The 253,566-nt window shown below is 44.5% G+C and overlaps 6 protein-coding genes across 8 annotated transcripts; 3 read left to right on the forward strand and 3 right to left on the reverse strand.

Annotated features, from left to right (window-relative positions):
- Positions 1 to 15,435: 15,435 nt before the first annotated feature.
- On the forward strand, positions 15,436 to 50,841 carry LOC143182998 (uncharacterized). The gene is made up of 9 exons (XM_076384357.1): positions 15,436 to 15,575; positions 19,268 to 19,514; positions 43,506 to 43,568; positions 46,779 to 46,846; positions 47,727 to 47,841; positions 48,571 to 48,739; positions 48,822 to 48,964; positions 49,310 to 49,440; positions 50,493 to 50,841. Exons 2-9 carry the CDS (start codon positions 19,278 to 19,280, stop codon positions 50,839 to 50,841), a joined length of 1,275 nt encoding a protein of 424 aa, XP_076240472.1. The 5' UTR covers positions 15,436 to 15,575; positions 19,268 to 19,277.
- Positions 33,974 to 40,441, reverse strand: LOC143183103 (pancreatic lipase-related protein 2-like). The gene is made up of 6 exons (XM_076384528.1): positions 40,387 to 40,441; positions 36,589 to 36,688; positions 36,008 to 36,156; positions 34,792 to 35,027; positions 34,478 to 34,721; positions 33,974 to 34,247 (listed from the first exon to the last, which is right to left on the reverse strand). The coding sequence occupies exons 1-6, from the start codon at positions 40,439 to 40,441 to the stop codon at positions 34,012 to 34,014; spliced, it is 1,020 nt and encodes a 339-aa protein (XP_076240643.1). The 3' UTR covers positions 33,974 to 34,011.
- Positions 45,571 to 46,425, forward strand: LOC143183532 (uncharacterized). Its single transcript, XM_076385084.1, has 3 exons — positions 45,571 to 45,693; positions 45,886 to 46,210; positions 46,297 to 46,425. Exons 1-3 carry the CDS (start codon positions 45,646 to 45,648, stop codon positions 46,320 to 46,322), a joined length of 399 nt encoding a protein of 132 aa, XP_076241199.1. The 5' UTR covers positions 45,571 to 45,645; the 3' UTR covers positions 46,323 to 46,425.
- Positions 50,842 to 56,423: 5,582 nt separating the features above from the next.
- LOC143182817 (alkaline phosphatase) lies at positions 56,424 to 59,271 on the forward strand. Its single transcript, XM_076384068.1, has 8 exons — positions 56,424 to 56,560; positions 56,944 to 57,146; positions 57,217 to 57,409; positions 57,478 to 57,641; positions 57,721 to 58,068; positions 58,133 to 58,331; positions 58,394 to 58,612; positions 58,689 to 59,271. Exons 1-8 carry the CDS (start codon positions 56,485 to 56,487, stop codon positions 58,916 to 58,918), a joined length of 1,632 nt encoding a protein of 543 aa, XP_076240183.1. The 5' UTR covers positions 56,424 to 56,484; the 3' UTR covers positions 58,919 to 59,271.
- Positions 59,272 to 59,763: 492 nt separating this feature from the next.
- On the reverse strand, positions 59,764 to 61,062 carry LOC143182818 (uncharacterized). The gene is made up of 3 exons (XM_076384069.1): positions 60,913 to 61,062; positions 60,560 to 60,790; positions 59,764 to 60,433 (listed from the first exon to the last, which is right to left on the reverse strand). Exons 2-3 carry the CDS (start codon positions 60,642 to 60,644, stop codon positions 59,895 to 59,897), a joined length of 624 nt encoding a protein of 207 aa, XP_076240184.1. The 5' UTR covers positions 60,645 to 60,790; positions 60,913 to 61,062; the 3' UTR covers positions 59,764 to 59,894.
- Positions 61,063 to 76,822: 15,760 nt separating this feature from the next.
- LOC143183016 (zinc finger protein castor homolog 1) lies at positions 76,823 to 173,740 on the reverse strand. Of its 3 annotated transcripts, XM_076384388.1 has the most exons (11): positions 173,610 to 173,740; positions 136,066 to 136,133; positions 135,066 to 135,508; positions 134,688 to 134,976; positions 111,008 to 111,426; positions 104,849 to 104,912; positions 81,476 to 82,054; positions 79,633 to 81,264; positions 79,091 to 79,189; positions 78,045 to 78,960; positions 76,823 to 77,468 (listed from the first exon to the last, which is right to left on the reverse strand). In XM_076384388.1, exons 2-11 carry the CDS (start codon positions 136,094 to 136,096, stop codon positions 76,964 to 76,966), a joined length of 4,977 nt encoding a protein of 1,658 aa, XP_076240503.1. In that variant the 5' UTR covers positions 136,097 to 136,133; positions 173,610 to 173,740; the 3' UTR covers positions 76,823 to 76,963. The 3 variants fall into 3 exon arrangements, with proteins under 3 accessions (XP_076240503.1, XP_076240505.1, XP_076240504.1); XM_076384390.1 differs by lacking the exon at positions 79,091 to 79,189; XM_076384389.1 differs by lacking the exon at positions 173,610 to 173,740 and having other exon boundaries at positions 135,066 to 135,565; positions 136,066 to 136,116.
- Positions 173,741 to 253,566: the final 79,826 nt, after the last annotated feature.

Below are 253,566 nucleotides of genomic sequence, written 5' to 3' on the forward strand. Positions count from 1 at the left end.
ACGCTCGATCGTATCACCTGTTGACGCTGGGTCGCTAGCATTCGCTGGCCTACTACCGCGGACTCCCGACCGACGACAATGGCCGGCCGCCGCGATTAGCCGCTGCAATAATTGCACCCAGATAACGTTATCGACCGGCGTTTGCCTTCGACGAGCAGCTAATGAGCCAAGCTCGAGTGCCGTCGAGCAGAGATCTCCTCAACCGTGCGATTCCCTCGCGAGTTTCACTTGTCGAGGCCCGAGGTTTTTGCCAGGGAGCTGTTTGGTAGCCCCAAACGGAGAGTAATGGTTAATGCGCTGGACAGGGGACGTTGATGGGAGCGGATAGAAAGCGTGATGGCTTCCTGGGAGTAATTTAGTAGAAAAACAGTGGAAGATGAGGCGAAGGTTTCTTCTCGTATTGGACAGTCCTCAACTGTTAACAACACTGGATTTCACTAAGTTTACGGCTCTTCAAACGTCACTTACAGATCCCGATGAACCGTACGTATATAATTCAGAGATGTTTGTATTCGAAAAATCTTCAACACTGTCGATCACTGAACGAACATCCAACGTCCACCTTTTACTCAACTGTCACGATCTCCGCGCACAAGACGAGCCCGAAGAAAGTCCGAACCTCGCGAGCGAAATTGGTCGGACGAGCCCCCCCAACCCCCCCTGGAGCGTCGTCAACGATCGTCGCGAGCCAGGAGGCTGTTTAATTAACGCGTGGCAAGTAGAACGGGAACGTCTGCTCGTGGTCGATACGGGGGAACGATCGTCGGTGATCCAGCATGGCGCGCGCACCGCCAACGACTAAACAGACACGCCGCGAGTGCATCGTGCGCCTCGCTCTTCCTCCCCTCCACTCTGCTACGGTTTCCCTTTCCCTGGCTGCCCAGCAACCCTTGTGGCTTCGTGTTTACGGCAGCCCTCAGTGACCGGGGGCAGCGCGGCAAATTTCAACCTGGCGCGCCTGTTCACGCACTGTGGCGAGCATGTAAATTAGGGACAAGTGTCTGTTATGCATTGAAATTGTTTTTTAAACGCAAACGTGGTATCTGTTTTTTTTTGTGATGCTATTGGGAGTGTGTTAATTTAAGGTGTCTATGTTTCAATTGAAGTTTTGTGAATAATTCATTCTTGTAATATTGAAGTGTTTTATTTATTGGATGAGTCGTTGATTAAGTGTTTCACTAAAGGTTTCTCTAAATAGTCTTCAGTAATGTGAAAGTGAACAATTTAGAATTGAGTAGTGTATTTTTTTATAGCGTATACATAGGTATAAATTAAATTCAGTTTTAAATGACGGTAATGGAGCAACCACGTGCATTGTATCATTTGTTCGTATGTTTCGTCAGCCGATGGTATATAAACGCAATTTTCGTGTGAAAGGGTTCATTAAAAAATACTAGAATTACTCAGATGACTTATATCCCATTTCTTATCATTGGTAGTCTATAGGTACTAGATTAAATATCGGAAAATCATCAGCTTGTAACGTGACTCATTTAGATTAGCAAAAAAAGAGACGCAGTTACGAAGTGAATTAGCGGGACATGGTCAAAGGAGATAATCGTCCTCGAACACAAGTAGGTTGTTGACATACTAATCTACACTATATAATAGAATTTTATCCCACTTCAGAATATGTCGATGTTCAAAATAAGATAGTCTTCAAGTATAATATACTGAAATACTTACATATTCGAAAGTAAATCGTATTCACGTTCACGAATGGGTCTGTGTATTGACTTTAGCTACTTTTTGAAACTAATCCTTCCCAGTAACAGCGAAACAATGACAATGTCGCCCCGCGCTGTCACATCGTTGACTCGTAATTCACCCCTTTGGACGCCCCTTGGCTGATCTGATATTTATACGCATCCCTTCCTCGTTGTTTCCGTTCCATTAAACGCGAATCGTTTTCTACTTTTTGAGTAACCGTCGTACCTGCGACTCCATCATTTTCCACCTTGTATAAATCAATTTTCCCCTCGGAAGCTCGTTAAAATCGCATCTTTTCCCGCAGATTGAACCATGCCTCGGGCAGTTATCACCGCGTAAACGAATATCGAGAGCTCGATCGACGTGACGTCAAAAAGTCTCAAGACCACCGTCCGCGAGCACTATGAAAAATGAAAAATACGGTGACACACTTTCACTCTCGTATTCGCGTACAACCTGTAACGCGGTGCTATTCAATGTTCCCCCTAATTGCATGCAAAACAACTGCTAAACCGCTGGTTATCGCCGATAACGGAAAAGACTGACTCAGACTTCCACCCCCACCTTTCTCCTGGAGTTCTAAAAAATTATTGAGGCAGGTAGTTAATTCACGACTCGAGTTCGTTGAACTGTCGATTGAGGCACGATAAAGACGTAGGAACGAGAAACATATAGCTATCCTGCGGGATCTTTCACATGGGTATATGTAGGTATAGCGTGTTTCGTTTGCCTAGGTTACTTGAAATATGTTTGTCCTTCTTGATGGTATCATTTGAAGACAGTACTATTTGTACAGAGGTGGTGGAAGTGATACTAAATGATATTTGATTTCTATGTTTGCATTACATTTTTGTCAAATAATTGATTCAGAAAACTAATTTGTTGACTGAAAGATACAAACAGTATGCTTTTAGTTGCCAATACAGTGTATTTCACGGGATACCTGAGCTGTTTTTTTATTTCAAATCTCCTCAGAAATATTTACTTCTAACGTTCAGTATGTTCAAATTTATCCTGAAATTCTTCAACAAAAAAAGAATAAAATCTTATCATATCGAAATAAATATAAATCAAATAAAATGTTAGAATTTTTATCTTTGATCTCTCTAAATTTATTTTCAAAGAGTTGAACTAGTAGATTCAGATTCAGCTTGAAAGAGCTGAAACAGTTTCATTTTAGGATATTTCTCCTGGTATCAAAAGCAACGGAGACATTTCAGCTATTCTATCTAGGCGAACGCCCTATAGCTTCTTCACCGACGGGTATCGTTTTTATTATCTCGAGGGGATCCAAACACCATAAACTCCGGGAAACTGTCTCCTCCTAGACTGCGTGTGCAATTGTGGCGACGACATATTAGTAGCTTCGCATTGTGACGAGGAAGAAAAGATCAGAGGGGTGACGAAGAGACAGTTTTTGGCCAAGGGTTGCCACAATACGGGCAGGTGAAAAAATAGTATGAATCGGTCCCCAATCCAGGCCTCGTGGGATCGAAATCAGAAATTATATGCAGACTTACATTTTACTACTATTTGCCATCGACGTTAATCCATGGACAATGAAACACTTCCATGAAAAACGGTCATCTGCATAAATTCCATAGTCAGATTATGCCGAGTCACCTCCAAAGTCAAAGAATAGAGACTGCGTTAAAAAAAGGAAGCTCCAGCTCAAATAAAGCGAATGAAAATTCCCAATCGAAAATTCTATTTTCTCCAGCTGTTGCACCGTGATCGTGTCCCCGACGAGAGTTCCCAAACTCTCATTTAACGAACAAGTAATGTCGATCCGTCGTTGTTCGAGGCTCGATCGAGCACGTCAGGGATAATTGGACGATGCATCGATCCATATCGAGGTTGCATTGCGTCGACAATGGTGCAACGCGACATACACCTCTCCAATGTCCGCTGTGATTCGATATCAGTATTCCCAGCGCGTTCGCAAACAAAAGCGTCGGGTATCGAGGTCCAACCAGACGCCACGGTTCGAGGATCGACGGGAATAAAGACATTTGAAAAAAAAAGAGAGAATATTTTTATCTCTCGCGCCGTGCAGCGCGGCGGGAAAAGTGCGGTTGCCGTGGTGGAACGGTTGCGCGAGGTGAGACGTGAAAGGGAAAGAAAAAAGGGAAAAAGAGTCCATGCCAAAAATATCCAACGAGAGGCTGGCATAGACAACCGCTGCTCCGATTCCTGCCGCGGTTTTTCTGTCTGAAATAAAATTTTCTAAGTCTCCTGCTGCACGGTGGCGGTCAGAGATAACCACGAGTCGCCTTTCTGTTGGTTGAGAGGAATGAAGTAGAACTGATGGATCTGACAGGAATTTCAGTTACATTTCATTGGGTGGTGAATTGTGAACCTGATCTTCTATGGATTTGTAGATACGGATTTTTTTAACTGAGAGAATGAAAGGTTGTTACTCCATTTTTGGAGAATTTTTATTGTGAACATTTTTTGTTTATCTTTATAGGTACCCCTTCATTTTTGAGATAAAAATATTGTATTGGATTATTAGATTAATTCAAATTTTGCAGATGCGTCTTTAATAAGATATTATGAACTGTAATTATTTTTATATAAATTAAGTAGGAAATATTAGGACTTATTTTACTAGGAATAATTTTCCAGCAATTGCAAAGTGCATACATTTAGCTTAGGAAGCCCAAGTTTTATGATGATAATTCCTTTTTCTTGCAGAGTGCTTCTGCAGATCAGAATGCTCTGTAGTTGAAGGGTTAAAGTTTATCTCTTTTTATCGCAGTAGTCAGAAATAAAACTTTCTGAAAAAACAGATTTCAGCTTGAGATTAGATTAGTTTAAGCATAGTATTCTCGAAAAGTAGATTATACAGAAAAAATAATTGCCCTGTTCGTCTATGTCGCTATTGTAATGCCAATATTCTTTCTGAATGCAGTTGCATAGTCACAAGTCCCAAGTTAGAGGAAGCTTCGATAATGGTCGTGCGGGTTCGACGACGAGAGAAACTTTTCGTTTTCACGGAAAAGGTCAGGGAGAGGCACGAGTGTCCCGTGATCCTTATCCACGACACACGTTGAACGTGCGGGTTGATAAGGCCCGATTGAAACGTGCGGTTTTCAGCGTCGGGTAAAGTGTCGGGCAACTTTTACTTTCACCTTTGAGGAAACGTGTACCGTTCGTCACGGCAGGATAACTTTATGGATCAATTATAATGCGTCAATTAATAATTTCGAAACCCAACAGTTCCGTTAATATTGTATCCGTAAGGTGCAATTTCTGGATATTGCGCTGACAAAGTTGTGAATGATCTGAGGTTGCTCAAGTGGTCATTGCTTAAGTTAAGTAATCATGGGGAGTGTTTTATCGGGATTGTGTACAATTGTACATGTCTAAATTTCCGCCAACAGTTTCGTTTTTATCTTCAGAATTGATAGCCGAAATCTTATTCTTGTCATCGAAGGTAACAAATATTATATTATTGATCCCCTGATCGTAATAACTGTTTGTTTCATTTTTAATTTATGTTCTTTGGTCTAAAATTCTGGATGATAAAAGTTTTCCTAATAAGAGGACTATTTGTACATGCAATAGGCATGTAATTTTCAAATCTGGTACATCCATCTAGTAGCATCCATTTGATGCAATCTGTCAACTTTGGCAACAGCTGCATTGTTCTAGGTGCAATCCACGAAAGCATAGTTGAACTGATAAAATTTGTTATTTCTCCTTTCTAATTTTACTTTCTACAAACATAACAATTGTGAATGACTAATATGTGTACTAGTGAGTGGTCTATTCACACGATCCGCATGCCTGACATACTGGTTTCACAAGAACGATATTATTTCCGTTTCCAACCCTTTATGCGATTGGCAAACTTCCTTTTTGCTTATTTCACATTTTCATTTACATAATTAGATTTAATCCTTAATAAATTTGTCATTCTTTCGCACACTCTCACAATATTATGTTTTTATAGTCATCTGTTTCGAGTGATGTTATTTCAAAACCAATGCATACAACCATTGCTTAAGATAGATTTGACAATTTTCTAACTTACGTTCTCCGAGCGTTGCCATCTCAAATGACCAAATTCTTCCCTAATGGGCAGACTATTTCAACGAGCCTCAGACCCAACAAATTACTCAGCCCACATATAGTGTAAGAAAAGTATGGAAAGTTGAAAATAGACTTTGTGAATGGTTATGCAACACACTAATGCAAGTATAATGTTATAAAGGAGCATAAAATGCTGCGAATAACAACAAATGTCTTATGGCACATACTGACACATATTGCACCATGTTGATAAAAAAAGGGAAATTACTGACCTCACAAATAAGGAACTCTTGGATAACCATAAGCATAAAATGTGCAAATCTTTGGATAATACTATCAGATTCTAACACTAGTAATTATCCCTAGTAAAATATCTATTACTTATATTAGAGATTATATTTGTGTTTTGTTATTGATGATCGAGAATATTATCTAAAAAATGTCAAAAAGAACAAGTCGAATTGCAGCCAGAAATGCAGAAGAGCTCTAGAATCTCAAAGGAAACCTGTAAGTACCTATCGACTTTCCGATCTCACTCTTCCAAATTTTGTCCTCCCTTTTTCTTCAAAATGTACCACACTTCCAGACCACCCCATACAACCCGCGAATTTCCCTCGACTCAGTCTGGAATTCATAAACGTTCTATCAGCATGCAACGTCCCGACGAGCAGTCCAAATTTAGACAGCTTACGCGCCGTCTGCGACGCACAGGTTAAAGTCGCTCTCGCGACTTTTCCGCGATTTTCGCCGAGCGTCGGTGCGTCAGCTAACCGGTTGGCTAACGCGGAAACTGGAACGGCCGCATGAATTGCAAATCGTCGATGCTCGCGACAGGTCGCGCAGCGGACAAGGCCCTTATCTCGCGAACGATCCTCGCCATCGAAGGCATACCCTGCAGATCCTCGAACTGGTCGAATGGGAATCGACGAGTTTCCAGGAACCTCGCCGCGTTATCTAAGAGAGTTTGTAACGTCCTGACGAGCGACAGGACCCCTGGAAAACGTTTCCACGATAAACCCACGTAGGAAAGGCTCGCGTCTTCCTGTCGGCAAGTATTTTTACTGGCGTTGAGTCATCGTTGCGTTGCAAAACCACCACGTAAGCGAACGTTTCGTACGCGCGAAACGTTAATTGGATCGATTGATCGCGTTGCCTCTCTGTTCTGGGTCACTGCGATTTCGATGTCGACGGAAAAGTAGACTGTAAGTGGAGCCACGCTCGCTGTAATCGCGGGAAGCGTTTCTTCAACAATGAGATTACATGCTCGTTACTATTGCTGCTTTCACTGGTGGCTCGTAACTCTGTGATAGAGGATCACCGAGTTGCGGAAGAGGGACCGGAATGCAGACTGGTACTTTTGTAGTTTAACAATCGGGGAAATTTTTAGGCCCTCTTGGTCTGTCTTGTGCAATCTTTCTGAGAGACGGAGGGTGAAATTGAGTGATTTGGAAGAGTTTAGTGAGGTGATTGGGAAATGCTGTGCACTGATTCTCTGCTGGAATCAATGTGGAAATCCTGTTATAACTTCTTTGGGCAGTTATCTTAGAATGTGGCTTTTTTTGTGGAAATTACTATTGCGGTAAAAATTAGAAAAATTATTACCTGCATCTTGAATAATTTTACATGATAATCAGAAATTAATGTTACTTAAAATTTGAAACAATTTTTATTTATATCGCTTTCCATATGAAGGAATTACACTTCATTTGAGATTAATTTAATCATGTGGTATTAAAATATCGTTAAACAATCGTGTTCAAAATAAATGTTAATGATAAACTAATACGACAGTTTCTTGTCATGTTGTTTTGAGATTCATGCTAATGTGCGACAAATAAAATTATTGATATAAATGCAGTGATGCTGTTGAACTCTGACACAAGCGAATCGTGACTAACATTAGTCGTAAGTCAGTTGTCCCCAGATCTTCATTTAATTTATGCAGAAAAGATTTAATACAGAAATATGGGTGGTGGTTTTCTGTCAGGCGATAAACCCACGCGTCATATCGTGGGTAATTTCAGTAACTGAGATAAAAAATCGAGTAATGAATCATGTTCGTGACTAATTGGCTTACAATCAACATAGGAATTTTTTAAAAAGAGCATGATTACAATTTGTGTGATTTCTAAATAATTTTTGATTGATTTGCAATATTAAAATCTAAAAAAGTTGAAGTTATCACTTATTCAGAGTTACATCGATCTACATCCCAAAATACGTGGTAAATTCAATTTTCTAAAATTGGTGTGTTACAACTAGACCACTTTCATAATTAATGAAACATGCAAATAGCTTTAATTTGCAGTCATTCGAAAATTGTGCCTACTTATCAAGAGTTGCTCGTGTAAAAGCAAAGTAGGTGGCATGTTTTATCAGAGATGGCTCGACTACTGTATGTCTATCTGAAATACCGACTTCCTAATGATCGCTGGTTCAGTGCGACCTCTACGTTCAAGAATAAAATAGCCTTTGGAACTGCATGCAGTCTAGCCTTCCAAGTCGATAAAACCGGCAAACTTGAGTCTGTATTTGTACACGATTTCTACATATGTGTATCAATTAAAAAAGTTTAATATAGAATGTTTCTCCAAGACCAGAATAAAATTAATGAACAAAGAGGCTGAACAATTTCGTCAGTTTTACAACCTCATATTAAGAAAGACGGTAGAAATTATTTAACTTGAGTACCTTTATAAATAATTTTCAAACATAAATTCAGATGACCTTTTTTCAAAAAATTATTCGTAGTCAGACAATTCTGATCTTTCACATTCTACCATTATCAATTTTACTAATTGGCCATATTTATACCGATAATGAGTAAAGAAGGAATTCACAGATTTGTTGCACTTCTTCATAGGCGACACGAGGACACGAGACGTATGAAAACTTGTCTGAGTATGTAGGTTTTGAGTATTTGAGCAGACTTCCCATCTCTTCTGATCTAAATATTAATACTTTTAGAATTTAATGCAAATGTTATTGCTGTTTATTTTAAACGTTTGCATTATTTACTACCAATGAAACTCGAATCCTTATTACCTACTCTTTGAAACAGCTCCCAATTCTCCCTAATTTCTCCTCTCAACTTCAAGCGTCAGCGTCTCTAAATTACAATCCATACAAATTTCGAACGCTCGTAAAACGTTGCCTGGACTGATTAATGGAGGCATTCCTGCAAAATTCTCTCGTCTGCCCCCATCTAATTTCCGAATACCTCTGCCCAGACACTGTTTCAGCGGAAAGGAAATCGATTCTCGACAGTTGAGGAAATTCTCATTCATCTTGGCCCGTAATTAAACGGGAAAATTAACTATGCCCTCTTGCAAAGTCAAAGAAAGAAGAAAATCCCTCTCCCTCAAACTTACCCTTCCAATCGATCGCTACAACATAGAATGCCTGATCACTCCTAAACAATTATAGAAAAGTATCTCAAAACTTCCGCTCATGCATCTTCAATGAACCTCAACGCACCTTAGCTGATGCTTTCAGGAACAAGGATGCCCCCTCACCTCTCCTCATTACATAACACGATCCCCCACTGAAGAGCAGCGCTTCTAGTGTTACATCTCAGGCATCCGGAAGTTACAGCGAGCGCACCGACCCGCGGGACGAAAATCACAAGCGTGCCTTTTATAAGCAGTGCTGACTGATAGTGGGGGTGGCGCAATGCGGCTACCCTGACTCGCATCCCTAAGAGCGGACAAACAGGTCGCTGGAGATCTCGTGGACCCTTCATTCCAGAAAATGCGTCATCCACCCTTCAGCCACGCCGCTCTGACCGCGAATGGTCCTGTAATTAAAGTGAAGAGGGCTGGCGAGGAAGACCGACACGCGACACAGCTGATCTCCGCGGGATGCGAGGTCTACGAGATTCAAATAACACTCGAGACGAATTCGACGTTCTCTGAGCCCTCGCGCGCTGAATCTTAAGCCTTGAATCTTTTCCTCGAGTTCGCTGGTTGCCCAAACGGGGGTTGGAACGTCGAGGGGAGATCTTGTTTCGCGGACTGTTCGATGAAAACCATCAAACGAGGCGCGGGTCAGGAGAGGATGTGCAAAGAGGATCCTTGAAGGTGGCTTCTTTCGGATGAAACCACGGGATGAAAGAGAGATTCCGCCTCGGTGGGCCGGCCTTTTGGGGCCACCGCGATATATGTTACTGTCGCCGAGAGAATCCTCGTTTAGAAGCGAACCGCCAGCTCTTCGGGGCTCGCTATCCACTCAACCTGCCTCTTCTTCGTGCTCTAGAATCACCCGACACGGTACTTGTACGATGCTCGCCTCCACACCGCCACCCTCCCCGTTCCATATGCACGTGCTTCTGCGAGCCCTCCGCGAACTTCCATTGATTTATTGCGACGAACGCTTCCTGGAGGAATAACCTCGGATACCTGGCGAAGGTTGGTGCAATGGGGGTGGTTGAGGTGGTTCTCGACGAGCTGCTGGGGTGCACCTATTTCGTGTGACGTTTTCGATGTTTTTGTTGGACCGTTATGGGTGATATGTTCGTGAAATTGGATGATAATGTAGAGTATAAGTGCTGGAAGGGATGTAGGATGCTGATGGCTGTAACTATCAAGTGGCGGAAGTAATTAATACGATAGGATTTATAAGAGGAGCTTAGTAACTTAATCTCTTCTAGCTTTGAAGTACCTACTTTTGCAGGGTGGTAGTTTATGGGTCGTTGTTGCTATTAGCAGAGTATTAGATGTAGGTCCTCATGGACTTTAGAAATGGAAATTTGTTGAGACTGTATACCTTGGTGAGATATTAGGCAAGCTCTTAATTTCTATGAATGTTTGTCATGCTCCAAATAAGTTTTCAGTAAATATTATTTAAAAAAAAAATTCCACTATTATGGTATTACTTATGGATGGACTTAATACAGTAGATAGATATGTATGTATGAATTAGGTGAAACTACTAGACCCTAGTAGGGAGATGTTTTTCTTCCTCTTTTCATTCCTTTCAACATCTTTCTCCTTAGTCCCTTCTCTTCAACTCTTTTTAGGGACAAGGAAAGGTGCAATACCTTGTCCCCTTTTTTCTTTGGCCTCTTCTCTATAGATCCTTTTCTTGATCCTTGTTGAAGACACATAGTCCTCAGTGCAAAAGACCCTTAGAATGTGGGTCAAGTGTGGGAGGTCAATTCTTCTGGAACCTCTGTGAGGTTAGGAGGAAGCTCGAGTACTTACCTGAGAGCTTTTGGGAAGTCATCTGTCCTTAGTGAAACCATGGTGGCGACTAAGGAATCAGCAGACCATAGAGTGTATTTAGAAACTTTACAGAGAATTGATAATACTACAGAAATAATGGTACAAGAGATAGTACATAATACTTTAGTAATAGCAATAGATAATTACAGATACATTTAATGTCAGAACTGTATAAATAGGATATATAAATCGTATTATTATTTTGGTAGGAAAATTTAGTTTAATATATTTCGTCGATATTACCCAGGTTAGGCATTGGAAGATTAATTGAATTCCCACAATCATCTCTCTGTTCATCTCTTAAAACAATAGAACTGTCCTTTTAGAGGATACGTTCCGCGCCAATAATTCTTAACATTTGCCTCTCCTCGCGGAAAAATGTTGAAATGCCAGATTTCCAGTTTCAGCTCATAGCCCTACATTTCGCATCCGCCCCCATCTTCACTATAGCCTCCCCTAGCCACGAATTTTCGAAAAAACCTGCATTAAAAGCAGAGGCTCCAGGTGGTCCGTGGGAGGTCGATGAAAATCGTCAGGTCGGTTCTTTGATAAGCGAAGCGAGCGTGGTAGTGGCATTCACTCGCAACGGCGTGAAAAGTCTCTCGTTCCACGCCGCTTCTCCCCCGTCTGACGCTGCCACAGATTCGCTCCACGTTTCCTCCCCGACCGGGGTCGTGCTCTTCTTTGCTCTTGTCTCGGTGAACTAGCCCCCACCATCGGGATCTCGGTGTATCGAACGGGCTATGACGTCATTGAACTTTCTGTGACGTCACGCCAGTGGCGCTCATTCCCCGAGTAGCTCGCGAAAGCTCGAGAGGAAGCGTGTCATCGACCATGCTCCGAAGCTTCTCGTTCCTGCTCGACGCGCGTCGAATTCTGGACGAAGCGATCTGCAGTGATTAGATACCTCGTCTTGATGTCTGGAACGGAGGAAGTGGGATTACTGCCACGAAAATTTGGACTTCGAGAGATACAGATAGTTGTCAGCGATCTCTGATATCTAATATTATAATGGCAGGCTGTCATAGGCTCCAGTGAATGAGCTATCACTGGAGAACTCATGGAACCCAAGTTGTCTAAATGTGTCTAGAATTCTAATTCTAAACTGACAGTTTCTCAAATTACTAACAAATATCCTATGCCCTCACAATTCATGTTGACTTTCTCTTTTTACTAGCCATGGTACCTACAGAATCAGCAACAATTAAACTCACCTAAATTCTAGTTTAGTTTGCGTTCACTTACTACACGTGACGAGGGATCCCATCGATCACCATCGCCAAGACTATTCCTCTTCCACAAATTATGGTACTTGGTAGACCCTCGTGACAGTCGGGAAAGATATTCCACGGAACGCAGCGGCTACGAAAGTGCAGTAGCAGTGCCAGCAACACCCGGGGACCATTGATCTGACATTCCCTGCGGTGACGTCACAGCCGCCAAACAGAAGCGGGTCAAACGTCACGAAAAATGGCTCTGCTCTGGGTCTGCTGGCTGCGATTCAAGGATGATATTGTATTTCACTCTCGTAAATCGATCGTGCACCATCGGCGGACGCAATAAACCGACAGGAGTCGCGGGGCCGAAATTAATTCGACCAGGCAAGCGTGAGTTCGGCGGAAGGGTGTACGGTCGGGGACGCCGTGTCGAATGACAAAGTGTTGCTCGGCGAAGGAACACTAGAGACAGAGGAAAGGAAGGGGCTAGTGTACTCTGGAGAGGTCCTCGCGCTAGAGGGGATTAAATTGCCCGTTTCTGACAGGCCCGCACAAGGGAGCGGTAACACGTTGAATTTTCAGAGATATTATTACGTAACGGCACTCTTTCGACGCCAGCCTAGGTATACAAGAACCTCTGCACTTTTGTTCAGAGGCCTCGTTATTTCGAGGGGACCTCAGAAGCCTGAACTCGTTACGGTCGTGCATTGAGTCGTCACAGCGCGAACCAGAGGGATCCTTCGGAGCTGTGCCTCGTAATGCGCCATTATCTAAGGCTTCCTTTTCAGTCTGCGTTACCAGAGGGTCGCGATGGGTCAGCAAACTGAACCTATCCCACGCGAACGGATACGTACTTAATTAATGTTACGTCGATTCTGGAAGATTATATTCCACTCCCACACTTAATTCCAATGCTACGTGACATTTCGATAAGTTTAAGGTCGGAAGTGTCACGGTAATTCGTGACATTACCGAAAGGATGGATCTGCCGAGTGGTAGTCTATCAACATTGACCTTTTCCATCCGCGCGAGTAAATAACGCGTCTCCATCGCATTCAGGATCCCATCGGATGGAGATACGTCGACAGAGAGAAAGAAGCTCTCTCAGATTTTTGAGTGGCACAGTAATTTGCCTGAAAAGCGAGCTCCAAACGAACAGCTCCATTCGTCGTCCGCACGCAGGATCATTCATTCTCCGCGCAAGTTTTCAAGGCTGGCGAGCACGCGTTCTCTGATAAATCGTCGCTGAATAATGTACGAAGAACACTGAACGCTTCCATCAGGATTGTTTTCACGGAAAAAAGTGCATTAAAAGGCACCAATGCTTTCAAGTATTCAGCCCTTAATTGTTCCCAACGAAACGGAAGGTAACCTTAATTTCTTCTGGAGCGAATCAAACTAAGGGGTTCGATTTCAAAGAAACGAGCGCACATTGAATGGGAGAGCCGAGTAAATAGGCTACTGTGAAGCAGAAGGCGAATCGCGAGGGTTTCATTACTGGAAAGTCATCAGCCTGGCGCTGGGGGGACGCTGGTTACGCTTATCTGTGTCGATCCAGAGTTCAGTAACCCTAATATCAGACTGGCACGTACCAAGAGAGAGGTGACTGGTATTCCAGGGGCAGAGAGGCGAAGAAAAAAAGGAAGCGCGGAGATAGGAGTTGAAAGGGGAACGAGAGGACGGAGCAGATGGAAGAGGGAAGCGGGAGAATAGACCGACATCGGCGGATCTACCAAACAGTCATGCGTTGTGGGCGAGGAGAGCGTGCCCGGAGAGAAAACAGGAGAGAGGGCGCAGATTCCCTCGTTTCTTCCCGGGTGCCGCGTCTATCCCTCCTCCCTTTATCGATCCTCTGGTGGCGGTAGCGCAGCATCGTCGGCAGAAATCACCAACGTCCGTCTACCACCTCAGTTGGCCACCCGGCCAGCATGCCGACAGAACTGCTTCGATCGGTGGTTGTACGATGCTGTATGATGCTCCACGCATTGCGTCACGCAGTGCACGAGCAAGCTCGACGACGATCCTCGTACAACCACGGATGATTGATCCGAGGAACCCCCGGCTGACCGACCCCCATCGGGAGGACTCATGAATGAATTGAACCGCGAGACTCGTAACTAGCACGGGAAGAAGCAGCGCATTGCGTGTAACAGAGAGATAATGAGGTCCTGAGAGGGGCTAGGGGTGCTGTGGCTTAAGGTCAAGGGCCCAGATTCTGAGCACGTTAGGAAAACCTGCCGATTTGTATCTTTCGTCGCTGAGAGGATCACACGGGTTGAAAATGTCTGCAGTAGTGTGCTTGTTCTAGCTTCTTGAGATTAGATACTTATCTGAAGTACAGGGATGTGATGATAAGGTTGAGTTTAAGAATTGTCTAGAAATATTGATGTTTTATCGGAATAGTAGGGATTTTTCAGTCTTGAGAGATTTTATGGTTCATTGCGAGTTAGGAAGCTTCTGTGTCTCCTGGGGAGCTAGCAGTACCTATGATTTTGCTCTCAGTGGACAGGTAAAGGAGCGTTTAGGAGGATTCTGGTTGTCCGTTTTAAGAGACTAGAGAATTTTGTCTAACTACTTTAGAGGGACAGTGTTCCTGCAGCTACAAACAAGGCAGCATTTACCTGCTTGCCACCCTCTTCCTTTATTGCATCTCTAACTCAATCACTCTGTAGCTATGCGGTTTCGACCCACCATCGCTTGACATCCAGCCCACAGTGCTACATGCCTTCCCCCGAGCTCCCTATTCAGTCCACAGAAAGCACCACAGATATTCTCTGAATCAATAATTCCCATTGCCACCCACGAAACAACCCTAAAGCCACCGAGTCTAAACTCTGAGGAAGAAATCCACGAGCTGGAAAGTAAATTCTAGATACAACCTTGCTCAAACTCGTACCTTCGCCTACGTACCGCAGATCCTCGAACAGAGGGACCCGTGAGGGTAGAACCTTAGCATAGATACAACCCTGCGTGCGGTACGTGCGCAGAACTCGTCAGAGCCCCTGTATAGACGCGAGCCTGCGCGCATACGTGCGCCGATGTCTCGCGTAGACCGCCAAAAAGCATCGAGGTCGAGCGGGTGGCGGCGAGCAGGAACGACCAGAGCCGAAGACGGCCGACTGGACACGAACTGCAAGTCCTGTGCGGGTTGCCTAGCTGCAGGCGCGCAGTGCAGCCGCCGGTAGAATACCGCCAACACACTAGTCGCGCGGCTCGGCGATGCTTCAGCTGAGCTGAGCGCACGAGGGACGCTCGTGTCGCCGGCGCAGGCCGTCTCATTCGTGCTTTTTCTTCGTTTCCCTCGCTCTCTGACCCTCGGTGCTCGTTCCCCCGCTGATTACCACCCGACAAGCACGCGCGATCACGTCGCGGACGGACGGACACCAACGTAAGTGCTCCTGTGATCATCGTAGTGTCGCATACTAGATTAGAGCTTCGAGACGCTGGATGAAAAAGAGGTGACCCTGGCCAACGTTCATTCAGATTCAATGCTGTTGGATGAAATTCTCTGTGTTGAGGAACTTCGATATGGAACGTGCACACTGCTCTTGGGTTGGAGGAAGACTTGTGCAGTTTTGGGAATGTTCATTGATGGATGGATCAGTTGGGTGATCGAAAAGGATAAGGTTTTTGGGTTTGAAGTGTTGTCGCTGGTGTTCCTGCCGAGTGCCAGCGTGTGTTTACATACGTGGTCGAATTGTCGCAATTGTACGACCCTCAAGGGAGGACGATGTCCTTAGTTTCATGATATCGTATGAGCTTCTGGGAAAGTGGCGTTCGAACTCTTCAGGGTAAGGTTTGGTAAATGTGACGATACGTTGGGTACCTCGGTTAAGTTTTTCAACTGTTCAGAGTCCTTGCTATTACCATCAAATTCGCCAGAGTATTACACACGTTCATTGAGCCAATAAAAAAGGTACGATTAGGACCTTTATACATAATTGCCCTCGGTGGTACATTCGCTCTGGCAATTTAGTGGCCTCGAATTGCCGCAATGGGACAATCCATCTATTTATTTAGTAATTTACCAAACTACGATACCGATGGTTATCTACTAATACACAAATTAAGAGGAAGTGTTACTCAGTTGTCTGAAAGTTTCAATGAAATAAATTCTTCCAGCTCTAGTACCATTACTATACAATAATAAATCAATTGTCGATCTGTTATTTCCTGCATCGAACTTCTGCGCGTCCACTGTGTCGTTCCGACTCGGCAAGCTCTGAATCGACCACCGATTAAAATCGAACACGGCGTCCCCTCTGTCACGGAATCGGGTTTTCGCGCGGAGTCACGTGAGAATGAGGAAAGGAGCGGGCAGATCGATGATAATCGCGCGACGCGGCAATCGAACGTTACTGAACAACAGAAAACGGCGTAAAAATAGAAGCGAGCAGGACGTGTACTTGGCCGTAGCCTATCCGGCGCGATGTTATCCTGCAGCGTCGGGTGTCCTTGTTCTTGCCGACCGCCATTACGGCATGTCAAGGCGAAACGCATACGTACGTGTAATATTAGATCGGTACGATAGTCCCTCGCGCAATGCCAGCGTAATAATTTCACTCGGCGTTTGTCCATTGCTTTATAGCCATCCAGTTCTCGTACGATCCTGACCCCGCGGGACACCTTCGAGTATGACGTTTCACAATCTGCCCGTCCTAATTTCAGGAACGTGGCTCTCGCAACTATCCTGGTATTTGAACGATTCTAGCTGGTCACGAGGAGCCTCTTAATGCGTTTTCATTATACTTGGCAAGGTACCTGATTAGTTAACATACGATCGTGTGGTTTCGCTTTTTGAAGTTATTCGAAGCCTTCGAATGGGTGAAAACCACGAACGACCTTGCCCTTGGCAGAAACGCAGCGAATCCCCTAGGTGGTGTATGTTTTCATAGTGTCGAGTAGAACGAGTCGATATATTGATTCATTTCCGATAATATATTACCCCCCAAGGTGATAACGCGTGCACAGGTACGTGTAACGTCTACGCACCATGCAACCCCATCACGATGTTACCTTTTATCCTACTTTTTTTCCTGCTCGTTGCTGGAGGTTCTTAAACGCTTGAGAGAAAGAGGGAGATTCTATTAATGGTCCAATTAGTATATGAAATGACAAACCGATGCTTCGTGCATTCAGTATTTTATTGAAGCCCCTGAATCAAAGCGAGAGGACTCGCTGCACCATCGTCTTGACCGCGATATCGCGCATTCACTCGATGAAAGAGTAACATTTACAATGCAGATGACTGCTGAGAATAGGTCAGTAAATCTCTGCACAAACACAGACGAGGCATTTCGGAGAGGCGGTTGCTACTGAACCCTGTAATGGTCCTATTGAACCACATAAAGTAGGACAAACAACCTTCCTTCCGACGATGAGAATGATCATTCTCGATTGATGCGCGGACTGGCAATTCCAGCCACATTTACTGATACTTAGCTACTTTCCCCTTATTTTTCTAGAGGAGAGAAGAAGTTAATCTTCCTGTCCTCTGGAGGACGGAACTAACTTTTTATCCAAGTACCATTTCCCCTCATTCCCAAACATGGACACCTAGATCACTCTCTGTCTTCTGTCCCCTACATTTTGGTCCACTTCCAACATCAAGGAACTCGCCAGTGGCTCTCATTCGATATCCCTAGCCAGGACTCTCAATCGTTTCAGTTCCTCTTCCCACTGAAACTTTGATCGTTCGAGTGATTCCTCGACAGGCGACGATGTCACAACCCGATTGATCGTATCGCTCGCAGACAGCGAACGATCAGCCCCGTCGATGTACAGGGGAGCAACATCTGCAGATTGCTGGCGACGCAGGGTGCACGACCCAGCCACGGGCAGCGATATAGAACAGGTGTATTTCTAGAGCAGTCGCGAGTAAAAATAGCACAGTAAATAGACGGCTGAATTAAATATAGCTGGTGAATGACCGGCAAGTAGATTAGGAAATTTCATAGAAGTCACGGAAGTCGCTCGGGACGGTTCGCCATTGGCTAGACTTTCTCGCTAATAGATCGCGTTTCCCTGTAAGCCCTGAGTCTAATCAGTAGCTGGATTGCTCTACTTCTTGCCGCAGCTGATGACTCTCGAGTGGTGGACGTGTGTGCTCGAAAACAGAGTCTCTGTCGATGAGAATCCATTCGTCGATGAAGGAACTCCACTCTCTAGAGTTAATGTTACTTCGTCAGCACACTGAGGCACGCACTTGAGCTTTGCAATTCATGTACGATTCACGATTCAATTTGAACGCCTCGATATTCGCTTATGGTCACCAACTAGCGCAGAAATGTCCCTGGAACTGGTCAGAATAATTGCGATCGGGTAGAGGCTCGGCCAATGACTAGCAGTTAGGAGCGATCGCCTGCAACGGGAAGCTATTTCGTTGCAGATATCCCCGCGCGACATTAACGAGAATTATAAATATCGGGAGCCCTGGAAGGGGAGCTTGTACCTCGGTCTGGCTCGTGAACGACACAGAATCGTAAAAAACGATTTGATGGAAAACCGATACCCAATAGTGTGTCTCCTGGCGACCTAAAATTCTCTGCTCGCCCGTTCCGAGCCCTATCAGGACACTGGCTTTCCTCGCGTGAACGAGCAATCTGTTATCCCCGCTTTTTCGACTTCCTGCTGTGCCTTGGGACATCCTTGTAACTGATTCTCTTGTCAAAGTGTCCTCTGTATCGACGTTTATCAGGTAGTCCGGTTCCCTTTCGCTTCGATTGCACCACAGGCAGTTCGAATGCTGGATAAGCCAAGATCGATTGATTGCTCTGAACAAATGATCCATTATGGAACTCCGAGGCTAGCAATTCTGTGTCAGACGCGTTCCGGCTGATTGTGTCGCTCCAATATCCTTCGTGAAGTGTAACACGAGTCATTGTTTAACGCGGGATTAATCGAATATGCCATTAATTAATCTCTCAGTGATTCCTTTTGTTTGGATATTGGAAACGAGTTCTAAAGAGGGAGCAGGTTTCAAGTTTTTCTTATTTGTGGCTTCTTCTTCTTCTTCTTCTTTCTCTGAGGTTTTCATTAACGTTTGTTAGAGGTTTCAATGACCTTGATCTCTTGTTCCAGGTGATCCAAGATGCCAGCTGTGCCAGCTGTGGCCGAGGCTGCGGGCCAACTGGAGGACCTGGACGAGCCTCCAGAGCCTCGAGTCCGCGGCGTAAGTGGAAGGGCTGGTCTCATGAAACCTCTGGTTGTCCTCGCGCTTCCTGGCATGTATTTGTTCTACAAGTACAGCCAGTACCGACGGGAGCAGCGTGAACTCTGGCGGAGGAGGGTCACCGAGAGGGAGCTTCAGCACCTTCATCACAAAATCGTGAGTACCAAAGACATCTACAAACTATGATAAAGACAGTTCCTTCGCTTGCCAGAAAGGTCTCACATTCCAACACTTCTTTGTGATGGAATTTGATAGACCTAAAGAGAGAAAGGCTTCTTTTTGCAGTAGTATACAAGTTTGGTATCGCCTTGTGAATCAAGGAGAGTAAGGATCGTCATTGAATAAATTTTAAGTAATCACAGACGATTGTATATAGCTTTGTAATTATATTGAAACGAAGCACGTCGAAGTTATTCCTGAAGTTATTAACTACGAATTAGAGGAGACGTTTTCATGCAATTTTTATGAGACCAGGTTTCTGCTGTATAAACAGACGAATTATTGAATAACCGTTCTCATCTGAGAGGTACATATTGTATTTATATTCTCCGCCGAAGGAAACAGACAGCTCTTTCTTAAAACATTTATCAAAATTCTCTATCGTCCTCAGATCCATAAAGAGCATAGTACCCACCACCTGAAGCATTTGTGTCGAGCCTATCCCACCTGTTGTGACTCTTCACCCCTTCGCGCGCTTACACAGAAATCAGCCTGACCTCTTCTCAACGAAATCCAATCGAACAGACAGCTCACCCAAACTCATCGCACTTTCGTCGAGTCCCCGAGCTACTTCTCAAAGAATCGATGAGTACTTGACACACCAGTCGACCAAGGCCTCCTCGAAGTACTAGGGCTGCGAATTTTAATTATTCGACCCTGTCAATGATCGAATGCTTTTTCCAATTCGTCATAGTCCCAATGGAGATCTCATCAAACTGAGGATCAGCACTTTGAATCTTCCAAGATGCAATGGTGGTCACGATTAATCGAGGACGATGGCGATAGCTCGAGACACGATATCCAAGGGAAACAGACGCGAAAGGATGAGACAGGGTGGGCTGGATAGAGGGTGGCAGAAGAAGGGTTCAATTACCCGAGGTTAACGCGATCACCGTTCACTGGAAACACTCTGTATCACCTTCTAGAGGCTAAAACCATTTATTACCGTATAGTTAGTGCCTCGTCGAGTGTCTTCCTCAGTTCACTTCATATGTCGTATATCGATGCACACATATGGTACCACGCATGAGATAACAGTGACGAACGAACATTATGCTGACGTCCAATTTAGAATGCTCTCGGGAGATTAAGGAAAGCTGCAAAGTCAATTAAAAGTTATACGGTCTGGAATCTAAGTTAGTGTCCCCGATAATGTCAGACAGAAATGTCAAGAGTTAATCCAGGTTACGTTTCTTCTGATATGTTTCATTTTTGGACAGATATTGCTTTCTCAGCAGGCTCGCCTACTGGAGATTTACCGACTAGAAGCTCTGAATACGTATTGATTTCTGTACCCTTGACGCGCTGACTTAGCCAGCTGCCCATTAGCAAGATACTCTCTCTTCCGCTGTTGATAGCGTATCAGGTGTTCCCTATCGTGATCCACCGAGAGAAACAACAAATTGTTCAATGCTAGCTCGTTGGAACATGCAGGATTGAAATGTCCTATTCATAATTGAGTGAGTTAGGTCTTTTGTGCGTTCGACACATTGGATACTGTGTCATCTATACTTATATAAATAACAGTGTTCTATTGAATTATACAAAAGCTTTTTCTTCTCAAAAGAAATCTCGTCTTTCGATCTTCTCCTTTTTCAGATATTCCAAATAAATGAAATACTTAGCCTCGAAACGAAGATATTTATAAGTGTTATATTTATAACAAAATGAAATGAAAAGGAATAGAATTCTAAATGCAAAGTCCTCAAGTGAGTCGAGGTTTTCGTTCTCTCGAATTTCTTTTAAGCAATCTTCAATCCCTTTTATATCAGTTCGTCTTTCATAATATTTCAGACCATGGATTGCTGGAGTAGCTTTGGCTACTTTACTTTCCACAAAACTGTAGTTCTACAATCGTTTGTTCTCTCTTCCTTGTTTTCTCGACTGGTAATCGACTTCTTAGCTCTGACTGGAGCAAACACCGAGATTTGTCAGCGCACAATTACTCGGAGGTCACCTTCAGAGATTACCCCCCGTGGTGCAGCGGTTCAGTAGGTCAGCAGCAGATTTGGCAGAGTCCACGGAAAACGAAAATGGAAAAAGTGGTCCTGTCAGGAAGCCTGCCAAGGAGCAGTACTCACGACCAATGGTGGATCCACGATCGGATAGCTGAGATACTTGGTGCAGTTGGTATGACTAGTATTCGTGTTCCAACAGCTGAAATTTCTCGAATCCATTTAGCTGCCTCTCTGACTTATGAGACCTCTGTGCGCCTCTCTATCGAAAACAAGGAAATTGTGAGAGTATCTTTGTTCCAACATTCGATTACCACGAACATCGTCCGTCTTCAATAATGGATCACTCAAATAATAGAAATAAACTTTGATTCGTTTAGATCAATCATTTTCCCGAGTATAGAGGACACCGATTGAGGATAACCTTTGATGGAACTGTTTTTCCTTTGGATTCTCCTGGGTCTGATCGGCGAATAAGGTTCCCATCGAAGGGATAAAGTAAACTAATGCATAGCTAACAGGTTCCTTGGTACATAAGTGATTCTGACCCTATTGATAGCCCATAGAAGAAAAAGGTGATCCCTGTACGTGTCTAGATTATTCACGGGAGAACTTTATGAACTTGGGACATTTTGGCAGGGTCACGACGAGCTTCTGATAGAGAGAACCTTGAATACTACACAACGAGTGCTGCCTAAGACTCTTTGAAGGACCACTTAAAATATGACGAGCTTATGGGGAAACTTTATACAGACTTACGACTTTATAAATTTATTGCAGCAACTAGAAATGATAAACTGAATGAGTGTTAATTAAATTGTCTGAGCTTAATTACTTTAGTAAGCCTGAAAAATTTGAGAAGTTTCGTAGAGCTTAAGTGCCCCTTCTTAACTGACTAAACACTTATTACAGTTTTCACAGACACTTGACTGCCAACTATATTCACGAAGGTATGCAACCAGTAAATAAATTTCTTTAAGAGTATATCTCACTGAATTATTAGATACAATCGATTTCAATCCTGGCTGGCGCTACACTAGAATCAAAATGTTTGTCTATCCAACGTTTCTCCTTTGCCATGATTCTGGCCATAACCAAGGAAATAACCTTCCAATTTCCACAGCTGTCGTTTATCGTGTCACCAGCCGTTTTCAAGCCGCACCACGCCCAGAATCGTTTCATCAGCGCGGTTCGATCGAGAAAGTCGCCGTCGAATCACATCGCTGGACTCGCGTGTCGCTAAACCAAAGCCTTGGAATTTCTAGGCCTTATCGTAACACCGCCGATCGTAGCTCTAATAACAAAGCATCATTAATGATTGCACCGAGACCCTGGATTATCTGACGATGAGATATTGTCGGTGATCTCGACCATCCCACTTTTCCAAATTTTACGAACGCCCTCGCGTGCAGGTAAACGCTCCAAAACGAAACTCGAGTTTCGCTAGGAGAATCGACCTTGCATGCACAGACAGCCCTGCGTTGATCAGTTCGCGCACAAATTGACCAGTCTAGCTGCGTGATTGTCGAGGGTCCCTCTGGTTCAATTCGATCACTGATTGCTGGAGCTCGAGGACCGCTTCATGTGCTGCGTTAGCTTTAATTTCCTTATTGTTAGTACAAGATTTTAGTATTCTTGTAGACTTAAATTGATTAAAAGATAGGGTTGAGTAGTTCTATGAAATCTGTCATTTAACTTTTCCTGTTTATATAGAGGAAATGAGCTATCTGACAGGCAAAATATGGTCGCAGGAAATCGTAAATACCTTATGAATGATTAAACTTTGATAATAAAAAGTTGACCTTTCACTTATCCCCTCAAGACAGCAACCAGGCGATTCAGATATGGTGTCCATTGCAACGTTATTTCAAATTTCTGTATATTATTTAACACAGAGTAAATGTATTTAATTTTTATTTATTAACACAAAACAGATGCAGCTCTTCTGTTTTCCCACTTTACAGCAATTACAGACCACCTAAATGAGCCCAAGGCGCGACAGTCCCTGCGACCTTTGCTTACCTGCCTTACATTACAGCAGACTCATTTGCATTTAAGAACCAGCTTCATATAATTAACTCATACAAGATTATAGAAAATTTGTAGCCATTATAGAAAAGCCAGCGAGGTGTGCCCAGAGCCTCAACCTTGGCAATAGCGCGTGCACAGAGAAAAAGTACCTACTATGTAGTAAAGCCGAGTCCTTCTCGCTGGCTCGAAGGAATTCGTAGCTCAGCGGTAGCTAGACGTCGCGGTAGATAAGGTGCACGCCAACTCCCCGTTAAGATCGCGATTGTTCCGTGTTCGCGAACCTTAATGCCACTCGTCTAGCCTGGGCAAGCGCCTCTACCATGTGGTGGGCTGAAGTTTCCTACCCTCAACCGACAGAGGCCTCGAAAATTCTTCGTCTAACTTCGATTCGTGGTTGCCCTTTGTAAAATATCGCGCGTGTTTATACTAAATAGTCCATCCACTAGGGTTGAGTCCTTATCATAGACCTATCACGCCCCCTCGTACACAACCCTCTCGAAAGGCCTATAGAATCCTCCCCCGCGTGTAATAAAATTTTTCGAACAGCCTCGGTAACGCGACCTCGCCTCTGGTAACAGATAACACTGGCGCACGAAGCCAGTGAACCCTTCTCGTGTAACAATGAGCTGACGTAACGACCGATATACGCCAGCCCCGGACGTTCTTAGAAGCCATGCTCTTTCCTAATTCCCCTGAATGAAACTGGCTTAATTAACCGGCGTGCACTCGGATCAGGAAACGTAGCGCTGGTCAACGACCCCAGAGGGTCCAGCATTAACGGTTGATAATGCCATTAGCCGAACCACACGAACCCTCATAATGCGCAGACCTTAGAAATGCCGATCGATGCAGCTTGCGCTTCCGCTGGATTACGAGAGGCTTGTCCACTTCCCCAGAACACTGGTCTCGCGGATAATCCCTCTAATCGGTTGCAATTGCTGGATCTCTTTCCAAAGACAGATAAACTCTGTAATTCCTCGAGGACACTTTGGCGAACTTCGAGCTGACCTAAGGACGCTGGGAATAATTCTCTACGTAGAAGGTATAATGTCGATCGTGAAATATCCATATCCCTGGGAGATCGTTGAGGAAATTGTTCCCTCTATCATTCTTCTTCTCTCGTTTTCTCTTATCTGGAAGCAACGACCTGGAGAAGATCGATTCACCACCCTCGCAGGTATCGCTTCCCAGGCGAGCTGGAACGCGTTCGAGCTCTCGATGGCCTCGATACTTCGACGAATATCGAAATTTATTCCAACTGAGCCGAGGATTTGTAACTCAGGGGAATCGAAGTGAATCGAATCGTTCCGAGAGAGGACTAGGATGGGCGGGGGTGTAATTAAAATGTCGACGAGGTAACGGTTGCTGTTTTGTCGCGGGATAGCGAAATTGGGGGTTGTTCTTTATTTTGTGGAGCTAATTACACCTGGGACCGAGTCTTCGGGTTTAAGGAGGGACCCTTAAGCGGGCACTCGGTCGTTGAAGTAATCTCGAAAGCTAACGACGCTGTTGCTAGGGGTATTCGTTTATCTTCGTCCTCTGCCCTTGTTGCGAAAACGATAAGGGCGGTTCAGTTATCGGGTTGAATCGTGGCGCTCGTCAAAATGCCGTTATTCAAGGTAGATGCAGGTGTTGGGTGTTGCACTCTTTCCTTCCTGGCTGATAAGGAGAGTTCACAGGTATTTTATCAGACACTTTCTAGAATTAGATTTCCTACGTTGTTTTACTGAGTTACTTATGCAGACTTTTGACAAAGAGGGTCTAAGTTCGCTGTAATTAAACCTGATATATAAAGAATTTTTTGATAACCCTGTTAACGAAATGTTGGGTTGCGTCGACAATTTCTATCTGGCGATGAGGTCATGAAACGTAAGAACGTGTTTTTACTTAATCATCGCCTTCCTATAGTTAGATCACTGGAGACCCGCGTAAATGAGTGCACATGGTTCACGATTGACCCAGGAGAAGGTCTTAAACTCCAAGGATTAAACGAGCAATATACTTTTAGCCTCATGGGTTATAGTAGATATACGGAATTATTATTCGAACTATCTTTTATTGCCTTTTTATGCTTCTATGTAAGATGCCCCAGAATTATAGGTATTAATGCGACTTTTAGTAATAGCTAAAGTCAACTGAAATTTAATGGATCGTGTAGAAATCTAACGAGCTTCCCTCGAAATAGAACTGTAAAATGACATGGAACGAAAATAGATAGCATAGTAGATTGTGTCTTGTGAAATTTATCAGCGTAGCGATGACCTAGGGTAACCAATGCTCACGCTAATCCTTGTAGTAATATTCCATGTTTTCCTGCGAAATTAGTTTCCAGAAATGACATCCTTTCTATCACTGTCGTCCAACTGCTCCAATATAATAATACAGTTTCCTTCAAAACCTAAATGTAGGTTCTGTTTTTCCTCAATATAATCACACTTTTCAATGGCTCACTGAATTTCCCTTCCAAAGAAAAGGAAGATATATACAAATTTTCCGTACATGAAAGCAATCACAAAGCTCTAACAAACGTCTACGAAATCAGATTACTATCTTTGATCTTCAAAAACATTGTTCACTCCCAATGTCGTAACAAATTTTCCCACAATGGTTGCACAACTTGGTTCCACCAACAGATTCTCTGTTACCTAACACTTAACGATTTCCCATACACATTTCTCAAGGATATAATTTGAATAAAAATTCAATCATACTAGGAAAGCCAGCTCTTCTGGAAAATTCGGACTGTAACTACTTCTAAAATGATTAAAGTCTTAATCAGTATTGAAAAGTACTCCAATATCTTCACACGTAATTGATTTTTAGAAAAAGCTCCTTCCTATGGATTCTTTGAAGGCACTCTTGCATAAAACTAAGAATAAAGGGTAGAAGAGGCCCATAGGCTCGAAGAAGCTGCCGAGGGCAGGCTGAAAGTTTTCAGGGAAATCCTGAAATCGGCTCGATAAAGAGGGACGCGTCGCACAATAGAGGTTCGTTCTGGCTGGAGGGCATAATTCGGATCTTCCACTACTCCCTCGGTTCTGTTACAGTTAATGGCTGCCGCGGTACTTCCCGTGGAGTTTCAAGCCTGCGAGTAGATCCTCCAGCTATTGTCTGTCCTCGCTGTTCTAAGGGCAGATGATACTGTATCGCGTATAATTTCCCGTAATGGCGCGGAATGAGGGGGCGAAGGGAACGCCAGAATGGGCTGCGAAGTGCGAGGAAGGGAACGCGAGAAAACGGGACTCGTTTCGAGCTCGAATTTCTGAATACGCGCGGAACAATGATTCCGTTTTGAGATCGAGCCGACGAGGAATTATGGACTAAATGAAGATGCACGGTGGCTCGAGACGCGAGAAAACGCGACAAATAGCCGAGAAACCGATTCTGGAACGTCCATTTGAGGGAATTGTTAATATCGGGTCCTTGAGAAGGAGCTGAGAATGGCGTATCGTAATTTCGTACCCTTTTGTATGCAGGATTCAAAGTATTGGAATTTTTTGAAAGGAGAAATGAATATCTGGTTTCCATTAGTTCTCTTATAAGAACTTGTCGTCTTATATAGGTACTATCTTTTTTTTAATTGATCTGAATATCTGTGGTTTTGGTAGCTTCTGGTTTTATTGTCTTTTTTAGTTGCTTGTGGTTTTATTGTCTACTGTTACATATGTAGAATTGTATTAGATTATTTTCGGGGTGTCTTGAAATAAAATTCAATTAGTGATATATTCACCACGTTTTACGAGTATGTAATTAAACTCTTCAACATAGAACGATAATAAAACTTCTCGAAACGTAATTTTAATGATATTACCCCAGTTAATTTTATAGGAAAATACGCGAAATATATAACAGAACATAATTTTGCAAACTGTTAAGCTGATTCACATGAAATTACCATTATACCTGAGAAAGTTCAAATACCAGTCTCACTTCTGGTCTTTTCATTTGGTCGAAGTGGTTGTTTAGACATACTTCTCGGTAGTATTTAGCCAACACCAACATTAAACAGTGGCAGTCCCTTCTCAATAAATGTTGGACTCTGTAACGGAACGAAAGAAACTCCACACTATTTACGGTTTTCTGCTCAATCATTAATCGGATTTTTTCGCGTGTCAATCCACCGTGCGCCAGGCGAACGCCTTTAAATCTCCGTGGTCGATGCCCTGAAACAGGGCCAGAAATAAAACAGAGAAGATTGAAGGTGGGAATCCGAAACGGTAAGAACAAAGGGCTTAATTACCCAGCGGCGAGATTCTGTACAAACTGCAGAACACGGCAAAAATAGAATGGCCATGGTACTTCAGCGTATCTCCAGGCTTAATGAGGTTCCACATGGAGGGACACGTTTCGTGTTCCTTTGCCACATCCTCACCCCTGTCCCCCTCCGCCCAGTACAAACGCGACTCGTATTTCCATTGCTTTCGAATTCTATGAATAATTTGCGCGAAACACCGTGTCTAGACCGACGAACAGTTGGGTCGTTTTAGATATTCGGAGCGCCGTGTGCCTGAATGTGGCAAGAGACTCCGATAGTTCAAGAAGCTCTCGAGGACAAAGGGATCTCGAGGTCACTCGAAGCCCACTTACCGATTTGTCAAGATTTTAGGGGTCAACTAACTGTCGGAAGGAGCTAAATAGGGAAGGGGTTGCAGCGTTAGCCGAAAGACACTTTCTGGCGACCCTGAACCACTCTATCGGGTGTCTAACGTCTGACAATATCATTCCCAATTTCATTCGCGGAACTGAGGATCATCAATCTTCGCTAAATGCTTCGTTACCGCACGCGTCACGACGAAATATAATAAAAGTATAATAAAAATAGAACGCTGATGATACTCAAGGCCTAATGAGACTCTTACCTCTGTAGCTTCTCGCTTCTCCTTCGTTAGTTCCTCTCTTACCTCTCCCTTGTTCAAGCCCCCATCGGTTTCAAATTCAATGAAAGCAGACCCCTCTAAATTCCACATTCATGTTCCCCCAAGGCTCGCTTAAGCCCGGTTTCCAAGAGGAAACAAGTAGCCCAACGCAGAGGGAAGTTAACGAGCCTCCAGTGGCATGCACGTTCAGGCCAGCCTATAAATACTGGCATCCATAAACCGCGTCTTCAGGATCCAGCGCGGTTACCACTGCAAACCTGGAGTAGATTTCCGTTTAAGCGGCAGGAGAAATCGAGAAGCTGGCAGAATGGCGAGCAACGACAATGAAGATGAGGAAGACTGGAACAAGGGACGTGGAAACGAGTGGCGGCACGTGATGAAGGATCGCGTCATTCGTGGAGGGCGTTAATGAGGCGTTAATGCCTCGAGCGTCACTCCCGGCCCGCGCGAGGCTTTTCCTACGTGGAAATAATCACGTGACGTCACTGAAAGCCCCTCGACTCTTCACACACCCTCCAATTTCGCGGAGAGAAAAGGACCAGCGCTGGTGGCATTTATTCGGCGCCATTTTCGAATCAGCCAGCGGTTGGATCGGTGGATCTAAATTTGGATCGACGCCGAAGAATATTCGAGTATCTGCATCGGAATACGCGACGCTCGTTATTTATAGTTCTCATTGTGAGCAGAGACACTTGGATCCTCGTACGCGAGGTGAATCACCCAATACTGCCGACTTTTTCATACACCTTCGCTCGCGTACGTGGGTAATAATAGAATGTTCCTGTTGCGGTGTGTATCGATCCCTGTCGGTCGAGGACAGGAATCTTCAATCGCACTTGAAACTTTTTTGACGCCTCACAATTTGCTCTGATGGCTCTTGGGAGGTCTTAGTAGGTGTCAGGCTGAGTCTAGAGATGTTGCACCTGCGGTTGTAATAGTGTTTGGGATCTTGATTATGTGTGACTGTGGATGGTAGGTTTTAGAGTCTAGGGCATTTGTCTGTTGGTCCTTTTTTGAGGTGTTTTTAATCTTCTTATGGAAACTTGTGTCTTCAACACTTGGACCTCATCTCAGATCGGCTTCAGCTGACAGGACTTGCTTCAGTAAGCTTCACTGCTTTTCAACTCGTTTAAATCCAATTTATCTCGTTCAAACACACTTTAATTTGCAGAGACACTTTTCAACCCCCTTCGACACACTCCAATTTGCTCTAATCTATTTAGATTCTAGAGACACGTGTACCAGGTAACCTAGGTACTCTGCAGAGACGAGAAGTCTTCTTCTTATTATCTCGTTCTGGGTAGTCACGTAACATGAATTCAAATTTCTTGCTCCTGTGCTTCTGGATTTCTTCTCATCTCTGTATTGTACTTCCAGATAAGCTTTCTCTATCCTAGCATCAAGATAAGACAGTTTTCAATCTTAATCCAGGTCCAGATCAGGAAGACCCCTTTCAAATTACTCGTATCCTGAAACCAGAACCCAGCCCCAGTCTCATTTATGCTATTATTCCAAGAATAAGGAAGCAAAGAATTCTCCGAAAGGAATTTCCTGCGAGCCATGAGTCAGCCAATGGCTTCCCTCGTGTTCCAAAACGCGGCAGCCGATTGCAATCTCCGCGTTTCAGCGGTGCATGGCGTGCAGCACGTGAGGAAGGCGACGCAGACAGGGATACAAAGGGGAGAACAACCCTTTGGCGTGACCTTCTACAGGAACGACCCTGCACACGCACAAAATAATGCAACAAAGGTGGAACAACGCTCGGGGGCGGTGTGTCTCTGACGTGTCTATAATCTGAGCCGCAGGAACAAAGAGAAATCGATAGCAGAGTCAAATGGGAGGCGGTGGAGTCGGAGACCATTTTGTGTTTCGCTTCCTGTGTCTCCGCGGAAGACAATGCACCCTGCCTCGCGCGGGCTTCTCGATTTCAATACGATCGTGGCTGTGCCGACCATACTGTTATTCCGTTTCATCGATTTCGCGCTGTCAGTGACAGCGATGCAGCATCCAATAACATTATAATTGTCTCGTTCGGTTTAATTCACCGAGAAATTTCCTTTCGCGATCAGCGACGACGCCTGTGATTATCTTTGATCCACTGAACGAGGGGATGTGTTTCATAGGTTTATGACTTATGAAGATTAATAGGTGGAGGACAAGGAAAATGTGGAATGATACTTTTAATTTGAAACTTGAGATGAAATATTCTTAGAAATTAATAATTGTTAACTTTGAGATATTTCTTGATCCTTCTTAATTCTCTCAGAATTTTATTTGGTGTTCCAAATTGAAAACAGTGTATGTTAGATATCTTTATTTTCTATTAGCGTTAATTTTTTGCTTCTGCTCCAAGTGTGTAAGTTTGATTTTCTAATGATAAGTCTCGATTCAGTAGATATTCTGAGACATATGTGATTTTGTTTTGGAAATCACTTGGTTGTCAATTTATCAGAATAATCTTGGATAATTTACAATACTGGCAAAGGTATTTTGAAATTGTGATTGTAAAGGTATGAAGAGATTACAGTATTTCTCAAGGTACATTAAAAAGTACAGTTTCGTTGCTTAAAATGCATTTCAATATGCAGTGTTCTTTGGACTGTATCGTTGTCTATATGAATTAGTCGTATAAAGCGGTTCTCCAGGGGATGTCAGTGAGAAGAAGGGGTGAGATACATTATGACGAGGTAAAGCGTGAATACACAAACCACTAGAGAATATTCTTACGAATTTTAATGGCGTTTAACCGATCAGACGGTCCCATAAATAACATCTCGTTCTCACGCTTCGGATCCAATACGAATAGGGAATACGTCACCAGGAAATTGAATTTCAAAGGTCTTTTGCTTATCTCTGAACCTCTGCTAGTCGATGAAGTTCGAAATTTAAAGTGGACTTTTAACTCAAAGCTTTGGTAGACTTTTCACGAACGTAAAGTAAAGAGATTCCCAGTGGGATTGTCAAAGGATGTATGTGTGGAATGTCAGTGAACTGATACTATCAGGAAAGCTGGTGGAAAACGAAAATAGGAAGTTTTATTTTTAGTGAAAAGGAAGTTTAGAAGTCTATTCAATATGTATATATTTAATTAAGAATTGATTCTATCTTTAGACATCAGATTCTATTTTTCATTCAGATTCCATATTTTTCACGAAGACCTCACTCAGGAAAATATTATTTTATATCTAGAGATTCTTCTTCAGATACAATCACACTTAAGAAATATTCAAATGTGATCTCTCAACAAAACAGAAATCTTAAATAAAAGATATTGTATATTTTCCACTAATTGTGTTTTCTACAATTTATCCTCTTAAGAAATTAGTGCATTCCATTATTGCACAATACACAGGGCATCCCATAATTGGAGGTGTATAAAAATAGCGATTCTACATGAAGGAACAATTCCAAAATATATTAAAGATCAAAATTAGACAAGTTTCTAAATATCAATGGTAATCACTCACTATTTCCACCTATCTAAAACCTCTGACACCCCATATACCACCTTTCACCCTCCCCGTAGACAAGAGAAGTCTTCAAAAGCTCAGCGTTCGTGCACTACCTTGATCCCCTTCAGAATTTTAACGACCAATATTAGAAGTTCGATTGCAGCGCTATTAACACCTCCGAGAGAGGATAATCGTAGCTGCTCCACACAGCCAACTTCCGCAGGACTCTTGCAAGGGTAACACGTCTGACTAACAACGCCCCTGGGACTCGTCCCCAGACAAGCGAAGAGAAATGTAGCCAGACATGGCGTGCACTGCGCGCTTAGGCTTTTCCAGCCAGCGGTCTTTCAAGACTAGGGTCATCTATAACCCCGGCCATAGGTCGTCGATCGTTATCGACCTGTTAGTGCTGAATTTTTCAGTGTACGTGCTGGGTTGACTGACCGAGATCCCCGAGCCTCTCGAGACTTCAAGATGTCGTGAATTCCGTGCAACTTCGCCAAAAAAATTCGCCACAAGTTTTCTGCCGATCAACAGGAAACTGTATCCAGAGGTCGAGGGTGAGGCGATAGCGAAAGGTCAAACGGAAGAGGAGCCTACCTGTTCCCGCTTTACATAAATCATCTTATCGATTCTCGAAATTGCATTCTCTATCGCGCACGAAACGTCCTCCAATACACTCCATCATCCGAACACAAATACCGCTCGTATCGGTTTCTTTTCAATTTAAAAGAGCCTGTTCCAGACTTCGTCCCCTCGCATTCACGGACAGACAAACGTCTCCTCGCGCCATTGTCGACTCCCGAAGAGCCCTCGAACCTCTCGAGCCTCGGATTCGCCCCAAGACGCCAGGACGCGCTGATTCGACGCGGTTTGCAAATATTTGGCCCGAGCATGGCGACGATCGCGGGCAGAACACTGGAACACAACCACTGCGCGTTTCAATCGTCCTCGAAGGGAGACGAAACCTCGAGGGGCAGACGTGGCGGTTCGAGTCGTTTTGGATGAAAGCTGCGTCTCCTCGCGATGGAGCGTGCTGGCTGTGGAAAAAGCTCGCCGAGGAGACTGGAGACGGACCTATTGTCTTGGATGCCCGCCTGAGCGTTATGGATTGGAAACTAACGCTGGCAAAGGGAGACAAAGGGAAAAAGGGAAAATGTAGCTGGGAGCTTCATAGAAATGTCTTTGTCGCGGGATGGATTGAAAAAGTCTCTGGTTCCAGTGGATAGCGTGTATCTCTGGATACTTCTGCGAGACGAATGCTCGACGAGTGATTACCATGCACCCTCTGGCTCCCCCCTTTCTTTGATATCCCTTGCATCGGCGCTGATCACTCTTACCAGAGGGGTGCATTGTCGATGCACGTCGTGGAGGCTGTAGCCTTAAAATTTCACTAGACTGCGCGACGGTAAGTTGTTCTGGATTTACTATCCCCCAGTCGTCCAGCGGAATCGCTGCAAAATAAAAGCATCCAGAGGGGATTGGAAATCAGCCAGCTTCCGCTCTTTTTTCGAGCGTTCTTATCGCTCGTGCGCCCCTGTTCACCGCGCCTCAACTTATAAAATGTTTAACGCAATTACCCCCGACCAGCGGGCTCCTCTCGAGCCACCCTTATCGATCGGCTGAAAAGGGGAATAAGAAAGTACTTGTCCTTGGAATTTCCATATTTCGAGGACAGCCAGGGTGCATCGGAAGCGGTACGAAAATTGCACGTCGTTTCGGCGCATCGAGCTAGACCTCGTTATCATCGATCGTGGAATAAGTAAATCTTGCAGGGCACAGTGACTTTTATTGTTGGTTTATTGTCGCCTTCAACAAGGAACAATTTGTGCTGCTTATTTGTGCACCACTGTAAGTTGCTAGGCTTCTGAACAGTGGAATCGTAAATTTCGCTGCGAGCGAGCTTCCTTCCCGACTTACAAGAAATTAGTGCTTCCGAGGGAAGCTTAGGAATAAAACTTGCCCTAATTTACGGTCGAATGTTTAAGGAACTTTTCGTTGCATGTGAATAAGTGGGGATGTCGTTTTTCTCTCCGAGGGAAAGTTAAACAGCTTCCTTTGTAAGACATAAAGGATGCAGTGCTACTCGTCTGGTTCATCCAAACTCGAATTTCTTGTGTCATTTCCCCATGTAGCCAGACATGTTCCTAGCGTAAGGTGGCTCGGCGTTCGTTCTCAAGTAGAACTTGCCTCTGGCTCTCAAATCCACCGCTATGCCCATGTGAACGTCAGGCGTCCAGAAACAGTTCACTGGGATATTGGGATGCCATCGTGGGCAGCGACTGGCGGGGAATCCGAATGGATTTGTCACGGATTCCACGTAGAACATCCAGGCTCGGTTATGTCCGCAGGTAACTAAATATGGAGGAACCAATGATTTCGAGAGTAACGAGTGTGTGAGATTTGTCACGTAAAATTGAGACTGCTGTTGTCACTTTCAATATACAAAATTAATCTATGTAATTGGAACCAGCTTTAATTATAGAAATATATAGCTCCTGCTTTAGATTGTGTAACAATGATAGAAATAATATTCAGTAAAATAACTGAGGATTATTCTACAAATAAAAAAATAGAAATCTTACTGTACTGGTTGATGAGTCGTGAGATGCTCCTACGAATCACGCTCTCCAGGTTGCAGCCAGGCTGAATTGGCTTGCCACCGTTAGGATAAAAATCGACATGACCCAAAGGGTGGGGAAACCCAAAATTTCCTCCATCCGTGTGAATAACGTCGACGAACATCGCGTCAGACGCTGTTAAATGGCCATCTCTGCCAGAGTTCATGTAGAGAGGGTAGGCCGCGTCCAAACCAGTGATGCGTCCGACCTGCAAGTGGATCACTCTACTGAAAATAGAACTTCAGACTGTCGATGGTTTCACGGCGCTTGAAATTTACTTTCCGTGGAGCTAAAGCTTTCCCCATGAACCCAGCAATTTCTGCACCTAAGCTAAAGCCGATCACGTGTAGCTTGGACATGGGTACTGCTCTCACAGCGTCTAGGAAGGATACGAAACGAGCGACGTAGGGTCCCACGATTTTCGTGTTCTGAACTGCTGTTACGTACCATGGCAAGGCTGCTAGTTTGGACCAGTCTACTAAAATTATATTGTACCGCCCACGTTTAAGATAAGCTGAAACAAAATTAGTTTTGTTATGTGTTTAGAGAAAATGGAGAAGCTTAAACTAGTGGTTAATACGGTTACTATGGAGGTCTTTAGGTGAATAGCAGTATTAATTTTTAATACTTGTAAAAGAGTGTTTGTTGTAATAAATTAACTTTGATGGTTATTCATCAATAGGAAATATCTCAATACGTTTGAAGATAATAGCAGTGTTTGTGGGCTGTGCAATGTTGTTTTAGTACATATCTTTATTAGTAGAGAACTGTGAAAGATGTGTTAAGGAAAGTTACAGAGAAAGTTCACTGTCTTGTGATCTCGATGATATATTGTAATATGTTGTTTCATCTTGTACTGCGTGTACTTGTTGAGGACACTTGAGTATAAGCGAACTAAATTATTAATCAAATTTTGTCAAATGTAGTCCCCTGACAAGCTTCCCTCTCGATGCAAACAAGCTTCTAGTACTTTGCAAGATCTTGGAACTTCTGTTTCTAGTACGTTTGCGTTTGCAATTGAAATAGAGGGAAACGTCTGTCACCAGTCAAGGACCATACGAAATATGGATCTGGCGTGAATACTGAAGTTTCCTCTGGTGAGGAGGTGAACTTCGAAAAGACCTATGATTAATCATCCTGTCCGACCGTCTCAGAATAGCCTGATTCTTATACTAATGCCCACAGGCTGGGTCCATCAATTCATGTCTGGGAACACGACTGAGAGTATCAGAAGTTACAAATTATGTAGACCATGCTCGATTTCTGCACGAATACTATTGTAAACCCTGAAACTTGTAGAAACATACTCTGACAACCGAGGAACAGATTTCCCTTTTATTTCGTAACAGAAACACCCGAGAACTACTTTAGGACAGCAACTTTTTCTCAACGAATAATTTCAGCCACTGAAGCGTAAACCAAGGAACCTAAATTAAAAACTGTCTCTTTCTGGATTTGAAGATAAAAACGTCCCCTCGGAAATGGTGAAAGTACCTCTTCGAATCGCCGCGGCGCTTCCTTCGTATGCGCTGCTGCTGTATCCATGGATGTAAATCACAGTCGGGCATTTAACATCAAAATTACTGTTCCACAACGTAAAGGAATCACGGATGTTGAGCTTTATGGGATAGATTGGATTCCTCCTACAATAGAAAAAAGAAAGAAAGCTGGTTTCGACTTGTTCAAATTGAAATAAGATGCATTTGCATTTTTTGTATGCACTAATGCATACGAAGTAATTCATAAAACTAGCCACAAATATTCCATGACATACTACCCAGTGCAATGCATTCCAATACTGTCCAACTATGGAGAAAGACAGTAGCTACAAAAAAATATATTAAATTTTGTACATCTTTGGATAATTCTAAATATTCTTAGTTTTATTTTACTGCAAATAGTAGTAAAATATTTTTAATGGATCCTGCTTTTCTCTATAGTTGGTCAAAATAGGTACTCCATGGATCCAACAACTTGCAAGTTCATAACGAATAAACCCTATTCCAACTCAGAAGGCTACATCAAGCATGCAGCCTACACCACTCCCATGGAATAAAATACTTTTCGGCACATACCTGGTGTACAGGTGGAACTCGACGTCGCGATGGACGTCGATGGGGCAGCAGTAGAAGCAGGTGCCCGACGGAAGCGGCGTCACGTTGACTGGGCTCTCGCCTGGCGACAGAAAGGAAACGGTTGCCTCGAGTGGTGAAGTTCAGACACGGCGAGGCTCGGCCTCGACCGAATCGTCGCGGTCGTCGTCATTGAACCTGAGGACGGGACACGTGATATCGCGTGCGTTGCCGATCGGCTCTCGCGATACGCTTCGACTTCGACCCTGTCGAAGCCTTTCCCTCTCGAGCCACTGTCACTGGCTCGCGAGTGCGTCGATACTAGGACGCGATTCATCATCGACAAAAAGTGTACTTTCGAACAGGTTCTGTGTTCCCTTTTAGCTGTGAGCGCAGTCTCCTACTATATACTGTTGAAAGGTTAGATATCAGTAGGTCTGATTAGCTTTGAGGAAAAACACTTGGAGACGGTACACATGAATTTCTCTTATTGGCTGAATTGTCCTCACTTGGTATTACTTTTTGTCTTATTACTCCAAGTATTACTTTTGTCTCTGTGTGAATTGATGGCAATTGAAACAATTCGAATCGCTTTGAATCTGTATACAGGTTGTTCCACAACAGGTGTCAGACATTTTAAGGGGTGATTCTGAAATGTCAAAATAGGATGAAAATCAAGAAATAGAAGATTATGTTCGAGACATCGTTTTAGAATTATTACGTACTAAGGACTCTAAACTTCGCGTGAAATGTGTCTGACTAGGGCTTATTCTACTGACTTCGCTGTGTCTGGCCTGGCTAGTGCACGTCGGCAGTAGAATAACTTCCAAGTCAGACACATTCCATTAGCATGTAGAATCGTTCCTTCAAACTTCTGACACCTGTCGTCGAACACGCTGTATATGACGAAAAATTCAAAATCATTCGAACATATTTCGAAGCTTAGAACTCTTGCAAGTCTAAGTCTCGGTGTCTTGAAAATCTTGATAGTATTAAAAGTTTTGAGGTTCAATAGATCCTGAGAACTGGGTAATAGTTCAGCATCTTAGAAGCATTTCCAATATATATTTCCCTCTAAACAGTTCCTTATTAACATAAAGTATTTAACAAGGTTTGAAAAATTCGACTTGCTTTTCAAAGCTTTCAAGAATTTAGGCTTTGAATCACATTCAAAAAGAAATCGTGGTTCTGTAAGAAGCTCTCATCTTCCAATATTCCTGTCACTTCACTCATCTACTGCTTCAAATATATTCATTTCATGGTCTGATTAATTTTACGACCACGCTATAATTCTACTCCAAGTATACCTCTGCATTTAAATCTTCGTACTCTTAAAAAACTTCCAATCCCTTCAGAGTCAAGATTCGACTCCCATCACTATGTGTGCCGTCCTACTGACATTTGAGCTCCCACGAGTACTGCACTTTAACTCTTAAGAGCAGTCAGGCCAGGATTTCCTTTCAGGTAACGCGATTCTGGGGGAAAGCAGATCCACAAGTTAGACCGATGGCGCACACTGCGACGCAATAGGTGCAATGCGGCCTAATGACTCAATGAAGGCCGTAAAGCTCTCCAGACCGGAATTCTACGCGCGAATGGAACGTAAATCAACAGCAGAGTTTATGGCCCGTTAAATTTTGTCCCTGCTCGGTGTTGATAGGTTATGATTTCAGTGGGAAACGACTGTGGTCGACTGGCCCGAACGAAACCTAAGAGGAAACCGTGTCGCGTGAGCTGTCCATAGTGTCGTGCTGTTTGCTGATTAAATTTTTATCGAATCGTCGCCACGATACGGCGTTACGTGTCCGACTGACAGTGTTTAAGTCGGACGTAATCTGACAGTATCTTCGCGTAATCGAAGCCTAATTTGCTCTTGGCTCGGGCTAATTTAGTTAGAGAGCATCGGTAACTTTGGCTGATATCTGATCGTGGACTGAGTTGTAGCTGTCTCTGGGCGAACTGGGGTGATTAATTGCTGATGGTATTGTGGTCGGTTGGAGCAGTGACAGACCCTTTTGGGTTTTCTTGAGAATTGTAAAATCTTTGGGGTCTACCTAGGTCTTCGTCAATAAGTCATTATTAAGTAGGTCTTCGATTTCACTTGTTATATTAGCGGTACTGATTTTTAATTGACACGATTCCAATCTCCAATTTCTAAATACCTCATGTACTTCGAAAACTCATTTCGTGGTGACAATTTCACTCCATGATCTGTCCCACAATTCTGTTCAGTTCCGTTCTCTGCAAAGGATCCTTTCAATTCAGATTTTTCCATCTCTCCCAACAGAGAAAGCGTTCGCCTACCTAGAACGAGTTAATCAACGGTAGCCATTGTTGGCGTGGGACCATAATCCAAGGTGCGAAAAGGCGAACGAAACAGAGTAGCTTCGAGCGTCGTCGCTTTCGCAATATCGATCATCACGAGTGCTCTCAACCAAGTGTAAGCTTGTTGCCCGTGATAGTCACGATTCTGTGGCGACAAGGAGTTATTTTCCGTGACCAACGCGACGATGATGCGGTCACAGTAGCGTGAAAACGTTCCGTAATCGGTCGTCAAGCGACAGTGAAATTCTTTGGAAGGATGCAATCGAGATTACTGACGACCGATCGTCGGATTAATCGACCCTCATAGAGGCCAAACTAATTAATAACGATTATTGTTTGCCCTAATTAATGTACCCGTGAAAGCTGTATCACGGCACGCACTGATTAATATAGTCGATTTACGATAACGCCTTGAATCTTAGGCATCCACAGCTACGCTCACCTAGTTACATACCTTCCTGAGAGAAAGTACGATTATATGTAGCACGATGCAGTTCAGACCGATACTATGGGGAAAGGCTGCGCCAATAAGCGCTTCTACCACGTGCACAGGTGGACTGAGATATCTCTGACTAGGTAAAATGATCAGTGACACACTTTCAAAAAATTGAGATCTGAGATAAGACCTTCATTAAGATCTAGAATACAGAATTTTCACATAATACAGAATATAGTACTTTCAGAAAGAAGAAGGTAAATTAAAAAGTTTTTTTCATTTAAAGATAAGGGTGGAAGAAGACATAAGTCAATAAAATAGACTTAGGTTGTTTTACTTTAAAATCACAGATATAACATGGTAAATTGAAGTATTGAGAGGAAGTGCCACATTAATATAAATAAATGTTAAAAAGAATCGAGATCCTCTTGGAAGCCCTCATTTTTCAATGTTTCTGTCACTTTACTTATCTAAAATATATTTATCCAAATATATTCGTTTTATCGTTTGATTAATTTTACGACCAGGCTATAATTCTAGTCCAACCATTCCTCTGCATTTCATGCACTTACTTCCCCAATAGAATCGACAGTATACTGGTCCACGGGAGAGCTTTTCATAGGCAGTAGAAGAAATGCAAGCCTTCACGAACAATAAAAGCTCTTTCAGAATTTTCAGTCTAAAGCGGGGCCAGTTACAAGCAAAGCCCCGAAATTCAAGTGGCGCCCGTTATTCACTTCCTTCATTGCGAGCATACGCGGCCGTCACGAAAACAACTCTTTTAATTAAGAAGAAAATGCCCCCCGCGGCTACCCCTGGCCACGATCCCCACATTTTAATTATTCTTTATCACTGGTAATTTCGCTCTCTTTGGGCTCTAAGAATAATTACCTTTAAAATTTCGCCTTTTCGTGACCACTGAATCACGTAGACAACGATCAGAAAGCGCAATTAAGATTACCGAGTGTCACCCACGGGAACTCACTGATAACGAAGGTTCGCCGATAAAAATGAATTAGAGAAACACAATTTTCAATTACCTCTTCTGATCACGAATAATCGACACAGTAGGGAAGTAAGGAACATTGGCACCATGTTTCCCGCGAGAATGAAACACCGTCGCGGCGTTGGTACGATAGAAGGCACGAGATTCCTGTCAACGATAGTAGCGTGAGTAAACTGGCAGAAATCGAAAGCTGGGATCCGTCTGGTTGGTCCGAAGATCTCGACCATGACGGTGGGCGCTGCCTAGCTCCTTTTCCGCGAACTTGAGTAATTTCTATAGCTAAATAGGCTTTCGTTGCTCTAATTCACGAGATGACGATAGAAAATTCTTTTGGTAAAGTGAAATGCAAGAATAAATTAAGCGATCTTACGATCATTACGGTGGATCTTTTTACAGCTCACCTGTCCAAAAACTATCGGTCTGTTTTGTCATCGGCAGGACCTATCATAAAACCATTATCGGTTCCAAATCCCAAGTCGTCCATCTGATCTGGAAATTCTGAATTAAAATTTGTACATTCACTCTCTTTTTAGTTTGAAATTACTTAATTTAGAGTGAATACCTGCTCTAGATATTACTAGCCTTTTACAGATACTCGATTCTAGTCTCATTGATATCCAATTTAGGGCATGCGTGTATCTAGTTTAGATTCTATTGGATGCCTGATGTAGGACTCGAAGGTACCCGATGTCATCTCATCATTGATTAGATTGAAGTCAAATTGGAGGCTAATTGACATCTGATCACTCTCGAACTTGCAATCTGAACGATACCTAATTTCAATTCCAGTTGGATCCATTTTCGATCTGTCTCATATATAACGCTCAACCTGACTGCAGCCTAAACCAGATTCCGTTTCGATAAGCAAACAAATAGAGTGCGCGCTATTCGATTGACCTCCGGAACAAGCTACGACAATCGCTTGGAAGATTGGCAGCCAGAAATCAAGAAACTAATTGAATGCTTGATGGACTTCTTGGCTTTGATAGGAGTGACTGGAAATTCGTTTGCGATCGATGGTGTATCGAATGGGAATGGCACAATTTCCACCTGTGGTAATTCCATTAACCTTTCGAATAAAGGATTTCGGGGGTTCGATTCAGTCTGACTTTACAATGCTATCAGACATCGAAGTATTTACAATAGTGAAAATGCAGAGGACAATCATGACGCTTAATTTTCTAAACAAATTTTAAATATACTACCAAGTTCCTTCAATTCATCCCAGTATTCATTATATTAAATCAAAATTACTCAATGTGTTCATTGAGTAACACACATGAAGTGCTGCACAAGTCGTTAGCTAATACTAAGCACTGGATTATTTATGAGATTTTCTGGATTATGATTACTGTATATTATCAGGTGTTCATTAAAACGTCAAATAAATTTATGCTTAGGAGAGGAAAGTCCTTACTTTGAACGTCGCTTGTAGCACATGAAAGTAAAAGCAAGTCAGCAAATGCATTAAAAGAATCTACTTTATTTTTAGAATATTTTCTATCCGAAATACACTAGAAATAATAGTGTATATGACTTTTTATACATTCTTGCCAATCTCTCCATCGAACTCGAGCAAGTCCTACGAAAAACCTAACTCAGCAGGTTCACTCTTGCTCGATCTCGATACATACCACAGAGCTGGTCGTTTTTTTCCCCCCAGGAAAATAATGACGTGCAGAAGGTGACGGTAAATGTCGTGCGGGTTTTCATTCGACGGCGGATGATCCTGGCAGAGGACCGTCCGGTTGTTCCGCGCGCACCGTGTATCTGGGTCAGGGTGCTTTCCAGATATTAGGGGGATGATGCGCAAAATATCCCCACCACCGTTGCACGCCACTGGTACAGCAAGTTTTCTGTCTGACGCACCGACCAGTGGACCGTCGCGAATCACAGCCAGCCAATTTCGAACTGCAAAGACCACCAATCATCCCCGTCTCGCGGTGCCATTGTTCCTGCGACGAGCCTCGTGCCAAGAACATGCCACAATTCTTCCTTTCCCTTCTCCCTTTGCCCCATTGACATTGAAACCTCAGGACATTTTAGATGGTTCGCCGTTTGCTCTGAATTCCGTGGAGCATCAGAGAACGGGGTTAATGAAATGAGCCTGGGCACAGGCGAGTGGGGCTCAGAGTGGTCTTAGCTTGATATAAATATTTATATCGATCTTGTACCTTATACTAAAGTAGATAAGGAGGCCGAGGGAATGGTTCCTTTGAAAGGCTTTTTAGATGGAGGTGTTAAGCCAGTTCAAATGACTGATAGAATCTGTTTTTTGAGGATCTTATGGCCATGTTGAATCGGAGTTGAATAAAATGGATGTTGAATATTATTTCCTTTGGTTCCTTGTTTCTTAACAAATTTCTGGTTTTGAAGAATCTGGTAGGAATAGAAGTATGTTAATCGATAGCATCTTTAGTATTATGAAGAGTTGCAAAGTTGATATTCAGAACTATTTGTTCGCCTAATATTAGATTTAAAAGGAGTTCAAACGCACTAACAAGTGTACAAGTACTTGATAGTAGTGGGAATATATTGAGGGAGAAAGTTATGTAAAAAGAGTTGTGGTACTTGTCAACTAAAGCCACATTGAATTTAGTTATTGAAAGAAGAAAAAAGATAACCATGTAATGCTAAAAAGATTATTCTGTACTATTTTTAAACTGAAACATTTTTATAGCAAAAATATTAATACTGGATAGAGTTTTCGATTACTAAAATATTTTACAGAATATAGTTATTGAAATCCAGATTCCATCTCCCAGATTTAATAATAATGTCTAAATTCTTCTTAAAAATATTCCCTGCTCGCCAAACGCAGGGATAATTCGGCTACTCAACTTTCACTGCAAAAAGAAGACTTATAGAACGTGTCAAACGTAGACGTGGGAAGGGAGAACAACATATCGATCGATTCCTAGTACGCACGGTGCTAGAATAGCACTGGAAACTATTGTTGAAGTGCTATATCACTGTTATTCAACCTTCCGCGAAACGATCAGGCCTTCAACTTGCCTGTCTCGAAGAAAAAGATCGATCTGTATCAACCAAGCGAAATCCGTGCATAGCGAGCTCCAGGAATATTACCGCCAGCACATTCCCTTAATTCATTCCTATCGATCACAGCTTAGAAAAGAAATTTTCTCATTTCAGGACAAACTGTTGACGAAGCTGGAGGAGAACGAGCCAGAGTTGGCCTCCTCGCAGGAGGACGAGGTAAGTAACTAACAAGTTCAATTCCAACCCTTCTGAATAATCGGTTTTAAGAAGGCTGCTTAATCGGATTAACCCCGCAATCAAGTGTCTCTATTCGATGAAAAATTGCCCGAAGAGATTGCGTTTAATCTCACCAACGGAATGAAAGAAATTTCCCGCGGAAAGTTCGAGCAGTCCCTAATCTAATCAACACCCCAAGGAGGATCCAACAGGGACGCTCCTAACACACCGCTGGCTGACTAAGGTCAGCCCCATTCTCCTATCCTCCGCGAAGAAAACCACGTTAGCCTCCCCTCGCTGCGAGGGACAAGGCGTAATCAAGCCTAATTCGTAATTTCACCAAGGAGGGATGATTGACGCGGCAATGAGATCTCGTTTCCCCCGTGTGGAGGGTCGAATAAAAGAAACCCCCGTTGACGTCAGTGAAACGCTCCCAGCGTCGACTCTATATCCCGCTGATCAAGAAATCGCTGCTGTCTGGAATGAAGCTTCTTCGACTACTTCGAGCATTAGAAAAAGAAGTGAAAAGCAGTGTGACTGCGTCGAGGAACGATCTCCTCCCAGGCATCAGAAAGTTTGTCTAGTCGAGTGTTCCTCGTGGTCAGACAGAAAAAAAACGTCTGATTATTTTAAAACACGGGTGGCTATTTTTGCAAGACTGAACAATGAAAAAGGTAAAAACGTTGGATACGTTGACCTAGAAACCCTCGACGCGTATTAATACAGTGTAAAGAGTGGCTGTACAGAGAATTTTCGACGAGCCAGGCGGTTGCAGAGGCCTTTCTGTTCGAAAGACAGCCGCTGGCCCGGAAAAGTTGCAATTTCCGAGCGAATGGCTCGCTCAATGGGTCGCGAAAGTCGATTAACGAGGCTGACAAAGCGACCGCCAGCGACCCTGCGACTCCTGACGTGCTCGTCCACCCTCGGCGTACTATTAATATTTCGATCAAGCCGACGCTTAATTCGGTTACGTCGATTACCGCCGACGCTCGGCCCTGCAGCGTTCGTCACACGCGACACACTCGGCGCTCGTGGACGCCTGAAACGCGAGCTGCTTCCGGGCTGCGTTATCAATGCCCGATTCGAGCTTTAATCACCTTAATGACGCGCACTTTCAATCAAACCGACCGTCCAGCTATTTCTGTCCCTGTCCTCTGGGTATAGAAAGCTTCCGCTTGAAAGGGAACGAAAATAGACGATACTGGGGAAAAAAAAGTTTGAAAAGATACCTATTTTTTCCCGAGGAGCTCGTTCTATGCGGAGGGCAAAAGTAATCGATGTTTTGACATTTTCAAAGTTCGTCGAAATGTTTGCGTGGTTTTCACTGTGAGAGAACAAAAGTTGAAATATGAATATGCACAGAAGTCGTGGATCAGTAACGCGTCTTAAATAAACTTTAATGACGAATAAAGTACATGTAATTACAAAAAAGAGGAATTTGTAGTTCCTTAAAATTGTGCTTGCAAAATCTTCAACTTGATTATTCAGAATTCTGAGAATTACTTAACAGAGTGGGTGGAATATCACCTTAAAGCGACATGATTTATTCACGAGCAGAAAAATGAAAACATTACGTAACTGTAATGACCAGCGACAGAGGCATCCTCGACTATTGTTGTCGCCGACCAAATTGGTTTCCCCTGAACGATAAAGATCGCGAGTATTAAGTTGGAATTAGATACACAATTGGATGGGCGATAACGCTGAAATTGTCGCAAGAAAGACGTCGCAATCTCTGGCTCGGTAATTTTCTTGTGACTGCGATTGAACGATATTTTTACATGGTGCAACGCCAACGTGCTCCGAACGCATTCGCTACTTCCGCCGCGGTTCGTGACAGAAGAGACAAAAAACAAGAAGAATAAATATCCTGCGTGGAAAACAATGGGACTCGATATAGATCGAAATCGGATAATCACGCTAGGAGATCACTTCCTTTTCGAGTTCTTTTCGCGTGCGACATGTGTCTGCCCTATACTGTCCGTTTCCACTTCCCCTTCCGCAACGACCAGCGTCCAGTATTTATTCCGCCGCTGTGTGACCGAGGAGAACAGTGTTAAGTGAAAAACCGATCATCATGAAGCGTCTACTTCTCAGCGTCGGCGTCCTCGGCCTCTTGCTCGCAGTAAGCAGATCACCATATTTGTTTCTAAATTCTCTCCACGGAGAGACAGCTACTGGTCCAACCGATTTCCATTCGGTCCTCGTTTTCACACTCTCCCTTTCGAGATGGAAACCAGGACCGCAACTGGAAGTCCAGAGTTGAACCAAAACTGTCGCTAGACACCAGCTAAGGTCTGCTTGAAATCGATTCGAGGTCGTCAGTGCCTCATCGGAATCCAGTTACTCCTCTATCCCTGACGAGACGAGCTTAAGGGAGAAGCGCAGCCCGCAAGGACCCCCATGTCCTCCACTTCCTCCAGGTGCAACACCGCCACCAGGAGCTCCACCATGCACGCCCCCAGATATGAGCCAAATGAATTCCAGAAGGAGGAGATTTGCCCAAAGTGGCCAAGAAGGGGGTGGCCCTGGAGGTAGTTTGAGTGGTATGGCTGAGGGCTTTGGACAGGCAATGGGTCAGGCAGCAGGGCAGGCGGGTCGGGCTTTCGGTGACATGGCTAAAACCGCGGGCAATTTCATGGGTGAATATGATTCTAGATTTTAGATATTATGTAAATGGTTGTACGAGATGAGAGGTTCAAACTAAATAGGGTAAATTTTTCTTTAGGTTCAAATATGCCTAGTACGGGATAAAGGAACAGCTAACGGCTCCTAGGTTAAGATATTGTTACGAATAATTATTGTTCTTTGTAGTTTGTTAATGTTGGAAAGACAAAATAAATTTACTGGCAGAGGATGATAGAATGACTTGTATCCCTTTCATCCCGAAACTAAGAGATTATTCCCGTTGCGCAATCCAATCAAAACTGCACCTCTACGCTCGGATCCTCATTTGGGTTATGTAAACCATCCCCTTTGAGAGGCGCGAGCGTCGAAAAATGTCTGTTCAACTCTGGAAAATTTCTGCTGACCAGCCAGAAACTTCCAAAGAGAATTCGTTGGAGTTTACCTCTGACCTTATCACTGATCCACCATCCGTGAAACGCCCCCTCTCTCTAGAACTCATTGCGAACCCTACTCCGAATCAGTAGAATTAGCACTTGTTACCGGGATACGGTTTCAATTGTCGTTCGTCTTTTTTTCTTGCAGTGCGTGATTTGCGTGAACGCCAGAGCCACGATGCAAACGGCCCCGTGTGGCCACCGAGTGGTTTGCAGGTAAAACAATGGAAATGAGTAACATTGTTTATGCGAGACTTTGCGTTTATAACATTATTTTGAGTTTACAATATCTTTGTAATATGTTTTTCAACATTTTCATTAATTAACGCTTGAGCTTTTGTCTGCACCGCAGATATGACACGCAATATAGTTTGTATTTACGAATAATTACAGTCATTAGATGTGACCTTTTTTTGTTGTACGTATAATTAGACAGGTAATGATACTTTACATTGTTACAAACACGATGAAATAATACTTATGTCGTAATTTGTGAACTCCATTCAGTAACTAAAGTTTTCAATACGCTGTTCATTAACCAAAGATTTAATCTCTATTATGGCAAAATTAGATAAAAATGTTCAACAACGTTTCTTTTTTATCCCAGATACACCCATATTTTTTAAATGACTTATACCATTTTCGCTGTATTTGGTGTACTGTGAGAAATCGGAAAATAAACTACTTTATGGAAAGATAGTTAAGATTCGTATACAATTATACATACAATGTGCTTCAATTTAGTTAATCTTCATATTTTCTTAGATAAATCACTGTTAGAGCAATGTAAATACTTATCTCTACAATTCATGCACAATTAAATGAACATTAACAAAAATTTGTTTGACCCAACCACACCGAGAGCACATTTCGTCATAGTTAGCGAAACATAGCCTCACAGACTCTGACAATTCCACAATTTCCTTTGCACTCTCCCTCCGAGGAAGTGATCGAACGATCACATCTTCCGAGATCTGCTGTCCACCAATCTCAGTCTGCATGCGCAAGACCTCCACTTTGCTTCCTCGAGTGTCCCCCGAGACCAGCGACTATGCGATCCGATTTTCAGAACATTCGTTGCACTTTTGCTCCACAGGCGCTGCTTCGTAAAAACGATCCAAATGGCCGTCTCGCAGAGGCTTCTGCCGCTGAGATGCGTCATATGCAGAGCAAAGATCCTGCGTCTGAAGCAGACCCTCATTCCGCGGGACGTAAGTAGCGCGAATAATTACGCGACATGGACTTTCAGCGTCCAAGCCAGCTGCTTTCGGTGTCTTTCGTCGACCTACATGCATTCACGTCCCCTTCCCTCCCATTCACCCCCAAAGAACCCTTTCCCCAGCTTCTGTCACCTCGTTTCGACGTCATCGAGACACTTCCAAGAACCAGGCCCGCCTCTAATCGTTCCCCCATTCCTTGAGAATTTTTCCCTAAACTACAGGCGACGATAACACGGCGCGCCCAGCGGTTTCAACCGATTTGATCGCGGCAACGTGAAATTGCCGGTAATTGGAGCGGGCTTGAAAAGCTCTCGTGGCCTTTCAGCGAATCTGAATGCCGCGTCGGCCGACACATGACCATTCGCAACGGTTTTCATAAATACCCAGTCGCCGTGAATGCGTTCTGTGCCTGCTCTTTCCGCGCGCCCCGCAATTAATCTCGCGAAAATTCGACGGGGTTGAAGAGCAAACGACCCGTGAATAATTCGCTCGCCTCGATATGCCTCGATATGCCTCCACTCCCCCACTTTGCTTTTTGTTCTCTTGTTCGTGCATTTTCGATAAAAAACCCTCGAGGCGATTCGACGCCACTTTGAACGCGAGACGTCCGTTCCTATCGGTCGACGCGATGTGTCAGCATCCCTTAGGTCGCGAGGTCGACAAGAAAGCTCCACCAGTTCTGTCAGGTCTGTCATGGTTTCGGTGTTTCGTTTCCCGCAGTACTCGATGTCAGGGAAGTCCTGGGTCCTGCCACAGAGCGCGTCAGAGTACAATATGGGCACAGGTGTCTCTGTTGGGGTGTCTGGACCTGGCGGCAGGTGGGTCGCAGGAAGCGTGCCAGCCTCTGCCTCCCTGTATTCCATGGCCAGTGGCTCGTCCTCGATATCTGGTTCGTAGAAGATACTAGAGAATGATACTCTGACAGAGTTTCTTAAAAGGCAGCTTCTGGAATGGTACTGTTGCCGTTTCAGGAGTGTCTTCCGTATCTTCCTCGAGTTCGTCTTCGGCGAGTAGCACAGGGAGTTCCAACCTTGGCAAACCCATGAGGGTGAGGCAGCCTTCTGGCGCGACTCTGAGACGTTCGCAGACGCAGTCCATGAAAATGAGGATTCAGGTCTGTTGCATGGGAATGAATACCTCGTACCTGTGTATAGTGTAGAGATGAGAGAAAGTCAAAGGAGACAGTGCAGGGACAAAAAAGTTAGTTCGCTGACCCTGCATGGTCCTGTCTGTTTCCTGTCTCGAAATTGGGGATGAATTCCTAATATCATGAGTATGAGAATACACATAAGCTGGATTATAGAAGCAGAACAATTGGATGGTGTATCAGAATCGAGAAAAGGTTGGCCATAAGAAGCCAATTATACTTCTTGTGCTTGATTTCTCATCTCTGCATAGAACCTAGTTAATTTGGTTAACATAAGTGGCTAACTTTGTACGCTTCGCCGTCGACCAATAGGAGTACCAGGATCCTGTCCAGCAAGTTACCGAGGAGGAAGAGGTCATGAGGGAAAACAGGGAACGTAGATTGCCACCGATCAAAGAGTTTCAGAGGGACTATCGCGCTGGGAAAGCCTCCACGAGGATACGGTAATGCCTACGTTTTCGTGTTAATGGAAATTTTACACAGACACGACAGACACAGAGATGCAACGAGTGAAGATAGTGTTGCAATTTTGGGGAAGATTGAAGTAGATTGAATAGAAGAAAACTTGGTCTGCTATCTGCTACGTTACTCATTTATGAGATACTTACTTTCTTTTTTTCTATGGAAGCAATTATAGATGATTGACTAGAAGTTTTAATAGAAACTACTACGAATAGAGTAGAATAATGAGAAGGATAGGAAAAATTCAATGAGAACTGATTCTAAAATTAAGATCACTGTGTATGTCCTGAAGAATTTATGTCAAATCTAACGTGGAAGTTAGCATGACAAGTGATCCCCAGCTTGCATCTAGACGTACTTAATTTAGGAATAATGCATACATCTACATATGACACAGGAATCTATACACCCACATATGTGGCACAAGAATCTATAAACCTACATATGTGACACAAGGGTACCTGGAACTTGTTTAAAAGCTACTTTTACAGATTATACTATATTTTCAAACAATATATTGCTAATTTTATATTCGGATAACACGTTTACTGCATTTGCAGCTCATAATTAATGGACGTATTTCATGTGCAAGAGATTAATTTCGAAACGCTACACTTAACATTTTAATTATAATTTAAGCTTTTGGTTGTTACATGTATCCACGTGAAACAAGTTTGCCAGAGTTTGATAATGTCATTGTAACCATGGAAAATGAATATTCAACGATACTCCTTTGCTAATTATAATGAAATTTTGCAGGTTTGCAAAATAGGTGTAGTGGCACTTCTCTGGCCATCATCATAATATTCATTAATCTATACAATATTCTAGGGTAGTGCCATTAATATCAAATTTTTTATTCGCATTCCTACTCCTGATCGAACTCAAACCAAACACAAAGAACATTCAAGCCACCCACCTAGGTACAAATACTCTCACCAGCAACTCGAACACAAGAAAAGGGTTTTCCTAACTCCTTCTGAATCCTCACTAAAACTTATCACATGATGTGCTCCCAATTTCTGCCGCACAGATGTGCTCAAAAGATCGTGACCCAACTAGAGACGTCACCAAGTCCAAGAGGCTCGTCCAGCGGGGCCACGTCGACGTCCTCGTCGTTGGCAAGGTCGTCGACGAAGAGGCCGCAACCGGCCCCGAAGCTGTCGGTGGTTCAAGAGATCCAGAAGTCGAAGAAAGAGAAGGAGAGGGAAAAAGAGAGGGAGAAAGCAGAGAAGGCCCGTCAAAAGGAGGAGGAGAAGGCTGAGAAGACCAGGCAGAAGGAGGCGAAGAAGCTAGCCAAGGAGGAGAAGAAGAGGGCCAAGAAGGAGGCAAAAGCGAGGCGAAAGGAGGCCGAGGAAGCCCTCCTCAGGGAAGAAAAGTAGTCTTCTGTCGAGTAGGAACAACAAGTAGATGTTCAGAGCGATCAATAAGGTATTCCAAAAGCCTGGACGACTCTCGATCCCGATGGGACGAAGGATTTTGAATACACTTGATCTCACCGCGCACGGGTTCCTTCGAGGCGAGTCGCAAGCTCGGTTATCCTTCAAAAATCAAACACTCGCGCGCGTTTTGTAATCCTTTCGAGATCCTAGTAGCTCCCTTCCCCCGCGCCGTGGGGTCCCTTTGATTCCGTGGAATCGGGGCGCACGGCCGCCATTTTCGTTGAGAAACTAGCCTTTCCTTTTTAGAAGTGAAAGGACCCATTCGTTGCCTCCGTTGACGAACACTCTAGGCTAAGGCGTTTTAACGTTTTATAAAAGGGCGAGCAACGCGCTTGCGACGCGTCTCGAACCAGCAGCGAGCCCGTGGCGCGCGAACGTATAGCGGCGATAGAGAAGTTATACCTAAGAAAACCTAGAAGCGGCCAAACTTAGCAACCTGTCATATCGAGTTATCGCGGACTAATAATACTAATCGATAGGAAAGACTCGAGAGCGTAGCGCTACGTTGCTATTCATTTGATTATCGTGTATAATCTCTACCCCTAACCCTCTTTAGTCCTCGAGAGTTTCCATTTCGGTAGGAACCACGGAGACGTTTCGTCGTTACTTTTTTATAGGTCAGTCGGTTCGTACTTAATCATGTCTGTCGTTTTGGTGCAAGGGAAACGGGGCGATCCTAGACCTATTTTTCGACTCTGCTTCACAGACAATACTTGGACGTAGCTTGATCCGCAGCTGATTATCACCGAGTCCCCTAAACGCGAGCAACCCCTTACTTTCCACCTGAGTCAGGATAACCCATCGTTCTTCAAATTTCATTCTTCATCCCTTAAATAAAGGAAAATACACTTTGAATTAAGGGAATCAAAAATCCATCTTCTATGGTAGTATTCATCTCTATTCGAGATGATGAGTTCGACTTTGTCTAAGAGACGTTCCTTTGCCTTTCATTCCCATTCCTTTCACCCCCTCCTCCCGTAAGTGTACTACGCGCGAAGGTAGAGTTCGTACACGAAGGTAGCCTAATCGAAGAAGCTTTCGAGTACGGCGGGATAGTACCAAGGCGACGTCTTTGATAATCCTGAATATATTAGTGCTCTGTGAGTCGACTCATTTATTCCTCTTTTATCTCTCTCGAGACAGAAAGCTTGATTAATCGACTTTTTGCAGAACTATTACCCCTTCGCCATCCGTTAGCCCTAGTCCTACCCTAGACGCCTCTGAAAACGGTTGCCCGATCGAGGAGCGTGGAGCATGCAAACACGCAGAAAGTGAGAACGCGTGCAGAGGAGTGCAAGGCTCGCTTGCGAAGAAAACGGGCTGAATGATTTCACGAGTATACGATTAACGATAGTCCTCCCTGAAACTGTGCCCCCCGAGTCCCTTTTTCAATCCCTCGGCCCCGTGAGCGACGCTGGATAAAAAAAAATCTTAGCTCGGTAGTATAAACGTTTGATCAATATTTTATATTATTAGACCAACTGTCGGTACTTCGTCTTTCAGAAGGGTTATTTTGAACGCTCCTCGGCGGCCAGCGTCGCTCGTGAGCCAGCTCGAGCAGCCAAAAATCAAAAGCAATTTTTTTACGCGCGACAATTACGTAGAGACGGATATCAAAAGATTAGAGAGGGAACGAAGGGGCAGAAGAAACACGGACGCGAGGAAGAGGGATTCTGTGAACAATATCTCGCGATTTCTCACTTATTTTCTTTCCGAAGCTCCAACCAAACCCCAGCTTGCTCCTAACCCCCCGTTTGCGTGTATCTCTGTTCGAAACGCTCGTCGTTCGTCCTCCTCCAATTTGACCTAATTTACGCACTGCCGCTGATATTTATTTTTTAACGATCAGAGATAAGGGGAGAAAGAGAGTAACGTTGTCGAAGGTCGCGTCGTGTTTCGAGGGTCGAGCAGAAACCACAGCTCGAGGAGTCCTCGACGGTGTCGTGGAGGCGTTCTGATCTGTTCCCTTCGATTTCGAATCGTTCCGTAGTGTGTAGCCCAGGGGTGCTTCTCTCGCGAGTGCACGGTGTCGAGAAAGTCTCCGATTCCTCTGTATTTCGAAGGAGCTCGTCACCAGGGTTGCCACACAAATTCCCTCCTAGAGCATAGGAAGGAAAATTGGGAGGTGGAGACAGAAATACCAGCTGTCCTCTTGGAACAGGTCTAGGCTTTAAATCGGAGCAAGATTTTAGCAATACAATCCATACAGTAGGACACCTCTTATTTCTTCTCCTACTTCCCAAAATCCCTCACTATACCCAAGAATGGAATTCGTATGGCAAGCCTGCTCGTCACGTCGGTTTTCGCAGAATGGAACCCTCTCGCCCCTTGGGGCAGTTTCAGTTTCCCCGCGGTGCGTTCGACGGAACGCGACGAAGAGGCTGGACAGGACGATCTTTGTTGTGTCCGAAGACAACATCGCGCACATATCAGTAGCAATTAGTACGTTTTAATTGGCGTCCTCGCCTCGGCTTCGTCCACCAGCGAACGTATCGATCCCATCCCACCCCCGCGGCCCTCAGCGGAAGGGGCACGAGGATCCTGGCTGTCGAAGTTGATTCGACGACGCTGCCAATTAGCGTGTAACGTAGACTGTCAATTATTACCTGTTACATTAGTTTCGTCAGGGACGAGTTCACCCACGTCTCACGAGGAAAACGTCATCGTGAGCTGACGATTCTCTGTGACTGCGCGGGGCTGTTCGAGGAACTGTCAGAGGCAAACTGCCACCCCGCGTCTCGGCGTTCCGATTCTCTCGAGCTGACTCGGTTAAGAGGGGCTCCGAACATTTCTGCGAACCTTCGAAATCTGTCGGGTCGTGGCGAACCTGGCTTCATGGAGCGTGTTTTCTACTAAAAATAGAACGGCCAGGGTTCAAGAGGAGCCAAGGATTTGTTTGAGAATCGCTCGAGGGTCGCTCTCGATGCTCGAGCACAGTCGAACCCTGACTGAGCGGAGGGATGAAAGAGTTCGAAGGGGAACGTCAAGAGAATCTTCACGCGTGCGTGAGCCGAACGACTTCGAATCATTTCGTTGCATTCGCGAGACTTTCTCGAATCTAACAGCGAAGGAGAGAGAAAAGGGGTGTAGAAGTAGGAAAGGGGAGAGAGGAGAAAGAACCGAATATCGGAGAGGAAATTATAGAGAGAGTGAGGGAGAGAGTGGGAGAGAGTGAGAGTGAGGGAGCGAGAGATGTGTCGAGTGTTTTCTGCCACCGTAAAGTCAATTTTATCGTGTACGTATGTATATGTATCGTCGCGCGCCAGTCGATGAGAATGAATATTTTCGACGAGATTCGCGAAACGCTGGCGAATATCTGTGGCCTACTTGGCCAGGAGCTTAAGAACGAACGAGAGACGCGAAGAAATAAACAGACTTGAAGCTTTCGTGGCTAGCGTTGCTGCTACCGCTACTATCCGATCGCAGGAACTTAGCTGTGAAAAGAATCAAGAATCCACAGTCTCTAAAGCCTCGTACGCACTTGAAGGAAGTCCCCAAAGTGCAATTTCCTTGCTCAGCACACTCTGGTATTTCGTAGAACGATCGACAATCGATACTCTAGCGTTGCAGTTCGGAACATGCAGGTTTTGTCACAGGATACATTTATAGTTTTGCATTTAGGGGACTTTCTGACAAGTATATGTAAGGCTTAAACAGAAGTGCTTTAAGAAGGAAAAAGGTAACCTTGGTGATCAATTTCTTGCGATTGGACTGTATCCTAGATTTCTGGATATTGCTTGTGTCTCTACTAACAATATTATAGCGTCCCTGATGCTATTTTCACGAGGATTCGACGATAACATCACCAGTCTCTAGATATCTCAAGTGCAAACATTAAGAAGACAAAAATTAAGAAAAGCCCAGCTCTGACGCAGTATCCATATCTTAGGAAATCTCAATCGGTAGCAGCAGCATTGTCATCGAGAAAATAAGAAGACAGTCCAGGATACGGTACCAAAATTCCCATGTCAAAACTATAAAAAGAAAAGATTGATTGCGCGGCTATGAGCGAGGGAAGACCGTCTACAGAGAAGAAAACGGAAACTAAGATACCAAAGACACAAACTGTTGGCAATAATACGCAACTTAAGGGTGACGAAGAGAGTAGCTGAAGGGTGATGAGCGCGACGCGTGTACCGCGCCTCATGCGTGCAGAGGACAACTTTATTGTACTTTATCGTATAAGAGAGATTTGTAGAGAGTTTATAAATTAGGCCAATTGTCACAGCGAGAGTTCTACGATAGCGATGTTTTTTTCCCAAATAGAGTCGTGGTCGGCTGTTTCCGCTACTCGAGGCCAAGGTCTCGTCTCCCTCGACTCTTTTACCTCTCCTATTCCTAATCTCTGTCTCTCACTTTTCATTGCATGCTGCTAGGGAACGAAATCGTAGATCTTGGTCAGGTAAGGGAAGCTGAACGCTGAAGACGATGCAGCGACCTCGAACAGCCGAAACAGCTGGCCGCAGCTATAGGCACAAAGGATCGTGTCGCGTTCCAGCGTAATACTCGCGTAACGATTGCCGCGATAAGTTTGTACGATCGTCTGATAACGAGCAATCGATAAGAAGACTCGAGGGCGAAACGTACTCGCAGTGTATGGAACAATTTCGTTTAGTTTGCGCGACGAGATCCCGTCGCGCAGCTCCCAATTGGCCACAGGTAGATTCATCCGACTACTCAAGTCTTCGTTTCCATTTCGAGAAAGGAACTAAATTTTTTTAACAGCGAGAAAGTGTATCGACTGTATACTGAACCGAAGCGTGACGAAGAATGTACCATATCGAAGGCTTCGAGCGCTGAGAAGCCTGTTCCCCGTTGCAAAATCAAAATTTACAAGCCTATATTCTATATTATTGATAAGTAAGTTCCGTGGCGATTACGGATCCCTAGGCATGCTAGGACAATGGTTCGATAACATGGTGGAACTGGGCTTCTCCTTGCGAATCCTTCGAGCATGAGATTCTGAGGAAGAACAAGAAGCGAGAGTATCTCGGGAAGAAATTGCCGCCACGAAAACGCGCGTTCGAGGCGGCTCCAGACAGCGAGAAGGCGCGAAGGACCTGAACGGTTGATTTTATCGAGTCTATTTTATAGTAGTTTCGTTTGAAGTCGAACGCCTGGCGGGAGGAAGAAAATCTTTGATGAGAAAATTGTATTACGCGATGTGTTACGATCTGTACGAACAGACAGTGAATATGAAGAAAAATCAAATAAAACGTTACAGTGAATGTTAGCTAAACCAACTCGATCTATTCGTACTACCTGCCCAATTATTAGTGAACAATATTTCAGATCACTCATCATATAATTTCTTTATGGAATAAATATTCAAACATTTTATATTTTTATTTGAATACGTATGAACTTTTCCCGCCATTTATAAGAATGGACTCAGCGATAGTGCAGAACCCTTTGCTATCGATTCAATATGGTCTCCGTTATAGGGAGCGTTAAAAGCTGGCATAGGCAGCATTAGCAAAGCTCTAGTCTTCTTTCAGTAGTGAAAGAACTTCTTTCATGAGGCGTTACTAACATCTACTCCAGACGACACCCAAGGGATATCGATAAAGAGTCACGAAGAACATGTTAGAAATGAGGCTTTTCGCATTATTCCTTGGCTATCTCCTGACTGGAATTGCCAGCGGCACGATTAAGGAAGGTATATCAAATTCATCGACTCCATGCATGTCTCGTGATCGTCAGCGACTCTCTGCAATCATCAACGAAACTGTGAACGTCCTCTGACGATAATGTAGCGTCAAGATTCTCTATCCTCTGTGGTGTCAATTTCCTTCCTACTTTCTCGTGCATTACTGTCATCAAGAACATGCAGAATTTCATCGTTTCTTTAAAAACGAGGCAAATATGGTTTCCAGGAAAGAATAGCTAGACTACTAGCCTAAGCCTCGACCATAGTTTCTTATCTCTTCTTGTTTCGATATCTGTACTCATTAATTATCTCATTACGCAATACACAGTAAGTTCTTTCTACGCAAAGTACCATGGGTCCCTCAGAGGATCTTCTAATTCTTCACTGCGTAGACCGTAAGCACTGGCATGAATTAGCAAATCTGGAGCTAGAGGAGGCCCTGTCATACAAGTGGAATACGAACAGGGCCAAAAACGTGATCATCTTCGTGGGTGACGGCATGAGCCCTGACACCATAACCGCCAGCAGGATCTACCGAGGTGGCGAGACCAGCCGCTTAGCCTGGGAGAGGTTTCCTCATATAGGGATACTTAAGGTTCTATCACGATCTTCTTACCAAAACAATTGTTAAACCTTGCTAATGTGGGTACGCCGTTGAACGGTAGACATACAACACCAACAAGCAAGTGCCAGACTCAGCGTCCACAGCAACCGCGCTGTTTGGCGGCGTGAAGACTAATTACGAGGTGGTCGGCGTTGACGTGAACGTACCGCTTGCTGATTGTGCCGCCAGCTTGAATACCGACTACCACGTGGACTCGATCATTTCGTGGGCTCAGGCAGTCGGTAAAGACACAGGTCAGCGAGGCGCCAGTCGATATGGATACGAATATCCGCGGGAATTTTAAAATCCCCTCACCTTGCAGGGTTTGTGACGACTACCAGGGTGACTCACGCCACCCCCGCGCCTTTGTACGCGCACAGCGCGGACAGGAGGTGGGAATGCGAGTCAAAAATGCCCAAGAGCGCCGCTGGCTGCAAGGACATAGCGAGGCAATTGGTGGAGGACCTGCCTGGGAGAAATATCAAGGCAAGGCGATGCTCTTTGGTTGTTCAAGGGTATGGAAATGACGAAGGAAGGTGAAGTTAATTTGGAAGATTCTATTTAGGTGATCATGGGAGGAGGCAGACAAGTAATGAAGTCTAACGCGACAGCTGGGGAGTCGGACCCTATAGACACTTGGGCATGTTACAGGCAGGATGGTAGAGACTTGATTGACGAGTGGAAACGAGATAAAGCTTCTAGGAAATTGTCCTTTAGTGTTGTTGAAAATAATGAACAGTTGTCCAAAGTGGACACGGATAAGGTAGACTACTTGCTGGGTATCTTTGCTAATGGTCATATCAGCATGGATTGGAACAGGACTGAGGGTCCTGAAGGGCAACCGAGTCTCGAGGAAATGACAGTCACTGCCTTGAAGATCTTACAAAGATCCAAGCACGGATATCTCCTAGTGGTATGATATCTTATTTAAAACAAAGAAGAATCTATGATCGAAACGTACTGACTGTTATTTTCAGGTCGAGGGGGGGCTCATTGACTTCGCTCATCATCGAGGTCACGCCGCTCAGGCGTTACGGGAAACTGTCAGGTTCTCAGATGCTATTAATGCAACCTTGAAAATGATTAACACCGACGATACCTTAATTATCGTAACGAGTGACCATACACACTCGATGAGCTTCAACGGATACAGTGATAGAGGCTCCCACATTCTGGGTACGACATTATGCGCCATCAGAGCGACTCTGAAACGAGTTAATGACAGTAAACGATTACAGGGGTCGCTCAAAAGTCGAGGATAGACAAGATCCCCTACACCACACTGACTTACAGCACTGGCGGTCCAAACAATAAAGCGTACACTATAAAAAATAATTCTACAGTCAGGATGGACCCTTCTACACAGAACACGACAGAGTTCACGTACAGTCAGCAGGCTGCTATTATCACCGACGAGGCTTATCACGGTGGCGGTGACGTAGCTATCTATGCAATAGGTATGGGCAATGAGTCACAGCCATCGTCAATTATCGCAATGATGGCTAAGTTATCGGCTAAATATTCATTTTCCAGGTCCCTTCGCTCATCTATTTCACAGCGTACATGAACAGAGCTACGTAGCACGCGTTATAGCGTACGCAGCTAATATAGGACCGGGTACAGTTCATGCATCCACACGTGCAAGTAGTGCTGGAACACATGAACTGAATGTCCTGCTTTATGGCTGCTTATATTGCAGTTTATTTCTGGTGGTTCTGTTTGATCATTGGTATAAATCTTCAGAATTCTACGCGGTGTATTGACAGAAATACCAAGTCCTCGTGTAAGTAACATTTATTTTAAAAAAGCGATGCATTACATGTGCTTATCGTATTTAAGTAATTGGGACAGCGAATGGCTGTGAAAAATACACTTGGATCTACTTCATCACAGACTTTAGCCTAACTTGTTCAGTGGACACACCAAGTCTTTTGAAGAACCATACAATTCTCTCCCTCCCATTCACTCTTTTCCACTCTCATTCTTTCTTCAATGATATAGAGAATAAACATATTTTCTCATAGTATATATTCTTTCTTCTTTTACTGGACTTATCTTTCCTATCCATTTCCCTTCTCTCTCTCCCCCTATTTCTCACTCTATTTCTCTCTCTCCATCTCGCTCATGTGTACAAACAAGTTAAAACAATTCTCAGTCTTCTGCAGAGGATAAGGTGTATTGCGATCTACACTCTAGACACAAATTGCACCTACACATTGCATCCTCAGTTTCGTAAACGGCGCTAGAGTAAGAAGTAATTCTCGGAATTACATTTGCAAAAATAAGAACGTTGCGATTCTGCTGGCGTTTGTAAGTATCCGCGCAGTCTCGAGCCCGCACCTTGAGTCACGTTCGCGCCTCATCGTTATCAATCTCGTAACAAACAGTAAAAAAAAAGGAAACAAAACGAGCCGTAACAATGACCGCGCGCTATTGCTGTTCAGCGAAGTACAAAAACTGTCGCGTCACTGTCGAACCCGACTGCGTTAATCGTGGGTTCCTACGAAAGGCTGTCGAAGCTATCGAAACGCGTGAAACAGACACGCGAGGCGTCTACGAACAGCTGGCTGGTAACAGCGGTCTACATTCTGTAATTGTTCATGTGTTCAAGTGGGATTACGAACGGAGGCCAAAACCCTGGGCACCTTCTCTCACCTCTACTATCTATCCGATGACGAACAGCGTGAACGTAGATCGATGAACGTTGGGTCGCAGAAAGGTAGCAGAGAGATAGGAGGATCATTGGACTTTCTTCCTCTCGCATTTCGCGAGGTGCGTGACGCTCTCGTAGAAGAAGATCTTCAGAGAGATGCAGCCGAGGAACAGCAGGGCAGAGATAAGGAATATAAACCCTGGCGTGTATTTGCCGAACACCATCAGGCTGAATAACCCGACTAGCTGGAAGGCCAGGAGCAGAGGCGCGAAGTAGACGGCCAGGATGAGGAACAAAGGGTGGTTCTGTTTCCTTTTCTGCTTATTAAAGGTGCGGAATTTCGGCGCAGGGCTGCACGAGTCCTGCGTGAATTCTTGCTTCGACTCGTCAGGTCGAATGTAGAGTAAAGACTGTCGAAAGCCCTTGTGCAGCAGGAAGATCCTTGCCGTGATGATCTGGAGCAGTTGGTCGAAGCAAAGGTGCACCTTCCTCGCGATTGGATGCGATTTGGAGTTATCGAACGAGTAGAGTAAATAGGGCAACAGATTCAGGTTCTGGCAACAGTGACGTATCTTCTGCATGGACGCATGACGAAACAGTATTGGTGGACCACTGTAGCTTCCATCTGTTGAGAAAACAGAACAGTTATCTTAAACTTGCAACATCAAGAGGATCTTCATTACACTACTCCCAGCAGCCATGTCGGCTTATCTGCCAATTGAGGCAGGCTACGAATTTAAAAGAACCCCACCTTTTAGCATGTTGGAGACCCGTCCTACTAGGGTCGGCTTCCCAACGATGTCTTCTGTCTCGATTATTCCTGCCACGGTCGACATACTGCCTGAGTTTGCACTGTCGCGCTGTTTGAACTAGATAACTGCGACAAATCCAAACAGATCTCTGTTATCGTTCCTTCGATCACGGTTTCTCCTTGTGGCGTTGACTAAGACGCAGCAGCGAACTTCAATGTTACTCTTTCCTTCTGAAAAATAACAGGTATCTCAATAAAAGCTTCTTCCACGACTACAGTTAGAAGCGATTCTATAACAGGACAGTAAAACTAGGATCAGCGACAAGACAGGTCCATCGGGATCTCAGGCACACCTGGTCGGTAGAAGATCACGATCGACAATTACAGCCCCCAGGGGCCGAGGATCGCGAATAAACGGCTCGATCGGCACTGAACAGACCTTCGACTGTTGTGTTGCCGAAGCTGCGCGTCAGGAAAAAAAGTCCGCCGCTTGATAGCCCACGCGACCCGAGATTATTGCCTCGCCGGTATTTTCAGGCAATCTTCAGAGCAGTCATCGCGAACTGGCACGTATAATTGAACTTTAAAACAAGGGAATCGCGGTGTTTCCACTTGTCGTACCTTCCAAGAGTTCGGACAGTTCCTTTAGCTGCACGCAAGATACACGGTTGAAGCAGTCAGCTGGCAAACAGGACGCGAAAAGATAGAGCACGCTTCGAACGTTGCGGCTGAACGACGTACCGTTTCGCAATGACACAAGCTTTATAACGCGCTCGCAGACCGGTTGAGTTGATCGTGATATAGTCTCCTGCCGGGTCCCCTTGCCCCACACCATCGTCGCGAATTAGGAACGACGTAGGTAGAGTCGGTGGACGCTGCGCAGCTTGTTTGGTGGACGTCCGTCCACATGCGCGAACCGTTTCAAAGGGGCGTATTGAACTGTGATTGAGCGGTACCAGAGAGGGCTGAACGTGAATATTAGATGTAATTTCATTGATGATTGCTAACACTTTAAATGGAGTTAGGTGGCAGACTCTTGAGATTGACGTAAAGGTGGATCTAAAGGTGTTTTTAGAAGAACTCAAGCGTAACACTCAGTTATTTAGTTGGTATACCTCGGTTTGGTATACCTTGAGCAGTTTGAAGATTAAATTCCTCAAAGTTAGTTACTTACTCTTTGTACGTCATGTCAAAAACTTAAGAATCCATGTACCTAATATACGAAATTCTAAAAAATTCTACAAAATATCGAAAGTGACATCAAGTTTATAGTATTTCGAGAGCGAGATAATTCTCTAATTAGATTCTATTCCTCTAATAGCAATGAAAATAGAAAACTGCATAGATATCCGCAGTCTAGACGTCAGTGTAAAGTGTAAACTGTGAGTGGCGCCGCGATTAAACTCGACTGTGTGGAATCTTCACTCGGAGCAGCTTTAACATCTCGTACATCATTGACAACTAAAAGCAATATTATACTGTCCGGATTGGCCAGGTGTGCAAACTGACCAAAGTCCATAAAAAAAGGGAAGATTACACTTGAGTTCTTATTCAAACTGATTTTCACCTAGCTGGCTTAGAAACTGAGCGATTTGCTACGGAAGCAGACAACTTGCTCCCCTTTGACTGCGATAAATAAAAGTGATCGAAAGTGATTAACACAGAAGAAGATAATTAGAACAGAAAGCTGAAGGGGAAGAGAGAGGTTGTGTGTCTTCCTTACTAAGCAATCTGACAATGAGTCTAGATTTAATCTACCTACTCCGAATGAAACTCCGATTCAGGATTAGAATTTTAATGAAGTGACGTTGGAGTGAAAACGAGTTGAAAGTAAGCTAAACAAACCTACAATACGACAGTTTTTGGGACGCTAGAGAGAGTAATACGAAAAGTTCAGAATTTAGGGAACTGTTTTTTTCATTCGATGACGCAGGGGTCACGACGCTGTAGGAAAGTCAGCACAGCGGAAAATAATTGCTTCAGAGGAAAATCACAGCCGAAACGGTTGCGACACGAAAGTAACCTGTCCTAGATCAGTTGGACCGCAAAGTACAGTCGTACGGATTCCATAAGGTCAGGTCTGCATTAGTCTACATCAAAGTTGCTCTAAACTCTGGTCAGCCCATGGCTATTTCGGTCACTGGTTAGCCTAGCCTACACCTCACTCAAATACCATCGTTGAAACAATATTTCATCTGCGAATGGTATTAATTTAAGCTACAGTTCCTCCTCAAGAAAAAACTAGAATTCAACAGAGAATGTTTACCTTCGATCGACACATATCATTAATCACAAACCTTATTAGAATCTACCAAAGTGTTACAAAATGGGCTCCTACTTTGAACTACCAAGCCCATAGTTCATCAATCCACAAAATCAAAATCAGCCTACTAAGATCACACTCCCAATAAACACTTCTAGATGCCAGTAAACATTCCGACTCTCAGGTAACAAATGAAAACGGTGTCGTAACATTACCCTGAACTTATGATAATGACTAGCAAGTCCGAATTTCAACGTGCAAACGATTCAAACGACCTTCTACCCACTGTGAAACCTTCTGGATGGTTCGCGTAGCACCGTGGGACTCTGTTGACCATCGAACATAAACAAGAGGGCCGAGGAACCGTGTGGACGGTCCCCTTCAGTGAGCGTCGCGCGTAGGCTAATTAGGTAGCGGAAGCGCTGGCGGATCGACCACGAGGCCAATTGCTCCAAGTGAATGAAATACGTGGGGAATTACCCGCTGAATTAATCGACGCTATCTAATACTCGAATGTTCTCTCTATGCTCTGACTCACCTTAGCTACCGACCACACACGTGAACACTGAATATAGGCTGCGCCAGGTAACCATATAAGCCCGCTCCGTTCGGCCACCGTCTAACTGTACTTCTTGTAGAGATTGAAGACAATAGGGAACTCGCGGAATATACTCATCCTTCGTACCGCTTGGCAACTCCTCGAGATCGATAGCAGGCGACGCTCGACGCTCCCGACTCCTCCGAAGCTAGGGGACTGACTACCACTGCAGACTTCCAAACACAAACAACGACTGCGGCTGGGTGCCGGCGCAGACCTCGAAGTAGAGGACGCTGCTCGAGTGGCGACCTCACAGTTCCTACCGCAGTGAAGACGACGAGCTGATTGGTTGTTCGCCGCGGCTCCAAGGGCAACTGGGCCAATTGCCTCGCGCCTTTGGAGGACCCTAACCCAGAGCCGCGGGAACGAGCACAAAGGGACGATTAACGGAAGCACGCGATCTTAGTCACGTTTCACGGAGAATCACGAGGAGCCCTCGTGATCTTTCGAAATCTAGGCCCTTTCGACGCGGCCTCGGTCGCTCTTGTCTAGAATAGACGCTATGGTCGCTATGTGGCGTCGAGCTATCGCCGTCTATGCCCCTGGAACATTCCGCTCAGGACTATTACAGAGCCGTTTTTGGAAGGCAGGCTCCAGGTGAGATGTTTTTACCAGGACGCGCTGGGAAGCTGTTTGACTGGGTTCGTGGGGATTCCATTGAACTGTAGGGGATGTTGGGATATTCTGAAATTGGAGTTGAACTGGAGTTGAACTGGAGTCGAAGATATTCTAGGCTGATACCTGTAGTTATGAGTCAAAATCTGATAACATTTTCATTAAAATTTCAGTTTATACCTTGAGCCTGCAGATAGCCTAGCTTATAAGATAAAACTTGTATTTTTAACTCTTAACTGGTATTAATTCAGCTTTCAATATTTGATAGGAGAAGTGTTCATGATGAATTTACTATACTAGTTGGGAGTTAAGAAAAAGTTGAAGAAAGAAATTGAACTAAAATACAAGAACTGGGCACACGGCCATAATACAGACTCACAAGTTTGAATGTCAGTGTCTCGAAAATAAAAATACACACGTGACCTACACTTTTTTGTCATACAATCACAAATATTCGCTGAGATTGGTGACGAAGAGCAGTGGGAAATCTGGGGAAATCACTCGAAGGTGATGTGCGATATTGTGGGAACGAGTGAACGAACTGCGTAGAATGTTGAATGTGGGTGAGCGTGGTTTAGGTAGAGGGAATTAAGACTATTTGAGTATAAACATTGATCGCGAGGAGAGGTGGATTTTTGGAGCATGTGTAGAGATTCGATTTGTATATAAGTGGGGTGAAAGCGAAATGCGCAATCGAAGAGTGTGTAAGAGTACGTAGGAAGAATAAGTGGAAGTTAATGGCCTTAAAGCGCAGTGAAGTGGGGCCAGAGAAATGTAAGCAAACAACATCAATAAAAAAGATATTTGTAGTTTTGAAATACATCCATATTATCGCTCGAGAGAGAGTGTAGTATTCTTTACCACATCTATAATGTCTTAAAATACATTTAAGATTGAAACTGGATTTTGTTTTAGGAGTGACTTGACAACTATCTAAAGTGATTTAAATAACAGCAAGAAATATCATTTTAAATAAAATGGAACTTTGTCTGAAAAGAATGACTTCGAAACAAATTAAGAATACCAACTCTATAAAAATATTTTACGTCTCATCACCTAAAATTAAACTGACATCAAATTTTGCGCATTTTGAAGGAGCAAGTTGCTCTGAAAGTTTCTAAAAATAAATGAAAGACACAACTTATGTAACAATTTTTAGTATTTACTTCAAGATCCACTGCTAAAGTACTAGGAACATATACACTTTACGAAAGTGAAGCACAGGAATAATCCACCTACAATAAATTCGTTTGCGGAGTATTAGTACTCAAGGTAACTGTTTCTTCGAAGCGTGAACGTGAATCGAATCTGATAACATGGACACGTGATGACTGGAAAAATGTTGGTCGAATTTTATGTTTTGGCACGTGTCCTCGTGGGGGAAAGCTACGTTGCAGTACGCAGAATCCGAAACACGACTGGAATACGCTATGTCCATGGTATTTCAGCGAGTCCGAAGTCCAACGAAAACACGTTATCAAAATATTAAAATTTAATCGACAGATTGACGCACCACAGGAAATATTGACGTCCAGGCACGGTAAGTATTTAGCGAAATTGCGCAGCAACGTTCCTGGTATCGATTACGAGAAATTTTGGAGACGTAATTTGTCAATACTATGTTTCCGGGAAGGATAATTGCGAATTTTTATCAGTAGTTAATCTTTCTTATCGTGTAGTTTTTATTTTACGATACTGTCATTATGAATCATGGTCATTTCGTGTGACTTCGTGCCTGAAATTCTCGCTGAACATTCACAATCGCTTAGATGAATGTAAAAAAAAGTAGGTCATTATTTGCAATGTTTTTGATTGCTATCTGAAAAACCTTTGTGTCTTTCGGCCTAGATGTAGGCTTAATTAAAGCGAGCGCATCCACTGAAAAAGACGGACGTGGAGAAAGGAGAACTGGACTAGATTTATCTTTTATGCTCAAATATAGAGTTCTTCAATTCCTTTTCAATATTTCTGTAACGAGGAAACGAGCAACCCTGATGCAATAATTATTCATGTAACCGAAGACTCATTAAAATGTATTTCAAAAAATTTATATGTATTTCAGATTTAATTTTATATTCGGAATAACTGCATGAAATTAAAACTTTGATTCTTAAAAAACAACCGAATGTTTTATTTTTCAACCTAAGCAACATTTCAAGTCTCGAATTCCTCGCCGAAAAGAACGTCTAAATATCACAAAATAGTCACAAATAAATCAACTAATCCCTCATATCTCCCGCTGTCCAGAGATATAATTGCTACCAAGCGGAGACAGCAGCTAATTTGTTGAAAAAATGGAGAAGTATGATTTGTCTGTCTAGTACCAATTATTTGAGGTCTTACGTAACGATTCATTGATCCCTGACGTAATTCAGACGCGCAAAGCTCCGTGCCGGAGGCAGCGCAGACGGAAAAAAGGGTCGGTGGCTGTGCACGGATCGCGGACAGACCACGAGGAATCCGCAGGCACCTTCATGCGGCGCTCGCGTGATGCAGGCAACTGAAACGCCTGGAAAATTCACGAATCGGTCAATTTTCTAATTTCCAACTGGATAATCGCGATGGACATTGGTCCAGAGGACGATTAGATTGCTCGAATGTCTCTTATCTTCTACTCTCCGCCTCGAACGCGTGGGCGACCGGAAAATTGGACGTCAATGGCCATGCTTAGGCCAGCAGTCCGCAAAACTTAAACAGTTCGACGTTGCTCGATAATTTTGATTCTCTTCGCTTCTAATGCTCGTATCGAGTTGCCCTGCATATGGGTACGTGGTCACTGGTCAGCTCTGTGATGCATTAGCTGAGTATTGATTCGAATCGAGGGTGGGAGCAGATCGATTCTCGTGGAGAATTGGAAATAGGTGAACGAATCTGTGACTCGATGATATTGCTCACGTGGCTGCAGATACACGTGAGAGAACTAAAGCGATTCTCGCGTTGAGTGATTCCTATGACTTCTGTTTGCGCAGGTTTGTTTCGCTATTTAATTTCCACCTTTGATTCTTATTTAACTTGCCCCAGGGACCTTGTGCTCAATGGATACTAAGCAGCAGAAAAGCGTGTCGCCTTTGAGAAATTTGCAATCCCCGCGCGGTGAGCTATTTCTGAACCAGCAAAGTAAGCTGAACAGGCAAGTGGACGTCGACTGAAACTGGAGAACTGTAGTCATCCTTTTCATGCTGTGATGCTTCAGTTCTTGACTTTTATTTTCGTTAACGAGTATCCAGGATTACTCCTTTTCTTATTGCGTCAGAGCGTCAGTTTAGAAACCTATTCTATCATTTCAGAGCTAAAGAAGCTTTAATCTCTTCGTTTTACTTCATATTTAGACCTAGCTCTTCAGGGTTTCTAATCGATACAAACAACAACAATTCAAGACCTGAAGCGGCAGCTATGTTCTTCATTAAGCTATGTCGTTAAATGGCCAGAACGCCTTTTTTAAGGTTCTTTGGCACTTCTGTGATGCCAAGGACAGTTTAGTCGAGCGGAGGACAAAGGTCGTTCAGAGAAAGAGTTTCGAGGATTCGGGTCGTGTGCTACTAGACAAAACACGATTGCCCAATTGGGATGTAGACGTCGCACAGTCTGTCCTGGTTATTAGGCAAAGACTAGTTAAACGAGGCTAACACAAGCACGATCCACGGGACGATAAGAGGGAAGCGACACTTTGAAACCGGCGCGGCCACTCACGGCGATAATCTTTTCGCTTTGCGTCGCTCAACATCTGCAACAAGCGATTACGCATGCAAACGAGGGTCCAACACGTCATTTAGCTATTAGTCATCGCGACGCCCTCGGTCCACCACAAATTTCACCGTTATCTAGCTTCTTGTTTTAACTACTGATTGCCTGCCTTTTGATAATTTCGCGATCTTGCTTGTCAATCCTCGGGGTGACTTGGTATGCGTGTACTTGCGTCGTAAATATCTTGACTGAGTACAGTTCCGTGAACTTTTTGGCTTTTGCTAGGAGTATTACATTTGTTAGAATGTTTCATGAAGAAGGAGAATGATAGTAAAAAATTAAGAATATCTAATAACTTGTATACTTTTTTAGGAATAGTAAACTACTTGTTCACTATAATTTTAAATGCAGTAATGTTTATAATACTATATTAGAACATAAACTAGTTATAGTTTCATGTTTCCGCAACATTGTGTGTAATTGCATTTTCTTCAAGGAAAATCATTATCAATAGCGAGTTTTTCTCGACTATTGATAAGCAAACGATAAATGTATTTATTTTCACTCTCTTCTCGATCGCTCGCTCAGAGTTCGAATAATTTTTCGCGACAGCTTCTTTCCCCTTTTATCGTTAGTGATATAATTTGTATGTAGTAATTGCAAGCAATTCTATTTTGTTACATAAAGACATAAAAGTAGTTAAACGCGCAATTATTTTACGAAAAAGACGCCTCGAGCGGGGGAACTTGAGCAACCTTGTCACGTAATTCTTTTTAAATAGACTATGATTGTTCGACTGATAAAACACTTCGCGAATCCGATAACTGATAAGTAATATTTGCTACATGCTCAGTAGACTACAAGGCACCGTCCTTTTTAACTAAACGATTCTTGACTGTTGCATCATTTCTTTCTAGCACATGCTAAGACAATGTACATAACAACACTCCTTCCCAAGAGAAACACTATCGTGCAATTAATTAAATATGCCACTGGTACAACAAGCAGGCATCGAATAAGTAGACATCAATGATTAATCTTTCGTTATGTCTTCTCAAAGAAAGGAAATGAATTCAAGGATGATTGGCAAAAATACAGTATGCAATTCCTGAATTTTAAATTAAAATGCTAGATAGATCTCAGGAATTTCAATTGTCTCCATCATATTAATTCCTCTCAGAAAAACAGCAACTCTATTTATAATTTACATAATTGTGCAACTTCGACTGAAATGCATCTAGTCATTCATTTCATAAAAATTTCCATAAAAATTAACCGATATAATCCATCTTTCACATAGCTGCCGCTAATCCTGCTTATCCCTAGCAGTTTCAAATCTCGCGTCGACCCCGCAAATGTAAATAATTCTCAACGATTTACTCAAAATGTGTTTCCCAGTGTACTCACCGTGACGACACAAGATAAGAGGTTCTTCTCGAGAAGGTCGACGCACGACGCCGACGCTGTCTAGGGTTTCGTAGCGCGCGGGAATCGACGGAAAGTTTGTAACTGGGAGGGTTAATCTGGCCGTTTTCGGTGGCCACAGCGCACGCACGTGACCAAACCCCTCCAGGGGACCAATGGGACGCGTCGTCACATGACGATCACGTGCACCGACCGAGCTCAGCGCCGCCAACGCACGTGGTCGACCAGGTGTAAATACTGGAGAAAAGGTCCTCTGTTTACGCGGCCTTCCGCGGGCTGCAGGCCGTTGCACCACGCTCCATTCTTTGTTTTACAACGAGGAACGACCGATTGCTGGCCGTCGCTGGCAGACAAATTTATGCGACTCCGATAGCTTGTGATGCGAAACTTAGGTGGAGCTTGGAAGTTGGGAGAGTCTGGCTCGATTTAGGTTGAGCTGTTGCATAAGTTGGATTTTTCATTAATTTTCATTGTGATTGGGTGACCTGTTACATGATGGAGTAATGAAGTAATTTTCCTAATGGATTTTTCCTTCTTGCTCTCTCGGTGCTAGAAATGTAATTGTTGAAGGAGGGGGAGCGATGGAACTTTTTAACTCTATCTAAGAGATAACTTTTTCTGATATGAGTGTTATTGTTTTTGGCTTGATTCTGTATGGAAATTTGACTCGATAATTATGTAATTGATGAGAGCTCTTAGGAGTTTATTGTAGGCTGTGATGTATTTTAGATCTTCAGTTTTTATTATTTCGTCTGATACTTCTGAGTTTTCTTTACTGTCTTAAGATATGTAGTTGCAGTTCCACAGTTAGTGGAAATATTGAAAAATTATAGATAACGAGTCACGTTTGATCGAAAGAATTTTTGCAGGAGTTGAGCTTGAGATGGGTCACCGCCAATCGTTGCTCCATTAATATATTTCTTACTAATAATCGGTCACCAATTAATTCAGATATTTTCGTATAACAAGAAAGAAACAGAGTCTAATATCAAAGATAATTTCTACTACATTGCCCCAAAATTGCCGTATCTATCCAATTTTTTTTATAACCATATTTCGTAAAACAAAGTTCAAGAAATGAACTTTTTACTGAAAGATAATGTTTTATCATTGCGCGAGAGAAATGTTTTTTAATTGATAGTTGAAATCTTTGATATTTGAATTGTTCCTCTATTTGCTACGTGTTCAAGCAATAATCACACTTCACTTTTTTCCATGAAACAGAGAGAAATGAATTGGCTTGAAACTTGACACGTTTGCGTTGCATGAAGATTACCGTAATATCTCTCTCAGACACTTTACGACGTCGCTAATTTCTGCTTCGAATTGCACCAGACTTGATAAAAAAATTCTTTGTCAGTCACATTAATCATATTCTTGTTCAGCCCCTAAATGACCATAGCGATTAATTACAACCATTTCTAATGAACTTTATTCTTGCAGTCCTGAAATCTTGTCGCATTCCACACGATCATGTGTACTTTGACATGAGACTTCTATTGTGACGAATGATTAATTGTCTACTATGAAGACTTAAATCCAGAATTAGGAAGGGATGAATGATTGATACAAGTTGTCATAAATTCTTGCAACTCTTCTTTCGTTCAAATGATCAATGTCTCAGAATATCACTACCATTTAACTTTTGATCATTTTTAACACTGCAATAACTGAAGGATTTATTAATACATCTTTTATTATCCAAACACTATTTTTAACCAATGGACGAATTCAATCGTCTTTAAATAGGTCTTTGAAAAGTAGCCAGCCACAGACGTTAATTTCTGCAAAAATCCCAAATTATTAAAGTGTTAAAAAGTATCTGTCGATATATAGTCATCACTGTCTTTTCATTTAACTTTCTCCTCCCTGCCTTCAAGTATGTATCCAACGTATACATTAAACAAAAAGCGAGTTTCAATTGTTTAACCAGACACTGAACGATAAGCTAACCGCAGAAAGTCGTGCCCTTGGTTCCGTTCCGCAGTTTTCTCTTTTCGTTTTATCGTTTGCATGTCGAATAAACGAAACGTTCGCCGCGAACAGGGGCTAAATATAAAATGTCATTGCGGAGAATGCGGATTGTATCGAGTAAGGAAATCTTTTTATACCTGTTCTTGTTGCAAAGTTGTACCTTCCTTTTCAAGGGAAATTTATCCAGTTTGCATAGTCGATTTTGACCTTGCACCGGCAGTACGTTGTTGAATAACGGTTTGCCTCGTTTCGAGCGATCATTTTTTGGCTCTTATTTTACCAAATGAAAATGTGTATATAATCGGGACCTTGGCGATAAACGTTACATTTATCGGAGAATTTTGTTGTGTGTGCTACTTGCGATTTCCAAGCTGTCTCTGTCTTCTTTTTTATCTTATACATATATTCAAGCATTTCGAATACATTATGGTCCTCATAAAATTGAAGGTCGATGCGCAAAAAATAAGACAAAAGAATGATAACCATAAAATTTTGATACATGAAGTCAGATTAATTATATAAAAAAGCTACAAATACATTTGAGGTAATTTGCGCAGATCTTTTACGAATTTTCAAGGATCATTTTTTTAATTATCTTTTTTGCATTAAAAATTTACCAACGAGACACAAAAAATGTTCGCAGATTAATTAAAGTCTAGAGGTTTGATTCAGTCAATTACATCTTCTGCAATATTTTCTCAACAGCCCATCAAATAGATTCGAATCGTTTTTTATCAAGATTGTATTATTACTATATTTATACTTTGTCACGATCGGAGGCAAATCATTTCACGACGTCATCTCATTCCATGAAACTTCAGTTATATAATATCGACTTTAAACAGAGTAGCTTCAAACAATATTTAAATTCAGTGACGGGACATATTGACTTGCGTGAGCGGAGTGCTTGAGCAAAGTTAATAGCTTGAGAGGAACCAATAAAATCGTTTTTCCTCGAGCAGACGACAAAATATTACACAGCAGAAAAACCTTCCGCAATTGTAGATTCAAAAAAAATCAACATAAATTGAATAAATTGAATAAATTGAATAAATAAATGAAATCTTGATAAATTTTAATTTGGATCAAAGACTAGCCCAATCAATCGGAAGATTAAAATGAGTAAAGAAAGAATCGCAGAACACCTTCCGGTTGCTATAAATATTTTTAATCTTTACTTGTTCGAAAGCAAAATCACAGCTACATAAGATGTGTGGTTCCGATACTCATTCATAATAATAATATAATAATAATAATAGAGAATATTAATCAATAATTAATAATTAATAATAATAATAATAGATAAAATTATATAATAGTATCTTCTTCTCTCTTACATCCATACAGCAGGTATTTTAATACTAATGTCCGTACGATAGATTCTCTCTAACATCTTCAAGTAATAGTACGTTTTCTACTGGTATACATTCCTTCATACACGCGTTCTCTCTCTCCCTCTCATACTCTCTTTCTCTCATCTTCCATCGCTATTCACCTAGACCATCCAGGACGATCCTCGTGAACAATATATCTCTATATTTATATATATTTATATATATAATATAGGCTCGATAGTTATAAGGCAACCTCAGTTCATCGTCGCTGCTCGAAACGCTATGCGTGTGTGTGTTTCTCTATCTCTCCCAATCTCTCCTACCCTCTCTTTCCTCTCTTCTTTTCAACCTTCTGCAAGTCTCTCGCGATGACATATCGAGGTCGACTCGCCCATCGAACGCCCCATTCCCTCGCCCCGACTTCGCCACTTCCGGTCTCTAGACCTCCCTCCACGCTCACCCTCACCGACACGGCTACAATAAATATTTTACAGGTCGTTCTGCTCCCTACCCTGCACGCGGACTTAACAGTAAACTCGTTAATAGTAGGCTCGGGAGAGATTTTGCATATCGCGGTTTATGGCACTCGTTTAAAATGGCCTCTCCCAAGCGGCCTCCACGTTTTCTTCACCCCATCCTCCTCCGTCGCCTCCCTCGCCCTCCTGCACCTGTTTCCCAACAGCGCGCCCGCCATTCGACATTTCCTTCGTTTTTCTCGCTTCATTTCGCGCGAACGTGTCGCGTTCCACGCCGCGACGGTGTCGGTTTTCGCTTCGACGGGGAACGACATCTGACACCGGGATCGAGGAATCGATCGACCGGGCTTTCTCTCTAGGGAAGAGAATTTTTCCTCGGCTAGGTGGACAGGATCGGCGACTAATCGACGTAGTTGTCTTCGGTACTGTTGCGACAGTAGCGTGTGGCTGCTCGAAGCGTGAACCACCCCACTATGGTACTACTTGACTATTTTTATTTCTTCATATTTTTTTAGTAGTTCGAGTCTTCTCGTTTCTAGTTACTTTTAGTGACTCAATTCGCTTTAATATTTTCTAGAGACAAAGTGCCTTAGTATTAGATTGACAGAGCTGCACATGCTTTCGAGAAGGTACTGATTGAATCATTCGATTGAGAACTTAGTCGAGGATGACTTTGATAGAAATTCATTTGAGGAGAAATTTGAAGAAAGTTATGCTTAAAGAACCAAAAAAGTTATATTAGTAGTTAGCATTGTATTAAATTAGGAAACTACTAATTTGTTAAAAAGAATCTTTCTTTCAATGAAGACTTTAATTTGAAAAAATCTAGTATATTTATTTCTACGATATTTTCCCAAATAATTGATAAACTTTCAACATAATACTTTCATCCTGTCACAAATATCCTCGAAATTTTGTCAGAAATTCTTTCCACATTTTATCTCAAAATATTGACAGACTACAGTCCAGAATTTATACTGCTGTATCTACACAAAGTTATCAATCGAAACCAAGTGATTTTTGATTTTCTATTTGCAGTACTTCACCGAATACCAAAGCAATTTGTTCCTTTTTCCTTTATTAGAACCAAAAAATCAGTGCCACGAGTTACTGCATCGCGTCTTCATCGCGAAGTTTTTAAAGACCACGCGTGTAGTCGCCTTGATAAACAAATTTCCTCTACTGGCACGTGATTTATCGTTCCAAACTCCACGCGATTTAGGAAATCTCCAACGACCCCGACGCGACTGTCGAATCAACGATTGTTTTTTTTCTTCTCACCGATTAATCTCCCCTATGCCTGTCTCGAGAACGACGTCGTAGATTCTGTGGAAGAATCGACTATATCTTAATTGGAGCCAAGTGTATCCGGTTTCTGAACTTAGCTAGTCAACTAGCTTGTCAATGATTGTTAGAATGAGCCTCTGAAAGCTTGGTCGAACTTTGTTCTTTTCACGCAAACTGCTGGAAAATTGTCTAGAAATCTTTACGACTGAGTTGTCTGAGTTTTCGTCAGCTTTTAAGGCACTAGCTTCCTACGGTCATGTTTGCATCGGGGAATTCCCTCTTTCTATCCCATTCACTTAAAAAGGTTCATTTTTCGTAGACAATCTGCACGCTGCACGGATACTGTTGCTAAGGCACGGTTCTACACATTACAGAGGAATCTCTAAAGGCACCCTAGCGTGTCTCACAAGCGCACGCACACACTTTTGTGAGACGGTAGTTTCACGGATATGTCTAATGACTACATACGTGGTTTAATCATTATCTTCGAAAAAATATGCATTTATATTGTCCTTTCCAGCCGCGTGCTTCTTAACCATTATCTTTCGAGGACAAAAGCCACCTCGATGTTGTCATTGGTAAAGTTAGGAATACTTATCGCTTTGATTGGTTTGTCTATAAATTTGTGGTCTCTTCAGAACAGGACATTTCTTAAAACTTACTTTCCTAGTCTTCAATGCTTTCTGATTATCTTAGGTAACATTTGTATAATAAATTTTGTAGATAAACCCTCCTAAATCTTTCTAGATTCTCAGATCAAGATTAAAAGCCTTTCTACTTATTCTATTTTTACAACATTGACCTCAAATTTATGGACAGCAACGATCAAGGAACGGTCGACGCATCTCTAAGAAGATGCGTGTTTCTAGGAAGGATAAAAATTGCGAGAGCAAGAATTCACATTTTCACGTGAAGGGGCGAACCCATGCAACACCTTCCAACTTCTATTTCAAACTGTTCAAAGCTCCTGGATCCTGAACGTTTCTCAAATCTTCTTTCAATCAAAAATGTCTCGTATTAAGTTGCTCAAATTAGAAACCATTGAAGTTCGTTCCCATCCACGTGAAAATGAGAAAATACATCATTCATAGTAGCCAAAGTGTTTTTTCGGTGAAACCATGGGACACCTCGTCGTCGCGACGCATCAGGCACAAGACACACACACGCACACACGCGTCGAACAATCCTCTTTTCGAGCTTCTGCTTCACGTTACCGAGTATACCTCGCAACATACTTCTCCTTCCATTTGCCTCTCTCGTCTCGTCTCCTCTCTCTGTACACTCAGTAATATACATCTTTAGTTGAACGAAACGTTCATCTCTGGTTGGCCAGAGGGCAACTGTTTCCGCCATGGGCCATCGAACGAGTCTTCTCGTTCGTCCTCGATCTATCTGTTCTCGTCTGCTCTGTCTCGTCTCGGCTGGCAGTCTTTTTGTTAACTCTCGGCTTATCAATACTGTTCGTAATACGATTAACGAAACGCGTACCCTCCCGGCCGCGGCACGTATTCCCGAGAAAGCGTATATGTAGAACTCTTTAGTACGATTCGTTGCGGCTCGACTCGGTCGACCGACTCCCTTCCGACAGATAGAGAAGGAACTAACGGAACGATAGCTGCGACGTGACACGACGACGTTACGATCGCGTGAAAAGGAAAAAATAATAAGGAAAAGTAACTGTGGGAGATCGTGGGACAATCATTGCACCGTCGTTGAGTGACTGCTACGTCTTCCAGCCTGCTCCCTTCCCCGAGCAACGTCCCACAAAACGTCAGAAAGGTCCAACAACGACTATTCGATAGGCAGGCTGCTCCTCTCTTTGATTCACCTCTGAATATCACCGATGGTGCGATGGACTAGACACGACGTCGTATTTAAGCACGGTTCTCTCTCGTTTGCTCTGTGGTGAACGTTTGCAGAACTCGTCCAAGAGTCGTTCAAACCGCTAGCCAGACTCTAGCATCCGGGAGTCGTTTCAACGGAAGTCTTCGTTGATCTCTGGATCTTCCGTCGAGGATCTGTCCTCGACTCATGCTTCTCCTTCGTATATATTAACTATCTATTCTAAAACCTAGGTCGTCTACTATGCTCTGCACCACGCGGAGGGTACACGAACGATACTAGAAAAGAAACAGAAGACAAAGAAATGTACAGGGTCTTTTCCTATTAAATATTACAGCTTGTCTTTTTTTCCTTCGCGCTAAAGCTATACACGATAGACTCGTCATCCGTGTTTATTGTCTACGGTTCTAGGCCAGGTCCTTCCTGCGTCCCTCTCGTCGAACATTACTGTCTCAATATCCCGTACTCGAGATCCCTCGATCGTGCGAGAGGAACTGTCCACGAACGCCTCCTCGTAAGTACGAAGCGATCAAGCCGACCAAATAGAGTCCTCGGCGTCGTGGTACCATCCCTTCGAGTCCCTCTCGTCGAGGCCGAAGACTCATGACTAGGCTCCTAAGGTGCTCCTAATCATCCAGCTCGTCGGAGAAACGTAGCGTCGTCTATCGGGCACGGACAATCGCGATGCTGCAGGGAATGTCTACGGGGAGCGTAACGAAATTGTCTTTTTTCCCTCAGTCCTTGGTCAGGCTTCATCGGCGGGATCCGAATTCGTCAGTAGGATCCAGCCCCTGCTATCTCCTCGTGCTCTCGCCCCCAGGAAGTCTCCTCGGGGAATGTCTACGGGGACCAGAGAGAAAGTGTCTTTCTTCGGCCATCGACTGGCCAGTTCTCTACTGGGCGTCGTTAGGTGTCCATGTGCCGGTACTTGTGGGCCGACATCTGCGCCAGGCCCAGCACCGCGTACTGACACTGCAGACAGTGGTAGTGAGTCTGTTTGCCAGAGTGCTGGCACTGTACGCCCCCGCAGGGCTGGCTGGGGGTGAATTTCTGGAAGCCAGCCGCGGCGATGTTGTCCAACTTGGCGTGCTGTCGCCGATGGGCGACCACCTTGTTGGTGTCCGTGCAGACGAAGTCGCACTTTAGACAGTGGAAGTGCGATGCTTTGTTCTGCATCGAGCCCAGCGACGACGTGTAGGCACATTGGGCTCTGCCGCATGGCACGTTGGCTCTGTATTGTTGGAAATCGCCGCCCATCAGGGTGTCCAAGCGTTCGTGCCTTGCTGTGTGCTGGACAAAGCGAGTCTTGTCGCAGAACGAATAGCCGCAATCCTGACGCATGCAGTGGAAATGGGTCTGGTGTTCCCTGTAGCCGCAGTGAGGGTACCTGCAGTCTTCGTTAAACCTGAACCTAAAATTATGGAGGACGGTCAGACTTGGGGACTGTATATTGAAATATGGGAGTAGGTATATGGGGGTAGCTTGTGAGGCATTACTTGGGTCAGTGGAAAATCCCGCTTTAATGGCTTAATTGGCCCGCAGTTTGCCAATGGTTTTCAGAGACTTATATAAAGCCTTTTATTGCTTTATAGCCATAATTTATATAGGGTGTTCGGTTTTCGTTGAAAGAAAATTTAGTAAGTAACTCGACATGTTAAAGTAAAATATTGTAAGATCAGGGTTTTAATTTGGTAATTGCAAGGATTTTGGTAATCGTAGAAGTTATGACATGAGAAGAAGTGATCTCTAAGTTGACTATCCTAGAAGTGTCTGTTTATGTTAGTAGCTATCATAGTTCTTGGTTCTTATTGTATCATAGAATATCATCTACACCTACTATCTGACGTCAATGAACTAGACTGACTATAAAATACCCAAAGTTATTAATGGAACATAGAGGGATATTCGAAAGATGCCTCACAAGCTGCTTCCATGCTCCCACCATAAATGTTACTATGACTAGGAATAAATTGCTAGAATGACAAACCTAACATATCCTTCTGGCACAGGCTCGTCTTTCAGCATGCGCATAGAATGATGAAGCCTCTGCTTCTTAGCCTCAGGCGAGTTGCTGTCAGGTGGAGACAGAGATCTCTTGTTCAGATTCAAGTTAGCCGCTAAAGAAGCCAAGGGATTGTCCTCCCTGGGAGGTAGAAAGTTCGTAGGAGGGAGACCAGGCGCGAACATGAGCCCTGGCCCACCGGTGTAAATGCCGCCGGGCTGAAAAAGGGGTGGCAGGGCTTGGTTCATTAGAGCGATCTGCTGATTCATGGCAGCCATCACGGCTGGATTGGGAAAGTGGAAGCCGTGGCTTAGGTCAAGCTCGAAGCTCGTCGGGACGGGAGACTGTTGAACATTAGGAGGCAGGCTCGGCTGGGACAATTGACCGTTTTCGTTATTGTCCATCGTCGAGTTGTTCCCATCGTCCCTGGAAACCTCGCCAGGCTCTCTCTTCACGTTGGGAACGTTCTGCACGCCAACGTCCGAGCCACATCTCGCAGGCTCTATCTTCACTTCCTTAGCTTGGGTCTGCTGGCTCATCTGTCCCAGAGTCTGCTGCATCTGGCGTTGCATTTGATTCTGGAAGTTCTGAATATTCTGAGCCATCTGAGCGTTCTGCGCCATGAAGTCGTGCTTCTGCGACAATTGGGCCAGGTAGTCGTGCTGCAGCTGATTGGGGGCCTGATTGGCCAGGTCGTGCTGCTGCTGACTGAGAATGGCACCTGTCGAATGCTTCGCTATGTGAGCCACTAATCGGTCCAGCTCGGAGAACGCTTGATTACACGCGTTACAATGATAGTGGTTCTTGCGCTTCAGTTTGCAGAAGGGTCTACTGCAGCTCTGCTCGGGCCCGTAGACGGTGTGAGGCGAGGCTGAGCTGGTGGATGGGAGTACTGGTGACTCTGCAATCGAAACGAATACTATTTTAGTTGACCCGCTGTGTTCTAATCAACGAACGTGAATCGTGACGACATCGCTAGTAAGAGAACACATTTCAAGGCAACAAAATATGTCGTCAGTGGAGACACGAACCTTGATGCACGGAAGTTCGCATGGATAGCACGACGCCCGGAAGTGCAGGTTCACTCGGCGGTCCACTGACCGGATAATAGGTGCCTGCCGCCCTCACCACTAGCAACAATCAACCAAACAACCAACACTTCAAATATACCTCCCATACTAGAATTACAACCACCTCGTACAATAGATACATCAGACGCAAAGAAAATAAAACAATTGTACAAACGCAAAAAAAAACACGGTGATAGTGGAGATATACCTCAACCCTTTCGATGAGCCGTGTACAATAGCTTCTATAATGACGTTTCCACGCATGTATTTATACAATCCCCGGATCATCTTTAACGCTCAGCGAATTCATCCGAGTATCGAAAGGGTTAAGGGGGTGCTGTTCCGTCTAAATATACATTGAGGTGCGTGTGCGTGCAAAAAGTCATGCATTGAAGAGGTGACTGTCTCTCGGTGACGTCTCAAGTAACTACCAAACAAAACTCAGCTATAAAACATTACTATACAGGTGCACTGGTTCGTGTCCTAGCACAGGCCACACTTACCAGTTGTCTTATTGGCGTCTGGACTTGGTATATCGGATTCCTTGTCCTCCATCATCGACCTGTTTTCCATGTCACCACCGGTCAGGCTTTCCTCCGGTTTCTCAATCAGTTCGGCAGGGTTCTTCACCTGAATCCTCGGTTTCGCCTCTTGAGGTGGCTGTACCGGTGTCTGACACTCCTGACTCGACGACTCCTGGCTGCTACTTTCACCGTGGCCAGTGTGTTGCTTCTCGTGCAACGCCATCGTTGAATATCTGACAAACGAGTAGCCACAGTTCGGTCTGGTGCAGTGGAAGTGCCGATTCACGCGATTACTGTGACAACCAGCCAGCCGACAGTCCACCATCTTGTCGAAGAAGGCAAAGCCTGGCGGTATGTCGACGTTATCGTGGAAGTCCTTGCTGTGCATCAGCAACTGGTCAGGCCTATCGGTGGAGAAGTGACACCTTGGCTGGGAGCAATGATGATGTCTCGTGGATCTGAGGACGCAAGCCGGATCGGGACATCCGTCAGGATTATAGGTCGAGAACCCCTCGGGTTCGCCGAGGCTGTTCGAAGGCGAGATACTACCCTCCCGATCATCGTTCAGAAGACTTGGCGTCAGGCTGGGCGTCTGAGGCTTCGGCAATTTGAAGCTGGTGAAGATCGCCTGGGGAGAGTCGTGAGTGTGCGTGGCAGGGTCACCGCCAGACCAGATCTCTATCACCCTGTTCTTCGGTGGCCTGCCCCGTTTCCGCCTGAACATTGCGTCTATGTTCGTTAGGTGGGTCAACGTCACGTCAGAGGACAGAGGGTGGGACGTGCAGGAGAGATTCAGTTGTCTACTGTATTCATGGATCTTGTAATGCTGTAGACGTCGGAAGGGTTTGTCGGTTGCGAGGATCACCTCGCGACAGTTCTCCCAGTTGCAGTGGTAATGTTTCTCCTTGTCCGCGTACGGGCAATTGTCATCACAGCCGCCTTCCTCGAAGAATGCGTCTGTGATGCGTTCCTGAGTCTCGTGCTCTCTCAGGTGCTCCCTGACCTCGCGGGGGTCCTTCAGCACGGTTCCACAGCGATCCAAACCGCAGTGATGGTGCTCCCTGCCTAGGTGACACGGACAGTCAGCGGTACCAGGTACCAAATACGCCAGTTCCGTGGCGGTGAGCTGCTGGCTCTGTTGGTGTTGATCGACAGTCACTGTGGAGCTTCCGCTGGCAGTGACAGTGGTGGTTGGCGCGGTGAGATCCATCGCGAGGTCGCTTCCGCTTTGGAACGAGTCATCGAGAGAATAGTACGACGGCGAGCCCCTGTCTTCGTTCGAGCTCTCGCCATTGAGACTCAGGGAGAGGCTTTGGGCGCTAAGCTCCTCGGGTGGCCATGACCCAGGGGGCCGGATGCCGCCGATCGCGCTGATCTGCTTGTACTTTCTGTACGCCAGCTCTGACTCATGGCGCTCGTGCTTCCGCTTGTGGGAGAACAGTTGACCGGAAGAGTGGAGAACGTAGCTGCAGTGGGGTCGTATGCAATGGATATGATTGCAGACGCGAGAGAAACGACACTGCTCGAACGGACACGCCTCGGACTTCATGAACTTCTTGAATCCGTCCCGGGACAGCTGCTCGTCTTTGATATGGTAGGATTTGTGTTTGTCTGTGCGAACAAACGGTAATAGGAACGTTTCAGTGAGACTGCGAGGACCTAAGTCTGGGATGAATCGACTGGGTATCGTTACTATAAAGTATTCGTGGAGAGAAGCGTTAGACACGGAACAACCTCTAGTGGCAAGGTAGCAAAGAAGGGACGACATGACTGACTACAGGGAGACTGTAATTTCTATACAGAATTGCAAATAATTCTTTACCCATGTCAGCCTTGTTCTTAAAGGTGAACCGACAGCCAGGTCGCCTGCAGTGGAAATGCGTGGTTCGCTGACCGACGAAGGGACAATGCTCGGTGGCGCAGCTCTCGGTAGCTCGGAATCTCTGAAAACCCTCCTGTATGATCGCGGAGTCCTTGCGGTGGTAATTAGCGTGCATCTGCACGTCTGACGTCGATATGTAAACCTTGTCGCAATTCTCGTGGATACAGTGGTAGTGAGTCTGTTTTCTATTGTGTGGACAGGCACGACCAGGATGCCTCTCTGAGCAGTCGTCCGTCGGCGAGTACCTCATGAAACCGTGCTGCAAAGATTCGTCCCTCTTTTTGTGCCACTTGAAATGCCTGATCATCTCTTCCTTTTTCACAAACACCCTACCACTGCAGTCCAGACAGTGAAAATGCTCTCGACACCCGAGCTCCTTGCAATACGAGCTACCACACTCCTGACCCGACGTGTATCGCCTCACGTATCGGGAGTAATCGATTATCGGCTGGGACACTGAGCTTTTCGAGCTACCGATCAGAGTATCCGCGCCTGGGGACATGCTTTGTCTCAGCAACGCTGAAATCAGAGAAGAAAGAACAGGTGATAATGTGCGTACCTAAATGGTCGTAAAACAGTTTCCTGTTTTATCAACGCGTTGAAAGAGCTCCTTGGATAAGAGACTCTGCTATCGGTAAAAGAGAGTGTTGGCAAGGAAGTGATCTGCAGGGATCAAGAGACCATCTGCAGCACCTCGCCAAGTAGCTTTATCTGTTGCGGCGCTGATGAGGTTCAATGACATTCGCTAAAACGACATCCAATTTACATGTCGAGAGTTATGAGTGTACCGTTCGTCGACCTGTGGTGTTTTTGACCAACCGGACTGGTTATCCACGATGGGAATGTCAGAGTGAAGACAATGAAACAGTAATGAAAAAGTGTGTATCATTTGTGCGCACACAGGAGCCACGTCTTCTTCGCGGGAACTTCAAATTCTGTTTAACGATACAGGGCTGCTGAAAGTTTAAAAGAGTAGCCCTTGAGACGCTACTTGAACAACTATAAATTGTAACTATTTATTACTAGATTAATTTTCAAGATCCTCTAATAAATATTTTTTATAATAAGGGCTTGTCTAATAAAACTTGCTACCATCTCGACCAGTTTCACGGTAATCTCACAATAAAGCTAATTTTCACGCATTTACTTCTCCACTCCTCCCAGGAATTTCGCGAATAGCCGTGAAATACGTAAACGGACGAGGAATATACGTCTTGGCCCCACCCCCGCTCGACGGAAACCACGTTCCACGTGTTGCCCTACCAAGGGCCTGGATGATTCCAAGAAATGCCTACTTGCCGACTGTGCGCACGTTTGAATGCGTTCAGAAACGAGTTTAAAAATTGTCGAATATTTCTCTTAGGGGTCCCCCCCTTCGTTGGCCGCGGCTGGTGGGGATAGGTACCAGCCAAGTTTTATGCGCACGTGTGTACGCGAAAGAGAAGAAGGGTTCTCTCGGCCGTGGGCCAGGGAAACGAGAGAAAAAGGACTGGTCGAGAAAAGAGACGAAATGGTAAAGGTTGCGAGGGAGAGGCTGGCATTATGCTTTCGGTATTATGCCGTCTCGAAACTGCGCGAATCTACATTTCACCTAAAATTGCTTTGATTGCTGCACAGGGGAATGAATTACAGTATGATCTTGATTAAACAGTTTAAGCCTTCAGTGACGCATTTTCACTTGTTGAAGCATTGTGTGAAGAAAAATGAAAATTACGTCATCGGAAACTTGTATTTTTTAAGTCAAATAGATCGGAATAAAATACTTAGGAAATTTTTTCTAAAATTCTTCTAGACTCCTAGTATGATGCATGATATACCTACATGCAAATTTTGCTATGACAAATTTTATTACTTTCAGTAGGCCCTATTCAGACTCATCAAACTCTACAATGAAAAATTTCGCTTCTATCTTCCTCTAAACTTCTATTAATAAAAAAGTCTTCTCTCACATTCCAGAAACCTTCAATCCTAAAAGTTTTCAATCACAGCTCAAGTCTCAATAATATTCTATAGTACTCTTGTTAAAATTACACCATACAACAGTCCCCCTAAGCAAACAAAATTGCGAATAGAACCTACTTCATCCATACCCTGTATATCTGAAATTTTCTCATAAGTCTAACGATTACCAAACGTTGATCAAAGACTCCCCACTGTCTGGCATCCCGCGCATCGATTCCCCTTCATTTTTCTCGTTCGCTCGCGATCGGACGCGTCGAAATTCTTCCAGAAGCACGAAGGGTCCTCTCGAGAGCGGCACGTGGCGGAATTACGAAAGTCGCGGCTCGCTCTGGATGTTTGAATTAATTATCCGGTTTAGCTGAACTGGGAACGCTCGCGTATATTGTTGCGCAACATTCGGTTATGACTATTAATCTATCCTCCGCGGTGCAGTAATTATATAACGCAGCTGCGTGTTTTGTGCCGCTCGTTAGGGCCACCTTCCGACCAGCGACGAGGAAATTGTTATCCGCGCGCAAATTTACGCGACAGCCCCTCTAGGCTGGTCGCGCGCGCGTGAATCGGAAGGAGAAGAGGTGGGAGAGGCTTTAGGGGAGGTCAAGGCTCCGATCGAGTTGTATTAATTAAGAATAAACGCATCAGAAGGCGAACAGCTTGTGTCCATGGCTCTTCTTTCGTATCCGGGAATGTCAGACATTTTGTTGACGCCTAATTATGCGGCTCGCCTCGCAGGAAGCGTGCCAAAGCGGCAGCCGGGCGGCTGTCGATCGGAACCTGGCCTTGGAACTCGTTAAAAGATACAGCGATGCATATTTCGCGCGATTTCTGCAGCCTGTCGACTGTTTTCGTTGAATGTTAACTTGGGAGGAGATTTGTTCTACTCTTTGAGAAGAAACCTATTCCAGAAAGGTCTATCTTATAGTTAGACAGCGGACAATTAGAGAGAGATTCGAGAAGTTTGGAAAATTGAAGGGAATTTGAAGGAAGTCTCATTTCCTACTTACTAGGGCTAGATTTTGATAGAGTTTAGGTAATTAGCAGAATGTAGATTAATGTTGACCCTTGTATGTATCTAATAGTTATTGAAAGATTCTTTAAGGGTTACACAATATGTAGTTATCCCTGAATGAATTGGACATGGGAAACAGAAAATAAGAACATATCAAAAGTACCTTTTTGTAAGATAATTACAACCTTCTACCCCTTCAACCCTTCACCACTTCAACTTCCACGTACTCATATGTTGAACATAATTTAATAAAAAAAAAGTGTGACCAAAGGAGTCGCTTTCTACTCTTTCTTCTGAAAGGTGTCACCAAGAGGTGCCACCCAGACGGTGGCTTAGAAACGCCGCCACAGTTCGCAGCGGGCGAAGAATACAAGAAACGTGACGAGGCTTACGAGGCAAATCTTAAAAAATATGAGAAACTGACAGGACGACACGCATCAGGCTTCCCCCTTTTCCTACCCTTATGCGTAGAACCGGCGGCTTTCAGGCCTCGAACCCTTTTATTCGTAGTTCTTGAAACGGGGCCCCGGCTGGGGAGTTTAAAATTTTCAAAAAGCCCGATCGTGAAAAGGAGGGCCCCGTATTTCAGCGTGCCAGCTCTCTCCTTTTTTTTGTTATCATTTAATCCGCGTGGCCTCGGCTGAATAACCCTTTATACGAGTTCCACGGTTTGACCTGTATGCGCGCTGAAATCCTCGAGGACGCACGACCTCCACGTTTTCGGCTCAGCTGGGCTGGTCGATAGAATAAAAACAGAAATTCTTTATCCCGTAGGATTATCTATCAGGATTAACAGTCGTTGATTTTTCAAGGGACAGTCAATGGCAATCACTCGTCGCCCTGAATGGCAGTTGCTCGATGACTTTGTGCTACGAATAATTAACTGTGAACTGTTCAAAGAGGCGAAATGGGGTGGGGGTTAATGTAACCCACGAAATCGCGTGTTTGGATAATGCGTCAAGTGGCTGCTGCGTCGCAGACCGTTCCACCGAGGGTCCATTCAACCTTTTCCTTCCTCTTTTTCGCCCTCAAGAGGGCCTAAATACCGACCAAAAAAAGAATCCCAACGGGCAGCCACCCTTCTCCGTTCCTCCTTACCCCTTCCTCGACAGCCCCCGTCATAACATTGTTTCCGGAAAAACGGCTCTAAAAGAGTAACCGGCCAGATGCGATTTAATGAGCCAGAATACAGACGTTGCGATCTCGTCGGATCCTGGGGTAGGGAAGGGTGAAACACGATTGGTGGATATACTTCCATGTGGACGTTTGGCGATTTTGATGAAGCTTTGGGGGAAGGACGAAATTAATTCTACAGAGTGGAGTTAATTCTACGGTTTGGCAACCCTTAAAGAAGTGTAACAATAGTTCAGCTTGATTAAATCGCATATTGTGAACTTCGATGATTTGGATTTGATGTAAGAATAGAGTAACTAGGCATCATGAAAGAACTTCTGTACTTATCGAATGTTACTTTTTAGCTTTTGGAGTAACGTAACCAGACAATGGGTACAGTTTTATCGACAATAAGAGATGGGCATGATAAAGTATACTCAAGAGCCAAACTATTGTAAACTATTGCAAACTGTTATAGTGGAATGGAAGGTATAACTTATTAACAGAAATGTCGAGTGAGAATCTTATTCCATTTCACTTCCGTCTTTAAAGTCCTCGCTGCTACTTCTCCAGTAATTAAAACTTCAAAAAGTCTGTACGATATCCAATTACAACGTGACCCCTTAACTCAATCGCATGCAGCTTAAAACACATCATACCTCAAAAAATGGACCCAGGCAGTATTAAAAGTTGCGCCAACGAAAATCACAGAACATACACAGCGAACTAAAATGGTCCTAGCGGCCGTATACGGCAGAATCATCAATCCAGTCGCAACCATGAAAATTGTGGCGCCAAGAGGGTCACCCAAAGCGAGCAGATGAAACGGGGAAGCCGCGGTTGAAGGTGGAACACAGGAAGGAGACAGAGGGCCCACAGAGGGAGCGAGAGACGAGCGGACACTAAACTATTCTAAGATCCTCCGAGAGAGTGTGTCGCGGACTTATTGTCCCGCGGCGAGCACGGCGGCGTTATTTCTGTCAAAATTACGTTATGGTCGCCATTCTACTGTCCCGTTTCTCTCGGTGCTATTCCGTTTAGCACCTTCTTCTACCACTGGCCCCTTCTTCGTCTTCTTTCCAATCTTCCAGGCCGACTGGCAGAGACCCGTTCGCGACCAGAATAAACGCGGTTACACGCCGAGTCATTATAATTAACGCGTTTCCTTCTTTAGGGAAGCTCGCGCGAGGAACACGCCCGTCTCCAGAGCCTCTCGCGACCGATTCTCTCGTGGCTGGTTCTCCATCTGAGCCGAGGGAATTTACGATCCTCCCGTGGGTTCTGCCGATGGAATTATTCGCGCCTTTGTCTACCCGTCCCTCGTAATTATTACTAGACCGTCCTCTCGCAAGATTTATAGATCGTATTTATAGACCCGGACGTTCTGATATCCGTGGATTCGCTGGCGTGCAAAGCGATGGATATCGGGAAGCGAGTGCTTGCAACCTGAATACTATCTCTGAGATTTCGATTTGCCTTAAAGAGTAGCAAAATTAGAGATTTCTTCATGACGAATATTTTTTACAAATAGAAACGACCCTTTTATGAGTCTTTTATCCTCCTAGTTTTGTACAATTTGAGCTACTTAGCCATAACAAATCTTTCCAAACTCTGTCGCCTATTAATCTTCAAATGCATGAGTCTGTGCATTTGGATGTAAGGGATCCATGAGATAAATACTAATAAATATGGATTTGATATGTAAACGCAGTTCCCTAATGAAACTGTAATCATTAGGAAAAATTGAAGCAAAACGATGGGTCACTTTATCCATGCAATAACAGTATTTTTTACCCATCCACTGGAGGGTTGAAGTCTCGAGAAATAAGTAAGAAAAATTCGCACGGATACGTGGAATCGTGAATAGGGATCGCGTAACAATTCGGCGGCGATTATTAAGCGACTCGAGTCCATCGTCGAAGCCTTTCGTGAGTCTCAGCGTGCGTGAACGAGCGAGCGCGCGCGCGTACAAACGGTCGTTAAAGCAATCGAGCCACGTGCTACACGCTTCTCTCCTTCTCTCTCCTTTCTCTCGTTCTGCCCGTTTCTAAAGGCACATTCATTAATGTCGCGTATATAGCTGGTATCGTTTTACCCCTCCGGCGAGGCGCGGAATTTTTTCTCCTTCTCCTTCCTTTTTTCATTTTAGTCTAGCCTGCTGTCGGACGTATGGATTTTTCGGGCCACTGTTACGGACATACTACTTAGTGTCAACCTCCCTCTCCGCCACCCTTGCCAAACCCCCTTGGCGCGGAGAGGTCCTTTCTACGCACCCCCTTCTTTTCACGGCGTCGTGGGTCGAGCCCCCCTCCTTTACTGTTACTTATGGCGGCCCGTGTTAAATTTAACGAGGGGAAACCTCGCCGTGGACTATCGGAGAACAATGATTTCGAAAATTATTGACCGAGTCACGTTGATGCAAACCGGTCTCGGCTTTTTTCCCTAGTGGGGACGTACCACGGCTGGGAAACTAGATTTCATTTTCAAGTCGTTTCGGGGATGGAATTCTATAGGGCAAGCTTGAAAATTGTGGTGGTTGAAAACTTTCGGGGCTACAAGCTCTCCCTTTTTTATTGTTTAGGACTTTAAAATACGAATCTGATTTGTTTTTCTGTAGTAAAGATGTGTGATGGCCGAGAGAATAGAATTTGCTTAGGAATTAATTATAGAAACTGTATTCTACAGAAATTTAAAACGTCTAGTGATTGCTAGTATTCTCAATATTTAATTCAAAACACTGTCTATATTAAAGAACTGAAATTCTTTAAAACTCATAGATTCACAGGCTCCATTGTATAAAGATACCACCGTACAGCCACAAATCTAAAACACTAAATAGCAATACCAAAAAAGTTGCACAAGATTTCCCAATTTACTAGTCGAAACCTAACAGCTACATGGAATTTGATTACACACAAGAATCGGCCGAGGGACTCAGTCGCAGCACGGGCTAGAAGGATAAGGATTTTTCGTTTCAAAGGAAAGGGCACCCCTTTCGCCGGTGTTTCCGACGTAACAGGGGTAAATTGAGTTCGAGCGAAAACACGCGTACTACTTATCGCCCGGTCTCCCTCCGATTCGCCCCCGTCCTTCCACGCCACCCCAATTCAGCCTCTTACGTGGGACGCGTAAACTTTTCACGAGGGTGAAACGCGCACGCAATATCGGCCATTCACGTGTGAGCGTATCCTCCTACCCCTGGCGCACACGCGCACCCTCTTCCAGTCTTATTCCCGAAAATAAACAGAATCGAACCCGTTCTACAAATTCAAATAGCCAGAAGAGAGGGGGCGACCTCGCCTCCTCGCGCACCCCTTTTGTTCGACTTTCGAAAACTCGCAGAGCGCGTTGGGTTTACAGAAGGCGCGACTATGGAGAGAGAAAGAGAGAAAAGGAAAGAGGATAGAGGAGAAGCTAGCCACGGATCGACGATCCGCTGTCAAAACACGAAATCCGATGCCCTCGATTATCGGGACACCCCGATTTTTCATTCAACGAATTTTCCAGGGCGAGGATCGAAAGGGGTGAGCTGAGGATTGAAAATGGATCGGCAATAAAGCGGTCGCGGTGAAATATTGAGCGATCGATCGCCCTCTGTTTACGGAAACACGATACCGTTGAGACGAGTTATTTTTTAGGGGACTGGGGGTGAGATGATTAATCAGCCTGCGAGATGATGGGGAGAAGACGGCGGGGACTGCTCTCGAGAGGATATGCTTCAATTTAGGGAAACATTCATTTCTCATTTATCTGAATATCTTCTCCCTACAATCTCTTTCTTCTATTACTTCGCTCTTTTTCATTGAGTGTTTGATCATTTAGGGTAAGCTGATTAAAATGTTCGTACTTTATTTTGATAATGGTCTCTGTGAATGTATGATCTTTATCAGACAACTCGTACTAGTTATTTTAGATATTAATAATATTAATTGATAATATTAATAACACCCTTTTAGAGATCAATGCACCCAATAAAATCTATTAAAAATTTCTAAAAATTTAAAATAAAGACGAACCAAAACCTCACTCTTTTATTCATCATCTTCCCCTTTCCCAGTGCCCCAAGCGTCGCTCACGCAAGAGGGAACCCATTTACTCCACATCAGGGCTAAACTACACCCCTATGCTTCTATCCTCAGCAGCTCCAAGCAATCTCAACGAAGACCTGCGAAATGAGGAAATCGGTGCCACATCCGCGCCCCCGGCGTCAATTCGCTAATAGAATTACTTAGGATAATTGGCAGAACGACGTAGACCCAGAGAATAGGTCGTCTAGGTCAGCAGGAGTGAACTTCGACCGAAAGGTCAGCTGTTGTACACGTCGTCTAAGAATGTCCCTTCAACTTTGTTCGAAAAGATTCTTTTGCTCATTGCCATAATCCTCCACTGATTTGCAGTTAGCTTCTAGTCAGGAGAGAAGTCTAGAACAAATCGTTAGCGTAGTCGTCGGTGGCCGCGTATCTCAAAGTTCTACAAAGTCCCATAACGCGCACTGATTTACGAGATCGCGTGTCCGATAACTTTCGAATATTCCCCGAGAGCGAGTGGCTGTTAGCCTTAACAAGGCAGTTCGACGAGTGCGTAACGAGCGGGGACTATTATTAAGCGCGCCGCCACGCTCTATCGATGCCCGGTGGCGTTTTCTCCTCTTATGCTCCACGATGGACGACCATCCACCCCTTGGCTGCTGGCTTTTCTTCGGAAAAATCTTGCGTTTTTCAACCGCCACGGGAACGATTAACCCTGTGGATATATTATATCTAATAACTTCTATCCAGCCTGCAGCTTCTTTCGGGTAACTTTCCCATCAATGACGTCACTTTAGTGGCGTTAACTTGCTCCTTGACGAAATCGTGGTTCGTGAAACTTTTGATGTCGCTTTAAATGGCAGTAACGCGCATTTCGATTGGGCTCGGGCTTGGATGCCCTGCTGACGAAGTTATTGAGTGAAATATGCAGTCGAGGAGTTGGTTTGACGTCGGATCAGCGTGGGAAAGAGGTATTGAAATTGGAACTCTCGTTGACCTCTTCATTGCCCAATTCGCTCCTCTGTGTCTCACCCCTCGTGTCGCTGAGTCCTTTTTCTGTAGACTCGAAAACTCTGCTTTTATTTCTTTTCATTTAGTTTTTTATGGAGATCGTTTATTTGTGAGTTGTTGGATCGCTTCTTTATTTTTGCCAGGATATTAATGGAAGTGTATTTTGTTAGAAAGCTTCTTCTGTGATCGATTTTTTCTTCGAATCGATCGATGTCGAAACGCCAAAGCGGTTCGAGCGCAAGCGTTTCTCTCTTCTTCCCCTTTTTTCTCAGCGATGCAAATGCCACCCCACCAGAAGCTCGACGGCACGGTTCGTCGATCGGCTATTTTTCAACCAAGCCATTGGCAGCCCGGACGATTTCGAAAGACCGACGGTCGCTGGGGTAATTAAATTTAGAATATTTTTTAAATTTCTCCGATTCCGCTCGCATGATTTGGCACGTCGTCGGATGTCGTCCCCGCCTCTCATCACGCACCGACAAGGCAGAAAGAAAGAGAATCCGAGGGGTGGGGAAAACGCGAGGAAACCTCTTGCAAAATCGCCGATACAGTAACGTAACGTCAATTCTGCGAATTGTCTCATCCTTTTCGTTCGATACAATATTACTCCACATTAAAACTAAACTAAGGTGGCTGAAGTTCTCAAAGTATTTTTTCGAACTCTGGAAGAGCTGGAGTGCATACTCAGATATTAATCATCATTTTCTGTAATTTTTAGCTTCCTTTTTCTTCTAACCTTCCAACTGATTTGAAAATTCTTTTCAATTGAATCCTATTATTAGAAATTTTTGTCAAACTAGAAACAGATCAGAAATAGGATACTAATTACCAAAAATTAAGAATACAATAGAACCAGAATTAAAATGGAGCCTAGACAGACATGAGACTCAAGCTTAACGTACACTATAGATGCCCAATTTTATCATTCTCGATAGCCTACCATCAAATCATATTTAAATCTCTAATCTCTAATCTATTCCACAGATATTCCCCTACAATCTCATTATCATTACGTCAAACAGTCATAATCCTGAATAAACAAGGCTGCCCATAATAGAGACCGAACTACTCAGTTACCCGAGGTTCTATTGTAACAAACCTGTATTGAAATCTCCACCTATGTACTCAGAGTTAAACTCACAGTAGAATTGAGAGCCTATAAAGTCCCAACGAGGCACACACCTCCGCGAGCAACAGTCTCGACCGAAATCGCGATTTCCGCGGGGAAAAGGCGCCCGCCGCTCGTTCGCGAGCGTCTCCCGCGCCCCTGCAACCCCTCTCTCGCACGGCCCTGACCCTCCGGACTTCTCCGGCCGTTTTAGTTTGGCCTAGGGCTAAAACAATCGGCGTCGTTCGTGGTCTTGGTCTCGGTCCTCTCTCCTCGGTCGTTTCCACCGACGGTGCGACGTTCCCTTCCTTTTTCTCGCTTTTCGCCAAGCGCGAAATAACAGAGGAGCGGGAGAGACGAACGACCGACTGGGCAGGAGGAAGAGGGAGCAAGGGGGTGGCGGAGGGGCGAGGGAGAGAGAGAGAGAGAGAGAGAGAGAAAGGGTGGGAGGGAGGGCCAGCTTGAACGGCTAACTCGAATTACTAAAGCGCCGAAGAGCAACGGCTTTAAGCGACTTATGGCGAACCGGAGGAACGACGTCTGCTAAACCCAGGGAAGAAAGCTCGATTTATTAGCGACACGACGCCGCTCGCGCTCTTTCTCTCGCTCTTCCCCGTGATTTTCTGAACCGACGAGGAAATTGATTTACGGGGTTGCTTCCCCGAAACGCGCGCGCTTCCTGGGACCGGAAACTCGGACCAATCGAGGACCCCGCGGCGAGATGTCTCGTTGCTGCCTTGGTATCACGGATGCTGAGGCGATTTTTTGGGGATAGTGGAGGAAGAAGGTCGTTTCTGGGGATGTGTTGGAAGAACTGTGAATCTTTCTCTTGTTTCTTTTTTTGTTTCTTTTTTGATCTTTTTTTTTTTAATGGTCTGGGGAACATTTTAATTGATATGAATTTTGACTTTCTTAAGTATCTATTTATGGGTACTTGTAGTACTGGATTGTATGTGGTATTCTATTCTATTGTCTATTCAAGCATTTGGTAGATTTAATATTCGGGTACTGAAGAAATAATGTGGCGCAATAGATCATGAGTTTGAAAGAGAAAGAATTATTCTGTTACTTCAATTTATGGAAACTAGTTCTTCTAGGAAATCACAGAATTAAGAAGAATAATTTCACAATGCCTGGACCCTCATAAAAGGTTACTGAAATAACTCCCACGCGTATGACTCAACAGTATCATTACATCAGCTTATCAAAATTTGTCATTATTGTTACGTATCATGATAAAAAATCAAAGACATATAAATATATTATACAAACTTGAAATCTCCACGAAAAGTCAGAAACGAAAGAAAGAAAGACCAGAAGAGGCGTCCCGTTGCCTCTTCTTCGCCCACTTTCTTCACTCCAAGGCAACGATTCTTCTTCCCGAGATTTCTGGATCCGCCGTGTCGGCTCTCTTCTTTTTCGCGGGAAAAAGGGTCGCCAGAAATATACGGAATATCCGCGAGCCCGCTGTCGGCCGGCATCCGGTTGACTATTTCGAGACTATAATCACGAAAGGAGTGGAAAAGGGCGCGAGGGGAGGGAACGATCGCAAAATGCGCTCTGAGAGACGGAAAAGGAGCGAACGGGTCGAGTCTCGCCGTTTTCAGCGGCCTGTTCACCAACGGGTCAACGCGTTTTCTTCATCCGCGGCTTCTGTGCTCCCTATTGGACCAGACGTGGCCTCGTAATCACCGTTTCATTGGTTATGAGCGATGGGGATGGATCGAATACTGAGAAACTATCTCGAATGATCTGTACAAATCAGCTGCCTACATATATATTATACTTAAATAAGAAACAGTACGTAGCAATCGATACTGACTCAGTAATTGATATTTCTTATGCCTATATATTTAAAGAAACAGTTCTAGTTTGACATGTACCTACTACTTTAAAATTTGAGAAAATTTACTATAACGTCGATACGACTACTAAGTAGATGTAGTCTGTGGTCTGTGCAAATACACTGTACTATGAATATTTGACGAGCAAATAATTTGCTACATTTTGTTCAAGGTGTTTATATAGCACCTTGCTCTATTTCGATCTTTCTTCACTAGGTTTTTAAATGTTAATTAATACGATTTTCGGGTAGTTTAAAGTCTCAGATGAAGAAACCAGATTTCTCTTCTAAGTTTCAATGTTTTGGTAATTTTTCTTTGGTCGCGGGGTAAAGATTTCAAATTGAAATCCCGAAAGCCGTAGATGTTCCTCGGGAGCGTGGTAGCACGAAGGAATACGCGGACTTCATGTTTCATACGGTTTAACGTGTGCAAAACTGTTCGAAGGGTTTCGGATTAAGCGCTTTCCGCGTGGCTGGACGAGCATGGCGTCTGAATTACTTCGTGAAAATCGATAATGCACTCCTCTCCATAATGCTGTCGGCGTGCGGCAGCTGTTAAAGTGTTTGACAAATCGCCCCTTGCAACGAATCCACCTATATCCCTTCGTGTGTATTTAACCTCTATTTTCCCCTGAAAAAATTAAATCCCTTCAGATAAAGGTTCTGTCAAAAAGTTTCAATGAATCTGCAATATTTCAAAATTTTAATTAAAAATGAATTTTAATTCTTAGGTGTACGCATTCTCAAATGCAGAGTGTCATTTTATTATTGTATTTTTACGTTCCCTTTGTTTGCATTTTGTGCACTAGAAAGTTGGCACGGATTCAGCGACTCTCATTTGCATGCAATCGTGGAAACCTCGTTGCGTCACGTGATTAAGTAATTTTTGTCAGCGATACATCTTACTCAAAGAGCGAATCTGTTCCACAGGTTGTCAGCAAATTGATGTAATCTGCGAAACTACGCTTCTGCATAAATAATACATTCTATTTAAAACACTTTTAATAAAAGAATGACTACAAATATCGCGACACTACGCATGAATACAACGCACTACAGCAGTACACATTAGAATCCTTAGAACGAACATATAATTACCAGAGAATCAATTTCCACAAAAAAACCAGACTGCAACTCCAGACATCCCAAACACATAAATAATACGAATTATCGATGACTCATGCACCAGGGAACCCCTTGAACACCCATTTTCACCCATTCTCCTCTATTCAATCACACCCTGCACTAAACAAGCCCACACATAATAAAGACTTGCATCACTATCATCACCGTCGCCCCAGTTCCTATCAAAAGCAAGCAACGTCTCATCACCGAGTCCCAGAAGCACCAGGGCTGGCGAGTCCGCCTCGACGGCCGAAAAATTGTGGTGGTTGAAAACTTTCGGGGTTGCAAGCTCTCCTTCTTTCACACTTTAGAGCCGTAAAATACGAAACTAATTTGTTTTTCTCTAGTAAAGATGCGCGATGGCCGCAATTAGGAATTAATTAAAGAAACAGTGTTCCACAGAAATGAAAAAATTCTGGTGATTGCTAGTTCTCTCAAAATTGAATTCAGAACACTGTCTATGCTAAACAACTGATATTCTCGCAAGCAACATCTCACCACCGAGTCCCAGAAGCGCCAGGGCTCGCGAGTCCGCCTCGACGGGCGAAAAATCCACCCTGAGAGATCCCACGCGTTACGAAACCGCCTGCATAACAATCGTCTCGTCGGGAATCGTTCGAGTTCCATCGAGGACGCGCGTCCCCTCGCGAGCTCGGGGTCCACGGTGGCTCCTCTCTCGCCGAGTCGATCGTTTTGCTCGAAACCGGAATATTTCTTCTCCCTTTCCGGTGATTCTGGAATCCGAGACGGACGGTGGCGGGGCCGCGCGCATTCTTTTTCGAACCGTACGCGGTTCCCCTTTTTCCTGACGGGATTCGACGGGTCTTACGGGGGTTGGGCCGCGGGGAAAAAAGGGCCCCGGCTAATTAATAGAGCCGGATTGAGGAGCCAAGCGGGCCGAGAGGATCGACGAGGACGCTCAGGCCCGTACGAAAAATAAAATGCGCCCCCTCCGAGTAAATTAACAGAGTGGAGCGAGCTGCCGCGAGCTAATTAATAGAGCAGCCAAGGGAGCTGGAGAGGGAGGGAGGAGTCAGGGAGGTGAGAGAGAGAGAGAGAGGAGAATGGTTTCTCCGTTTCTCTCCCTCTCGTTTTCGCCCTTTTTTGCACGAGCAACGATCCCCGTGGATCGCGGTCCCTCGACCGATGGTCTTGTTTCCCTGGCCGCGTTCGCCCGCTGGCTCACCTTTTATGAATCGGCCCGATTTATATTCCCGCGTGTGTATAAATATTTAAGTATGTAATTAAACGGCTCCAGGGCCGACAGAGCAAAAGGAGAAACGCGAGGGTAATGATACACGTCTGTCGATGGATTGCGGGCGGAAATCGGCGCGCGAACATGTTGCCACGTTCTATGATTTGTTTTCGATTTTGCGAATACATGGACATAAGCCTTCGGAGTGGAACGTGATACTGCTTTTCTGAACTGTTGTAATTTATGTATGGTTGATGGATGGCTGAGATGGTAAAAAGTGTTTAACACCTTGTTAGGAGATTGCATTAGTATCTACAGTAGAATGAAAATTTATCAGTGATCCTGTAATAGGCGTACAAGTGGTGAGATTAACAAGGTATTTGTAGTAGAACTTAGAACGCAATAAGCTTTTTGTACAGGTTTTATGTAATGAAGCTACATGCAATCACATCTACATTATTTTTATGTACTAATCAGGAATTTAGTTTGCAGGGTGCTGGACAACAGGTGTCAGAAATTTTACGAGGTGATTCTACATGTTAAAATAGGACGAAAATCAAGAATAGCAAAATTGTGTTTGGGGCTTCGTTTCAGAGTTACCGATTATTACAGAAGTATCTAAAATTCGCGTGAAATGTGTCTGACATGGGACTTATTCTACTGCCAGCGTTCAGCAGCCGGATCAGACAAAGCAACGTCAGTAGAATAAGTCCCAAGTCAGACATACTTCGCGGGTATCCTAGACGTCTTCTCAACAACTAATTAATCTTAATTTTCATCTTATTTTATCAACAATTCTCTCAGAGCATAGAAAACACATTCTCACATAATATGCTTACGAACAACCAAAATCCAAGTAATCAGTGCATTCTACCCTCTCTCCTACACACATATGTGTACAGAGCTCTAGAAGTCATGTGTCAATCGAGCGTTCTGAAGAACCAAGAACCGAAGCGAGGAAACGCGCTGGCGTTGCAGGAGCGACGAAGAAGAAACGACGTTTTATTTTTTTTCCTTCTGTTCTCCGTTCGCTATAATTAACGCAAAGACCGGGCCAGCGAGCAGAGGGAAGGGGGAGGAGGGGTCAGCGCGCAACCAGGGGGGCTAGAATATCTGGCAATAAAAGTGGTGAGTTCGAAAAGGGAATTGCGAAACCATCGTCCGAATGCCGCAATGTTTGTTGGCCACGCGATTGGCCCCGATCGCTTTGTATCGGGAAACAACGATTGGCAATCGCATGCCGTCCTCGAAACTCAGGAATCCATCGTTGCTCGATCAAACGATACACGCCACCTGCCCCTCGCCCCTCCTAAACACAGAGGATTATTTCAGCGTGCGCGTAACCTCGTCCCGAGAGAGCTTCTTCGTTCTGCTCGTCCCCGTTTTTTCCTGGCCGACGTTTCGCGATTTTTCGCCCGCTAAGAATACAACTTTATCGCGGCGCCGATTAACCAATCGGCCCCTCTAATTCGGAACTGTCGCGAACCTTGAAATCGCCCTCTCGCCCTGGCTTTTCTTGTTGGTAGCCTCACTGTGGTTGGAAGAGCACATGAAGATTTTTGGGGTATTGGAAATTCGCTGAAATTTCAATCTATGAAGATTTTAGGGGAGTTTGATTGCGTTACTTCTACACTTCTGATGTAGGAAATTTCTGATACAGGTGTACTTGTAACTAAATGAAGAAGAACTGTGTAAAAGAATCCTGATTTATAGATACTTATGCTTGACCTGTGTTCAATCATTTGAATAGTCTTAGAAAATGATCACAATAGAAGTTTCAAGTTCCCCTAGCTTATAAACTCATAACAAATTGACACAGAAAGTATAATTAAAATCCACTGATTTCCAAAAAATGAATAAACTCTAAGTCTCTCATACTCTTTCCCTCCATCATCGAACCTTGTACACATTTCGTATCCTACGCTCGAAAAATCCCCAGTCCAACGACCCTCGTGAGACAGTCGAAAGGTCCCACGAATATTCCTGCCAATCTGAATCCGTCGCGTAACCCAGTGATCCGCGTCCGGAATTTTCAGCCCATTTCCTTTTTACCAGCGCGTCGGAGGGGGTGGGTCGAGCGCCACCAGCGCGGCAGTTTGCGGAAAAATGCGTTTCTTCTGGGTGTCTGCCGATAGCATCGATGGGCCGAGGAGGGTCGCCTCTCGTGAGCGGGCGCCGCGTGGCAAAAGAACAGAACGCGAGGAGGAACTGGCGCGTAGGGGGTGGGGGGATGGGGACAAGGCGGGGGATGGAGAAGAGCGAAAAATTAGGGGACGGCATTCCGTCTGTGTACCGATGCATTTCGGTGACCGCTCAACGTTCGGACGTTCCTTTTAAATGCGATCGCGATTCCGCGAGCGGTAAGAAATTAATAAAAAGTTGAGGAACGATAAATTAGACCGGCGACGAGACGGCGCGAGAACCAGCGAGAGGGGGGCTGAAACGCCGCGGAAAGAATACGCTCTGGGGACCAACGGGGGGACGGATCGGCTGCTCCACAGGCCCCGGGCTAGCAACGACCGATAATAAATTTCAAATATAAATAATCAAATTTTGAATCCCACGCAAGTTTCGGGCTCGTTTTTCATCGAGAAACGCGATTGCATTGTTTCGATTCTGCGGTGAGATTTGTTGCCCTTTTGTCTTCTTTTCTAGTGGCAGATAGCTACAGTTGCAGAGTAATATAACATGAGCCAATGTTATAGAAAATTCAATGTGGGCATATAATTGAAGGCTGCACAATGTATTTTTGATAGAGGCATTGAATTACAGAAACACGCCTTGACGATGAGAATTTAATAAAAGAACAGAAGTGTAGATGGTGTTCGACGACAGTGTCAGAAATTTTAAAAGGTGATTCTGTGTACTAAAATAAGGCAGAACTGAGATTCAGGCTTCTCAATTATTAATTATTGAGAGAATGTCAAAAGTAATGAATGTAAAGTTTGTCTGACTCGCGACTTATTCTACTGATCGCAGTGCCTGGTTTGACTTACTCACGGCAGCAGTAGAATAAGTCCAAGTCAGACACATTTCACGCGAATTTTAGATCTCTTTGCGATAATTACGCTATACGCCAAGAGGAACGATGAAATTGGGAGATCGAGTCAATCTTTTACGTACTTTTATTCGAGTGTGACCGAACCGCTGGAACGATCGGTGGAATTTCAATCAGCCTCGGAAGGTTCACGTGTGTCGAGCGAAATTAGAAACACAATCGTTCGAGCCCTGAAGTGGAGAAAAGAAGCAAAGTAAGGAACGACGCCCATGTCGTAAGAGTTTAATGTTTATGCATGGGCTGCGAAACGAGCCCAGAGCCGAAGAATAATGCATCTGTAACCAATTATGCGAGGAGCTCCGGCGAGAAAGCGAGACGGGACGGAAAGCAGCGAGGAATCGTCGGTTCGGCTGTCAAATATTTATTTAGCCGTCGATTCGACGTGCTTCGACCCCCGTTTCAAATCTTCTTAATCAACCGTGACATTCGCCGCCCGCCCATCCTTCTCACGAACGTCCGAGCTCGCGGCTCGATAATTATGTCGTGCAAGAAACAACTAACATATGAAGCCTTAACATCATCTGTTTTTCGTCGACCTGCGAAAAGAAAACACATTTCTAATCCTCCGAACTACGCAAATAGAGTCACTGGAAATAACCAGCTCAAGAGCCCTCAGCTTCACTTAGGTACGAAGAGAATTGGAATTCTCAATCGCTGGAAATTCGATCATAAAAAATAACCAACTTGAACAGCCTAAATTTCATCTGCTTTTAGTTCAAATACAAACAGACAAAGAGACTCAACAAATTCTTGGTACTCACAAATCCCTTCGCAAGAAAAAGAAGCATCGAAAAGGTAGGAGAGAGTCCCATCTTCGAATTCCTCAAAAGCGCGTGGCTAAAGGTAAAAAAGTAGGCATCACAAAAGGAGACCCAGCGATCCCCTAAATCCGTTTTCACGGCAACCGCATAAGTCAGGAACGATTTTTCTCGAAACCCTGCTCCCTCGGCCTCCGCGTTATGACATATATATGGACCTTAAAGAGGTCCCCTTGGTGGGGGTGGAAGAACGTCGCGGGCGGAGGAGGGAGAGGAGAATAAGGCCCCGAAGGGTCCGTGGAGCTCGGAGTATATGCAGAGAACGCGGTGCACCAGTTATTTATTGTAGCTCCCGTTTATGCTTTATTTGTTATTTGCCCGGTCGACTGGCTGGCTTGACTGCCAGCCCACGTAGGTGTACGAGCACCTACGAGGGTACCTTATCTACCTTCCAGACATGCGTTACACAGCCTTGCCTCGGCGAGATGAGCCAGATTCGCATAATTGGCCGCTTAATACGGAACGTTCTTTTCTCGACCGCCTTCCCCTCCGCCCGACGACCCCTTGCATCGAATAGGATATTCCTTCCTCGAAGGGGACGATTAACCTTTTGGGCGAGCATGATTCGTTGATCACCGTGACGACGAGAGTCAGCTGGAAACGATTACATTCTTCCTGGAAAACTGAGATTTAGCGATCGTGCCTGGCGAAACCTTCGAACCAGGTGGGACCTTCTATGAATTTGTTACAGCGGCTAGATTCGACGTTATTCTAGCGCAGAGGTCCTCCACGATTCAGGGCAATGTTGCACACGGTCGTAAAAAAATCCAGTGGAGGCCGAGAGTCGCTCAATTAAAGCTTATCGCGGTGTAATCGAACGTAATAGACAATTTTCGGCGGACGTCGGAATATTAATGCGACACGAGGTTGCGCGCTTAAAGACCCGTAGACTGTTAATTAAATTGTATTTAAAGCGAATTAATGACCGCGCGTATCAACGAGCCTGTTAAGCCTCCGCTGTAAATGAATGTCGAACAGGTGCAGCCGAGCAGACGTGGTTCACGGATGTCGGGCGTAATTGTTAAAGTCGTAAATTGCTTGTAATTGTTCAGGCCTGTCCCTGGCATTCGACGGGTTACGCAGGCTTGTTCTCTGAAATTTCAATGTAGCCTCGATCGAAGATTGCCGAGCAAAAGCTACGGGGTCGCGGATTATTAATTAACTTCGTTTGCGTATCCACGGAATGGGGCGCTCCGTCGTGATCAGACAATTGTGTCTGACCATTCTGGGACTAATCTACTCGGTCGCCAAGAGGAAGAGAAAATGGTCCACAGAATATTCTTCAAACCTGGGGCAACTCGACAAACATCAATTTCAAATTACCGTACAGACCATACAGACCACGTCTTTATAAACATACTTCTTTGAGTCTTGTCCCTCTTCTACTAACTACACTATATGTATTATATTTTGATGCTGAGCCAAACGAAAAATCATCTCTAGATGTTTCTATCCACACAGACAACTAAATAACATCTCAAACTACATTTACGTATCTTTGTACTACCGAGAAAGTTTCCAGGAAAATTAAAAACCATCGCCACAGCTCCATTCGTATAGGTCCGGGACGCCAAACGACGGAAGCGCCAACTATCGCATCGCGCTCGTATCTCGGCGCTTATCGGTGATCTCGCGGCGTGACGGCGCTCTCGGGAGAGCACCTCGACGCAAGGTGGTCGGTAACGTCGACGTCGAGCGACCCGCCGAGACTCGCGGAGGGCAAAGAACGAAGTGGGTCCAGGAGGTCGAAGAAAGAAGTTCGAAGGAGACGTCGAAAGAGGGTCCGTCGGCGTGTCAGGGTTGTATGGGCGCGAGAGGGGTGGGGGGAGGGGGAGGGGGAGGGGCCGAAGACACCGCGAGAAAGAGAGAATAAATGCGTTAAAGCAGCAAGCAGCAACTACTCTAATTGGCCACTTTGTCCATTTATTCGATTTATTTAAATTATGGGACAATTGACAGTAGGCATTCTATTTTTTAAATCTCCCCGGCCAACCGGCTGATTGGGCGAGATTGGCGTGAGACACTGGCCCCACAGATTCCCCAGTTGTGGGCTTAATCAGCTTTGATTGCTGCCCTCTCTCTCTCCTCTCCTCTCTTTCTCTCTTTCTCCTTCTGCCGCGACTCTCTTTCCCTCTTTCTCCCGACGTTCCCCCCGTCCGTGTCGCTCCTCTCGCCGCTCTTTCCTTTTTTCTTCTCGTGTCGGCGAACGCGCGCACACGGTCGACGGGCAACGCACAATTTTATTTTATTCCGTTTCAGCGCGGATCTCGCGACGAGCTTAATATCGTCCGGGAGCGCGAGACGTTGATTGGCCGATCCGAAATTGTGGGAATGTGTCTCTGGATAACAGAGACACCGAGAGAGGCCGCCCACTCCTCTCTCACCCTCTCTCCCTCCCTCTCGTCCCTCCCTCTCCTCCTTTGTCAACCGATTACCATAATTTCCGCTGCCACCACTGATTCGTTTCTTCGTTTTCGACTGGAAAATGTTCCTAACCAGGCAGATTCGATTCTAAGCGAATCGCATCCTGTTTTGTCTACTGTGTTTCTTTGTGTTTTTGAATGAACTCTTCGAGAAGAAAGGTGAAAGGTAAGAAAATCTGAGGATCCTTGAGTGACTGGTTTACGAGTCGATTACAGGTACACGAGGGGTCGGTGTATTTCTAAACGCGTATCGATGCGGTTACGTAACGTCGCGATGTCCTATAATTAATGAAATTCCCATCAAGTCAGTGACTTCTCTATTCTATCACCGATCGATCGGCATCGCGTGCTCCCCGTGGTCGGTCTAAACTTAACTCTAGAATGCCTAACGAACTTCTGCTAGGGACTTTTTCGTCCCGTTGCACGCGTGCCACGTTTTGGGAATCCTGCGCGAAAAATGACTCTTCCTTCTGCTGTCATTCGAACGCCTCGCGGGGAACTCGATCGACCATCTGAGCTTCTGTTAAAACTATTCTCTTTTATTAGCTTGTGAGAGTTATCCGAGGTACTTTTTTGTTCTAGAAGTTACTCTATGCGTGACTAGCCATTAAGTAGACATTTAAGCTAGGTTCCTTTCGAATGCCTTTAGCTTTTAAAAAACAATAGATATATTTAGGTATATGATAGAATTTTCTAAAGTAACTAAAGAAATTGAAACATGTAAATTTGTTATATAGGTATTAAAATAATTGAGAGATTTTTTAGTATTTTACAATTTGATACCCTACTTTTGATAGATATAGTACAAAGTAATTAAAAATTAAGGGTCCATAGTATCTATTGATATCTACTCGTTTTAATTATTGAACAAAGATTGTAAAATACTCCCTCCTCGTAAGCTTGCTTCAATATCCATCTTACTTTAGACTTACTCGCAGCACACGAGTTCTATTATCGCGCACTCTTACTACCAGACAAATCTGAGCTACTATATAGTACACGAATTGACGTAAGAAGCGAGTCTCTGACTACAAGCTCGTTGTCAGCGAGTCGTGAACCTATAGCGAGGAGACACTGTAACACGAGGATGTGTAATAAACGACCTGTAACTTTATGCTAATAGTACTTTATCAATTAAACTTGAACGGAAACCATTTCCACTACTTGTCCACTTAATCCCCTCACTCGTGCTTCCAAAGACCCTCTCGAACGCGTTGCTATGCATTTCGAATTTTCTCGAGATCCATTCCATATCCAAAATTTTACAGTCCTAGCCTCTCATTTTTTTACGATTTTTATTAGACCATGCAACGACGATTCCCGCCTCGATGGGACCGCGCAATTTCTCCATCAGAGGCGTAATTTTTTGAATAGGACGCATCGGGGGTGGGTGCGCGTATGGGGGACCTGCATGAATCCGTTTCCACGCACGGTCTTCCTCTCTTTCCCGATCGAGCCGCGGCCAGGCAACCCCCTTCAGCCCCCTCGTGGGACCCACTTGCGCTCATCCCATTTCCTTGATAATTCCCATAATGCTGTGGGCGGATATTCCAATAAAGGGGGAAGAGCCCCCGGCCACAAAACGCTGAAAGAGCATGGGACACGACTCGTTTCGTCAGGTTGCACACGATTTACGAGCCTGCACCGATTCAATCGAATAAATAGAAGCAGAGAGAAAGAGAAGGAGAAAGAGAAGCGCGTGCGTCCTTCGTCCAACGATTTACAGATCCACAGTTCTGTCACGTGACCGTGGGAATTAATAATTGGGGATGTGGGAGCATTGTTATTTCGAAGATTTTGAATAATTTAAGAACTTAACCTAATTTTGGACGAAAGATCACTTGTCAAGATTTCGATAGGATGTTTCCCGACTGCTGAATCTAGGCTTCCTCGTTAAAATTAAGGGACACAATTTTGGAGCACTTAGTTACTCATCGTTAACATTTAATTGAACTCAAGATATAGTCGCTAGTTGGCAAGTTAATTTATACCTGCTCGAATACATATATTCAATAACGAATCAAAATTTACTTCAATATACTGCTAGTGCATTTGCTGATGTCAGTTCTGCTTTTAAATACCAACCAGCATAAAGGAACAGAGAAGAAGATAATAAAGAACGTGGGCCCTTTCGAAATAAATATCTCCTGAACAATGCTGCAAAAGAACTTCAGCATTGCAGAAGAACTGGTCCTCTTGCCAAGATGAAATAGCACCAAAATAATGAAGTAATCTACCACCGGTGGTCCCCTGAAGAAGAGATCTCCAGAGAACACTAAATTACCGAGCAACGGCGCAGCGGAGTCCCAGAAGTCGGCGCACCGAATGAAGATCTTTGTCTCCGCCATAAGAGCGTGTTTTGGCGCAACAATTAAAAAAGACGAGCGCAAATCGACCGTCTCGGCCAGATCGTCGCCGATTTCGTCGCGTCGCGACCCACGCTACCTCGCCTCCGCCTCCTCCCCTCAGACCATCGCGTTTTTCTTTCGTCGTTCTCTCGTTTTCGTTCCCTCCCCCGCGCGGGCTGCACCGCGGCGCAGGGTCGTCGAACGCCGGAGACTCGATTTGAATCTAATTACGATCCCGATAATTCCGTAAGGAGGAGGAAACAGTAACTCACCGGAAACCTTCGGGTCAGCTGCCTCCACCTTCATCGCCGCCAGGCTCGCTATTGTCGGCGGTACCTAAAAGAAAATACATTACGATGTACAATGCACCAGCATGCTCAGGGCCGTGCTCGCGAAAGGGGGACGAAAGGGGGCCGCCCACGCAACCCGACGGGGGACGGGGAACGCTTCCACCAGACACGTGTCGTTAAAAACTTCAATGGCTCCAAATTGTACGGGGACCAGGCGGGATCTTTCGGGAAAAATCCTCGCTCCCCTCGGCGGATATTTACGCTTTTCTAAGCGCCGATCTGTGGAGGGCTGTCCTCGAGGTCGTTCACTCGGGGGATATTTATTGAGCAACGATTTACAGTGGTTTTTTTATGCTTTTATGCCTTCGAGGTTTTTTGTTATTAACCCTTTGCACTTCGTATTTCTTTTTCTTTTCAAGTTTCTTCTGTAAAAACTCACTATTATTTAAAGTTAATTTAGAAATTTTGAGAGTGATGACATGGGAATACCTGTGAAGCAAGCTCGAGTTATACAGGAGTGCATAGGATCGAAGAAGGATTAAGAATTTTATGTGTTAATTACACAGTATTTTCTGTACAAATTATTTTCTCTGTTTCTTTCATTCGTGTCTTTGATAATAATGAATCACCAACATATTGATTGATCTCAGAAAGACTTTTTTTATTTTTTCATATAGTTGGTGCTTCTACTAGGCTACTATTCTATAGCGAGTGAATACTGCAGTCGCGTGATGGTTCTGTAACGATGGGTTCTGTAACCGGCTTTCGATAAGACCCTGCGTGGCATTTAAGGCGTTAACCTTTCCTTGACCATTGAATTTTCGTGGCGATAGAAATTACCTCTTTATCGTTACGACATCCTCTTAGGAACGTTACGTGAGGCGGAAACGGCTTCCGGTTCCTCGAAAACGTTCAAGAATCGGAATACCGACTCGATACTCGGGGTCGACGACCCTGTCTGCTGTGGCGCATTGCACCCGACGAATGTGTGTCAAAAATATACTCCACGAAACAATTAAACGTGATACTGTGTAGTAAGGAGAAATCTATGCTTTTCCAAGAAGCACCTATTAATACTCCAATCGATTCATCCTTTGTAGACTGATCTGGCTGAAGAACTTGTTACAGACTGGTTAAACTAAACTGTGTGAAATTCTTCTCTTTCAAATTCAGTAAAATAAATCGACACACCCTGTTTCCCTTCTCGATATTTATACTCTAATTTAAGATGAAATGTTGAAATAATATTTGCCACAATCTGAATAACTTCTTTCATAGGCACTGTACTAAAACTCCTAATTTTTAATTTTACAAATTGTAAATGAATCGCCTCACCAAAAGTAAGAATAAATTAAGTTACTATAAAAGTTACCATAAAAATCTACAGGAAAGAGTGTCTTCAGAATATTCAGATTCCTAGATGAAGTCTTGAAACCTGTCGAGCTTCCCAGCACTAACAACTTCCGAATTGCATAGCCTGAGAAATGGTGACACAACTGAAAAGACCTAGGAATCGGAGAAGACCAGAAGCAGAAGAGAGGCTGCCGGGACGGTGGTTGCCGGAAGCCCCATCGAGGTACAAATTATTCGAATCCTGTACGATTTCCGAAGCCCTATCTACGATCCGTGGCGTCGCTGAATTTATGAAGCGATTGCTACATCGCGTCGTCCATCGTCCCTCTCCCCCGTTCCTCGTTTCCATTTTCTGTGGCGACCGACGACGTGCCACGACCATCATCCTTTTCTTCTTCTTCTGTCCGAGGATCGAAAGCGTCTCACGTGCGCGACCAATCGCGTTCCATCGATTCCTGGCCACCGATCGACCATTTATATTCCATGCTCATAATTATCGTTGACCTTCGATGCCCAATATTACGGATCGCCGTGCGGATCGCATGGCAATGCGCCGGAAAGAATGAAAGAATGCCCCGTACCGTTTCCGCGGGAAATCGGCCGCGAGGATGAGAGTCTCAGCAAGATGTCTCTTTCGTTAATCGATCGTAATATTTGTATTTGCAAAGGTTGACTAAAGTGTACTGAGTTTTTGGGTGAAAGAAATGAAGTTATACATTGCATGATCGTTGTATAGATTAGATGTAAGATTAGAAAATTTAGATTTATTATTCGGGAGTCCTAGAACACTGTAACAATTGTTGTCATTTAAATGTCACGAAGAAACTGCAGAAATGATATAAGTATATTATAAGCTTGAGAAAACTTTATCAATGAGGTACAGATTGATGCTAAATTTTTTAAATACAAAATACAAAAATAAATACAAAAAATTACAACATAATAGTTCACGAAACTGACAGTAAATTTGAGTTTAGGCTTCCAAGAAGAATCTACGAATTCCTACATATTTTATAATACATTTCTACTTTTCTCTGACAAAAAGATGTCCATGGAATATCAAACACAGTCCAAAAGCTCGAGACCACGTCGTTTCTCAAGGCAGCAGGGTCTTAAATCGGCCGTTCACGATTCCACCCTTAAATCCACGCTAGCGCAAAAGGAGAATATGTAAGAGCCCCGGAAGAAGGGAGCAGCAGCGGAGGCTGGTCACCTTTCCAGACATCAGAAAGTCAATACCTCTCGCAGTATGCGCGGCACAAAGCAGATTTCGATTGCAGAGTAGCCCACACAGGTCTCGCGGAGTCGCGGAGCTTCCCCTAGGTGAAACTCGGCAAAAGGACGAGGTCGTGGAGGAGCAGAGGGAGAGAAGAAGAGAAGCAGAGGACGGAAACGAGGATCATAGAAACAAATAGAAACTGCCTTAGGGTGGCCGTGTGTGTACGCTGCTTAAGAGAACAACGACGACGACAACGAGACCGAAGAAGAAGATCGAGCACGAAAAGGAAGAGCGAGGAACAGCGCAAGAGAAGTAGGAGAGGATAAAAGAAGAGCGTCGGGGGAGCAAGAGAGCGAGGGGAGTCGATGGGAGGAAGAAGAGGTGGAGGAAGAGGAGGGTAGAGGGGGAGGGCAAAGAGGGAACCGGGAGAGTATAGAGGTATATGAGAAAACAATAGAGCTGATTTGCAAACAATAGAATAACGTTAAGAGTCGAGTATTATACGCCGTTGTTACTTCTTGTGCCATAACGCCGGAGAGCATATGCCCATTAATATTCAAAGGCGAAAATAATGTAAACGACACGACAAAAATCGGGGGAATAATTTCAATTCTCCCCGTATGGGATTCCAGCGTGGCGATACAACACCGAGCGAGCCTCCCGGGCCATCTCGTGTCTCTTCTTCCTCGACCGCACATATGCACGCGTGTATTTAACTCGAACACACGCCGACGGTACCCTCGAGTCCATGGCAAAGGATTACTTATCCTCTTCCGTGAATTTTCCCATCCTAAACTATGCCTTCACCAATTTTATGGGCTACTGAAACGACCACTTTGAAAGGTCTGAAAAGCGATGATTTAGTGAGGGAAAGTCAAGATAATATCAAAGTGTTTCTACAGTAAATCCACAACGAAACTATGGAAATATTTTTAGTTTAATGAATTTATGTCTGCCCCAAGAGTTCAATGCCTTTGAAACTAATTCGAAAGCTTCATACACGGTAAATAATAAGACGGTTAAAGGTGACAGACGGTGAATCATGAGCACGTTTTGATGACTCGATGATGAGTTGCCGACAGGCCAGTAGAACCTCGCATTCCACGGGGAACTGTATAGAATGGCAATGCTAGAATAATTCAAGGGTTCCTGGAATCGCGGGGTCGAACGGACGATAATTTGTCGCGATATACATTGGCGTAATCCCTGGCAAGTCGAAAGAGACCCCGATTCTTGACCTTAATTCATACAGACGTGTTCCCATAAAACAGCCGAGAGGACGATGATTCCTTTCCACTCGATGAAGCCACTCGAGGGAGACAATTGTGCTTGGACAATAGAGTTTCCAAAGCGGGGAAATTTGGGGGGCTCTATATTCGTGAATCTAGATGGAAAATCGATTAAACGAGGTAGTTGTTGAAGAGTATGAAAAATAAGTAAATGGTGTCTGGGATTTCTCTATCACGGATTTCACTTTCGCGTAAATTTCAATTAGTCACTCCATTAACCCTTCCTGACACCGTGGATGCCTATTAACCTCGCGCAGTCTTATGTCGCAACACGGCTACCGAACGAATTTATCACTTGTTGCCACATTTAATTACGATAATCGAGACCCCGAGTGAGATTAGCTGTAGCTTCACTTATTGTGACAAGGATTCTCTTCTGAGGATAATGAAACGTTTACTGTAACTGTAAGGGCAAGACAAATTATGTCATATTTTTAATGAATTCGAGTTAAGGCCTTAATTGAAATCTAGAATATAGAATTTACATTTTTCAGAAAAAAGAAAGGGCCTTAGAAGATTTTTTTCAGTTAAAGATAAGGGTTCAAGAAGACAAGTCTACAAGGCAATATTAAAATTGAAAACTTCAAGTACTAATATCTCGAAAAAATCTAGGATGCTCGAAATTTTTATTTTATTATGCATAGCCTTTCAAAGAGAATGAAGGCGTTCATTGGATTAATTGGCGAAAATTAATGACTCTGGATGGAAACTTTCATTGCATGTTTCTACGAAATCTTACATTGCAAATTCTAAAGACGACTTGCATTGCGAGGACACTGTTTCGCGGATCGATCATTCCTACGTTTTCGAGAAGATTACGTCAGACCTCGAGGAATTAGCTTTCTAAATGAACAATTAGCATTCCGTGCCATTCATCGACACACCCTTCGGTAATACACACGTGATTCCAGTAAATGGTAAGACGACACCGAGTGATGAGGGATTAAAGCGAGACATTTGAATGATTTCTAATTTTGTATGGTAATTGACGAATAGCACGAAAATACGGATGATCGCTGCTTGTTCGTGACATTTTACTTCCGTTGGACGAGACAGAGACGAGAATCGAGAATTGGGTAACGACAGAGGCGATTTCACCTCGCGACAACGCGTATGCATCATCGACTCGTCAATGTTGCGGCGCTACATGTTGTTCTTGGACACGGTTCAATTTCCTTGAACAACGAGGTGGTCGCTTTAGGACGCCAGAGAAATCGAGAAACTCCGAAAGAAAGCAAAACTGACTTACTAAAAATACGATAATCGATGGAAAATTTCATTTGGATAAAAGCTTTCGAGATTTAAAGTCCGTAGAAAATTGTTCAAAGTGAAAGGCCTATGCAGTGAACGAAGTCATTGGGAATTTAAATATATTTTGTTTTCTAGAATAGTTACGCCAAAACTGAAATTGTTGAAGAAAGCTTGCAATCATCAGAAAAGTGTGTTAATTTCAATTAGCCCTTTCTGTTCCACAGCGTCGACCACCAATTAGGATAATTATTTTCACATAATTGGCTTGCTACGTGCCAGTCGTGGATGTTGGCGTTGATCGTTAAAGTGGAAACAAGTTGAACGAAATCCAACCGCTGTAGCAGATGCTCGCGGCATGTTGACAATCCGATGTCACGTCATCATCCACACTACGGCCCCAGAGCCCACGAGCACGGAGTATAATCGATCTACGTCTACGACACGATTTAAGCTCGTTTCACACTGCCAACCATGAACTAGCTTGTTGAATATTCGTTTTAAGTAGTTAGGTATGTCCATACTGAGTCTGTCTATTTTACTATTTGTCTATTTAGAAAATTGTATTTACCGAGATTTCGAAATCCTAGAGAGATTAAACTTAAAACTATGCACTTGTCCAGATTTAGATGTTGCTCTAAATATATGAACGATAACGAAAGAAGCACTAATATTATCGCGAAAGGTAAACTTCAAATAAAACATCATATTAAAAAGCTGAAAGCTAAAAGTACTTGAACCGAAATTCATTCCCTATCCTTCTCTTACAAATATGACTCTTAATTACCTTCCAGGTCTTCAAAGCGTCGTGTTCGATTACATCAATAAAATCACCAAAGAAAATTCCACTGTAAGCACGCTGCTCCCACAATTTTAAACGCGTCGTCGAATTGTCCGCGCCCCATTCAAGCATCGACGCAAAAAACGAAACAGTCGATCTTCGTCGCGTGAACAGGAGCAAGGGGATCCGCCGAAAGGCTACGCGGGGGATGAAAGGGACCCTCGTCTAATTAATTCGTTCGAGTGACTCACCCTTGGGTCTTCAGGTTCCTCCCTCCTGACGTTCTGGAAGAGGACGCTGCCCATCTGAACCTGGAGATTCTGCTGCAGTAACTGCGCCAATTGCGGGTTTTGCGTCAGAATCGCTGGATTTTGTTGCAACAATTGAGCCAGTGCGGGATTCTGCACCAGAATTTGACTCAGAGGCGAGTTCGCCATCGCGTTGAGGGACTGCTGCTGCTGTTGTTGCTGGTGTTGCTCTTGGTGCTGTTGCTGATGCTGCTGCTGTTGTTGCAGACTGGGGGAATTTGCGTTCGACGTTTGACAAGACTGGGATAGGTTGCTGGGGGGTGGATTGTGTCGCGGCGGGCTTTGAGGGGTGTGAGGTGGCGTCGGAGGGCTCCCCGGCGCCATCGACGAAGCATCCTTTTCTTCCTTCACTTTGACTTTTCCTGAAACCAATTCCATCGATTTCATTAGTCTATGGAAAATAGAATCGATGATGCAAAAGGTAGATTCGTTGCAATGTGATACATACAACAGGTTCATCACTTTAGAAAGTAGATGCATGTTTGAAAATTTTGATAAGTATCTACTACGTTATGAAAAAGAACTTAAATTATTTTAAAATAAAATTCTTTAAAAGAAACTCCAATAAGTATTTATTAAAATACTATTCTCAGAATTACTATGATGCACTTTGTATTAAACACAAGTTCCCTTTGCGTACCAAAGACTCGCGGCCAAGGAATTGTTCGAGCTCCTGCTCCCACGAATCCCGTGAAGAGACTGACTCCGGCACCTGGCTTTTCCGAGATTTTGGAAAGTGTTGGGAGTATGGTGGGGAGCAGGTCCCTCGATTGGTTGGAATCCGGAAGAAGATCGACGAATAGAAACGCGACGACTTCGAGGAGGAAAAAACTGACTGAGGGGTGGTTTTTTGCTGGTCGGCCCGAGAGTCGTGAAATTGAGACGTCTCGATTCCCTGAAAGCCGCAATCGACTGCTAGCAGGTACATCTGCTCTGGGTCAAGCCTTAGGCTTTCAACTGTTATCCCCTTTAAACTGTTCTGTTTCTCAATTACCACCACACAATAATTAACCACACCATCTCCATTACCATGAGAATCTTATCTAGACGATAAAAGACTCAGAAAATCAATCGACTAAACTCGGTTTCTTTCCTGGTTTCTACCTTTTTGCAATCAATTTTTTTGCAGGATCCAATGTTTAAGAAACTGGTACTCTGAGTAATACTTTCTCAAAATTGATACCAAAGCTTATGTGAACTTTGTAACATAGTGATTATTCATTTCTGAGGAACGTTTTCGATCTCAGCTTGTCAATTTGAAATGTTTATTTTTGAAAACAGTTGCCGAAACGAACGCTCTCCCAATCGATCTGCAAAACGCACCAGAACCATCCCCTATTTTTCTTCCAAAGGAGAAGACAAGCTTACGCATCCTGACGAGGGTTTAAACCGGTGGAAAGAGTCGGGGCAAACTTTAATACCCCCCGGGTGCGAGAGGTCCGCGTCTCAGGTAGATCCATCGGGTTTTATTCGCGCGAGGACGATCCATGAGAACACGAGAACTCGATCTTGCGGCCTGTACCTGCAGCTTTCGACCTGGCCAGTCGATTTCGTAGCCGCGAAACGAGGAAACAAGGGAGAACGAGCTGAAATTGGGAAAGGGCTTAAAGGGCCGTCGTTCCACCACGAGATTCCCTGGGACCCCCCTCTGCTCGGATCGACGACGTCTATCGAAATTACGCAACCCCTTAGGCTTCATTTTTACCTCCCTTTCTTTCTTCGATTCCCTCTAACCGAGCTGCTATCCCCCCTTTCGGTCTTTGTACAGCTTCCAGGACTTTTCTCTATCTTTCTTTCTTTTTCTTTTTTTGCCTCCACCGACCGATTGCAGCATCGTTTAACGAGACTCGGCAGTATCGTCGCCGATGAAAAATGATTATCCCTTGTTGATAATTTAGGGCCTACAGGCCTTGGGAAAACGTTTTCGGAAGGTTTTGGGGATGATAGAGTAGTTGGGTCTTTAACTCTTTGAATTGAGTTGGCTGGTTTCAGAGGGCAACTGGTAGGTATGTACATATACTCAAAATTTTATTACTATTTTCAATTTTTATAGCGTGGATTATTTAATTTTGTAATTGATATTATGTTGCAAACTCTGTGAACTACTTATATATAATTTTAAGTAAAAATAAATTTTCGAGTTTCGTGTATTAAGTAATCTAAGTTGAAATATTTACCAATCTCTCGTGATAATAGATATTAAAACATCCCTCAGTGAAAAGATAAAGTGGCCCAAGGTGAGGGGCGATTAAAAAGGAGCCAGAGGATTGCGGGAGAAGTGACTTGAAATGATTTCGTACACGTTTCAGCGTTAAATGGATTCCGCGGGAGATATTCCTGAAGGATCGCATGCACGCTTGCGTTATGCTCGCATATCCCTGGCCAGATCCTTAAATCGACTCGATTTTTAAGGTCCAGCCGGAGGTGGATCCCGCGCCGCGGGGATCCTGTGTTTCTCTTCCTCTCGCGACCTTCTCCCTTTCATCTTTGCTCCACATCGGCCTGCTTCAGCCGCGAGTCGTAGTCGAATTGATAAAAATCAAGAACAGAGAAAACGCGGTAAGAAATGGCTTGCCGTGTCGGGGGTTGGGGGAGGTGGTTGAAACTGAAACGCCTGGGGAAATAATCTGGTCCATGTCTCTCGCGAAATTTGCTTGGCAAAATAATTATGGTGCTCAAGAAGGGAAATTAGGATTGGGTCGAATTTCAGAGAGAAGCAAATGCAAAGGGATGATAAAACAATGATGTAAAATTTGAAAATATTAGGTATAAGAGGTATCGTTTTAGTGTTCATCAAAATTTGTTGCTTTTTAAATTATATTAACGCTATAGATAGTTACGAAAGATCAATTTGTAGATAGACTACTTCGAAGTCAATATTGAAATAAATATATGGTTTAAAAAATAGTAGACGTATAAAAAGATCGACAGTATATCTCTTCATTTAGTATTGAGTAAACTACCTTTTTCGATTACTTTGATCATCACTAGATCCCTACTCTTAATAGGTATTAAACACAGGATAACTTCTTTATTTCTGTTCCGTATGAGTTATACCTACTTCTAAATTATACTTAAAACACCGTAATAGACGTAATTTTTGACTTTATTACTCAATTATCACTGTTACTTTGTTCAGCTCAACTGTAACATACGCCCTTAAAAAAGCTCATAAAGCGAAGGGTTGAGAAAAAAGGACCACAACAGTTAGGGCGCATGGAACGGAAGTCCACTGTAAGACCGAAGATTAAGTTTTTTAATTATTCTCTCTCGTTCCACAAGCAAATCGTCAATTTTACGCCAGCAGAAGGTAATCTCCGTCGAGAACCGTGACGGTGACATCCGACCCGTTCGCCCCGCAAAGTTACGACGAGGGAAAAATCCCCTCCTCGAGTCGCATCTTGCGCCCATTTTTACGAGATACTTAAGCCTTTAAATGGTCCCGCGGAGGAGAGAAAAGCCTGCTCTCCGATTTCAAATTTCACCCGAGAAATCGGTTAACCCCCTATCGACGCGACCCGAGAGGGGGTTGCGCGATTTTTCTCAGGGGTTAAATCGACCGTGGCCCCCAAAACTCGCGTTTTTTTTCCCAACTCGCAGGTAGCTCCGACTACCTGCACACGCGAGCGGCCACCAGTAACCCGGAAAGGAATCCCCGAGAAATATAAAAAAAAAAAAATCGAGAAATAAAGTAAAAAGAAGGGGGAACGCAACCCCTGCGGAAAAAAAGGAAAGATTACGCAAGAAACCTCGAAAGGGGGAAGAAAAACAGCCCTCGGTGAACGGAGGAAACCCCTCTCTCCGCGGTACTCGCTCGGGGGTAAGAAAACAGGGTAAAAGTGAGTTAATAGTCGGTAAAACGGTATTCACCCCGTGACCCGCCAGGTTACCGGCTCCTTTAGGGCCGACCCCTCTTTCTTCTCTTCCTCTTTTCTCACTGTGGCCCGCTCCTCTTCCGGAGAAGGGTCGAACAGTAACCCTGGAGGGGTGGAAGGGATCATCGTTCCCTTTCCGCGCGTTACGGGGATGGAAAACCGAGACACGAGACACTCCTTTCGCTGAGAAATTTGAGTAATCGTTCTGGGCCCATCGTCGAGTGCCACGGAAGGAAGGAAGCGAGAAGGGATCTCCCTGTTTTTTTTTAGGGAAAGCGCTCGAATGTCGGCGTGAGAGAACGGGACGCGGAAACTCGTACGGTCCACGTACTGGTCCCTCGATCCAGCGATCGTTTAAATTCGATACAAATGGGATGAAACGTATGCGAGCAGCGTCGAGATCGGTCGAGGATATTTCGAGCGAAACTGCTGGATTTCTGTCCAAGGAATCACGCGAACCTGTGCCTTAATTTCCGTGATATACGAAGTCTCTTGTTGATAAAATCGTTTGAGTTGTCTTGCATGGGGAGAAAGGGAATACATTACCAATACCAGGATCGTGGAGTTTTATGCGCCTTGTTCCAGGAACACGCGAAATCCTCGCGTTTCGATGGGTCCGCGCGAAAAACGATCGTCCAGGACTGGTGGTAATATCGCAATTAGCGATAAGTCCCGCGGAGCTGTGTCTGTCGGGGCCAGGCCACTCCGCTTTTACGAGGAATCGCGTCGTTATTCGTGATTTAGGTATTTGAAACGCGCCGGGACGTCGGATTACGACGTGGCCGGGAGTCTCGGCTTTCTTGTTTCCCATTAGAATCGAATTTCGTGCGTATCGTCGTTGTAATGAAACACGCGAGCGTTTATAGTATTCCTCGCGTTACGCATGCCTAACGTGCATACGTGGAAATCGAAACAGGGGATTTCGCGATCGGCCAACAAACGAGAGACAAGACACGTTTCCCACGGGACGCCTCGGTTTACGATTCGCACGCTCGATCTTGTAACGCTCGTTCGCTCTTATTTGCTCGCTCGCGGTAAATGGGACTTGCTCGACTGTGCCCTGTGATAAACATCCCTGGTCGTGCCTAGTTTACTTCGAGGATATCATGCTTTTCTAATTAAATCCGCTGACTTGCGATGGTTGTGTTGGTCACCATTTCCTAGTCACTTAACACGATTCATTAAAAACTTAATAAGTAACTATATTGTAAAGTCTCCTCTGGTGCAACATTGGTAGTTTCTATAGTGATCACAAAAGTTTATTACTATAGTCGAATATAGGTATGCATATAATAGGTTATATTTGCTTGAATTTTTTCTCTAAATTTCGTCGTACATAAAGTGATTCTAATTCCCTTAATTAACATCCCTAGAAAATAGAATCTACATTTCTTGAAACCTTAGAGACGATCGTAATTTCAGATCCATTTGCAAAAGCCATATTTGCTATCAGATATACGAAAGAATGAAGATCTATCAAAAGCGAGTCGATGGTTTATATTCCACACCCATTTCGTGGAATTTTATTTAGGGAAAACTGTCCAAGAAAGAAGAAGAACTGGGGAATATGTGGACAAGCCAGTTTCTCAGCAGGAAACACCAACAAGAACGAGTCTCGCTGAGGAGCTCGAGTTCTGTAGATAGAGCACGAAAACGGGGATAAACATCGCCAGCAGGAAACGCGTCAGAGCTTAAAGAACCCCTTGAATGCGGGATGCCTTAATGGTGGTCCATTTGTTAGCGAGCCACGGGGATAATCCAATAATTTCGCGGGTGGGAAAAATGAAAATCGATTCGAGTGGCCGGCACCGACACCTGTTGAGGGTTCAAGGTCGCGAGATAAAAGGCTCGATCCATCAAAGAGCCCTGGCCCGCGAGTATCGCGGCGGAAAAATCGGCCTCGGACGAATCTCCGTAATAAATCGTCGATTCTCCATCGGCTCGTCATCGCCGACGACGATATATCGACCGAGGCGAATCGACTCGCGTCATTAAACCCTCCACGGCCGGTTCTTCGTTCCAACGTGCTCCATCGTGGCGAAAAGAATCGCCTCCAGGCCGCTTCAGCGGGTCGAAAAACTACGACGATGTGGGAAACCGATCGTTTGTTCGTTATGTAGAGAGGGTTCTTTGGTAACCAATTTATAAGTAAAAAGATGATTGGGGGTAAATGTTCTTCGTTTCAAAATTACAGTGAAATTTAATTAAATTCTAAAAACTATATCTTGAGATATTTGATCTCAACGTATATGTAGTTTCGTACCTTTTACATGGCTGGACTCCAGAGTCACAGTGTATTAAATCCACTTATCTTCTGTGTGACTTAATACACTTTGGTTCTGGGGTCCAACTATAGTTTTGAGATTGTTTGAAAATGTATAGGACCTACTGTATCAAAAGTAATATAATTAGCTGTCAGGAGGGTGTTTGAAATTTTTATCTTACATTCTTCCAGTTAATCGAAGTCCCACTGTACTTGAATCCTCGGACAGAAGTATTCCTATTTAGGACCTTATTTACAGAAACTACGTATCCTCTTATTATAATCTCGTCCCTCTATTCACTGACACGTGAAATGATTTCAAGCAACCAAGTTCTCCTTTCCCACACTCTCATCTTTGATAACACCACGCAGAACTACCAGTCTATAAGCTAACATCGGAAGTAGGTCCCTCATTATAATCGCATCAACGACCCTATATCGAAGAGGCTCTGCAGCTACCGAATCTTCAAACCTCTCTAAATCCAGATAAAAACCTATGAAAAAATATTCTCCCAATATCTCTCCACTACCGACTACCTAATTACCTCCCGCCAAGCAGCGAATAAGACCACCAGTCCCCTCAGCGAGGTGACAGATAATCGACGAAGCCAGAACGCACGCGCAGCGTTCTCAAGTTCGCGGAGATCTCGATCTCTCGCGGCTCTCGCCGAGAAAAATCGCCGCAGGGAGCGGAGCCGGGCCCGCGCTCGAATTAATGAGCCATCTGCGTAATTTTTTAGCGGTGGCCCCGGAGCAGCCAGGCCCCTACGAGACGAGAATTCATCGAGCCGGGTGTAACGTTTCCAAATTTTAATATTTGACCGTGGCAGCCGAGAGAGGCGACTAGAAAAGGAGGCGAGACGAGAAGATTACGTGACGGAGGGGAAGAGCAGGAGAGAGGATGAGAGGGCGACTGACGCGAGATAAAGACCGAAGGGCCCCGCGGGGCCCATTTTTAACACCTAACAGAAGTCAAGATGCCCAGCCGTGATTAGCGTTCCGCCGGGCCACGATGGGGCTCCGGACATTATCCTGTGAGAAATTGGCGGCCGTTCGTTCCTTTGTTCCAGGCGATTTTTTATTGACTCAAATTCTGGAAAAAAAGAAGAGGAAAAGTCGTCGGCAGGGGTGGGGGGCACGAGATGGCGGTTAGGATCCCGCGGTGCCACGCGGTGTGGGAGGCGATGTCGAGCGGACGAGCGAGAGAGAACGAGAGGAAGGGAAACGGCCAGAGAGAAATATAAAGACGGAAAGACACAGGGTGCGATGGTGGGGCGACGCGCGGGTGGGGGCGTAGGGGGAGAAAAAAGGGGCAGCGAACAACTGGCCACGGCCGAAGCCAGAGCTGCGCTCATTTTTTCTCGCGACCGAACCCGAAAACCCTTTTATGCCCACCCAAGATTAATTATCCGCCGTACTCGAAAAATGAAACGGCCGCGAACAAAGAGGAGCCGCGCCGATCCGCTGGGAAACGCCTGTCCCTCTCTCGCCATTTGCTCCCTGCCATCGAACCCTTTCGAATCGATGTTTCGTTTCTTGTTTCTCAAGGAAACTTTGAGAACGATGGCCTTGCCGCGTCAAGTGGTCTATATTTTGAGTATATCTGTAGCAATACTGCTATCAGCAGGAGGCTGCAGTTAGCTTTGGAATGGGGCAGTTTTTTCGGACTGCTACAGGGCACACTGGGTCTCTCAGGTTTAGCGTGACTCTTACGTGTCTTGAGTATGTTAAACATTTTGTGAAAAATTAGTAAATAACACTATCAAGTGTATAGTTTAAGGTTATCAAATTTAAATATTGAAAAAATATACAGAACAGTTTTGCTTGCAATTATATTGTAGTACAGTAACAGGGATCAGTATTCTACTGGAACCATGAAAGACTGCAGTGTGCTATTCCAGGGTTAGAATGGGACTTTCTTAAATTTTCGACTCTATCTGTTTTCAATTTTTACTGTTCTTGAAATGAAAGCGTGTAGTTTATATTACCACGTGAGAGATTGTATCAATTTTTCGTTGATAAATATTCACATAAATATTCGAAACGAAAGTAGATGGAAATATTCTGACACAGTGAACCTTTAAAGTAATCGCTGCGTCGTCGAGTTTCGGGCGATCGAAAGTTCAAGCTCACGGGCACAGTATTGCGCGAAATAACGCAATCCCTTTCTCCGCCGTGCGGAGCAGTCGTGGCGTAGCAGGCATAAAAACGTTTCGAGGGGCGGGATCGCGGCTGGAGGGGTTTGAGGAAAAGGGGGTAGGAGCTCGTTAGACCGAAAAATTCCACGGGGCCCCGATTTGAATATCGCATAATGTCGAATTAATGCCGGAAATTCGACTCGGTGGGGCCCCTCGCGACGCAGTAATGGGAGGGGGCCCCGAAATTTCGTGGCGACCCCCATAAAGCTGTTTCGCGTATGGAAAACGTGTCGAGGCAATAAGCCTTCCCCTCCCCTTCCTCCGTGCTCTCTGCTGCCCCGTCGCGGCAGCGTAGCCCTCTTTTAAGAGGGATTTAAAACGCAGAAACCCTAGGCGTTCAGCGCGAGAGTCGTTCCTCTACTTTTTCCTTCACTGAAATACGGAAATCCTTTAGGCTGTAGTTACAGTGGATGCGTTTTTTGACAAACTGATGTGCTGATGTTCTGACGAATATGTCTGAACTCTTTATAGTACTAGCCAGTCAAGTTTAGACATATTCGTCAAAAAATGCATCCACTGTGACTGTAACCTTAGCCAGACTGAGGGTCATTTTCAAACGAAAAAGAGAAGGTGATTCTTGGTGCCCCTGGATTCCGACATTTCGCGAATTCTAATTCTCGATTAATGTCCTGACCTTTGATTTAGGTCTTCAGGGCTGCCTTGATTATTCAGGATCGGGGATTTCCTGATGGCTATCGGCATATTTCTCCCCAAAATCTTCTTTAATAATTCTCGGGGCCGAACGACCGCGAACAAGGGCCTGGCCCAGGCTTTTCTGCCTTTTTCTAGAGCAACGTGGGACGGGGGTGGGGCCCCCGTGCCTCGTGCTCCTTTTATTTTATCCGAGGTCGGGTCCCATCCGCGCGTCCTTTCTTTTTGCTTGACATAATTTAAAATTTATGAGTTCGAGAATCGGTTATGCGCGGCCACCGCTCGCTCCCCCTTCTTTGACTCCCTCAACCCTGCCTCTCTTCCCACCCCCGTCGGACCGGTGAGGTTTCGCCGCAGAATTTGAATATTAAGATTAGGCCAGCTTTAATGCCCTTCCTCTCCTGCATTCTCCTCTTTCTTCGCTACGAAAATTCTTCGAGAACGTTTTCATAAAACATGCGCCCTATTCCTCCCTCCCTTTTCCTCTTACTATCATTCACTCCCTTATATACCTACTCTCCTTCGCCTCGATTTTTTCACTAGACCACCGATTCTGCGAATTACTTTTAACAGATATCAAATACCTAAAGATTGAAACTCTTTACGAATTACTTCTTCAATTTTCTCATTTCTTCCCTCTGCAATAACTCTGCAAAATTGCTCTGCAAAGCTCCGCTTGAAATACTAGACCACTCCTTACCTACGCGTTATTAGAACACAAGAAAGGAGTAAGAAAGAAGCTCTTCGAATGAAAGAAGCTCGACACAATGAAGGAGAATGGATTCTCAGTGGCCACTGGTCGAAATGTAGACATTACGGTTTCGTGCTTCGACGTCTTCCTTCGATCGCGTTAATTAGCGGTCGAGTCGCGGATTCGCAGAAAAGCCCCGACGGTTTTTAAAGCAAAGATTAGCGAGGGCTCCAGTGGAGGGGGAAAGAGAGAAGTTCATTAAGAGCGTCGAAGCCACGGGCACCGTATTAGGTCGGACAAACTGGTTCTCGCGGTCTTTTCTCTCCCCCGAATCATCCGGCGCATCGGGCGCGGATAAAAGAGCCCAGGCGCACTCGGCATGGCCCTTAACCCTTTATTTGGCGATGTCGCCCTCGGGCCACGCGAGATTTCTCGACGCGCACGCGGGTTTCCGACGCTTTTCGATTACGAACTTTGTCCCGTGGAAGATGAATGAAGGGAATTTCTGGAGTTTTTAACGTGATTAACTTCGTTGAAAAATTCTCTCTTCCTTCTTACTCCACTCCTGCAGCGGAAATTTGTAATTGTGAATCGTTTTATTGCTTTATGTCGACTCTTGTGATGCAGAAGGGTATCTGTGAATTCAGGAAATAAATATAAAAGTAAAAGAATGGGAAGCTAGAATTCACTTACACACGAATGAAGTTTTTTAAATAGGTACTTAGATAATTATTTCTACATCCCCCGATTTTGAAGTAATCAATTTTCTTTTGTGAGGAACTCTATAGGGAGTTCTGAAATTGATTTGAAATTCAGTAGAGTGAGTTTGTATTAATGAGTTGCGTTGGCTGATGAAAAAAGTAACGAGTCGAAGCAAGTTTCTCTTGACTCTTGATGCATCCGGATCATTCGGGCTAATTATAGTAGGCAGCTCTAGAAAATGATATAGAAACGATCGAAAATAGAGTGGCGGCCGCGGCAAAAACGCGTCGATTTAAATATAATCGGTGTTCCCATTGTTTCCGTTCGATTCTAAAACCGTGTCGCGTGACCGCTAATTTGCCAATTGCCTATAATAAATAGTTGGCAAATGCCTGGCGAAATTTTGTGCAATCGCCAAGCAAAGAAAGAAAACGGTGTCGTGTCGACTCGAATCGAAATTTCTTAGACGATCTCTCGCCTTGGAATGGCACCTATCTCTGAGGCTTTTTTTGAGGACTGTACTCGGCACAAAAATATAGTTCGTTCCTACTACATATGCATCACCGATCCGACTAATAAGACCGATTTGACTGACACTCATTAACCCCTTGCTTTATGATAATGAGTTACATTGTAAAATTACCTACATTGTTGTTTATGAGTTTAGAATTACTTTGAGAATTAAAAAGAGGTTACAACTTTCTCGTTAAATAAACAAGTTTAAGTGGCAAGAAAAAGTTGTATTTATTTAACTGGTAGACAGTGTTAAACTTTTGAAAGAAACTATAGGTATAGGTATTCCAACATTGGAGCAAACATTATCACGTCAGCGAAGCTAATGAAAAACGAGAAGTCCAAGTAATGCTCCATAGTTATTGATGTGTTAATTACTTTTTAATGATATATTCAATTAGTAGTCAATTAATTTACGTTTTAATACTTTTGTATAACTTTATAACCCTATCATACAAAAGTAGCGCAGTCTAAGAATACTAATAAACCAAGGGGTTAATCTTATACGCTATCAATTATATTTGATTGGTTACACTGGTGATGCATACATGTGCTGCATGTGGTGATGCACACATTTGTAGCAGGGTGTATCCGCGGCCATGTGTTTCCGAGCACACGCGCACTCTCACGAGAGGCGACGCGACGCCTGTTTTTATTTCCCCTTTCGGTACGCTTTAAACGAGATTTCTCGAAGAAAGAGGATCGCACTTGTTCCTCGTATCAATAAACACAAATTTTATTGCTCAATGAAGCCTAAAGAAAATACACACGCCAAAAGGAAGAAGAAGAAGGAAATAGATGCTACAAAGAGGAAGGAAGGGTAATAGAAATTTCATGGAAGAATTTAATTCTCCTTCAAAGCAGTACTTTAGATTCCTTCGTTAAGGGGTTATTAACCTCTAACATTTAACAATAATACTCCCCTTATAAGAAGATCCAGTTTCTATTTCACTCAGACGATGAAGAACTATCGAAATTCAGGAAGAACCCACACAATGGCGAACTCTACAGCCCCTGCTGTAAGCTTATCCATGGACGCTTTATCAGACAGCCCCAAAACGAAGGACAAAGCCCGAGACACTCATCGACAATCTCTCCAATTCATCAACTCTGTTCGAGCACGGTCCCAAAAACCCCTGAAACCAGCGTCCCACACTCCGTCCTCCGCGAACACTTCCCTCGAGGTTGGCCAGCGACGCAAGGGTTAAGCATTACTCATCCAAAAGCATCGTGGCGTCCTCTTCTCCTGCATTAACATTATCTATCAAGCACCGCGAGCGGAGGCAGGACGCAGAAGAAGCGTCAGGTTCTGCCGGTACACGCATACCATAACGTTTCCCCGAAAGAAAGGGGGCAGAAGCTGCGTCGGAGAGATCCCTCTGTCGCTGTCCTCGACGGGCCCACGGGTCGAGAGAGAAAGAGAGAGGGAAAGTAGCCAGAAACGGAGAGAACACGACCAACCGACGACCGAAGATCCACCTCGGCTAGGAATGCCTGCTGATGGATTGGTCATCCGTGATTAATTTGACAAGCTGACTTTCTGGTTTTCGGAGACTGACAAGGGGCAGCGGAGGCCTCCGCGCCGCGGGGCCTAATGGGCCCTCTCTCTCTCTCTCTCTCTCTCTCTCTTTCTCTCTCTCCACGGCGAACTCACGAGACGTGTCCAGGGCCTCCCTATCTCGACCCACGAATCGATGAGTCCACCAGTGGGATTGTTTGAAAAATTAATCGAGCCTCCGCCTGGCCCTCCGTGGAACCGCTAATGGACACCGCCGCCTTTTCTATCGGTTATGAATCCCCCGTTGACCCCGACCAACCGCCTGGGATAACGAGGCCGATGTCGGCGGGACTGGGAAAAGAAAAGTCACGAGCGCTGCCAATTATGTGGCTTTTCTTTTACCACGGGACTCTCTGGAAGTGTTCGTCAGGAGCTAAGTGACCGATAAAATGTAGAAGTAGAGAGACTTTGGTGAACCTATGACTGTTATGAGTCCGCAGATTTATTTTTTGGGGCTAGTCAGTATTTCATTTTCTATGTTAAGTCTCTCGTGTGATTGTATGTATCTTAACCTCTTGGATTATAACAAGTTACACTGGTGTTACCAATTATTTTCCAAGTATTAGGACAGGCTCTGTTACATAATCAAACTTAGCACAAATGAAGGAATTTTGAAATCCTTAAAATCTACCTGTCCATAAAAAATAAAATAGAAGATGAACTCGAATCACGCTGAGTACTTGAAAAACAGTTACTCCCAAAAATCAGTCTACCTAAATTGAAGATTCTGAATTCCAGCTCAACGGAATCCGGAATTTAATTCAACAATTTCTCCAGCTCCTCCAGTTTCGAACACATGAGTGAACGACTGATTTCCCACGTCAGTTCGGCGCAAGGAGTTTCGCGTAAATCAGTGAAGCGCGGCGGACAGGTTCCCGTGATCAAAGATAGACAGATAGATCGGCAAGATAACGAGTTACCAGGTTTTCGCGTGAAACGCGTTCCGCAGGCTGGACAGCTCGCGATGCTTATCTGGCTGCTCGTGGCGCGCGTGCAACGATCGTGCATCGATGATTATGTTATCACCGATTCGACGAGACGGGAGGATGGAAGATTCGCACTCCGACATGTTGCTACGATCGATTGGATGCAACGAAGGACGAAAAATAAATTTCCTCGCGACGACACGTGTTGCTCGTTCATAAGAAGCAAACCAAATTGGAGCGTGTAATCGGTAAATGCAGTTTGCTTCCAATTTTGAGTTTCAGTTACACCAGGTTTCGTGCGATAAAATTGCAAAAGATGGCAGAGAGATGACGATGTCTTCATCAATAAGGATTCACCAAGACGCAGCAATAAAATGCACGCGTTTCTCGCTCCAGTGACAAGGAGACAGGTACATGCTCGTGAGCGTCGAGAAATAAAGTAATTAAACGATTTTTACAGCGCACAGTGCGCATCACGGTTCTCGACGAAATGTCGGGGAATTAGCGACGCGCGATTTCGCGTTTCGAACAGCGGGAATGGAGTCGGTGAATGGGCCTTCCTCCTCGCGCCGTGAGCGAAGTGGACAAGTGCCGCCAGGTGGTTTAAAAGCCGCGACACGACAGAAATTCTACCGAAGAATTGATGGTATGCGATTCCTCGCTGGCGCTTCGTGTTGAATTCTGTGTTTAGGGTAATTGAGTTTTCTGCTTTAAGCTGGAATGAGGAAGTTAATGGGGACCAATTTTGGGTTGACCCTCTCACAAAGCGGGGTATGAAAGACCTGATAATTGATTAGAATTAAAGAATACTTGATGGGCAAAGATTTTGTCTTCTTCCTTTGCGGTAGATTCTAAACTTTAAATATCCCAGTATTACAAGTTTCAAGAAAATTAGTCGATAGACATGTAATTAAAAATTCAACTTACAACGTTTCGTCACCTACTGTGTGTAATAATTTTTTTGTTGTAGATAAATCGACAGAGGACCACGGAACTCGAACTTGTATGGAACATGGAGCATACCCAAAGCGACGTGAGTCATAGACGAAAGAACTCGTACAGAGGGATGATTAAGAGATCAGGGGTGGCCCCGTGGCACCAGAATTACGAATCCCTCGTAGCAATAAAAATATTTACATCGCGTTTCGAGTGACATCCGCGAGAGGAAGAGGAAGAGAAGACGTGGAGAGATCGAGGCGGGAATTAAACAAATAATCCGCAGGGCTGGCGAGGGAATCCGTTAAGACACGAAAGTGCGCCCAGTAAAAGGATCCCATTGAATTCTAAATTTAAACGAACGTCGGTGTGTCAGCTCCGGCTGACGGGCAAAATAAACAAGATGCCGCGTGGAGTAGTCGAAAAAGAGACGAAAAAACGAGGAAGATGGGACCCCGCGGATCGTGAAAAGGAGAAAGAAAAGCAACGTAAAAACGGGGCCCACTCCTGTTTCCATCTTTCGACGAGAGATGCCCATTGACCTCGATGATCGCGTTAATTTCACTTCGGAAAAAGCAGGAGGAGGAGACATAACGGAGATTAAGCGCGCTGGGTTTTTCTACTCGACTGACGGGGCTTCAACGAGTAATCGCGATTCCGCGTTTTAAGAGAAACCTTGAGCTTCTAATCTTTCCGCCTACGACGGTGATGTATCGATCATCGGCTCCATAATTGAATTGGCGACCACATATCACAGAAAAAGTCTGTTCGTTTATGAGTAGCTTCAGTATTCTCACAATTAATTGCGTTTACTTCTTTTTAGAGTGGGTGTTGAAATTTACTAGCAATCGAGAAATTCTCTAATTTTTCAAATTTCAATACTTATATTTTACTAATAAAGCATTTAATTAGAAAAAAGCAGATAAAATTCTGCAAAAATTGAAGTAAATAATTCTTGTAGTAATTATAAATAACATACAGATCTCTATTAACCAGAGATATCGAAGTTCATAAAAATTAACCCTTCTACTTATAATTCTATAGGCAGCATCCCAAATCATAAAGAAGCACCCGAAATTCTAAAGATAGAAAATTCATTATATCTAAATATTACGTTCTAAAATCTAGTAAATTGGTTACTACTCCACACTACGGTGGAATCTCACGTGACGCGAGGAACACGCGCACGAAGAAAAGCCGCTAGCGTAACTAACATAAGACGGTGCTACGTCAGTCATCCTCTCCTCCCTCTTCCCAGCCAAGCTCTGACTCACAACTTAATTGACGAACAAAAAAAGAGCCAAGGAGATCCAATTGACCCGGAAGCGGACATCAGCGACTGGGCCGAGCGAGCAGAGGAGTCGTTCTCCTCTTCGTCGATGGACTTTGGTCGATCGTTGGAAAACCACTGGGGAAAGACGATCGAAAGAGCAGGCGACTTTGAGAGCAGATAAAGGAAACGCGCGAAGACGCGAATGTACATGTACGAGGCGGGAGGAGACGAATACAAGCGGCAGAAGGCCTCACGTGTTCAGCAGAAGCGGGCCCTAGTTCGGCACGTCGCTCGTAAAGCCTTTCATAAAAGCTTTCATAAAACGTTCCACGATTCCAGCCGGTGGCTCGACGTCCCCGCGGATTCCATCGTTTCCTTCGGCGCGGTGCCGGGGAATAATTGTTCCTCTCGGCGACGAGACATTCCTGACGCATCAGTTTTACTGTCGCCGTATTTGGGACTGAAATGTTCAATCCATTCGTCGCGAAAAGCCGCTGTAATGGCTGTAGAGGTAGTCGATGACTATGATTCGCGGGAAGATCCCTGCCCACTCGCGAGTTCGCAGCGATTTTCGCAGGTTGGTACCAATGGGACACTAGGTGCGCCCTTACTGACAAGCAGGTGTCTTCAGAATAAGCCTCAGATTACAAGGAAATTTTGCTGTTTCACGGAAGCAATGGTCACAGATTTTACAAAAGTGCCCTAAGTAGACTTAAGCAGGGCTGACTTTTGTAGGATTTACAGCGTTGTTCAAGCTACAAAGTCGACGCTTATTGATTCTGTTAAAGTCAGGCTTGTTAGAGTATATTTGTCAATTCTATAAAAGACTTCAGCTGATCATTTGTTCCTTGTTGAAAGTTCAAAAAAATACCTCATTTCTCAACTTGCATCAATGATCATGTCGCAATTAGAGAAAAGAGAATTGAAGTGCACTCCTGTAGTCCATATTTCTACCGAATAAGATTTGAACAAAACCTGAAACATCATTTTCATGACTATCCCTTGCAAGGCCCTGAGATTCCACAGTAGAAGACTTTCATACGATAAGTGACTAAAAGACCATAAAACGCCTTATCACCGTCTTACTGCTCAGCGCGAGAGGTAAAAGATCTTCACGAGTATGTTAAGCACAGTGCGTCGAAGAATTCCCCCAGAGGCAGGGCTACGAGGAATCGTTTCAATAGCAACGTCGAAACGTTTGTCAGTAACTAGCGTAGCAATTAGTCAGCGTTTGACGGCCAGATGAATTAAAGACGCGAGGCGGAGGGGGCAATAAATGGGCCACATGGAGCACTCTCGCGATTATTCTGGAATCCTCTTTGTGAAACGCAGATAAGGGTTAACGTATTTCGGCCTCTCGAGCCACGATCCCTCCTCCCCTCTCTCGTTTTTTCTTCTTTCACAATAACGCAGAATTCGTTGAAGGTTATGAGAGCCGGGGATTCAACAGGTCGCCGATCCGAAAGGTTCCCCGACACCTCCTGTCATCCAGACCGGGAGACCTTTTGTCTCCTGGCTTCGAAGAAGGAGCTCCGATTTCGATCTCGCAGGACCTACGTCGTAGGTACTCTTCGCCCCGTACCAGCTACCTACGTGCTCGAGTGGGGTGTGTACCGCGGGGAGACATAAAAGCTCGCAACCAGAACGATGCAGACCCCTCGATGCTTACACCGCTGATCCCAGGCCACCGAAGTCTCGAATTAAGCTCGAGCCGATTCGAAACAGTCGTTGGAATGCGAGCCAACTGATTTGGAGCTGTCAAACTGGTCGGGGCATCCTTGGTGGCTTGCTTTATGATGAAGAAATAAAGAGATAAAGGTGCAGTAAAGAGAAATGAAGAGTCTCGAGTCTTGAACCCCTTTTAGGTTTTAACTGTTCTCTCATAATTTGTTTTTTAACTCGATTCGAGTACTAGTTTCTAAGCATTGTGTTTCCACAACAGATGTCTCGTAAAAGTCCCTTTGTTGGTCCCATGAGTTTGATATAATCTTCAGGGGACGAGCGTATTCCTACTCCACAGAGAAGAGGCCTAATATCGAGTATAACGTTCGGCTACTTCTTCATCGATTCGATTCCAAGTTCCTAAGGGCCGTGATCTCCCAACAGGTGTCCCGGAGGTCCTCCCTCCATCGATCCACTGGATATCATTTTCAAGAAGAGAATGTTCGAAGAAAGAGTCGCCTTATCAGCTAATGAATCTGCTCACCGTCGAAAAGACCGTCGGGGCCCGAGATGAGTCTGAGGAGTCTCTTCTCCTGTGCTTGCTTTAGGCCCCGACAATAGAGGCCTCCGACGAATTTCGAAAAGAAGAAAATAAAAAATGATCCTCGCTCGGGTGAGGGAGGGAGAGAGAGGGAAGCACCGAAACAGCGACAGAAGGAAAGAAAGGAAGGAGTCCTCGGCCCTCTTCTTCTAACCGCCTGCATGCCCGCCGCTCGTCCGTTCGACTGTCCGTCTTCTCTTTTCATCCTTGCTGCCTTTTATCCGGCTGGAATGATTAATGGGTTCACGGAGGCATCGCTGTCCTCCACCCCACTGGCTCCAGACCGCACCAGCAACACAGCACACGCGGCTTTTCTGCTTTTCTTCGCGCCGGATTACCGCCCCCTCTCGCTCCCTAACCCGATTTAACCACTGCCCCTGTCTCCTCTTTCTCGCTCACCCTCACCTGAAGCATTCGACTCGAGACGCACCGTGAACCGATCGAGAAACATTGTTGGAACGATTGTTTTTCAGCGAGCATATCTTCCTGCGGTGCATTGAAACGCGACAGGGCGTTGTGGATGCTGGATAGGTGGGCCTTTTGTTTCGGGTCATGAACTTGGATGTCTTCTTTCATCTTTTTGGAGCGTAAAGACTTGATACTGTGATGTAATTGATATAACTTGTAGGTATTAATATTGAGTAGCATATAATATTCTATTTTTTGTGAAGAAGAAATAACAGTGTAGCGACTTGAGTTAAAAAAGTGTTTCTTTTTTTTTTTTTAAGAATGTGTGAGAAAGTGGTTAATTTTTATTTTTCCTCTTCCCTTCAGTATTCTATTTTTTCTGGAGTACACATTTGATCTACTGTTCATCACGTCTTCTCATTTCTTCTTTTCACATAATTTCCATCCTCGATTTAGTCATCTCCAAGATATCAAGCCAACGAATGAATGAAATACTTTCGAGTGAATCCTCCCCACCATAGACACCCACAATGATTTCTTCTCAAAAGAAGAAACACCTGATCAACTATTACACAAACTGGCTCGTCTTTTTCAGGTTAACTGGGCTCGTTAATGTATTCCTCGCGGAAGACGTCGATATACAGCGTATTTGTCTGTCAAGGCTTGGTTCACAGAAGACGACGTACATCTGAAGAGGCAGAAGAAACCACGGTCTTCCTTTTTCTTCCCCCCCGGCGGTCCCCTCGTCCGGTCGATTCATCCGCGACGCCGTTTCTGTTTGCGCCGCTTTTACATGATAAATTATGCGCGATTTTTTTTGTATCAATCCCGACGATACAACGCGACCAGCAGAGTCTTTTGTTCAACGCAGAAATGTGTGTATGTAGGTGGCGAAGACGAGGGGGCGAAGCGCTGGGAGAAGGAAACGCGAAAGAGAGCCGCGAGTTCCTTTCCACGATACGTGTTCTACGCGTTTTCGTCTAGCTAAGACAAAAAGAACGCCCGACGTCGTCACCTTTGCCAGCCAGAAGCCGTGGAACAGGCTCGGTTCTAATGAAACCGATTCCAGGTCACTGACACCCGCTCACTAAACGACTGTGATTCTCGAATACCAGTTCCTCCGAGTCCTTGTGAATGATGATCAGTGACACGCCGTCATTCCTCGGCGTTTCTTCTTGGGCAAACATTTTTTTCCTTTTAGTTCAATCTCTAGTCACTGACGTTCAGCTGTGACGTCAAGTCTTGTTATCGAAGTCCTATCAAGAGACTCTATGTTAATCCATTCGACATTATGGACAGAGACTCTTAGTTGAGCAAAAATGCCCCGTTTGGTTTACGATTACAGTATCTTCATGCTGTGCTTCTCTGAAACCGATCCACGACTATGGCAAGCTTTACCAGGAATTATACTTCACGGTCAAACAAAGTTGCTAACTTATAGTCTTAACGTGTTTCGAATAGAAACTTCCATTGTAGTTTTCGCAGTTTCACGTAGACTATCGCGATAGAAAGAAAAGAACAATAGATGAATAAGATAGTTGACACCTGGAAATGCATACAGATAGCGATTGTAAATAGTCGCTGCGTTTTTACAGTGTGTACAATACGCATTTCGCAAATGCGTGATTATTTCCTTAGCGACACGCCTTTCATGGTTAAAGGGTTGAAATCCGCATTCCTCCCGATGATTTTGAACACTTTTACCGACAGCGACAGTCCCAGTGGCAGCGAACGAATTGAGTAACAGCGGTGTCGTTGTAAATTCAGTGAAATTGAGTCATGTGCTCAGGAGCGAGGACGAATGTGTGTCAGCAAGATTCCCAATTCCTGAGCAAAAGGGAGGAAGAGAGGCGAACGTTACGAGCCATGTCGCATTCAATTTCACGCGGTCAGTTTTCTGGTAATTGGCAGGATGGCGGCTGGCAAGCGTGCCGTCGTTCGCCAGCATGAGTTTAATCGAATCCGAAAGAGATTGCTCTCCCGACAGGACGCGACAAAGACCGTTTGACAAAGTGTAGTACAACCGGCCGAAAGACTCAATCGAGTAACAATGGAGCGGTGCCACGAAAGCCCGTTAGGGTCCTTTTACATCGACGTAAGGTTAACTTACATAATGTATGAATATTGAGTGAGCGAGGGAGCTTGAAACGATGAGTCAGAGACAGAGAATTCGACGACGCGTCGTAGAATCCGACAACCGACACCTTTTTCCGTCGGTTTTTCTTAGGGACCTACGAGCGTTGTCTGCATCGTCGATGGACGAAGAAACTTAGTGAAACATCACTTTAAAGCGTGTTGAATTATGACCGCGAAGTGATTAAGTTATATTGGTTTGGAAGCAGGAAATTATATTGTTATTAGTGATTAATCGTCTACTACTGAAATGAAGAACACTCTCCTTAACAAATAACCTACTCTCAGGGTATCTCGAAAAGTAAATAATTTACATTTCGAGGTGGTTTACTTGTACACTGAACTCAAAAAAAAGAGTCTTTAAAATAGGCTAATTTTTGACTACCATAAACTTCGAATTGTAGTCTTTAAAAACTTCAAAAGAAGAAAGCTCGTAGCACTCGAAGGAGAAATTTCTGCACTTCGAAACATTCACTTTTGTGGTCAGCAAAAAAAGAGGAATATAGTATTCCTCGAGAAATCGACTTGTCCACTGTCGCGCTAGAAGAAAACGAATCGCTCGTCTTATTGCTAGAAAGAAGAAATCGCGGCAACTCGAGACGACCTAATTGCCTGGCTCTCCTTCGGAAGAAATGGTAAGTTCGCCGCAACAGACGTTAATCCAGCAACAAACTTCGGCTATGAATCAATCAAAGGTGGCAGGAAGGCAATTCGAAAAGTCGACAATGAGCCTGTGCCCGTGGCGAACGAAGGGAAACGAAGAATAGTGAAATTGACTCGTTAGCCGCGGCGCGTCGAGGCAAGACACGATGCAATACACACGGAATTCGTGAGAGTGTCAACCCACGCGGGACGCCTCGACAACGGGAAACGATGACGCTGGCTGATCTCGAAGGCATCCATCGATCGCGAGGCAGTCAACGGTTCGCGCAGACCGACCGACTTTATGAGTTATAAGTCGGCCATCTTGCCAGAGCCATCGCATATTCACGTGCGCGCATATGCGATGCACTGGCAATATGTAAGTGCCACATTCTGCTCTGGTGCACGCGCGTACAGTCTAATCGAAAAATTACGCCGCCTCGAGGCTTCAACGACTTCAAGTTTATGCTATTTCTGGACGGGTGAATTTCGTGGGATCTTTGGGATCCTTTTTCTGCTTTCAGAGCTACGTAAGCTTCTTTGATTTGGAAGTGGAGACGCGAGGTTCTGCAGGAACTAACATATTTTTTAGACTTTTTCATTAGGAATTGGTGGGTGAAATTAGAGTTTGTATTTATTCCGTAATAATAGTGGGGCTCTTAATAACTATTGTGAGATTGTGATTCTTTTGGTAAGATTTTAGTGATCAGAAAGAAGAGTCGCTATGTACTGAAACTTACAGCATAACAATGTGATATGTCTAAATGATGAATGTTTTGTTAGAAAAGAATTGAATCTACTAAAACGGAATGAGTGATGTTAGAGTATCTTTTAGTTTTCTTGGAAAAATGAAAATTGACACGATCCTCTCAATTATCATTTAATAGCTAGCTTCTGTAGAATGTATAATTATTAAAAAAGAAATAAATAGATCAGTAACCATCTAAGAGTACTTCAATTCTTCTTTCTTTGTTAATAATAAATCCAATGTTGTGACAATACTTGCTTCAACATTTAAAATATCACTCATGACAGAAGCATGATTCATCGCCATAAAATAAGGGATTCATTTGTGAGCTACCGAGCTTAAAGCGTAGAAATGACTTTAGAGGACTTGAGATGAATTTTTTAGAGAGCTGACAAAGTCATCGAAGAGAATGCCTAGCGATAAACACTCGTGATAAGAGGGATTAGCTATTCGTTTCTTTATTGGATTGATCGATCTACGTCGTGGCTGGATTTCCCATTAACTTTCAATATTTCCTAACTACGATTCTCTGACTGTGACTGTTCAAAAGCCAAGCAAGAACTACCGATCACCGTGATAAAACGAACTGTTCGCTTTTTACTGGATCGATTCGCAATTCGTCAGCTTTATGCGCTCCCATGAGATTGATCTGAGCTTTTTTGCGCGCTGCCATCAAAATTACGGAAGAAAGTGTAGACAGGATTATTTATGACCTCTTGACAGACGTTTTAACAGAGTTTTTGCGACTGGATCGATCTAATCAACAGCCTGTTCTTATGGCCAGTTCTCTCGGAATTGAGAACGACGGAGCAACTTTACGCTGAATTTTCAGTCCTCCGAGAATCGAGCGTGCCTCGGAGACCAACTATAATCGATAAGAAGGCAATCGTCGCGATAACAGAAACAATGAATCCCTCCATTCGATCGAGCTACGCGACACAGTTAATTTTCCATTTGATTTCCAGCATTTCCTGACCCACGATAAGACGGTAAATATTAAAACCTGAGGTTACGGGAGCGAGGCGCACCAAATTGATTTTACGCCAAGTGCAATTACGAATGCCAGCCAGTTACCAGTTGTCAATTGCCTCTAGCCCAACCCCGAATTCAATGCCAGCCAATCGTTCCGCGTCTCATTGTTGGCTCAGCTAACGATTTCGTCGAATACCGAGAGCGCCTCTAATTTCTCCTCGGCCAACGAGTCGCGCGCGAGTCCTGCCGCGAATAATAACGATTCGAGGAACCTGGCACGGCCACCTCCACAGGTGGCTGCCTCCGTTGGATCCTTGAAAATCGAGGCTCTTTTTCGTTTCTGCTTCGAGCACCGCCCACGCGCTAATAGATCCTAGCCCCGAGTTCTGGGTACTCTTGCACACGTAACGATACCCTGGACGACTATTAACGACTGTTGGCCCCGCTCACTCTAATTACTCCCTAGATGGATCTCGGTAGCCGTCACTAGTTAGAAGCTATGTAGGTCAAATTCTGCGAATCTAGGTCAGAATTGGGATCGGCTTTGAGCATTGAATGGATGGTATTATTAAAAGTCGACGTAGTAATACTAGGTACATACTACTTAGAAGCATGAAGTTAAATACAGGTACGTTATAATTGTGGTAATACCTTGGTTATTCCTTCAGAATTGAATGTACCATAAATATGATCATTTCCTCTGAGTCTTTGTTCCTAAATTAAGTTTATCAAACTGATCAAGAATGCACCACTCTGTTATACCTACTCTACAAAGAGCTGATCGTACGATCATAGACCCCAGGAGAACTCTGACTAAAGAAAGCACTCGCGGTATCGTCTAGAGATATCAAAGATCTGAAAGCAGACTCACCATGCGGCTGTTGACCAGTGGCAGGGTTCAGGAAGGTCGGTGGTAGCTGCCTGCTCACCGACTTGGCCAGTTCTCCTCCCGCCAGCCCGTAGATCGCCAAAAGCTCCTGCATGGTCGACTCCGCGTACTCCCTCATGCCCTCGAACGGCTTCCTTTCCTCGCACTCGACGTCACCGTCGACGTCGTGTCCCCTATCGTCCTCGAAGGGAGTGTCATCCAGGCGACCTGACTCTGTGTCCAAGACACCGCTACCACTCTTCTCCGACGAGTCTGAATTGGGACTCCTGGCCTGAAAAAAGAAACCACGGAACGCCCATGTGAACCCACGACCCAGGAAGAAAGAAATCCCGAGAGCAAGGTTTATTCAAGGACACGTACCTCGGTACCAGGGGAGTACAGCTTCTGAGACCTCAGCTGCTCGAAGATGAAGTTATGCCTAAGCGAGTCCCCAGTGTCCTCGTCAGCCTCGGACGAAGGCGGCCTGGTAGCCACGGACAGGTCCATGGGGCTGACCTCGTTGTTGTTCAGCCTCTGCTTGGATCTCTCCTCGGCAGGCAGCAGCATCGTTTTCCTCTCGTACTCGAGGATCTCGCTGGAGGTCTCCTCCATCGCCTCCAGGTCCTCGTCGTCCTTCTCAGACTCATCGGACACCTCGACCATCCGGCTGCTTATGGGCTTGAAGTTCTTCCGCTTGTTCCGCGGCTTCTGGATGCTCGTGATCTGCAGCTGGGCCTGGGCCTCGTATTGGGAGTCGCTGTCCTGGTCGGCGGTACCCCGCCGGGTCGTCGCGTAGTTGTACACCGAGTCGGAAAGCATCTCCGCTGATGGAAAGGAACCGCGGCATCAGACCGATCAGCCGTTTGATTGGACCTCGACGACTATCAGGGCGAATGGAACGGAGTTACTCTAGCCTGCTCTGAATCTTTGATTGCTATGTAATTCGTGCTCGTGGACGAAGTTTTGCCAGTCGATCGGGAGATCGTTTGGAACGGGATACTTTACGCTCGTGCTCGTCGAGGTTGCGAGGTTAGTTCCTGTAGTCTACTTTCGCGAATCAGTGACATTGTCTTCGTTGATGAGGATGAATAAATTTGTTGAGCTACGTGCGACTAACCGAGTTATTTCAGCGTTTCGAACGACCGATTCCAACTGACTCGCGCGACGCGAAGGCTACTAGCTTCTTGCAAATCAATTTTTAACGTTAATTAGAATTCAGCCGACACACGCGTTAATTGAACGTTCTCGGAATCGTCGGGAGAGCGCGGCTATTACGACTCGATAAAATGGTGGGCGAGTTGTGGTTGAACGAGGTGACTACGTTCCTTCGCTAAAGAAAAGGGAGTGAAGAGCCGCTGTCTTAGAAAAGGTAGTGTCTTACTGGGGCCATACGGGCTGGTTACGGCGGACATCTCGAATCTCCTGAACCTGCCGTCTCCTCAAAGCATCCTGAAACAGAAAGGGTACAGAAATGTTAGATGTTTTATAGACAGGGATATAGGGTAATTCTTGATACAGGTGGTGACAAGTGAAATGAGTAGATATGTTTAGAATGAATTTATGTCGCTGATTATGTTGACACTGGTCCCTGATGAGAATTAAATCACGTTGATAATTCATTTTAAGAATAATTACATTTCTCTTTTTATCTCTCATATTATCAGTCACCATTTATAGAGCTGAGACTTAAATATTTGATAAAGACCACTGATTAATATTCTCATTATTTTCTGTTGAATTAATAGCTAAAGATAACCAGACAATCTACCATAAAATTTGTCACAGTTTTGAATAACTACAAAGCCCTAAACATTCTTAATAATTAATTGAAATTCACTGAGTGCAGTAAGAAATACGACATCCCGATTGAAGTACTTCCGATTATTTGTCCCTGTGTCCATGGAAAAGTGGGTTACAGCAAATTCAGCGAAACCCCAAATGTTCCACGTTTGCGCCAGCGGAACGGGACGCGAGAACAAGGCGAAAACAAAGGCACGTCGTCGTAACAAAAGCTATGCTGATATACGAGCGCTGCTCGGTCAGCCGAGTAGACGGTCCCGCGATAAGACGAAACGAGGGACAATTCGTTTCTCAGTTAGCGAAACGTGTCGTTTTGCAGCGTCCTGCTTGAAGAAAGCTAGCCATCGATGGGGAGGAAGTCGGAGCCGAAGTACCTATGAGATTTCTACGCTAGACTGACACAGGACGCAATTTTTCCACTTATGAACTGGTTTGATAGTCCTACGACACGCCTCGTGCTTTCAGCGTCCCTCTTAACTTCCACAAGTGGGATCAGTCAGAGAAGATTGATGTGGGTAATCTTCATTAACAACGAAGATCAAAATTTTCAACTGACAGCTTCCTAATAATACCTATTTTGAATTGTAAATAAAATATAACTTTCGAATCGAAGGAGCTTTCTTTCGCTAGACAAGAAACAGTGGAAAATAGTAAGCTGATAATCTCGATGAAAACTCATGTAAACCATTACAGTGTACTCGCGATAAGATTCCCAAAATTACCTGCTTGGTAGCAAACATAAAGATCTATTGGTTCGGCGGTCGACACGCTAACAACCCCGAACAAGCCGAAGGAATCTAGTTAGCCCATGGAAGCATCGGTTCTTTCCTTCCCCGGCTCATCACCAGTCACTTATTTCTGCCCGCTGATTGCCCGAGTCATCATGTCGGCCGAGTCAGCTCCTCCAATCGATTCGGATGACTCCGAGAGCGTGGCATCCGAAACGCGCTGCCTAATTCGGCCTCAAAATCGTTAGTTCCGTTTTTGTCCGGTTCATTATCGGTTATTTATTTCCGCACTAAAACTGGCCCATTAAGGCTTCCCCGCCGACGAATATGGCGACGCACCGGTTCAGTCGCGCGACAAGAAATCATTTTCCCCCGACGTCCCCGAGAAATTCCATCCTGTCGCTGCGTGGCGGGAATACGTCTTCCGTTCCAGACCCGCGGGGCGATGGTTAGCTCGGAAATTTTTCGAATAAACTCCTTCATTCGGTCGTAATGAATCAGAGAGAGGATGTAAGCCACTAGAACCTCGATCGCTCATGTGGGTCTGCTGTCACGATGGAATTGCTTGGACTAGGTCAGATGACCTGGCAAAAAAAAATTACGAGAAAGACAGAAAAGTCGGAGGCATGAAGAGAGCCAAGAAACGACATCTATCCAGGGTCATCGATTAGACCGAAATCGGGGTGGCCAAGGGGCTGGAGGCGAGCTGACCGCGCTGACAAGTCAAGAGGACTCGATCCAAGATCCCTGCGAATTTCCCTAGCGGCCCCGCCGGAAGTTGAACGCGATTGGAGCGTGCGCGCCAGGCGGGCCACGTGACTGCTCCGAACCGAGGACGCAAAAGGCCCCCTCGACACGGGGATGCACACGAGTGGACGATATGTCCGAGCTGGGAGACCGGGCTCTTTTTTTGCCGACTATACACAGAAGGGATAATTAACATCTGTTACAGTACGTACGCCGAGCGGGCCGCCCCGTTTCACCCCCACCATCGGCCACGGGGCGGACCTTGAATACATTATCACCCTGTTTGCACATGCACGCACGTACACGCCGGCCCGTCGAATCGGAGTGCAGCGCGATCGACCCTGAACAATGGGATCGGAGGGTCTTTGTCGTCACGGGGGAAGGGAATCCTGTTATTTTGGCAAGACGGGGCACGTCTTTTGAAAATCTCTCTATGGATATCTTTTCATATGTGGATATTTGCAAGAATTCTTCTTCGGTGTAACTTGTTTCGCTTGTAGTGCGGTTTATGAGACTTCGAGGTTCTCGATTATTTTATAGCATAGAGCGAGGATACATGTTAAAAAATTTGTTAGGTATTTCATTTTTAAGGTTTGTAAGACTTAAAAGTATTATAGACACTGTTTCAGTACCAATACTATTACTTTTGAAAATTATAGCGACCCCTTGGCTTACGATATTTTTTTGAGGCATAGGTTCAATTTTTATCTCTATATAATAATTGTTACCAACTTTCAATACCATCATATCTGAGTCTCAGAGCAAGAGTGTATCAAGCCCATTTGTCTTCTATGTCACTTGGAAAATGTCCTAATACCTAAAATGCTTAAGACGTCAAATATCCCAGTAAGTAAACAACCTAAAATTGCATATTCCCATACTTTGATTATGAGGTCCCAGATACTCAGGATACCATTTTAAGACACTAGCTTTTATTTTTAATTAGGTTACCTAATACATTATAATTTAAACCTAAAATTGAATAAAATCAACGTCAGTGTTTATGTATCGGGACACTTTTAATTATTGGGACATTTACCTCAATACACTTTGGCTCTAGGTTCCAGATACATTAAGTATCTATTTTTCTAGAGGTTTTCACTCCTCAATTAAATCTCCCCACTATCGACAACTGTTCACGTCGTACTCAGCTCTCGATTCCTCGATCTGTCGACGTTTCTGGCGCGGTTCACTCGCAGGGGTTACTTCTTTCCCGGGCCGCGGCGCATTTCGCAGCGCGGATTCGAGAAAAAGAGAAATTCCCCGGCTCGCTGGCCTAGATTCTTAGGGTGCCGGTCTCGAACTCACCAAGAATAAAGACGGAACCGCGCGTGGAAACTCCCCGCGGCGGGAAACCTTGAAATTCTTCGGGCTATTATTCGAAACGGGCAAAAAGCCCGACGCGCTCCTAATGATTCAATTTGAACGAGAGACGGGGTTGGCTCTGGATTAGAAAAAAGCCCGCAGACAAACTGCGCGTTACGCCTCGGCGATGATGGATTCAGCCTGGTCACCGCGAAAGGAAGAGCTGGCCAGACAGTGTAACGCCAGATGGAAATTGAGACATTTTCCTCGGGACTGGTTGCCTTCTCCCTTATGAAGCAAAGTCCTCGGGAACCTGACGACTCCTGGGAACTTTATGGGCGTTGTCAAGTCTCAACATGGTACTTCAGAGAGTCTAACCACGATGAAGATCGATCCCTCGACTGGTTGAACTTTACAATCTCTCTTTGGACGTCTTTGCAGTTGCTCCCAGGTTCCACGAATCGTCGAGTGTTGTCAAGCTTCGGGAGAAGACTTTGAAGTGTCCAATTTCGATCCACCGACACGGCTGCGCTTTAGCCAGTTATCTCTAACCTCGATCGGAAGATTCGTGTACTTCTCATTGACATTCGCTGAGAAATTGCCTATTGGAAATCGATTGCACGGATCTGGCTGTGTAGATCTCGTGGCAAACGGAGATCGAGACGAGACAGGGCACCACAGGGCGTTCCCAGTCCCCCAGGACCTGGCGAAAGGTCAACGTTCCCGGACAAAAGGATCATTAAGAGCCGAGAAACGATCAGGCACGAATTCTGGCAACGAGACCAGAAGAGACAGAGCAGTTGGTCCGCGTGAGAGAGGCCGGGCCCTGCCACTCGACATAGCTCGACGCTGATGGCGATACCAGAAGGAGGAAAACAAAAAAGCCCAGGCGACGTAACGCATTCGTTCGTCAAACACTTGAATGTAATGTTGCCAGGCCTGGGGCTGCTGGGGCCTCCTCGGGGCTCTTCAAGTGTCTGCTGGAATACTGGCAGATTATTCAAATTTGCCAGCGACAGCGTAACACGCACGTGTATTATTCTGCTCGAATGAATTCATTTTTTAGATGTTATAGAGGCAATTAATTTCTTAGACATTATATGTAAATATTAAAACCTTCTTGAAGTTTAAGAATGTTTTAGTTCGTTACCTTTAAATATAAGAAATTTTTTGACATCTTTGGATGAAGTAGCTGGTCATGTAGGAATTTAAAAAATAGTGAATATTCAAGATAGTTTTTAAGTCAAGACATTGTCAAATTTTCTGTCCTCGGAGATAATGTAAGAGGCTTGAACCTGTTCTTCCTCAAGACACTCGTCACTCTTAGAAATTAGGAAACCACGGCACTCGACAATCTCCAAGGCTTCTCTTTCACCATTTTAGCACTTGACAACTCGGAGTGGAGAAATCTCCCGCCTTTCTCTACAAATTCTAACACTCTCTACACAGCAATCTGAAAAAACTCTAGTCTCCATTTCACCTGGGCCAAACATCCCAGAGACCTCTTTCCAAGGTCCATCAGACTTGGGATACCCTCTCCGCGAAGCTTTCACGTCCCCAGGATTAAAGCTCCTCTGGCACCACTCAAAGATCACCGTTATCTCAGCGTTTCTGAAGTCACTGTACCGCCGCGTCGCAGCTCAAAGCTACTATATCGCTAAACTGCTGACATCAATCATCTCTCCATTACCCAGCCGCGTTCAAACGGTATTCAAAGCTGTCTGAACACCGTCAGACACTCTGCCTCCTCCTCTCTCGCTCCGTCCGTCTGTTAGTGCACTGGGCAGGGTCGAGAGCGGAGTACGCCAGCAAGTGCAACAACAAGCCTTGCACCCTGCGAAAATCTGCCCGTGGTTCGAGCCGCTTTCGGAGCTTCGACACGTTCACGTGCTCGCCGCTGGAACACGGTGGTTGTGTCAGCGGTGCAGGGGCGAGGCATTGGAGAAACCGACGAACGGATAGGAGAGCTCTCCGAGAAACGAGGGAGAGGGAGAGAGAGTGTGTGTTCATAAGATATGGTGTGAAACACGAGAGGCAGAGATTAAAGAATGAAAAACATAGAATTCTGAGAACTGGTTGAAGTCATAATATTCGTAATTTCAAGCCGCGCGCGACTCTTCTGCGTCGTTGAAATTAATGTGAGCGGAAATAAAATTCACTCCCCGCCGTTCCTCGGCCTCTCGCCCGCTCCTTCTCGCCTCTTGTTCTCGCTCTTCTGACGGCGTCTACTCGCGCGCGACAAGTGGAGAACGCTTAACGGTCGAGCGGCGTGCAAATAAATTCCCTGCCGCCGCAGGGAGCGATGTTTGCCACCAATATTTGGATTTCGCGGATGTCGGACGGATCTGCACGCGCGGTCCCGCTCGCGGCTGGATCGTCCGCGTGGAAAATGAGCGCGTGGAGGGAGGAGAAAGTGGCGGGAGGGTGGGATGAGGGAAGTGTGGGAAATTGGGTTGATGAAGAGGAGGAAAGGGGATGAATACTTTCGCGAGATAATTCTGCACTTCAGTATAAGTGAAGTGAGAAAAGGGTTCGTCAGAAGTAAGAAAAAACTGAGATCGTTTTTCAGAGTACTAATTGAGAGAAAGCAGCGATAAAAAAACTGTAAGGAACTCGAAGAAGCAAATCCTGGATAAAAAATAACAGGAAATAGACTATCGAAGGAGGGCGTAGAAAAATTCCAAAAGTTCCAAAGAAAGTTCGACAGAGGCGTAAAACGAAGGCGGAAAAGCTGAGGGCGGGTGAAACGAGGAATCGACGTAAATAGAAGTCCAGGAAAAGCTCGGCTACCGAATTCAGCGGAAACAGCAGGATCGACCAAGTTTCCGCGGGGCCAGCCGCGGGTAATCTCTATGCAAATGAACGTCTTCGATCAAAACCCGTCAGAGGATAGCGAAACGGATCCGCGAAGGGAAATGAGCAAGGGTTGGGGGAGCAAGGGGGCTCGAACGGTGGTGGAGGGAGATAGAAAAGAAGGGCAACGCTTGGAAGAGGACGTATCTCGTTTACGGGGATTAGGATAAAGCTTCGCTTCGTAAGGTCCCCCTCTCCCGTCCTTTTCTCTCTTCCCTCGGCCGCTTTTTATCTGACCAGAGCTTTCTCTCTCTCCCTCTGACCGCGTCTGTTGGCATTCTGGCCTCTACGGTGTGTTCCACGTAAAACGCCTCGAATGCCGGCGGCGCGCCGTTAAAAATAGAGCACGCAACGACTTACTAATCTGGTTAGGGCTACTTAGCGTAACTCCAACTATTTAGACCTGGATACGGTTACGGTAGTTAGGCCGCCTCTATCGGCTCTAAGTAGACCCACCAGGGGCCACCTCTCCCATCCTTCTCCTCGTCATCGTCCACCTCGTCCTCTCTGTCGTCTTCTTCTTCTTCTTCGTTTCACGAAACGCGCTAAAACGTCTTAATGGCTGGCTACTCGCGCGGAAAAACGCTCCTTTTTGTCGTGCAACCGTTTGCCCATCGACCAGAGAGAATTTCAGCGATCGAGTTCGAAGTTGATGCTCGCGTGATTTAATCTGGTCCATTTACCAAAAATCACTCGCATTTCAGTTATGGATCTGACGTGAGCGAATTGAAGGAGATACTGACGTGACGGTTTTGGAAGGCGATAACGATTTCGAGGGTTATGGGAGGTTTTTTGTGAGTGGTGTAAGTAGCGTGAAGGAAGGTAAATTGATTTGGTATGCGACGGGTTAATAAAACGACGAAGCCTGTGGGAAACGATTCTACTCCTTTACTTGGATCGGTATATTTAATTGAGGCGTCGTTGTCGTGGCTGTTGATTCGATTTCTGCATGCAGAGGCGCACGTTGGGAACCTACGAGGCTAATTAACGAGCGAGCGCCGAGTAATTAATCGAGTCCTGTCCGCGGAGAGGCGTGCTGACAGAGGACGCTTCCTTTAGGAGCGTCCCACGGAGCAAATCGATTTTTCTGTCTGTCCAGCCGCAGGAAATTTGAGAATCATTCAGAGAAATTTCCTTCCACGATTAACAGAAGGTAGAAAATTGTGGGTATGAGTCACCGAGACGCTGCTAGATCCATCATTTGTGACAGAGGACTTTTTACCCGAGATCACCTTAGGAATGTGGGCAAATCAATTTTTATGGCTCGAAAAAGTCCGTGTCTCTTGAAAATGGTAAAACAGCACGTGTTGTTTAGATTACAGAAGATTAATAGATCCACAGCTGGCGGAATTAATTTAAAGACATGGCCTCGTTATGTTCGTCACAAATTTTAATTTTAATTTCGAATTCTAATTTTAAATAGGGACCATGTTCAGTTAAGTATTATTCGTGTTCTAATCAAAACGATTCTCGATTCTACTTGTCATCAAATGAACAATATTACCCTCTACATCCACAGAATTTACAAATATCAAGAGCAGTTGTATTCCATGTAATGCTACCACGACAAAGAGCTGAACGAGTCCCTCCGCCTATGAAACGAGAACAACGGCCGCCCAAACTGACCAACTGAGCGAATTTCGAATCGACCTTTCACTCCAGCCGATTCTATCGTCAATAACAACCTACCAGATTAGATTTAAAACCAAAAGAGCTCCGTCGAGTGTGGTGAATGGAAAATTTCGGGCGCACGTGCGCCCGCAGCCGTCGCGACCCCTGTGATCCCGTCGAAAACGAGATTTCGAAAATCCGTTATTTAAATAAGCCCGGCGAGGGTCCCGTGGGGGTACAAGGGGGGACAGAAAAAGCGAGGCAAAGAAGACGAAACGGGGAGACGCAGAATGAGCGGGCCGAATGATTTTATAAAATTAATAGTAAAGGGTAGCTCTCCTTTTCTCCCGCGTGGCTATTATGCGCGTATGCAAATACGGACGGAAGGGGTGGACGGGGTCACGGATGGATTCGTGGATCGAACGGGGTGTCGAGGGGCACGGAAGGGGTGGTAGGTAGTCTCTGTGACGAGAAGAAGGAGGGAGGGAACGGCCGTGCAGGCTGCAAGGCATTAAAACTTCCGAGATTTATAGTGGCACAGACTGGTCTGGCTCTCTCGCTCGATTCGGGGTAGCTTCCACTGAAAAGAGGGGGGCCATATTGCTGGTAACGAGCAAAGAAGGGGCGGACTATCGGGGAGATGCATAATATTTCGTTCCAAGGATTTTAATGCGCGAGTACGGCGCGACTCGTATAACCTAGAAAGAGGACCCTTGTTCAGAGGGACATGGGGACCTGGAAAGTCTTCTTTTGAGACTTTCGCGACTTACAAGCCCCTCGTTTTGATAATTCTGATATAAATATGAGGAGACGAGGGCTGAGAATAATTCACTCTGTCACGAGGTTTAGTTCCAGTGTTCCTCGGCTGTGGTCGACCTCCCTTTAGAAGGAGAATCAAAGTGCATCTGATGGCAACTTTAACTCTTCCACGATACGCTCCTCAATGACTGATTTCGCTAACTCGGAGTCGCGCTAATATAGAACGCTTCTAGAACTTAGGTCTGGGTTACGTCTGGGTTAAATCTAGATTAAGCGCAATATGGGACACTAGTCAGCCAGATCTAGTATAGATGATTCCTCTTGAGTGGTTGTCCTCGACTTCGAACTTCGAGTTGTACATGGCCGATGTGGAAACTGAATCTCACATGGTCGAAGGCTGTGAATAATAATCGTGGAATTTGATGAATTCTCGTAAACGTGGTCGTAAGGCGAGCCAGAGTATGCAGACAGTGTGTATCTCGCGCTCCCATCTTTTCCATGTTTCATTGGCGTTCATCAGCCTCGAACACCAATTAGAGGCAGCCTGTAAACGTTACACTTGCCAAGCGAAACGATTGGCGCTTCCAGCGGGGCCTCTTTTTATGGACGAAACGTCTCCTCGGCCGAAGAAACGCGCGCTGAGCCCTGAATGCTCGCTTTCTTCGGCAACTCGCAACACGATCGTTCTCTTGCCCAGCCACTCTCTGGTGTCAGACCGACCATATTTCAACCGCGCGATTCCATTGAATTTCAGAATGCGCGAGTCCTTCGCTGAGAGCTACGACTATTACGAGGAACTTACCAGATTTACGAGTTTTCGAAAGAATCTAGCCTTTTTCAAGCAGGAGTCTCTAAAGAACTCCCTTGGTTAATAGGAGGAGACTTACAAATTTTAGAAGACTGACAATCTAAGGATTTTGTATTCCTTTTCTTGAGAACGAAGGGCTGAAGGAAGAGATCCACTCTGGGAGATAGGGGCAGTGTCGTTTTAGTCTGCAATTTCAGTGAAAGTAGTTTTCCAAATTTTCAAATATTCAAATTCAAATATTTAAATTTTCAAATTTTCAAATATTTAAATTTTCAAACTTTCAAATATTTAAATTTTCAAAAATTCGAATATTCCAGTTGTCTAGATTTCAAATATTTGGTCTTTTTAATTCGATAAAGCTCCTCTATGTTAGGTACCCACAAGCAATGCAAATACGAATTCTTAAAATTAACGAACTTTATACATGTACTATCATTTCAATATCTTAAGCTTTCAACCACATCAACTATCATCATCAGATCCTAGCCAATTCAGAACTCCCCTGGTTTCCTCATCACCACTCAGTTTAATTCAAAGCCACCTCCACCGCGCTCACAGTCAACTACCAATCATAAACACATAAAACAAAACTATCTGTCATGTGGTCAATGACTTCCGTCAACACGCTGTCCACGTTCTCAAGACCTGGCAACAAAAATAAAAGACTGTACACCTCGAAAACGACTATGGACTATGTACTTGCAGATCCACATCGACTAGAACCTTTTTACCCGACTCGATTACACTCGACCAGCCGACTAAGCTTCAACCAGCAATTCTGAAGCGCGCTGTATATTAATGAAATTCTTGGCTTCTGGACGCCTGGTAGTTTCCAATCTACACGCCGCGATTGGACGTTTTTACGCGACCGTACGAATAAAATGCACAGCGCAGAGGGAACGAGATATTTCGAGTGAGTCGAGAGGAGTCGATAAACGTCCAGGATCCCGGCGTGACGTTCTTACGGGACGTTTTAGAGCGGCTGTCAACAGAACACCGACGATCCTCGGGGCTTGATTGATTCCTAATAGCACGACGGACAAGAAACCCATCGGGATGTGACGGTCGTCCCGAGTTAATGAATAATGGAAAAATCTGGTCTCCTTTCGGGCAGCGCGCCGCGGATCATCCAGACCGAGTTTTCTGGATTACGGTGCGGTACCGTTAGCCCTCGATGACCCGTTCCGTCCGCGATTTTTCGGTTAGCTCTGCCAACGATTTCACACGTCACGTGGATTCCACCTCGATCATTACCATAAAATCGTTGGAGTTTATTTCGACAAGGAATTTGAGCAAACAACGTAATTCCTAGAAGAAAAGACCCGTTTGAAACTTAATAGACACGTTTTTCTGAAACACAAGATTTGGGGAGCTGTGGTATTGTATCATTTGATGTTGGTAGAAGAATTGTGGTACCTATGTGTTTTTACTATCCTTGGACTTAGGTAGGCGTACTAATTTGGCAATTAGGGGGTATGTTGTCAGTGTTATAATATGATGGGATTGTCGCGATTGCAGGATAAAAAGTAATGTATAGTAGCACGCAGAAGACTTTCGATTTTTCAATTTTTATAGGTAGTATTCATACCTAGTATTCATAGGTATCTCTAATACACAAATCTATTTTATATGAATCATAAAAATTGAGTTCAGCAATATTACGTATATATTAACTTAAAAGAAGTAAAAAATAAATGGGCCTCAGATAGTAGATACTAAATTTAAAAGATCTATTACACAATTATTAAATTTGAGATGAAACCTTTTTAGGCTATCAGTATTTGTATAAATAGTAGAAAAGAATTTTTCTCACAAATTAGGTGAAAAAATAAAACCCCGAATATTACTATTATTCTCTCAAACCCAGCTAAGGGTTATGTTAATACCTATCCTTCACAATTGCCATAAACAGGAACTACTTGCCAGCGAGAAACCAAGCAAACCGAACAAACTCCAAACAATCCCAGCTCTTCTACAATCCTCGAAGCTCAGTATTTGTAGTTCATCTCGAAAGAGAGGAGCCTTGAAACGGGGTCCAGAAGAAAGGGAAAGCGGGGAGGCAGCGCGGTTCCCCCCGAAATCCTGGCAGCTCTGACATAATGAGACGTGGAACCGCGGAGACGAGTCGCCCAAGAAGAAACCGAGGAAGAAGCCGCAGAAAAAGCGACTGGCCTGGGTCCAGAGGAGTCCTCCCGTGGATAGAGCCGCGAGGAAGCTGGTCGGATCGCGATCGAAACAGGAAACAAAAGGGGGCCGAGGGGGACGCGAAATCGCGCGGAACAAAGAGCAGCCGGGCCGTGGATCGCTGGAAATCTGCACCGAGGCCTCGACCGAAGAAATTATGCGAGGAGACGACGCGAACCATAGAAATTCCGCGAAATCCAGCGCGTATCCGGCGCATAATTCGAACGAGCAAAAAGAACGAGGGCGAGGAGCCACGGGAAGATAAAGCGAAAACCTTTCGGTCGAAATTCCGCGAAATCCGGTAAAAATTGAAAGCGAAAAGGGGACAAAGGACTCGGGGATCGGAGGCAGGAGAGAGAGGAGATCCTGCGGCGGTTTGCGGGAGAACAGAGGAGCCAAGGGGCCAAGCAGCGAGCTTCTTCCATCGACGAAGAAAAAGAAGCTCGTCGGGGGCCCCGCGGAATGATGAATCGTTTCTATTAAAATACTTTTTCGACGGGGAATACAGAGTGGGCATCCGGCCTGCGGAGCCGCGAGTGGATTTATTTACATATTTTCAATCTGGATTAAGAGGTATAGTCGACCTACCCAATCCCGAAGTGCCTCTGCCTCTCCGCTTTCGTACAGTTTCGAGGGGATTCGGGAACGCGTTGGCTACTTAAGTTTTTGGGAATTTCTGACCGAGGTTTTAATATATTATCTGGACGTTATGTAAGAAGGGCTCGAAGGCTTGGAGAATCTAAGAATTCAGTGGCTTAATAGCTTATCGATAAGATGCTTACATTGAGCCCATCTACTAAATACTAGTAGCATGTAAAAGTGTACTAGAAATTGTGTATGTATCGATGCTATAAAAAATAATTAAAGCTCTAAGTTAACTTGATGATATGATAAAATCAAGCAAGTAACGTGTTTCTTGTTCTCAATGATATGCTAGGTTCTTAGTCATTCATGTCAGAAAGAAGTATCTAATTAATTACCTTCATCTACTGATAGTGTCAACCTTTCAAGAAATCATAAGACTCGTTTCGAACTCCAGAAAACGTTCTATTCCACTTTCAATATTTCTCAAGGCGCAAGACTTTTCTCCAGTCACAATGTATCAACTTTGACAGCGATTATTTCGTCAAGTTCGAGACAGTTACAAGCCCAATAACAGTAGGTACGGATATAGGAATCTCACTGTGCGATAGTTTCTCAACATAAAGAGACCTAAATTTATTTGAAGCTTTCCCTGACAAATTCGAGGCGCCTCGGGGCTGCTGACAGGAACCGAATTCCGCCGCGATGATGGAGACACTTAGGTGACTGTGAACGATGCGAACACTTGCTCAACTGTCTCTCTCGAGCGTCTACCTTTCCAGTATATACAGGTTCTCGTTACTCCGTGTAAGCTCGTTCAAAAAATCGTCCAAAAGAAAGAAAAACACGGCGTTGAAAAATCGCAAACCAGTTTTCCGCGAGGTGACTCGCCCGCCAGCAAAATCGCGAACGTTTCTCGCGATTCGATCGGGTTTCTCTGATCGAGCAAGACGTCAACCGGCTGTCAGCGATCGGTTTCAGCGACCACCGGAAGTGCTTTCGCCCATCAGGCCTGGAAATTACGAAAGAAGCGCGATACGATTCCCGCGTTACGATTAAAAACCGCGCTACTCGCTATATTTCACACCCTATTTGTAGCCCTGTCAATGTACCAGAAGGGGACGGAAGTATTTTCGCCGAGGGGCACGAGTCCCCGAGGATTTCGCCCATTTGCATTAAGATTCGCCTGGACGGTTGATTAATTGTACCTCATTAACATCGCGTCGAGCGGTCGCTTCTTGAGTACGCGCATTGTCGCCACTTGGAGACCGCCAGGGTCTGTCCGTGTGCGTGGCAGAACGGCCTGTGGCCTCTTCAGACCTCATTAAATATGTTCCAGCATTCGAATGGTTTCGTTGGACGGGAATTAGAGCGACTGTGATGCCCCAATATCGAGAGTTTATGTGCCATGAAACGTATTCTATGGTATAAGGAGATACTGCTGAAGTGAGAATCTTTGAAGATTTGACGATGTAGTTTAAGAAAATTATAGTGCTATGAAATGTGTAGGTATTAGTTGCGTGTAAATTATGAAGACTGAAAATTAGGGTAAGTGGAATTCAAGGAGACTATAATTTTTACTCGACATAAATTCTAAAATTCTATAGAGAATAGTGGAGTGCAAAGATATTTAAGTAGTAAGAATTTCAATTTTCGATGGAATTGATTTTGTTCCTCAATTTTTCAAGAGACTCTATAGGCCCAAAGCAAGTGTTTTTTGTTTTTTGAGTTAAACAAATTGTAAATAAAATGTTTGTAAATTGCAAGTAACTTAAGTATCCATGAAAATAGAAAAATTAGTTTTACAAAAATGTTTTCGAAAAGGGTCGAAGTTGACACCTTCACACAATTCCCCAGGCAATCACTAAGGATACGAACTTGTTTCAATCGAACGACCGCGCCCGAGGACTGAGAGATGCTTCTTCGTCTCTCGAGGGATTAACGCCTTGACATCTACACGTGTTCCAGCGTCATCCGCTCGTGCTTTTCTCCGCCGAGCTGGCTGCAAGCCGATGACGAACGACCTCCGTTTCAGCTTCTGAAGCTTCGTTTTACTGCGCTCGGGAAACTCGTCGTTTCTCCGCGTACAGGAATCCTTTGAAGCAGCTTCTTACTGTTATCAATAGGAGAAACAAAGTATTCCCAAATATCCATAATTCTCATGACTGTCCTTTTTCAATTTTCCAGAAAATTAACTTCAACATCCCCCCATAAACATTTATGTCCACATTAAGATCACCAAAATTTAAAAACAGTTCTCCATTACACGAACATAAAATCCTCGTTCCCCTTACACATTATAAAACCAGAATCTGGTTATTTGACCTGTGCCCTCAAGAGCTTCGCTTTCAAATCAACTTTTAAGTTTCACTTTTAACTCCACCGTTAACTTCACTTTCAACTTCCCCATCCCACTCCAATATCAAGTGTCTATGAAGCAACAGATAAGAAAAACTCGAATTGAAATAGCCACAGGTGTATCACTCAAACTATGACCTCTTCCCTCGCCAAAATTCCCACTTTTCCAGCAGCCCAATACTCCTTCGCCAAGAATCATCCCTCGCTCGAATGCCCGGCGCGCGAGCAAGAAGCTCGACCGCGGGGCAACCGGTTCTCGAAGTTCAAAGACACAAATTCGCCGAGGGGGGCCGCGAGGAAATGGTCGGGCGCGGGGCCTGGACGAAAATTTTGCTAAGAATCGTGACTAACGCGGCCGCCGTTCGTGATGCCCTTACCCCCGCCCCTGGCGAAGGAAGGGCCGCGACGAATGATAAATGAACTCCTCTTAACCGCGAGAGCTCTCATATCGGCCCGCTATTAACATAGTGCCGGATAAAGTAACGAATTTAAAAGAAATCCAATATAAAAGCCACGGGAATTCCATCGGAGATCTTATCCTGGCGGAGCTCTCGCTCGCCGCGGAGACTCCATTAATCACACGGCTTCTCCGCTCCTCTTTCTCCCTCCCCTCTCCGTCACCCCCTTCTTCCTTCCCTCCACACCCCCCCTTTCCCGCTTCCTCGCCACCCCCTCTTCAGCCCCCTTCCTCCGCGTCGCCCTCGCCGAGTCTTCTTTCACCCGCGGTTCATTTGTCTCGTATTAGTCGTTATTACGAGAGCTGAAAATTCAAATGGACGATGGATAATGGCACTGGCCGGTTCGGAGATATAATGCTACCCCTCCTCCGCGCTGCCATCCCCCCACTGTGTCCTGTTTCACCGCGCGCACGTCGGCGTTCACGCTCGGAAGAGATCACGATCCGCTTCCTTCGCGTTCGATCTGGCTATTTTGAAAATGGAATTCTGACGTACGGCGTTTTATGGTGTCTGAATCGATTCGAAAGGGATCGGAATGTTCAGCTAGAAGATCTGTAGATTAGCTAATTGCTGTTGATGTTGTAAACAGGGTTTACTGGACTGGAGCACCGCGCGGTCATCGCAGACCGAACGTGGGCGGACGTTTAATATTATTTATAGGAGATTGTTTGGAAATTGAATGTTAACGAGGACAAGCCGTCAGGTGTAACACTGATGTTTTTATGCCCTGCGCGACGATATAGGTGCACGAAGCTAAAAATGTTTAAGCGACCGATACAGTTTTCAGTACATTAACTGCTCTGGCTGCTTCGACCGAGACAGTAGTTGGGAATTAATTCAACTTGCGAGACGCAAATGGTTATTGGCGACTCACTAGTACGGTTTTTTAGCAATTATCTATCGCAATAAAAATTGGGAAATGTTCTTAAAATAGAAGGATGAATATAAACACGATTCTCAAACAGATGGGTACATATTTTCTGAAGATGCGTAGGTGTTCTTCCTCGCAATAAAAGAATAAATTGATCAAGAAGTATGCCAACAATTTTCAAGTCTCACAATTTTCTGTTCTTCGCCATTTCATTGAATTTTAGTTTTCGAAGTGTCTCCTCTTTTTCGACACTATATTTCTAGATATGAGCACGTCGAGAAATGTCAGAGTAAGAAGCGTAAAAGCGCGTCGAAGCAACGGGGTGCATCTCACTAGTAGGAACAGGGACGAAAGAGGAGACGAAGGCCAGGGTTTATGGTGTTGGAGAGATGATCCGCGCGGGATCGCCGAGGTGGAGCAATCGAAATCGATCGAGGCTTCTCCGCAAACATCCCGAATGGCCTTCCACTCGTTAGCGGCATTGTAAATTTCCACACGCAGTTTTATTGAAATCCTTCCGGAACGCGTCGATTCATAATTGCACGGCCCGCTCGTAAATTACTGTGAAACGAGTTTTTTGCGCGTCGATTATGATCAACCAAGCCCTGACACCGTGATCACTGAAATTTATCGTTATTTGAAAAGTCCCTCTAACGATGCAACAAGGGAGCAGGCAGGAACATCGACCAGATTGATTGGAAAATTTTATCACATTTGTTAATAGACGTTCAATTTCATACTATTACAGAGAATCCATTTTTTAATCTCCCTTTAATCCATACCTTTTCCACGATTTTCTGCGCCTGCCCCTTATGACTGTCAGAGAGCTATCAAACACCTATTTATCCCATTTCAATTATAAAGGATAATCAATTATTTTTGACAAGAGAGCTTGACAGTAATCTCCAATCAGTCCGATAATTGAAATTCCTCTGAAGCTCTAATAGCAAGAAACATTTCATTTTATAGCGTAATCGATTTAATCCCAGAAAATTCATTTTTTTTTTAAATTGATTTAATTTCAGTAATTTTAAGGATTCAGAAACAGTGATTACAAACAGCATATAATTTGTCATCCTGGTGTCACTCAGAAATTCCAACAGGAAAATTAGAGCGAACTATCTAGGATCTAGAGCAACGGAAGGATCGAGAAGTGGATGAGCCTCTTTTAGTGTCGCGCGAATGATCGCGTGCAGGTGTCAGTGTAGCCTACGCGCGCGTTTTCATCGTACGAGAAACGCTGGTACGTGGGCACAGACGCGGAATTCCAACGAGCGGGACCCGACGAAAATGTCAATGAGTCGATCGCGAGCGATATGAGGAATTCACAAACAATAATCGCGAGCTGCCTCGAAAGGATCTGGAATTTGCGCGACTGCGAGTTTCTCCTTACAGGTCAAACTTTCCAGAAGTCTGTGAAGAATTCTATCATGTATTGAATTCTAATTCTACTTCAAAGGTGTATCGAAGAATTTCACAATATTTCAAGATTTATGAGAATTTTTAGAGAGTTTCTACGTGAATATTGAAAACGATTTTTTGAGACCAGATGACCCTAAGAAGCCTAATTTTTGTGAATTCAATTCGTGAATTCCAATTGTGAATTCGTGAAATTATAAACAGAAGATGAAGAGAAAACTGGCCATCTTGCACGCGAGGATCACCGGAACTTCCGGCTGTCATCGAGCTCACGAACTCGGTCAAACTTTCCCCTTTCTCAAAGACGGAAGGAAGGATCAAGTCCTGCAAACTCCGTCGTATAACGAGTGAAACTCATCTAAGTATTTAAGTCTCTGCCATTAATTATCGCGCATCTCGCTCCCCCTATCGAAATTCACAACAAAGTCTAGGGATTAGAGTTAATAGAAATGGCTGTCGCCTTTCGACAAAAAGAAACAGACGCTGCGCGTCTGGAGTTGGCCGTGGCATTAGTATAATTATTGCTTGCACCGCTAATAATAGTTGCCGTGTTACTAGAGAGTGGCGTTCTTGGTCGCGACAGTTTTATTGCTAATGGTACCATTAGCCGGCAAAAAGTTATCAAACGAATGGTGCTGCCGCGATTACAGACAGCATTCGCGGTATTGGCGAAGATAGTCGTACTTTTACCCTGGGGAATTAGCGCTGATAGGCGTGCTAATTAATTGTTAATGCTTTTACTTTTACTTGCGTAACTCGACATTTGAACGCAGAGAAATTGGTGGACAGAATTCCTCGATGAAATTAATTCCATCGGCTGGGAGTTGGAGCTATGCTAATATTCTAGTTGATACTGTTGAACGTGATAGCATAGGTATACTGGTAGCAACGGAGTTAAAATAGTGCCACTGCTAATGGTGATGTCATTGCCGCCACAATGCTGCTGTTGCTTCCATTAAGCCTGATATCGTATCTATGAAAGTAATGGGACTACTACTGTTGCGATACTACTGCTAGTAGTGTCAACAGTAACGCAACAATTAAGGTTACCCCAGACACTGTGTGGGCTGTTACTCTCCAGAATAAACAACAAGGTTTAGCTACACGCAAATTCAGAAACGTCTTACTTAATGACATCGAGGCTCATTAAGACTTTCAGGTAAAAACAGAATCAAATTAAATGTCAACTATATGAATTACATAGAATCAATGCAACAGTCTTCTATAGTCTCCCACAGTAAAAAAGAAGTACCATAAAACCGATGAGAATATTCTCCAAAAATTAGAATCCCTATACTCGACCTCTGATTCTTCATCAAACACAAAGTGGCAATCAACTCCCCAGATTCCTCCTCCACAACTTCCGACCTGCAACAAGGGAAATAGGCTTCGACAGCCAATCGACACAGCCCTAACTATACTCGAAGCAACTTGACCGTAGCTCAGATGTCAACAGTCCCACTGTCGAAGATACCTACAAATGCAAATGCTGAGTTGACTAAGGTAAATGTCCGAGTACCTAAACGCTTAAGATGTTAAATGTCCCAGTAAGTAAACAACCTACACCTGTATCTAATATTTCAACTACGAGATTCCCGAAACTGTGGATACTATTTTATAACACTAGTTTTTATTTTTAATTAGGTTACCTAATACATTAGAATCGAAGCCTAAAATTGCATAAAATTAACCTTAGTGCTCAGCCATTGGGACATAGTCAACTCTACCTAACTCTACCATTTACCTCACCACGTTGACCAGCTCGAGTCCAGTCGACCACCGTTCTCGGGATCGAAAATAAACGGGAGCCTCCTTCCAGGAGAGATCGACATTCCCTCCAGGAACGGCGAAACGAGTGAATGAAGAGGCAATCGCGCACACTCGGCATGCTCGCCGTCGTATTCATCCGTCCGGCAGCAACCGGTCATATAGAATCGTCGATTCCGCGGCGAATGCCAGAGAGTGTTGATAATTTATTTGAGAGACGCGTTGCGCCGCGGAACGTGTCCCACGTTCGCAATCGGGTCCCTCGACAGTCCTCGTCGCGTTCGACTCGACGCATTCTGGATTTCGCGCCTTTTTCGTGCGTTCCATTGTCTTTTGCCAACCGCCTTTTTCGGCGCTGCCACGGGCACGCCAGCAGTCCCGGTCGCTGGGATTATCGTGATGTTTATTAACGAACGAACGACACGCACTGCAATTGCTACCGGACGCGCATTTTTATATAGCGGGGGAAACGTCACGTAGCGATCGTGCGCGAACGACGACGACGACGGGGCCCCGCCGATCGCCGCGCATCGGAACTCGACGATAATGTCAATGAGTTGCACCGAGATCGGCAGCTGCCGTTTCCGCTTCGCCAATTTCGTTCCTGACGCGAACGGGTATCGCGATAATCGGGGCCCTCTTTGACGTTCTTTGGAAAGCAATTACCTGTTTGACGTCTGCTGCGCGGAGGGACATGCCTGGGGGATTTCACGAGCTGTCTTAAGGATGCCATCGATAGGCTAGGTGTACAGAGCCGAGATATCGAGTGGGGTTATTAGTGTACCAGGGATATAGAGTTACAAGGTTTTAAATGAAGTCGGAGAGATGTGGAAAAGTTTTGATTGAGAAGACTGGACTTGATGCGTGTAAGTGTTCATTTTGTTGAAGGAGTAAAAGGGTACTTTTAGAGCGTGGAAATTGGACTTGATTTATATACTAGGTTGATGCCAAGAGAGGGATCCAGAGTTTAAACTCGGTCACTATGAGATGGAGCTTAGGTATTTCTGAGATTTAACTCAAATTTCAAGTAAACCAGAGAGCCCTATGAAAATTAGAGAACCTCGGTAAACCCTAACCCTAGAAAATTGTGAATCACCAAATTACCCATTCATCTACAATCCTATCAAAGCCTAAAAAATCTCGAATTCCAATCAACTTTCCAAGTACCTACATATACAAAAAAGACCAGCCAGCCATTTACACTCGAGTGTTTCAAATTTTCTAAAATATACTCTCCTTTAGCAAAGTCTCAAATTCAACGCCCATACCAATGGTCCCAAGAGTGGGTTAAAAAGAGGAAAGAGAAGCGATCCTTTTCGAACGTGTCGCGCGTACAGCTGACTTTGACCGATAGCCCCAGCGTGGGTTCGGCCTGTTATCTTAATGCATACGACGGAAAAAAGAGGAAGAAGGAACGAGCGAGCAGAATAATTAAAAATCGAGGGAAAAGGGCCGACGAAAGAGGGTGAATCGGATCAAGTAAGACGCAGGTAACGCCGAGGGTTGAGTGGGAGGAGGTGGCGGTTGGCGAGGGGATCAGAGGAGCCAAGGGTAGGGCAGAGGAACAAATGGAGTCCGGGTTTTCAGTGACAAACGAGCGCCCCCGAAATGTCAATCAAATGGCCGTACTGGCGCATTCCAAGCCGCTCCACCTGATTTGGTTAGACGTCCAGATATCGAGCAGCTGCGTCTACGACGTTTGGCCACGTGAAGCCTCGTAGTATTCCGTCGCCAGAGCGTCCACAGATTGTGCGCCTCTTATCTGCGAAATTGTATTGTACCGTCACCGCCTTGACCACGTGGGACGACGGTGACATGTCTCCTTTCATCGTGTGGCTTCGGTGGATGTTATTAACGAGTAAATTAGACAGAAGAAAACTTATTGGAAAATTCATGAGTCCTACCCTTAAAGAACGCTGCATGCTTCGTAGCATCAACAAATTTCTAATTGGATAAGATTCTGAATGTTTCGATAGAGAAGTTGGGAGAATCAAGATTATTCATTAATGTAACTCTATAGATTTACTTATTCTATTTTGTATCAATGTCACAAGATAAGGGTCGTCTGTCGTGTCATTGCAGAGTGGCTCTCCTTTCTGAATATATCATAGCTGGCATTAGGTTTCGTCGTAAGTTATAAACTGATTGATACATAGAGCATTAGAAGAGACGATATTAGATCGATATCTGTCACTGTGCAAACTTCCGCGAGGCGTTTTCGCCGTGAAAGCGATAATTTTACTCGGCATCGGGTCAAGGTGGCGTCGACGCGCGCCTCGGTGGCATTCGACCACTTTAGAAAGTCGACGCTGCCAGCCAGGCTCGCGCGACGATCCTTCGCTTGCTGATATATAAATATTAATAACTACAATATCGTAATTTCAGAAACAATGCGCGACACGGCCACACCCGAACACCGCGGCCTAGTTATGCGCGCACGACGCGCCATTAGAATCTCTGCCCCACGATTGCTCGATCCTTGTTACACCTACTCGTTTGTCTTCGCTTTATTTTTCGATTCATGACCAATGATGCATGTGACAGACGTTTAGGGACATGTCTGGATAAAAATTTAATGGCTACTATATAGGTACTTCTCTGACGAGATGCTATGAGAATTGATTCAACCTTTCTGCGATTCTTCAGTTGTGAAGAATGTAGTTACAAATGCAGTTGAACCTTAGACTACGATTATTAACATTTTCTATTAGGTACTCAGAATTATGCACATTACATGTAATAATAAAAACTGTAATCAAATATTCAAATTTACATGTTCTTAAATTCTCCAGTCTTCAAATTTTTAATCTTCTAATGGTAGAAGCAAAAATAGTAGAATTACAAAGTGCACTATTCTTGATAAATTTGTCTGAAATCTGAAACAACTTGTAATCAATTTTCTATGCACTTTTATCAATTTCAATGCGTGCACAATGTACCTACACACTTGTGTATTAAAATAACAAACAGGAAGTGTACTTCCCATGATTTAGAGAAGATTGAAAGACGTTCAAAGAAAATTGGAATTGCGGTTGCCGCGAATTAATCAAGTAATTAGCTTGCTGCAAACTTGATAGCGTGTTATCAGAACTAGGAAGACAGAGATGTATGTTATCGGTAATTTCAAAGCTGGTTCGGGCTTCTATAAACGCATGTAAATACAAAATGTAAAACACGAAAAAAAGAGGAGTGTCAACATCGTGAATCACAAATCATCTTTTTGCTCTACTGCGTTGTATGCCGTTTTTATAGCCAATTTCTTGCTAAGCTACACATTTATTCCTCCAACATGTGGAAGAGTATTCCATAGTTCTGGAAAGTCGTTTAAACGCAGAAAACAGGAGCGACTTAATTTAGATCGTGTGATAAGACGCGCAGGGAATGCATAACTGAAGCCGTCTCAGCAATCGCATGTGCGCGAGGTGCTTCGAAGTTCTAGAAACTCGCTTGGGCGATCAATACAAAAGCCAGCTCAATTAAATTAATTTACATCAATATTAACCGTACGAGAAAAAAGAAATCAGAATATCGCAAAAAACTGACACTGTCTGAGAAGCGCAAACAATTCCAATCATTCTTCTCTCTAGCGTGCGATTTTTCAAAATGATAGAAACCCATATTTTAGATGCAGAGGTACAGAGGAACCAGAGTGCAGTGCCAAATACGAGAGGGATAAACGAAAAATGCAATATCCAACTGAAATCACGTGTCTGACACTGATGAGGCGTGTCTAAAGTTTACGACGAGATCAAAGTTTCGAATGGGCCGTCCTCAAGACGCACGAGCGCAAATAGACGAAATTTATTCGCGTTTCTGGATTCGCAGCGCGACGCGTTTATCGCGGAGGATTTATATCAGCGTCGCGCGAAGGGAATTCCGCTGAAAAATGCGCCGCGCATTAAACACCCGACCAAGAAACTAAATTCCGCCGGCCGATTAGGCGAGGAAGTCGACTTCCGTGCGTGGGTGGCTGTGTATCGAACAATTAACGCCACCGGCCGCAGATAAGCGACTAAGGTACGGCTTAAGCGACCGAGAGAAATGTTTTCCTCCTTCGCAGCTGGAAAAAATGGGCGATCGACGATTAAAGACTTCTTTCAGGCCTCGCAGCGTACAACTACCTCGTGTTTCACGCCCATCGCGACAATTAGAATTTTTAATTTATGGGCAAGATATCTGAATCGAATGGGCCCTTTTTCTTATGGGATATTTCACAGTAACGTAGAAGGATATTGAAAGAGTTTGATTCATCGCCGCGAGGAAGGAAGAACAAGCGCAGTTGCAGAAAGAGGGTTCCGAGCTGTTTCCGTTTCTCGCGGTGGGAAAAAATCGAAATGATGATAAATTGCCATGCAGCGCCTCGCCTCCTTGCTATTTTCACGTTAAACTCGAGACACGTGAGGTCTGTCTTCCCCCCCGAAATACCAGTCATTTGTTGGCGCGAGACTGTGTACACTTAAATTAAATTAAATCAAGAGCATACACGCGACAACGCGACCAGTATGCGCACGGACGATTAAGAGGTGTTCCACTAAATTCTTGGGTGGACCGCGGACGAATGCAAATCATCGAGTCATTGCGAGGCGTAAATTCACTAACAGAGAGCGTGGACCACAGACACGGTGGAATATTTGCGCGCTAATCTGCCTTCTTTACGATCGTCGCATGAAAACGGGAACATCTTGGCCACGTCGTTTCACTGCAGCAAATTGAAATTCTTTCTACATGCAAATTACAGAGTACTGATTTGTCAAAATTATGTTATTTTATTAAGCAATAATATGGGCTATGAATCATTCATTTTTTATAAGACAATAATTCAACGTTTAAAGTCGTTCGTGAGCTTGCGTCCTACTTGGTCAGTTAAAAGCCTTTAACTCTCTTCGGATTCCCTTCCATACCACGTTCAGATAATTATATTATTATAGCGCCTTCATTTCATAGATTATCTTCTATCATATTCATTACTCAGATTACTTGAATTCTAAACAAAATATTACTACCTAACAATTCCTTATTTCATGTGTCCATAGTAATAACACAATAATTAAATAATTACAGATTCGAAATCATTTTATGTGCTCATCCTAATCTCACAAGTATTAGAAAATACACCACACTACCAGATAATCAACATCACCTATTACCAATATCTATAATAGTTCAGGAAAATGTTCTTTCTATATGAAGAACTACTCGAAACAAGATCTACCTCCAAGGAGTCGATATATTAGGGAATTCCAAAGAAGTCGCGGGAAACTCCCCAGTTAAATGTTCCACGAGGCGCATACGACGTCTGAATCGCAGGAAAATCCCGTGTTCGCGGAACATGCTAGAGGAGGAGGGCGAGAGGTGGTTTCCGGTCGCGGCGCTCGGGTCTCCGACGTTTTCGGGAAAAGATCAGACGACGAGGGCCGCGAGAACGAGATGAAGACGAGCGTCCGCGGAGACAAGCGGCGCGGCCTGGGGAGAAATCGTAAATTTAAATTTAGCGAGGCTCACGTGCTCGCGCTCGCGCCCCTCCCTCCCCACCCCCTGTGTTTTGCCCTCCTCTTCGCTCCGTTTCGAGAGGAGAGCGCGAGAGGACGGTGGAAAAAGTGGCGGGACCGCGGCGCGCAACGATTTGAATTTCAGAACGCTGCGCGCGGATTGACCGGGGTTTTGTCGTAAATTGTCCCGAGCCACCGCTGGAAAAAGTTGTTCGGGATTTTTAAGTCGAAACCAGACCCAATCGTCGACCCTCGTCCGCATCGTCTCAATAAGGAGACGAATAGGCCCTCTGGTTCCTCCGCGGCTGCGCAAGAAAGCGACGTGCCATCGTCTCTATCCCCTACCCCTCTGCCTTTTTTGCCGCGGAATTTCGATTTCTTTGCTGGGGACACCCTCTTCGTTGCCGATTTTTGGTGAGGACACTCTTCACCCTTCTATTAGCGATCTGGAGGATTCTTTGCTCTGGATGGTTATTTTGAGGGATCCGACGATTAGTGGCTATTAACCTTTTCATTGTAGAATTTTAAATCTGTACCTGAGAGTCAGACTAACTCAGGTGCATTTTTTTCAAAATTGAGTTTCTTACAGGATCTCTAGAAAGGATCAGAAGTCTTTATAAAAGAGTCTCCAAGGTCTCAAACTGTATGAAGAGCACAGCTGAAGGGTTAAAGGAGATCTTATTGAAGATTGAAGAGTGAAGTATTAGAGAAACGATAAGGTCAGCGATAAATTATTTCTCGCAACGATAGTGTTGTGTCACGTATCTTCTTTCCTCCATGTGATCAAGTAAAATCATCACTATTTCGCAATCGGAGACTCCCAGTCAGACCGGAAATTAATTGCTTGCACGGCTATCGACCTCTGATAGCTTGTTACGTCGTTCGATTACTGCTGACATGAAAAAGTCATCGTTCTCCGTAGAACCAACATTGTCTCGTATTTCGACCATCATTTTTTGACGTTTCGAATAATTTCTTGTGCATCGACAGTTATTCAGACATCGGCTAGAATAGACTAAAACCTACAGTATTATTCCATACAATATAACGTTCCAAAATTGCTTCAACTCGAGGTGGTAGAAATCCTTACTGACTCGAGTCATATGACATAGTTCTCATTGTTAATTCTCAATACTATTCTAAAATATTGTAACAAGATTACTACAATTTCATCATGAAAAGTCATTTTCTCAGAAATACAGACAAACTTGATAATTCTTGTAATCTATCTATGAATATCTTCCATACCAAACATTACCCAAGAATTGAGTTAGTCTGTACTGTAACTAAATTAGTCTAAATACTATGAGACAGTTCTTCAACGCCTCGTAAATCATAACAACAAATAGACATCTAATTTCCCCTGCAAAGTAACTTTTAAATCCCCAACGAGAGCGAGCGAAGATTTCCGCTTCTAAGAACACGCTCCAGAAAAGCGAGGAGGAAATGGAGAGCACGCGGGAGTCTAAGAAAAATCCTGGGCGGGTCGTTCCGTACGAAGAAATCGTTCGATTTCGCGGAGATAAAAGGCCTGGGGAGCGTGCAACAGAGAATCCAGCTGACCTACTTGCGAGTTGCATTCTTCCGTTGCAGTGTCTCCGCGCTCGCGAGTGCGCGCGTGCTATCGTCGGTCGCGCAGGTACACGCACGATAGCGCGTTCCAAGCTGTTCCGTATCGCGTATCTCGCGTTTTACGATCGCCACGGCCGACCAAAAAGTCCGTTTCAGGAAAACTGGATGTACACGACGGTCGAGCGACCGCGTGCACGGCCTATTCTCGATGGATCGATAAAGCACCTTATCCTTTTTCTGCCTTTTAGCCCCACGTCCACGTTCGAGCTGCCGCGATTTACAGAACCCTCGTCATCGGCTCTATCTGCATTACCGATTTTACGAGTTCTTTTCCTCCCTGCAGTCGTCTGTCTGTTTGTTCGTCAAATTTGTGAGCGAGCCTGCAGCTTAATATCTCAATATCGAGAATGCTCTGCGTAGGCTTGCAAGACAAGTTCTGCAACAAAGTATGAACGCTTTATCGAGTTACTTCTGGTTTTATGCGAAATAGTTGCGAGCAGAGTTGTGTATACGTTCGTGAGCCATGAGCGATCTTACGTGTCGGCGAGACACAGGGAACAAACAGTTACTGCCGAATTAAGTGCGATTTTGGTTTTAAAATATTTGGTCGAGCGGCGGCGCAGAAAGGGGGAGGGTTGGCCATAAGTTGTCCCAGAATTCCGGTTCCTTGTGTTCTCAGATTGCAGTTTTACAGCTGAAGTCGAGGGCCAATAACTCGGCTCTTAAGTGCTCCTTTAACTTCGGCGGTGAGCACGATCACGCGACATTATTTTAATTCTCAATTAGTTTCTTGGATTTACACCCGTGCACAGAAGTGGACACGCCCTCTAATATTCCTAATAAAAAATTTAAATCCTTCCCCTCCGCGTGTTTCTTGTGCTACGCGGAAAGAGGGGTTGTATTTTATCAAATTTATTCGAATTTCAATTATATAAAGGTAAGCAATACTCTTAATTTCGAACAAGACTTTTAAATTCTCTAATTTAAAGAAAAATTCGGAGAATCGTTAAGATCCAAACTTTTCAATTTTTATGCCCGTTAAACAGGATCGAAGGACCAGCTTCAAATGTTTCTGCGTCGCGATATTTGTTAGCGATAAACGTGTTGGTCAACAAACAATCTCAAGGAGCGATAAATTTGTAAATCAGGTAATCTGAATCGAACTGGTCGGTCCCGCGGGAGTTTCTGCCAGCAATCGGATTAACGTCACATCTGGCTGGCTCTGTACGCGTGTGTTGGTGGCTTTCATAAATATAAACCCTGGTGCTGCATAATCATAAATCTAATGGCGTGTCTTGTCCGTTCCATAAATGACGCCGCTGAAATCCTCTCCGGGTGCAAAGACCCGCGGACGAATTCCTGGCTGGTTCGATCGAACCGGCTCGAATTCGGATTCGCGAAATCGACTTTCTAATCCTCTCGATGCCTCTTCCTCGCCTCCCTAACACCCACGCACTCGATGATCCGTGAAGTCGTTGCGAAACGTCCCTGTTGCGCGCGGAAACTAGATGATGAGTTCAACTGGTTTCACCCTGCTCAGGTTCAGGAACAATTGGCTGAGATTAACAGAAGAGTTTTGTGAGCGAAGGAAGACGGTCTAAACATGGCACGATTTTAGTTAAGTTAATCGCGAAGACAAGTTTGTAATACATGGAAGCTCTAAGTTTCCTTTAAAGAACGCTTCTAATCTTCTTTGGCTTATGAAGACGCTTATGAGAGCCGAAGAAAATTGTACTCAGGACTAAAGGATTTATTATTTCTGAGTGATTGTCAGAGAAAGAACGATAGTATAAGTAATGTTATCCTATCATAGTTCTTTACTTATGTCATTGCTACAACAAATAATCCATATGTTATGTAACAGTACTTAGACAATACCTGTTTCGTCACAGAAAGTATCGATTAGTATCGCTGTTCAGCGAATTAAGTACCATTGTAAAACAGACAAACTAAACAAATGCAATTAACTCAATTCCTCATTTCTAATCAAAGTATCCAATACTAAAAAGAAAGGCGGGTCATTCATATGCACCGTCCAAACATCCAATCCCCAAAGACCACATAAGAACTTTCTTACACTCAGAACTGAAAGGGCTAAAAAGGACCTCTAATACTCCAGTTTCTCGACAAGAACTGCTCCAACCGAAGCAAAAGCAGAAGATACCAAAGGCTAGTCCTCGTGTAGCAAGGAGGCGACAGATCCGGAGCGGAGAAAATCCGCTTAGGAACAATGCAAGGACCTCCCCGAGCAGAAAAGCCAAGGAGTGGACGCGGAGCCGAGCAATCAGCTGATCCACTTGGGACCAGTTCTCCCGGACGGCGACACAGCGTGAACAGTGCGAGTGGCTCGTGTGCAGGTAACGCGTGTGCGCGCGAGCGCGCGACGAAGCGATGCAAAATAACGCGTGTAGGTGAGCAGAGACGAGAGGGAGACGTGGCAGCACAAAAGAAGGAGGAGGACGGAGCGGGCAGGGAAAAGAGAAGAAAGGAAAAGAAAAGCTGGAAACGAGGCTGCTGCTGCTGCTGCTGCTGGCGGGGACAGCTGGCGACTGGAATGTGGGTTAGGCTCCCCATAGGTGGGCCGCTCTAATTATGAATTAATTCCTGAATAACGGTTGAACTCGCGCGACACCAAGCGGTGTTCGCCGATGAAAACGCGATCTGGAGAACCGGTCGTCGTTGTCACGGCCAGCAGTGTCCTCTTCTGGACCGAGCAGCTTCCTGTTTCTCGAAGGCTTCCCTGAGTTTTCTTGGCTACCGAGGCGGAAGCTCGAAAGGAACATGGGAAAATACTGTCGGGAGACTTTTCCTACCTGCGTCGGGTGGTTTGCAAGTGAAGTGAAAAATGATCTATATATTTAGTTTCAAATTCTATGAACTAAATGGTGGAATAATAAGGAGTGTAACATATGATCTATAGTTGAATTTAGAAATATATTGAGAATCTCAAATTTTCGAAAAATGAAATGAGAAAAAATATTTTACATCTGCAAAAGGTTATTTAAACTTTAGAATACGCTCCATAAACATTTTCCTAAATAATAATTAAAAGTCGCAGACTACAGGTGTCTCCCCTAAGGAAAGCTTAACTACATAACCACTTCCATATCCACTCTACATGCAAATTCTACTTCGTTTAGCAAATGCCTGTTTCTCAGTACTCCAGAGTACCATAAATATAGTACATAAAAACGAAGAAATGTCTGAAGAATCGAATATTCAAAAGTCTCGAACCCAAATAAAGGCAACTCGGGGGATCTCTGATTAACTCACAACCGAACACCATTCCCGACCATTAACATCTGTTTCAGGAATCTCGAGCCACAAGGTACGGCGAAGCTATCCCCTTTATCTCTCCACCGCCGAGAACTTCCTCGCCCCGATCGTTCGTTTCGAGAAGCCCGTATTTGGATGGACCAGCGGGAGCAGTCGAGAACGCGTCTGGCCCTGTTATCGGCTGTTATCAGCCGGCTTAATTGCGCGGTGTAAAAGCGTGCGAAGAGCCCACCACCGGCGGAGAACCTCGACTCCAAAGACGCTCACGTTCTCTGTCAGTGGAATTCTGAATGCCCAGCCGTAACGCGTCGATTTCGGGAAAATGATTTTGAGGGAGCTGACCGTCGTCTGCAGAAGACGTTCGACCGACACGCGGATAATCGCTCGAGACACGGCGGAGCGAGTTGATGAATGATTTCTTTGACTCGGGAACGTGGCATTGACTTGTCAGCGGATCATCGTGACAAACGATCTCGCTCGCGATGCGATACGCTCCTCTTCCGACGTAATTAAACGTCTGACGCGGTGTTTCAGACGATTTCTATGGGAATCGTGGCTCGTGAAAGGCTCGATACCCGGTCGTTCAATCGATATCGACATCGAGCTCGAGCGCACCGCGAATTAGGAATTATTCGAATCGATGGGGACTGATTACGAGCGCGGCGTTATTAATCGGCGGGTGTGCCACGTGATCGATGGAAATCATTAGCCCACGGCCAAGTGGCCCGTTCTGGATTTATCACGCGGGATCTTAATTAACCCGTAAGTACTCCTGCGGGTTTGTAATTAGTGTTATTGATACATATTTCGTTCGGAATGCTGCGCAGAGATACGTGCTTTGAATATTGTCTGACCGAGGCGTGCTTATTTTGTTTCTGAGGGAACCGAAGGATATCTCGATGATGAATTTTCTTTTGACTTATATTGTTCCCATTAGCTTTTTACCTTTCAGATGGAAACTCATTACTGTGCGCTTATTTGTGGTTTTACATTACATATCATAAAGGAAACCAGAAAATAGTATATATTATACAAAATATACCGAATTTATAAATAGAATTCTCTCCTTGTGCCATATATTAAGAGAGTTAATATATCTTCATAGAAGTTCGCTCACTGAAGTAGACAAATTGAATACTCGTTTCCTTCAACCAAAACAATTCTAAAACTTATATAACATCTAATTTGAAGTAGAGTTGCAGTAACTCCAAAATTAGTTCTTTAGACTTTATACTTCAATCAGACTATACTCTCACTCCAGAGCAATTCTTAGATACAAAAGAGCCTCCCCTGACAGATCCTTACGACAGGGTTAGAAATAGTCGAGGGGACTCGCAAAATATCAGTATCCTGGTAAACAAAGGACACAAGAATCCACGAAAATCATCCCTAAAAAAATGAAACCCCACCCAAGGAGATACTATCATCGAATCCTCCACAGAATTTTTTCCTTTTACTCAAAGAAAGTGTAACCATTCGCGTGGCCGATTAAACTCGGCAATTATTACGGCTCGATAACCCGAGAAGGAGCCTTCTCCTCAGCCGCGGGTCTCCTCCCAGATCCTTTCCATTTCGTTCGCTGACCAAAAAGTATCGCGAAGGGAGTCCTGCCTCGAAGGATAGATATACGTGCACGACGCGGGCACGCACACCAGCCGAGGAAACCGGAGGAGAAAGGGGAAGGAAGCAGAAGAGCAAAGTCACCGATTTAAATTGAAGTCGGGGAACACCCGCAAGGGAGAAACATTCGCTGGCCTATCGGGTTTAATAACACCCGGCACCGAGTCTATCTGAAATTACGGACGGCGCTTCGATCCCTGCCTCTCTCGTTTCTCCTTTTCCTTTCGATCCGAAGATCGAGCCGATAGCCAGGACTTCTTCTGGCTAGCGACCGTGGACGATCTTCTCGCGAACCACTGCCACCGATTGTCTCTTTCCACCTTTTTTAACTCGCCTATTCCGAGGGACACGATGTTTGCCGATTTTTTGGGGTTTCCCAAGAGCGTTCGCGTAACTCTCCACGTAGAGGAGTTTTTACTCTGAGAGGTTTGCTTAATCATCGACAGTGTTTGCTGATTTCTCCACCTCGACGAGTCTGTTTGACTCTTCACAGGGTGACTTCTTGTTCTCTGGTTTTGTTGAAAACAGGTCTTCTGTTGAATACGATTAACAGTCGCAATTCCTGTGCTCGTTTCTTTTTTAATCCTTTGCTGATTTATGACTACTCTTAGTTGCTGTTATTACTGTTATTTTCAATTGCGAAGTCCACTGACGCTCTCACTTCGCGAACGTTTCGCGATGACACAATGTTGACTCTAATTGCGCAGTAATAATCTGTTTCGATTTTTCCTTGAGATTGAATTTTGAAAATGTGTTGTAGAGTTTAAGAGTGGGTCCAAAAATTTGTGATAAACTGATTGACACGCTGGGTTGTAATTATTCAAAGGGCAGAGGGTTGAAGATTGGAAAGGGTTCGCGGAATGAGGGTAACAGAGAAGAATTGTAATTTTATTCGGGCGTGCGTTCGATTACTGGCGAGGAAATTAGCCGAGCATTATTTTCGAAAAATTTGCGTTCGCGCACCGTGGGAGCAACAACGTTTCTCCTCCATATTTATAAGCCCCCGTATTACTGAATTCTCGCTTCGACGATAATTGAAAACCTGCTGAATTAGCTATTAATTCTTACGGCCTAATTTATGCGAAACGAGCCATAACTATTCATAGAGACCGGCGATACTCCATTACAGTCCCGGCCAGAAAACTACAATCCGTATTCTCTCTGCTTCTTCTCCTTTTTTCCCTCCCTCCTCGACTTCTTTTTCTTCCTCGCTCCCCCCTTTCCCCGTTCCGCGAACGCGAATTTGCATATCCGCGTTGCAATGATCACCGAGAATATCGCCGACCAAACGAGATATACTCCAAGAAGAGACGGATTGAAATTCGCCGCATGGACGTCGAAGAATGATTACAAATGGAAGACAGTGTTGTTACTGACAGGGCGAAGATAGGGTCATCTTACAGATTGATTGGCGAATGAAGATTTACTAGTTCCTCTCCATTATTCGAAAGTAGAAAAAAAAAATGGGAATTTCGAAGAATTACTTCTTCTCCCACAACTGAGTGACCGCTAAAAACTTTCTTCGTCACAAATCACAGGAGTGGTCGAGATGCAACGTAGGTAATTTCAGAGGTAGAAAAGAATAAAAAATTGTTCGTCGCCTCGAGGAGGGTACGGTAGAGAAATTAGCGAAGAAAAAAATGACGAGAAATAGAGTTGAACGCGAGCTTCGAATTTGCTTCGCCACGATTCACGGGTCGATGCAATTATCAAGGTGATCTCGAGCGCGGAGCAGCTTGATAAAATTTCAAAGCGAAGGAAAGCAAAGGGGCGACGAATCGACGGGGACTCGGAGCGACGAGGCTACAGGAGATCCTCGTGTTCCCGTGATGAGGAGCACGAAGAAGAATAGACGCGACGCGGGCACATGTGGCGGTCATTAGTCATTCGAAATTCTTCTGTCTTCGCTTTTTAATTCGTGCATCGAGATCGCGCGGTTTCACGGCCGCGTCGATGCAGCCCGAGGGAAGAAGCAGAAGAAAAGGGGAAGGCAGAGAAGAGAAGAAATAGAAGAGAATGGTTGTAAAGGGGAGGTGAAGAAGTGCACATTCGAACTGGCGGAAGGCAGCGAGGGAGGGGGAATGAGAGAAAATCACGCGTGGTTCGTCATAAGAGGAATTCCTTTAGCGATACTGGGCCCTCCATCTCTTCTTTCTTCTTCTTCTTCTTCTTCTCCTCTTGTCCCGACTGTTTCGCCCCCCTCCGCCCCTTCTGGCCCAGAGACCCCGTGCTTTTTTACTGGTTTATGGGATTTTTTTCACGCGGACCGCCGAGTCGTACATCAGAGAAGGCTGACTGAGGTCTTTCTCTCCTTCGGCTCGGCTCTTTCTCTCTTCCAACCCGCGTACTCGCGTTCCTTCGTTTCCTTTCTCCCTCGCTCGTTTTCCCCCTTTCGCTCCTCCCTTGATCGCGGTTGAAGGGTCGTGTGCGTGTTGCCGTGAGGGAGAAGGAAAGAGGAGACGAACAATAAAAAAGAGCAAATGCCAGCCGCCATAAAAACAACTGAAAGTATTAAAAACTTTAGGCCTTTTACTGCCGAGCTGCCTTCCAGGGGAAGGTACAGTCGGACGTGTACCAACGACCCGTTTCTTCTTCGTCGAGTCTGATGCCTCCGTGATCCTCTCGACGCTGCCTCGACCCCTTTCTCGCCGATCAGACCGTGATAATTGAATGTTTCTTTGCAAACTGTGCATCGATCGACGGCTTCCTCGAGTATTAAACGTCAGAGAGATTCAGCATTACACGATCTCCTATTCTTGATATTATGCCGCGAAAGTGGGATGCTAGTCATTCTAGAATGTATTCTTCGAAGATTTCCCCTAACTTCTCTGAGGCGTTGTTGATCGAGTTACAACTCGGATTGGAACGACTGAGGAATGCAATTACCGAAGAATTGAAAAGCTTTCAAGAGTAGAAAAGTTGGACCTACTGATCACTATGACTCTTTAAGTCTTCAACTCTTGGGATTACTTCTATGCGTGTAAAATTCGGCGCTTTAGAAATTGTTACAATTTGTAGGAAGGTACTCCTTAACGTGTTAAAGAAATGTTTAAAATGAGAATAAAATATTTCAGATAATAATTATCCTTTGATTGACAAGTGGAATCAGAGTTTAAAATTTTATAAGTAGTAGATAGTAAGTATACTTATTTTGCAAAATTCTGATTCAGAATTAAGTTTAGATTTATTCTAAATGTACATACTCTATCAATTTCTTACAACTCGTAACGCACGACTGCGATAAAACCGAGCAAAGAAGCTTAATTCATTTGTCAAACAATAATTACACCAAAACGAATTTTATTTAATCCGTTTGGCAAACGTTGAAGTCTCTACGAGACACAGTGCTCGCCATTAAAAAGTTACACTGAAAATCCATAAAATTATATTAGTTTGTTCGAAATTGATCAAGATTGAGCTCCCAGCTTTATTGAGCTCACACATCACAAGAATTCTTAACTACCCAAGCGACTCAGAACGCATCAAACCAAGAAGAATCCATTTCCACGCGAAATCCAATCCAAGGATGGATGCCTTTCAACAGAATCGAAAATCGAGTGGACGAAACCGTGAAACAGGGGAAAAGAGAACCGCCTGGGTGGCGGATAGCGAAGCGGCCAGAAGAAGAGAAGAAAAAGAAACGGGTCAAGGATGGAGGAGGCTGCGCCTCGTAAAATTATCGTACTTTAATAAAACGTGTCGTGCAAAACGCGAGGATAACGAGAAAATATAGGGTTCGAAAGACTCGTGAAATTTATAGAGCGTTCGCCAGCTCGTGAAGAGGGAGGGAGATGGAGGGAGAGCCACTTTTTGGGACGGTCAGGTCGGGTTTAGTTCGGATGCACAATAAGATACAGAATAAATAAACGGAATACTGAGTGTATCGAACTCACGAGTCGATGGTTTATGAGCTAGTCAAACGTGGAATTTCAGTCGCGAACAAAAGAAAGAAAATTTGCAATTTTCCACTTCGTCGACAGGAGGCGCGGAGAAGAGACGCGTACACCTATGTACTTCCTTTGAAACGATGTCGTCGGTGTCATCGTATATCGTCAATAATCAGTTTCAATAGACATTTCCACGTAGAACGAGTGCAGATTCATTAGCTTATTCTTGTGCGCGTGGAAATAAAAAACCTGACGCAAAATCGGTTTATATCTGACCGGTGACATTAATAAACAGAGGTTCTCGGCTGCTTTTTCTTTATTCGCGCTCTGTAATGAGCTATTACTCAAAGCATTCAGGTTTCCAAGAATTGTGTACAACTGGTCGGATATAAAAGCCTTGGAACTCTTTGAAAATCTTCGCAGTTAAGACGTCATGCATAATAATCGTGCTATTGCTGTATTTTTCACATAACAGACGTATCTTATGTCGCCAGGACTTCCAGGAAGCCCAAAACGTTCGTAATAAAATCATTCAGTGTCTATCGAACGCATTTGAAATTGCGTATGCCTGAACAGAGAAAGAGGCAAATTAACGGAAGTCTGTACTCAAGAGGAATCCGCCCAATGGAAACTTTTAATCGTCCCTCCGAATCAGCTAATTCAAACACCGCTAATCTCCGCGGCTAGATTACGGGGAACGCGGCGAGATAAATAAACAACGCCGTGAAAAAGAAAGATGCAGATGAAGAAGACGAGGAAGGGAAGCTTGCGATAGAATGCAGGACGAGGAGGAATGATTCGGTAGCGCGACAGAGAACTCCGCCGTGACGTTCCTGATTCTCTAATCTCTGTAAACCACCCCTCGGGCCCCTCTGCTCGTGGCGGGGCAAAAGTCTTTGGGTGCCCCTGGAGGGCACCTCGGCTACGTTGTACCGCGCTGAGGAGGCCTCCCGTAGCAGTAAATCTTGCGGACAAACAATCATAATTTTCGAAGAGCTAACAAAAAGCAAGAGACTCTTTAAAGGGAGCCGATGCCAGGCAACATGAAATGCGGCCGCCTCCGCGCCTCCAATTGTTTCGAGGTTTTCCTCCTCTTCTCTCCTCCTCGACTCGCGTTCTCTTTTTCTCCCCTTCGTCCTTTCCCTCTTTCCGCGAGATTGCTCTACCGACCGTGTATCAAACGGAGCGTGCGCTTCTCTTCGTTTTTCCCTTCATTTCTTCATTTTATCGCGTTATTTATTTGCATCGTTCGACGCGACTGCTTTCCGATAATCATTGCTTTGGGTTGTTTAGCCGGTTGGTTTTGTAGGTGCTTTTAATTCACTGCTTTGGAGAAATGAGAGGGTGTCAGAAGTTTGGAGTGGGTTAGGGGAGTAAGAGTTGGAGATAGAAGACTGTAGAGATAACTGAAGTAAAATTTAATGAGTGAATTGAGGGAAAAATATGAAGATTTGATAAGAAAAAATAAATGTTTTATCTCTGATATGGAGAAATACAGAGTGTATTGAATAGACTATCGTTAGCTATACCTATCACAAGTGGCAGAGGAGACATAAAACTTTGAAATTAAAGAAAGAACAAAAGGAATACTCTGTCACTGGTATCCAATAAAAAGGGCGAAGATTTGCAAACCTAATTTTAAGTAACAGTATTTACACTGGCAATTGGACCTCAATGACCCATTACGAAAAACTACTACGCAGTACTAATTCCACAAGCAGTTTAAAAAACTGTAGCAAGTACCCTATTTCCCTTTCAGCGACCCTTCAATTTCAAGCACACAATTTCATTCAAACTGTAGTTCACACAAATCGCCAACGATTTCGCGAAAATCACGCAGCGAAAGAAACGCAAGACCAAGAAACGATCAAGACTCATAAAACCCCGACCAACCCTTCAGAACCTGGAAAGTCTAGGTTCAAGCCCATTTGCTCCCTTCTCAGGGCATCAAAATTACAGAGCACACTCTCAACACGTGTCCCTCCGTCATTAAAAGCGACTTGTACGCAGTTAATTCACAGTACCTGAACGAAAACGAAACGTCTGAAAGGAACGGCTCTCCGGCGCGGCTTATCGTACCGGACTCGCGCGATTCTGATTACAGGCTCTCTCGGGCCGAGGGATCGTCGAGGCTCGCGTTCCCCATAAAAATTCACCCTCGCCACCCACCAGCCACCGCCTCGATATCGCGTTTCTTTCCGTGGCTGCTTGCTTAAATCTCCCCAGATAGCATCGTCACGAAAAAATCAGGCGAGCGTTTCACCGGTTATTTCCACTACTCGGCCCAGCCGTGAGCAACACTAATTTTCCGCTCTAACTGAACGCGATATTCCACTGCTCGCCTTGGCAATTACACGTCTACCTGCCACGAGGGGGAATTCTCGCGGATCCGCCAGGAAAACGAGCGTTTCAGATCATCCGCGGGGGAACTGTTCCTTTGACGCAAAGAAACAATACTGCACGTCCACGCTAAATCGAGCCCTTGCCCAACTCTGAGAATCCAAGCGGGTTAAGTGGCTGCCAACGGATTTTACGGTCTTCCCTGTAATAACCCATCGCTTCCACGGCATAATTCAAATACTTTGTTGCCGCGAACGAGCTCGCAGCAATCTTCACTCGCTCGTATAAATTATAAATAAACCTGCCGGGGCCCCTTTCGATGGCTTTCCCGAATTCCCACCGAACATCACTTTCCTACCCGATTGACCATCTATTTCGATCTCCTGTTTTACCCCTAGTTCGACACGTTCCAGAGATCTCGTAGGGTAAGCAACCGTAAGGGACATCGAATGTACGAGAACAGAGGCTTAGGAAGCAGAAGTGACGTTTACCTCGACTTCTCTCAGCGAGTATCCCCGTTTCCTCCGCTTCGTGGCTTTCCTCTAGCCAGCATAGTCCTCGTGCAACCCTTGCCGCGCCGGAAGTCGCTGTCCTCGCGGTCCTCCGCTTCCAGATTCCCCCTACACGAGCACCACTCCTGCCTGTCTGTCGACGTGTCTCATCACTCACTGGTGCACGATACGTCCGAGCTGTCTAGAGGTCCGTGGTCGATCACTTTGGCATCGCTGAACACCGAGCAGTGTTCTCAGTACGACACGGGGGAGGAGGATCGGTCACCAAACGGTCGGTAGATGTCTGCAATCACACTTCGTCACGAAAAAAAAAAAACTCACTCAGCAGATCACACCGTCCACGAACAACCACTGGGCCCGTGCTTCCCGAGCTGGCCACTGTCATCCGACGTTATCACTTCCCCAAGAACGCGAACCGGCTCGCCACCCTCAGAGCCGAGCGAACCGGAAGTTCGCGACACCACCGACCCACGTACAGAAGAAGTCGATGCGCGATGATGCCACTGTCCTCACAGCCGAGCTGTCCACCTCGTCGTCGGGGGTGGGGACGGGGGTGTGCTTCCCAGCTGGCGGTGGCAGCGAAACCGCAGGGGTGGGGAGCCGCGCGACGACGAAAAATCGAGGATCCCTGAAGCAGTTTCCCGGGAAAACCTTCCGAGTATCCTCCACCGTGAGCAATCCTCCTCGCCAGGGGGATGATCGCGACGTATCCGCGGGTTCTCCACCCGTGAAACTCGGTCCCCCGTGTGTCTTCCACTCCGTTCGCCGCGCAGCTGGTGGGGGAGGTCTTGACCACGAAGTGGGGGTGATTCCGTGGCTTCCGTCCGTAGGGGGCGGTCTGGTCCCCGTGTGTCTAGGTATCCGGCGAGCCAGGAGAGCAAGGTGGGCTAGAATCGGGAACGCGCTCGAGGAACGACTGCGGTCACGGCGCAAAACGTCGCGTCTCCGGCGACTCGTGTTTCCACCCCGTGACAGGGGGTGAGAGACGCGGCGGGTGAGATAGAGAGCGCGTGTGCGAACGGTAGCGCGTTCGCAGCAGAGAGAGTCTTTCACCGAGCCCAGAATGCGAGGCAGGCGAGTGCGCGTGGCTCGGCTGGCGCGAGATGACTGAACCCCTCCGAAGGGTGAGAGAGAGACAGAGAGGAGGGGAGCGGTGCCGCTTCTGTTCCCCTTCCTCGTCGGTTCGGGCTGATCCACGGTTCGCGGCCCCCACCGTCGTTCCATGGAACGATGCCCCACCCCGTCAGACGGAACGACACGTCGCGTTCTCCCCGCCTTCGGTGTCGTTCCACCTCGTCCCCGCTGCGCCCCTCGGCGCCCCCCGACGCCCCCGTTCCCCCCGTGGGGCAGCGTCTCCCCACGCGGCTCTGTCTTCGCCGTCTCTGTCCGACCCGATCGGGCCCGCCGAGTCGTCTGCCCGCGCGCGCTGACTGTGCCCAGAGCCAGAGCGAGCGCGCGAGCCGCGGGGGAAGGAGACAGAGAGCGTGCCACCGTCCCGCGAGAACGTCGGACGGAGTTCTTCTTCTGGTCTTCGTCTGCTGTCGCGCACTCGTCCACCGGCTGGCGAGCGGCGTGCTGCGCCTCGGGGCTGCTTTCGATGCCTCGTCCACGTGCTTCTTCTTCTTATCGCGCAGTCACCCTCGGCGTGGTGGGGTGCGGGAGACTGTGGGTGGGTCTGCAGCTCGCGAGGCTGCCGCTGCGCTCTGCTCGATGACGGGGATTCTTGTTTCTTCTGTTTCTGGATCCAGGCTACGAGAGGATTGTTGCAAATTGCTGCTACCATTCGGGGGGCGAATTTGATGGTTCCCAGGAACGAGGGGGTTGTTTTTCTTGCTTTTCTGAGGCAATGCTGAGGCGGCTGGTTTTGCCATGGGGGTGTAAGACTCTGAGGTTGTGGGGGTTCGGGAGGAAGGTTTTTTCCCTGGGGCCTGGATGGAGGTACATGTTGAAGTTGGAAGTGGTGAGAGTTGATGAGTGAGAGAGATGATTTATTCTGTATCATCAATGTTGGGTCCTTCTTTTGTGCAGGTACGGAGTTCTGAAGATGCATTTGATTTCAGTGCTGAGTTTTGGAGTCCTAGGAAGGAACTCTTTAGTGCACGACATGTACTATAATTAGGCAATTGTACTGTTTTATAGCTGATGATCAATAGATACGGATTATGAAAATTTTATCAGAAGTTTGTATAACCAAATTAGCTAAAACAGCCATTTCAGTAATGATGTTATAACACTTCCACAAGTGTAACGAAGGGTCTGCGCAAATCCAAGCACCCAATTCAACGAAGTCAACTTCCACCCCTGCGCAGACTCGCCAGGGTGCAGTGTTGGCCAATGACGTCACGCTGGGTTCTTGAGCGACCCTGTCGAAGACCCTCCCACTTTTCACCCCCCAAACTAAGCGCTTGTCTCATTGTCGCCTCTTATCAGCGACTCGTTTCGCAAGGGTGACAATTGCCCGAGTCTCTTTTCGTTTAACTGCTAATTGAGACAAAAAGCTCTTACTAAAACGCACAGGGTCCCAGAGGAGACAATTAAAAACATTCTCTTTATCGATGGTTCCTCAATCCTACATTAACCATTCCCCCGTACCTCTTCCCTTCAAACTTTCCCATACACCTAACATTGAACCTCGAATACATTCACTTATAAAACTTAAGATACTTGAAAAGTTGTAAGTGTAGTATCAAGATATGAACCTAATGTCGAAACAAGTTCCTACTTCATAAATCCTTTAGAAATCCTAATATCGATTAATATTCGAGTTGCTCCTTTGTTATTCGGTACAAGAGGCCTCTTCCTGCTTTCCACAGTTACGGCATGGAAACAAAAGATCCGCAGGGCGCAGACTCGTCCTTTGGAGGGAAGGTACGAGCAGGGGGACAGAGCTTGTCCAATAATGTCGAGAGTTTCGCCACCCTCCGCAACGCTGGAGACCTCCCCCTTTTTTCGCCACGGGTCCCGCATGGACGCAGCATTGATTCTCTTCAGAGGTCCCAATCGTAAACATAATAGAGTAACAATGTGCCGAATTAACTGTACGCCAAGGTGAAACAAAAGCGAGAAACGACCGATTAAAACGATCCAAAGTGGTTCCCAGGGCCGAGACCGACTCGCTTTTCTTTCGCTCGGTGAACGCCGCGCGTATTCACAGTCCCTTCCAGCTTTTAGATTGACGTTTCCGAGCTATTTACATCGTGCGGGTGGTTTATGGACGCGGATTAAGGATGATTAAAGCTGAAAAGAGTCATGAACGAAAATGGGCCTGATTCACGTACTCACGCGGCCATGTGAACGCTCTCCTCTTCCTTTTCGATTCAACGGCGATTCGACATCCTCATTTGTCACGATTATGCCGCCGCGAACGCGACGACTCGCGTAGATCTCGCCCGACACCGTGAGGAGACGCTTTGAGACTGTTGTCACCACTGGAACAAAAAGGGAGAATAGGCTTGTTAAGACTCTGGTTCTAGATCGTTTGTGAGTTTGGCTATTTAAGCGTTTTCAGAAGAAGCTGAATTTAGACGTTGTTAGAGAAATGATATTACTTCTTAGGAAAGAAGGAGAACATTTGGTATCCAGGTTCGCAGTCTTAGATTATCGTTAAGCTTGAGATAAATTGTATTAAAATACCCTAAACTGGTTTGATTGCAAAATCATTTTTCTCAGTTTGTTATAGATAATTGTATTATACCCAAACATCTGTTATTACCTCTAGTATATGTTACATCTTGTAGGTTTGAACAAATAATCACTCTTCCAAGAAAGTGCGAATATTGTCTGTTCTACAACACAGTACATATTTGCATAACAAATGGACAATTTTCCTGGAAAAGTAGTTCAACCACAACTAATTGTACGAAGTACCATGAATAATTCAAGTCCTGAATTTAATCTACGTAACGCTTTAAGAGACTGAACTTGAATCCCCAGCTGAAAAGATGTGGTCCAGCATTAATTAGCAACTATAACAAATGACGAACAAAAACATCATTCAAGCATAGCAATGCAGTTGCCTAATGCTTATGTATGGACCACAGATCTGAGGAGATGCGATCAACCAGGCAGGAAATTAATTTCATTTTATCTAGCCTGTTGCGTCACCTGCACTGCGAGGGGATCCCATTTAATTCGGACCGCTTTTCACCCCGTCGGAAATCAGGTAGCCGATATTTCGTGGAAAGTAGAATGTGGGAAAGAATCATGGTCCGTTAGGTACCGCTAGCGAAAGGGTTGCTGAGTAACCCTCTCGAAATGGGTCAGGACACCAGTCCCTCGTATCGTTTCCTTAAAGAACCGTTTATCTCCTATAAAATATCGTATTTCCTAAGATGAAGATTTGCGTTATTTCCCCTGTTTAATAGCGCACCCATATAGATACGTATTAACCCTTACTTAGTTTACATTCATTTACTTAATAAACCCCTGAAATCATTACTTAGAAACTTTTTTTAGAGTTATATATATATTACTTAACACTCTAATAGGTTGAAGTACTGAATCATAATCAAGTAAATAATATTTTTATTTGAAATTATTAATTCGTTTTAATGCGTTAAAAACCTCTATCAGTAACTTTGATAAAAGATATCCATTTGATTTTTAGTAGGTACTAGTTTGAGATGAGAATCGCTTTTAAGGGATCTAAAAATTTCGACAAACCAAAGTCACGGTTTTTTACGCCAGAAGCGTCTCGTTAGCTTTCTATGGGGGTTTCGAATATCAGGAAAGAAGGGGTTTGTACCGTTCTAGCGTTCGTGTGAGAAAACCATTAACCAAAAAGGAACCTTTAAATAACGGGCTACTGGCTCAGCCGTCGTAGCCCAGAGGGGTGGATCGAGGAGAGAAAAAAATCGGTACTTACGATTCCAGGTAGTCCAGGATTCGATGGAAATATCTTTCCACGTTATAGGATAGAATAAAAAGGAGGGAGACATTAACGTACACCTGGGGATGATTCGAAAAATCGATGGAAAAATTTCCAATTTATAGCGCTATCTTCAAGTATCCCATCTCCATTTATTTTTCCTAATTGCCAATATTTAATATTAAAGTTGTCAATTGTTTATAAGGATTTTCAGTCAATTAAGAAGAATTTCGTTGCCTAGAAGCTGTCCATAATCGAGAGAAAAGAATCAGTACTGAATCGAAAGCAGAAGGAACAACGTGCAGTGACAGCTGAAGGATCCTCGAGTCTCAAAGGAAAATAGAGGGTCCGAGCGCGATGGGGAAAGGGTGAGAAGAATTTAGACGCGGAAACGACGGGGTGACGGCCCGTAAAACGGGAAAAAAAGGAGAGATCACGCTCCAACCCTTTCCTCTTTCCTGGCTGTCGCACAGAACCACGGAAACCACCTTGGAAATTCTATTCTAAAAATATCGCGTAGTCGCGCGGTTCCTACGGTTTTTTCGACCGTTCTCTTTCTCTTCGACCCGCTTTTTTGTCTTTCTACCCCTCTGTAGATGAGCACCGGCCATATGGTCCGCGAGGGAGAGATAAAAAATTCATATTTCCACCGCTGAAGGGCCGAGCCGCGGGTATTTTTAAACTTCGAGCCGCGGCGCGAGAGATCGTTCAACTTTCCTTCGCCCGCCAGTTTCGTGACGATTCATACACCGGAAAATTTACGAGAATGTTCTGGGTATGCTCTGACTGATTCTTCAACTTTGATCTTAACAGGTGTGGTGGGGATTGCAGTATTTATACTAACTCGACTTTTAATATTTAGCATAAGAAACATGGCAATGATTCTGCTATACCTATTGTCTTAGAACACTATAAGTAGAGGGGTAAAGCTACGCTTTTCAGTAATCAGTGGGGAAATGAAGTAGTACGTTAACTCTTCACAATCTGACATTTAAATATTATTATACTAACTTTAACATCAAGTCTGATACAATATTTCAGAATTCACAAATTAAATTTGAAACAGATTATTTCAGCCATGAAACATCTGCAACTATCTCAAGAAGAATTGTCTTCTAAACAATGTGTACCTATTTCAAAGTGTGTAAATTTCATGATCAAATCCTCTACAAACACTAAATACGCAAATTTAATTCTTCAGTACTTTCAAAGAAATCCTCTTCAAATGATCGAATCTCTCAAGAAACTCCTCTCAAACCTCTACTCCCTTATCTCCACAAAAATCCAAAGAAACTACCAATTCCTAATGAAGCCTCAAATCCTCAGCAGACAATGCTCTACCCAAATCCTCAAGCTTCCTTCAGACGAGACTCCCCTAAAAACGACTCTCCACTCTCAGTCATCCAAAGCTCCACTATCCCCCTAGGAACACAAGCATCTCGGAGCAAGGATGGACTCTCGTACGAGGAAGGCTAGCGCTCGCGCGTGTCGTCGGCGTATCTACTTTACGTTGTACGTTGAAGGCAATGCATTGAGCAGCGCGTACATACTCGTCGGACATGGAATGTGGTCCGGTTCCCGGGCGTGCGCACGCGGCCCGCCGCCGCTATACTTCCCGTTTTTTATTGCTTCGCAATGCATTAGCCATAATAGCCGCACGCACTTAATGGACTGTAGCCTCGTTACAGTATGCCACGTCGTGGGTGGATACGCTGCCTGACCGCTTCTCTCGCGCGCTCTGCCTGCTCCTTTCTGCTCGTAATACGCGCCTCTCCGAGATGCATCGGATTTCCAACCAAGCGTCGCCCTTCTGCGTCCCTGTGCACCGACTTCGCTGAATTTCTGCGTTCAGGGAAACTCTGGCGGGTCTGGAGCCTGGGACTGATCGACTTTGGTGTACTTTGGATCTTGGAATGCGGCTACTGTACCACCCGTGACTGTGTCGTTTGGAATGCGATGCTGATAGAGCAAATGGGATCGAGGGGAGACACGGTGGAGGAGGTTTCGAGGATTGGACAGTCGAGGGTGATGGCCGGGGCGAAGACAATAGGGTGGGTGGAATAGATAGTGGTAGATTAGATGTGGTAGATAAAGAGTGGACGCTGGAGGATGGAGGACACGGAGCAGATACGGTGGATAGAGCAGATTGAGTGGACATGGGACTGGTGTACAGAGACGGTGATAATAGAATTGGTGTAAGAAATTGGAACTGATATAGTGGACAGGAAGCAGAGTAAATGGAGCAGACGGAGTAGGTAGACGCACTCGTTATATTCGGCAGAATATGTACGGTACGTACCTGCTTGGAGCGAATACAGCTGACGTGATAAATAGAGTAACTCTAAATATAGATTACGGCAGGTAGTGAAGGATATAGAGTGGACACGAAGGATATAATAATAATAGGAGACGGAGTAGATGATCGTTAGAGTAGACTGTGGACGAAAGACATCGAACGTTTACAGCTGATGTAGTAGACGGAATAAATTAAGTAGTTATAAGGCGAACAAGACGAACACCGTAGATATGGAGGATAATACAACGAAAATAGTTTGTTGAGCATAGCTGGCGTACTCAATAGAATAAATCACGTAACTCAAGCAGATATACGGATGTATTAGTTGCTGTACAATAGACGTGGGAATACAATTATCGAGTATAGAATGAAAACAAGTACAGTTAACAATGATCAGTATAGTACAATAACCGAATACTACCAAAGCACGCGTGTACGATGCCACGTAAACTATAGACATAAGATAGAGTATAAACATTACAAGCATTCTAAGTAGAGTAACACGAAGCTAACAATACGCGTGATACATAGAGTATTTTTTGTAGTTAATGAAGCCAAGATCCCATTCTGAGACTTATTTCCAACTGTACACGCATAGGCCGCAATGAATACACATTCTCAGCTCTGTACATTGTCATCATTGCTCCCTTTTATGCGTTCGCCAAGCCAACTGGCAAGTATCCCTCCCGCCACAATGGCATCCAACTCTCTGGCCACGAACTCTCCTCGAGTCCCGCGCATGTTCGCGGGGCCATCTCTTTGGCGAAAATAGTTTACGTTCGTGCAATCGGGGGAAGCAATACGGCCGCCTCAAACAACCCATTACCCACGCGTTATTCCCTATTATCCGTCAAAACAATCATCCAGCCTTCTTAAATCAACGGAGATCGAAGGATGATCATTCCATCGATCGATAATCACGATCACAGAAACGATATCCTACGTCCTGTTCTTACTACCAGATTCTATCTTCTCTCATCTTGACCAGAGGAACAATAACGTAGAGAAAGAGGGGAAGTCGGCAATTTCCTGGGGTTCCGCTTGGAAACGCAATATTCCTGGAGACAATCCAAGGATCGCGAATTACGCTGCTGGCTGACTCAAGATGATTCTATATGTGATTTCTCTGCGCATGCGAATTATCGGGAAATTCACTCTCGGGGCTGATACCAGGTCTGATTTAGGATTCCTTTTCAGTAGTCTAATACAGATGTGATCGTGAGCAGGAGTTCTCGAATCTTTTTACAAGAAGACCTCTATTAACCTTAGCACGAGTGTTAAATCTGAAGCACCCTATTGATGGCCAATGTTACTAGTTTTGGTAGACTTCTATTAAGTCATAGCGTAAGACTCAATCGATGGTCTATTACATTCTTATTAGTATAACACTGACTGATATTAATTCTAGATAAAAGACTGCGAATAATTGAGCTCCGCTTAATTGAGGTTCTGCTCTACTTGCATGGACATAAATTAGCACGTTGAAAGTCATATTAAATTTCTTAAAATTTCTCTCTTACATTATGAGAGATCCAAAATTAAAAAAAATTCTTTCAAATTAATTGTGATATTTATCCTATAATGCTTCTCCCTTCCTCTAGTAATTCACACTGTTATGCTTTCTTTTTACCATCATTCACGATTGTACACATTTATTGTCATATCACAATTATGTAAAAATTGTTACCCATATATAAATAACATAGCAGTCTACTTATTCGTAGGATGTAGCTTAGGGTGTCCCTTATATGGACGAAATTTTTTTGTTTTTAATTATCAAAACGCAAGCCTTGAACTTAGGACCACTTTTTAGAAATCTACATCCTACCTACTTTGTTCACTAGGTACAGATATCTCTCTAAATACGAAAGCTTGAATTCTGTTGCTTGTAACTTCAAGTTTTAGAGAATTTTCAAGAATTCGTATAACAGATACCAGGTACACATTAATATATAATATTAAGAGTCCCTTGGATCCATACAACCATTCGCCATACACGAAATATTCAAATCCCTTAATTTACGTGAGAGACGAAAGGCCGACACATCGAACTGGCATCGATGTCTCATCGAAGAGAGTTCCTTCCTCGCCGAGATATCCAGAAGTCTGAGCGGCTCCAGAGGCCGGCGCTCGCGCAGGCTCGCGCGCGTGTGCGCGTGTACGCGAGAGCAATCGCTAGGACTGGTTTTCAATATGACTCACGCGTGTAACACCGCTCGATCGTGTATTGGTGTGCTCGTATATCAAAACCAGTAGGCACCCCCGACATTGCACGATCAAACACGCCGTTGTCCGCGTGTCCCGTGTACGTGGACGTGTGCGCGCGCGAGCGCCCGAGCGCGTGTGCACGCACGAGTTCGCCGCCTCTCCACAACCGCGTGTCACCGATTTTTGCAGACTACCTTAAGTCTAAGTCGTTCTATTTAAGCGAGCGCATGGAATTAAGTAACAAGCCGCTGTCTTTCAGCGCCACATCCGCCTCGTTCCCGCTCGTGGAATCGTTCTCTTTCGCCTGCTCGCCAGCGCCGATGTGTGCACGCGCTCGCGCGCTCCTCTACGCGCTGCAGGCCTCCGTCACCGATGCCCTGCACGCAGAAATGCGCGTACACGGCGACCCATTGCTTTCCTACCCAATTATCTTTCATCTCGTTTTCCTCGAAGCCTCTGTTGCGGTCCGCTCGACGTTTTCGAACCGTCGACTCCCCCGTGCGGCCAGATTCGACGAGGACATGAATCACGCGCGATCCAAGCGGACTTTACGCTTGACCAGCGGCGCCTTAGCGAGCGACAATGCACGGGGGGCTGACGAAATCGGGGACAAAGTTGGGAGGGTGGGCTTGTGTTTGCTTCCAGGTTAGAGGAATCTGGATGTTCACTACTGTGCATAAGTGTTTGGACATTCTTATATTATTGGAAATGCATGAAATATCTACGCTTTTTTATTTGTGTTCAGTGACATTAAGTGTTACTCTCTTCGATATTTGTGAAGCTTATATAATCGTCTGAGATGAGATTTGTAGACGAAACTATGTTATAGAATTTTATTTGGTGCATTTTATATATTTTAATAACGTGAAAGTGTCCTAATACTTATGCAGGGTAGTGCAGGTCCATATTATGCAGAGCTGAGAAGAAGTTGCTCGGGATGGTACAAAGATGAGAGGGTACTTTGGAGACTGCGTGGAGCTGTGTTGTCTTGCTTGAAATTAGTAGTGTATTCTTAATTTCGTACGTGGTCAGACACGCTCGGATATCAGAACGAAAGGTTTCGCTGGTATATTCGATTCGAAGGATCATTTTGTACAAAAGCCACTAAAGTCTATAACACATTATTAATAAGGGATTGTTCAAGCACGTGGTTTAGACGTGAAGCAAAAAATCACTGCAAAGACAGAATTCGACGCCTCACAGGGGAAGGGATAATTGTCTTCTGGTGACACAGAAGCTTCCTGTTAGGAACCTAGAAGCAAGAGAGTGTTAGAAGACAGAGAGGCGTAGGCTCGAGCAGGAACTTCGAAAGTAATTAGAACCTCTAGCTCGCGCGACAGAGCGAGCCAGAGTTACCGTTTCTCGTGAAAAAAGCGACCGAAATCGAGGATTTTTGCCCCGCAGTCACGTACACCGTTAGAGGCGGCCATTGGATCGTGAATTTCGGCTGGTTTTTTGTGGTCGTTAGGCGCGGCGACGAAAAAGAATACGATTATTAATTTAATTCCTCCACTCTGGTTAAGAAACGTCGCTTGTTCGCCAACGAGCAGGTATTCAAATCCATTCGTCTACCTCTAAAAGATTTATGAAGCGTCTCCAAAGTCGTCTGAGTTTTGCAAGTGTTTCATCGTTTCGAGGCCAAGGGACGTCAGTCAAAAGTTTGCAACGTTGAAGCAAGAAATTTGCTGAAATGGTCGCGATAAATTTCGCGTCTACCGGCGAACGAACGACATAAAAGCACGCTATCGCGTTTTATAGCGGGACGCGTCGAAACGGGCATGGGGGGAGGTCCCTTAATCGCGATTTTCGAAAAATTAATTGCCTCGTAACGTTCGTTTCCCGAAAGGCACATAAAACCGTGTTGCGCGCGCGGCGCGGCGCGTCGACGGACCTCGAATATAAATTACGCGTTCCTCGAAACACTTGTACTTTCCTGTCCCTTGGCCACGTCCGTGCTTCCCTTCGGGAACACACGTGTACCTGCCACCAATAACATCCACCCGTGTACGCCGATCGTGGCCGCGCACACCTCCAGAAAAAATACCCTCCTTGCTCGCTTGTCGTTACCCTCCCACGTGATTTACGCAGACGAATTTATAGGCTTATTCGGCAGGGAGCGTCGTTACACTCTGACTCAAAGTTCCCTTCTTGCCTCCTTCTGTCTGCTCTTTGCTCCACTGCTGGATAATTAATAATATCGCGACGTTTATTCCTCGGCCTTGGCAAACGAAGGGGTTTCGCCCTTTGTGGTCAGACGGCGAGTCGGAGTCGAGTGCTCGCTGACTATTATCGTTATTATATTTCAGCAGTGTGCTATTATTATTATTGTTATTATTATTACTGTTATTATATATTATTATTGCTGTCGTTGTTGATGTTATTAGATTAATTGCAGAATTTTCTTATTGTACAGGTAGACACATACTTAGTAATTGTTATCATATTTCATCCAAATTGTAGGTAAGTGCCTACATCTGTTTTCTTATTTTCCCATCACAAGCGATATTAAACTCTTATCGAGTAAAAAGATGTGTTCGTAAAAAAGAAAATAATGGATACCTACTTACAATTCTAAAATAATAATCGATTATTATCCTGATGGTTACCATCTCATTGGAGGAGAGTCCTGAAAACAATTTCTCGAAGTTTCTAGGAACCATTCGACCATCGTGGGAATCGGTTTAGTGTTCATTATGAGAAGATCGCGCATACCTCGATTTTCAGCGCGTACAAGTGTAAATGTCGAAATAGTGTGCGTGTTTCTGTATAGAAGTCCGCGTACGCTCGAGTATCGACTCCTTTACTCCGGTATCGATTGTTTGCTGGAGTCAAGTCGAGGATATCCCGTTTCCACGAGACACATAATACTTGCATACCGACGAGGTTACACTCATTTCTTCGGGGTACCTTGGTAGCCCACGCGTTCGTAGAAAGAATGTTTCCCGAGGTAGCATCTGACCTCATCTATTATCAGTTTCAAGAGGAGCTAGTAATCGATATCCTTATTGTGACTCGATCTCGAAAGTTCAAGATGACATTTTCCACTCGGAATCAGTATAAATTTTATAATGAACATCTCGAATGAAATTGGTTACAACTTGCGCAACGAGAAGCTCGTGAGAACTTTTACAAGCTAAAAGCGAGTTGAAATTTTCTTCACGAAAATCTAACTTCAACTTAAAAGTGTTATCACGAGAACTTAGTCTACGTACATAGTCCATATATGTCGTCTTAGAGCTGACTTTCTAAAATTACAATTAATCTTTCAGACCTCGATATATTTCTCGCACCGTGTAACAAAGCCGAAGCCTTCGCTCGCTTCCTACCGATCCACCTTCGAACAAGAAGGAGATCAATGGTAGTTATAATTCATAGCCACGGATACTGAAATTATTGATAACATGACACGCTACATACAACGCTCATTAACCACTTCTGCGGCGTGTCAAGGAAATTCCTCTATCAGCTAAGAAAATCTGCTGACCTATCGATCCCCAAGGTTTTCAATTTCCAAGCGTTGGGAGCTCGCTGGAAACGGAACGACACGAGCCCGTCAGTCAGAGTCCTTCTAAACAAAACCGGTACACCCTGTGTAGCAAGTCGTCTACACGACAACACAACAACACCACAAATCACACCGGCGAACAATAAAATACCAGTAGCTCACACCCACCACGTGTCTCTCTGCCTACATCACAAACAACGGTGTCCCTCTCCGTCCTCCTGCGATCGCCCTCTCCTCCTTCAGCCGCTTCACGCTCCTTCTCCCTCTTTCCCTCCACCTTTCTCTAGAAATTCCTTCCCGTTTTTAAATTCCTGGAATCGCGTGCTCGCCCATTCACGGCTCCGTGAAGAAGGACGGCGAGAGAGGGAGCTGGCAAGCGGGAGAGAGAGAGAAACGGGAAGAGGATGAATCGAGCCAGCACGGGGAGGCAGGGTCAGGAGGAGCAAAGAGGGACGTCGACGACGTGGCTGCGTATAGGGCATTTAATTGGGAAGTCGAGGAAACAATGGTAGCTTGATAAGAATGCATCGCGCGCGTCCGCGACGCGAGACGGTCTGTCGATCGCATTCGGAATTTCCTCAGGATTTTTTGGCCCGATACAGGTGCTCGCGATCGAATGATAACTTCGGTGAGAAATGGAAGGGCTTGATTTTTGGGAGAGGTTCAATGGTTTTGGGCATTTCAATGAAAATTGGAAGACTGAAAAAGTGTTTATGGACCTTGGGTGAAATGTGAAATTGATATAATACAATTTTTAATTTCTATGTAATGACATTGAAGGCGATATTATCCAGTAAAGTTTACTGAGAAGATGTTTTAGAATTTGGAAAGAAAAAATGATTACGTAGAGTTAATTAAAAATGTTTTACTAAGTATAATCTTAGCTATGATTTGAATTAGAAATGAAGAGAAACATAAAATCTGAAATTTTATGAGAACAGAAAAATAAGAATACAATGAGGTACAGTTAATTCGACCAGTGCGATCATTAAAGGAGTTCTGTCTATTAGCATCGTTCAAGAATGGTGAAGATATTGCCTCGAATCTCGAGTGTACCATTATCTTTAACTAAATGAATTTCTCTTTAATCGCTTTTGATCGTACAAAAGACTTTCCAGGTCGAGAAACGATCCAGTTGACTAACAGTAAACGATCCTAGACTCGATTAGTATCAAAGTAGAGAGTTCGAGAAACGTTTTTACGGATACGTAGAAACGCGAGGCAGACCGTGAAACAGCCAATATTTCACGGTCTGTGTACGCATTGTACCCGATTCCAGATCTACTAGCGACAATGTGCTAAATGGCTGGCTAACAAGTTCGAACGAGCCTGGGTTGGTCGCAACAGGTAACGTTGCGCTGAAAAGCATCGTGCACACGATTTGTATAATAGTTGCATACCGTGGGCCTGAACTTTCACATTCGACGACGAGTTTTCGCATCGTAATCTTTATTCCCCGTTCCAGGATGGAATTCGCTTTGTGGGAGGCTTTTCTCTGCTCTTCCAATAATTGCGCTTTCTATTCGAGCTGGTCGCGTCGCTTAGTCAATTACAATTGTTTAACATTATACCAACGCCGTTCTTGAATGTGTCTATTCTTCCAGCAATTGTCCCGTTCTGCCCGCTAATCGAGCGAAACAAGTTCGCTCGTTTTCAGTATTCAACTTCTATTCAAATGACTCGAGTTTCAGAATTGGTTTCATTGCAACCTCCACTCACAGCTTGAGAAGAATTTTACTGTAAGGAAACGCCATGTCTGTATTAGCTACCTACACTATTGGAGTTATTCAACTGAAACTTAATTTCTTCCGTGGCTACTTCGATATGTATCTATTAATGCTGAAGTTTACGAATAAGTATTTACAAATTTTGAAATATTGTAAGCAGTGAAGGAAAATTAAATTAATGGTTGGAGTAATTATTGAACATTTATCTCAAGTGTTTAGAGATTAATAAGCCTATTAAGAAAGTTAGATGTAATTCACAATACAGGGCTCTGCATTGTCATTGGAACATTCAGAATGAGTTCAATTCAATGTATTTTGAAAAAAGGTAACTAATCTCCTTTAAAGTTTAGAAGAAAGCTGATCAGTATTAAAACTGCAATAAAAACATTTGAAATTTTGAATATTTGAAATTTTGAATTTTTGAAATTTTGAATATTTTAATTTTAAAATCTAGATTATACCTACACATGTATGTAAAAATAATCTGATTCTACGTAAGAAACGTAAAGATTCCAAAGATCATCTTTAACGTTCAGCAAACTCAAGGAGCCTGAATCCGACTCAGCGATCGACGTCACCGTACGCCCCAAAATGTTCCATTGACAGCATCGGACAGGCAACTGTCGCTTCCTATCGGGAAAGAAGCACTTGTGTGTCCGTTTCATGTACGCACGCAAACGCTGACCGTGCTGTACGCGCGTGTTTGCGCGTTTTGATGAGATGCAGCCAGTGCACGCGTCATCGGGACGTCAACGACCTTTTATTGGGCGGCTCCTTATCACTTTAATCCCTCGTAATTTCCTTCAGCTACTGCCCGCCCGTTCCCAACATCCGAGACGATTAATGTTCGCGATGATATCGATAATCGATAGCCATGGCGCGATTTACGACCGAGAAATTTCGATCGTCTACTAAGCGCAAACGTGGGACAAATAGGCTTAGCTTTTTTTTATCGTCGTGAATTTATGGCGCTACACGCGTGGAAAGTTTCTTTTTTCCAGAGCTCACTTTACTTTTTTCGAGCATTTTTTAAGTGATGAAAGACTGGTCGAGATACGGGTCGTTTCCATCTTTTTTCTGCTTTTCTCAGACCATGGCCACTTTGGGGAAAAGTGGACTAAAGAGGGAAACTGGGGGAACACGTAATGTATCTATCTGTGGGGTGAACGATTCACCTTTTGAAGGTGTGGAACGGGGTTCTGTTATATATCGAAGATCGTTATATTTGCTTGAAATTTCTTTATTTAATTGTATGAAGTTTATTAGAATTGCTTTAAGAAAAGGTCACTGTATCTTATTTCTCCAACAGCTTTTTAATAAGTAGTTACTTTAACTTCTAAGTTACATTTAAAAAAAATTCTATTAATGAATTCTAAGGCTGATAATTTTTTATTAATAAATTAATACCTAATTTTCATAATCATGTAAGTAAATAAAATTGATATGCTATTCAAAATGCTTAATTACTTACTAAACTACTTTTCAGCAAGAAAAAAGAAATGCCATGCTACAATTAATAATTTCACAAACCGAATGGGATTTCGTTTCACAAACCACTATTGAGTGGGGCAACTCAGGTCGAAAAATATCAACACCAATTTCATGCCGAATTTCCGAGGTTTCAGGCAAAGTCTACAGCTCATTGATTCCAGGAAAAAGGCACGCAGAGTAACACCTGACTCGTAGACCGAGAAAATTCCTCCGAGATTTTAGTAGGGGTTCGTCTGTGAAATTGAGCCGTTAATACCTGACCCTCTCCCTCCACTCGATCCTGGGACAGTCCAGGGAACACTGACCCTGTTCAAGGACCCCCCTGGTCGACACCGAACCCCCGGAAAATCGGCGGACAATGATCAGGACACTCGAAATATTTTGACAGGTTTCGATCGACGATCTCTCCTAGCTGACCTCTCTAAGGCAAAAAAGCCGAAGGCCAAGCAATCGGATGCTCATATAAGGGGCCAGGATTTCTCAAACAGGGAAACCGCCATTTCACACCGGACGAGCTGAAATAATGATCGCAAAAAAGCAGCGAAAAAGCACCATAAGTAGCCGAGGTGGTGAAATTTACGATCTATCGCTCGTTTGCGAGCAACCGTGCGAAAATGCATTTTTTTACCAGCAACCCTGGAATAAAATATGATCCCGAAGAAAGGGAGATAATAAGGCAGACATTAAGTGTCTTTTTTTCCCGCAACGTTATTTTCGAAACGATGAATTCTGCTGTCTCTTTCGTCCTCTCGTCGAAGACATCCGTCTCTGAATGTTCGGCAAAAAAATTCGTACCACCAATGGAAGGACTCGAAGGGAAAGCAAAAGGAGCAAAGGAACGGAATGAAGGAGAGAGAGAGGTACATCAAGCATCCAGCCGTAGACGTTGCGAACGCGTGTAATGAAACAGATTTTTCCATAGTTCTCGAGTCTCGCCCGGGGCGAAGCGATACAGCGCGTACCGTCTGTGCCAAAAGCCGCGGCCGCGCTCGCTTTGATCGCGGATATCTCGAGGACGGGTCAGCCAATCGGAGTAAAAAAAATATCACTGGATGACGGAGAGTGTGACGAATGAAACGGTGTCTCGAACGCGCGGGCAGCATCGACCGAAAATTGACGAAAAATTCGCGAAGCCGGGCCGTCTGGCTGCGGACCATAAAGTGTCGGGCGTAAATCACTCGGTTTTATGGTGGTGCACGTTTGCCAACCTTTGGCTGATGAATTCCTTCCTCGGCCGAACTCGCGCGCGCGTGCGCATTCTCCAAGGATCCTTGGCGATATTGCCAGCTCTTCGTGGAAAAAAGGATCGGCTACGTTTCGAGTAACATTTTTACCTGGACTATCGTATCTGGCTGAAAAATCGTAATACTAATTAGGATCGAGGATGTGGGAGTCTTCTTAATGACTTATAGAATTATTCTATTATACATGATTTTTCTAATAAAGTTCGTGAGTAGAGGAAGCACAGAAAGATTAAAAGATATCGTGAAGTCGTGAACGAGGATACAGAAGACAACGTGAGAGACTTAATGTTTCGAGGCCACGGTTTTGATGACGTCTTTTTTCGGTAACGTGAAGGGATCAGAAGAAGCCGGAAGCAATCTTTTTAGGTCGATTAGAGAGGGGCCAGAGACGAGGGCCAAAAGGTGTCGGCGACAGGCTCCGCCGTTTTCTGGATCCGCCCTAACGGCGTTCCGATTATACAGATATTCAAATGAGCCCGTCCCCGTTGTCTCTGGCCGCAACAGTTACGTATCATCGAATTATTCTAATTTCCCGTGGCAAAACAGCCCCAGGCCCGAGAAGTCGCCAGAGTTCCGCGGGTCTTCCGACTTCGCCGTGTCTAGCTGGGAAAAAGGAGCCAGGGTACGCCCACTTCTGGGGGTGTCACGGGGGTTGGCTGGTCTTTATCAACTCTCCAACCCTCGTTCACCCTTCGCTGCGAGCGTTGGTGGGGTGCAAGTCGGTTTCCAGGTTCCAGGGGGGTGGATAACGCGCTGTCAACGCGCAAAATCCAAATGGGCCTTGCTTATTCGTGGAATCCCACAATGTGGTACGAGACAGGGGGTTGGTTCGCGGGGGATGATCATGCGCGCGTGGAGAGGGTCGTGGCTGGTCGAGAGCGCGATGGACGGACGATCGTTGTCGAGAGATAAGTATTGTAAGAGATATAACTTTTAGTAACTTTTAGATAAAGGGTGTTAAATGTGAGTGTGGTGGAGTAAAGGAGATTAACTGTCTAGTGGGTGTATCATAATTTAATGAAAACGATCAAAAATTCACTATCGTTCTTTTAGTCCGCTTAGAGTGGGTACTGATAATTCAGATATTCTCCAAAACACTTAGTTTTATAAATGACTGCATAGAGAAGAGTGTTCAGAGAAATTAGAGTCGATTCGATTTCTGAAGAGAAGTATGAATCCATCAAGAGACTCTATTCTCCAAAATTCAAAATATCACTGAAATCTAAATTATTCCAGTACCCACTATTACCTACTGCTCCCTTTCAAAACCAAGCCCCATTCTTTCATAACACTGTCAGGGGTTGAAAGCTACTCCATAAGATCCCACATTACCCAAAGTGACCCGCAGACCCTCGCCTAGACCACCAGTATTCCAGACACAGTCCCAACGAAACAAAACTAACTGTCCCCGAAAGATGAATATCGACGGAAGCTCACCGTCGCGTCGTCCGCGAATCGAGAGGAGTGTCGATACGAGGAGTCGCGAGGGGAATGGAAGATCATCGCGACCATATGGGCAACGCGGTTCACCGATGGAATATAGCTCGTATGACGTCACGTACGCGGCCGGATGCCGTGGACGTGTCGCACGACTCGCGAGGCTCCATGGAATAATAAAGAAAATCGAAACGGGAGAAGCCAGGGGGCGAGGGCGGAGGGAAAACGCGGTGGAAAAGGAGAGTCACTCGGTTCCTCCTCGATTCTGAAGGGAGCCACTGCTGGTCGCTGCTTCCACTTGCTGTCCGCCGATCGCAGGGCACGTACGCGTACACGTGTCCACGTGAGCCATGCGTCGGATTTATTTGGAAATCCAGATAGCAGCGCGGTGGGAACGCGAGCCGTTAGTTTCCTCTGATCGCTAATGAAACGACCCGCGCGTGGGGGAGAGGCCCGATGGCTGCCACGAAAGTTCACTGCTCGCGATAATTAGCCATTCTAATGATGATGGATGTCTCTATCCGTGGGCTTGCCGCGATTAGACGGGTTAATGGCTCGCAACCGTTCGAATGGCGAACTTTGATGGCCCGACGTTAGATCGATATTTCGTGGAGAATGTATCGGTGGAAGAGCTAAGACTTATGAACAGTGAGTTAAGATCTGATTTAACGTGAGTAGGATTTTGGTGGTCCAGTTTCAAGGGCTGATTACGATGAATAGACTTCATTTCCTGGAACGTATATATTTTATGATGGCAAGATAGCTTAGGTATATTGGTCAAGCAGTAGACTAGTTTTAGGTGGAAAGTATCGGTACCTCGGGAATCGGAAGGTGGAGTTGACTCATTACCAGTCGAACAGCCAAGAAACTTGAACAGCGTTGGTGATTTTTTGTGAGAGAGTCTGAATCTGATTGAAAGTGATTGAGAAATGTTTCACAAGACGAAAGTAATGTGGAAATTTTGAAGCCAGTTTTGACTCTGGGCAATCGATCAAAGGAATCGATGAACGTCAGACCAGTTTTTAAGGGAAACATAGACACAGAAACGATTAAGGTCTGCTTCGTTCATATGATCGACTCAGAAATGCTTAAAATAAATTTGACCCACAAATGAATCTAAAACAAGTTCCTCCTATCTATTCAGAACAACTGAATACAAAATGAAATTAAAAATACTGAAGGAACCTCATTACCTAAATAAAGGAACATTGAAAACACACTTCACCAGAAAGCTACCTACATACTTTTATTCCCCATCCAATCATTTCGATAAAGCAACCTGTTGCTTCTATCATCCCCTTCCGATCTTCCATTTCCACGTCTGTCGCCGAAAAGCTCTGGGCCAGCAGGCCTCGCCAGCTAGTGGAAATGGCGGGACGCGAAATTTTGCTGCGCTAGACAATGAAAATCGTCGAGGACCGCAAGGAAGGAGAAGAGGGTATGAGAGTCCGAGTCCGGTCTCCGGGCAGCAACGTGTGTCGTTTCTCAGTTAAGTCTCTCTGTGGTTTGAAACACGATCGGCCTGAGAGTGTTCCATCATATGTGTCTATAAAACAGCGCGGAGTCGCGCGACCGTGTGGGTGCGTGCGTGCGCGGTTCGCTCGGCTGTGCCCGTGTCGGTGTGCTGCCCGCTCGACTGTACTTGGACTGGTTTTCTTAGAAGGAATCAGGAGATAATTAATTGTCCTCGCGAACCGGGCATAACGAACCGCCGCGCTCCTCTGCTCCCTTGGCCCTCCCTTCCCACGTCTTTTGTGCATAAAACGTGGCTGGTCGTGCGCACAAAGGGGACCCAGCCACGGAAATCTCTTCTTCTTCCATATCGTTTTCGCGTCCAATTCGCCCCTCCCCACCTTTTTCTCCGACTGAACACACGTCTAAATGGGAACCACCAACAACTCTTTGGCCCGGCTCTCCTCTTCGGCACTTTCTTCTTTTTTCTTGGGATTCCGGGGAGAGCGAGGCCCGATTCCGCGAACAGCTCGTGTCTTCGAACGCTCGAGCTCTCGTGTTTCCGATTTGATGGAACGCCTTCGCGGTTTCGCCTATAGTCCCTCAACAGGGTCTACTGACCCCCCAAGGACACTTAGCTTACTACCCTCACCCTACGACTGGGGCTCTTTTGGAAAGACGGCGAGGTATTATTTCGATCGTGATCGAAGAAGCACCGAGTGATTCTTCCACAATGCTTTAAACGCTCCAGAACGTTGCCTAGGTACGAGATAACATTGAAATGGATCATCTCACTTTCGTAAGTGACATTCTAAAACTGAAGAAGGCTAACATAGGTCTAAAACAGGTATACAAAATAGAAATTTTAAAGACCAATCACTAACATCGCATCTACATGACTCCATCGTATAACCTGGAGAAAACTTGCATTCCTATCGAAATAACTAGTACAATCTAAAAAATCCCTCCATTCGTAATTCTAAATAAATCTCGAGAAAATGTGTCGAATAGAATGCCACTAGAAAAGTCGTCAGACGGAGGGAAATTGGAGGTATCGAAGTCGGTTGTAGAGCACGTACGGCGACCTCGAAGCGCACGGAACTCGGCGCGCTGCACGCGGGGCGGCGTAGATTTATTTTTCCGGCACGGTCGCGCTCGGCTTTATCTCGCGGCGCGCGAACAGAAGGCAACGGTGACCAAGATTAATAATCCTGAAATGGTCATGGCGACCGATAGCTTCGCAGTTCGCCCCGGTAATCTGGAGCACGGAACCTGATTCCACCTAGTACTGGTATTTCGATAATCTAGAAACCTCGTGGAACAGAATTTACGTCTCTACCCGCCGGTTATTGCGGATCAGGTTTGCGCGTCTAGCCATTCGAACGTGAAATCTAGATCTACCGTAGAGTAACGTACGCTCCACGTCGTCCTTATATACGTAACTGGAATATATCCTTCCAAAAATAATCGACTTATCGCCTTCATCGGGAAATCGGTTGCGACAGACTCTCGCGGCTTTGCGATTGCTCGGTATCGATAGACCGTTTCTACTCGCTTCGGACTTCGGACATAGTTAGATTCTTGTTTCAGAACAGCTAAGAGCAACTTTGTGCGATTTTTTTCGCCCAGTTCTGTGAAAATTGATGCTGGGATTAGTAATGGGTAAACGATTGTTGAGAAACCTGGCTTGCTGAAGAATCTACTGCTTTTAGCTTTCGGATTAAGTTTCTATATTAATGAGAACCTAGTACTTAGACAGGAGTTTATAAATAGAAAAATTGTAATTATCATTTTTAATTTGGTAGATATTAAATGTGACCTAGATTTAGTATTTCTATCTCGTGCAGCTTTATGAAGGAATTAGAGGATTTTATGCCCACAATAGATTTCAGACTTTCACAGCATATTCATGGCAGTGCGATTAATTGTTATGTGAAATGAGAAAACTGGAATATTGAGATCCTCGAGAGAGTAGATTTCACGACCCATCGAGCTCGAAAAAGCTAAATTTAGTACAGACTTGAAGTGGCAAAGAAAATTGCTGCACACCAGTCACGAGGCAAGGATATCGCAAACGATCGCAACTCAATCGACTGGCTGAAGGAAAACAGCAAACCAGAGCGTCACCATAAGCGCCGTGATTGATCCATCAAAGACGTTTAAGGGAAGCGATGTCCCGCGTCTCTGGCCAAGAGAAAGAAAGAGAGATTGTAATTTAATTCAATTTACTCGAACGCTAACGCCATTAACGCCTAGATCGCATCCAGACAAATTAAACTAAAATCAAAGTCGAGAGGATTTGCTCTTTTTTCGCGATTCATCAGTCAGCTTGTACGATCGGGAGAGAAAAATTTTACAGAAGATTATATCCCGAGGCCGAGATCACGAGCACATTCAGCGTCATTAATCGCACACGGGGAGAGTTACTAACGCGTTGACGAGCAAAGATCACAAATGGTTCGGTCGATCTTAATTACCAGCCGTGTACGAGAGAGTAATTGTCGCCTTTCGACTCCAGTCTCTATGTATCGACTCTGTGTGTTTCGGTATCGGCCTTAATGGCCCGTTATTCGCGCAACTTGTTAGATCTCGGGCTAGATCGTGCCGGTGGGAGCGCTTAGATCTGCAGATTTATGACGACTACCGCGAATTTCGAGGCTATCGTGACTGGCCACGAGCCGGAATACTTTGCCAGATATCCACCGGCGTCCAATCGATCGTTCGCCACGATCGCCGCCACGGCCGCCTTGCTATCAGGAGCAATAGGATACTCGAGCCTCGTGCTGTCGATCCTTCGCATTCCTTCTCGATCCCTACTAAACGATCGCCGACGAATAATCGTTCGACACGTTCCGAGAATTCTGCGAGATTTGTCGAGAATTATACATAATTTTCAATTGAAGCAGCAAGGTGCATAATCAGAAACAAGATAAAAAATGGATACCTACTTAGTTTTAATATTTTATATTAGAATGTAGATTTAAAATAACCGAGAACAGAAGACTCAATTAAGACAATACAATACCTACAATAGGTATTGTTAAATGCCTTTTAGCAAGAAGACTTAGGTTTCCTAAATAGCTAGCATGAAACACTGTACTTTTACATGAGATAAGCTTCAGCTAATCGAGTAAGTCGCTTAAAGTTGCAAGCTTCTTAGTTGATCAAATGAGATAGATCAACTTGATAGTTCAATCAGAATTTGTCTACTGGAAACGCGGTTTAAGGGTGCGAACCAAGAAGAATACCCGGGAGGCTAACAAGTCGCTCCACGAGGATGCATTCCCGCTGACCAACAGTCGAGCGTGATCTCAATGATTCTGGTTCCTCTGGGTTGGCAGTCATCGCGCTCGCATGGATCGCCCGCGCGTGATGAAATTATTTCTTCACCGTGGGCTGTGTCTTATACGCGCGGCGATTTTATTGCTGAGGCTGTTCCTCGAGACACCGAGGATTAGGGCCCCTCGAAAGCGTGGAGAACCGAGAAATGCTGGAAACTGGATATCCAGTTTGTCCGGGGCACAGCAATACCCGTGGAGAGATATTGCTGTCGAGGCGATGGCGCGCGCGAGCGCACCGCGTGCTCCACTTTGCATCCGCTACGAGCACTGAGACGGCTAGATAAATCGACGGATAAAAGGACGGATAATACGGAATCGATCGTGTTTCGCCTGGCCCCTGACGGCTGAATTATTTTACGAGTCTCGCCGATCTATCGTGCCAGATACGTCGCGGAAGACGTTCGGCGATTCTTGAACGAGGAAGTGGAATGATTTAGGGGCATAGCGGAGCCGGTTGATTAGTCTGGATCTTCTGTTTCAGGAATTGAACCTGGCCTCGAGTTGCTTCTTCCTTGGAATTTTCACGCGGTTCAGTGCACTGAGAGTAGCTTCGTTAATGCTTATCGTACCGAGATGAAGATCACTACGAATTCAAATACAGATTTTTAAGAAGTGTAGTTTGGAAATATAAATGTAATAAAATTATGACAATAAAATTTATAGGCTAAAAATTTGAGAGACACCTAAAAACTTGAATTCGATTGGGTTGAGAAAATACTACTGTACTATTAATCTTGAGTGTAAAAAATACACATTCTTTAGATCAGGAATAAATAAAAGAATACCTAAATGAAAAATCATTTCAATTTGAGTACCCTAAAGAATTTCTAGGATCTAAAATATCAAAGGGTTAATTCCTTCAAAGACATACTAATTGTCTAAAAAGTCCTGTTCACCAATAACCCAGAAGTCTATATCGTTAATCGAGAGTGACGGCGGCAGTAAAAGATACTACTGTTTTGCGTATACATTGAAGTATATAGGGCACAGATAGAGGTAGCCTAATACTCGTATTAGGTGTATTAGGTTCTTGACCGTTCTCTTTGCTCCGAGTAGCCCCGGGCTGGCGAAACCAGAGCTCCATCGAGTCCACCCCCCAGCTCCCTCTCGTCCCTCTGGACACACGCATTCGCAACACGCGTTCTCGTATCTCGATTCGATTCGAGAGGGACACGCTCTTCCATCGCGAGTTTACACGTTCGAATCGATGGAATGCACGCGCGTTTCACGCGCTTCCTCTAAGGCACGAGCGCCCCTGACGCTACAGAAAAAATGCCTCAACTTCTGATGAGGTCTTCCGCGAATTTCAGAATGGCGAAGTGACTCTGCAGATTGCCAAAGGCAGCAATAGTGGGCGTTCACGGCTGGTAGAATCGACTACATACGTGCGTATTATAACTCATTAGAGCATCGTACGCTAACATTTTTACCGCGAGGAAACCAGAATCCGTCTTATAAAGAAAGGTATGAAAGGATTCTTATGAATGACGATGGGATTATTATCCCTTTGTGAAGTCACGACGAGAAATTGGTCAGAGTTACCGCAAAGTTACCTGTCTTTTTAATGACAAAATATTTATAAATCGCAATTTAGTTTATATTCAACGAGCAATTGATGAACTATTGCAGAGTCTTGATTCCAAAAAGTCAGAAAGATCGGATCGTAGAGGGTGAATTCCTTTAATTCTCAAGTTGTAGATTATCAAGTGAAGCTAATTGGCCCTGCGATGCGTCGGTGAAAACTGTGCAAATTGCCTTCTCGTGGAAACAACGCGGCAAGGTGCTAATAATAGCGTAATTTCAAGAATCTACCTCCGAAGGCAGACGCGGTTACAATCAATGTAACAATCAGATAGAGGATTCTCGGAAATCTTGGCCTTCGATCGAGCTCCCTTGAGAATCCTTTGGTTGGTCTTTTTTCTTGTACAGTTTTCATGCGGCCTCGCGGAAACGTCGCTAATAAAGGGAAACATTCGAGGCTGGTTTCTCACGATTCGCCTGCGGAAAGCGCACGAGAGCACGGCGTTCCGCGGATTATTAATCGCGGCCGGATTAAGAGCAGACCCCGAGTACCGGTTTCCACGATCGCGATGGAATTCCGTTCCACAAAAATCCCATGAGTCGATATCATTTTTTCTCTCGTCGAAGCTTCGCCATTTTTGGACAAACGTTCAATTAAGATTGCGCTGAAAGGGATTACAGTGATTTGCATTTTCATAAAATATAAATTTCACCATCCTGCCTCAAAGTGAAATTATATATAGGGTGTCCCTGGAGCAACTGCCGACATTCTATATCAAGGGAAAATATTCACCACAGGTAGGTATTCATACAGGAAATTCTACTTGTATAGAATATTAACCATTTCAGTCATGAAATATGTTTCATTGCTTAAGAAAGTATTTGATATATCTTAGAAATAAGATCCTCAAGTTCGATCAATTATTTTTCGTACATCTTGTAGAATGAATTTTTGAAATTATAAAGGGGGAATAATTTTAAAGAGGACTTATGTGAACGACATAAAGAGTAAATTTAATTTCCAAGTGTGATCCAAATTTTTCAATGCAAAAGGAGAGCAACACAACTTACAAAAATAAAGAGGAAAATATTGCTAATGAATACAGTAAATTGGTTATCAAAAGGGATTTGAACGATCCAGAACGCAGGATTCTTGGTCTATAGCAGCTACTCGTGGTCCCGGGGCCGGTTTCTTTTCACGAAAAAACAACAGGCATTAGCGATCGGGTTTTAACGAAGCTTTCACCCGCGAGAATGGACAAAGGAGAAACGATACAATAGGACGATTAGAGATACTTTGTACGCGCTTTCGACACACTCCCTTTCGTTCCACCGCTAGCAGGCTCGTCCGTGCCATTACGGCACGCTCGCGACACGTTTTCACGCGACTGCGTGACCGCCAGGAAATACGTATATATACGTCGGGGCAGCGCGGGCATTCAGTCACGCGCAAAACGAGGAAGAAACGTCGACGAGCGCGAAGCACTTTCGAAAATTTCCCTGTAACGCCTAATAAAGACGCGCCTATGTAGTTCCGTGATTGCAGTCACTGTAGAATTATCAACGTTCACTGTCTGTTCGCTATTTAGGGGAAGAAGTTGGTGTCTGACACGTATAAGTCCCCACATGTCTATGAAATAATTATTTATTATACATGGTGCAGGACAACAGGTGTCAGAAGGTTTAGGGAGCGATTCTGCGTGCTAAAATAAAATGAAAATCAAGAATGACAAAAATGCGTTCAAGGCTTCGTTTCAGAGTTATTCATTGTTGAGAAAACGCTTAAAATTCGCGTGAAATGTGTCTGACTTGGCACTTGTCTTATTCTACTGACTTCACTGCGTCTGACCTGGCTAGTGCATATCGGCAGTAGAATAACTCCTAAGTCAGACACGTCTCACGCGAATTCTGGTGTATCCTCAATAATTAATAACTCTGAAACGAAGCCTTATATGCAATTTTGTTATTCTTAATTTTTATCTTATTTTATCATGTAGGATCACACTATAAAATTTCTGAAACCTTTTCTCGATCACTATACGCAAAATCAAAGTTCGCTAAGGAATATATTACCTACTTTGGAGCGTGATTCATTCAGTAGAGCAGAATGCAAAGATGGGACTAGAATTCTTCCTTAAACTAATTTTTCACAGTATTATATTATAAATATATATAATTTTCATTAATTTTTGTAAGAGTGAATACCAACATATAAATGTGAAATTTCGTCCGCTATATCGTACTCTTGCTCTACTCGATGTAAATAAGAAAAATACCAATTGCTCAACGCTGAGAACAGAGAGAATAAATGTCAACTAATAAAATATATTTACAGTTGTAGAACGATCAGAATTCTTATTCGAAACTGATAGCGCTACCAATAGTCCACTGCCGCGTGGGACGAAAATAAAACGTGGCATCGCGGGAAGACGTAACGGAAAGAATGCAGCGGGCTTTTTGATGAGGCGAACGCGCAGTTTCGTGAAAGAAAAAGGCGGGAGAGCCTTAAAATGTGTTCGGTTCGGTGGCGATGTGACGAGCACGTCGAGGCTCCTTCCTGTCGTCAGTCGACAGGTTAAATATAGACGACAGTCGCTCATTTCCGCAGCCGCGCATGATTTCTTCGTGAATGGAAGCACGCCTGGCTCTACTCTACTCGCATATAGATCGATCCTTGCTCGAAACGCCCAATGAACCGTCCTCGAATAAACTAATATTAAAACGTCGGATGTTTCCGCGCAAACCGGGACAGGCAGACGATTGTTTTCAACGACGACTTATTCAAAGCTGATTTCCAGCAGACACTGGAAATGAGTGCAGCTGGCATCGGGCCTGTCGCAATTAGTATTATGCTGATTAATCGAGCAAGTGCAACGAACGCTGCGAGAGGAATGTCTGCCTCCTGGAAATGAGGAACGTCGCTCGCCTGCTCGGGATGGGTTTAAGACACCTTTGGGACCGTTTCTCTCGGTGTAGGGGATTAAGACCGTAAGTCGTCTGCCAGCCCTGCTCGACTACTGTACTTCATGCAAATTTCAGGCAATTAGCCTCGATACTACGTTAATAATGAAGCCATATCTTCGTTCCCTTGAATGTAAATTCGAAAACGTTTCAGCTAACGGTAAAAGACTCGCCATTGTGTATCATTCTTTATTTGTGGAACTCAGGATGTGGTCATGTTCAACTAAAGATACCTCAGATCTCAGAAGCATTTTCACATTTTCCAGAATTGTGAATTCTGAAGCTAATAGTCTTGAGAAAATTTCTTTCACAATTATTGATACTCCAAATCTCTATGCTATACACAATTGAAACTCTAGAGTATTCTCTAGAGTATCTACTCTATATTAATCAGCAGAACCAAATCCAAAATCAATTGCTCTCCATGGTACCTACTTCTCTAATACTTTGAGACAATTTTCCAGATTCTCTATCACTCAAAAAGAACGTTCTTCTATTTCCCCTTTTGTATTATCATAACCGTACCCAGGTGTCCATCAGACGCCAAAGGACAGAAGAATCGGAGGGACATTTTTGCAATCGCGACGATCGACGTTCGTGGCGCGTTTTCTTTCCACGCAGTGAATTTTCGTGGCGAGAATTGGCGCGTGTCGGCCAATTGAAATGCACGGGACCTCACCTCGGTTCCAGTACGGCGAGAAATTCTTAAATGGCCGGCCCGTTGCTGGCCAGGAATGTATGGAAATGTTACGTACCACCTCTGTCCTTTATTGTCCTACATGGTGACTGGTGGCGGGTTAGGTAGATATATGGACTGCTGCGTGCCCGTATACCTACGTAGCTGGTCAAGCGTGTGCGCGTACGCGCGTGCAAGTGTGAAAAGATAGATGAACGCGCGTATGTGTGTGACGCGTGACACGTGTTAATCGTGCCTGTGAGGTCCCAACCCTCCCCCACTCGGACCAGGCCAGGTACACACCGTGTACGCATAAGTATAACTCCAATACGGTCGATCCTTAAGCCTGTTACACACTTGCTGTCGCTGACCTAACTTCGAGGTCGCCACCATGCTTCGAAACAGTAGGTAAAAGTATATAGCACAATAGGTTTAAAAAGGGGGAAATTGTTGGCTCACGCTATGGATTTACTGTAATATGTAACGTGACACTAATGTGTTCCGACCCTTACGAGCTACATTAGTTTTTATACGTTCACATCAGATAAATCTTTATTGCTAGATCTGAAACATTCCAGATACTTAGAAAGTGTCGTAAAGTATGTTCGATGATTGTATCAGCAGTCCTCAATATGTCACTGTTTTAGTTCATTTACCACTTAGTTTATGATTTATATTCCAGATACTTAAAAAATAGTGAATTAATAGAGATATTAGGAACGATGTTACAGAATTTGAGAAGCTGAAAAATTGTGTATTTTTTATAGGTCTTTTACTTAAGTAAAAGTTATGAGTAACGTTTATAGAAAAGATGAAATTTTGATTACCTACTATTATCGTGTACAACAGTGAGTGTGAACAGGGCTTAAGGATCGAGAAGAGCTACCGGTGGACACATCTCGGGACTGCTTTTTAATTTACGACTCTCGATTTTTTCGTGATAGGTCCGAGGGTTAATGAAATTGATGCGACCAAGCCGACAGTCGTGCATCAGATTAGCTCCAGTAAACGGTGATTTAGTGATTTAATGATATTTAATACTATCGAAAGAGTTCCCCGAAATCGAGATCGGACACTTAAGACGCGTGATCTAACGAATCAGTAAAATCATTGAGATAAGAATGCCTCTACATCTTTTCTTTATCTGTGAAACACAATGTCACGTCACGTGGAGGATTTATTCGAAATAATCACAAAGCGAATTTCCAGCGAAGCGTTCGGCAGGAAAATAGACACGTCCTGACCGTGACGTATGCAAAGTACATGATCATAAATTTCTTTTGTCGTCGTATCACGAAACGGCCGTGTCGCAATCGTCCCCTGTTCGCCATTATGTCTGGATAACGTAGCTAAGAACCAGACAATAAAAACTCGTCGTAATGCTCGAAAACACATGGTTCATAGTTGAACGAGAATGGTAATGTAGGCATTATAGTCGGCGACTTATTGGAAAATATTATTCGTTATCTGTAAACTCGTTCCCGATCACCGACGGAACATTTTCTCACACAGAGGGTAGATATTCTAAAGAACGAAATACGTCGCAGGCCAGTCTCTACTTTTACAAGGTATGCAACATTGTTCCACGTCTGACGCAACATACTGTTTCTGATCTAAATGGTAAAACCCAATGAGCACCTTTCTCTAATCGAGCGTGAACGATTTTAAATCATCTTCGATTCGATTCAAGTCGAGCAAAGGTTCCACATCGTCGCTGACAAATGCCTGTGTTGTCGTATCTAGGTTCTATCAACTTGCGCACCGTCGATGCTCGATGGAACGCGATATTTATTGCAACCGAAGACGCGCTGTGTCGACGGTAAATATTTATCGAGAAACAGTTGTCCGAAAGAGTATATCTACTTCTAGTGTTTTCCCGACGCGGATCATCTTGGGGAATGGGTTATTTTTCAAACAAAATTTACGACAGTCGGCGGCGAGTCACTCTTGCGAAACGCGCGGCCATCCGTTATTGTGCCAACAACGACGCTAAACTATTTAACAACAGGCTCGTTTCGCAACGATTTATCTTGCCCGCGCGATCGGCGACCGCTTAGGCGACAAATTCGACGTCTCGAGCGCCAAGGATCGCGAATAGTATCAGATTGGAACAGGAAAGTTTTCCTAGTTCGGTTCTTGCTTAATACCAGCAGGGGAGCACATTCGAGCAAGATACGACTGATCATCGATGCAAGCTATTTACTTAAATTAGGCGACTGTAAAAATGTGCTAGGCTACAATGGAGAAAGTGACGAATTAGAATAGAAAACTAGTGGAGAAATTAAAAAAAGCAGCCTACAGAAATTACCCTTTCTTTCTTTATTTTATTTTTGCACTACTTTTTCTTTATTTATATTGGACCTAGATTTTACTACAATTCTAAATATAATTATCATGATTGTTATTAGGATTTAATTAATTACCCAGTGGCTACTGTGATGTTTCAGTAATAAGTCACTAGAGTGGATGCAGAAAGAACTCGCTTATAATTACAATAATACACGCACGATTGCATCAGTTGTTTATTATCCTACTCCGCAACATCTCATGCATGAAATTTCTGTGGGAACAAGCTAATGAAGATATCTGAATTATCTGAATAAAGGTTGACAAGAAAAACGATATGATTGATAGGACCACGAGTATTATATTTACACCAATGCATGGAACAGTAAAAGGTTTGCCTCTTTCTAAGCTTCGGTGATGCATGAAAATTGACACGTTCTAATAAATATGAACAATCCATTGGTTCATTAATAATCTTAAAAACAAATGACAGGCCAGCTACTATTCTATGTTCAGTTACTGTCTACACATTAAGTTCTAACAATATACGAGTAAATGCAACCACGAATACGAAATGACATTCGATCCTATACTTTGTAATAATAATATAAGTTATCTTAGAGTTCAACAAAATGAACACAGCAAGATGAACAAGAAAATTGTGACCCTACACGCTGTCACAGTTCGAGATGAAGATTTTCAGTCGTTTCTAGTTTCACATTGGAGCAGTGCACGGAACTCGACACCGTGCAAAGAAACACTAGTAGCATCGGGGCGCCCGAAATCAGCTTAAGCGCGGCTCATTAATTCTGTTTTACTTGTCTGAGAGCGAGGGGGCCACCGCGGGCCGTAAATAAGTCACGGCGATCCGATCGAAACGATAGAAAATCGAAGCACGTCTCGTATGACACACATGTTGCAACCGATGGAATGCAGCTATCATACTCTATCAGCCGCGCGTGCCCCGCCGCGCAGTTTCTTTTGTGGAAATCGACGCGGACGGGACGAGAGGCGGACCGATCGATCGGATGTTTGCGAAAAACCGTGACCTTTTTCGGCGAATGCAGGCCAGCGTGCATTCGGCGCGTGATTTCGCGAGACAAATTGCTACTTGTTGAAATTGAATACCGAAGCAGCTCGTTCGCGAATAGAGCAGCCGCCAGGAACGTCTAGGAGGAAAGTAGAGCCTAAGGCAAAGTTAGATCACTTTATTGTTCGTGTTGTTAGTCCTTTTTTCTTGGAGAGAAATTGGAATAAGATTTTCTAGGAGCGTATGCTTGATTACAGAATATGTATTTTAAATGGGTTTGCTATTATTCTCAATAGGTATTTGGATGATAGATATTTCTTCCTTAAACTGTTTACGAATTCTTTCTTTCACTGTTTCATGAACTTCTGACATTATATTTACTTAGAATTTTCTCAAAAGGAGAAGGCTGACGGAAAAGTTATCTAAAGATGCTATTGCACTTTGGAGCAGATTTCAAGTTTTGAATACATACTGAAGAATTGTCATTCTACAACGATGTTCCAGAAATATATGTCATATTTCCAACCTTTAATCCTTCATTTCCTTTGAAAGGAAGACCAAGAAAACTGTCTCAGGTTCTAGAGGAAAACCTTATTATAAAATCTGATTCTCCAAATCCACCCAGCGAAATTCTCCATCTCTCGTTTTCCAGAAGCACCCAAGGCAAGTATGTGCCAGAAGTCATTGGAGCAACCACAGTGACTCTATCAGTACCATCGATTCCTGAGCGATCACGCTCTTGCTTATAACTTCCTACAGATAGAACTGTTTAACGAGACCTGAATGGCCAGATAAAGGAGAACCCCTCTCGGTAATTCACGTGGCTGATTTGTTTCGAGATTCGACGATTACGTGACTGCTTCTTTAATAACTATATCTCTTCTGGAGGTTTCGCGTTCCACGTGGAATGAGACTTCGAATTTTCTGCATTTTTTAGATTAAGATAAAAGAGGAGGAATCGCCGGCTCGAGGGAATTAGGATACACGCCGAGACTCGGTCGACAATGCGGCTACGCGAATTAACACGCCTCTTTTATGCCCAACACATCCACGACAATGGAACGCAGAACGGTGATCGCACACTGGCACGCACCCACCTGCCTGTGCATCCGTGTGGGTGAGCGTTCGTGAGAGTTTGTTTGAAAACCGTCGAGCGCTATGCGATCTTGGCTCTGGTGTCCTAGACCTCGTAGATTTTGATAGATGCCTTTCAATTTAACCTTGCTTCATTTAGGACACTTGTATTTCATAATTTCGAGACTTTTGCATTAGAAGATTTTAATGATAAATAGTGTTAAATGAAGAGACATAAAAGATATAACAAGTTTAAAAGAAATATCAAACAGTTTGGAAAATTCATGTTCCAATGATGTTCGAATTTGAATAGAAAACGACAAGAATTGATCTGAAACTCTCAAGGTGCTACCAAGCAGAGATTATCTTCTTTCCAAGAATTCTGCCAATACTGAACTCACGACCTCTGAAGCGAAACACCCGCGTTATCAGTCCATCACCAAGGACACCAACATCAAACCACCTCCCCTGTTACAGATTTTTAAAGATCACTCAATAACCCATGTAATTCGCGTTCAGTCGAATCGCGACGGCTCGAGAACGCCATGCAAGCCACCCACGTAGTTTCACTTAACCAAAACGACCACCAATTCCAGAATATTATCTACAATATTATCGAGCCGCCATGAAAGTTTCATTAATTCGCAGATGACACGTGGAAGGTGTAATCACTGATGTGTACACCCTGGTATATTTTGAGATGAAGAAAGAGATGAAAAATGACCCTGGTCCAGGGTCAACGATCCCTGAATTCTTTCTTCAGAGGGAAAGCAACGGAACGAAACAACAATAGGTTGCAAGATGAAGGCGAAAAGCGCTCAACAAACGAGATACATTTCAAAAGGTTTCACTCACCATGGAGACGCGGTGTTCGTGACTGCATTTGCCCTGTGTTCTGGTTCTCCTTCGATGAGGGCCCGTTCCTTCGTAAACGATCACGGAAATCGGAAGCACTAGTTCCGCACGAGCGACGCTAACCGCGTTTATCCCGGTGAATGAAGGTGGCCACGCGGTCGCGTGCCCGCCACGCACGCCAACCACTCGCGAACTGAGCTCGACACGTCGCTTGCACCTACGATAGACCCCCCAAATCTTGTTTATTGCTCCTTTTTCTGAAATTCTCCAGGTATAGGTGCTTTGCTTTGTTTACTATCGTATGTTGTCGTCCCTGTTTTTATATCTCCGCTTAGTGTTGTGGAAAAGAAATTTGTATGAAAGAGAGACTTCCTTGGGAGTAACTACGTACTATATTTTTGGAGAGACGAAAGTTGAAGAGAAGGCCTAAGTTATTTAAAATATAAAAATTGTCTTTAGTTAAAGGAAGTATCTCTGATTTTTTAAGAGAGTGAGAAATGCTACTCCAAGATACAGAGATGAGGGATACAGTAGGTATCTGTGGTATGAAAATTGTATCACAGCCAGGAAAATGACACAAATTGGTTTCTCCATAGTTCTTTACTATGTTAAAATTACTTCAATAATTCTATGATTAGTCTGTATTTCATATTTATGAGAATTCCATTTTCTATCAACCCCTTAACGAATACGTCTGTTTTCCGCTTTAATAAGAAAAAATGAACACCTAGTATTTGCCTAGTATTATCATCTAAAGATACAGTACCAAATTTTCTTTATTTCAAGTGGTATATAAATGCTCTGAAATTAAAGTTTCAAAGAATCCTCGAAGATCTATATTCTTGCAAATCTTCGACCAAACCTTTGTGATCTACGAAGAAAGTGACCTCGTAACATTCCTCCCTCACCTCTGTCGCTGCGCTTTCATGGAAAGAGAAGCTGACGAGTCACCTTCGTCGCGAAGACTTCCAATGACAGATCTTGAACCCCTGAACTCATCGCGTGTCCAATAGGAAAGACGTGTTCGTGAAAACGCGACGATCTCGTATGCACGAGGCGTTCCAGGTTAGCGCGTGTCCCCTTCGCGTTCGCGCTTCCAAGTCGGCCGTGTGCACGCGTGTCTCTCCCTTCGTCGACACGCACACGCACCACGAGCAAACACAGCGGACGAAAGGGAGAAAGAAAAGACTGAGGAAGAGCCGTGTCCACGCGAGGATCGACTGGTGGAAGCTCATCGGGGGAAAAACTGGCAGCTCTACGACTCTATTCCGCCTTTGGTTTCATTCCCACGAGGCGCCTCGAGCTACGGACAGAGACGTAGCAAGAGGAAAAACTTGATGGACTTTTATGAATTATGGCCGAGTCGTAGTATGAATGAGTCTGAGAATGATTTAGGAACTGCTCTTCTGTTTGTGCTTGACTGAACGTTGCAGCTAAAATTGCTGGAGGCTTCAGTATCAGTAGAATCTCCGATTCTTGATAGTCAGTCTCTAATTTTAATCCTAACAAGCTCCGAGACAGCACCATCGAGTGAAACCCATGAGGTGGCTGTTGATTTACCATTTGTTTAAAAGTTTTATGTGGTTGGGTAGATTGGTGGTTAAGAGATTAAAGCTGCTATGTGATCATTGATACTTATTGTATTATGACAGAGCTTGTGGAAGTGAAGAATTTAATTGCTTTAATGATAAGTCTCAAATCTTCAAATTGTATATTTTACAACACGATTTAGATTCATAGGAAACATCGATTACTGAGTACTTTGCTATATCTTTTCATAAATAATTTCACCTACGAAACTCTAAAATATTAATATTTGTTTACATCACCATTTTTTGATACATAAAAAAAGAACTTAAAAAATGTCTTCAAATATTTCTAGCTCCTAAAAATTCCCGAAGTCCAAGGCCTTAAATTTCACTGCTCCAAAACTTTCATTTCTCAAGCCCAAAAATTTCGGTAATTACAAGAACACAAACATCCCAAAGGAACACTAATTTTTTACCATGAGATAAAATGTCATGAGAGTACTATTTGTCGATCGTGTCAGCGGATTTACACAGAGAAGTGTGTGTGCATCTGAGCGATCTACACGTCGCTGCACGAGTCCACGGAGGAAACACGTTCGGAAAAACTGGCAGCTCTCGTCGTTCGCTTTACAACTCTATTCTCCGGTCTCCGTTCCCTTTCTTCATTCGTTTCAACGCGGCACGTTTTTGTTAGGCTGCGCGCGAACCGAGAATACGTCTTACCGAGTCGAATCATAATAATTACTCCGTAAACCTAGACGAATGGAACTCTATATTGTAATCATTTATATTCACACTGACATAAATTTTCCAGTATTCGACCAAGTAAATTCTTCAGCGATTTATTTTCCAAAATTATTTCCAAGACAATTTTGAAGCTTTAGACACTTTTTAGATTAGGTATTTTATAATACTAATTATTATAGGATTAAGAAATTATAAAATAAATTATTTGAGAGTTAAGATAATTAAGATACCTAGTTTTCTCATGTACTGATGTATGATAAGAAATTTTGATGGAACTTCACTTCGATTTTTATGACTGGAAAAAGGAGTTCATTGCATAGGCGTGGTACAGATGCCCTCTTAGAATATAATGGAAAGCGTTCCAATCATGTATGTATCGGATTGATCTCGAGGATCTTGACAATATCAACGGGGAACAATAAGTATTTCTGGGAATAGAAAGCATTACTTTACTCGCAGCGAAGCAGATCTCTGCATACTCCTCTGGCGAGATCATCGCTGAGCCTCTCTGTCGTTCAAGCTATTCAAAGGATCGTCAACGCAAAGATTCCACTGGCGACGAACAAAGAGTGGTGGTTAAAGAACAAAGAAAAAAGAAATTGAAGAAAATAACTGGCAGAAAGCTCGTCGAGGCTTCGTTCAATGAAATTGATTCTACGGCAGCTGTGCTTCTTACACGCGGAGTCCCTCTACCTGGCCAAATAAAAGAGCAGGATTTTTTTACGGGTGCAAACGAAAACCCCTCGATTTCTTTTTCGATGGCCGACGATATCCGCCGCTAACGAGGTCGTCCCAATTAATTCCCGAGCCGTCGTCAAGGTGGTCGATCGATAATCGAGACAGTCGACACGCCGGGTGAAGACGAATCCGACGAAAAGGGACGAAAAAGGAGAAGAAAATCAAACCCAGAGATAGGGGATTAAAAATAGGAGAAAACGACACGGCCTGTCTTCCTCGTTTACGTAATTACGCGAGTATCTCGTCAGCGATATCGTTAGCATTTGCCTTGCTCTCTGATTAACAAATTATCTCAATAAATACGTTTTAATTGTCATCCTGGGCCGTCTTTGATATCCATGATTACTTTATCACAAAGTAACATGGATTCGGGTTATTAATCGATATCTCGTTGACACTTTATATCTTCTTTCAGGAAGACGTAGAACCGATTTTGGTAGGGATTTTAATGCCTTTGGAAAGATATATGTATCTCCTAATGTTTCTGAATTAATTGAAATTTGTTTCAGACGAATACCACCTTTCGATATTTTTTAATTAATAATCTTATCTATTATTACCTATCTATTTATTCATACCTATTTCTAAGGAAGGGAGTCGAACAATACGTGAAACAGCAAATCATGGGACATTGATATCGTCGAGAGAGAAGGAGTGCCTCAGAACGATATGTAAACGAGCCGACGGAGCCAAGGGACAATAAATCACTAAGAAAATCGCTCTCAAAGTCGGGGTGGAGGTCGGTGTCGATGACACCCGCTGCTGCTAGAACCCCGGTCAACAGGACAATCGAGAACATAGTACGCTGCATATGCCCGAAAAATGAGCATCCCGCCACGGGTGGAGGTAACCTTGCCAAAGACCACCCCTTCCATGAACACGCGTCGAAAAGTACGTCGACATGCAAATTCGCGGCCAACAATGGGATCCCTTCTCTACATAGTAGCGTGGGGGTAGCAGCCCCTACACGCCACAGTCATGTCGGTTTAGAGAGAAATGGATTAGGAGAGATTCTCTGCCTCTCTCTGTCGATCTTTATTCTTCACGTAAATTAAAGTAACTTCATTAATAGGAATAAGGGTATGACTACAAAGTCCTCGTGAGGTTTTTATAATAACATCTAAAATCTTCTAAAATATACTAATTTCATTGTTAAGAAACCACTGATTCAGCATGACGTTAAATATGTATACCTATGTAAGTTAGTTCATTGAAGTACTTATAGATATTTTCCTAAGTTAAACGATGCAGACATATTACAATTATCGAGAAACTATTTAGATTTCAGGCAGTTTTCTAGATAGATATATGATACAGTATTTGGGAGTAATATAGAAAAAAAAATAAGAATTCATTGCTAAAGGGTTAAGTATGTAATCAGTATTCCCGAAGAAATTCCCTATTTCCCTGCTGAAGTCCATTCTCCCATTAAAAGCTGCTCACTTCATCGGGCTTGGTATCCAGGAGGCACCGAGGGCTGTTAGCCCTTCCGTGCACACGCAATTCACGTCGACAGAGAACGATATTTTCCATTTCCCTCCGGTCGTCTGTCCCTCTCCGTCCCATGGATCACGGTTATTCCGTGTCCCGGTCGGTCTTTCCGCGGGATCATCTGCATATCTAAATAATCGAACGTAGCCATGTGTGTCGTGGCGCGACAAAGAGGTGCACGCTTTCGAAGGAAGAGGACGTATGGCGTGTGCGCGGGTCTCTCGTTCGTCGGTAGCTACGACGCACGGTCGCCTACTTTGCATTGCAAATACAGCCGCGGTCCCCGGGGTTCCTTGAACCAGATCCGATTGGCTCAGCCAGTACCGCGAATCTAGATCTATCTCTCTCCATTGGACCTTTAATCCCGCGGACGCGCTTCATTGATTGTCGATTGAAAACCCCTTCTGCCACCCCTCCCTCCCTCCCCTTTCTGCCTCCTGTTCCTGTCCGCTGCTACTTCTTCTCTTCCCTCTTTAATCTCGTTGTTCTCGTGTTCCCTCCCGTTTCTTTCTCTCCTTCTATTCGTCCCTCGACCTTTCCTTCTATTTTCTAGCTTTTCCTTTTTTGTTCGCCACCGCGCGCGAAAAACCATCGCCACCCCTTTCGTAGGTAGCGCTCGCGCGCGCGTCAGCGTTCCTTCATTGTGTATCGCGACACGTTCGTACAGAGAGAAGCAGCTGCGCTCGTTTTTACGAATACATTAACGCGGCTGGTTGATAAATCGTTGCTTAACGGGAACACGGCTGCGGTGTTCGCGCCTCGCGAGATAAATCGATCGGCCATGTTTGACGCGGCGCGCGTCGTCCACGGGAGAATTCGGTGTTAATCGACCCATTCGAGGTGCGTGTTTCGCCCAGATAATTAGGTAAGATCCTTTTAACGAGATGATTTAGCTTGCTTCGAGGAAGAGACTTTTTATATTTTTCCTCTCGTCTTGGAGATACGTGTCGATATAATTAGGTAGATATATTAAATTGGGAATATTTTTGATCCAAGAGCTGCGATAAAGAAGTATGCAAGAAGTATTTTTTAGCCTACACGCGTCAAAATTAATTTTATAGAAGTCAATTAGCTGATTACAAGGTTTTTTAATTCTTTTAACCCTGCGTTCAGCGATGCAACAGTATCTGCTCTAATATTTGAAATGCCTATCTATAATTTCTGTCGCAAATGTGAGTTATTATAAGACAAAGACTTCAATTTTACTATTTCCACTCAATCATCAAGATCATAATAAGTTAAGTATGTAGTCAGGAGCCAGGACTCCCAAGTTTCCTTCTCCATGAGACTCTGCCCGCCGATTTCGTTCGGATTTCTCACGAGGAATCGTCTGAATTCCGGCTAGGCCTCGGCGCTTCCGTTTCATCATCAAAATTCCGAATTGAAAGGACGCTTACACGCATCGACGCGTGTACCCCGTCGGGAACCCCAACGTGCCACGCATCCGTATGCTAATCAGCCGATAAATCAGCGAAGGACATCTCGGGTTGCCGATTCATTACCGAAATGGCAGCTGCCAATTGGCGCATGTGCCGATTACGACGGTACCGGGGTGACTTTCGCCGAACGAAAACGAGAGCCAGTTTAAATAGAAGTACACTGTTGGAAATAAGGGTAGCTCCATGTGTATAAGGTCTACGTGTGTGTTCGGTGATCAATGAACCGCTTCCGTGGGACGAGCACGCTAAGTGGTATCTATCTGCTTTGCATTGCCTCGCAAGATGAATTGTGGCCCGTACACGTACACGTGCTCCACTTTCTTCCGCTCCCATTGTTGCTCTGCCCTCTGTATTTGCGTTTCTTAAAAATCGACTGCCCCGTGGCGGTGGACTTATTTATTTATTCATATGGAATGGCTGCCATCCTTTTGCAGCCGCTTCTGCTCTCTGTAATTGGATTATCTTTGTCGAAAGCCTGACTCGCTTTCTGCGGGGACTGTGCCTTCTTATTTCCTGGAGCTCTTTGTTCCTTGATGCTACCTTCGATTACAAGTTGTCGTGGGAAGTAATTGTTAGATATATGTACTTCTTCTGGAAGACAAGGCTGATGGGATTTACTATATAGTTTATCGTTGCGACTGTTATGGTAGCGAGTTGAGTACCTCGTAATCTTTCAGAGCTCTTGATGCAGGAATATTGCTGGTTGAATGTATGGAATTATTTCCGAAATTAAAAAAAGTGAAGATAATACTGTTAAAAATACAATTTAAATAATAGCAAAGAATTGCATGAATTCTTTTCCATTGTACTATTTTAATTTCAAAGTACTGACATATGTATCGATTCTCAATATTTCTCACAAGTGCCATCTATTTCTTTCTTACATAGTATTTCATTTTAATATCGCAATATCAAATATGTAATGAGAAAGCGTGTATCACACAGCGGGTAACAACATACTGTTCTGACAGAATAAACGCATGACAGCCAAAAAATTAGTAAATTTTTTATACACTACCGAATAATTTTTCATCGAGTCTGTAATCAAGAACAAGCTATCTAGAATACATACAATAAAACTACTTAGTAAAATTCTTCAAAGGAAATTCACTATTGTGATAATTCCTAAGCATTTCAGACTCTATCTAAGATTTCTCCCGATGATTACAATCACCTGGCGCCCCAAAAATATAGAAGTTATCCAGTCGAATTGCAGACAGATTCATCAAGGGTCTCCCCGATCAAAGAATTCGTGAAATTTCGCGCGAGCAGTGGCCTTATCGATCGCGATACCGGAACAGCGACGTCGGAACCAGGCCGAGTTCTCTCCTTCTCGTCGTCACATCGAGCCCAACAGATTGAACGATACCAGGGAAAGAATTCCTCGTTATCGAGCGCCATAGATAGGAGACGGTGACTCGAATTCGACTCACGGGGAATTGAAATACGAGCGCTGGCCTTGTCGCCATCGCGAACAGTACCGGAGGATTTTATACTGACCGAGCGAGTTTACATCGCTCGGCGGATGTGTAAGCCGGGTTTCTGTGTGGGCAACCGCCTTCTGCATTGTACCTGCCTGAGAACAGGCCGCGTGAAATGTCGCGCCGCAGGTAGACACCCGGCTGACTTATGATCCGTCTGGATTATTAACAGGTCTGATTCCGTGCCGGGGGAACCGATTATTTTTGCAAGAAATTACAAGTGTTAGAACACTTTTGCGGGGAAATTAAAAATTGAAGAGCATGCTGCTTGAGAAAGTTAAAAATTGAAGGGCATGTTACTTCAGGAATAATGAGACTGATGAATGGTAACAGATTTTTAAATAGAAGAGAATTTAGCAAGTACCAGTGCCTTGAATACTAAGAAATCATCACTTGTTATTATTCACACAAATTACATTATAAAATTTCTGCATATAATATTTACTCCTTTTTACGAATTTAGTTTCGTTGCCAACTAAGCATACTTTCATGAGTGATGGTACAGAATTGCGTCACAGACGATTTCCTGTTAGCCTATCAGAGATCTTTAACGTTTGACGAGACCTGGACTGCTCAGGACAGGTGAAGGAATCGGTGTCCAGAGAAACTGACCCCTCGAGTGACCTGCTGGTCACAGCTGGTGCAGACGCGAAAGCTAACAACGTGGATATTGTTGCGGCCAGGTGCTTTTGTAGGGTCGATCGTTTCATTATACCTAGCCGCAAGATATTGTGTAGCCCTCTAAATAGGTAACGCTCCTTAGACCCAGTAGGCAGGACAATGAATCCTAAGCTTGCTCAAAAAGTTAATCCCTCTTGTCAATCTCTATCTAGTCTAATTCAAAAGAAAAGACGCGCGAAGAAGACAGAAATGAAGAATAGAGATCGCTACTAAGAGTTCTATTGGAGCAAGAAATATTCCCTTCTTGCTTAATAAATTAGGTAGCTTCCATTGAACAGTTTTGTGGAAGGCTAGTGCAAGAAGAAGGTCCATACCTCACAGGTCTCCAATAAAATTTAATATTTCCATAATACAAAATAGTTAGAAAATAAATCCTACCTATTTTCCTCTATGAAACTCAAGAACAGAATTCTCGAACCTCAAACCTGAACCTCCCTCTAACTCCATCCCTCTAAATTTTAACAATATCAAATTGTTCTGCCCTTGACTGTACTCAAAAAAATGTTCGACTGAATCAAATCAGCATACCAGAGAAATAGTAAGTTGAAAAGCTGAGCCCCAAGAGGAAAGTGTCCAAGGAGAGCAGAATCTCTCGCGCAGCAGAGATCCAGAAACCACGTTCCTGGAAACGGAGGTGACGAAACGGGGCACTAATGCTTGCAAGAAGAAGAAAGCGACGAGAAAAATGGAGTGGAAGAACAGCGACACGGTGGTGAGCGAGAGAAAGAGAGGGAGAGGGGAGGGGGGGAAAAAAAGGTAACGAAGGAGAAACGCGGCGGAGGTGAGCGTGCAATTGCAGAAATCCGAACCGCATCGGAGCGTACGGTTGCTCGCCCACGCCGCATGCTCGCGTTATCTGGGGCCTTCGGGGCCCCGACAGAAAAGGGGTCCAGCTCGGCGGGGACGCGAGACGCGCGGCAAAGGGCGAAGGGAGGCCCCCCTCGCCTTCTGCCGAGTTTCCAGGGATCGTACGGACACGCGGAGAGCGCGGCCAGGACGAATGGAACCGTACTGGTTCCCGTCTCCCGAGACCAACCGCGGCGGTATCGCTCGAACGATATCAACGTCGCCTCGCGCGCGCACCGGCTATATCAATATTATGCTTAGTCGTTTCTTCGTAAAACCTGCCCCCACTCGGGCAGAAACTGTTGTGTCTGCAACGCGTGAGACCGGATACACAACCGTGGCGAATAAAGAACTGGCCTGGTCATCTTTGGAAAATTAATCGCGGCCCGAGTTATCGTTACCTCGTACCGACGCGTTCCGCTGAGCCATGGTGAAGAAGGTGCATCGGCCTTCTGCAAGTGGATCTTGCGGAATTGGGAGATAAAAGGATGTTTTGAGGGGAAGCTGCTTCGCGTCGGGTGGCTCGGGTTACTTGTTCCTGGAAAGTGTCTAGTGATAAGCTTGTATCACTGGGGAGGTGCAGGAATAGATTTATCGGTCGGCGTATTCTTGTGGTTTGATATCCTTATGCCTCTGGTGATTTTAATGCATTGTCGCAAGAAATGTAGAATTGTAGGCAACTATGTTATCAAATATAAACTGAACTATAATATTTATCAGAAATGAATATCTGTGTTAAAATCTGTCTCGATTTCTAGATTTCTAAAGCAGTTGATTTGGATTATGAAAGTCCATACAATTTCAAGTATCGTGTTTTGAATTTTTGCGAAGTGGAGAAGGCAACTTTGATGACAATTAAACCAGGTAAATTGAAGGAAGTTTCTCTTTCTGGGTGAATGATTGATCACTCGTTCGAGATACTGTGTTAAGGTTCTTTCCTATGAGAGAATAATTACGTAAAAGGAATTATGATGATCAAATCACAAGTTCCAATTTTGAGGTTCAGAATTTGATCTTGATTCTATTAAGAGATTGATGATTCTAGCTAACAAGAACTAGTTTTCATCCTCAAGATTTGGAGCGAGTAGAAAGGCTGATGCCGCTTGAAATCGTCGGGAATTGAACGCAGACGTTTCGACCTCCCATTTCGAGGATCTCGAATGATTCTTGAACGATTTATTCTACCAGACGGTTGCCGAACGATTGAAACTGTCGGTGTTTTCATCGCTCGTGAGCTATCGAGCTCCATTCTATGTAGGTACATATCTAGGCGCCTCGACGACCTATATACAAAGTGAGAGTAAATCATTTCTTATCTGGCTATAAATTGTACGATATTTTATTTTCCAAATATTCAATCTAATATTTTAGAATTATGCTTTAAGTGAAAAGATGTTGTTTTATATTTTCTCATTATTTTTAATGTTGACTTAGATATTCTGTAGATAATCTGTAGATATTCTATATAAATAAATTTCTTTTCAATACAATATTAAACGTTTCATATAAAAAATGATGACTCAAAAAGTAGTTATTATTTTTAACCTTTAATGTCTAATGGGCTGTTCTATTATAGTAATTATCGCAATTAGAATAAATGAATAAAATTTTATAACTCTAAATTAGTAGGTACTATTCTTTAAATCCATTACACAAAAAGATATATTTTTTTCAGTTTGGAAATAGTTCGATGGGTCTCATCTCAAAGGCCTCACCCTGTATAATCAAGTAAGCCGATCAATACGAAATGTCATTTACCGCAAAGGAGTTCCGGGAGCAGACGAAGGACTTTCGAATTCAAATTGCGATCGGTTTCTCGAATCCGCGAGTCATTCGATTATTACCTCACGGATATGAAATCGTGCCTTTGTTGATATCTCTCTTCCTCACGCTTCTATGTCGCTTTCTAAATTCGCCTAAAAAGGAAGAAAGAAGACTCTTCGAGGCCAGATAAATCTCCAAGACCCAGCTTTCCAGAAAAGTACAAATCTCCTCGACAAACACGCCTCCAAGCAGCGAACAGCTGAACGGACATGACGAGTCACGCAACTCGCCATTATTCGATTGATCTTTGAGAAACCCTGAGGGCGACGAAAAGGGGACAAAACGGTCTGATTTCTCGCGTAAGTCAGAAGGCAAGTTTCCAGGTCGAGGCAGAATGAAAGGACCCCTTTGCGAGGGGGAGGCTACAACATACAGGATTTCCACGCACGATCCTTTCCAGGGGCCCGAAAACTCGCTAAATACATTTTTAATGCGACAACAGGCTGCGGTTATGTAATTTCTATTTTTTGAATCGAAACTTGGCCCCTTGGACACAATAGCTGCCACCTTGTCGAGAATCACACGCCTGTAAACTGGTGGCCGATGCTGGTTACCTGGAACCAGGAATTTGAAACGCTCCCTGAGCGTTCTGCGTCTTTTACCCCAAAAAATTGTCGTAGATTGATGAATCTTTGACGAACAGAATGATGCAAGATGCTGAGGCTTAGAATTTTCTAAACAGTTTGTTATTTCAAAGGCAGCTACAGACTAACGATAGTATTGAGAGATTGAAAAGTAAAATGAAAATTTAAATGAATATCGTTGAGAGTCATTCCATTTTCTTTGGCGCCCTTTATGAGGATTAAGACATGGAGGGCTGTGATTGTAATCTACGAAAAGGTCAAAAAGACTGCAGGGGCAACAGAAAGGAGGTTTCATTGGAAAGATATGATAGGAGTAAGAAGCGAGCACGTTAGTGTCAAGTATTCTTCGAAGGAACAGGGATACAATCCCGAAGAAGGCAGCAACAATATGTGCCGTTTCCAACAAACATCGCTGTCTTTTTTTCCTTTCTGCGGGTCTCACGGGGCTGACTTGCAAGATCAAGGAAGAAATAAAGTCCCACAATGAAATTGGCATCGAAGTCTCTCTCGAAACTTAAATCGACAGTTCAATCTCCGTGGCGAAGACACTGCGCGCGCCTTCGTCCACGCTTCGCCGTGCCTCTACCCTCAAACAATGCCCGGGACAAGGCACATAGTGTTCGGTTTGTCGCAGCGCCACTCCTTGAAACCTCCCGAGAGCGAGAAGAAAGAGCGATTACTAAACGGCGAAGGGCACGATGACGAGGCAAACGTTGAGAGAAACGAAACGATAAGGCCCGAGACCAAGGAGAAGAAGAAGAAGAAGAAGAAGAAGAAGACGACGACGACGAAGAGGAAAACGAAGAGGAAGAAGTACGCGAGCAAGAAAGGATCGAAGCGTAGCTGCTGGCCCAGAGAGAAAAGAAGCAAAAGCGTTGTTCGAACCGCTTCGTTTCGGCGGCCCCTGCCTCCTCCTACTCTCCTTTTTTAATTTTGAGAATCCAGTTAGTCCCGAGATACATCGAGCAATCCTCGAGGTTCATTTGAATAAGCCGTGTAAGTACTAGCTGGGGCCCCGTTACGGGGGCCCAACCTGGCTGCAGAAAAGAAGAAGGAATGGGGCGCGAAGGGAAACGAAGAGGAGAGGAAAACGGCGCCCGAAGGGAGATAGAAATAGAGAAGCAGAGGGAACCGCCGAAACGGTGGGCGGCAGGGAGGCGAGAGGGGTTCTGTGTATCACTTTACTACCAAAGGTGCTTTCACGGACAGGTGCACCTACGTGCACCAACACGGTTCAGGAGAAAAAGGCCCAGGCATTATACATTATGATTCGTCATTTCGGAATAACAACGAAGCGTACCCGCCGTGCCACGCCCTCCGCGCGAGGAATTCTACATTTGGAACACGTCCGCGCGCGCGGAAAGAAGGAAACTTTCCTGCCGCCGCATCGGGGGCCCTCCTTGGCCTGTCCCCTCCCGTCGATCACGGGATGCGGTGGTTTTCGTCGATGATGGCTGGGTCACGGGTCATTCTGCGAAGGACGAGGTCGATCGAGTTAATTGGATTGGAGGAGGAAGAGCGAGGATCGTTATTCTCAGCTGCGGGCTTGGCCCTTCCGTGAGGCATTCCGCAGAGGAGCTGGCAAATACCGATCATCGGTGATATTTAACTTATGAAGAAAGGATCAATCGAATTGGAATTGATAGCCGTGCACGATCCGGATTTCCCTGGCTTTTGCCCCAGAGCACGATGAAATATTCAAGGAAGAACTTTCGACCGACGATCCACGGAGATTTCCGCTTCATCAGCGACGAGATAAATGGAATTGATTCAATTAGGAGGAAGAGGAAATCGCAATTTCAAGCCACGTTACCATACGTTCTGAGAAATATTTATGGGAGAATCATTGGTTCGAATTGCAAAGAAGTAATGGAGGTGATTCAGATTGGAAGAATTTCTGAGGGGACAATGGTTGTACGTAGGAAATACTGATAAGTGGATGATTAGAAAATTGAAGCTTTGACGAAAGTTAGATAAGATAATTTAGCGGATCGCAATAACAAAATACGTGGAAAGGCTATTTTTTTACTCTTATCGTGGTTAGAGAGAAGCAACTCTTAATTAAGAGGTGTTTTACTCTATATTTGACGGATGTTTTGCATTCGTTGCGCCAAAATTGCCGCGTTAACGAGCCCACCTTTCCGCTCCAATTTTATCGCGATCAAACGGCGTGCACGTGGACGAAAACACTTAAACCGATCATCTCGATCCTTTCAGGATTCCCTCACGTACACGTCAGCCTCACGTGAAATCCGATTTCATGGTCGTCGATTATTCTTCAATCGGTTAATTGAAGGGAATCGAGCGGCTCGTCAAGGGAGTCGATTCGCCCGTCGTTAAGAACGCACACTATCAACGGTTGCCTCTGTGCAGCTGACTTTGTGCATCGGGCACAATGTGTATTCAGTATTTCATTAATACATTACTGCAAATCCCTTTCGAAGATATTTTTCACAGATCGTATTTCAGCCTTGTAATTAGAAATGCATACAATAACTAAGTATACTTTAGTCGTAATACATCAGTTCCAAGGAGGTAATAAAATCGGAATTCTACGAATAAAATTCAATAGTGTCGATACCTTAAAAAATATGGCCAGTCATTTTATACATTGGAATACAAAACAGAATCCGAACATAAATTTTAGAATATAGAATTTCTTGCTTCAATGCGAAAATACGTATACTCTGAAATACATAACTGTTATTTACTAAGATTCTATTTCCATATACATATAGACGCTATTTTACGGATATACAGATTTAATGAACACTCCCTTTTCAATTAGTCGGGTAAATCTACTTTACCATGGTCTTCGTTTACACATTGAATGGAGACTTGGCCAACTTTAATAATCATTAGGTTAGTCTGTTCAGTAATATAAATCCAAAATGACTTCACGCAGTGTTACATACTAAAACAAAAACTTCTATTGTGCCTCCTTCAATCAAGCGATTGAGTACAGAATCACTCGAAGTTATAATATAGGATCCCTGTTACCACAACTCAAGCACGCGAATAGACGAAGGGTATTCAAGATGTCAGCAGCTCTAGCCCATCCCCCATGGAACTAATCAGGGGACTTTATCCAAAAATAAAATTAATCGAGGGTTTCCCTCGTTGAGGAACGGCTATTTAGGACCTTTCAACTCGGCTTGTTGTTCCACGTCGCGTTTCGACAGAGCCCGGCATCTTGGATCTCGTGGTTAGACGTCAGGCAGCGAGAGTAAACGTCCCTCAACGTCGACGGCGTCGTCGTGACGCTTCCTGTCGCCCCGCCGTCGTCGGGGACAGGTCAAACAAACAGGCCGTCACGGGCGCCGTGTCTGAAAATCGTCGATTCGACGGAAACGTTCGCCGTCAGCGGCGTGGCTATCGCTTAGCCACGGGTGGCGAACGCTGGCTCGCCAGCACGAGCGCACGTGCACGCACGGTGGGAATCGCGCTAATGAAAGCTCAGAAAATGATCCTTTAACGGCGATTCGGTCGCGCAATAAAGCGGCTCGCACGGGCATTCGTTCATTTACGAAGCGATACAAGACACCGTGGCGCGTTTAAATTCGACGAGCGCATTCGAACAGAACCGCGATCGACGGGGAGCAAAAGGAAGAAGAAACCGAGGAGGAAGGAACGAGACGAGAGAGAAAGAGGTGAGGAGGCAGAGGGAGGAAAGAGGGAGAGAGCAGTGGCGCGAACTCGGGTGGAAAAGGAGCCACCCGCGGCCTGGAGAAAAGGACGAAGGAGAGCGAGGGAACAACGACGACGCGAACGAACGACGACGACGACGACGAGGATGAGGACGACGTGAAGAGAAGAAACGGAGCCGTAGGTCGTCTGTCCGTGGCTGCGAAGGGAGGCAGAGAAGAAGAGAATGAGCGAGACCATGGGCGATAACGCAGAGAAAGGGAACGAGGGCTAAGGGAGAGAGTGTTTGCTCGCGTTCGCGAGGGGTGCAGAGAGAGGGAGCAGAGAGTTGGCGAGAGAAAGAGAGGGAAAGGGGAAAAAAGGGAGGAGGAGGCCGAAGGACGGAGGAGAGGCAGCAAGAAGCGAGACGAAACTGGTCGCATTCCGCGGGACAAGAGCCGTGTGGAAGAGACGGAGGGAACGGGACAAAAGAGGATCACGCGGGTGATTACAACATTAATAAACAAATGAGCCTCGAGGCGGGAGAATTTGCCATCCAATCGGGTTCCGGAGGCGGACACGAGGCGGAGCCACCTCCGACCAACCTCGAGGGTCTCCCGAGGACGCTCTCTCCCTCTCTCTAGCTCTCTCTCCTCCTCTCTTTTAAGTCCGTTCTCTCGTGCTCGAGCTCCTTCTCTCCCTCGCCTGGCTCTCCACCGAAGACTATAGCTGCACTTTTACGTAGACGACTCGATACGCGCGGTCCGATGCGACAACGTTCTCCCGCCAAAGATCGTGCCCCTTTGCTTCTGCTCCCTCTCGCTCTCCCTCGACTTTTCCACCCTGACACTGGCTAACAGTCAGCCCTATCGAGATAGGCAACAGTACTCTCTGATATATTTTGGTAGTACAGTTTTAGAGTAACATTTTTTAAACCTTGTATCATGTAGACTTGGAATACCTATTTTAAACTACAATTTGAGTTAACAGAAATAGGGTAAGGTGGAGAACTAAAGTTTTAGGCGCTGTTTGTGATAGCTTAGCCTTTGATGTGAAGATGATGGAAAATCTCATAGCTGCGCAAAGAATTGACTCTAGAATAGGATTTCTCAGGTAGAAAGCTATTTCGATTAGTACTACTGAAAAAGTAGAATTTATGAGAGATGTGTAGTATAGGCGTGAACCTCTCATCGCTGTGTACCATTTGCAAAAGCAAAGAATGAGATTTCTTTCTTTAATTTACAATGAGAATTGAGACTTTAACTCATTCTACTTTGATATTTACCAACCCTGGTGTCAGTGCGTCTAGAATTAGCAAGCAAGAATGACAAAAAGCAATATCCTCTGCATTAATTTTTTTCCTAACTTACTACCTTTTATTTTTATTAAAGAAATTTAGAATTTTATTGTCAAGACTGACTGTCAATCAAAGTCCAAGAAAAACATATTCTAAGTTTTACAAATTATCTGTTCTACTACACGTGCCGAGTATTAACCAGAACAGAAATATATTGAAAGGATAGCTATCTTAACTCTAATCGAATGGTGTACAATTTGTATATATCTGAGGTACTAATCGAGTCATTGTTTAAGAGTTGAGCAACGCAGAGTGTTACGCGATTCTACGCAGCACTATTGAAGCTTATAGTATGTAAAGATATGATACGCGTGCGGTCTGACAGGGACCTTCGCATACTACTTGCATGTAGGTTAAACGTTCGAAATTAATCAGTCGTGAATATTCTACTCACGGTCCTGGCATCGACACGCGCTAACGTGTGTCATTGCATTCTAGGGAGTTTCAGCAGACGAACAAAATGGAAAAACCTTTTGGAATCTTCAAGGACCTACAAGAGATTCAGTAGATTTAAGAACTTCTGTACACATAGTTCAAATAATAAATCTCGACGTTCTTCATAGACTTTGGAGGTCTTCCTCTTAGATGTACACTACTGATATCCCTCATAAAATATATTTCTTCACACGAATACTGTAGATGTAACAAACTTCGACTTCCCCTACTGTCGCACACACAACACCTCCTTTTTCCAATTTCGCAATCCAGCAATATTAACAGCTATAACTCTCTAAAGTCGAAGATTTTCAGTAACACTAAATTCTCCAGAATTTACCGCACCTTCCCTCAATAATGCTGACTTAACCAAACGAGAAAGCCTCAGATTAAGACAATACACGTAGGTATAACTTTATCGACATTTCTCACCCCATCTAGCACCCTCTTACGAGTTCCTAGTCATCGACAGTACTATTATTCGAAAGCGAACAATCTATCGGCCATGGAGGAGCATCGGCAGCGGAATGGAGCGCACCGCGAGATCTCGCGAGTATTGATCGTAAATCACATCGGGCCGGGTCGAATCGCGAGGGAGGACAAACGACGTGAGAAAGGAAGCAAAATAGCGAGCAGGCTGGTGGATAACGAGCGTTCTAGGGAGGCCCGAAGGGCACGGGCGGCCAGGATAAAGGTGGACGAGAGGAGGTCGCGGGCAGAAATGGAGGTCGACCGAGCCGAGGCGCAACAGGTCATGCCTCTCCTTAATCTTTCAAGGAATTAGGCTGCGGCCGCGCCCTTTCCTGCATTCGAGGAGTTCCAGCTTGCCGCGGTTCACGAGCATCCTCGTACGACCGGAAGCGCGCCATTACCGGGACACTTAATAGTCCGTGAAAACAATAGAATTACGCGTCCGCGGTTCGAATAAAAAATCGGCAGGAGCGAGTGTCCCCTGTAACGACGATAAAACGAGAGGAAATTGAAGAGGGTGGGGGGGAGGAGGGTGGCCTCGAATCGTTCTGGAAATCTATCGTAGCCTGGAACTGAGACGTTCCGGAAAATTGCTGCCCCAACCCTGCTCGTTTCCAGGCTTCTCTGGGTGCCCCAAGGCACGCTCCATTGCTCGCCGCGTTGCGTGCAACCACACGTGACCAACCGCCCGCTCGTTCCCTGGCCACTTTGATTGAATAGTCGCGGTTCGATGATGGAGCGGTGTCTTGGCGAGAAGGAACTCGCGGAGAAATCGAAATCGCGTGAGAAATTGCGCGCCCGACTCTGAACGTTCATCATGCGTGCTCTTTAAGGGGACCGACACTTTCGTTTGCTGGGAAATTACAAACTCGCCTATATCACCAGCATAAATTTCAGTTTTTCAAAAACTTCGAGGTGCACGTGCCTACTGTATACCACTGGTATAATGGAAGAAATGCTTATCTAATCGATCGTAGGTCGTAGCAAAATAAGACAGCCTACTCTACGATAATTATAGAGTCAGGCCACATGAAGTTTCATTATTTGGTCGAATCAATCATATTTACTAATCGATACTTGTAGCAGCGACAAAGGTGGAGTTACTTGCTGGCCCAGCTGTCCACTTAGTAACCATACAAAGTAACTCATGACAGAGTCTCAACTGTGCAGCGATTCAGGTACAGTCCCCACAGAATTCGGTTACTTGGGAGAGAGGCAGAATGAAAAAAGGAGCAAGAACCCGGGTCCCGATTCCTATTCATCGATTACGCGGTAGCAGGGGAAGGGTCCCTGGGCACAATTCCGGTAGTGATAAAACCCGCGAAGAGTCTTCCTAATTCGAGACGTGGAAGCACTCTCCGTGTGTCCTTTTAGCATAATCCTCGGTCGACAAGGGACCCACGGTGAGCAGGAACATAGGAGGCAGCCACGGGAGAGACACAGAGGCAGAGGACACACACGGGGACCGTAGGTCTCGTCTCCCTGGGCCAACGTGTCCACGGTCAATCCTCGTCTATGTGTCGTGGTGAGCGGCCCATGCACCACCAGCAGCCCTGGCGCATCAGCAACAGCACCAGCAGCACCAACGGCAGCCAGCAGCAACGCTGGCCATCGCGTTGTCTGATCATCCTCGCCCTAATGAAGGCTGGTTTATCTGAAGGCTTTCGATTCCCAGTAGAACCCATACCACACGTATGCAGTGGTGGTGGTGGACACCTTCGCGGTGGTGCTAGCCACCAGCTCCGTACATCCTCGGACAAAAGTCTGAGGCTGGGTCCGGTCCAGGGTCCAGAGAGGAACAGAGACGGAGGAAGCTGGCAAGAGGATCGCGAGTGTTTATGATGAAGCGTTTTCTCGAACGAAATCTCGACGAAGAGGCGGGGATGCTCGATCGTGGTGAATGGGAAATGATGGGAATGATGGCTAGACCCCCTGGTACTAGTGAATCATGGCTTGATTAAGGTGGACCTGTACTTGGGGCTGGACTTTAAGCGTGATGGAGTTCTTGTGTAGGGACTTGTATCCGATAATGAGATCTTTTTTATACCTTTATTAGACAAAGTAGGACATAGCTATGCTATGTGTTTCTATTTAAGGATTAGTAGAGGTTCCGTGAAATTCGATGGAGAGAGAAAGGAAGTATCTGAAGAGTATCGGTTTCGTCCAGACGGGACCCTGATCGATAATCTGGTAGCGTTTTGGCGGTGGCTGTACGCGGTTCAGGCCACCCAAAGCTGGAGAGGACTCGAGGTGGGTGCTCCCTGGAAGGGACGTGGGGAAGGGAGAAATCCACGATGTTAATTTTAACTTAATTAAGGCTTAATTGAGAGGAAAACATTATACTTCGCGACCGCGACATTGCCCCGAGGGGGCTTCTGCATCTGCAACGCAAATCCGGATTTGAAATTTCAAAAATCGCGCCCGCCCTGCCTAACTGGCGCCCTCGCCTCCCCTGCCCCCGTCCCGCTAACTGCCACGGTAACGGGGGTGCAAGATCGCGGATCGTGGTCAATTAGAGAAGGTGGAGGAGGCTGATACAGGGGCCACCGGCCGATCCTGGAAACGAAAAAGACCAGGACGATCGTCTTTGACGATGGCAGCGCGCGTTTAATGGATTTATTTAAATACGATCGACGAGACGATCGATTGCTCGCGCGTGTATCCTGATTGGACCTAGTGGGAGCCTGCTTTCTGATTCCATGGAAGAATTTCAGCGGGGATCTTCAAGCATTCGTTCGTGGAAAATAAATAAAATTGATCTTGAAATGGAGCTGAGTGAAAGGATATCACTGAATACTGAGTTGAAATTTTGAAGCAAGGCGAGTATGGGAATTGTCGATAGTAAATGTCTACAAACATGGTATACTAATGAAGCTGTTTACTGATAACACAAGTACTGTGTTGTGCGAGCCTTCAGGAACGTTTAAAAAAGTGTTCTCGTAGTCATATCTCGATCCAGCTACAGAAAAGCACGTACGTTCTGTGAATGGGCCTGTCTCGACTTGAAAACGTTATCCGATTCCTCGGTCAGTGTCCAACCGTGAAACTAAACAGCAGTGCGTGATTGTGTAAATATACAATCGGTTCCTCGTATCGATCGGTAAATCATTCAGGAAAGCGGAGAGGGAGCGAAAGGAAATAAGGAGTTAATGAATTCTCCAAAGAAACCTTTATCCCTAAATACTGTCCAGAAAAGTCGAGTGGAGTAACACTTGACTAACATCCTCCAATCGAGCCCCATATCTGAAATACGTGTCTGCTTGAAACACAAGTAGCATAATTTCGCCGACCCCGAGGGACCAAAGTCTACTGCATCGATAAGGTAGCATGGGGTCAAAGACAAACAAACGATTCCAATAAACGAAACGACTGAACGCTTGCTCGACTCGAGGAGAGGCTCGAGCCGAACGGTGACGTCACTTCCGTTTCCTGGTACGCCACAGCCGCATCGGCGAGAAACACCGTCGCTCATTCTAATCGAGAAAACGGAGCGCGATCCGACCAACGACGCCGATAAATATCGCTTCACGGTGCTCGGGTCGCGACCAGAGCCTCTTGCGATCGCAGAATCGAAAGAGGCTCCAATTTACGTTACCATTGCCGAGTGCTCGGCTAGTTTATAGTCGATAATGGCGATCCAGCCCTCCAATTTGTCGCCGCCGATTCGGGCACAATTAGGGAAGATCATAACCATTTAATCGACTGCTTGTTTGATAGTTACGAGTTAATCAACTCCGTTAATTAGCCACACGTTCAATGGCGCAGGTTCTCATCGAGCCTCGACAAACTCGGCGTTGCTTTCGCTAAGAACAACGAATTCTCCGCATGCCTATCGTTTCCTCTGCAACGAGCATGTTCCGCGCGTAATTTACAAGTCGGGCTGTCCGTATCGTGGAGCAATGCATACATAATAGACTGTCATAATTAATGAGGCAGTCGATTAATCACGACGGGGCCAGATATAAATAACGGGGAAGCAACCCGCGGATAAGGGGATCAGGGGAGGGAATTTGCATTTTGCGCACAGAGCAACGGGCACGGGCGCAAAAATTCCGCGCATTGTTCGTAGGACTTTTAAAAGCCGACGTGCCCGAGGCCCGTCAAGGTCGCCGTCTGAAAAACCATCCTCCTGGATATTACGCGGGTTAACTGAGATATACAGATATACGTCCGCGGGATATTCAAAAACGGTCTGGCACACGTGGATCGGCATGACGGATCGGTGGCCTCTCGTGATGAATCGCTCCGTTATAATTCCTGACTTGGACTGATGATGAATTCGCCCCCCCTCTTTCACCCCCCTCCGCTCCCGTGACCCCCCTCCTCTGGGCTGGTGACCCTCCCTACCCGTCGACGCGCTATTCCTCGAGCACCTTTCGTGGTTTAACGTAATTCCCGACGCGAACGCGCGAACCACAAATATGGACACGAACTCGGAGCGGAATGGAAACGGTCGGCTCGAGGATTTTCCTTGAGACTCCTTTGGAGGAATAAACTTCTGAGTGTCGTTGAATTCGTTGAGCAACTTGTAGACGCTATTGATGGATAAATAATACGTAATTCTTTGGATTTATTGATTGATCTCTGACATAAATTTGGGACATGTTTGAAGGTCTAATAATATTACGAACATTTTGACCACTTTTTGGGATTGCAAGTATCTAGAAGACACTTAAGTTATGGAATTTAGTTTCTAAGTCTTGAAAAGATGAATAGGAGGATACTTTGATGTAAAATGTAAACGATTTAATTAGTCGAAATTTTAGACTCTCAGACTTTGTGAAAACACTTTAGGTAGGTACTAAGATTCAACTAGTTCCGAACAACTCATTAAATCTACCACGTTTATGAGTTCACCGAAACGCCAACTGTCCTAAATATAACAAAAGCTCCACTTGATATGCGGAACAGAATTCAAACACGCGTTCGCCCAGAGAATTCATAAACCAAGAAGCTACTTAACCAGAAATAGCTGAAACCAAATCCCATCGACGTCTAATTGTAACTACACATATCGCGCATGGAGTACATCAGTTAGTCACTTAACTCGGTTCAGTCGACTCATTTCAATTGTAATTTGCTTACGGGTATGACGAACCTTGTCAATCGCGAGCCTGTCTCCTCTTCTCAACCTCTTCCCTCCCTCCTTCCCTCCATCCCCCTGTCCACGCTCCCCCTGCCCCTTCTCATTTTAATCAAGAGGGGAACAACTGTCCGCGGTGTGTTTATAAGCGAGCCAGGCCTGGAATTCGACGTGTTTAAAAATCCATCGAGCAGCAATACCGCAAATAACAATTCGAGACGACCGAATGAAACACGACACGCGATATTCTCCGTCAGTGACGCAGGCGGCTGACAGGCGCGGGTGGATCGTAGGAAGGAAGAGAGAGGCCCCTTCAGGCATCGAACAGCGACGATTTAGGAGTCGCTCGTCCTTGTTTCTTGCGCGATCCGCCGGCTGCGGACGTCGTGCGTCTTGAAACCGCCAATAAAACTTTTTACATCGCGTATGCGCGGAGATAGCCGGCGCCAAAGAAACTGGGAGGGGGGGGAGCTTGAAACGGCGTTCGTTAGAAAGACGGCTTCTTCAAGATCCGACCGGCAGCTAGGCTGGACGTATTCAAATACGAGCTGGAAATCGGCGTCGAAGATCTATGGGGATGGGCGAGGGATCGCTGGACAGGTTGACGAGAGTGTTTCACTTAATTGTCGTCTGGCGACTGCGAGAAGGGCTTGAAGAGAAATAAAGCCAGCACGTATGCAAGGGGTGCCGAGGGCATTGAACTGTTGGCGGAGAAGTATGACACCTACGTGGAATTTACGTTATAGTTTGGAAAGTGAGGAGCTTTGTCGAAGCTTCAATTCGAGAACAAATGCATAGCAGAATGAGGCCAGAGGCGAGAGGTGACACGAGGAAGACCTCTGAACACCTGAACACCCGAAGGAAACGTCCACCTACGTGGAGTCAGCTTCTATTGTCCCCGCGGTCCACTCAGGTGTAGGTTAAGCCCGTGGAATGACAACTGGAGAAAGTGTGAACGAAATGACTGCCATTTTCAGTCGGGTGTGTAAAATAGGTGGACAAAAGGAATACTCCATGCGAGAGAGAAGAATTGTAAAGTGTTCCTGCACGCCCAGCGGGTTCTAAATGATCCTCCGGTCAGTTCGAACTCGGCAAAGGGACGCGAGTCGTGTCTATTTCTCCTCGGAGATCCAATCGATAAGATGGATCCTGACCACGGGAAATCACGAGAATTTCTGGCAGGGTCATTCTTCTTGTTCGACGCGTACCAGAAACGCAGATAATCAGTCTGGATAGGTGGAGGGACTCGACCAAAAAGTCACAATGGCTGTCAGAAAAAGAGGAGAGCCGCTTATTAACATTGAACCTCCGAATCATTCTGTTTCTTTGAGCGAATCACCTTCGAAGCCAATCGAATCGTTCGAATCGATCTAGAACAATGTCAGGAATAACACCTCTGGGTGGGAGTCGGGGGATGGCGCGGAGAGAGAAAAACAGGGGTGATCGTGTTGAACGAAAAATTGGCAACTGGCTGGTCTCTGTCGGGGAGCGAGGCAATACGAACGGAACGAGCGAACGCTGGCAGTTCCAGGAGAAAAGAGAGACAGAGGGGCGGGGGGAGGCAAATTCGTAACGAATTCTTTTGTTTCGAGCACCCCCAGAAAAGGAGCAACTGAAGAGAAAACGATCCCAGGCTGCTACTCGGTGGTGGTGCACGGCGCGCAGCGACGAAGAAAGAGGAGAAACGAAGTTCGGGGCCCGTTCGCGTCTGCGAAACCTTTTCTTTCTGCAGCCGTGTATGCAGCCTCTGCAAGAGTCACAAACCGACCACACGTACACGGCTCGGCGAATCCGTGCAAACGGTGCGCGTGTACGGGTGGCAGAGAGCACGCGCGCGCGCGCCCGAGAATATAAGGTTTTATTTTCGAAATTTATGATTGTCAATAAATTTTAAAAGCGTTCCGTCTGGAGCCCTAAGGGCTGGCAGGGCTGGCCAGACCGAAAGTAGTCGTCGAGAGGGCCAAGATCTCCTCTCTTTCCCTCCTTCTGCCTCTTCTCCTCCTCCTCCTCCCTCCTCCCCCGACGTCGATGCTCTCTTTCCTCTTTCATCTCCGTTTCTTCTTTTCTTCTTTCGTTCTTCTTTCGTCCTACACCACGTCCACGTCTCCCGTTGTTCCCTTCTTCGGGCCCGCACTCCACACCGTATCCCGGGCCCCTATGGGGATTCGGGTTTAGCGGTTAATTGCGTTTGGTGCAACCCGCGTGGATTTTACAACCGCGATTTTCATCCTTTTTTTCTCCCTCCCGGACTTTCGACTGGCTGCACTCCTACTAACTCCTCCTGCCTCCTCCGTCGTTCGTTTCTTCTGCTTCCACTTCTTCGTCCCCTTCTTCCTCCATCTCCACGACTTCTTCGTCTTTCACTCCCGTTTCACCGTGGCTGTTTCTCTCCCTGGCGACGTTTAATTGTTCGGCATGGTTCTCAAATCGCTTTCTCGCCACGGCGTTTTCGGGGCCACTCCCATCTATCCACGGCCACGGTATCCCCGGATATCGCGGGGGATTTTCTTGTTCATTTGCTCCGTTTGCACGCTCCGTACGCCGCGAAAGATGAATTAATGAGCGTAGATTAGCGCCCGCCGTTATTTATGGTACCGATGCCGAGCTTTTATATTCGGTCAGCCCGAAATCCTGGACCCCTCCAACGCCGTCGACCACCACTCCGCTCCATTTTTCGTCGCGAGCGTGCCCTGGCCCCGCTGTAATTTCTTCGTATACGAAAACCGATATTTCACGGCTAATCACCAACATTTCGGAGGCGTGGAAAAGACGTTCGTTATTCATCGAGTGTCCCCCCGGGACATGCTCGCGAGAACAGGGGAGGAGTATCGAACCAGCGAGAATCGAGGGTGGAAGAGTGGAGAACTCCTGGATTTCGATTGCTCTTTTTACTGTTATGAATAGTAATTAGCGATTTGGTGGTGTTCTACGCCACCTCGCTCCTTCTTTTGCGACTCCATCGATTGTTCCCGACAGATGTGAACGCTACAGTTTTCAGCGTCTTTCAGTTAGCTGCTGTGATTTGTGGCATTATGTCCTTTACTTACCATAACTCTACTGCTATAATTCTTTAGTGATATGTCCCCTCGTTCCTGCGACTCATTAGAGCTATGTATCATTGACGCTGTAATTCCTTGGCGCTGTGACTCTTGGGTACTATATCCCCCTATTTCTATAGCCGATGAGTGCTGTAACTCAATGGTGATATATCTCTCTGCTGTTATAACTTCCAATTTCCGACGACTTCTTTTGCTTGCAATTTCTTCCTTACAAATTTGTACTCTGCGTTATTTCGTGTTTTGTTACTTCTTGCTATTATGGATCAGCGTAACTGAATTCCATTGTGACTACTGTTCTTTTGTTACAGATAGTCACGACTGATGCATTTCTCTTTTTCCTTTTCTAATGTTCACGTTTTCTGCTTCTCCATTCGATGAGAGCCCTAGTTTCTTATATTCTTCAAGAATTAATATATTATTATTCCATTGTTTAATTCAGTGTTCTTTTGCTATTATTTTCTTCTATTAATGGAGTTAGCTAATAGAAGCAAACCCTCAACATATGTAGATTGCTCTGATTTCTGGTGGATTGCGTGACGATCGTTTCCAAAAGGCACACCAGATCGAAGGACAAATCTGATGAATCGGTGAGGTCGACGCGTTCTGCGTGCCAGCGATGTGTATCTTCGATCGAGGCAATGATCAAAGATCGCCGGCCTCGTTACCAGACGTTATAAGGACGTACGAAACCGTGTAGCAAGAATAATTACTCGTAATCAAGCTCAATCTAATGCTTCGTAGGATGACTTACGTCATTTTTTTCTTCTTCTCCCTCTCTCACAATCTTCCCCTCTCATCTGCTCATTTCCACCGCTGCTAGTACACTCGCATTAATTGCAAATCGTCTGCGTTCCCCCTTATGTCGATACGGTCGTTTATGTTCCTTTTTTTAATTTCATCCACCTCTCAATAGCGTCGTTAATGTCTTTTGTCGGGGAAGGCGTAAACATTCGCGAATCATCTCGCCCGCGAAAATAGACGAAGCGATTTGTCTCCTCAGATTATGTTTTATATCTCGCAGACTTGCTAAGGCTAACAAACTTTGTCCATGGGGGACTCTATTGGGGTACAATGAGCTTTGAATACTTATAATGTATTGTCTTCTTTCGAAGGCACTGAATCTTAAGGACCAAAATGTATATCTGATTTATAATATCGCCCATTTACTACAGTACTGATAGACAGAATTCCAGAATCATTACTTTTGTGGTACATTTAATACAATAATTGTTCTGTCGATACTAATAATTAAAAAATGATGAAACTTAGAATTATGTCATTGTTGTAGCAAATAGATGTCGATACATAGGTCTTTCATGTGATCTTCTTCGTACATCAGTGACTGTAAAAAGACACTATATTCACAAGAAGCAGGAACCCAACATTTCTGATTTCTCGTTTCAAAGAGCGCCCTTCATGCAAAATAGTGTAGTGTATAGAGCTCAGCTGACGCAAAGATCTCGTGAATCGAGGAATTGTCAACTACCCATGAGATTAATTTTCTCAGAAACGTCTAAGGAGAGGAAGCTAAGAATTCCACTCCAAATGAAAGATTCTAGGGTTCTCCGATGCGTTCTAGATAACGAGGATCTCCGCCATCCGTCTCCTCGTCGACGAACTGATGGCTTGGACGAAGACGTAGGAGAAAAGAAAGGAGGAGAAACCGACCGACGTCTTCCTAACCAATTTTTGTTCCCACAATATTGAAAGGCGTCGAGTCATCATTTCGAGTTCAGAGAGATGAAAGAACATTATTATTCCAATTTTAAAGGATGCCTCAGAGCCCGTAGACCTCGACCGATGGATCTCTCGATTCCATCTTGCCACCCCCTTGAATTCTCTCCCTTCCCACTTTCTCCTCCGCTGCTCATGGTCCATCAGAGCCAGTTATATCTCAAATACTTACTCTACGTTTTACGTGGTTACAAAGAAACCTCTCTATGAAGATCTCGCCAGGGAAATGGTACGAAGAAATTTCCTGCCTGAGAAATGAAAAAAGTTGTCAATATTGAAACAAAGGGGCCGTCGAAAGTCCATGGAAGGGCGCAGAAGCATCCATCTGTTTTTCTCTTCCCACACAGAGGCTCTCCTCGTTCTCTTTGCTCCCTCTTCTTCTTCTCCTTCGGAGCGCTAGCAGCCACGGTTGCTTATTAATTTCTCCCGATGGTTTGCTCTCTTTGTACGACGTTATGGAATCTTTCCGCTGCGTTTCTCGAATCGCTCGTCGATTCCCGATCCCTTCACCCTCCGTGCTCGATCCACCCCGTTCTCCTTGCTTCGTCTGCTTCGTCTGCTTCGTCTTCTTCTTCTGCGTCTTTTGCGTGGGCAGACTCGACACCGTGGCACAGAAAGGGGGAGGGACGGGGAAGAAGACGAGAGAGAAGGGAGTTTTTGTATTCCAGGAACGCTCGTTCGAATATGAATATGCATTGATTGACTCGTAATTGCGAGCTACTTCTCCGTTCGCTATTGTTCCCCTGTTATTTATTACTCCGACGGACATTGTTTAAACGTGGTAACGAAGTATTCAGCGGCCCTTGGATATTTATTTGTCGAGGCGAGTCCGCGACTCCTTTGACAGCCCCTTTCGGCCGAGCGATTTATCTTGAGCGCTGCGTACAGATGCGTTCTCGAAATTTATCCTCTCCCTTTCAGTCGTTTGCGCAGAAGATCGGATATTCTTTCACTCGCGCTTTCAAGGAATCGTAACAGTAAACCTAGGACATGTGTAAGAGCGTTGTATCTCTTTTTATTCTTAATATTACAAATACACTTTTTCTCGCTTGTTTTACGTTTTAGAAATATTTTCGTTCGTTTCTAAGGCAAAACGATGGAAAGCAACCGCGTTTAGGCGATCCATCATAGTCAGGTGGTTCCATCGGGAGCCTCTTTCCGAGTGGGCCAGATTCGAGAGGGTGATTTCTCATGCCCGCGAATGAATGAATATCGTGACAGCCTCCAAACTCGAAGGACGACGCGTGAATTCAAGTTGATTGACTTAGTCGAGGGAAATTATGGAATCCTTTCTCACGACATCCATTTTTGTTAACTTTGAGAAGTCCAAACGTTTGCTGATTTCAAAATCTTCTGACACCGAGCAGTCTTCATATCTAAACTTACTATTAGTCAACTTTAGCTCTGTTTGACTCATCAGTGAGTTAATAACCGTTGGCAACAATAGAGTGTTTGGTCGAACGTGATAAGGAACGAGAAGTTTTAATTAATTTCCTGTAAGAATTCAACGAATTCGTTTCAAAGTCGTGATGACGATGGGCACGACGTCCAATGACGTCAACTGGGTGGAAAGTAATATAGACAGTCGGTTTCACTTTCTCACGTGTCATCAAGTTTGACGGACGAGATGAAATCGGAGTTGATTCGCGGTAATCCGGCCGATAAATCGGTACTCCAGTGCCGTTGTTCGATAAAGCAGTGGTCTCCTTGTATTTACTAAATACGCGAACGGATACGTGATCTTTTTATTTCAATCGGTTAGTCACACTTCTTCGTAAACGTTTCGCTGTCCCTGTGACCGAACAGCTCCACTTTCAACCCCAATACCTTCAATCTCTTAATCTCGGCCAAATAGGCTTCGAAATTATATTTCAAAATTGTAGAAAAATATTGTAGTGTAGAATTTTACTCAATTTAATTAAAACTATAAAATAAAGTATCTGTGGAAAGAGTGGTCATTATTGCTCGTAACTGCATTAAATCCACAGTAAATAAGAAACCATTGATTAATGAATTAAATGAATACTTTACTTGCATTAGATGTAATGAAGAATTACGTGGAAAATGAAAACAGAAAACAGAAAACAGTCATAGGCTGAGACTCTCGAAAACAGTGGAATGAATGGACCTTCAAAAATTAATTAAAATTGATAAGCCTGTTGAGTTTTACCTTGGAGGTTCTTTTTGGAACAGTTTTTATTGACCAATCGTTACAGACGGACATGAGTGAGTTAATCGGTAAATAGCGAGAGACGTTTTTGAAGAAAAGAGAGGGAAGGAGGGAGGAGGGAGAAAAAAGGGAGTCGGGTAGATGAAGAGGGAGAGAGAGCAGGACCTGAGCAAAGGCTGATTGGCCGTGTAATCCCCATTAGGCCCCACGAATCGATTCCCGTCCGTCCGCGTACGTTCGATATTCAAATAATCGAACAATGGGCCCTGCCGCTCAAACGCCGCTCTCGACTTCACCGGGCAAAAGGAACAAATTTAAATAATCATAATCACGATAATGCCCCGGAGGACCCCGAGAGCAATGAAAGAGGACTCCTCGAGGCAGGCAACGTAGCCAGCGAAAAAGAAGAAAGAAACCAGCAGAAAAGCTCGGTTTATTCTTCGAGTAACGAAAGAAACCAGGGGAACCGAGCACCGATAACTCTTTCTCCAATCGTTATTTCTCCGAGATATCAATGCTCGTGTTGTTATTGCGAGGTAGTGGGTCTGCTGAGGGACGCGGAAGCTGCTGCGACTCAGGGTGAGTAAACAATCGAGAAAAGAACATTGCCAAGACGTTTGAAAGATTAAGAGTTGAGGATCAGTGCATATAGAATAAAATTCGAAACACCTTGTCAAAATAAAATTTCTAAATTTTTTATAGAATGACACAATTTTCAAACCTCTCAAAAAGCAAGAATCCCAGGCCCAAGAGAGTTGTTTTCTAAAATAATAAAATCGTATGAAACGAAGTCGGCAATTTTCGAGGGACAAGCAAGAGGAATGCTGATGGATACAGAAAGGATTCCCCATGGAATCATGGCTCATAGGTGGAGGATTTCGAGCCTTCGGTCTCCCCCTGTGCCCCCCACCCTCGCCGCCCACCGAAAAACCTGGGGCCCCGTTTGGTTACACGTCAGTTTGAAGAATTCTTCACGAGTCAGAAAAATGAGCATCGTCATGATTTTTGAAAGTAAAAAATGAACGACTCTGGCTGAACGAGAAAGGAGAGGAAGAAGCAGAGAAAGGAAGAGAAGAGAGAACAAGAGAGAGAGAGAGAGAGTGAGCGAGAGAGAGAGACTCGGGTCCCTCAGACCCTTTTTCGAGCCCGTCTCCCTGTTTCCTCCCCCGCTCTGCCCTACCCTCTGCCCCCCCTCTTACGGTTGTTCACACACGCGGCCCGATATGAGTACACACGCACGTTGATTTAATCTCTGTGCTCGCGCCCGCCCGCTTATATGTATGTTAATGTAACATAGACGGGAATCGGGATTAGGTCGGTGGCCAGCGCGACGGGTAAAACGATATTTCGAATGAAAAGTGAGATCATGGGTGTGTTTTGTGGATTTCCAGACGCCGTGGAATTCCGTCGCGGCGCGAGGGGGAGGGGGGGAGGGGGGGAAAGTTTCTGACACTTGTGGCCCGGTTCTCAGAGACTTTTTGGATTCCACGCGGTCTGGGAATGGGAAGATGATTCGAGCATGGCTCGTTCGCGAGTTATGATCGTCACCACTTGTACTTGCATTCTGAAACGTGATTCAAATAATTGTGGAGCACCTTCCACTATGATATAATTAAGATGTTTACCTTTCTTTTTTCTCTTTTTTTGAGACATTCACATTTTAACCCTTTGCCCGGATAATATAATATAATATAATTTGCCCGTACCACTTGAATGTGGTACGATGCAAAAGAATGTTTGAATTGGTGTGAATGAGAGAAACTTCGAATGCAAAGGATTCCGTGACTATTGTACCATTTTCTATAATTACTAGCCTCAGACCGCTTGTACGATGACTGGAACAACACAATAGCAGGCATATGTTTTTATAAAATGTGTGCATTAGTTGTAAGCACCTCGGCCGTAGCAAATTAAATTGTAAATGAACATAAAAGTACTAATGCTATGCATGAACATTACTGTGTAATTGATACATTCGTGCAATTTATTGTATCAGTGAAATAAATGATCTACACGAGCTTAAGTGCACATAAGGAAATCCATCAGAATAGTCTATTACCCTCCATACGGTCTACTAACATTGTTAATATTTTCTAATTAGCGTCACGCGACTCTCTGCCTTTATTCCTGAAACACGATCGCGGTATCAGGCATGGAACTCAACTTCATGGTCCGCCGCGAGATAACGAAGGACGATCCAAGTATCGCGGGCAATAGGAACGTGGAAAAGTAATTTCCCCCCGTGAACACGATCCCCCCGTCTAAGAGCGGTAGCGTGTCGAGGCAAAGAGTAAAAGTATGACAGAATCCTTAATTTTCAATCTAAATTCTAATAACGGCAACGCGAGGTACGCCTACCTATCGGTACGCTTCATTCTCTTCGGGGTAGCAACGGTGAAATTACAGCCGGTGCTCGGTTCTTGCAACAATAAGAAGGAATATACGCGCGATCAGAGCGTCCTTTTAAGAGGTTGCGGTGAAGTGATTACACCGATGGAAGGGGGAGGGGGAGGAGGGGGGAGAAGAGGGTGGGGCAGGCAAAGTCTTCGGAACCGCGAGCGGTGAAACGTTCTTGCGCGTTTTACGCGTGCACACGCGACCATTCGCGGAAAATAAAAGACGAAACGCAGCCGTCTGACGTTTATAGCTTGTAATACACGATCATCTATTATTATTATCTCGTCCACGTCTCGCGATACGCGCTCTGGTCACCTTACACCCCCTCAGACCCCCACACACCCTAGTTTCTTGCACGGTTTCTCGCGACTCTGCCAATACATAAACGTCCATTTGCTCTGCTTTATTGAACGATCTCCGATAATACGGTTTCGTTCTTCTTCGTGTACAGTGGAATTCGCTGGTGATCTTCTCCTCGACGCGATTCGAGAACTCGAAGGAATTCCTCGGGAATCTATTGAAATTCGTTTTAACGGCAATTAATTGGATAATAATGGTAATTAACTCTCTTTGAATTTTTTATTTCACCATGGACTTGGAGTAATACGAAAGATTGACTGAGAGATATGAATTGAATTTTTTTAATTCTGATTGCGAATTTGAATTTTAGATAGAAACAGCAATTGTACTAAATGCGAATAGATCGTATAAAATAGACAACGAGAAAGAAGTGCACAAATGATGTTACAGTAGCAATTAGTTAATCAATCTATAACGCTGTTGGAAACTAAACACTTTACTCAACCAGTTTTCCAAGAAGTAGATCTTCAAGTATTGTAAGATTGGGTAGAAGAAAAAAATATCAGAAAAATGGAAACTGAAAGTGTTAATTAATCACATGTTCTTTTCACCCGCGGCGGAGATCATTGTGTTCAGGGATAGAAAAGGGGGAACAGTTCAGTCGGTGTAGTAATGCAGGCATTTGGTTCGGCAGCGGTCGGAGGAACAGAAGAAGGGGAGGAAAAAGAAGAAACGAACGGAAAAAAGAGAAAAAGAAGGGGAACAGTGGGGGAGAGACTGGAGCAAAAGGCCGAACCGGTGAACGAGAGGGAGAGAAACCAGCGCTGACTGCGCTTATAATATAATATTCATATTTCGAACGAAAGATCTTATCTCTTAAATGAATCGAACGCGCTCCGATTCGAGATATCTCGAACTGGAGAGCTCCTCGACGCATTGTAATGGCCACGAGGCCGAACGGTTCTCTCTCTGTATGCGTTGAAACTAATACATCACGAGCACAGTCTCTCTCTCTCGCCCGTGTCCTCCCCCTTCATCCCCTCGCATTCGCTCCCCTTTTTCCTCCCTCGTAATCGTTGCTCTTATTTCTCCATTCCTTTCGCCTTCAACTTCGCCTTACAATCCAATACTCGGTCGAAATGATTATTTCCTACCCGCGATCGAAATCGACGCTTTGATCGCGTTTTAATCGCCTGAATGCTCTTCAGTATTCAGATTTCAAAGTCACAGGTGGAATGAAAAAATTTCAGGCAACGAAGAGAGTGGTGGGCGAAAGGGAGTAGCGACAGAAAATCTGGAGGAACCGTCAGGGGTCAAAGGGTGAATTTTCCGCTCCTTTTTCCTTTACAATGTCTCAAAGGAGACTAAGAGTACGTATTAAAGGAAGAAAAATGGTTTGAAAAAGAAAGAAAGAGAGCGTTAAAAAAAACAGACGAAGGAGGGAGATTCCGTGGAGAGAAAGAGCTCAGCTCGGTCAAACACCCTGCTCGTGTATAGTGGCTCCCTATGACTCTGGAGTTTCGAGGAGCTCTGGGGCTCTATCTGCTCGGCCAGATCTCGCTGGACGGAATGATTTTCGAAATATGATTAATTGCCCGACCCGTCGCATTTCTTTCGAGCTCTGGACTCCCAGAGCATGCTTGTCGGAGACTTTTCTGCTGGTAACGATCCACGTCCAGCGGCGAACAGGATTACGAATTCCTGGTTTCTCGACCGTGTTACTGTCGCCCCCCTGTTAACCATTTTCATCGCTGGGATGAACAATACGATTGTAATCAGATGCAAAAAGGACACGTCATTTTCAGATCTAACGTCTCAACTTGCAGTCAAAATAACAAGATTCGCTATTGTAAAAATATACCTAATAATAACAAATATTCCATGGATTAATGCTATCGAATTGTACTTCAGACTCTGGACAGAAAAATCAAGCGAAATCGAAGGGAAGGATTCCCTGAAACCGATTAATAATGTTCGATCAAGATCTCAGGTATTCCGCATCGACGCGCACCTCAGATTCAACCCCCTGGTCACGAGCAATTACTTTAAAGCGAGCAACTCGAACGCGAGCAGAAGGGGAAAAGAAATTCGAATCGCGGTGCAAACGCGCGCGTCTGGGCAAGAACAAAAGGAGAGAAGAGAAATGCGAAGCGACGTAAAAGCAGGGCAATGGGAGAGAAGAAAGAGCGAGAGACCTTTATCTTCCCATCTTCTCCCTCTTCGCTCCCACCCTGCCTGGCTGTCCCCCCCTCCCCGTTTCGCGAGCCTCGGGCGGGATTTTTAAATTTTGTCACGTTCAAGTTTAAACACAGTCATTTGTTGCGATCTCGGCCGGCCAGAGCCTATGCCTTTTGCCAATGCCGATCTTGTCCTTTCCTCCTTCGTCGCGTCCTCGCCCCGCTCCTTCTCCCATTCCTACGCTGTTCCCTCTTCTGTTCGCTGATTTCTTGATTACATTCCTCCTTTGTCTCCAGAATTCATAGGTACGCCTTTTAGTCGTTTTGCGAGGCTGGCCTTTAACGTTCGTCCAACGGCCTCGCCCTCCTTTATCTTCGAGGTACATGAAGCGTTTCATTTTTGTGCTTTTCCCGGAATTGGATAGGTGATTCACTAGATGGTTCATTTTCTTCAAGAAAATTGCTCGATATTCGTTAATATGTTAGAATCTTTAATTTGAAGTTTCCTCTCTGGCAGTAATATACTTAAGTTCATTTATAGTACTGTGTTATCTAAAACTTATATTCAGTAATTTGACATCTATCTGTAAAATAGAGTAGGCTTCTCTAAGAAAAATACAGTCAACTTCCTAAAGGAACAAAGGGCATTTCAACCAGAATAAAAGAAACTATTATAAGTAACAGTGAATATCGATACAATTAATTAAAGTTCGTTGCATAACTAGAAATTTCTTATATAATAGTTCCCTTAACCATTTTCTTAATCAGAATGGAAGTTCGCTCCATTTCTGCCGCAATCTTCGTTCAATCATTACGATTTCAGTATCCCACTTTATGTTTTCGTTTCCCCATTGCCCGACCATTCTGTGCTAGCTGAAAATTACGCCATTCTAAAATTATAACATCTGCAAGCAAGGGCAGATATAGTTCCGTTCGTAGCCAGACGAATCAGGGGATCATTGTCTTTCTGGGTCAGGTAATGACGCGAGCGGAGGGTTAAAATCGTTCGTGCCTCGAAAATGCATTCTATGCTTCTCTCTGTGATGGTCGAGATGGAAGATTAGCTAATCGTGAGCGAAGAATCGCTGCGCGTGTCTGGTAGAAAAATTGTTTTGTTGAAGCCGATTGAAAATCAGATAAAGTGTCCTTATCCAGCGATCAAATTTCAGGTAATTAATTGGGAAGAAATTGTTCGAAAACTAGTGGCAAGATAATGGCTGGAAAAATAGTATAAAAGGTAAGTCGGTATCTAATCTAATCGACATGACAAGATTTTCGTAACTCATCCACTATTCACGACACATATTAGATTGGACACTCAAAGCTAATAGCTTCTTGCTTAACTCATTCGTTGTTAACCATTTTAGTACTGTTGTCAGAAAAAGTTTCAGAATGTATTATAACTTGTAAGGTTGAGGAATTCTATCAAGATATATTATCTATGAAGCAAATTAGCTGAATCACGCCCACTCATAAAGCTGTTTAGATGAAAAAAAAATCCTTAGGAAGCAATGATAGACAATATCATATATAAATTATAAAACTCTTTTCTTTTAAATTCCTGTATATTCGTGTTCGCAGGTAGTCCTGCTTTTCAGTCTGTCATATCGCAACCCCTTACGACAGTAGCGTTATTTTATAAGATACTGTCCCTAATGAAACTTGTTATAATCGTTAAATAATTCTGACTAAATATTAATAAATCTGAAATCGAAAAATCGTTGGTCTGTCGAGTGGCTGTCTCGCGATTTTCAAAAGCGTTAGTGCCGCGCTCCCTCAAACGGGCGAGGATGTAAAAGAAGCAAAGGGAAGAAGGGAATAAAGAGCGGGAGGTAGAAGGGTAGGAAAAAAAGAGGCGAAAAGGAATGGAGAAAAGGGATCGAAGGTTCGAGGAGGAGGAATCGCGATACCATAATATCGCGGTTATACCAGGGTCTGTCTCTTTTCAAATAATTCAAAAACCGGCCGATCGAACATATATTCCTGGGCCGACTCGCAGCTCGCACCGTGTAATTATCGTAGAAGGGCCCAACAGGCCCTGAATCGCTGAATGCTCACAGTGGTGATCAACCTTCTAGCCAGAGATCGTGGATTGTCGACTGGCCTATGCCATGGGTAAATTACTTAAACGATATGCCCAATTATCAGTAGGTATCTCCACTAACAGATCAATTATCTCACCCCGAAGAACAACCAAGGAAGAAATGTCGAATTTTTTGATCAATATACATATTCAATATTACTTAATATTCACGAATTAATATTATCTAGTTACTAATAAATCTATTTAAATACTCATCTCAAGAAGTTGCAAAGAAACTTGTTTTTAACTTTTCATGAATTGCTCAGAACATACTCTTTCGCCTCGATAAAGCTATTTCGTGAATGTCACAGAATCATTCCATAAAACAGCTACTCTACTCTGTTACATTATACATAGAATATACAGTGTCACAATAAATAATTACACAGTGGCTAAAATTTCTGTTTACGAGTGCGTGGACTTTGACCAAAACTACTTTGTAGTGGATTGGTAGCCAATCATTCCCACGAAGAGGATTAAATAATAAGCTGGCAAGGTACAGTGAGGAACAATGGAAGTAGCTTTGGAGCGATAAAATTTCAAGATCGGCCCGACTAGAGGGTAGAACGAACGTGAGGATCTATGGATCGAGATTTCGCGATTCGCACGAGGCCGCGCTGCTACGATCTGTTAGATCATATTATACGTTTGTCCTTTACCTTCTCTACGGGGCGGTGCAAGGATGCAGCTGCGGCTCTCTTCAAGGTCTCCGCCGGCGAAGATGTATAAGTACACGTGTAGCCAACTAGATCGTTTTGTTCTTTCAACGTCGATCGATCGATGTCCGCGAACTCCCGAATCTTCGCGGGAGAAAATTTTGGAAAAAAACAGAGACGCGTCTCGAGAATAATGGGACACTGTGAACTGCGTCTCAAGTCAATCGCGGCACCGCGGATTGAAGGATTCACTGAACACTCGATTACGGTGGAATGACGCGAAATATTAACGTTTCTGTAATTTCCCGTATTAATTTTTTCGTAGTTTTCGCTTTACATTATCTTATCAGCGATCAGATTTGAATCATTCGGCAAGCATGGAACTCACCAAGTAAATATACCCATTGCCTTTTATCGAACAGTATCAAACGATTTCAGACCGATTAGAAACCACTTTTGATCCGATTTCTATCTGATGATTACCTAAGCCATGGCGCGTGGGAAGAACTTCAATTTTTTAAAAAAACACTCTAGCATAAGGTTAATTTCTCTTTTCACTAGTTTAGTATTTTGATTGCCATATATGGATATTTTTTTAAGCATCATAAGTGTGTTTGCGTAGCTATAAAGAATTAACTATACAATGGTATACCTCACATGTATTTTATTGGTTGTTATCTATCCTAGACTGAGTACCTCCCACGAACACGAAACTGTCAAACAAAGAGCTTGTTATTTTGATTCTATTCCTTCTGAAACTCAATCCTTAAAACGTTGTCTTCTTCTCAAATTATCTGCTTCCTTCCCGAGTCTAATCCAACCTAACGAAAAAACGCCGTTACCTCTACCCCCAATAAAAAAGAATTCATATTCATGAGCCCCGAGAGCAGCGTAACTCACTCAAGGGTAATATACGCAGAAGGTCTTTGATGTGTTTCCCGAAAAAGCTTCCACCAGACGATATATTTAAATATAGTACACTAATCTGGCCGAGGAAAGACTGCAGCCGAATCCTGCGGCATCGCGCCTTTCCCATCCAGTTCCCACGACAATATGGCGCGTATTTGGGAAAAAACAAAAAACCCGAGAAGGGTTACGAACGAGGATCGTTCTTGAAGGCTGCTCGGCCGCAGTAGGATCAGGACTTCCGGCGCGACAAAAACGGCCTTTTCCTCGCGGGGATGCGTTTTCACGGGAAGAGGGAGACAACCGCCGTATGGCAGATGGAATTAACATGGAATCAGGTACCGAGTGGATCCGTCGCGTCGTCATGGCGTAAAAAGCCTCGACTCCCCCGAAACCTGGCAGAATGCTACGTGGGAAACCACTCCAAGGGGGGAAAACCACTCGAAGCGCCGTAATTTGTCCTCGTCTTCGTTGTTGAGTAATCGACTGCACTCCTAACCAATGTGTCACGGAAAAGTAAACTCGATTTTTAGGATATTTATTAAGGGCCCCCTGAATGGATTCAGTCTACATCCACTTTGAATATTAACATATGTCTGGGCTGTATGAAATGACTACAACAAGACACAAATTCTGTCTTTCTGGGAACGAATATATACCGATTATCATATTTTGTGAAGGTGATAATTGAATTCTAATAATGTATACATATAATACATGTGAAAGTTGATCTAAATAAATTTTAATATTGCCATACTTGTAATAATCCACCTAAATATATAGTATCAATATACTAAAATAAAATTCATCAAGTGTTGTAGCAGAAATAAGCATTTAAAAATCGACAATTCCAGCTCCTATGCCCCACTGAATCTCAGCTTTCACACGCTATCTAATTCAGCATCACATCATTTTTTCCTCACCTGCAAGTAAAAGTTAAACCACCAACGGTTTTCTAAGGAATCGTCGATCAAATGATCGCGACCCTCGCGAATCCAGAAAACGATTAAAAATGTTCTCATGCCGTTCGATCATTAGAATTTTCACGCTGCCATGGAACTCTTTCATGCACCGCTGATCGATGGATCTGGGATAGAGGGAGGAAACCCCTTCTCGGATGAAAAATCTCGCGAGGGCGAGTGGAAGGATGCGTGGCGAGGTGAAAAAAAATCGTGCGTGATCGAGGAATCCGAGAAACGAAGGAATCTTGGACAAGGGCGCGTCGAAAAAAAGAGATGGAAGAAGGGATGGGAAAAAAAGGAAAGAAGCGATCAGGTACGAAGGTAAATAGAAGCGGGGATGATTAATCGATCGGTGGATCGTCAGGCCCCCTGGAGTTTCCCCGATTTCGTCGGAACCCTCTTCTGTCGTGCCCCATGCAGGGTGGCTGTTTTTTGCCGACGACCACGGAAGTACAGACGCAAATTACCAAAACAAAATTCCAAAAATATATGTTCCCGCGGCTGCTCTCCCACCCCGTGGCCGGAAGTTGGCGCTCGCAACCCTTGAGCAGCTCCTCGCTCATCTACCCACGAAATTAGCCCGTTTCCCGCTACCTGTCACGCCCTCGATTTCCAATTTCAGCCAGCCTGGGGCTTATGGGGTAAAAAGGAATTCGAAAAAACCTACCCTCTAGAGCCTGGTACATAGTTACGTAAATTACAGAGGTGACATACGTGGGAGAAAGTTTGAACGTCTTTCAACTCCTTGGTAACGAGAGTGGAGATGGAGTGTCTAATTAGTAGCATCCTTTATGTTATGTACTGATCATTTCTAGAGGACAGACAGGGTTCATTGAGAAAGGTCGATGATATTATTTCTGGGAAATCCTAGAGGGTCGAGTGCATCTGCTATTTCGCAGACGTTGACGTCGGAGGATTTCGAGAAGCTCGAATCATGGGATTCTGAAATCTAAAATTATAAAGGCGACCGATAAGTGGCGAAGAAGCGGGCCATGTGCGCGCTCCTTTCTTAGGAATCGACGCAGAGCCGCAGAGGGAAAGGGGATGCTAGGTGCCTGCTGTTTCTCAACTCCCTATCTCATCGACTTTTGGTTCCTAAACACCTCCCAAAAATGACGAAGACGACGATCAGTGGAGAATGTTTCTGGTCGTTGATAACGCTCGCTGCGCCAACCATGGTTATTTATAAATACAGAAGACTATTTTTCGAATCAGGAGATTCTTTCAATTTTCAACAACTCTTTCGACACCAAAGAAATTCATAGAAAAATTAATGTCTGCCGACAAAGGAAGGATAATATTTTGTGTCGATTTCAGAGTCTCCCGTTTAATAGCAAAATCAACCACTGAGGTGGCGAATTTACCACAGAGTTAATTGAACGCTCCCCGCAGGCTTCTACGCCAGTGCGTGATTTCGAGTGGCTCAGGAAGAGAAACATGCCGGCTGATCACACGAGCGCACGGTTTTTCGAATCGGAAGAGCCACTAGACTGCACGAAGTGAGAAGTTGGCGCGGGGGTGTTCGAGAGGGAGGACAAGGGGCGACGGCTCGGCGTGGAATTTAAAGGGAGAAACAGGGTGCAACGAACTCTTCCAAACGTGGCTGGCTCGAGTGACTTTTGTATATACGAGTACAGGTCCAATCAATTTTGGAACCGTGAGAGGAACTCAAGTACGTGTCGAATTATCGTCGAACTCTCCCTTTTACTCGATCGTTAAAAGGAGACTTCAGTTACGATAACACAGATGAAGAAATAGGAGAAGCCAAGGCTGGACAGTCGAAGGAGAGTTTAAGAAATCATCGAAGAGGAGAGGAATCCCTAGGACTTTCATTTCGCCTCTTTTACCCCTGGACACGTGTATCCGTTCAACGGTTTCCATTATCTCGAGCTATTTTTACAGTGACTCTTTCCTTTCAGAGCCGGATCCTTTCGCTTCATACACGGTTAGATCCATAGACGACACTAAGCCGATCCACGATCCCCGAAACAGGATTTTTTTTCTTCTTCTGCTGCTTCTTCTTCCTTTCTCAGGGGCCTCCGTAAGATCTGAAGAATTTCACGCGAGTCACGTTTCGAGCGGAGGATCACGCCTCGGGGGCCTCTGACTCGAGATTTTTCAGACGTCCCTCCTCCATCCACCCCCCAGCCACTCGAAGCTGTCCGAATTCAATTACCCAAACAACAGCACGCGAGAACGATCCTCGGTGACGAGAAACGTAACGGGCCATTTCATCTAAATATTTCTCTCGAGACTGCAACAAGACAGTGCGCGTGAGAGTCCCGTGAGTTTCCCAGGGTTTCGGGTAGTCTTGAAGAATATTCCTCAGAGCATCGTATTGTATACAAGGAAAGTAATTAAAGTGTCTCTTCTTCAATGTGAAGAAGATGCATTCTTAAATAAGCTAAGGCGAGTTTCAGTCTTAACTTTTCTGCTTACAGTGAGATTAAATTAAATCATTCTAAAAAGGAGAAAGTATGATCTCCTCCAGAAATGTTCTCTACATATTTAGAGTGTTTCACGATGCCTATGTGCTTTTAACTATAGAGATGAATTAGAAGCTTAGATATAATTTATAATATGTTTGGTATAACATTTATCCTGTCTCATTTTCCAAAGTTCTCAAGACATTTCAATTATTCTTAACTATAGCCCTAGCATTTGGAGCATTTGATCAGTCTCCAAGGATACAATATAACAGAAAACAGTGCACGCAACTTTCCAAGACTATTAATGATATCTGCATTAAACGTTCTCCAAAGATTGCCCCAAATTTCTTATCTACATCCACGCAACAGCAGCCAGGATCTCGATCAAAGATGCTCGGTGCATATAAATCGCGTGGCGGGCAGCAAAACCAAGGGAAAAGAATTCCATAGAGGCATTCCATCGCGGCAAAACGTATCCAACAATAATTTCACAGAGTCGCGACTTAACCAGTCCTCCTCCTGTCCAAATAACCAGCTCGAGTCGGTATTCGAGCAAACAATGGAACCGAAATTCCCTGCCCCCGTTCGCCTCGAAAACTGTCGGCGAAACAAGCTCGAAAATCCCATAAAGCGGGCACAATGGGGCACAACGCAACCCCGTCGACGCGGGAAATCGTTGGCCGTCCGATGCGAGACGAGATAAGGGCCGTTCTCGGTCGTGGATAATAATCGAAACTCGACGAAGGACGCAACAGTTCGCGCGGTGGTGAGCGCGCACTCTTGACACAAAGACACGCGCGCGTAACGCGCTGAGTCGCGCGAGCGCGGTGGCCCGGGGCCCTGTGCCCCGACGCGTATACAGCTGTTGCGTGGCAGCTGACGGAAAAAAAGGGGTTAAGAACCCTGGATAGTTGTGTTAGAAGAAAGGAGAAAACGCGCAAGGAGGAAGGGGTCGAAGAAGAAGGACCTTTGGGACGAAAAAGGGGTGGAGAGTGGGAGATCAAGGGGATAGAGGAAGCGAGAGGGCAGGAGAGAAGAGATCGTGCAGGGCCATTGAATCCGTCGACGAGGGAGAGGAGAAAAAGGGTCTCCTTGCTGGGCGCGCTTCGCGATTTCTGGATTTCCGCGTCTTTAGTAACCCGAGAAGCGAAAACAGTAGGGCAGGTAGCTTCGAGCAGAAAGGAGAACAGATCGAAAGGGGTGGGGGGGTCAGATTGAGGAGGAGGAAATCGAATACCCCTACGGTGAACCCTTTGAATCTCCCTGTCGCGTTCTGAATGAGGACCATCCGGGGAAGACATAGTTGACAAAAAGGAACGTAAAAAAAAAATTGCGCAAGATGTCATCTCGACCAGCTTCCTCCACGCTGTCCCCCTTCCACGCAACATCTTTCCCCTCCACGCTCACGGTTCTTCCAGATTTGACGCAACCCTCGCCGCGTTACCTGCTCGCCAGCTGTGTTTTCTCAAGGGATTTTGAATTTTCGGACTTCCCGTACCATCCCCTCGCGTCGGTCGTGCTCGATATCACCTTCAGCTCTTTTTACCTCGTTCCCCGAGCCGGTTCTCGGCCCCTCGAATCCCAGCGCCGCAGTGGCTTTTGATCGAGTTTGACGCTAGATCCTGATACTGTCTGCGCGCGGAGATGCTGATCCTGCGGCGGAATATCCTGGACCGGCCCGGTGTCGGTTTCGTTCGCGGCGATCGCGTTCCAGCTGAACGAGAGACGCAGGATCCTAACCCTTTTGTCCTTCCACTGTTTCTTTTCTTTCGGCCAATCTCGTTTCGCTCCTTTTATTGGGTACGCAGTTTTTATTGCATACTGGATCATTTCGAACCCGATCATTACGGCCCCTGACGTTATTTTCGCCTGAGTAGTATCAGCATTCTCCTGACCCCAAGATTTAGTGGGTTTCTCTGTTTCATCGAGTTTTGACGCGAAGGGTTTAAGTTTCAAAGTTTTATATACAAGTGTTGTATAGGGTGATCGGTGTAACTAGAAACCATTTGAGTGTTGGCAGCATTTATCGTAAACGCTGTTAGCACTGTAAGTGCTAACGCTCATTAAAGGCTATCCAGTTAAACTAATTTCCTATATATATTATTGAGTGGTAATTTGTAGACAATTTATAGTGAGTATAAGATAATTGTAAAAATAAAACGTGATACTGTACTGGAACTTTGCAAACTTATTTTTAGTGTAAACTTCTCTTGAGCCAAGGTTTCTCTGATTCTTTTCTCTCGTCCATATTTTTCGGGCAAGGGTTAGACATGGGTTGTCTTCTCTCAGAATTGGAGAATTTCCTATTATCCCAACCCCCTCTCCCAAAGAACACTGTATTTAGTCCCCATATGCTTAAAAAAAGAGAAAACGATCGAAAAGTTGAAAGTCCCGCACCTTTTTCCCATGGCTCAGGTAGAAGCGGAGGTAGGTAGCGAAGGATCCATGGGGTTCCTCGCTCGAATCCACGATCTTGTCTTTCTATTTGAATAAGATTCACCCTGTTTATCATTTTCTACGATTTCACCCCTCTACCCCGTGCAGTCCTCTCACCCTTTCGCCACTGGCAGCGAGACGGGTACGCGCGCGCATAATACGTAAAAATCCTTTCCCAAGGGGTGAGAAATGAACCCCCCGCTTCTTTTTCACCCTTTTTGCTCGTCAGAGTTTCCAACGTCAAATTAGAATTTTGTACGGGCCGGCTGGATAAAAATTCGATTTTCACCTGGGCCTTCTCCTCTTTTCACCCCTTTCCTACCACCGATCGTTTTACCCCCGTTTACCCCCTTCCTTCCCCTACGATCGCGAATTTTAGAACCTCTAATAGGAGCCGTTTCTTTCCTACATGTGACCATCTTTGGAAACTCGAATTTTTAGACTTCCCTTCTCATTTTCTAAAAAAGCTTCATAACAAATTATGAAAATAGAAGAAGATAAATATTAGAACGTAAATAATTTTCAAAGATTTGTACCATAAACTACTGAATAATACTTTGAAGGTATCTACTATTTTTTAGATTACGTAAACTAGGTATGAGTCAGTACATTCATTTTATTCTCATTTTATGTTTTTATCGACTATCTGCTCAGTTTCCAAAACATCTACAACCTGTATTATAAAACATAGTTTCCAAAACGTTTCTCAACTCCATCAAGCCACAAAAAAAGTTTCCGTTAAGCCTCCATTATTTCGACCATTTAAAAAAACATGTTTCTCAAGAGTCTCTCAAAACTCATCAATTTTACGAAGAACTGAAAAAAAGCAGGAAGTCCCGCTTGGAAGGGAGAGGCTGCTTATGGCAAAAGTGGAATGCGGAGGAATCGCGTGTAAAGGAAAAAGGGTCGATTTCTCCCAAGACCAGGACGTGGAGAATGACAAATGGATTTCTGGACTCGATTATATCCACCAAAAATCCATGTCCTGAGATTTGATGGATGGAGAGGCGCGATCATGTGTGGAAAATTCGCGCCGCGAATCACTGTACCCGGTTCGAACTTTTCACGGATGGTACGCGCGCAATCGAGAGAACGCAGAAACGGTCGTCGAATCGAAGTCAACCGAGTCCTTCTACCCCTTTTTTTCACCGTTCCCTCCTCGTCGCTCTTCCTTTCTCCCTGATCTCTCTGTCCTCCGCGTCGGATCGGCCGGACTATTTATTTTCGGCGTGTCAAAACGAGTGACTGATGACGGCACGATGCTAATTCCACCATGTGGGAACCGATCGTTACCAGATCTCACCGCCGCGGAATAACAAAAACTCGACTCGTACGATTCGGTCGCGTGATACGAAATCCCCGTTGGAAAAAACAGAGTGGTTCGAGCTTCGTCGAATATCGCTGGCTGGGGACGATCAGAAGAGCGATCGATTAATTAATTAGTAATTGTAATAATGTCTTCGTTGTAAGAGGGATCTCGAAGCGCGTAGAGTGTGCTGAGAGCGGTACTATTAGGGAAAGTAAGTGATTTTTTCAATTAGGAATAATTATGTGAGAGGAAAGACTAGTAATAAATATTTGAAAATTGCACTTAGATTCGAAATAATTGCTAAATTGAATATTATTCGTTCTTAATTTTTTCAAACTTGTATACCAACCTTGTATAAACTTCCAAAATTCGTGCAAAAGTAATTTTTCAATAATCGCTATCGCAAAGCAAATATAAACCAGATTCGTGAACCCATTATAGCCGTGTGATTTCACACTAGCCTATAACTTAATCTCATAAAAGTGGATTAAAAGCATTGAAATCGATGAAAAGCTAAACCTTATTTATACTCTCTAAAAAACTCAGGTCTCAGTTTTCTAAGACACTGAAAAGTTATCGCGCAATAACTCGGCATGAGTACCAGGATTAAAATAAACACATAATTCCATAAACTTACCCGATCCGACAAATTGGCCATCAGCAGGCAACATTAATCCTCGTTCAAAGGAAGCGCGTAACACGGACGATCCTCGAAACCGTCCATGGGTGGCTGGCGCCTGGAACAGAGAGGAAACGGTTAATTTCTCGGGGCCAGCGTTAAAGTGCACGCTATTCCCGTAAAGTGGCATCTATCCGCGAAAAGAAATACCGGTTCCACGGCCTTGTTTACGAAGAAAAGAAAAAAGGTGTAGGGCACGAGGAGGAGGATGCACGCGGCGAAGGAACCTCGAAATCAAATATTGATTCTCAGTTATGCGCGTGCAGAGAGAAGGGTCACGCGATGCCGGGCCGCCTTTATTAAGTGATTACTCTCATTAGCTTGCACGCGATGCGCTT

The sequence above is a fragment of the Calliopsis andreniformis genome, chromosome 9, assembly GCF_051401765.1.
Source record: "Calliopsis andreniformis isolate RMS-2024a chromosome 9, iyCalAndr_principal, whole genome shotgun sequence".
In the NCBI taxonomy this organism is placed as follows: domain Eukaryota; kingdom Metazoa; phylum Arthropoda; class Insecta; order Hymenoptera; family Andrenidae; genus Calliopsis; species Calliopsis andreniformis.

What these genes read in the sequence shown, in the direction of transcription:
- LOC143183103 (XM_076384528.1), bottom strand. Translation starts at nt 40,441, where the DNA reads ATGGTGCCAATGTTCCTTACTTCCCTACTGTGTCGATTATTCGTGATC. An exon ending in CGCCGCGGCGATTCGAAGAG is followed by an intron (nt 35,028 to 36,007) that starts GTACTTTCACCA and finishes ATTTTGTTTCAG; the next exon opens with CTTATCTTAAACGTGGGCGG. An exon ending in AAGCTTTAGCTCCACGGAAA is followed by an intron (nt 34,722 to 34,791) that starts GTAAATTTCAAG and finishes ATCCACTTGCAG; the next exon opens with GTCGGACGCATCACTGGTTT.
- LOC143182817 (XM_076384068.1), top strand. Translation starts at nt 56,485, where the DNA reads ATGTTAGAAATGAGGCTTTTCGCATTATTCCTTGGCTATCTCCTGACT. An exon ending in CAGCGGCACGATTAAGGAAG is followed by an intron (nt 56,561 to 56,943) that starts GTATATCAAATT and finishes TTCACTGCGTAG; the next exon opens with ACCGTAAGCACTGGCATGAA. An exon ending in TGCCTGGGAGAAATATCAAG is followed by an intron (nt 57,642 to 57,720) that starts GCAAGGCGATGC and finishes GATTCTATTTAG; the next exon opens with GTGATCATGGGAGGAGGCAG.
- LOC143183532 (XM_076385084.1), top strand. Translation starts at nt 45,646, where the DNA reads ATGAAGCGTCTACTTCTCAGCGTCGGCGTCCTCGGCCTCTTGCTCGCA. An exon ending in TCCTCGGCCTCTTGCTCGCA is followed by an intron (nt 45,694 to 45,885) that starts GTAAGCAGATCA and finishes AATCGATTCGAG; the next exon opens with GTCGTCAGTGCCTCATCGGA. An exon ending in AACCGCGGGCAATTTCATGG is followed by an intron (nt 46,211 to 46,296) that starts GTGAATATGATT and finishes ATTTTTCTTTAG; the next exon opens with GTTCAAATATGCCTAGTACG.
- LOC143183016 (XM_076384388.1), bottom strand. Translation starts at nt 136,096, where the DNA reads ATGTCCGCCGTAACCAGCCCGTATGGCCCCA. An exon ending in AACCAGCCCGTATGGCCCCA is followed by an intron (nt 135,509 to 136,065) that starts GTAAGACACTAC and finishes CCTTTCCATCAG; the next exon opens with CGGAGATGCTTTCCGACTCG. An exon ending in AGGAACCTGAAGACCCAAGG is followed by an intron (nt 104,913 to 111,007) that starts GTGAGTCACTCG and finishes ATTTTCTTTTAG; the next exon opens with GTACCGCCGACAATAGCGAG.
- LOC143182998 (XM_076384357.1), top strand. Translation starts at nt 19,278, where the DNA reads ATGCCAGCTGTGCCAGCTGTGGCCGAGGCTGCGGGCCAACTGGAGGAC. An exon ending in CCTCCTCGCAGGAGGACGAG is followed by an intron (nt 43,569 to 46,778) that starts GTAAGTAACTAA and finishes TTTTTCTTGCAG; the next exon opens with TGCGTGATTTGCGTGAACGC. An exon ending in GGCCACCGAGTGGTTTGCAG is followed by an intron (nt 46,847 to 47,726) that starts GTAAAACAATGG and finishes TTTGCTCCACAG; the next exon opens with GCGCTGCTTCGTAAAAACGA.
- LOC143182818 (XM_076384069.1), bottom strand. Translation starts at nt 60,644, where the DNA reads ATGTCGACCGTGGCAGGAATAATCGAGACAGAAGACATCGTTGGGAAG. An exon ending in GGTCTCCAACATGCTAAAAG is followed by an intron (nt 60,434 to 60,559) that starts GTGGGGTTCTTT and finishes TTTTCTCAACAG; the next exon opens with ATGGAAGCTACAGTGGTCCA.